Source organism: Lichenostomus cassidix, chromosome 3, assembly GCF_008360975.1.
Source record: "Lichenostomus cassidix isolate B80296 chromosome 3, HeHo_3.0, whole genome shotgun sequence".
NCBI classification, from domain to species: Eukaryota; Metazoa; Chordata; class Aves; order Passeriformes; family Meliphagidae; genus Lichenostomus; species Lichenostomus cassidix.
This window is the reverse complement of record NC_139483.1, coordinates 91,934,095-92,147,256: the sequence shown is the minus strand read 5'-3', so window position 1 is coordinate 92,147,256 and position 213,162 is coordinate 91,934,095. Positions and strand designations below refer to the sequence as shown.

Sequence of the window (213,162 nt, the reverse complement as noted above, 5' to 3'; positions counted from 1 at the left end):
AAGGATCATTTACCAGAGTCTGAGGGCAGCTGGTGGGGCATAGCTAGTCAGAGGCAAAATGGAGTAGCCAGGGTACTAGTGCACTTCCTAGTAGAGAGAAGAGAGGACAAAGGACATTCCTCTCCATTTGTAGATGTTGTCTTACATAATAGCAGTTTATCTTACATGACAGCAGTTTCCTTCTAGAAGTAGACTTCTCTTGCACCATGTTGGATTAATGTTGCTTCACTGCTGTTAGTGTTACTACTGCTTTCTCTGGATAAATGCTAACTGCTCCAGACAGAATGAAAAAAATTGAGCAACCAAAAATTATTTTAAAAAAGACACATGAATTGTGAATTGTCCAATCCCTTCATAACTTCTACCTAAAAGAGTCCAGTTTTGCAAATCATCTAAACACCAACAAATCAGAACATTCTGATGGAATGAAAAAAATTATGAACGAAAAAGCAACTTCAATCAATCTGTTTTTACATTTACATGTAAAACAGCTAAGAAAGTAAGTTCAGCTCTAATTAGACCTTAAAACCCCTTATCTGATATTTCTGACATAGAACTTATAGTCCATATATAGTTGTTCAAAGACACCCCCAAATTTAAACAGTCATGAAAGTTATATTAAACTTCAGCAAATATCTGACAGGTGAGTACAAAAATAATCTCTTTAGTTTATTAAAAAAAAAACAAACCACCCAACCCACCCCACTCCAAGCTCAAAAATCTAAAATGTCATCTGCTTTCAATATGTCAGTATTTTCCAGGGAGGAAGTACTGGGAATTAATAGGCTTCTTAATCTCGCAAGGAAAAGTACAACAGGCGGCACATAAGGGGAAGCTAGACTGCTTCAAACTCCTGAAAAGGCTTGCATTTTAAGATTGAGATTAGTCACTGGAACAAGGTGCTAATAAAAGCAACAAATTCATTTCTTTGGCCATCAAAAGCACAATAACTGGGTTTCTGAAAATAAGCATTAGTCAAACTCAAGTGATGAAGCCTGATAAAGGAATGACTGCGTGAATGTTAATGGCTTGTGATGTGCAGGGGGCTGGATTACATGCTCTAGTGATACCATCTCTCCTTAAACACTCTGAGTAAATACAGCATTGTACTTGCTTCAAGCATAATGATCAGGATTCAGCAAATCCACCTTTTCTTTCTCCTCAATTTTATGTTTCTTTTCAGAAATCAGGGAGACAATTGCCATGTTCCCATCTATGTCTGCTTTGCTATTTTTTAATGCTCCTAAACCTTGAGAAGAATTAGAATTCAGTTTATGACCCCTTCACACTAATATGGCATTAATATAAATGAGAGCTGGGGCCATTATATTTATTGCTGCTAAATCCACAGAAATGACAAGCACTCACTGGGCATGCTGCAGCCTCAGGCATGTGGGATAAATGGCAAGATTTTAGGGACTCCTTGGGAGCTTCAGATGTCATTTCAGTTCTATGAACAAATAAACAGTAAAGATGTTTAAATGACTGTTTGTTTAAAAATCCTATTTAATTAAAACAGTAAGTTCAGTTCTGCAGATTTGTGTCATGCCTGACCCACACCAGCCTTCTGGCTGTTGTAAACTCTTCTCAATGTCTCCGCAGGGGAAGCTCCCACTTTATCTTCCATTCCTGAATGATTTCTATCATTGGGTTAAGTTTAAATGGGAAACAAAATATTTGTTAATAGTAATGCTCTTTAAAAGTGTGTAAGTAATGCAAAGAAACAGTGCCACTGCTACCATTGCTCTGAGGAGTCGTTCTGCAGGTGAGGAGCTGTGTCCCTTTTTGACAAGATCTTTCTAACTATCCCTGTGCTTTATGACTAGATCCTGATTTCACGACAGCAGCATTGATGTCTATTTCCCTGGAGTTGACATCCATGCATCGGGTCCTTGCTGAGCGGGTGGAAGAGAGCAGCACAGCTGTTTGGGGCGCTGGCAGAGCGCAGGACACGGGCAGCAGCAGCCTGTCCCCAGCGGGAGCGTGCTGAGAAGAGATGAGTGACACGGGCGGAGGGACGGGCGCGACTTGGACATCCAGCTGTGAGCCAGCAGGGCCGCAGGGTGATTGTGAGCCATGTTGGGAGCCTGTGTACCAGTAAGGAATAATGACCCTGCTTCCCCATCTGGGGCTGTTGTAATTTTGGAAGAGGTAACAGCCTTCCTGCTGCGGAGGCGAGTGCTCCATTCTCCGTCACTGTGACCGGGATTAGCGCTCCGAGCCGCAGCGGGAGCGTCACCTCCGCACTCCGCCGAGCCGCAACCCTCCGCATCCGCACCGGCACCGCTGCGGAAAACCTGCCCAGGACTCCTGAGCTGCAAACCGAGCGGGTTCTGGTTCTGGTAACACCGCTGTGACCTGCTGCCGTGACCTGCTCTTGGAAAAGGCGCCGAGCCAGGGAGGAGAACGGGCGAGACGGATCCTGCCCGGTTCCAGCGCTGTGTGCCCGTCCCTCCCGGCGCACAGCCTGACCCTCCCTGTCCCTGTCCCTGTCCCTGTCCCTGTCCCTGTCCCGGTCCCGGTCGCGGTCCCTGTCTCTGTCCCCGAGGCAGGTGGCAGCAGAGCCGCAGCGACAGGCGGGCGATGAGCAGGGGCGGCTCGGAGCCAGCGCCGCGCCCCGCCGGAGAGCGGCACGGGAAACTTGCGGGCTTTGAGGCTTTTTCTATTGCACAAAATATGGGGGTTTTTAATATTTGTTTGTGTGGTTTCAAATCAATAATAAATAAAAAGGCAAACAGGGGAGGGTGGGAGCGCAGGTGAGTCCAGAAAGGGACCTGGGCTCCGAGGTGCCAGGGCTGGCAGGTGCACCACGAGCTCTTCTCAGGCTCTCTCGGCTGCGGACCTGCGGCTGTGGAGTCACAGCCATGCGCTGTTTCTGCAAGGAGAATGCAGGGCAAGGAGAATTTGCCAAGGAGTGACAAATGAAGGGTTTTTCAAAATGTGTCGGATCTTTATACCCAGGAGGCTGTGGCCAAGTTCCCATACAGAAGACAGAATCTCATTCATTTATTTATCCTTTAGCTTCTCTTGCTGTGATGTATGATAATGCCACTCTGATGTTTTAAACATTAGCAAGTGGGACACAGCAAGACACATCTTTTTAGTAAAATTATTGTTGGAACCAGCACCCAAACCCTTTCAGCGCAATACATTTTTGAGCACTGAAACTCAGGTGAGTTTCCTCAGTAATTCAGTCCTCAGGAGAGTTTCAATCTGAATTTCTGACTTTGACAGGGTCGACACTAGACTTCCACTATGAAGCCACTGAAATTTTTATCATGAAGCTTTTATTACAGAGATCAGGCCTACCCTGTGCTTGGCCTTATTTGTAATAATTATTAATCAGACATTTTACCTGTCAGCGGATAAAAATAGCAGGGTGTCTATAACTTTTCAGGTTTGTTGTAGTATTTCTTACAGGCTGCTCTTAGACCATACAAAGTTGTAAATTTGAATATTAGGACCTAAAGCAAGAAACTTTAGCATCCTTTTTACAGGCCACCCTTTCCCAGGTAACAGTGCATCAACCTTAAAGTGGGATAAGGCTGCTTGTCCCCAGGGCCATCCAGGGCTTGACAGACGCTGTGCCACTGACTGGATGTTGTGTCTCACAACCAGCCATCAGGCAAAACTGCATCTCTTGCACCTGCTTCAAACCAGACAGGGACAAATTCAGACATTAAAGTTGAGGATGAGAACCCAAATGCATTCCCTGACCTATCCCTGTGCCAACCTCCTGCCCCAGATGGAGGGGCAGTTACAGCTGTACAGTTGGCCCTACAGCCCTGCAAAAGGCATGTGAATACTCTGGCTGCTCAGGAAAAGTCTGTAAAGCCACATACAGCCAGAGGGTGGAGGAAGAACTGTGTAACTAAAATTGCACCCAGGGACCCAGCCTAGTCATACCTTCCCTTGGGAGCACAGCCCATGTAATCCCCCAGGAATACTACTTCCAGGAGCTGGGTGCTAACCCCCACTTTGCTTCATTAGAAAAGCCCTTGGAAAAGTTGCAAGATATATCCATGCATGAGTTCAGACTGTGAATGTATGATGAATCAGACTGTTGCCTTTCTGCAGGCCCTAATTTCTGAAAGAGTTTAATTTGCTTTATTTGGGGCTGCTGCAATAGTTTTTATGAGTAATCCCCTATTTTAAAGAAAGTAAACAGACATGTGGAAAAAGAAATATTAACTGTACCTGGTTCCTTCCCAGCTGAGACTGAATTCCAAAGCTTCAGCAGTGAGTCTGCCTCCATACGTTGCCTCAGTGTGTACACCGAGGGGCTTAGGGATGATAAAAGCCCCTTGACATTACAAAAGGCTGTTCAGAAGCCTGTGGTTTAGGCACACACTGCTGATGTTGGACTCTGTTTCACAGTGGGGCACAAATGCTGAGTCCTCTGAGGGCATCCCCATGTGCTGTGATGGTCTTCCATGAGGATAAGTTGGGTTAAGGTCTCCTGGGGCCCTGACAGCCACAAGGCTGGAGCCTGGCAGGATGGAGCCATGGTGGGTATCCTTTTCCATTGTTCCCTTCTCCATGGAAGTACTCTTTACTGAAGGCAGAAAGGAGAGTGGATAGAGAGAGAGAATGAGCTAATTTTTACCTCCTACATCAGAGGTATAATGCTATGCTGCCTCCCTGTTCTGTCTCTAAAGATCTGATCTGAGTAGATTAAGAACCAGCGGCTGCTTCAAGCTGTCTTTGACAAGAGCATGGAGAATTCTAGGCAGCTGATGAAGTGCCAACTCCATTAGCTCTGCAGCTGATGTGTTTTCATATACTCCCAGCCAGACTGAGCAAGCATGGTGGGCTACCAGGGGTGCTCAGTGGCTATGGGATGTCACTGTGGGTCAACAGCTGTCTGGAGTGCTGGATGCAGGAGAAATTTGTCTTCATTATCTCTCTCAAATGGTCTTAGTAAAGCAGATGATCAGTGAACTGTTTCAGAAAAGGACTGAAATCCCAAAGTCCTAAGAAAGGGTGGTAAGAGGGATCTCTCTTTCTCTCTATTCTTCAGACTTGTTCAGATGTTCTGCTCCTGTGCTGCCTTGAATCTCCCTCTGACGTTTTCATCTTTACACAGAGGTTGTTCTGTATCCTGCAACAACCCTGTGAAGTGTCATTTTTCCCCCTAATATGATGCCAGATTATTTGTGGAGAGCAGAGGAAAAAAAAAAAAAAAAAAGAAATGCAGAATATTCTGCACTTGGGGTCAGAAATGCACCCTCAGACCTGAAGTGGTCACTCAAGAAGATGGGTTGACAGGGTCCAGTGGCAGATGTAGTGAATCATTGTATGTTGTGGCTCTCTGAGATTGTGAAAACACATGAGGGAAAAGCAGAGATCACATCTGCCATGGTAGATGGGAGTCTATATAGAGGTTTCTCCTCTCTGTAAATACTGTTGTGTTCCCCCTGTAATGGCCTGGCTGACAGAGCTCACTGAAGTAGTGGCCAGATGTTTACAATGCAAACTAATGTGCCTGTAATACTGTGACCCATGTGGAACCCTCCTGCCAATAGCACATTTATTCTGTGTTACCATCCCTTCTTCTGAGGTAATGCTGCTTCTGAGAGACATGGGGAGGCGTGGGGCTGATAACCCAGAAAGAAACAACCCCAGCTGGCTGGCTCCCAGGTTTTGGCAGGGACACATGGATTCCTGGCCCTGCCATCAAAGCCTCACTGCTACTGCCTTGCCTCAGATCTTGTGCAGCAAACTGTGCAATTGGCAAGGAGCCAAACTGCTTCCAAAAGCACTCTTGTCCTTTGCAGAGCTGCATGACCTACAGCCGACACCACTCCCTGCCTTGCGTAAAGCTGACCTACACTGACTGTGGCAGTATCTTCTCACTGCTGAGCTCCTGTTCCCAACAGACAAGCCACCAGGACAGGTATGCTCCTAGAAGATAGTGACCAAGGCAGTGATGTCCTTTGGGTCCCAGATCACACAGAGCTCAGCTGTCAAGAAATATTCCCTAGGAAACATATTTATTTTCCATTGACTAGAGGGAAACTAGAGGGGATATAAGATTATAAGGCTGAGTTAGGCACCAGGAACACCCTTTCTGAAGACCTTTAGGATTTCTTTTCTCCTTTTCTCCTCCACTTACCAGTTGCCTAAAGGCAGAGCCAATCCTGTATATTTGTGACTTTTTTCTCCAACAGAACTTTCCTAAATGTGGTAAACATTCAAAGTGCACTTTGTTCTATTTTATAGATAAATTGCCTGGAGGATGTATTCAAATGAGAGAAATCACAAGCACATATCTACATGTTCTTCCACATACTAGGTGTACACCCACGGCTCAGCTTAAGGAAAACTCTATAATGCCAATTAATAAATTCATACATGCATGCAACAAAAATGCTGCAATGTTGGAAAGAACTGAAAGCATTTTTCATTTATCAATCATGCCTTTGTATCAAAACAACCCTCTAATACACAGCTGATGCCTAATTTTAAATATGCTTATTAAAATGAACTAACACATAGGGTAAGGAAAACAGCTAAGAGGTATTAGGGAAACCTATGGTAGAAAAATAAGTGGCTAGCAAATAGTGCTCTCACAGAGACTAAGCAGACCTTCAACCTTCATAAATAAATATTTTTTAATATTATCTTATTTTGCACAGTTACTGAATCACAACAGAGAAACTGAAAATTTGGGCTCCTTTAAGACATATCAATGAACATAATCTCAGTTTTTAACTATAATATGAAAGCAAGTTTAAGTAACAAGGCTTCAAAGTACAACACTGGCAAGGGTGTGAAATTTCTGTTCTAAAATAATTTTGCACTTGTTTTCTTCCAACTGGCAGGTTTAATATGGCCAAACAAGTTTCATATATAGAAACTGTTCCTAAACTCAACAAGGAAACCTCTGCCCTTCCTTTTTGTTCTTTCTGGTGCTTTTTTAGATTTTCTTCTCCATTAGAAACAGAGACATTAAATATCATAAATCTCTGCAATGAAGCCATCCCCAATAAATATTGTTCACATATTCAAAATTTATATTTATTACACCCAGAATACCTATTAGGTTGTTTTTTTTTCCCATAATCACTTTTGTCAATGCTCTCCTTTTGTCCCCATGTTTCTCCTCTGCAATATCTTGTAATGTACTGAACAGAGATGTTTGCCTGATGGTCTGATGACTCTGCCACATTCCCTGGGCTCTGTTCCCTACCTCTGTCCTCTCAGTATACTCTCCTCAAATATTGACCCTGGTTTCCATACACAGAAATACTTGTATTTTAGATACTCTCCAATACAAAATGTCCTTGGATTTCAGAGGGTGTACTTTCTATGTCAGGCAGATGTTAAAAATGTGATTTAGACACTGATTTACATCATCTGTAGCACAGCCTTCACAGTACTCAGATGGTGCTTAATGATGCCATTGCAGAGCAGCTCATAAAACTGGGCACATAAATGTTTTGATGATTATTGACTTGCATGGGCTCAATTCCATATATCTTTCTGAATTTAGGCATTTATACTGAATTAGATTTTGATCATTTTTTTGCCATTCTACTCTGCACCTGGTAAGAGGCCTGGGTTAAAAGCAGCTAAGGCATCAAGCCTTAGCTTGATCAAGGCATCAACTTCAGGGTTGCCAGTCTCTGGAGAAACATCACTTAACTGTTGAAAAACTATAAGAAATAAATAAGTAAGACCTCCCTTGTTGTCTAGCCTAAATTTTGTTCTTTGTGTGAAGAAAGAGATCTTTTAAGCATTAATTTTAGAAGATACAAGATTTAACTGCAAAGGACTCCCTTCAAACCACCTCAAGCTGTTATTCTGTCAGCAGGAAAAAAAACATGCTACTAACTGAGCTGTCACTGGCTCTGAGAAGTCAATCTTTAAGCTACTCTCTCTCTATCTTTTAGAATAGTCTTACAGAAACATGACCTGTCAAGTCAAACAATAGGAAACTAATATCAGCTGGAAGGTTTAAAATACTGAGGCATGAAGGTGCTGGGAGATGGATCCCATGATTTTGGATAAAGGGCCTTGTAAGAGAAAAGTTTGGTAGCTTGGCAGAAGAGAGATTTGGGAATGGGGAAGAGAAAGAGGTACAGACTGGAGGATTGTTTTGGTAGGGAAAAGAGGTTGAGGATGTCTTACTTTCCAATAGTAGAGAAGAGGGGAGATGGGCACCGAAGTGAGGTGAGAGGGATTTGAGAATCGGGCCTGAGGGTATTGCAAAATGGAAGACAGGAGAAGACATGACAGAAGTATTTATTAGACAAGCCTGATGACACTGATCACTGTCAGTGCTCTCCCCATGTGCACACAAGCACACTCCCAACGCCTTCTTCCTGGGCAAACAGCTGCTGACACTGCAAAGGGGCCCATTAAGATGTGTTTGCAGTAGCAGATTAGCTGTCCTTTCTGTTGAGAAATCACATTTCAGCCACAGCTAAAACTGCTTTACTCCAGGATGAGTGTTTTCTGTGGAGTAGCTGCTGCACTGTAGAAGGCTGACATCCATGTGAGTCTGTGGAAGACTGGTGTTGGTCAGCTGAAGACCCTCATAGCCCACCTGATTGTCTTACTGTCAATTTAGTTGTGATTTCTGTCTAAATGTCCCTCCATTCCTGCCTAGAGCCTTCTGAACAAGATTCGTATTGAACTTGGACCCATAGTCTGCCTGACATTTTTTCAGCCCTCCCCAGCTGCTCATATATCATCCCTGCTCAGATGTTTTGATATGGATCTGGCAACATCATATCACACTTATTTTTGTTGTTCCTTCAGCTTCATTAATCTAACATCTGTCTATGAGCTGCTTTTCTGGAAAAAAACCAAAAAACCAAACAACCGCAAACGTTTTCAGTTAATATGTTACAAGAGAAAGTTTTCTAAAACAGCTCTCCTTTTCAATAGAATAGCTGTGTCATGTTTCTTGGCCAAAAGCGTTGACAGTACAAAAGTATTAAAATGTGTAGTTGAAATAACTTTATTTAAAAATATGTGCATATATAAAAACTCTTTTCTTTAAAAATGCCTGCCTTCTACAGCCTATTTGCATGTTGATAAGTAAGACCAAAGGTCCTTCAATAATGTTTTAAGTTCACTGTCTTTTTTTTCAGGAATAGACTGAGCAGAACTACCAAAGCAAATTACAGCTGAAGAACTGTTTAAAAATCTATTTCTTCTCAGATACAGCACCTCAGTTAAAAACTGTGTTTCTGTGAAGAGGCTTAACACCTACCTATGAGTCCAATAGAAATGCCAGCTGGATATAGGAGCAGTCACACAGTGAGTTAGTGGGAGAGAAACAGTTTGATCACAGGGAAGGGTGCACACCTACCCTAGTCATAAGTAAGACTATGATTTCAGGCACAAAGAACATACCTCCACAATAATGTTCAGGAAAAACAAATGTAGAAAGAAATTTGCAGATCATTCTGGTAATCTTTGTGTACAAACATGGGGCTAGAAAAGAGGCGCAATATTTACATAGTATTTTCGTATATGTGGCTGGTAAAACAACTACTAAAATACTGTATTCAAACAAATAAAGATTAAAAAAAATTACAAATTAAAATGATAAAACTTTTTATAGATTGTTTAATCATCCTAAAAGCTTGTTCTATTTAAATGATCAAAGAATAAAGGCCCCTTGATCACAATTTACAAATGCCAAATCTAGCTTTTGAAGGTATAATGAGATTCAGTGGCTGGAAGATTCAGCTAAACTAATTCAGACCATAAATAATACTCTCATTAGTTATCTGGGTGTATATTAACTCTTGAAAGAATCTATCAAGGATTGCCCTTCACAAAAAAAGAATAAAATCAACATTGGTTTTTTTTTTTTTTAATTTGGTGTACATGCTCTAATTCAGCAACATCTATTCGACTTGAAGCAAATTAAATAATGGATGTCCAGTGACCTGTGTTACTCAAAGAACTGGAAGAAATAATTATAAGAACTGGAGTAAATAATTGTAAAGCCTATCTTAATCACTGAGTTTTTTAATTTATCCAATGAAAATAACAATGTAATAACTTGGTTAGATGGGTTAATCCTTATGCCTTGATTTGTTTCTTCTAATCACAGTATTAGAATATCCTTTGCAGGAGATACTTCCTTCCTCCCACAGCCAGCAACAACCCTAAAACAGACCACTGACACACATCCTGGCCTCTGGGTCATGTTGCCACCTTTGACAGCGAGCCTTCACAGAGGCCACACTGGATCAGATAGGGACATTTTCACCAGCACTGCTGTCCAAATGGATTACAGAGGAGGTGACATTATTTGGGGTTGTAACTATATCCTGCTGAGAGATGTCGCATGACAGTTGCATCTTTTAAAATGCACTGCAGTGCAGCTTAGGAACAATGTGCTCATTTTTCAAGGAAATAGGCATCTAAGTGTGCTTCTCGTTAAGCTCCCAGTCAGGCAATTCCAAAGCCTAATCATCACTCTGCCTTTGTATTTGGCTGGCGGTGATTCATTCACCTCCCTGGGACCATGCATCAAATGACAATACTCTGCTTTCTGGGGACTTGCAGGCATTAGGTACTGTTATGCAGTGTGCTGAAACTCGAAGGTGCATCTCAGCATGCCACCCAGACCAGCACAGTGACTGGTCTTTCACCTGTATGGATGATGACAGAACAAGAAGCATAAAAGCCGAAGAAGAGAAGATGGGGTTAGCACCTAATTGCAGCCTTCCAATACCTAAAGCTTGTTTGCAAGAAAGCTGGACAGGGACTTTTTACAAGGGTGTGTAGTGACAGGACAAGGGGGAATGGGTTTGAGCTGATGGAGGGTATGTTTTTATTAGATACTGGGAAAAAAATCTTGATTTCCTTCACCACCATTGAGGGTGCTGAGGCACTGCAACAGGTTGCCCAGAGAAGCTGTGGATTTCCCATTGCTGAAAGTGTGCAAGGCCAGGTTGGATGCGACTCTGGACAGTTTGGTTTAGCAAAGCCTGTCCCTGCCTATGGCAGGAGGTCAGAACTAGAGGATCTTAAGGGTTGCTTCCACCACAAACCATTCTGTGATTTGATTCTATGATTTCACCTAAACCTTTTATTGCCGTTTGTCATTTCTCTTTCATTAGATATTTGCTAACAGCTACTGGCCTTGCATCTGACAAATATAGGCAATAAGAAGTGTATTTTGAGGCAGAAGGCTGTTACAACTTGCTGCTAGTATTAGCCAAATTATATGCTATTTTGCATTTGGTGTAATGTTAATTTTTTATTTCTTTTGCCAGTTATAGCCATATAACACTCTGGCCGAACTTAAGGTCTGTGGTATACAGATTTGGTCACAGATTTCTCTTTTGTAAAGCCCTTACACCATTTTTTCTACCATTATGGGCCAGTGCTTTACAAATCTTTTGCATATGAAAGTGTGCCAAATGGCAGTATTGAAAGTCACCACTAGTTTTGAAGAACTAGACAATGGACACACTTTCTCCAGCTCCAGACTGTGTCAGCTAAAAGGACATTACAGGTGTCCTGCCAGACATTATTGTTCCACCCCAGCTGTTAGCTAAGCTATTTGCAGAACTGTTTCTTACCTACCTGGAGCTTACTGCGACAGGTCAGAAAAGGGTTACTGTTCAGGGTAAACCAGTTCACCTTGACAGGAGTATAAGCAGCTCAGCAGCAGATTAGAAAGGGCAGTAAGCTGCAACATGAATGGTGAGGGAGAGATGGTCAGCTGAAGACAATAGCTTCTGCTAGCACAGCCAGATCTTGCATTGAACATGTGAAGCAGCCTTAGTTTTGCTTGATTTCTCATCTGCCTAAAACATGGAGTACAATAGAAAGTAGGATTTTCCTCTGGCAGCTTCTACTTATCCCAATCTCATATGCATACCACCCCCTTAATGCTGGATTTTAATTTGCCCATTGAACCCTCTAAAAGCTCCCTTCTTTGTTCTTATTCACTTCCCACTCACTTCTAAAGACAGTGGCTGTGATCATATTGTGAATTCTGTTACGCAGCAGTACCAATTAGTATTTGAACTTATTCCTGACTGTTACTTTGGAAGAAGTTGGAGGTATTTTCTCATTTTCATTCTTCAGGTTGCTTCATGAAAAAAACACCTTCTGCAATAGATGATGGGTTTGTAAGTCACAATTATTCAAGTCACAGAAACTTAACAGATTAAATTTAGGCAATTTGTTGCTATTTCCAGTGTATTAATTCCTTTCATGCTGCTTCCAACTACCAGTTCCAGCTCTGTATTGAATAGAAAATGGAGACTGGGAATATATAACTAACCAAACGGGGTAAAATAAGAAGTGTGTATCTGGATCCTTATGTTTAGGCTTCAGGCAAACTTGGTATTTTATTATTTATTGTTGTTGCAATATGGTTTTCATGATCAGATTTTCTCAGAAACCTGTCATTCTGAAGTACAGTATTTTTTTTTGTTTATCCTCTTCAGCAGTGGTAATGATTAATCTGATTCTTTTGGCATGCAGTTTTAAACCCAGTCACTTCAGCAGAACGAAACTTCAACCTTAGCAAATGGAAATCTACTGCCTTGTCAGTGCAGAGTTCTTTTCCCTGTGCTGAAGGGCTAAATATTCAGCAAACTGTCCTACCATGATTTCGTGAGTACACCTGCTACCTCCTTGGTTGTCAATTTGATTTCTGGTAGAGTAGGTAAATTTAGATTTCATTTTATAAGGAAAAGTGAGCTTCTCCTGCTAAAAGACCTTTAGGGAGGTTTCATTCTGCAGAGCAATTTCAAACCCTTTCTATGAAAAACATTTCCCATGGGACATTTTATTTCACAAAATACTCTGAATTGGACAGGACTCACAATGATCATCAAGTCCAACTCTCAAGTGAATGGCTCATACAGGAATTGAAACCATGACCTTGGTGTTATTAGCACCATGTTCTCACCAACTGGGCTAATAACAAAACCTTTAATTACCTTAAGTCCAAATCAGAAATAGAATTACTTGGCAGCTAAAATCTAGTTTCTGTTAATAGCCTATCCCTTGGAGGTGCTGGAAGAGCAAAGATCCCACACCTTTGACACTGTAAAAACTGTCTCCTTTTAGCAGAGGTGTTGACTCATTAACTGGCTTCTTTTGCCTTCAGTTTGTTCTCTTTTTTTCAGACATTAATTTCATTTGGAATGCTTACGTATAAGATATGCCTGATGCATGGGAGTTTTCGTCTTCTTTTCCAAAAAACTGGCAAAGAACTAGGGCCCTTGTTTTCTATAGTTTAAGCAGGTATCACTTTTCTGTCGATTCACAAATGTAGCAACTTCAGTACAAAGTTCAATCCAGATTGTCACCTTTGTAGAAAATAAATATACTCTGGTAACAGTGAAGACCTTTACTATAACTCTCAATGGGGCTTTTCCTTTATTAACATAATTGATTGCAAAATGATGTATTGGAAGACATAAGAAGGCTAAGAATCAGTTAAATGTTTATAGAATGAGGATTCTTTTTTCAAGAACAAGAAAACCAGCTGACTTCACACTTAGGGAAGTTGTCAAGTTCTCTGGAAGTGAGAAGATAGTAAGAAGTTAATCACCACACCAAGGCCTGCTTTATTTCGGAGTCTATCAGTGTGAAACTGCAAACTCATGCAGAATATATTCTAATTTTCCTTGTGCTGTATTTTCAAATGCCTAAACCTTCTGAAATAAAAGGATGGAATGGTAACAAACAACCATTTCCAACACACCATACACATGTAGTGAACAGAGAAAGCGTTGTCCTGTAGCATCATAATTTCCAAAGGAAGGAGGCTGGTTAGATAACTGGAGCCCAGATTAGCCTTCAGACCACTGAAAACTGGCTCCTTCCATAGCCCCCTGGTCACCAGCAAGGCCATGCCACAACATTACCCTTTGAAATTGAGGAAATATTCACACATGCATTTAATAGATTACCATCTCAGTCCACAAAGACTTACTTTTGTTTTTCACTAGGAGGAATACCACTGAAATATCGATAAATTTGGGTGTCAACTTTTCTGAGAAAAAAGCTTGAAAAGCTTATTCATAATCCTAGGTGGCTATTACTAATCACAAAATCAAATTGTTTTGAGAGAAGCATGGCAAAGGAAACTTGTCTCCTATGATTTTTCCCCCAGAAATTTCTCTCATAGCATGTTATTCCCACTGGTCTTCTGCCATCCTTAGCAATTTGCAGAATGAGCTTCCTATCTGCATGAATCTGGTGATGTGCTGTTGAGTTTGGGCTGTCTCTGGTAATTGATAGACCTGTAGCCAAGCATGAGAGAAAGCTCTTGTTTTGTGGTGGCTCTTGTTTTGTGGTGCAGCCTTTCTTTTCATGGGGTACTAACCGGGAGCTCCTTTCTACTGATTTCTGTGAAACTTTTCAGATCATATTTATTTTGGATGATACTGGCCAATTGATTCAAAACCTACTATAAAAATATCTTGTAAGCTGATATGCAAAGGACAAGATTAGATAAAACCTTATTTTTTAAAGATTCTATGATTTGTTAATTGTATGTTTTCCTTTAAATCTCCTTAAAATACTATAAAGGCTACTATAATGGGTTATATCCATAACCTGCTATGGTTTATTTCAGTGGGGCTTTGATTAAGCTTGCAAGAAATAGGAGAGAATAACTTGGCAGAGAATTCTCTGACACATTTTCCTTCTCACCCTTGAAAAATATCCTTTCCTCTCTGTGGATATGACTTGTGGATGAAAGGCCTTAAGTCTTACCTTTCACATTAAACTATGTGATGAATCTACTCTAGTATGCAAGAGTCTAGCAAAATAGTGAAAAGGCCAGTTTACTTTTTGTTGAAAGCGACAATTCAGGAAGAATAGAATACAAAGAAATGGGAAAAGCCCACACAGGGCCTGACCATGAATTGGTATAAATCAATTCACTGGTCATGTGCTGGATGATGCTTTCTGTTTCAGCACAGCACACCAATGCAGCAAATAAGAGACTGATGACTCATTTAACTGATGACACTAGACTCATTTAACACTGACAGACTTGTGGCAGACATCAAATACTTGACACCTGACCACTGCATATAAAGCTAGCTTTGAGGAGAGAGGAGGTATTAGGAAGATTTTTCAGCACCACAGGCTCAGTTAAATGTAAATCTGTATTAAGGATCAAAAGAGACAGTATAACTACTATTTACTAACATTAATGTGTGTAGAATTTACTTTTAGAAATTCATGAAGTAAATGGTAATAGTCTTCTTATTCTAAACAAATTTAAATAGACTAAATTTTAAAAAATTCCATCTTTTGCAAGTCTAAAGTAACCTGCCATAAGAGCAGCTTGTTCGCAGCTGTTGTTTTAAGCATACATTTCTTCCAACCATTCCTACCAAAACATTGTAACAAAAATAATTTTCCTTTTAATTTCTAACATTAATTGCTGCTTTATACTCTTGTAATTGTTGCACAGTACTGCAATTTGTGAAATAACTGAATGTTTCCACTTGGATAAGGCTGAAAACAAGAAAATAATTTGTCACCATCCATCTTCTTTACTTCTGATGGACTGCTTATTCCAAGAAGCCATTTAAGCTGTTGAGAATCTTCTTACTATGATGGATTTGCTGTCCTTTTGCTGAAATCCCCAAAAGTAAACTTGTCACCTTACTGACTGAGGCCACAGAAATTTTCCTCATTTCTGCCCACTGTTGCCACACAGTAATCTTATGGTCATTAACTTCACCTCAGGTAATTTTCACAGTAACTGTTGCTGTCTACAGATACAGCTGAAAGATGGTCTGAGGTGATAGCTGGGATCAAACCCTTGCCAGAGACTCATTGGTAAGCCAGTCACTGGCTGATCTAATTTGACAAACAGCATTTTACCTGCTGATAAAGCCACTAGTTTCTACTCAGGTGAGACTACCTGAAGCTAAATAAAACCCCAAAATGATAAGCATGTATTCCAGGAGACAGATACAGTATTTTTCTTTGATTCCTGAAGAGGCGCTGGGGGTAACTGTGTGAGAAAAGAGAAAGAAGGACTAGACATTCTGGGTAAACCTGAAACACCAGTTAAGACTAACCTTCATGACTACAGCTGTGAAGCAAGAGCCTAACTACTAAGGCAGAATAACTTGTTCCAGTGAACATTGTTAAGACATGTTGTTTGGTGAGGGAGGAATAAAAAGATTCAACTGCAAACCCAAAAGCTTATCATCACCTCATGCTAGTTACCTGAAGCCAGCCAGAAGCAACTGAGGAACTTATGTCCAGGACTGGATACAGTCAGTATTATTCTTACTTATTGTTCCTATAGGGTGAAAGAAGGGGTCAGTGTCACCAGTGATACTGTGCACTAGAAGGTGAAGATCCTCAGAGAGGACCATAAGGAGGCATTGACTAAGACAGAGGTAGTGAAAAGAGGGAGGAAAAAATATTTGATTAAACATATTTAAGAAATGACTCAACAGACCTTTATGGTGCACGGAATATAAAGAGAAGCTTGCAAAATGGAAACTGACTAAGAAGACTGTGGAGTGAGGTGGGAACTTAAGGAGACAAAGAAGAGGTGAAGCTGCAATGACTTATTAATTGCATATTAACTGTAGAGCCAGCAGAAAAGAGAATTTGAGATTTAGATAAATTCATGAGACAAACAGTTGGACCAAGCCGGAGAGACCTTGAGAGTGTCATGTATCAAAATAGAAATAAATTAGGATTAGAAAAAAAAGGATAGGGTATCTCGCCTTAAGTGGAATGAGAAGAGAAGAAATAGTGAAGGAATAATTACCCAAAGGCTGTACTTGGTGGGGTCCAATTAAGCAGTGGACAAGAAATGGCCAGATGTCACAGGATCATCATAGGAATGATTAATATCCTGGACTATGTCTACATATAACAGAGCTTTCTGAGTGAAATTGAGGTATCCAGCACTGTTCAACAGTGGTTTTATACCTCCAGCACTTTCATGGAATGTTCATAAACAGAAATGGGGGATAAGCTTGAGAGGGACTGAGCAAAGAATCTCCAACTTTTCTATATTACTTCCGTTATCTGGAAAGATTCAAGCAGGCAGAAACAGTTTCATTGCTGTGATCTTCCCTACAACTGGTAGCTCAAAGTGTGGATGCTCAGCAAATCTGAATTGTTTAAAATTTTGAGAATATCAAGTGTTTCAAGGCAACTATTTTCACTATCTGTTCTAAGCATAAGAAGTTGGTTAATTCACTGAAAACTGACTGTAAGTGAAACACAAAAAGAGTTTGTAGAAACTAGTGCTGATCTTCCAGTACTGAGGAAAGCATAGCAGTCTGGGAAGATGAATATTTTATGCAGTGCAAAGAGATTCTGAATCCATGGCATGCATAAAAGCCTTGTAATACAGGTTTCTACAAGAAGTCAAGTATACTTCCTACTAGCTGAGAGGAAAAAGGCCTTAAGCAAGCTCAAAGTGCTCATTTTAACAACCATGGTTTGCATCTAGGAATAGTGCATAAGTACTTGTTGGACAAGAATCAGAAGAACTTTGAGAGTATGTGTAAAGCATTGAAAACAATCAAGATTACACATTTGGTATTGCCACAGCATTTCTTGAGGCGAGTATGCAGCAAGCCTCCCACAGACTTGAACCAAAGCTCTCACAATTAGTAGTAGAGATCTCATAGATTTAAACGCAGATTGTAGATTAGTAGGTGGTGAAGGTGCAAATTTCAGTTTAAAAAGAGAATTAAAGAAGCATATCATTGAAAATACAGGATTACATGAGAGGTCAACACAAGTTGTGCATATATCTATGAATCAATGTCTGTAAACATGCATGCTTTTCTAAAAGTTTGGGAGCAGAGGACTAAAAGTTTTTGAGAAGTCAGCATGGCCTTGGCTTTTAAATTAGAAGTAGACTTTTTATCCTCTATTAGGAAAATTACCAGCTCAGGTTTTATTTATTATCATATGACTTAGTTCAACATACACTGACTACAAACATTCGGTACTCTGAAATTAAAAAATGAATGAAAATAACCTTAGGCAGTAACTTGAGTTCCTTCATATGCTACTCAGAGGATGTGAAAGAGCTATAAAATTATCAGAGAATAGCCTCATCAGGCAGGATTTCTTCCAGTCTCCAACCCTTTTCCTCTGCCACAGGCAACTACTGGCCCCATCATGCCATGTCTCCTACAGAGAGAAAAACCCCTCTGCTGCCACCACAAAAGGCAGAATTCAGGGTGGTTTGTTGTGGGCTTTTCTGCCACTACATGTCCGAGGCAAATATTTACAGGGCAAAGAGTTGTCTGCAATCGCTGGATTAATTTGATAATAGGTTTGAAACTCCTTTCTCAACTCAGTCCTAAAATACATTACTCAACTTGCTGTCAATGGCAACGGAAGCACAGGTTGGCCATACTGTGTATTCCCACCACATATACATAAAATACACATCCCACAGTAGTCATCCTGCAGTCTCTGCACAAACAGGAGGCTCCCCTCTCACTGAAGGTGTCACTGTTTGGCCTTGTGTCCCCCATACTCATCTCCTAAGCCTCTGTCATTTAGGTGCTCTCACACCACAGAGAGGGGGCTAGTCTACCTCTGGAAGTACAGGGAGCAGGAAAAGGACTTGGGATCATGGCACCTTGATTTGGGATATGATGAAAACAAAAGTGTTAAAACTAAAGACATTTTTAACTATCAGCAGGTATCTGTATATTTGTAAATAAAACAGAGGAGCTACTGATTAGTTACCACATGCAGTATTTAATAATTACCATGCTACCTGGAAGAAGTTTCACCTGAACTAATTAGTGCTTGCCTAGATGGTTCCTGGGAATTGGGCATAGATCCATTTGAAGCAGGAATATGGTCAAAATTACCTTCTGAAGCCAACATTTATACACATGTTTTGGGAACAGTGTGTACCAAAATAATTTTCAATTTGCAGTAGGGATGTAACCACCTGTTTCAAAGTAAAAGGCAGCCCCCACATGGTGAAGGATGTATAGATGCAGACACTGAGACAACAAAACACAGATATTGTAAAGTGAAAAAAGATCACGCTCAGTTCTTGACTTCAGGCAAGCACTACCAAATCAGTATGGAGAGGCTTTTAGCTACAAGAAGTGAGCAAATCATCCAGACTACAGGCAGGGATTCCAGCCAGGAGGTGTTCATTGCTCTTCCACCCATGAAATTCTGAAGATGCTGAGAAAGACTTCCAAAACTGAGGCAGTGTAGATAGGAAATTTTGCTTTGGATAGGGCATGTTGTAGCATCCAGACAGAATGTCTGTAAAAGAGAGAACTGAATACGACATAATGTGAAAGATGAGCCTCACTGCAGGAAGAACTACTTTGAAATACCTGAAGTGATCATAATACAGTGCCTATAAAAAAGCTGTTACTAAGTTTGGTTGTAGTACCAGTGTAGTAACAGAAAGTATTATTCTGTAGTATTCAGGAAGTAACACTGAACTATTTCAACATGGCTACAGCTGCCAGTAATTAAAAGACACGATATTGTTTTGAGAAGGCAAGGCAGCAAAGACAAAGAAAATCCACAAGAAAGACAACAGCCTGCAATCTTGCTTTTGGCATTATGGTCACAGTTCTTTATATGTAAGTAAAAAACCCTCCTTCCTCAATATGTGACAACTTAAAGGAATTATTTAAAGGCAGAATAAAACTGGGGAAAGCTAAACCACATGCCCTTGGTATATAAGTCCCATGATGTTGAGAGAGCAACTTCTTCCCAGCTTTTGCTTGATCAGCTTTATCATCCTTTTCAAGTTTCCCAGGATGGCTTCAGCATCTGCTAGGTAACAGGGGTTGATAAATGAATATCCACCATCAGCTGGGAAGCACTTTCCAAGTGAGAACTCCTCCAGATTTTTTACTTCAGATCTCTCAGGCTCAGTGTTCCTTTCTCCCCTTCACTGTCATTAAATGGCTCTGACCAAATCCCAAAGCTTTACAACAAATTTACTCTCCCTTTTGTGCAAAAATGAATCCTCCTGATACAAGAGACCAGTTTGCCAGAGCATGTCATTAGGACCTCTGCCACTCGATCACACTTGCTGTATGAAATCAGTATTTTGCCTGAAATTTCGTGTCCTGCATTCACTGCTGAGCCTGGTCCTCCTGAGGTTACTGGTAGTGAAGTGGCAGGTGTGCTCCGCCTGTGACTCACTCAGTGGCACCCCGGTAGTGTCTGTGTGTGGAGGCACCGAGCCCTGCTGGCCTTTGGGCTGTCTGCAGAGGCGCTCGGAGCTCAGATGCCTCACACCCAGCACGGTAAAAGAAGGCACAAGAGGTAGGGTTTGTCCCCAGACTTTCCCAACAAACAGGTGTCGCTGGCTGTCTGTATGTAAACTGCTGAAGTGGCACACGAACAGATCTTGCTTTTCACAGAGCTTGGGGGTCTGCCACAGACACTGGGATTACATTAGCAATTTAAAGCAAATGCACAAAACCCCTGCTGCCCAGTTATCCTGTGATGGTGTCAGGACCCAATTTTCCACAGGGAATGACAGCACTTCCCTCTCCCCATCTGGAAACCAAGAACGTGTCAGACTTCTGATGCAGATTTTCCAGCCCCGGTCTCTCTTCACAAGTAGACTCAGCTTAGGATTTCAGCTGTTCTAGGCCAGTACTCCACGTGAGAGAAGCTGTGTTTTGATTTTGTCTTTTTTTGGTCATTTTTTTGAGGAATCACCTGGTCTATTGTGGGACTGAGCTTTTCCCTGGCAAAATTCAGTCCCTGCCAGTCGCTCCTGTTGAAGCCAAGGAGTGGGACTGTCACACAGCCTCGGAACCCTTCCGGCGTGTTTTCAGTGACCGCGGGAGATTCAGCCTGAGTCACTGCGATGACAGCATCAATTGTCACAAGTATGAAGAGAATCATGTAGCAGAACACCGCGACATCCATTTAATGTCTTTAATGAAACGGGATAATTATAGGTAAATGTACTGGCTATGGCACTAAGGAGATTTGTTTTTGCTATCGTTCTTGCTGAGCAGGCGTCTATCAAGTATTAACCCCTCGGCGGTGGCGATTCTCACCGGGGCTATCAGCTGGGCAAAGGCACCTTGCGGACGAGGCTCCCCCTGCCCGAGTGGTACAGCCGCGCCTCATCCCCCCATCCCGCGGCGCCCGGTGGTTGGTGCCCACTGCGGCGCATGCGCGGCGGGCGCCCGGCGGTGCGGGCGGTGCTGTGGGACCGGCGGGTCGAGCTGGGTCGGGCCGGGCCGGGCCGGGCCGGGCGCTGCCGGGGCACCGGGGAGGGCAGTCCCGGAGCCGGGAAGGGCCGTCCCGTCGTTACGGGCAGCGCTGTGGGTGAGGAGCGGCGGGTGGGAGCGGGGTTTGTGCGTCGGGGCGAGTCCCTAGGTGTGCGTGAGGGTCTCGGCGGCCCCGGGGCGGGCGAGGGTTACGGGGGGTGTCGGTGCCGTGTCTGTGCGGTGTCTGTGCGGTGTCTGTGCGGGGGCGGAGCAGCTGTCGCGGCCCTGCTGGAGCCCGGGCTTGCGGTGGTGGGTTGCGCTGTTCAGGGCCTGGTCGTGCTAGGGATTGGTGTGTTTTGCCCCAGTTTTCCCCAAGGAGATGAGAGCGGGGGAGCTGCTCGGACTTCGAGTCCGTCTTGCCAGGTGTGAGGCCGTGGAGTGGGCGAAGGGCCTTCGGGGCTCCCAGCCTGTCCCCCTCCTTGGAGCGGGGTACCTGCGACCAGAGGCCAGGGCAAGTAGGTGCCCACAGAATCCAGGCTGCGGTGGTGGCATTTGGTGCCTGCTGAAGCAAGACGGGTGCTTCTCAGTGGGCGCTCTGCCCTCGGTGGTCTCAATGGCTTTTTCACCTGCATCCGCCAGACTCCCATAAGCACAGTGGTGTTAAGCGTTACAGGCTGCGGCGGGTGTGGTGGTCATGCTGGTATCGCCTGCACAGTTCATAAAACGAGCTGGCATTCAAATATTTCAATATTATCTGGCGTTTCTCTCCCCACAAGCCTTTGTTTTTGAACTACAGTGTGTTCAGGAAGATTCAGACAACTTAAGACACTTAATGCTGGGTTGTTCAGCTAATGACACTGATGTTGCTAATAATATGTAATAATGTTGCTTGTCTGCGTTCCATACTCTTTTTCCATTTCTGAATATGGGGTTGTTGTTTTTTGGGGTTTTTTTTTGGAAAGTAGCTTAATACTTAGAAACTGACTGCAAAGTCTTGTTTCGAGGCATGATCATTACAGCGCTTTTTTGGTGCTAGTGGTCCCCTTTACTGCATTAGTTTTCTGTAGTTTTGTGTCCTGGATCTGAATGTTTATGTCCTGGAGATTCTGAATTGCACCCAAAGATGTAGCAAATGGTGGAAAATCAGTGAGGGAAAAGCAGGGGAGTAGGACAATAACTGCGCAATGCTGTTGAAATAAAAGTTTCATAAGTAACAAAACAGGATTTGCTTCTTGGATTTTCTCTTCCTCTTTCTTGCCTTTCTTCTTGACACTCTTCAGCTTTTGCTTCACTGCATTACTTTGTACTAGTACGGACTTGACAGGCCAGTTGTTAAACATGATGGGTTTTTTTATCTATCTACCTGTCTTTGAGATGATTGTGCCTTATAGCAACAGGACCAAAGTGATAAATGCAGTGGATAAAAGCTGTCTATGGTTTAGAATCTATATGTATGGATGCACTTAAAAAATCACTAAATGTTTTTCTCCTTGTTCCAGATGGAAGAGTTCATGCTTACTGCCCATGCATAATAGTAGATACTAAAGAGGCATGAAGAAGACTATAGTGGGGATGAGAAGTGTCAAAAGAGAAGAAATGAATCCTACAAGTGATGATACAGTGTTTGGGACCATTTTTGACTGGGACTACCTCTTATGGGAAGTTCGTTTGACATTTTTAGCTGCTGGTTTTTTAATCTACTTGGGAGTATTTCTTCTGTCTCACTGGTTGTCTTCATGGAGAAGTACCACTTACCGTGCCTTGTATGCAAAGGAGAAGGTGTTTTGGAATATGGCAGTCACACGTGGTGTGTTTGGACTTCAGAGTTGTGTTGCTGGATTATGGGCTTTGCTCATAGATCCTGTTTTTCATGCTGACAAAGTTTATTCACAACAAAAGTGGAGTTGGTTTAACTGTTTAATAGCAGCTGGATTTTTCTTGCTTGAAAATGTAGCAGTTCATGTGTCCAACATTATTTTTAGAACATTTGATATTTTCTTGGTAGTTCATCATTTGCTTGCTTTTGGTGGCTTGGCTGGTCTAGTAATTAATGTGAAATCTGGACATTATCTGCCCTTGATGGGAATGTTGCTGGAGATGAGTACCCCCTCAACATGCATTTCCTGGATGCTTCTGAAGGTAAGAATGTGATAATTTTGAGATTGTTTGTAACAGTTTTCATGCATTTCACTTGTCTGTAGAGAATCTGTGTGGTTTTTTTGGAGAGTTTTCAATCAAAACTGCATTTATCCCACTGATATCCATGTTACTGTCATACCTGCTTTTGTCGTGATGGCACTTCTGCAGGCCTCCGTATCAGTTTCTGTGTGGTGCTGTGTGCATGTGCACAGTGAGATGGTATGGATCTATACCAAGTTTGGGATGCCATATACATGTGAAATAACACAGTACTATGAGGAAAAAATGGCCTGCGAGAGTGTGTATGTGAAAGCTGGATATTTGCATTAGTTCTACAGATTCCTCAGTTCCTTATCTTGAAGTAACAATCTCACTTCTGCATACTTTGTGTTCTTGTTTTTCTAGGCTGGCTGTGCTAACACCTTTTTCTGGAAGGCAAACCAGTGGGTGATGATCCATCTGTTTCACTGCCGCATGATTCTTACCTACCATATGTGGTGGGTGTGTATTTTCAATTGGAATTCTGTGATAGAAAATCTGGGACTTCTTCACTTTATTGTTTTATTCTCGGGGTTATTTGCTGTTACACTAATACTTAACCCGTACTGGACATACAAAAAAACTCAGCAACTCCTCAACCCAGTTGATTGGAACTTTGAAAATAAAGCAACGGAAAATGGAAAATTAAATGGTGAAACACATGAAAAGAAGAGCATATAGCACTGAAACAGCAGTTCTTCAGAAGGGTAATGGAAGAATACAATGCGAAGTCATCCTTTGCACATGAACTAGAAGCTTTTGCAAGAAGCTCTTTGACTAAGTGACTCCTTGCTGGTAGCATTCTGTATGCATCACAAGTATTGAAAAGCTTTGTTTGCCTTTCATATGTGCATACATATAAGAACTTCAACCCTCATTATGAAATACGCCAACTATTTGTCAGGTTGGGCAGTATTTCATAATTTAGTAGTGACATCCTCCCTAATGGCATCCTTTGACCTAATGCTTCAAAGTGGCTTTACAGTTAAATTGTCTATTAAGCTCAGCTTGAATCAAGTTTAGCTTGAATCTTATTTCACATGTGGTGGAGATACTGATAATAGAAATTATGTTAAATTGTTTATTAAGATCAGTTATGATCCAAATTAGGTATGCATGGGTACCTAGTTCCTGTGTGCCAGTGAATCACTCCCAAGTGGCTGAACTGGTTGGTGGTAGAATGCAGTCATGGCCTGGGTTTGGGTTTTGTTGTTGGTTGGTTTGTGGGTTTGGGCTTTTTTGGGTATTTGTTTTTGGTTTGGTTTTTTTTCCTTCAAGTGCACTTAAGGAACAGGAAAATAATTGTTTGAGTGTTTGCTGTCAAAGTTGTAGTTTCCAGGTTGCCCTCAGTAAGGGAGGAGTTCATACCCATCAAAACCATACCTGAGAGGATCCATGCATTTGTCACATGAGTGGTCTGGTAGGTAATCATAGTGGCGCCTTCTGGACTTGAAAGCAATGAAATACAAGTGGCAACACCAGAATGTGACTCTCTATTGTCTTGGACAAAAATGTTGCTTGACAAGTGAAATTATTTTGTTTGTAGGTACCCACATGAGGGGTCATGCAACTAGTTCCACTAGTGCTCCTGTTATGGTTCCACTTATATTTGGGAATGCACTAACTTTCAGAATCTGAGTTAACTCCTCTGTTGAGGAAAGCCTGTATCACCTCCTGTAGGAAGGAGTTTGGTTGTTTTAATATTTTTATTTAATTTTAAGAACATACCAAGCAACACTAACAGTCCTTTGCACTTTATCTGCCACATCACAAAAATCCTTCCTTAACCTGAGAAACTGGGTTGCTCTTTAGATAGAGACTAATGGTAATGGATATTCTCCCACATATAATATTGGTTTGATGTTTCCTGGGTGAAATGTTGGGAAGTGGATGAAGGGGTAAAGATCATGATAGAAGAGAGTGACGCCTAGTGGCAGGAGAATGACAGGGGTATTAGTTTTGGTGCATGGAACTGATGAGAGAAAAAAACTGGTTAATTGGAACTCTGTGTGTCATGACTGCTGCATAGATTTATTTCCCAAAGCATTAAAACTGGGCAACCCCAAGCTGTGAAGAATTTTTGGTCAAGCCATGAATAAGATACATTGTGGACTGATCTATGGTGGAGCATATTGTTTTAGATGTGTGAGGGAAGCACTCTTTGATGTAAACAGCCCCATTTTATTAATTTTTGGTGGGAATATCTTTGATTTGTTCTGAGTGAAGGGAGTGGTCATGTTGCTGTATTCCCTAATTCACTTTGTATGAGCACAGAGTTGAATTGCTGTTCTGTGAAGGAGGGGAAACTTCTTAAATGTTATGTCACAAATACATAGCCAGATCTTGTTGATAATGATGAAGTGGTGAATATCTGAAATTGCCCATTCAAAACCAGGCTGAGAGGGTCACAGGATTTTACACAGTAACCCTGTCTGTTATTCTGCTGATATTTAATAGATAAAATCTAAATTTGGAGTTATCTTCTTATTTCTAATCAGGGCAGAATGAAGTTGCAGTGTTTTAGCAGTGTCACCTGTCTGGGCACTATCCTATTGTAAAAAGGGTTCTCAGCAACTTGAAATGGTGTACCTCTCCTGAGGAGTTGTGTTGGGTAGAGGAATGTTAAAAGTACTTTGGAAGAAACCAGAGGGATGAATTCCTTGGAAAATGAACCAAAAAAATTGATCTGAATGTGTATCTTGCAGAATCCAAACCTCACTTGCAAGAGTTCCAGGGAGAAAGGCAGAGAATAAGTCACCAGATACTAGAATGATGGTGTACTCTATGAAGCTTAAAACTTGAAGGTTTGGATTTGATAAAACAAGGTAATAATTATAAAAATCCCAGCTACAGAATTCCGAAGAATCCTAACAGAAAATGGAAACCTTGGAAGTAGTTTGGGATGTGTGTGTAATTCTTATTACACACTCATCTGGCTATTTAAATTCAAATTATATCTGGAAGAATGTGAAGTTTCTATGTGCTAAAATAAAATAATATGGAGGGTGGTGGTTAGTAGTGAATTTGAGACTGAAAAAAGGTGGAAATTCATGTCATAGCATCAGATGTCTAAAGTTTAATATTTTTTATTAATTTGTATAACTTTACAAGTGAATTTTAAATTTTTCATTAAAATTTTGTTTTTATCATCATAATGCAGTCTTTTTAGTTTGCATCCTAGTGAGTTTTTTCACAAAAAGACTGTTAGGTCTTTATATAATGAATAATACTTTAGAGCCCATGTTAACCTAAACAGTGGTAGACCCACTAGAACAAGAAAGCTTTGCAATAAAGCAAATAACAGCACTCCTTTTATTTCTGTTGGTTTGAGGGTCCTTTACAGTCCAGCTGGACATACAACACAACAAAAACACAGACAACCTTTCTTCTTTTTGATGGCTTAGCATTGAAGTTAGCAGTTGTGTTACACAGAGCCTCTTTTTTAATACTTGAGAATAAAAGGACCATTTATAAGGGCATGTAGTGATAGGACAAGGGTAAGGATTTTAAACTAAAAGAGGGGAGATTTAGATTAGGAAGAAATTGCTCCCTGTGTGGATGGTGAGGCACTGGAAGAGGCTGCCCAGAGAAGTTGTGGGTGCCCCATCCCTGGAAGTATATTCAGGGTGGGGTTGGATGGGGCTTTGAACAACTTGGTGTAGTGAAAGGTGCCCCTGCCTACAGCAGGAGGGTCGGAACCAGATGATTTTTAAGGTCTCTTCCAATCCAAACATATGATTCTGTGATTCTTCACTCCCTATTGACTGCTCCCTTCAGGAGAATTTTCTCGTTTATTACTGTGGATGACTGTCACATTGCTCTGAAACAAGTCTGAAGAAGTTCTTGAACTGAGGGTTTTGGTGTCTAATTACTTTTAAAACTAAGTGCTGCTCTTCAGCTGAATGGTAGACTAGCCAAAGCTTGTTTGTAAATTTTTTTGACATGAAGCTTATCCCAGTCCTGTTGGGTCTTCCTATTCAGCCTCATCCACAATCCCATTTAGAAAAATTCAATCAGCTTCAGTACTGGCTGGATTGGGTCACAGGGTGTGTGCTGCTGTGGTTTGGAAAACTCTTCCATAATGTGATTTTGGGTGAATTATTTGTTTGCCAAGGTCACTGCTAGGGACTTGGCTTGGCTTTCTTGAACAAGCTTCTTTGAAGGAGTGGTGTTTGTATCATCTTTCTGGCTGAAGTTTTTTGGTTTTTTTTTTTTTTTTCAAAATAATCAAACAACCAAGCCAGCAAACTGGTGGGGGTGATGATGTCCAGTTGTTTTGGTTTGGTTTGGGTTTTTTTTTAAAGAAAAATGTCCACTCTGAGACACCATGTCCAGGCATCTGGTTCTTACTGTTTTCATACAACATTCCTAAATCACAGTTCGTGTTTTCCTCCATTTGTGTCCTGTCATATGTTTTTTCCAAAACTTGTCATCGTTTCTACCCCACCCCCCAACAATTTTTCTGTTAATGTTTATTCTCACATGCAGTATTGGTCATGGTCTTGCAGGAGTCGCTCCACCACTGTGATATTTTTGTCTAATAGTTTTCAGTACATCGCGTCAGGCCTGTCTTCCACCAAATACCCACGTCCAAATCTTTCAGAATTTTTCTGTGTTTTCCTGATAACATGGATTAAATACTGGTGTGATGTACAGTAATAAGAAACCTCTTTTAACCTCAGGGAGACTCCCCCCTTAAAGTGAATTGAAAAGTGTTAAGCAAACCCAAGTCTGCTCTTGTACAATATAACATTTGTTGAAAATGATCTTTACACTGTACATAAATAAAAATATTTTATTGAATAGCTGTCTAATATGAGTTTCATTTACTGATGAAAACAATGCCTAATATTTTTTATTTGCTACTTGTAGCTTAAACCGTTTTTGCAGTGCATGCACTAGAAAAATGATTTGGTTGTTTTGACATGTTAAACTTGACAAAGGTACTGTCATATTCAAGGAAATAGCTATAAAAATCTTGTAACCAACGTTCCTTTACCAGCATTTAACATATTATTCTCAGGAGCATGTTTATAACACTAGAAGCTGTGCTATATATAAGTATGTATTAAAAACTGTTAAAATCTCTTTGGAATGACCCTTCTGGCTTGTGTATTTGAAATGTGTGGTTTAGCATTAGGCTCCAACTGTGAAGACACTTCATTTGGTACCACATGACACTTTAGTGTAATTTAGTGTAATGTAGTTTAGTGTAAGCTACCTTAAATAAACAACAAAACAAAGAACATGAAACAAATGCCAAAAACTTGTCCCATTGCAAAATAGTAAAATAAAGTTCTAAGCATTTCTTTTGTGTGCTTTGCAGGAATTAATTCCTGATGCTTTTTAGATTTGTGAGTTAAAGGGACACAGCATCATTACTGGCATTTTAATTATTCTTATAAGAATGCAATGTGCAAGCAACTGGCTGGCTGCCTCTGCAGTGAAGTCCCCAAGATGAATTGAAGCAGAAGCAAGACATTCATGTGTACAGCTCCACTAACTCTGGAATGTGTGTGGGTGCAGACTGGGATGAGAAGAACAATGTATAATAGTGTTTGTGTGAATTAAGTCCTTTTTTTTTTCTATTTTTTTGTAAATGATCTGTAAAATGAATTTAAATTTTATAAATGTTTTGCTATTCAGATGTTTTCAATTAATAGGTAAATGTATTTTAGTTGGTAGGTTTCAACATATTCTCAGAAAAATACTGGAGCCCACTTGTGCTGACAATGTTATACAGCAGTTACAATGTTTTGATCTTGTGTCATGGTGCTGGTACTTGGAACAAAAGTATACAAGCAGTGATCATTAATGAAGTAAACTATGCCTGTTGCTGTAGTTGTCTGCCCCCAGATGGGTTTCTAGTATTGGAAGAGATATTTCATGCTCTGGATCTGATCGACTAATCGGCATGTTGTGCTATTGATGGTGTCACAGAGCAGGAATGAGTATTTGTGCCTTCCTGTTTTCATTAAGCTGAACCCTGGCAATTGGGGTGGAATGATGATGACACAGCAAACCTGCAAGGCCACAGTAGTCCATGTTCACCGTTCAAGGTGGCAGAAGGGCCAAGTTTGAAAGGAGTAAGGCCTGCTCACCTGTCCACAAATAAGAAAGCAAGGAAATTGGCTGTGCCATCGCTTGCTGCTGTTGTGTGTATATTCTGAGAGCCAACTAGGGTCACTTCTGAGTCCTTAGGCATATGACCTGAGCAGAGAGTAGAAATGTAATACTAGCTTTGTCAGATGTGTTACTTCTGGTCTGAAATATTTATTTCCTCATACCTGCCTCTGTGCCTTTGACTGCTTTTCTCACAGCGTGCTGTATATGCTGACAGTGTTTTCACCACTATGTCCTCTGACACCATAAAGAACTGTGAAGTTTTAGTACTAGTAATTGATTCTGGCAGCTCCAGGTACTCGCTCAGATTTATATATTGCCATATGAATCTGCAACTTCCTTCTCTTGCCTTGCTGCTTCTGCTGCTGAAAACAGTTTACCAGGTGAGCACTGCATTTTGTTACTGAAGCTGTGCTCACTCAAGTTTAAGCATGGGGCTTGCACCAAGCAGGGGACAAAATATACGTGAGAAAGGATGAATTTTGAGAAGGTAGAGAGTTGACTTTCCTGTGTTTCTGGACCTTGCAGTTCTGCTGTCAGGATCTTTTAAGTGTAAATCAAGGTGATAACTGATACCTTGAAAAACAAAGCCATACAGGCAAACTACAATAGTATATAGAGTACTTCTGCATGAAGGTTTGCATAGAATAGGCATGAAGCATCTAACAGGAGCTTGTTCATCTTGTGTTGTGCGTCATATTTACAGGATGAAAGTGTACCCTGGAAAGCAGCAGTAGCCTTCCTAAGGAGTCCTAAGAATTAAATATAAAAAAAACTAGGAGTCTTTGGGATGAAATAGATGAAATTGGTTGTTACATTGTATACTGCTGATCAGATTGCGGGTGGATATTGACTATGTAGTTTTTCTGATGTAACTTTTTTTTTCTCTTAGCATCATATTGAGTATTACTGTGACACTGGTTGAGGCTAAGATTGATAAACTTTTTTAGGACATCAAAATTGCTAAGCAATATATTGCCCAAGGCTGATAGGGCCTAAGGTCTGTTCTAATTTAAAGTAATTTATTCTTGTATCATCACTGCCTTTTTATCTTACATCATTATTTTTTGCCCCTGCGCTTTTGCATATTCACAAGTACAAATCAATCTGCTCTTTTGTTTTCCTAGCCATCCTAATACTCCTTGTTTGTCACTTTTCCCACTTGAATTCCTTTTTATTAAATGTTGGCAGCTTAGAGCTGTACATAGTATGTAATATAAAGTCTTCTCAGTATCTTGTATTACACTAGTACCTCCTTTCCTCCCCTGGGAATAGTTCTGCTTTGGCCAAAGGCTGCATTTGTCTTTCAGGATTGCATGGCCTCAGCGCTTTGTGATACTCTTGAGCTGAAATTCACTCAAGTTTTCCTTTATCAGCTTCAGGATGAAGAAGAGCCATCAGAGAACAGCGAAATAACTGAGAGCAGGAATTTTGTGTTACAGAAACGATTTGTGCCTATGACTATCCGGGGTGCGGGTGCCCACGGGTGAGCAGTGGGGGCTGCGGGGGCTCCGTGAGGGGAGGCCGGGGCTGACACAGCCGGTTCTAGCCGGATCCAACCATCCAGCACAGGGCGCGGCTGAGCCCACGGCCAGGGCGGGGGCGTCTCGGGGCAAACATAACTACGGAAGGGCAAAAAATCCTGCACAAAAGCGAAGAGAACAAGGCGAAAGAAACAGCCCTGCGAGCACCGAGGTCAGTGAGGGGGAGATGTTTCAGGGCACCAGAGCAGAGATTCGCCTGTAGCCCATGGAGGAGCCCTTGAAGGAACAGGTTTATCCTGAAGAACTGCAGCCTGCGGGAAGCACCCACACTAAAGCAGAGGAGGAAGAAGTACGGGTAGGAGCTGTGATGGACTGACCACAACCCCAATTCCCATCCCACTGTGCTCCTCGGGGAGAGGGAGGCCAAGGAGCTGGCAGTGGAGGAGTGATGTTGAGCCTGGTGAGAAGGGAGAACAGAGAGGGGAGCGTTTTTAACTTTTGTCTTTGTTTCTTATTATCCCATTTTTAATTTTAAGTGGCAATAAATGTAATTTCCCCAAGTTGAGTCTGTTTGGCCTACAACAGTAGTCGCAAGGGATCTTCTTGTCTTCATTTTGACCTACAAGGTTTCCATCTTCTTTTCTTCCCCCATCCTGTTGACAACGGGGAGTGAGAGAGCAACTGGGTGCGGGTCTGGTTGCAGGCTAAGGTCAACTCACCACACGAAGTTATGGCATTGGCCTTTACTATCACTCATGTGCCACCCATGACAACGAGGAGATGATGTAACACAAGGGCTCTGGTCCTGAGCAATATTAAAATTTAGGAAAATTTGTACCTAGTCTGTCTGAATTGGCAGTCTGAGAATTTGATTTGCAAATACTGCTCATAAAAGAAGGAAAGAAGTGAAATGTGTTCATGAAAGAAGTTCTAGTGCTGGTAAAAGATCACAATATAATAAAATTCAGCTGTCATGTTTACCTGTGCTGGTGTGCTCAGAACTGACAGTCTCCAGTAGTGGTGCTGGTGCTTCAGGAAGACCTGGAAGACAAGTTGGCTGTAGGCATCAAAGCAGAATGTGAATAAGCAGTGCTTTTATAAACCCGAATGTTATTTTTGATGTAACAGTCCGAATTTAAGAAAATTGTGTGGTTTGCTTTTTTTTAATACTATATAATATAATACAGTGTATATGTAAATGTTTATATAAATTTAAAAAGTCTTATCACTCAATCTGGTTTGATAAGGGAAGTAGAGGGGACCTGTAACTTTACAAGGCTCCAGCATGTGTTCTGCAGATGCTCAAGTTAAGCAAAGCTGTTGGATGTCCTGGCTCAGAGTGGTTTCTGAGGGATTACAGTAAGAAGATGACAGTGTCTTCATGGGGGATACAGTTGGGAACAACAGAATTTCCAGTGGATGAATACTCCCTAGAAAAAAGTGCCAGTTACATCAGCTGTTAAACAGAAGGGATAATCTGAGAAAACAGGGCTTTGCTGGGGAACTTGATAAGCTAAGTTTTAGTTTTGTTCAGATTTCATGCAGTGTTTTGGAAAGCAAGCCATTGGAATGATGTCTTATATCCTTAGGTGTCCTAAATTAAGGTGTACATTCAACCATGTCAATTTCCATGGAGAGAGCAAATAGGCATCCCATCTTCATGGCATTATGTCTCAGGACACTGCCCAGGGTTGATGGTGTCCTTAAAATGTCCAGTATATGTACTGGAGTAGGGGGATGGTGTAGATGTATGGTGAAGGTGTGTGGAGTAGATTACCTGTGTGTAGTAGCTTGGAGGTGAAGTATCTTTGCTGAAGCCCCAGTAATCAGAAATGAGAGTAAGTAAATTTTGGTGAGGTCTCATGTAAGTATCACCAGTGAAAGCATTTTAACCATCAACTTCTTAGAATCTGGTTATAAAAAGCATAGTGTTAACAGTGGAAACAGCCATTATCTGTACTCTAATTATCAACAACTCATTATAGGAGGATAAATAATGAATTTGTGATTGCAATGATCAGGGTGCTAATTATTACTGCTAATAGGCTGTTACATTACAAATTAGTAGGAAAGTGCAAGTTATTTTGGAAGGTAGTTTTTCTTTTTTATAACTTGATCTGCAATTGTTGAATTTGTCCAACAAGGTTTCCACAGCAACCTTTTATTGGAATTACGTAGGCTATGGTGTATGGTCACCAGAATCATATATGTGTTTGGTCACTAGACTCAAAAGAAGGGGTGGTCAAAGTTCAAAAGGGTTCAGAAAAAAATCTCCAGGAAGGATTTCAATTTTGTCTAAGATAATTGTGAAAGATAAAATAATCTGTGAAAGGTAATTACAAAAGGGAGAATTTAATCCACATAGATTGTGAGTGGGCTGCCAGAAGGTGAAGGATATTGCTAGTAAATGGTATTTTTAATTATGGAATCAAGCTAGTTGTACTTGGTCTAGATATGTGTTTGTTCTCTAAGTGGCCTCTAATGACAAATACTTAAACAGTTTGCCAAAGACTGATTCCCCACCGTTTCAGCTCCTGAAATGATAGCTTGGTGTGAGTGAAATGCAACATATTAAAACAATTACAGAAACAACAGAATAAAATGGTCTCTCATGGAACTGAGTGGTCTCCAATATGAACTGAATGCCATAATGGTATTCCTGGTCTTAATCTTTTACATACAGCCCAATTGTCTTGTTTTCTTTCTTATATAGAACCTTTAGAGCTATATGAAAGCTATTTTGAGGTAATACCATGATGAACTGCATTAAAAAGAAATAACTTTGTGAAAATGAAAACATTTTTTGAAAGTAATACACAAAGACTTGGATAATTGTGAATTGTGAGTCTATGTTGTTAAACTACAGACAAAGGGTAAATGTAAGGAAAAAGGGGATTAATCAAATGTCAAATGCCACCATTTTCTAGTAATGTTTGATAATGAATGTAATGATAATAAATTTACTATACCTGGGTGTATTTTATTACTCACTGTAGATTCAGTTTACTTAAATAGGCAAGAATCACTGCTGGATGACACATGGATCTTTGAACAACATTTAGCTTGAAGATATCATTCTTAAAAGTGGTCCAAAGATTTCAGATAATGTTTAACAACATTAAATAATTACAATGGCTTATAATTTATTTAAGAACTTAAAATGTACTTAAGAGCATTTATTTTCATTGAAGTGTGGCAGATGTGTATATGGATATATTGTAAGGTACACATTTCCAAAATAATTGCATCTTGTAAAGGTTTTCTATTTTATTTTAACTAAGGGGCATAGTCAATCCTGAATGTACAAGTGGTTGGTGTTACTCTCAGGACAAGCATTCCATGCTTGAGTGGCACTGGCTTTGGGTGGCTGCGTGGTTGGCCTGGTCAGTGCTGGTCTGCAGAGATGCTCGCTGTGAAGACCGTCATGCGAGAAGGATGCAAAAAGCAAAAATGTTCGGCATGAGGTGCCAGCGCCTCTAGATAGCATTTAATTTAAAAACTATTACTGGATTTCAAGTTATAAATGAGATTAAAATCCAAAATAGCGCTGTGGCCCAGTATGGGCCCTGGCGTGCTCGGGGGCTGTTCGTGAGCCCAGCTGTCCAGCCCCGCGGCCGGCTGCCCTCCCGGTCCCCGCAGCCCGGCAGCGCCGCTCTCGCCCCGTTACACGGCCGCGTCGCGGGGCTGTCCCGCCGGCAGGGATGTGCTCCCGCCCCGCGGCGGTGTCACGTGCGGCCGCAGGAATGCGGCGGGCTCCGGGGGACCCGCGCTGCCCGCCCCTCCCTACCCCGGCCCGACCTGACCGGCTGGGCCAGCCGGGACCCGGCGAGGCCTCGCGGGGGCGGGCGCCGGGAGCCGCGGCCCCGGGCGGGCGGTGACGGCAGCGGCGGCCGCAGCGAGGCGGGGCCGGGCCGGGCTGGGCAGGGCGGCTCCCGCCGGGGCTCAGGAGCTCCGCCCGGCGGCCACTGCGAGCTCCGCGGCGGGGTGAGTGACGTGTCCGGGCAGCCGGGCAGCCGCCGGGGCCCCGGCGGAGCGGAGCGAGGCGGGGCGGAGAGGAGCGGGCCGGGCCGGGCCGGGCCGTGCCGGGCGGCGGCCGCCTTGGAGCGTTCGGCGGCGGCCGAGGAGGTGGGTGTTCGCTTCGCGCCGGGGTCTTACTCTGGCGTTGTCAGGGAAAGTTTGGTCCTCGGAGGGAGGGCTCGGTGTTCGGTGCGGAGACGCCCCTGGGGGAGCGGGGCTGCTGGCTGCGGCTGCGGGGGCCCGGGGCGGCAGCCGCTGGACAGCCGCGGGGGAGGAGCGGGGACGCTCATGGTGTGAGATGTGGCGTTAAATAGGTTTTGCCTTTTCGAGGCGAGTTACTGAAGCGAGGGTGCGAGGGGTTCGTAAAACGCCTTGGCCAAACTTCTCGCTGTTGAACTGTAGTGAAGTTTCTTCCCCGACGTTTCGCGGGGGGTTTCTCGCGTGTGCGCTACTTCGTGTTCCGCGGAACCGGGAGCCCCCCGGTCCAGCTCTCCTCCCCTCTCCATCAGCTACGGACACAGCTATGGAACATAGAACTCCCATGGGGATTGGAGTTTCTTTCCTTCCCCGTTCTTCAAGGCTGGTGTCGACCAGTTTTTTAGTTGTCATCTCCAATTAAACTGGTTGTCTTGAAACAGGAGAAAAATACTTCTTAACAATTACACTGTCCTTTCATGTATTTTTTTTTTCCCAAGGAGGTTTTAAAATTATCTTTGGTTTCTTTGTAATTAACGGTGCAACTATTGGAGAAGTTACATAGTTGTTTGTGGTGATCCCAGACGAAGTAGTTGTTTTTGCACGATGCCCTGCGCTCCCAGGGTAAGGTAAGAAGAGCTTTAGAAGATTGCCCAGTCATGCACTGGAGGAGTGAGCAAGCAAGCTGTGTCAGTAGGCAGTACCAGGTGCTTGTAAAGGCAGCTATTAATAATTTGCCACAGCAAAGGCTTATTTTAAAGCCTTATTTTAAATTTTTCACCAAAACAATTTTATCCATCCTAAATTCTGCCCTCTTTCATTTACATATATTTCCAATCCTTTTTTTAAATTTATTTTTACTTTCTTTCCCTAAGCTACCAAGATAATGGCTTTTATCTTGAGCTATCAGGTTTTAAGTTGTTTAATTGCAGTGTAAAAAGCATCTTTTCTTTTCAGCCGTGCAGTTTAACTGTTAACATAAAAAGGTGTAGGGTTGTGTTTTTTTTCATGAGCCAGGAAATCAAAAATATTGCTTAAAAACTGTTCCGTGCTAAATAAATACAGTGAGGTTATACCAACATTTGTTAGTTTGTGGCTATTTCTATTGTAAATAAGACATTTTTTTTCTTAAAGCCTTCGCTCTGCTTGGTGAACCCCAGTGAGCAGTATGTTCTGCAGTAGAAATGAAGTGTTAACGATTTTAAATTTTTCTGTTGGCACTCAGGAGACACAGGTTTATTGCCTGAACATGGGACATGTTGGGTGCCTACAAGCCCATTATTGAGGCAGGGGTTCTGGCTGTTCGGCTGCTTACTTCAGTGGGTCCTTAATTCTTTTCACTTGGGTGATCTGTTTGATCTTGATAATCTGTCTGACTTGCTTTGTTTAATCCATCTTGTCTTTTTTTTTTTTCCTTCTCACCCTCAGGCTCAGTACTCCATGAACTAGTTACATGTGTTTATCTGGTTATGAACAGTAGTTCTTTAGATGCCTCTTTGAAATCTGATATTTCTGAAAGCTTTACAGTGAGATTTCAAGAATTTTATAATATTTTCTATGGATTCCTTAGATTACCTGTGTCATTGTATGAGACATGACTTCCTGTGTGGGTGATGACAGGTGTCTTGTGATGGCACTGGGTTTCCAGTGCACGGGGCTTCTGTGGCTGATACTCACAGACGGATGTGGTAGGAGAGAGGACCATGGAGGCAGACAGATGCTTGAGCAATGTGCTGTCCATCATCTCCTGCTGAGTGTCAGGACCTGGCAGCATGCTATAGGTTTGGGCTTCAGGAGCTGGTATGCCGCAGGATGTGGAGAGGAGCCCTGGCACCGCGTGATGAGTGTGCACAGTCTGGCATTGCAGCTCGGAGATATGCAAGCCAAATGTACCAGTCTTGTGCTATTGGCTCTGGCAGGCCAGTGCTGAACACACCAAGTACTGAAAAGGGAAGGTTGCCTCCTTCCTTCCATGCTGAGGAGCTCTCTTTGACCCTGAGCTATGCTAATGCTTAATAGATAGGCTATGGTTTCACTCACAGTAGACAGGAGAGGAATCATTTCCTATAGTAAAATACTGTAAAATGAGCTTTATCTTGCCAGGCCAAGCTGGATGGGGCTCTGAACAACCTGGTCTGGTGGAAAATGTCCCTACCTTATGCATGGCAAGGGGGTTAGAACCTAGATGATTTTTAAGGTCGCTTCCAACCCAAACCATTCCATGATTCTGTGGAGAAATCTCAACAACAGAGGAGATCTTCAGTTGATTCTGAGCTGTTTAGGAATCATTGCATAGTTTATAAACATTTGAAGGCAGACAACAACAAACCTGAAGGGTTATTGTTAAACTTCCTAAGTGTTAACGGAATTTAATGCAATTGGGAATTGTACATTACTTATTTGTAAAACAGGAAGTTTATTAACTGCTTCTATATGAATTAGAAGCTATTTTTAGAATCTGATGTAGAAAATTTATAAACTTCAGTCTATTTCTGAAGAAGCCAGGAAGTGAATGCTGCAGTCCGTGAGAAAGAGGACCAATTTTGATTCTGAGTTTGACTGAACTTTATATGTCGTGCAGAGCTGCAGTCAGTTCATTTGTGCATCTGTAATACACTGTTCTCAGATTTGTATGTGATGGAGAAATGAGCTGTGTGTAGTACTTATTTTCTTCATTTTACATACGTGGGACAGTAATTTTTTTTCCATTTATGTCCAGTGACTTCTACTTCATCTTTTTCTTTCTATAATTATGTATTTCCATGTTATTGTTTTACTTTAGAACATTAGAAGGGATCTTGCAGATACATCATATGGTCTCTCAATTTAAAGTTATTATTTAAACTATCTTTCTGTAAGTTCAGCTTCCTGATGGTTTTTTGAGCTGTAAATGCATTTCTGGACTATCCATGCATGTGTCTTGTGGAATATCTATTGCAGCAGTTGTACCTTAGAGAAACTTCTGTTGGAGTTACAGTGTTAAACACTGTGAATGCAATTGTTCCTACTTTTTTAACATTTTGTATGTTATAATGGAGCAATAAATGAGGTTTAATTGATAGTGATATGAATTAGTCTTTCATTTTCTATGTATTCGACAACATGAGAGGGAGGCATTTTTCATACCTAAGATCATATTTTGTTAAAATCAGCATTCATTTTATCAAAATCAGATACCTTTTTGCCACTCCCATTCCTTTTGACACATTTTCTTTCTTATTATTACATCTGTTAGTGAAAAATTAATATTGATAAATTCATTTCTGAATCTAGAAGTAGTTTAGCAAGTAGAAAAGCTGTAAGCCTGGATGTTTGGAAATTTTCATGGACTGGTTCATAAACTGAAGCCTGAGAATTACTTATGGGAGACTGCAGGCATATTGTGAGGGAAAGAGGCTCTTTATCATAAGGATGTAGGAGGCACATGAGCAAGGTAAACCAGACTTCTCATTATGAACCTGTTCAACTATGTCTTAATATTCTTTATGTTTTCAAATCTTTCTCAGTAATGTCATTTTATGTGTGAATGTGTGGTCTGCAGACAGCAGAATATTGTGACTCAAGTTCTGTCACATATGTGGAAGGAAACTGCTGCATTATTATTAGCATCTTTTGAGATTTTAATCCTTTGTACATTTTCTTATAGTAAAGAAACTTGAGTTTTACTTGCATCAAAATACTTGCACCAAAATGTAGGTTATTTTGAAACCAGGAACATGTAAAAGTAGAACTTGTTTTTAAGGGAGCGATGACAAGTAATGTTATACAAGAGTTGAAAAATATGTTTTCAAACTTGTGATTTTAGATAAAAAACTTGATTCATGTTTATTCTGAAATGCCTGAATCAGCAAGACTGTGGGAAGTGATGCATAACTGCACAACATTGATTATGTCCTACATGTTCACTGCTCAGTCAGGAAGCCTGAAGCTTAATGTCAAATGCGTGGGTGAAGCAGTTAAGCAGAGCAAAATAAATTGTTCTACTTACGTGCTGCTGAATAGGGGCATTATCTTGGGAAAATCTGTTTCAGTGACTTACTGTACTGTACAATACTTGTTACTTGGGATTGAACCATGAATGTGAACTATTACTATTAGAATCCAAGCTCAAGGTCAAACATTCACTCTTGTTTCTCTTCTGTAATCTCTTTTTTCTTGAAATGCATTTAAGAAATTTCAGAAATCATATTAATATCTTCTTCCTTAGAGATACAGAATATACATCTCAAAAACTTCAAGAAAGAGGGTAAACATTATTTCTTCATCTGTAAAATGGGATAGTAACTTACTGGGATGTAGATGGCAATATTTAGATTTCCTGGTAGACTCACAGTGAGTCTTGAGCTTATGTCCCTTGTTTTTATATTTTTCACTTTTCTAAAGCATTCACAGTCTCATCCTCAGTGTTCTTTTAGAATTTCATGCTTAATATTGTTGCAAACTATGGACTGGCTAATTTGTGTTTTAAAAACATCACTTTTAAATTGTAGAAGATTGGGAAGAAAGATATCTACTAGATCATTTCCAAATCAAGGAAAGAGCAAAGTTTGCTGATGTTTGGGTTCAATGCAGAATTTGCACTTCTGTGGGAAGCTACCTTCCTTTATATATTTTTTGGAGACAAGGGCTGTTCTTTGCAGGTGCTACTACTATTTTTCTTTCTTCCTGTAATTACTGATTTAACAGCTGCATTACCTGATTTCTAATTTATTTGAATAAAATTTTGGTGTTAGAAAATCAATGAAAATAGTGTTATTTTTCTAGAGCATGCGTTTTAACTTTGTTATTTGAAATTAGAAATTACTCCAAATATTTTTGAAACTCAGGAAAAAAGACTATAAATAGTCTTAATAACTTTATTAATCAGGTGAAATAAATTTGTTCAACTGGGTGCTTTTCTAATAATCAGATAGAATGAGTTGTCCTTGATGAGAAACAGCATGGCTACTTTTCCAAGGACAGTAGTACCCAAAGAGCTGCAAATGTTTAGGAAAAGTGTCTGTCAGGACTTGGTTTGCAGGCAGCAGTAGTAACTGAATATCCATTTCAGTGTATCATTTCACTTGCATTGTTGGAAACAGCTTCTGCTGGAAATTTTCATCAGTTGTCATCAGTATCTTGAAAGACAACCTGTGCCTTGTAAAACTAGGATGCATAGATTTAATGCAAGTTTCAACAAGACTTTCTGCTTTTGTAATGAATGTGTGACTAAGGTATAGTTGGAGGATATAAACTGTATCCATAAATAACATTTCCCCAGCTTTTTTCCTTTTTTTTTTTAAATTAAGATCTTGATTTGCTGGAGAATGAAACTATGTTTCAGGAGGGGATATACTCCCTGTGACAAAATCACTGTATTTTACATGTGAGGATGAATAAAGTTACTAGAGTGAATGATATTTAGGTGTATTTTTAATAAAAAAGCATTTCTGAAGTTTCTGTGTAATAATTTTAATTACATATGTATTATAATAATATGTATGGAACTAAATCCTGTGTTGGTTAACATCATAATTGAAGTGTGCTGTAGCATGTGAGGATCTTCTGATTGAAAAATAGAAACCTTGCTGAGGATATTTCCAGTGGAGGTAGTTCTTGATATCCAGCATTGAAAGGGACTAATCTGAATTAAGTTTTAAAAAGGAAATTGCGGAAATAAGGTTGCTTTTCCTACTTGATTGCTGTCAATTTATAGCACAAATTAAGAATAATGCTCTTAATATTCATACATTTTTATTTTGCTTGCATGTGTGACATGAGAGATCTTTGTCTTAACCCAGTGCTTGACTCAGTTTTCTAGTTTGTGTGGTACCGAACAAAACAGATCATTCTTGTTTTAAAGCATGTGATGCCAGTGTTCACTTTTAATTCTTTAGGTGCAATTTATGGTACTCTTGACCTCCAGGATGGCCTCCGAATCCTGGGGTGCTGCCTGTCTCCTTACTTTGGCTATTCAAACAGTTGCCAGGACGAAAGACAGGAGCCAGACTCATTCACTAAAAAGGTTAAATGCCCTGTATGCATGCACTCGTCCGTTCCCTGGCTTCCATATCCATATTCCTCTCATTCCTTAAATATTTGTAGTTCATGGCTTTCCTATTTGTAAAATAAATGTGGTGCTACTGAACTTAATAAAACCATATGCATGTTTTGGATTCTGCAAGGTCTCTTGTGATTGTCCTTGTGATCTAGGTGGGTGTGCTGCTAGATTGGTGGAAGCCTGATGGGATGGTTGGTTTTGGAGGTGGCTGGTTGGTTGTAACTTGAGGCTGGTAACCAGTGGCATGCCCCAGCTGTCTATCACAGGATGTGTCCAGTTTAATGTTATGGATGAACTGAAAGTCCACCAGCCCTTGCTTATGGAGTTGCAAGTGACACCAGATGGGGAAAGGGGTAGGCAGTGGATGTGCTTGAGATCCAGGCAGTCATTCAGAAGGACCGGGACAGATTGGAGAAGCTGGCTGGAAAGAGCTCTGTGAAATTCAGCAATGAGAAGGGAAAGGTTGCATACCTGGGATGGAGTGTCTTCTTGGAGGGGAGGGTTCCTCTTCACTCAGCACTTGTCAGACCGCACCTAGAGTATTGTATCCGGTTTTGTGTCCACGCCTCACCCCAGTACAAGAGAGACGTGGATAAAACTGAGTAAGTTGAGCACAAGCTGCCACAGTGTCAGGGAGTGGCAGCAATGCCCTGGAGGAGAAAGATACTTCATGGGGGCCTGGCAGCAGTGTGTGCCCAGCAGCTGGCAGACTGTGAGGAAGAGGGCAGGACCACAGGCTGTGGTCATAACTGAAGCAAGGGCAGCTCTAACTAGATACAAGGACAATGTTTTTTTTCTAGGAGGACAATAAAACAAGGCTGCAGGATGCGTGACACGGTTGTGCAGTCCATCTTTTGAGATATTTCAGTTTCTCAGTAGAAAAAGCAGCCTGGTCTCTCCTGGTAGCTGACCTGGCTTGGAGCAGCAGGTTGGCCTACATGACCTCCTGCCAACCTGAATTAATCTATCAAGCAGTGATTCTGTATTTTGCCTTGCAATAATAATGTGTAGAGGGGAGGAAGATAAATATTAAAAATTTGACAGTGCTGATTTCACTGTGGTCAGGATCCCTTGGACAAGTCTACAAATGCAATCTTCACTTCTCTTTTCCTTTCCTTAAGACGATGGACTGAGTAGGAATCTCCTCTAAGGAAGAAATGTTGTAATACCCTTTAAAAAGAAAGAATAGAAAACCAACTTTCAGCTGTGTTTTAGGGGTGTCTCTGAAGATTGCTTCTTTTTAAGGGCTTGCTGTTGCTGTGTTATTCTCTGGCCTCAAGCAGAATGCTGCTTGGTGTGAGGAAGGGGAGCAGAAAAAGAAGCAATGTACTGAACCTATGTACTTACTTTATTATTCCATTGCTTGTGATTTTGGTAATTTTCTTTGCTAAATTTAAGAATAAAATTAATATAGAATAGGACTCCTAGCTGTTAATAAAACCAAATATACATTAAAAGAAGTAATGATCCAGTCTTGATACAGACTTCTTTAATGGCTTACAGCGTGGGATTGGAAGTTGTCGTAATAAGAATGGCTGCTTCATTCAGACTCACTGTAGACACCTCTTAAAAAATTACAGTCTGTGTTTCTTAGGAATAGCTTGTATGGAGAACAAATTGTACAATCGGGTTTTAGTTTCTCTGTCTGTAAGAGAGCCTTCTTGAGTTACAGGAGGAAAAAAAGTAAGAAATTAACCTTTTACCTTCAGCATTCTTTTATACTGACATTTCTCTGCACCGCTGGAAGAGTCTTTATATCAAATTTCAGCAAGATTTAATTCCCAGTGGGAGTTCTGTAGTTCTAGGTGGAAGAAGACTCAGTTGGGCATTATACAGCAATATTCACTAAGTGATGTGGACACAAGGGGATTTTAGATATTCATGGGCTTTGCCTTCACAATTTTTCTTGTTTTGATGTTGTTTCTTTAGTTTAGTTTTTAGACTTTCAGGTTTTCTCAGAGACATTGCATTGCTGCTTGGACTAAACTTTCTCTAAAAGTCACAGTTTCTTGGAAATCAGTCTCCTTGATTCAGCTTCTGTTTCCTATTATAAAATTCTAACTGGCTCATTCTTTGTGCAATGCTAAGAATGAAGGATCCTGATGTTGCTGCAGTTACAGTGCACACAGCCTAAAGAGAAGGTATGTGAGTCACCTTTACAATTCTTAGGGTGATAGAGCTGAAAAAGCTTGGCAGCATGTGCCCTTTGGGAGCTCAGTGGATAGGTACTCTGCCCCCTGGTCTGAATGCTGCACTGCCTTGTAGTTTTGGCAGTTTGTGTCAGTCCTATTTCTGTTGCATTCTGACTTCTGCACAAGTAGTGACTGTTGGAAAATAGTTTTGTTGAAGCAGAAATGCAGATGTTGATCAGTATTTGTAGTCCTTTTTCTGAGAACTGATGGTCTGTTGTTTGTCCCACAATTAGAGGAAATCACTGAATGAAATCAGATACACAGACATAGCTGAGAACCCTAGTCCTGGAGGTAGAAGGAGTTACCAGAGGTTAGGAGAAAGGAAAACTGAGTCTCACTGAGGAACATTTATATTCTTCTACAGTCTTTGGACAAGTATAAAGGTGCTTTTGCCTTTGTTTCCTTTGTTGAGACTGCGCTTTGCTGTGGAACCAGAATTTCAGTCCCATGGACCGTGCAGGTATTAGCACTCTGGGGTTGTGAGGTTTGCTGTGAAACATCACAGACTCTTACTTCCTTCAGTACCAGCTTCCATGGTCAAAGGTGAGCATAGTTGGTGGAAAATTTGCACTAAGTGTTGGGAGCTGTCCTTAGGGACTGTTTCACACTTGGATGATTTTGGTTACTGGTGTGAGTGCTGTTGGAAATCTGACTGCTTTGACTGTGGGGAACTTGTCAGCATTAGAAACATTGACCATGAACATCTGGTTTTAAGGTGGTATTTTAATTACTTTTTATTTTCCTTACATATCTACTGAAAACTTAGCATTGCAAACTTGGTCAGCAACTGAATATATTGCAGTATAATAAGGGACCTGTTGTGATTTTTTTCTTTCAAAATCCATGCATTTAATATGAATATTCCTGATTTTTAGTGCCAAACTTTGGAAGTTACTAGCTAAACATCTGGAATAAAAGCATGCTACTGTGCTACAGGTAGAGTTTTTTCTTTTTTGACACAGTAGTCCCTTAAGCTTGGAATGGTTGGGGTTTGCATAGATGGATTGGTTCAGATGTCGGTGGGCAGGTAAACTGGGAACTTAAAAATTTGCAAAACTGTCTTTCCTCTTCCATTCTGTAAACATGAGTAAGAATTACCTGTTCCTCCTAACAGTTTGGCAGGAATGAAAACATCAGGAAGTAGACGTGGGAAGGGCTAATGTTTTGGCCAGAGCAGGTCAGTTGCCTTTGATAACAGTGTCCAGGAGCTCCTTGGTCTCTCCCCCTGCATCTGCTGTACGTTGGGCACACCGGTGAAATAGGGGGGAGGAGAGGGAAAGGAGACACTCTGTAGACCACCACTGTGGCCCACACCAGTCACTGCTGTCTCTACCCTCACCTAAAGCAAAGAAGGTGATGAGCACCGAGTCAGATGTAGTTTCACATCTGGATGCCAATGGGAAATGTTAAACTTTCAGCTAGGTAACTCTGAGAGCTTCTTTTGGTCGCTGTTTCTGTGATTGCTGTGAAATCTGGAAGGGTGCAGTTTGAGTCATTAAACAGAGGTTATACTGCGTTTGAGAAAACAATGTTATATGGAGGGAAAAAGCTCCATATTTTTATAACTTCTGTGTCTTGTTGAGTAGGTCAGGGCAGTTGTTCAGATATTCAGATCTGTAATTTTATGATGGAATACACATGAATGTAATAGCACACGTGTTTCATGTTTAATAGAGATTTTTTACTTTTTCAGTTATTTAAATACTTTTGGAACAAAATCTTAATATTCTGTGCCTTAAAAGCTGTTAATTTTTTAATATAATTTTATGTTAAACCAAGTTGCATCTACTCAGTGTCTCAATGTTGCATCTGGAATTCAGTGTTCATTGTGAGGCCCCAGTACAAGTGAGGGCCTGGCAAACTGGAACAAGTCCAGTGAAGGCCACTGCTATGTTTGGGGGTGGGAAGAGGTCAGGAGAGGCTGAAGGAACCAGGTTTGTGTCATTTTGAGAAGAAAGGACTGAGTGGGATTGGATTGCAGTCCTCTGCTGCCCAAGGTGGGGTTGGAAAGAAGGTGAAGCCAGGCTTTTTTCAGGGGTGCACAGCAGGAGAATGAAAGGCAATGGCTGCAAGCTGCTGCAAGGGTAGTTCCAGTTGGGCTTACGGGGAAAATTCTTCCTGGAGTTTCTAGTTAAGCTCAGGAGCAGGATGCTCTGGGGGATGGTGAATCCTCCACCTTCATGAGGTTTCATAGCTTGGAGGGACGAAGACCCTGAACAACCTGATTTAATTTGGAAAACACCTGTCTTGAGTGCATGAGAGAGCCTTGGTAAGTCCTTTTCAGCGTAATTTGAGCTTTGATTTTCATGATTATTGTCTAAATACACCTGTAAGCTGTGGTGTGTAACTCTGTTAGCAGGAGAATCAATGGGGAAAGCACTTGAGTTACAAATGTACCATATGATGCTACTCAGAGGAGATCATCTGCCTTAATCTTGATTTAAACATCTTTAGCTTGAGTTAGTTCCCCTGCCTTTCAAAAGCAGAGTGAAAAACTTCTCTGAAATATGGTGCTATTAGAGATCATTCATAAACGTGCTGTCTGCTACATAAAATGGCAATTATTTTCTTTTGTGGAGAGTATTAATGGAATCTATAATACACAAGCTCTCTTTGCTGCTGCGGGGCTTTTTTCAGCATCTAAAAAGTAGAGAAAAATATGTGGAACTTCAAGATGAGTTAATGCAATGTATAAATCAGCCCCTGAGGCATTCTTAAGTGAGAAAGTGTATCTTTCTTCTTGTGAATAACTGTACTGTTCAGATGGGAGCAAGCAGGTCAGTGGGTAGGACTCTTAACACTGGGTCTGTGTCCTTCCTTGACACAATTCTTGTGTAATTTGAACCACGTCACTGTGAGCTAGATCAAAATGGAAATCAAGCTCCGTGGCTCAGCTCCGTGTATTGTTAGAATTTGCTGGTGAGGAACATAGTGATTTAAAAAAATCATTGTCGGAGTTAACTTTGATAGACGTTTCAAAACTTGCATCATATGTTTAAATTAAAAACAAACAAACAAACAAAAACATTCCAAAAGCCTTTTAGCTACTGTCTTAATGATGCATTTGGAAAAGGTGCTGAGACTCACTTTCAGAGGGTTGCTGGCTATTATGTTTCACACTTGAAAACCTATGCTCCAGTCATGAGCAGCTTTAAAAGAACAAAGAAAAATAGCCATTTCTTCAAACTGTAACTATTGCTTGTTTTGGCTGACAATTTTGGTGTGGCAGGGTGCATTCCAGACATCTGTAAGCAGGAATACGCCTTGGAGCTCTGCAGATATAAATTGTAGAGAGGCTTTAGAAGGAACACAGTGTAGTGAAAGCACATAGTGGATTTTTTTGTGTTCCAGATAGCTGTTGTGTACGTGGATGAATCAGTTCTGAGCCTTGGCTCTGAAGCTACTTGATTTTGTCTATGACTGGATTAAGAATTACCAAAGCTTAAGACAGTTTAAAAGGGAATTTTGTATGCTTAGTAAAGGAAGTTGCTATGAATCGTCTCATCATAATAGGGTCTTGTGCTACCAAAGTTGTTATCCCTCCTGCCACATCTGTCCTGATAATTTGCCCTTGCAAACCTCAAGTTAAGGAGCTAAATTGCCTGGTTCCTCCTAGGGTTGGATCCTTTCTTGAAGCGTTTTTTCCATGCACTGGCACTTTTTCTGTAAGTGGCAATTGATTTGACCTCTATCCTGATCCATTTAGTTTAATATTTTGCCACTGTACCTTGAATTTCACTGTCTCCTTCAACTTAATCTTCATATTTGGGCTATGGAGACTTTCCAAGGGCTCAAGCTGTTTTGTTGCCAGCAGAAGAGGTAGCTTCTTCAGATTTAAGATCTATGGGCTACTCAAGAGTAATACAGAAAATTCAGCATTGGCTTTTCTACTGTCTTTTGCAGCTTTCGGTAACTTACTTTTCCTCCTCAGTCTTGTTCAGAAAAATGTCTTTTTGACGTGCGGTCTCTTGAGTTAGAGTGAAAATGGGCTGGGCGCAGAGTGTGTGCATTGCTTAGCACAGTTGGTTTTCCTTCCAGATGATACTGGAATGTCACTACTAAGTAGCATTATGGGGAAGGAGGGATGACTCATGGTTCTGGGCTTTGCTCTCTCCAATTGTGTATTCAGTACCAAAGTATTGGAATGCTTTGTAGACTTATTCTTTTCCTTAAAACATAAGATCATTGGCATTTGAGAAAAAGAGGATAAAAGCAAAGATGCTCAGGAACTTGCTTGCTAGTACTCCCCACTCCTGAGGAAAGGTGAAAGGGACTCAAGCAGAATTTCTAAGATTGGCAAAAAAAACAATGGAAAGAAGCTGATAACTATACAAAGGATATGGTTAAAACTTGTTATTTCTGATTGCTGAGTAGAGAAAAACATCATGAAAACTGATAAGCTTCCTAGAATTTTCATCCTTCACCACTTCATGACAATTTTGAGAGGAAATATATACCCCAAAAAGACATGGAAATAACATGTTTTAGTAATCTCCTTGTGATTGTCACAGTGGGAACTGCAGAGTACAAAATAGTTTAAAAACTTCGTCTTTCTTCAGCTGACTTACTGAGATCATTAAAAGAATTGGCTCCAATACTGAGGGCTGTGTACATAAAAATTTGGACTGTATTCATATTGAAGCAAGAAGCCAGGAACATTTCCTCTTTTCCATAATGGTATTAGCTAATAGGTATGAACTTGGCCAAATTGAAAAGGAGTGTCTCAATATTTGGAAATTGTGTTCATCTACAAAACATATTCCCTTTGTTTTTGCAGTTTTCCAGTCTGCTAAAGGTGTGGTGGATACACTAGAATGGACACAGAGGATTTCCCTCCCCCGCCACCAGAAGGTAATTGAAATAGTTTGGAGTTTAAAGTCAATTTTTTGGTAAGAACTCGATTATCTTTCCAGAAGTGATTTTACCTCTCCAACATTCCCTTTTCTCGTATCACCCTAAGTCTTGCTCCTAGTGGGATTCTGCTGAAACATGAGCTCCTGTCATCTACCCTGTCTTGTTCTTGGACTTTACTCACTGGTGTAGTTAGAGCACAGTGGGAAGAAACCTGGGAGCAATTGGTCCTTGCAGTCCAAGTCTGAAAATATGTGTTTTCTATGGCAACTCTGTGTAGCTGGAGCACAGACATTTACAGAAGAGTATTATGGATGCTGGACTATGGGGCTCATTGTGTAAAGTTAACACTCAGTGCCCCTTGCGTGCTGTGTGCTGGCAGCTGGATGGCCTCTGGCATAACCCAGATTTCTGAGGGCACAAAGGTAGGATCTACAAAGACACTGTGCCACTGTCTTTTGCTTTTATCCTCTCTCTTAAGAGAACGTTGCATGTGGCGATCTTTTTTTTGTCCTGTCTGATTTCCTGTAAGCACATCATTGTGTAGTGCTTGCTACTACATATTTCAATACTTAACAGGATTTGGCTTTTGGTAGTTGGATGCTGGGAGACTTCATGGAAGTATTCTGTGCTTATTCTGATCATCCCAAAACATAAATTTATGGCAACACACGTTATGGAAACCTGTGGTTGAACTCAGTACAGCTGCTCTTATTTCAGTTAAGTTGCTATTATAGTTTGTATAGATAGTAATTTTTCTGTAAAATTTTTATCCATTCCTTATATAGGACAATATTGCTTTTGGACTTGCACTTTATTACATACATTGATATATATATATATATATTAATATATCTGAATAATATATATTAAGATATGTGAATAATATACATTATTGCCTATAGGACATTTCACTTATTGTTCACACAGAACTTACATGAAGCCATCTGAGTATAAAAGGAGATTTAATCTTAATTTTGTTCAGATGCAACTCTTCAGGAATTTGGAACTTGACATTCTAGATCAGAACTGTTTTCTCTCTAGTTTAGGCACTGCCACAGACAGAGGTCTGTTACTAGATACTACCTAGGGAATTGGGAATGTGAAAGAAGCAGAAACTTGTGAAATCAGCTTTTAAAGGGTTAGATTTCTGGCCAACATTATTGGCAGTTTCATTTATGCTCTGAGATTACCACTGAGGTAGTTATTGGCAACAGTTTCTTGGCTGTCCATGTTCTAATCTATGTGGTCAGGACCCTGAATTTAGCTCAGTTTTGTTTAGTGACAGTTACTGTGAAACTGTCTCTACTGGGTAATCCATTTCCAAAGCAATAGTGCTGTAGGGGAAGAGTCATCCCTAAGGAATCAATATTTCCACTTGAGCAGTGGCTGCCGTTTTTCAAAGACAGCTAATAATTGCAGCAACAGTTCGAACTTTGTGCAGCATTTCAGCTTGTGGGATAATTTGACAAGATTTCAGGGTGACACAATTCAGTACGATTCCAGAATTCAAGTTCTTTCTCTGCAAAGCTCTTCGTGACATGCAGAGCTGTGTGTATTATGTCCTTATTTTCAGATATGTCTGTTCTTAATAGGCTGGAATTAGATTTATTTGACATAAATTGAGATTCTGCTCTACCTATCTTGTGTCAATTGATACTTTTTGGGGGGAAGGGTGGTTTTTGTAATAGGCTCCCCAGAGAGCAGCACCAAGCCCAACAGAGTTCAAAAAATGCTTGGCTGATGCACTCAGGCACAATATGATTCTGGGGTGATCATGTACAGAGCCAGGAGTTGGATTTTGATGAGCCTCGTGGGTCTCTTCCAACTCAGAATATTCTGTGATTTCTCTCTCATCTCAAAAAGCTTTTTCTGACACTAGTGGAGCTTGTATATTTTTTTACTTTATAATTGCTAACTCTTAAAAACATACTAAGGGAATTACCAGTGAAGGCAAATTTTAATAATTACACTAGGATACATTTTAGTTCTCTTTCTAGATAATTCTCATGACGTGTTTTGCAAGTGGAAAAGAAATGAGGATTTTAGGGCCAAGTATGTTCTCAAATACACATAATAACTAGAGGAAGGAAACATACAGTATTTTTTGTAACAATTGGGGGTTTATTTTGCATGCATATACACTGGCCACCCATGGGTCTGTTCAGTAGGGATGAGCAGCACCCGTCGGTGCCTTCAAACAGTGGGCACATGGATAAATTATCCTAGGTCATACTGAGGATGAGATTCCTGTTCGATGCAGAGCCCTTTGCTACACCATAAAAAATAGTTTTTGCATCATGATTCTAAAATCCCACATTGGGGTCACAGATGAAAATCAATTGCTTTTTTTAAAAGAAAAAGTTCTTACAATGGTATGGGGATTTTTTTGTTTATTTATTTTTTGTCCTAACAAAGATAGCTGTAGTGCTGAAGGTGGGCTCCTTTCTATCTACAAGTGTATACCTTGTACTATAAATCTCAGCATTATTCTTGTCAAGTAAGTTTTCTCTGGTTTTGCCAATTTGTATCAATCCTACTGTTTATAAAGGGGAAGAATAGTGGTAAACCTTCATCTTTGTCATGGGGATGTTGTAAGAAAATAGATGAAAGCTACAGGGTTAAATAATGTGTTTTCATTAGCCATAGCCATCTGAATCTATACCTTGTTTAAGTTAAGTTACACTTAAGGTCAATAGTGGAGCTGCTTCTGCCACTGCTTGATAAGGAAAAACTACATATGATAAAATAATGGAATGTAACATTTTATTTGTTTTAAGTATTATGCTTATGCAACTTGTCTGTTCATAGGTGTTGGGACATTCCATTCATGCATTGCTAATCAGGTAGCGGCAAGTCTGTGCTAGTTACGTTTTGTATCTCAGAGCAAATTCAAGTACTGAGTAACCTGGAAAAATTATTGCCTGTGTGTTCTGTCCTCTAGATTGCTTTAAAAAGAGCTTCTTCTTCTAGCCATGATTAAAAATTTCCTACTGTTTTTCTCTGTATATGTCAAGGGAATGTATGTTTTAGCAACCAGAGAGCAGTTGGAGTGGGGTAGATGCAAAGGCTTCCTTGGCTAAGGGCAAAATCCAAAAAAGTACTTCCAAACTGAATACTTGAGATGATAGCTGTAGCTCTTCTTCCCTTCTTAAGTGTGTCTGGACATATGAATTTAGGCATGAAGTGCTAGTATTTAAGATTCGTTACATAAAAGGTTTCCATGGCCATCTCGTGACATAAAATAGAGGATGATTCTTGTTCTGTCAACAAAAAAAATCTGTCTTAAAAGCTCAATGAAAATGGCTAATTATTTTGTTGTGGCTGTGAGTTATTATAATGTTTTTAATTGGTTGATGTAATGGAGTGTCCTTAATCAAACCCATTTAGACAAGAAGAGGATATGCTGTGGACTGCGGACTATGTAGGGAAGAATTGCAAAGCTGGTAGCTCTGAGAATTTGGAATCACATTGTGTCTTCCTATAGAGGATTTACCTTCACAGTGAACAGCAAGGACTGGAGACTGCTTGTTAATATGAGGATGGTCTTTACATGTGATGGTCTGACTTGTGCTATTACAACTTTATTAGAAGATGTCATATCTGGCAGTTTTTCATTCCTCTGCTTGGAAAACCTCTGTTGATCTTGCAAGGTGGAATGTAGCAACTTTAAGTGAGGACTTAAGAGGTGTTTATCAGATCCTGTTTCCAAAGGAAAAGCTGTGTTTGTTTGCCTGGTAGGATGGATACCTGAGAATCAGCTTCTTGCCCAAGGGAAACTGGGGGACAGGGAATGAGGTGTGCTATCTATGTCAAGGAGGCTTAGTTTTGCATTTTCATCATCTCGGAATAGGTCTGGCTCCAACTCTTTGTGGTACATGGCACTATGCCTCATATGATTTCTCTGTGAAAGCTATTAGAAAACACTGAATGTATTTTCTTGTACTGAGTATATTTTTGTTTGTTTCCTGTTTATAGAAAACTAATGTAAATCATATGTTAAAATTTTAAAGTGAAATACTGACATTTCAGTGTTTGTACAAGGACATTGTGAGAATTCATTTGAATGCATAATCTTTATCTGTTTTCTAAATACTCTCTTTACCTGAGAGAGAATCAATTGTAACTCTTCATTGAGAAGCATGAGAGCTGCTCTTAAGGACCAAGTATAGTGGAGAGCTGGATGTTCACTCACCGACACCACTGTCCACAGGACCTTGGGTAAAGCTAGGTGAGAAACCCAGTCATGCTGAGGTTTGGGATTTAAGATGTTCCTCAATGAAATGAAGTTGTTTTTTTCCTAAAACTGGAAATAGACTAAGGATATCTCCTAGACTCCAAGTGTAAAAGCATTTTGTACACCTTTTTATATGAAAAATAAGTTCTCTAGAGCTATGAATGGGATATTTCTTTGTTCCTGGTAGAGAGACATGTAGAGCAAGGAGGCCAAGGACTTAAATCTGGATATCCTGTATGCGATTGAGGCTCTGATTGTGTCTTTCCGCAGCTATTTTTTGTTGTTTCCTTGTCAGGGCCAGAACACTAAAATAGTCCTTGCTCCTCTGTCCCTGAGAAGGAAGTCTGGCCTGAATCCTTGGGTAAGAGTGAAGTAGGAACAACTGTGCTCTCATAAAAGTTTCCACTGGGATGACCTTCCATATTATAACAAAAATACCGCTAACCAAACAAAAAACCCCACCAACAAACAAAAAAACTCATCAATCTCAAAGAACCAAAACCAAGCAAAACCCACCAAAAAAACCCCAACAAAACTCACCAAAGTGGGTCTTACAAAAAAGTTTTTATTAACTCTAGTAAGGAGCTGCTGGACAATTGCTGTGTTGTAGGGACAACTGTATGTCTCTGCTAGGGGAGCAGTACTCTGTACCCTATATGTATTTCTTTCAGATTATTTAGTTACCTTTTCTACTATCTTGTGAAAAATTTCGTAGTTATTTATGTTTTAACAGATTAAAAAAGCTAATTTTGTGACTGAGACAAGAGGTGGTTAAATGGGGCTTTTTTAATATCAAGAGAAACGCTTGTATGTTTTCTCATTTAGTTTCTGAAAGTAAAGAACATTGAGGACCCTAAGATTGTATTTATTTACTGTGATTGGGGGTTTGAAATAAGAACATTGCTTAAATTAAACTGGATATAAAGGGAGTTGGTCTTGGGCGAAACAATATTGTTAGGTATCTATTTTCAGCATACAGACAGTTACAAATGATTGTAAAAAGGGAGCCAAGATTTCAGAAGAATGGGAACAGAATATGAATTGTAGTTATGAATGGTTCCTTGTTTTTGAAACTGGCAATAGCTTGCTGGTGTCTGACATCCCATCTGTAACAGAACAATTTATTTATTTCTAAAGGTCACATTTCTCTCAGTAAGTGAAGGAAAATGCATTGTTTAAGGTAAGGATCAATTATTTTATGTGAAAATTTAGACAAGCTGTGTAATGAACAGTAACAAGAAAATTCCCTTTCCATAAACTATTTATGGTGTCACATGCCACTCTTAATTACGTGTTTTTTCTCCTAGCCAAGTATATTTGAGTGCTGGGAAAAACAAAAAATAGAAAATAAATAGATTAATAAGTAGCTTACTTCTGGTTTTATCATCCACAAAGAAAACACAGTATACTTAGATGTTATTATATCTTATTTTATTTTGAAGAAAAATGGCAAAAACTTTGCTAGATGTTTAGAATGTGTTAAATGATGTTACTATTATAGATTTCTTGGAGGTTGACTTCATTCTTTTGACAGTATTTAGTGTTTTCTTTCTGAATAATAAGATGTAGTTGTTTTGTTGTTTGGTTTTTTTTCTGTTTACTCAGCTGCTCTTTAAGGTGGCCTGACTTTACTCGCTAGCTGTGTGCAGGGACAAGGCCCAGACATGTTAATCAGGAAGAGTAGTTGATGATGAGATAAAGGCCATTCAGGGGATTGAAGCAAAACTTGATCATTGGCTTGTGTTGATTGTTTAAAGAAAACCCCAAAATGGTAAAGGAATTTGTGCTGATTTTTGAGTATTCTTTCAAAGAACAGTTGAAACTAAGCTCTGAAATTTTAATGTCAGTGAGCCAACATGTGAGGTGAGTTGTTTTTTTCCTATGTTCCTTTTGCCTTTTTAGTACTTGCATCTGTCATTAACATGCTGGGATAAATTGCTGGCAAAGGACTGAGGGATTTTTTATTTCTAGAGTTTTTTATTTCTGTTACACTGAACTGAATAAATATTCACTAACCATGCCTAAAGCCTCTATAATGATTCTACTCTAGAGTTTACAGAAAGATTCACTTTTTTAATAAATTGTTATAACTCTGTTATCTTGTGCATGAGCACAGACAAAACCTTGTCTTCATTATAGTAACTTGAGGAGTTTGAATTATTGAAAGAGACATTTATTAGGCCCTGCATGCTTTTCCTGCATGGAGGAACTGAAACTATGCCCAGCAACCTGAAGGAAACATACTTGATAAACATTTTTGGGAGAAGACTTCCAACTCCCCATACAGATTTTCTTTTCTCTTCCTCATTGAAATAATCTTTCCAGCCTTATCATATTTTCATTAAAATGAATACAGAAGATGATTTAGTAGATTAAAGAAGGGTTGTGGCAAGACTATGTCTTACTATTAAAGTCTGTTTCTGAGCTCAATAACGTTTAGATGAAAACATGGTAGTTTCTGCATAACCTTACCTGGTAGAGGTTTCTCTAAGGGCTGGAAGGGAAGATGCCTGTGCTCCTGTGGCGTGGGGATGCCAACACTGATGGGTGACTTCCCAGTCTCTGTATTTCCCCATTCTCTATGTTGGCAGGGAGGGACAGAAGGCAATGGAGGTGCTGCACTGGCAGCAGTGAATTGGTCAAGTGTAATTTGTCTGGAGGATCTTAGCAGTCTCCTGTATTGCAAAGAAAAGTAGAAGTAAAATTTTACCTTTGGCTGGGATTGCTGATTCCCCATGCATATCAGATGATGACCCACTGATGTTTGCATGAGAAGAACACTTGCCAACTGTATTGGGTCTGGTTGAGGTGGAGTTCATTTTCCCCACAGCAGCTCTCTCAGATCTGGCTAGCATTGGCTCTACTGGACATGGGGGAGACTTCTGGCAACTTCTCACAGAAGCCACCACTATAGCCCCCTACTACCAAAACCCGGCCATGGAAACCAAGTACACAGTAAACAAAACAATTTCTTAACAAGACGTTATTTTGGAAGAAATTCCTTCCTGACTTCCACGTGGGCTGGCTGAAGGTCTGAATGGTGATGTTTGCTTATGGTGGATTCCTTTGACCAGTCTTGGGGCCAAGGCAGAGCTTCCTTCCTTCTCTGTGGCTGATGAAAGGAGGCAGTAAGAAGGGCTCTGAGGCTGCTGGACTGAAAGGTCCCAAGGAAACACTATTATTTACCAGTATTCACTAAGGTGATAGAATTTCTAGTAGAAGGTGTGTTAAAAGGGTATTGTAAAGTAGGATTTCTGAGAGTTCAGCAATGTAAGACTGTTTTCATGAGGTTGCTTGAATTCTACAGTGGTTATTTTTTTGAGCTAAAACAGGACCTTACAATGTAAGGGCAAAGAAGAGCAAGGTGTGTTCAAACAATAAGTAAAAGAAATACTAAGAAAGGGGATGCTGTAAAACTCCCTCCTCATTAGTTTCTGGGATAATGGATTTGTCATATTTTGCATATATTGTGCTTAGTTTACAAATCAATCTAGCCTGAATAGTGACTCTCTTTAGGCTGGGTAAAGGGGTAGCCATACAAATGAGGAGGTGAGAAGCCAGCTGAAATCCAAAATATTTCCAGTATTGTCCTGGATTTACAGGACATAACCATTCTGTTCTAGTTTATTCATTTATTATTTTTTTAAAAAAGAGAGAGTAAATTGCTGTAAATATTAATATTTAGTTTGTTTCTTTGCCCAGAATGCATCAAGGGGAAAACACAAATAATTAAGTCTAGTTATTTTTAAACATGTGAACAGTTTTCACTCAGTGCTTGGAGTGTTAGATGGAGTTACAGTTAATGGGAAAAAGGAATCTTTGGCATTGTGTCCAAAAAGACAACTGGATTCCTGAAGCCATCTGCATCTTCTGATCCCTGCCTGGGCTGTTGCTGTGGAAGTGGGCTGAGCATATGAATGGCTCCATGTCAGCATCTGTTGGAAGTCAGATGCTTTTAGGTGTTCTAAGTGGTGCTTTTGGGGGGGTGCCAGCAAGTGCTTCAGTTTTGACATGGCTAGAGAAAGGGTTTCAGCCTGGACCAGTGATCCAGGATTTAGGCATCCCTTTGCCCAAGTCATCTGAAGTTTCAGAAGTATGTACAATTGCTGGCAAGGTGGAGGGAAAAACAGGAACCAAAAATGAAGTCAAATAGTTTGCTAACTTCTTAACCAGAATGCGTCACCCTGGTAGAAAAATTTTTCTTGAATGATCCAAGACCAAAAAACTCAAGCTTTTGCTCTGGTTGGCTTTCAGCTTTTCGTTAGTAAGATAGTCAGTTTATGTAGCCAAACTGTTTAGGTCTCCAGCGTGTCTCTGGCTGCCTTCTGCCTCATAGGGTTCCCAATAACTTTTAAAGAGCTTTTGGTCCAAGGTATTGCTAGATGATACAGCAGTTTTCTATTGCTAATTAGACTTAAACAGAGTATATTAGAGAAATGCATATGCCTCAAACCATTTAACAGCAATTGCATCAAAGTAAAAGGAAGTATTTGGAAAACTAGATATTAATAGTTGATAATGGATAGGAAAAAAAAGTGTAGAAGTAAATAACAAGCCAGACTGCTTTCACTGGTGGAAATTTCCTTAAAAATGGTTATTTTTTCATAAATATGTGGACTGCATGGTCAAAAATACATTTCCTAGAATTTTTTTCTGTTTTTTCTTCATATGACATTTGTGCCCTATGGTTAGCCAACATGCTCTGTCCTTGCAGTGCCAGAGCTGGCTATTTTATTTTCTCAATGACTTTGTAGTCTTCTGCTGTTTGATTTCTGTTTTATTAAGGCTCTCTGGTTTTCCTATTCCCCGTGTGGCCTGTCCATTAGGCAACACATTGTAGGCGAGTTCAGGGGTTCATGTGTGCAGCAGCTGAGGCTGAGCCCAGCTGCACAGCCACCATCAGCACTGACCTCACCAGCACAGACGTTGTACCTCAGCTCAGGTGCCTGGTGGCATTTATACCAAATCAGACAGGTGACCTCGGGGCTAGTAAGGGTCAAGTGTGTTAGTATTCCTTGAATACTGATGGAAGGCTAGTAGCCTCTAATATGGATAAATGCTTTACAGCACCCAGAGGGGTCTGTCATGTATTTATGCAGAATTCCAAATAATGTCTGTACAGGCTTTCCTTAAAGCACTGCCAAAATTTCTTGGTGAAATTTGAATGTCAGAATGTGCTGATATGGTGCTGAGGTGGGAAAGATGTGGTTGGGACCAGCTTTGTTCTGTGTTTCTGGTGGTGGCAGGCAATACCAGTGCCACCAGTGTGCTGTGTAGTTAAAGTAAATGGCCACAAAACACTGATTTTACTCAGCTGCCTTTGTGGTTATGGGGTAGCCAGCACTGGAAAGCACCTTGAGGCATTACAAAGAGTACAAGTCTGCTGGTGTTGCTGCTGCTTCTCTCTGGACAGCCTGGTTCATGTCTTGATGTTTTTGAGACGTTTGATTGTTTGCAATGCAGTTCTTTTAAATTTTATCTAATTGGGATTTAAATTTTTAGCATTTTCAGTACTTTGTAAAGTTCATGGGTTTTTTGCTATTTGTAAATCTTTCCTAACATCCACAGATCTGGGCTTTATTTCAAGGAATGCAATTTTTTTGTGTTAAGCATGCTGTTGTTAGCAGCCTCTTTGAAACTTCAGCAGGCAGATTCATTGCTCCTCTGACTCTGGTTTTGAATTTGTTTTTTTTATCCAGAAGAATAATATCTGTTGTGCATGCTCAACAACATAATTAGTATGTAATGTGCGTATTTGCAAAATACTGAAGAGGCATTTGTACTTATTTCTTTGTTATTTATTTGCAGGGAAAGCCTGTTAATTGATGTGGTTTTGCTTTTGTTTCCATCACTGGAAACACTTTTTGCATGAATGTGTTCCGTTTAGTTTGGTTAGGGCTTTTTCCTCACTGTTTTGCACAGAGACTGTAATGCTGCCATTGCGGTCACGCTTTGGCTGTGTGCGAGCTGTGTGTAATTAGCAGCGTGCCTGTACCGCGGGGACCTGGGCTCCCTGCAGTGCAGCTTAGCTCAGCTCTGAGTGCAAGGGAACCAACGTCCTTGGCTCTGGTCTGCTTCCCGTGGGAAGGAGTGCTCGCTCATGTGTTTTGCATACACAGTTTTGTCCTAGATGTTTATTTTCCCTCAAATAGACTTTTTCCACCTGGGTGACTGTGTGGGGATCTGATTGATGGATGCCACTGATGTGCTGGTGGATGTCACGTGTGACTTGGAAGTGTCAGTGAAGGGCAGTGTTTGCAGAAGCACTAGCTCCTAAAGGTCAGCCTTTCTCCTCCAGGGTCCCTCCTGGCCTGCACCTTGCCACTCTCCCTGCCCAGGTGCTGGTACAGGTGTTCTTTGTGGAAGGGCAGAAGAGCAATGTGTCAGCTGAGTGCCAGAGTGAAAGGATATTTACCTGCATTATTCTCTCCTGGTACTGGAGAAGTAGTGGTCACAAGTGGGAGATGAGAGTGGGTTGAAAATACCGTGTTGCTTTTCTAGCTGTAGGAATGCAACCTGATCAGTGCTTTTAGGCTGCTAGGAACAAGAGGCTGTCCAGTGGTGAGCAGGCTTCTTGAAACCTCTCTGCAAGGTCCTGCTGATTATGAGGCAACTGTTCTTTTACGAAGGTTTACAAGTTGGCCAAATCAGGAAGCTTCTGCTGGCATGAGTGTTTCCTAGCACAAGGTTCACCGTCCTGACAAATGCTAAGCCTCTGCTGAGAAATTTCATCTGAAATAAAACATGAACAGCTCAAGAGCCTATTTATCTTGGAGTACAGTCAGCAGGGTGTGTTTGGCCCCCCATTTAGTTTTACAAAAATAATGGTAACTTTAAAAATTCAGTCATTTCCTGGTATCTGCATGCTTTCAATACTTACTTCTATCTAGTGCCTTGTACACTTAAACTTAAGGAGCTCAACAGATTTTAATTGTCTAGAATTACGTCTGTAAAGGGAAGTGTATCTCACCAGAGAAATCTCTGGAATGTGTCAAGGATAAATAATAAGCATTTAGATTGCCATGCCTGGCACTTTGTTTTGACTTGTAACCTGTGTAAGCTACCAAATTTTGTAATACCTGAAAATATTCTGGGATAGTAAAATTTTAAACTATTTTTTTTTACTAAAAGTTTTGTGTATTTCAAGACACTCGAATATTTGTAGAAAGTTGAAACATTTGGGGAATTCAGTTGAAAGGAAGGTAGGTCTTTGCAGTCCTAAATGCGTTGTTGCAATCCAAAATACATGAGTAAAAAGGATAAATGTTTTAAAACTGCACATTGGATTAAGAGCAGGCAACCCCTGCCACTCTGTTTTAGGTTCAATTGTATTCATATTTTTTCACTAAATAATAATTAGCTATATGCCATTTGAAGTGTTGTACACTTATTTCCTTCATCGGTCATGTGGTAGAAGTAACTAATAATGTTTATTGAGTCTTTAAATATAAGAGATGCATTTCCACTTTTTGTTCCGTAATACCCGATGAACTTCTAAATAAAACGACTACAACTGATTGCAAAGATGACATTCCTAATTGTGCAGAAGCCTTCCATTTCTAAAAACGTTTTTCAAACCTTAAAACATGAAGTATTCATATTTCTTGGTGGCAGAGTGCCTGTTTAGGGCTTCCAGGTTTATTCTTACCATGCCGCAGACTGCTGAACTGTTCGTCCTTGGGGTTCTATTTCATTCTTCCTTCATTGTGGTTTTTCATGGAAGAAACTCAGTTGACTTCTTCTGGATCATCACAGATTTACGAGATTGCAGCGGGGGGACAAACATTTGGGGTGCTTTTATTATTTCCAGTGGGTTCACATTGTATTTGAAGTGCACTTGATAGTAAGTACAGAGCTATTTTGTCTTACTTCTGTGTCTTACTAAAATAAAAACTGTTTAAGAAAACTATTAATGAAGCTTCACTGACTTATCTGGGCTTTAAAATTTGTGTCACTCTTTTAATTCTTTAGCTGTATTACATTGTACTATAAATAATTTGAGGATACTTAATGGGAAAGCAGATGGTGCCAAGAACACTTTGCAATTGGCAGAGCAACCAAAATTTTTTAAAATTCACTTATGCCCAAGCAGGTCTCTGTAAACACAGCCTAAGTGAGCTCATTTTTGAAGTAAACTTAAGAAATGTCATTTCACTGAATAACAAACCGCAGAAAAAAGTCATAATTCTGTGTGCTGTGCACAGTTATGAGGACATGCATTCCTTTTTCTAGTTCTAAATTAGCACTTCCATACTTAATTTACCTTGAAGACAATGTTTCCATTATATGAGATTTTTTTTCGGTCTTGAAAACTCCAAATATAAATTTTTAGAAATGTGAGAATTTCTCTGAAGCATTTACAGAGCTTTCAGAGTGGTATTGCCATAAGATGAAAAGATTTAATCAATTATTGTATTCTGATTGCTCTGGTTGGCACACATAAAGCTAAGGATGTGAGTAGTGGTGAAAGGGCAAATTGGATTTTTAGTGACTGATTTAATTATTTGAAGTAATTCCAGACAGACCCTTGTCATGCTAAGCATTGTGTTATTATTACTTAAGAAAAAAAATAGTGTATTTTTAAATTATGTTAAAAAAAAAAAAAGCTTTCCTTTATGTCTTTTTTGCAAGGGAGGGTGCCTTTGAAAATCCCCCCACACACACCCACCCACCATGCCCTCCCCTTTTTTTTCTGCAAGAAGAGTTGCCTCATGCACTTTTTGGTTTGATCCTTTTGATTTGCAGATAAAGGGTGGGAGGAACCGGGGCTTTTTTCATGAACATGAAATTTTGCAAGGTCTGTGGTGGTGTTTAGTAGCCAGATTCAACCTGGTTCTAACTGCTGTCTGCCCTCCTAATTGTAGCACTTAAAAAGAGCTTTTGTCTGTGTGTTGTTATGACATAACAAAGAACTGTGGGAAAAGTAGGTATTTTCAAAACAGGATTTTTTTTTTTATGACATAATCTATATTTATCTGCAGTTCTGATCAGCTCTTAAATTGAAGCAAAAAGCCCCTATCCTCTTTTTATTTTATTTTTGTTGTTAAAATACTTTTTCCATCAATTGAAGTAGTATGCCCTTGATGTTAAAAGCTAAAAGAATATTTTTGTTAAATATGGGACAGAAGGTATCTGTAGATTTGAAAGGCTATCATTTACGCCTGCAGAATTAAGCAAATATAGAGGTGATGCAAAGCTGAAATACAGTTTTAAAACTTTTTGTACTGAGGATATTTGTTTGTCTCCCATCTGCTCTTTCTAACAGACATGTAATCTTTCTTTTTTTGTCTCTCTTTGTAATCTCAACCCGCTGTCCCATCAGTGATGGAATTAGGGGATCTTTCCAGGCTGTAGTGCCCGTTTATAGGGTTCTGTGCCTTCTTTATCTATGATGCAAAGTAAAGTTTTGAAATGAATGAAGCAGGGCAGTGTTAACAACCATGACAGAAAAAAAATAAGGTGGCATGTCCAATTTTAATTTTTTTTACTCAAGTTGAAAAGACATCTTCCCCCCTTTTGTTTCTTTTCCCCATTACACAGTCAAGCAACAAGTAGTACAATTTAGTCAGATGGATGCTGAATCAGGAAGAATGCTGTGTTTGTCTTTAATCACTTGGAAGAGCTCTGAAGAATTTCTTGCGTCTTTCAGGAAAAAAAGAATTGCTAATGGACAAAGCAAAAAATGAGAAGCCTGACTTCATACAGAAGACTTTTTAAAAGGAATTCATTAAAATGAAATTAAATGTCATGCTGCTTCAGCCATAACCCATGACAATAAATGCAGGATAACCCCTTTTTTTTTTGTTCCTTACTATTTTTGCAATTAGTTCACTTTTTCTCCTGCAGCGAGACTTCATGAAAGATCTTGTTATTTGTGGCTGTGGTTAAAATATGCTGGCTCAGCCTGCCTGAAGAAACAGAAGCCTTGGCAGGAATGCTGATTACCATGACAATCTAAGCAGTCTAGAGCTTTGGGGTATGCAGGTTTTATCATAAAGATAAAAAATGTGCCCTCGATGGTAGGATGGCTGATAATATCATCATGATGCAGCAGATCAAATTATATTTAAAAGACTTTGCTTTTCATTTTGTGTTACCTGAAGAGGGGGAGGGGGGAACCATATCACCTTCAAGCAAATTTTTATAATGTACTTGTGTGTTTACATCTTTATCTATTTTAGGATGTAGTTTTATTGCAGTAGGCATATGAGGGGATTTAAATCTTCATGGGTTTTCCCCAACAGCATGGAGGGAAACTGCGGTGTACTTCTTCCTACTCCGTCTCCCCAGCCCCATGTACAGAGCCAAATCTCTGCTACAGCATCTTCACAAGCAAAGACGAAAAACCCCTCAAAGTCATCTTTCCTATCCATATTAGGGTGTCATTATTTCAGCCATTACTTCTTCAAAGGTACCCCTCCCTACCTCCACCAGAGTGCACTTGTGTGTGGTAGTAGGGCTAATGGCATGTTGCATGAGGTCGCTGGTTTAAAACTATCTCAGACTGGAGAAGGAAAACCAGTCTGCTGGGCTCTGATGGAGTCTGTGAACTAAGTTACTGTCACTGGCATTTGGACACTGTTAGGAAAGAATAGACTTAGGAGTTTGAGTTAGGAAAAATGACTTGAAGTTATAAAGTTGCAAAATCCCTGTGAAAATAAACTCATCTGTGAAGTTTTCTCATTTAAAAATTGACTTTTGAAGAATTTCTCTAAAAATCTTTTGGCTCATTATGACATAAGCAAGGGTATTTGCATTATTACTTGTTAATTTCTTTCCAAGTAATTTCCTTGTTTACACTAAAGGATTTATTGAAAACTGCATGAGGTTATCAACACATCAATGAACTTTTGTTCTGTTCCAGTAACCTAAAAATCTAAGGCTCCATTGTATAAGCTTCATTTGTAATGTGGAGCATTTACTGGTCCCATGAAATCATTACAAAGCGCAAACAACCAAAGGTGTGTCTTTCCTTGCAGTTCTAGAGCATGAACCAAAAGCCGTGGGTCCAAATGACGAAGAAGAGGATGAGGGAGAGCAGTTTGACTTTGATAGTGGAGATGAGATACCAGAAGCAGACAGACAAGCCCTGGTGCCACCTCTTCCTGGTCATGGAAATAACCGAGAGCACGCAGATGCTGGTGCCACAGGTAAGTCAGCCTGTTGGTCTGCACCTCCACTGGGCTAAACAGTCAGGACTGACCACAGGATGCCTTTTCTTGACAGTGCACTAAAACCACTTTAACAAGAGTTTTCCATACCTGCCCCTGAGGGTAACTCAGGTTCTTGTTAATGGATCTCTTGGAGTGGATTAGAGTGAAACGACACTGAATGATTGGTGTTTGTTAATATACATATGTTTGATTTATTTTGGAACAACATAGTTGCAATGGAAAGCAGATATGTAGCTGTTTTGGTTATTGTTATCTATAGGAATATGACAATATGAAAGCATAAAAATATCACTCACTTAAGAAAACATATATAAGGGAAAAGAAAGGAAGGAAGAGAAAGAAAAGGTAAGAGTAGGAAGATAACATAATCACCACTCAGCTCTGTGTTGAGACTTGGTTGAAGTGACAATTGAAGGTCTTGATCTGTCAGGGTTGGGGGAAAAACTCTGCAAAATACAAAGTCTGGAGGGTTAGTACATGCTTAAGCTCAGGTGGGAGGTGCCCAAGCACCTCCCTGCAAGGGGGAAGTTTTATACTGTCTTTTGATCATGTAGAGTTGTCTGGTAGAAGGCCTTAGAAATGAGTCTGGGGGCACTTCAGGGGTCATTGATAGTTTATGACCTCTTGTCAGTAAGGCTGCGTGTGACTGGGACCTTTCCTGGGAAGAGGGTGTGTGTGTAAGGGGGGGTAGTTTGCTGTGATAAAAGGCATGATCGTGTCTGCACACGGTCTGCTTCTGACCAGCCTCAGAGCCCAGTTTGTAGCCTCTGGCAGTGATAAGTTCACTCCCTCTGTCTTATGCATACCAGAGGTTTGTCATTACACACCCAAAAACTCACTGCCATCTCTTTGCAGGGTTGCAAACCTGGTTTCAGGAAAGCACCCAAGCACCTCCAGAAATTTGTTTTGACTCATAGTCTATTCTCTCACACATGGAAATGCCATGCAAGTGTTTTGAATATTCCTTTCAGTTACAGTCATGCTAGATCTGACAGGGCAAGTGACCATCATGTGTAATTCCTGTGAGGTTTCCCATTCAAGTCTGACATCCAAACCAATAGATTGGACACAGTCTGAGTGTTATGCTACAGGAAAATTTAATGCCTTTGCTGATCTTAAGGCACATTGATGGCTTGAGCTAAGCTTGCTGGTTAATGAGCTTAAGATGTTGTGCACAAAACTAAGTGGAGTTTGAATGTATAAATTTTGTTCATAAACAGAAATCTTGCTAAATGTTGAAATATTTTTTATGACATATGCAGATATTCCGAGTGCTGAGGTGTAGTCTGAAAATTGCTTTATTCTGCTCAAATTGCTAACAGCTGATATTGCTTACTTTGATCCAATCACCTTTTGTAAGCAGATTCACTGTGCTTATGACAATTAAAGATAGGTAACTCTTCAGGTGCTATGCAGTTTGACAACCTGGATCTTAAATACCATCTTTCCCTGGGCATCTGTTGCTCACTCACTCTTTTGTGAAGTTGTGCTTACAGCTCAAAATCATTTGATCACTTGGGAGACAGATCTGGAGCTCCCTTCAAAGGGGCCTGTGGTTCTGCTGTACCTCTGCTTGTCTCAAAAAATACTGGGAATTTTGCATAACTGAAAACAATACATTTTCAAAGAGGAAAACTTGTAAAGTTGTTTCCTTCCCACCTTTCTTAACAGAGCATATTCAGGACTGCTCTTTGAGGAATGTCCCTCCAGTGAACTTTTCTTCTCCTCATGACTACACCTAAAATATTTCTTGTGTTTGTGTTTATAAGATTCAAATTCATGTAGAATCCAGATTTTAACCTTCAGGATTTAAGACTGACTCATGTGCTTATGTCAGTCAAGTTACTGTTTTTGCATAGGCGTCTTTGTATCTCATCTTATTTTGCTCCTGTTGCATTACTTATCTGTAAAATGGGGAGGTTGGCACTACTGTGTGGGAATTTTCAGTCGTAAGTTGTAAGCAACTTGTATAGCAAAGATCAGGTCAGTGTTTAGGATACCTGCAAAGAGCTATTAGAGCAGGTATGAAAAATAAAACTTTATGTTTTTGTTTAATTTTTCAACTAAAGGAGCTGATAATTTAGAAAACAGTGAGAAGCTGCAAACATCAGAACCTGCTGCGGAAGGCGCTCCAGCGAAAGTAAATCCCTACTCAGTCATAAATATTTCACCAATCCAAGACAAGGATCCATCCTCTTCACCAGAACCAAGTCCTCAAGATGAATGTGCAAGTCCAAACTTGTCCAGTGGATATTCTGTTCCTGTCCCTTGTGGATATGCTGTGCCATCCAACTTACCTTTGATACTGCCAGCATACTCCAGTCCTGTCATCATACGCAGTGTTTCTGTAGATGAAGAAGGTACTGTATTTACACAGCTTACTTTATTTGAAGGGGTATCCTTGTTTACCCTCAGCTACCTTTCCTGTATGGCACTCACCCTGGATGAGTGTGGAAATGATTAATGCTAATTCCTTTTTAACATAATGAAATAATTTCTAGAGCCAGAGTTCAGTGGTCAAGCCAACTGGTTTCTTCTCACATCTTTTATTGCTTTTTCTAGGTCTTGGCAAATTTCCTCTCTTTTTGCCTTTTCTATATGCATTTCTGTTTATTTATTTTCCAATCCTTGTGGATTTAGCGTTGCTGTGGAATTTTTCCCTTGATTTGATGAATTCTCTTTGTCTTTTAGTACAATTTTAAGACAGAAGAGGAAACTAGAAAGGGAAATAACTATGAAATATTACAGAAACAGGAGATCCATTTTGTACCCAGATTTGACAAAGCTGACAGCTTAATGGCAAGAGAAAAGGAAAAGAAAGCTCCCTACCCTTTTCGGTTTTGTATTTTGAATATACTTTTCTTTAGCTAGGCAGGAGTTCTATAATTCCAGCCTTTTTTCCTGCCTTTGCTTTTTACCACCATCAGGAATACTGTCAAGTAAAAGCAAATGTTTGTGTGGCCCTTTTTACCTATAGAGGAATATATGTTTGAGAGATAGAATTAAATGCGTCAGACATTGATTTTCCTCTTAACAGCTCTTCTAACAAATGACTCTTTCTTTGAATTACCTAATTTTCAAAAATGCATGGTGGGAAGAAACGTCTAAATTTTTTTAGACTTGTAAGAATAAAACTTGCAAAGAATGAGATTATTATTTAGCAATGAACTAGTAAAATCAGTTTCTTATGCTCAAATGTGCCATTTGAACCAAACTGACAGGTTATTCCAAGCATTTTAATTTTTTTTTTCTACTTGGCAGGTACCCAGTCAGCAACTGAAGAATGTCAGTATAATTCTGTAAACTTGGAGGACCCTCAAAATAGGTGATTGTCAGTTCAGCGTATTATAATGATTTGTAAAACCTTAATTCCTAAGAAAGCTTGCGTTTGATAAATATTTTATTCTTCTTGTGTGGTGCTTCCATGTTTGTTGGTTTGGTGTTTTTCACTTTCTTATCCCTGTAATTCTGGTTGTGTACTAGAATCAGCACTGATGGGGGCTCTTGGGCATGTAACTCTGCATGACATTTTTGAAGATACTGGATTGAATTTCTATAGAGTGATGGAATGTTAGCTGCAACAGATTGCTGGAGATCTTGTAGTCTGGCCTGCTGCTTTCAGCAGGACCACTGCCAATACAGCATCAGATCAACCATGGCCTTGCTGCCTGAGCCTTGAAACCCCTCAGGGATGGAGGTGCTGCAGCTTTCCTGAGCATTCTTGCCTGCTGTACTGCCTTTCCCCACCCCACCCCCCTGCCTCATCCCCCTCCTGAAACATCTAAACCAAATCTTCCAGTGGTCAGTCTGTTGAGCATTTCCCCTTTGTCTGGAATTTTTAAAAAAAGGGTCCGAAAACAAAAAAACCCCCACCCTAATTCCATCACCTCTGTAATTCTCTTTCAGATAGCTGTAGCTGCTGTTGGATCACCCCATAGCATCCTTTTCAGCAGACTAAATAATCTCCATGTCTTTTATCTCCTTCCTTATAAACCATGTGCTTTGGTCCCTGACTTCAGTTTCTCTACATCTCTCTAGAGGTAGCTTCAATTTCTCCACAGCTCTCTAGAAGGGGAGTGTTGGGAAGCCAAAACTGGATGTGCTGCTGCAGGTTCAGCCTCACTGGCACCAGGCAGAGGAGGATAACAGCTTTGCCAAGCCTGATGGCTCCTGATGTAACCCAGAATGTCTTTAGTCTTATTTACCTTGAAAAATTAGCTCTCATCTCACTGTTTTCTGAGAGAATTTCCTGTGTTCTGGCTGATGAACTCAAAAGCAAAGTAGTTTTTAAGATTGTAAAGAAAGTGTTTTCAATTTCCTGACTAAAATTGTCAGACTATTAAATAGGTTATTCATCATCCAGCTACATACTGAAGCAACATTTTTGAGTAATCAGCTTCCTTGGAGTGGAATCTAGAAGGCAGAAAGATATTTATTGTCATGTCTTCATGAATGTTTAAAAATATTGTGGTGTAACTTTTAATTCTTTTATTTTATGGCGTTTTTTTCAAGTGAAGATAACCAGGTCAAGAGAAAGGATGATGCCCTGGCCAAATGGGTTGCAGATCCTGCAAATACAGCATGGATGGAAAGTGAGTGTCAGTGAGCACTGAAGTACAACTTTAGCAGGCGGTCAGTGTTAAGTTGTGATCAGCAGTATGTTTGTATCTGTGTGCACAAGCATATTTTATAGGAATGTCCATGTTCACCTGTAGTGCATTTTTTCACATAGGTTCCAGAACCAAGCTGTACCAATTAGAACATTCAACAGTAATAAAAATGTATTTTAGACTAAAGTTAACAATCACTTTTCCACCTTTTGGAGTCTGTGGAATCATTAATTACTGTCTTATGGAAGTCATTTGGCACCGTCAATGCTTGCGCAATGGAAATAAGATCCAGTTCAAATCTGATCTGTGACTGTATTTGAAATTGCTCTTCTTGTGCAGTAGTTGGCAAATAAGTACTTGGAGGAGGTGGAAGGGAAGGAATTGCCACTTTGTCTTGGTGTGTGCTGTTGACTCTTGCCTGGTAGCTGCATTTTAAACCAGAACAGAGACTGGTTTGAGGACAGGTTATCCTGTCTGTTCTCAGCTGCTCTCACTGGGCTGGAGGTTCACCTTACATTACTTGAAGTGACTTAAGAATTTTCATCCTCATTCTGCCTCTTAATGTACTATGATGATCATTAGAATATTTAGTTTTGGTTCTTTTTTAAAAAGTCTGTTGCAGCTTTTCTGTAGCCGTTTGGTGAGGCAAATGAGCAGCCTTTGACAGGCACAGAACATACCATACTTCTGTAAAAAGGAGAAAAAAATATTGGCTGTTGAAGTGGATTTTTGTTTTCAGGCTGCAAAAGGTCATAATAGGCAATGCAGATAAAACTGAAATTTCACAAATACCATGTAGTGCTTTGTGTATTATTGCATTATTTGAATGATTAGATGTGCAGGCAAAATGCTAGGATAGAGTGAGTCATATCTCCCATTATATTCATATGTGCCAATATAACCAAAAATCTTTAAAATAGAAGAGAATATTTCAGTTGGGGATGACCTACAGCATTTCAACTGCTTGATTATTTCAGGGCTGATCAAAAGCTAAAGTATGTTAAGGACTTTATCCAAATGCTTCTTAAACACTTGGTCCCATTCAAATTCTAAGAAATTTCTCATTTGTTTTTTTTTCTGTCTTGGTTTTAGACCCGGAGGAGGTAATTTATGATGATGTGCCAAGAGAAGATTCAGACTCTGAACCAGGTTTGAGGTCTTTGTTACATTGAAAGCGGTGTAAAATGGAATTACGTGCATGTATACTGAACAGATACATTCAATTAGTACCTAAAATATATGTAAATGGAATTGACGTTGTGTCAATAATTGGTAGGTCTTAGAAAGTTCAGAATTAAACTAACACTTAAAGGACTTTATCTCAGCAGGGCTCCTGCCCTGCTCTTCTCAGAAGCTGAATTCTTCTTTGTTCTATAGATACTATTCCAAATGCTTGAGTATTCTGCATATTAGAGAATTACAGTGTTGGATGTTGTAGTTGTAGTGCCCTGAACAAGACAAGTTAGTTTGGAAAAGGGTGTTTTCAATAGTTAAATGGTGGATGATAATTGTCATGGTTATAGAGAGAAGCACTTTCCTTGAAAGTCCCCTTCAATATGTAAATGCTTGATAGATGAAAGAGATGGTCCAGAGTGGCTGTTTAGCATCCTGATTGTGACTCTACACAAATGTTTTATTTCAGCTTTGGAGTGGTCCACTCCTGATGGTTGTGACCATGTTTGGAGTGGGCAGAATAGATTTCAAAGTAGTTCCTGGAGTCAAGATTTTACCTTTACTGGCAATGATGTAGTTAGGGTTCAAGAAGCTTCATTAATTGAGTTCTTGCTCGGCTTTGTTTTGCAGTTTTTGGGTGTAGTGAAATCTGCTTTAAGATCAATTACTACTGATCACTGACTGATTTTGTGTTCAAGTGGATTGGCTTGTTGGGAGCTCAGCATCTTACTCATCATGGCTCTCAGAGGGTGTAGGTGTTTGATACTAAAATTGTTAATGATTCAAGAACACACTTAAGCTTTCTTGTGTGAAAACCACATTAATCTTTAAAGCTGTAATAGTTTAATTTCTTTTTCTTAGTAGTGTTCAGGCAAGGTGTTTTACAAATTATTACTGAAATTTTTTTCATTTATTATTAGAAAGTACCATTTTACATTCATGACTTAAATGCTTATATTACTGGAAATTCTCTCAGTGGACTGTGCTACTCTGAGCAGGGACGTCTTACAGCTGTTGCTGATCAGTAATACCAATCAGTAACACATATACCAGGCCCAGGTGGCTGAGCTGGGTGGAATATGGGATGTGGAGCAAAGCTCTGCTGAGCATATTGGTTAGAATTTTCAGCTTAACCCATAAGACATCAATTAAAACTTTGGCTTTCATTTTGTCCCCAAAAACATTGAAATATTCTGAGGAAATAGGCAGTAAGGGAAGTTTCATCTTCATGCATTCATGATCGTGATGTTTATTGTTTTTATATTTTGTCAGGGAGACAAAGCTATTCCAAAAAAGTTTCAGTCAGACAGTCTACATTAGCACATGGACAAGATAAATCCACCCAATCATGGGGTAAATCCTGCCCCAATACTGACAGCACAGAAGTTAGGCTTGCATAAGTCTTGATTTATTTTGACTTACTGTGATTTTTTTTTTAATTACTTAATGTGCTAGATTACCACTAAGATGTCTTTTTAGTAACAGTATTTTAAGGACTATTCTGATATGCATGGGGATTTACAAAAAAATTTTAAAAATCTCCATCTTCCAAATTAGACTAGAATCCTCTGTGTTAATTATAAAGAATTTAATTAATGTTAATACAAAAACATTGTACTTTTTAAATAATAGAATCCAGGGTTTAGACGGATGTGTGAAACATGTCAGCTTTACTTTTGAGTACATATTTTTTCTCTATTTAAATAAAACTTCAATCTTAAAATGAAAGCACAGCTTCTGTTTCCTGAGCTTAATATGACACAGTTTTAAATGCTGCATCATAACCTTTGACAATAGTGATTTCTGGCAGAAGTGTCCACACTTTTCTACTTGAAATGACAAATGATGCTGCACACAGAGTGCATTCCTGTTTCATGACAGGCAGTTGGCTCTAAATTTTCCATTTTGTTTTGAGTCACTTTTATGTGCTTGAAATCTGTGCCAATGGAGAGATCTGTATCTTTAACAGGGGGTACTTTGGTCAGCCTTTGCAATATAGATTTAAAAAGGTTATATCTTGAAAAGGTGAATACTTCCAGTTTTTAGATTAAATTATGAGCAAGGTAACCCCCAGATGTGGGAGACTTCCAGTGACTGGTGGTGATAAGTCATAAAATGCCATTGTGTAATACATTTCTTGCTACTATGACCTGTTCTGCTTGAAGTAATGACATTTTCGTTTGATTCTTGCAATGTTTTAGCATTTATCATTTGAGCTGATGTCCCTAGGCAAGTTTACAAATGGAAGGATGATACTTCTCAGTGCAGATGTGTGTCCACAGCTACAGTTCAACCTTCCCTAGAAGTTCTAAAACCTGTTGTGGGATTTGGACCTATGTGTCATTTGAGTAGTGCATATTTTTAAAAGGATCATGGTGTGTACCCATAATGCTGTCCTCTTTTAGTACTCTGTTTCAACAAAGACTACCCACTTTGGCTATTTGAAAATTGGATTTAATTCAGAATTTTAATTGTGCATACAAAAGTCTGTACAATTCTTTATGGCACATCCTGAACAAGTTTTTTTGGTGTTCAAACAAACATAAATTTCAGTGTAGCCTTTTTATTTTGGTTTAATTCTTGCAGAGGAAATGATTTATGATGATGTTGAAAATGGTGATGATGGTGGAAACAGCTCACTGGAATATGGGTGGAGTTCAAGTGAGTTTGAAAGCTATGAAGAACAGAGTGATTCTGAGTGTAAAAATGGAATTCCCAGCTCGTTTTTGCGAGGCAACCACAAGAGACATGTATGTATCCTGCAGTGCTGCTCAGTCATTGAGGTTGTCCTGGTTTCCAACACTTGCCTTTCTCACCTGTATTTCTTTTTTTTTCTCAATTCAGTTTCAAATACCAACAACATCTTTTTAAAGGAGATGTGAATCAGTGTGGAAGTGACAGTATACAAATAATGTAACAGGGAAAAGAAGAGATGAAAATATTGAACAGAAGATTCTTACAAAAAAAAGAAAAAACTCAAATTTGATAAAAATGAAATTTAAAATGAGATTATTTTTGCTTGTGGGCAGTTCCTTACCTTCTCTTCTTTTGCAGTTGCTGGATTAGTGTAAATGTAAGATAAATAAGTGTGGAAAATAATGTGAAGAATAAAGGGGGACAAGGTGACAAGAACTGTAGGTTTGGGATATTTAGGTGCTCAAAAGTCACAAAACTCTTCACCAGTGTTCCCTAGCTTTCTGTCTTAGATCTGCATCACTTTGGTTGTTTAAAAGTGACTGAGCTTAAAAAACTTCTGAAAGTAAAAGAGTTTTGTAATCAAAGAGAATTCTACCTGTAAGGAGAGAAGAGAGGTGGCATGATGAAAATGATCCATCTGTGACACTTTTCAGGTCTATCATCTTTGGCTCCATCTGTTCTGCAGGAGGCAGGAAGGCACAGGTGAACACAGGTGCCTGTCCTCACTGCATCTCTCCCATGGCACAGGGAGAGAAGCCCCAGGCTCCTGCATTCTTGTTGCCTTGGCTCCTCTCCTTCTGCCCTTGTGTACCTTCTTGAGAGGCCCCCCAAATGTGTGCTGATTGGGGACAGAGCCCCAAGAGCCACTTGGCAGCTGTGTGCTGTGAGCTGCCCCAGCACCCCATGGCTGCCATGGGCAGGGGTTGCAGACAGGTGTTATTTCATGGGACCCTTATTTTCATTTTGCAGGTTTCTTATCTTGATGAGAATAAAAGCCTTGTTGTCTGTGTTTCCCTCCAGTGTATGTTATCTCTCTTCCCCCACGTCCATCCTTGCTTCCTATCCTTTGGAAATCAGGGAGTGATCAATTAACTGCAAGACTTGAGCCCACCCAAATGTGGACTTTGTAAGCTTAGTACTCATCCTCCGTTTTTGTCTTGGTTTTGTTCTGACTAGAAAGATTCTAAGCTGTTGCAGCTGTTTGTTTGGGAGTTTTTTTAACAAGACTGAAGGAACTGAATGTGATTATTTCATTTGTTTTAAATACCTTGGAAGAGACTAGGAAATTACTTTGCATGTGACTGTGTAAGTCTTAACATGGCTGCTGGCTTTTTTTTTTAAAATATTTTCCTGTTATCCCTAGCTTCAACTTTGTCCATAGTCATAAGGATCTGTTTACATACATGCACAAAGCAAGGTTTAAAGCCATTTTTTTAGAGCACTTAAAAGTATATTTTGATCTGTCATAGAAAATGGTTGGCAGTGATTGAGTGTGATTGTACCAGGACAGAGCATCCGAGCAAGAGACTGAAGAGTGATGCGAGAAGAGGGGTGTGCCCTTGGGTACTGCCCTGCTGATGGCTTTTTCAGGCCTGTGACAAAAGGTTTTGGGGATTGCCTTATGAGGATGGGCATGAGGCAGTGAGGAACAGTTAAGCTTGTGAAAAACACACTTCACTCTCCTGTTGAAATTTAAAAAGTTTAATAGAAGACAATAGGGGACACCAAACAATAAAGCAAAGAAACAGCGCTGGGTGCTTGGCCCTGGGCCAAGAAGCACACCTGCCATTGAGGGAGTCGTCTTAAATACTCTTTGTATTGCATCAGCCTCATGCCTATTCATAAGCATTCATGCATATTCAAACTTTTCTCAAAACTATTTTGCATGTTCCAAGAACTATTTTGCATGGCTCCTACTTGGTCCCGCCTTTTTAGAGCATGCGCTTTTTCGGCTGTGGTTTCTTCCAGTCTTGGTTATCGTCTCCCAGTTTGGGCCTGGGTCCGTAGTCCTTGCATCTGGTTATAGGCTGATAGTCAGGTATCAGTGGCAGGTCTTCTTTTTGGGTGTTATCCAGTCAAGCAGGTAGTGTGGTTAGTAAAGAAAAGTCTTTTAAACTACTTTTATTAGTTTTTTACTACAATATCGAAATCTAGTTCATAACAGAAATTAAAACATTGGTTATATACCTCTATCTTTATGACAAGACTACTTCTGTAAAAGGAATAAAACCATACACAAAATGAATATCTACGAAAAGCCAACACTATATTAATATATATTTATCACAAGCTGGTGGATGGAGAAGTCAGAGAGGCTCCTGCATCTGGATGGGTTGCTGGGACGTGGAGAAATCAGGAAACTAGAGACGGGCTTTGGCAGAGAATGAGGAAAGACAAACTTTAGGATTGCTGAAAACCCCCCCGCAACAAACAACCAAGAAAACAATAAAAAAACAACCCCAAAAAATTAGCCGAGCCCTTCCTGCACTGACACTTCAACACAGGCAGACACTGCTCTTCTTTATATACTTTTTCTCTGTATCCATTCCTTGCACTAACTCTCACTTCTCAGGTCTTGTGATGGATATTACAGGTTGTTCCCAGCACATTGCCTTCTGTAGCCTTTCAGGGCCTGTGAGGAACTTGCCTTACTTAAAATTTTAGTGTTAGTTGAGAAGTATGACAAGGTTGGAGATGGGATTTTTAATTTTTAATTTTAAGTGCTGGTATGACTTCCCTCAAAGTCACTTTTTCACTATGATTCTTATTATTTTATTTATTTACTAATTAATTTTAAGAAGGGAAGGTTTTTGTGCTGTTAAATGTTTCTAGTCTGTGAACCAGATGCTATTCTTCATTATACTGCTGTAATGCCAGAATCATCATGTTAGAGGTAATTGCATCCTGACCCAGCTAGTGGAGCTACGTGCTGGGCCTGTCGCTTTGTTTTCAACTCAGTAGGCCTTCTTTTTCCTGAGGCTTTGATCTCTTGCCAAATAACTCTGTGGATATCAAGCTGAGGGGTTTTCCACTGGACATCTATTATAGGGCACACCAAATATTTTCCTTCTTTTTTTTTCCTTTCCTGATTGCATTTTGACCTCTTTTATCTAGCTTTGTCAAAATGTTTAACAAATGGTAATTAGTATTCCAGACCATTCCTTTCTCTGTGATAGTTTCCTTACCTTGCAAATGAATATATTCATGTTCGAGATGGTTACACCCAAGGTCATACAATGAGGCTATGATGTATGTGGAAATTACAAGACCATGCATCCTGTTAGTGTCTGCTTACCTGACTCACTGCCCTGTCAATCTCCATATTCTCAGCTGCAAGCAATCTCCACAGGTTCTTCAGTCTTTGAGTTTTGTTCTGATTCACTGTTTTGAAGGATAGTCTGAAATACACTGACTAGGGTTTGTGCTCCAGTGAAATGTTTATGGTTAGAGCTGGTTTGTTGTTTCCATGTGGTTTTTAAAAGGTAGGCATAATATAATTAATATATATATAACAATTTAGTTACCTTGGCCTAAGTGGCTTTTTCCCCATTTTTACAGAAAAGCACCTGGTGGAGTTCAGCAGTGCCCAGGAGCAATGGTCCCTTCTTCGAACTGGAGCTGCCCTCAATGATAGTTTGCCCTCAGCGATAGTTTGCCCTTAGCAATAGTTTTCCCATAGTGATAGTTTTCCCTCAGTTGTCTTAGTGTCAGTAGGTAGATGGGGCAACGTGCATGATTTATGTGAGTGCTTTAGCATGAAGTTTTCACTACAGCTTTTTGAAAAGATTGTGTCTTTTTATACACTGTAGCTTTCTCATGACCTAACGCGTTTAAAGGAGCATTATGAAAAAAAGATGAAAGATTTGATGGCAAACACTGTGGGAGCAGTAGAGATTCAGCAACTAAAGCAAAAACATGAGCTGAAGGTAGTGTAGTTGATTTTTGTAACTAGCTACATTTCAATGATTGCTTTTCCAACACAGACAATGTTGTCTTTTAATAATAGCTTGAAAAATTAGACAATAATTTGTATGAAAATAATTCTGAATGTGGTGATTTTTTATTATGCAGTCTTAAATTAAAGACTATAATATTGCTGTAGTCCTAAAAATACTTGGTCAAGGACCTTTTCTCATGCTTAGTTTTAATGTTAATAGTCTCAGAAAATGAGATAGAGCATTGTCTTTCCCTGCTGACTGGTGAGTGTGAGCCAGGTGCACAATCCCAGTGCCCCTCTGAGACCTTGGCTCTGTGAGGCTAGCCTGGCCCTGGCTCTCCAGCCACACAGGATCAAATTGGGAGTCTCCCTGCTCTCCATTCTGAATGGAGCCAGTATGAAAAGGCTGGGTTTTTGCTAAAAGCTTCATCTCAAACCCAGAAATTGCCTGATTACAGCAAGACAGCTTTGTTTGTGTTCTCACAGTAGTGGGGATCTTTTGTTGTGGTGACATTTTGGGAAAGAAGTAGTACAAAGCAGGGATTTTTAATAAACATATTCCAGCAAAACAGCACTCCTTTGTTTGGTTTTTTTTTCCCCATGAAATTTCATTTGGCTATGATAGTATACTGTAAGATTGTGGAATTCTTAATTAAATCAGTATATTTATTCAATGAATGAAATTATTAGTTGTGTTAACAGTGTTTGTTTAAGAATACAGTTAATATAGAACTGAGTTTAGGGGATTGTCTTTAGGTCAGAAATACTTTGAATGACTTACTGAGACAACAAAAGATTTACAAGACCCCTGGCCTTTAATGACCTGTGAGTAGTGGGTATTTGCTGCATAATAAAACATTTGAGACTATTTTGAGATTATATGTTTAATGCAGAAGGGTTCTTAAGCATTTCTGCTCTTTTAGACTTGCATGCAGTATTTCCATGAAGTCAGTCCCTGTCTCCAGGTTTTATTTTATTTCAAAATACAGGTGCTCAGATCTGAGCTTTCATGGTTCTCTCTACTTATATATTTGTTTGGACTATATTGATAGCCTAAAAGTGTGCAGGCTCAAATGTTTTCCTGTTATTCACTGAACCAGTAGACTGCATTTTTTATCTTACAGATGCAAAAGCTTATGAGAGCTGCAAGAGAAGGTACCAAAGACGGACTTGAAAAGACGAAAGCAGCTGTGAAGAAGGGTCGTTCCTTCATTCGGACAAAATCTTTTATTTCTCAAGGTATATACCATTTACAGTGTTACTCTGTTACATTCTCTAATAATTTCTGAGAAGGAAAATAAATGGCCTAGCAGATTTTTGTACTGGGAGCTGAGAGCTAGATGCAAGAAATCAGATTTGAATCAAAAATGTATGGTATAATACCTAGTTCAGATGACAGGATGGTCAATGCATCTTGAGTAGTTTATGTTTGGGGCAAGAACCAAGTGACCTGAGGACTACAGAGAAGTGTCAACTTAGAAACACAATAGCAAAAAATCCCACCAAACAGTGCAATCTAGGTATTGGTAGATGGAAATATGGAAATGATGTTAAGTTACTGTCATGGTGTAACCCCAGCCAGCAGCCAAGCCCCACACAGCCACTCACTCACTCCCCCACCACTAGGGCTGGGGAGAGAATTAGAAGGATAAGAGAGAGAACTTGTGGGTTGAGATAAAGACAGTTTAATAGAGAGCACAAAAGCCCCACACAGGCAAAGAAAGACAAGGGACTAGTTCACTGCTTCCCCGGTGCAGACAGGTGCTTATCCATTTCCAGGAGAGCAGGGCCCCATCACATGCAGCAGTTACTTGGGACACAAACACCATCACTGTGAACGTTCCCTCCTTCCCTGCTTTATATACTGAGCATGATGTCATACGGTCTGGAATATCCTTCTGGTCAGTCTGGATCACCTGTCCTGGCTGTGTCTCCTCCTGACCTCCCATTCACCCCCAGCCCCCTCACCAGTGTGGCAGTACGAAAAGCAGAAAAGGCTTCGGCTCTGTGTAAGCCCTGCTCAGCAATAACAAAAACATCTCTATATTATCAACCCTGTGTTGAGCACAAATCCAAAACACAGCTCTACACTAGCCACTGAGAAGAAATTAATTCTGCCCCAGCCAAAACCAGCAGTTACTAAGTCTAGGTCTCTCCATCAAATAATTCTTAAATGTCAGGAAAATGTGCTGTTAAGACATGGTTTTCAGTGGAGGAATAGTTGACTATTTAAAAAAGTCCATCATTGCCAAGGAGTAATGCTTTCTGTGCTTAAGAGTGGAAGTAGGGGAAAAGACTGTTCTGCTTATCAGTTTGATGATTTTTGATGAAAGCTGAATTTGGATTGGGAAAACAGAAAGTGATCTAAAATCAAAAAGCCACAGAAGTCTTTGTGTTCTGTCTATAGTTAAGAGCAAGTGACAGTCATTTGTCACGAGCCTTGACAGCAGCTGTCCACAGGTAATTTTTTCAAGAGACAGATGGTAGTAAATGAAACTAGTTTCTTTTTCAGAGTAAGTCTGAGAGATAATATATCTTTCTGCTCAAGTTTCTGCCCAACTAATTAAATGGTAGTAAATTCAGAGCTTATAAAACTACAATTTTAGGAAGCTAAAACCACAAGGTTGTAACAAGATATTTTTATTGAGAGAGGTAACATAAAGTTGCATCCTATCTGTAAGGGCCATCTTACATCCCTGTCATGACCTTTAACTGCTTCTTAATTTACCTAATTCACAGATAGAATATATAAAGATACTTATACAAAATGCTGTGATCAAAAAATGTATCCTCAACTTCTTGCACATGAACAGATGTAAAATGATCTGCAGGGCAGGGTTAGAGTGGACCAGACATTCCTTCATGCATTTGTAGAGGTTAGGTTGCAGACACAGTGTATCTTTGGATGGCTGAATCCCATAACCACTTTCCAAATCAGGGAGCTAGCGACAGATTTTTTAAGTAAACTCGAGTTGCTCGCAGCAATCAGATCTGCTTCCCTTACTTCTCTTTTTGTTCTAAGGCAGTTTCTCATCCTGTTCTTTCTTCATGTCTACTTTCCTCGTGTCTGCTTGTTTGGCTGCTGTGTACTGCCACCTATCAGTGCACTTCGGTGGTTCTTTTTCAGTAAAACTTGGACTCAGTGCAATATAGAATCCCTCACTCCTTTCTGATGAAAGCAAACGTTTTGGTGAATTTGGCTACTTTAGTTCAGTTGTGGAAGGGTGTATGGAATTTTTTTAGGTGTATCATATTATGGGTGTGTTCAGTTTCTTCCCAAGAATCATTTATTTTAAAACTACTGCCCCTGGAGCTGCAGTGCTTTAACCCAAGTTGTCATGTCCTGCCCTCTGGACAGCCCCATTCTCCTGGCTGAGAGGAGGGAGTAGAGGTCAAGCAAAAGATACATAGGCTGTCTCCAGCTATGGGCTATTAGGATGCCTTTGAAAGATGTTCTCTATCAGAGCACTGATTGGTAGTGGTATTTATGTGATTTCACAGATGATACAGAAGTACCAGGAAATTTCTTTTGTTTGGCAAGTGACAATTTATAATTGCTGTGCTTGGATGATCGGGTCTATGCTTTTTTGGTTTTGTTTTGCTTTTTTCTTCTTTCAATCCACATGTAGAAGCTGACATTTTGGTATTTATTTGTAGATCATAGATCATCAGGTCTGGAAGAAGAAGAGCTAAATTTATTTATTGATGTGGACTGTATGCATACAGAAGCAATTATGACTCCCATGCCTGAAGGATTATCACAGCAGCAGGTAGTAAGCTTTGGGAAATATGGTCTTCTGGCTCTTTTTTCTCCCCTTCTGCTCTACACTAATGGCTCTTAGGTGCCCCTCCCCTCCCCTCTTCTCTTTTGTTTTACCTTTTACTTGGGTGAGGTTTACTTTTCTCTTGTGTTTAATAAAGAGAAAAGTAAAGAAGTGACAAAGTAAAAGAAGTGCTAATCTTGTAACAATGTAATTACCAAACTATGTTCCATTACTGTAAGATATTATTGTAATGTTCGATTTCAGCATCAGTCTGAATGCTGTCTTTCCTTCTTTCCAGATGAGAATTGGTGTTTCACTGGGGTAGTTTTGTACAAATAAGTTTACCCTCTTTTGCAAAAAAACCCCAGAGTGCTTGTCATTTGGAACAAACTAATAATAGTTGTGTAAGTCATGACATATGTTGGTCATCTGCCTAGGAGGAGCTGTCCAAGTGGGAAGGAATGGAGTTAGAAAAAACCAAAGCTCAGCTGGAGCTAGTGAGCTGTGAGGGGCAACAGTGAAGAGTTTCTTATATGTACCTTGGCAACAAAAGGAAGCTGGGAAAAACACGATACCCTGCTTGGTGAAGCATAGACCAAGTGAGAAAGGGTCAAAAACTGAGGTACTCTGTGCTGCCTTTGCCTCAGGTTTTACTGAGGTTTGTCCTCAGGACTCAGCCTGTGAGCCCAGAGGCAGGTCTGCTGGGGTGAAGCCTAATCTGCAGTTGGGGAACTCAATATAGTCCATGGTACAAAGTGCAGTGGGTGGTCAGTGTTAGTGCTGTCCCTCGGGAGCAGACATGGGCCTGTGGCATTTAAAGCTTGTATGAGTGATCTGGGTGCCAGCTGCAGTGCACATCTGGAGGTGGCACCGAACAGGAAGGGTGCAGCAGGCATGTGTGGGGTAGATTGGCTGCGGGCCAGCAGGACTCTGCTGGGCTAGGTGGCACAGGAACCCTGGAGCAGCTCAGCGGGGGCCAGCACAGCCCTGGCCGTGTCAGGGGGTCACAGCCCCGGCCAGGGCTCTCTTCCAGCCCAGCTGTCCTGTCCGAGCAGAGCTGCTGTGGGGACATGCTGCCTTCAAACAGCAGGTGGCATGATGGCTTCTCTTTTAAATCTTCGTGCCTCCAAGTACTGGGGCTGGGGCTCGTATCTATTGCAATAACCTGAAGCCACTATTAAGTATTCGTTTTGTGTGTTACAGAGCTTGAAATTTTTATTTATACAGATGTTTATTCTTTTCAGAAGAATGAACTGTGACTAAAAGTAGGATTAGTATTCTTCACCAGAGCAGCTGATCCAGTATACCAAATAAGACACTGCTAAATCCATGCTGAACACAGATTAGACACGACTAATTTTACTCTATATATCTTTAGGCAGTGCCTCAGATAATGTTGAGCTCCTCTTTTGAAATGCCAATACTTGAAAGAAAATTCTCACATAACCTTCATTTAATAATGCAAAATACAAGTGTGGAGAATTTAAAGACAGTCATCGTGGAGGAGGCAAGAGGCTGTGGGGTTCTGGAGCAGAAAGAAGCAAGCCTGAGATTTGAGTTTCATGGTCATTTAGGCTATCTTAAAATAGCAAAATGAGCAGTTTTGCCTTCTCTTGTAGTTATGGAAAATGGTTTGAACCCTGTTTCCCTGTGCTGTCTTCTGTCATAGTCCCTCTTTTGAAAGCTCTGGCATGATCTGGATTAGGAAATGGATTTGGGTGAAAACAAATCCTTATAACCATAAAGAAATCTAATTGATAGCAAGAAGCTTAAACTCTACACCAGATTGGTTCTCCAGTCCTTCCTGTCTGCGTGTGCATACAAAGTGCATTTCGGCTGAATTACAGAAGCAGAAGGTGGAGAAGGAGGTGTGATAAATAGCCTGTAGTTTGTTAACATGAAATGTGGTAACATTTCCTGAAGCTCTTACAACTCTGTCAATGTATATAAATATAGATGAGATGGGGGTTTTCACTTATGCATGGTAATGCCCAAAAGAGAATGCTGACAGGGATACTTTTTCAGGGGTACGGTTTATATGGCCTTAACTTTAAAAGGCAGTTAGTATTTGCTTGTTTGCCCTTCATGTTGCTCCTAATAAATGTATAAAACCTATTAAAAACCCAAAATTTAAGACTGATTTTTGAAACCTTATTACCTTGTTACAAATTTTGTTGTAGAAAATTACTGAAGTTGTGAACATCATCTTATACCTCTGATTGTTTCTGTTATTGCTTACATGTGTACATCTAAGATGCATAGGATTACAGAATATCCTGATTTGGAATATCCCTAGGATCATCGAAGTCCACCTCCTGACCCTGCACAGGACAGCCCTAAAAATTGCATCATGTGCCTGAGAGCATTGCTAAATGCCAAAGCAAAACACAAGTTTCAAAAGTGAATCTTGGAATTACAGCAGTCAGAAAAAAGTTATAAATATCTATACAATAATTGTTGTGTTCTTTAAAATAAATAGATTTAGAGTAATAGTAAATTAAATTACTTTTGAAGAGGTACAGTATTATTTTATTGCTGTTCCAGTATTGAAATTGTTTTTAATTTCTTTTCTTTTATTGATGTGAGAATTTTATCATCACCATTTCCAATTATGATGAATGTGTTACCTGATGAGAGCTTTGTTGTTTCAACAGGTTGTGAGAAGGTATATTTTGGGCTCTGTAGTTGATAGTGAGAAGAATTATGTGGATGCTCTCAAAAGAATCCTGGAGGTACTCTTATATCTTTTGCATTTTTTAACTTTGAATATTTGAAAAAGAATAATTAAAGATCATTAAAGAATCTGTCCTATGACTCACACAGATCTTGCTACAGATGCCTCATGCCAAATGTTCAGTGGTTTTGTGTGTGTGTATTGGTGCATATGTTGGTTTTTCTGCTTATAGAAGTCTGGTTATTGTTTATTTAAATCAATATGCTTTTTTTTTTTCCCACAGCAATATGAGAAGCCCCTTTCAGATATGGAACCAAAATTACTGAGTGAAAGAAAACTTAAAATGGTCTTTTATCGAATTAAAGAAATTCTTCAGTGCCATTCAATGTTTCAGATTGCGCTGGCGAGTCGTGTATCTGAGTGGGACTCTGTTGAAATGATCGGTGATGTCTTTGTTGCTTCAGTAAGCAAATGTTTCAGAACAGATAATCTGTTTTTATTTTAGTCTTGTTTTTCCATCTCCATATCTTTCTAACTTAGCTGCTTTATTCCCATATTCTCAAGTGCCTGTGGCAACTGTCAGAGTATGCATGTACTGTCCTGATAAGGAAACTGACACCAACACATGTCTTTGGCTTGGTTGGCAGATGTGAGAAGATTGTGAGCAGAGTTTTCAGGCTTTGATTAATCTTTCAGACATTTAAGTAAACAGTTTATTTTTATGAGAAATCAGAGAGTCACAAACAGACCAAAATTATGGTGAGATGGAGGCTCAGCACCTCTTAAAAAGTGGGTAATTTGTGAAGAGAAAGAAACCACAGTAGGTAATGTCCTGAATTCCTGAGTTTGAATGGAGATGGGGCACTGATAAAGACTATTTGTAAAACACTATCCCATCATTAATGGAAGTCCACTCAGTAAAGGACCAAAATAGCTAGTGCTTTAAATTAGAGAAAACAAAAAGTGGCCTTGGTTGATAGAAAGACATTGTTCATCATGAAAGTGTGGCTGGAAAAGGCTGCCTACCTTCTGGCTTGAGTGCTTTGTTTTGTTGCTGCCCACGTGCTCTAAATCACCACCTTTTCATGCCTGCTGTAAGAGAGCTGGGAACTGATCACAGTTCACCCAAAATGAAATAGTTACTAAGGATTTGTTGTTTAAAGCAAACCTGTCTTGTTTTGATTGAAGCAATTTAGGTAGTGTTAATGAGAGCAGCTCTTTAAAAGAGAAGGATAAAATTACCAAGAAGGCAATGGGCGGTGATCTTACCATTCCCATGACTGTTTGCAGGCCGCACAATCTGTCTGCTTTTTTGGTAAGTCCTAAATTGCCGAAGTCAGGGTGTGAAGGCCCTGGAACTTTGCTGATTCACCTAATCTGGACGACAGACAGTGAGATGATCAGGGGATCTCCGTGGATGCCTTTTGATTGCCCATAGTCCTCAGGCTCTGCCCTAGTGTAGCCAAGATGAAGCAATTTCTGTAAATATATTTCTTGTAATTCACAGATATTATATCCTTCTGTTTCCAACCTGTCTTCTGCAGAAAGCTTATTTTGGGTATCACCAGTATTTCTGTATATCCAGCACTAGGCCAAGCAAAGCCCTTAGTTCTGAGCGAGGCAAGTCCCTAACAGCCAGATGTCTAGATAACTGTGCTGGCAGAGGTCTTTTATATTTGTAGTTAAGATTTGCCATTTTTTTCTTTTCAGTTTTCTAAATCTATGGTATTGGATGCATACAGTGAATATGTAAACAACTTCAGTACAGCAGTTGGGATTCTCAAGAAATCTTGTGCCACCAAACCTGCCTTTTTAGACTTCTTAAAGGTGAGTTCATTCAATCTTAAAACAGCTGTGCATATGGTATAAATAAGAAAGTTTGAGTTATAAGATGGGAGGAAATTTGACTGCTGATACTTGTATATAGTATATTGTCTCACTGTTTTTATGGACTTAAGGTCTGTTTTATGGGTTTGGCACAAAAAGACTCCAGAGGATTCCCTTCCAGTACCATATTTTTGGCATAATAATGTATTGTTAGATCTGGGATGCATTTTGAAGTGCACAGTAGTTCTGTTGTTGTTCAAATCAGTTTATTGGTGTGTGCATTACTTTATTTGGCTAAACATTAGCATTTGTCCATATCAGGTGAGCTTCAAATAGTAGTTCACCATGTGAAGCCACTTTTAAATTTGGAATTTATTTTAATTCTAGTTCATTTATGTATTGTGAGAAGTAATGTAGCTGGATTTCCATTTCACAACAATTTCCCTGAATTTTGAAGATCAGGTTTCTGTCTTGGGGTTGAAATTGGTGATTTTTTTGCAGAATGCTTACTGCCCTGTTGCATATGATGCTTGTGATGATGTGCATGGAGAGCCTGGCACATACTGTAAAAGTGCTGTGAATCTCTAGGGCTGACAGCTTACAGAGGGTACACAGAACCCATTGCAAGGCTTTTGGACTGTCTGTGACACTGCTGAGAGTCTGAAAGCTCAGCTTGTCTCATTCCCCAAGCATCCTGGACTGAGTTGTGCCTCTCAGAGCTGTCACCCTGTTCAGGTCTGTTACAGTGGTCTGCAAAACACTTAAATTGGGTCCCTAGTGCAACTCTTAGGCTGCCTAGAGAAGGGTGGCAGGGGTTTGTCTTCAGAACTTAAAATCAATTAACAACTTTTTGGAGTGTGGCCAACTCTGTGCAGGATGACACTCTGGAAGTCTTAAGCACGATGAAGATCAGACTCTCCAGTGAGCGTGTAGTCACATCATACTACTGTTAAAAGCACGTTTTTCCAATAGAAACATAATCCACACTTCTCATCACTGCTTGTCAGTGCCATACTGGTTCTGCTTGCATGATGACAGGTGACACTTCTTTACCTTTGCATTTTATTCTTTTTTTTTTTTTTGCCCACCAGCAATGAAGATTAGAATTTTCACTACTGCTGTTTGGAAAAAAATAAATGTTTGTGGAGATAACTATGGAAATAAATTGTTGTGAAGCTGGTAGTTTTAGCAATAAAGAGCAATTTAAGTACAACACCAGTCTAATATTGTTTAGATTTGCATTGTTTTTAATATCGAGTATTTCCTCTAACCGTCCTGTTTCTGGCCATTTCTGGCTTTTCTGCACATGTAAAAGAAATTTGTCTGGTTTTAGCTGTCGTTCCTGGTGACTGAAATTATGGGTTCTTACATTTTTCTTTCCAAATATAAATCAACATTTTTCTAGTTTCTTCTAATAGAGAATATCAAAATCTCTGTTTGCATAGCACTGAGATTATGTTTTTCTTAGATTTCCTCTTAAGAACCCATAGGTAGGTAGAGATTTATAGGTGCTGCATTGCTGGTGTGGTTTTAGCCTGGCTGCATTTATTTAAGGAAGAGATTTCAGTTCAGTGACAGACCATCATTTTAATAAAGGTGTTTTTTTTTTTAAAGGTATGTTTTTTAATTAAATCTTTATAGTAAATGAAATCTTTACAGTCTTACTATTATATTTAATGTAAACAATATAGAAGAACTTTTAGGAAATGTTTTTCTTTCGTTCTGTAACTGGTGAAAATGTGCTTATGGCAGTAAATGTGGCTTTCTCGCATTGCAGCAGTGCCAGGAGTCAAGCCCTGATCGCATGACACTGTATGGTTTAATGATGAAACCTATCCAACGTTTTCCACAGTTCATTCTACTATTGCAGGTAAATAATGTTTACCAAAGGGAGACTCCTGTTGCATTCTTGCGTGGTTAGCCTTTGGGATTACATGGTACCTGTCTTCTGCTGGAGCAGTGGAAGTGACCACTAGATCATGAGGAAATTAAAAAATCTTCGGTGCATTCAACATGCTGATGTCATGGTCTGATTGCAGGGACAATAAGGACAGTAAGGACACTGCAGGAAAATATGAGTAAACTAGAATTATTGTAGATTACTTGCTAGCTAAGAGCTTGTAAATCATTCTGTAATAAAAGTGCAGTTCAAAAATGGTGCTTGTTGATATCAGTTTGTTAGCTAATAACACTTCCAAATATGACTAGGAACTTAGTGGCATTACTTTCCATTTAAAAAATAAACAAGATTATTAAATTCATGCCTTGGATAGTTTAAAATATATGTGGGATGCAGCAAAACAGTACACTCTCTGACTACTTGGCTCACAGGACCTGCTAGAGTATGTTGCAGCATCCTTCTGACCTGCAGCGTCTTGTTTCTCTTCCCATGGGAACTGTGGATTTAACAGGGAGTCCTTGGGTCTCATCTCGGGCAGTCAAGCGGCAGGAAGAGCACAGTTCCCCAGTATAGACCTGCTCCAGACAAATTTACTTCCAGACCACAGCAGATCCACCCCAGCAAGCACTACATGTTAGCTGTGTTTGCAGGTGGACAGGCTTTGGAGTGCAGGTCTGGGAATTACTGTGGATAAAGGAGCAGAGGTAGTTATGGGGGAAGCATGTGGGTTGGAAGCCATGGTGAGAATTTTTGAGGCAGTGGAAGCGATGAAGTTTATTATGGCAGGAAGACAGAGTGAATATATAGGGATTTTTATGTGCTCTGGACACTTGAGACAAAAGTATAATCCAAACTGTTCCGGCTGTGTGCCTATGAATGAGAAAGACTTCGAGGAGCTGTTGTGACCTTAATGAAGTAATGTCTCCTACTTTAGGATGAGTATGCTGTCCATGTTTTAATGAGGAATAATAACAGTAATGAAGATAATATAATATTATTATAACAGTAAATATCAGAAAAGTTTCATTTTAAATGATTGTTTACAGACACATACATGTTATAGTATAGTATCATACTGATTGCCAGATTGTTTAATATTATGTTCTTTCTCTGTAATTTTGTTCTTTAAATAAACTGTATGGGATCTCATTCAGTATCTTTTAAGAATTACTGAGATATTCAGGAAGGTAAGCAATGTGTTGTCTGAATATTCATTAGGTGTTTATTGGTCTTATTCATTAGTAGTACTGAAGTAAAGACTGTAGTCATAACTGTACATCCTGTAATCTTTGGAACCTGAGTTTGAAAATAAGTTGGATTTTTGTTTTGTTTTATAATTACCCCTCAGGATATGTTGAAGAACACTAATAAAGGACATCCTGACAGATTACCTCTACAGATGGCTCTTACAGAACTCGAGACACTAGCAGAGAAGTTAAATGAAAGGAAAAGGGATGCAGATCAGCGCTGTGAAATAAAACAAATAGCAAAAGCAATGAATGAACGTTACCTGAACAAGGTAAGGAAAGTGTAATGGAAATGGAAGAGTCAGTTTCTGGGCCCTGAGCAATCTCCCACCAGAGACCAAAGAGACACCTGCAGATTTGGGTTTATTTTCTGTAGAGCTCAACCATATAGGGTCATTCTAGTGGTAGATGTGAGATGTGACCTACCTCTGGCACTGAACTAGGCTCACCAGTTAAACCACTGTGTGCTGGAGTGGGCAACAAACTGAACTAGCCTCAGCAGTATTGGTGTTCTGTGGCACTGTAGGAAATAATAATATATAATAAAGTCTAATGCACATTTTCTTCATGGAAAAATTGAACTTTTAATTTATCTTAGAAGTGAGGAATTACTCCTGTGTAAAGGAAGGGACTACAGCCTTATACAGCAGGGCTTCCAACTGTGAAGCAGTTCGAGATGGGCTATTGAATGAATCCAGCATTGTCCTTGTTTTAAGGAAAATCCCAGTCTATTTCATTCATGCATTTGCATCGTACGATAGAAATGTCTGAAAAGAACTGTAGAGGACATTCAGTAAGAAGGAAGCAACATGCTTTTTTGAGTTAGTTAGTAGCTATCTGTACTGTGGATATATCTGTACTGTGGCTTCTTTTATTTGTATCATGAATAATTCCTCCTATCCCGTGAAGTTGGGCATAAATGCTTGAATTACGGCTTTTGTGAAGTTACAGGTTATTGTACTGTCAACTCTTTCTGGGGTGAAGGAATGGGGCCTTTTTTGGTGATGCGGAAAAGTGTAGCTTTTAGGAAAGCAATAGTCAACCAGAACACACTTGTTTCAAGCTATTTACGAGGAATGGAGTACTGAATTTTTTGTCATATTGAAACAGTATTTCCATTCTAAGTGCATAAGACGATGGATTCAGACATTTAGCTTTGTTTTCTAGTTGTCATACTCCTGCTTTTTGAAGCAGTTACTAATCGTCTATAAATAGTTAACGAGACACCAAATGCACTTTTGAAGAGTTGGCCCAGGTTTCCTTTTTTCAGATGATACTGACTGTAAGATTTTGTGTGTTATGCAGTGGGGGTTGCATTGATATATATGTGGGTAGTTGCTCCAAATCTCACTGAGTCCTGCAGGCCTTGTGTGTTAATATCACAGAATTAGTTAGAGTTGGAAGAGACCCACGCAGATCATAGAGTCCAACTCTGTCTCTGCACAAGACCACCCCTGAGAGTCACACCAAGTGCCTGAGAATATTGTCCCAATGCTTCTTGAACTCTGTCAGGTGTGGGGCTGTGATCACTACTTTGGGGAGCTGTTCCAGTGCCCAACCACCCTCTGGGTGAAGAGCCCTCCCCTCATGAGGAGCTTGTAACTGCAGTGAGGTCTCCCCTCAGTCTCCTCCAGGCTGAACAGCCCAAGTGACCTCAGTCACTCCTCATACGACTTCCTCTCAAGGCCCTTCACCTTGTGCCCTCCTTTGGACACTGTCTAATAGCTTAATACGTTTCTTACATTTTGGCACCCAAAACTGCACACAATATTCAGGTGAGGCCAGTGCAGAGCAGAGTGGGACAATCCCCTTGTTTGCCTGGCTGGCAATGGTGTGCTTGACACACCCCAGGGCATGGTTGGCCATCCATGGTTGGGCCTGTATATTTGCATATGCTCTTTTGGAGCAATGCCAGCCAGGTTGAAATAGGTGCTGAAAGAGGTGGTTGATTAGAAAATTAGTGAGTTATGGACCAATTTATTCTGTTGGACACTATGGAGGTGTGTTTGACATGTAAGAAATTAGTTCACACTTGCACACAGTGCTGATCCTCAGCACTTGAAGGCAAATGTCAGGAGCAGTTTACATGTCATGAATCTCTTGGACATGTCATCTTCTCCACAGTCTGTGGCACCCTGCTAGCTGTGCTCCTCAGCTGTGTGAGCCCGAGGGGGCAGAGCAGGCTGAGCACACTTCCTCCTTTGGGCAGCTGGAATCATGTGTAGGTCTTCAGTGGGCTATGACAGACAAGACAAGGGAAGGAAATCACAGAAATTGTGGAAGGTATAATTTTTTTGCCGAGGAACCTTTATCAGTGTGGAAGATTCCCGGAGCAACCATGGTCTGCATTGAGATGTAAAGCCCCTTCAGTGCACATTGGTAACAGCAGAAGTTACTGTTTCTCTAAATGAAAAGCAGGTTAATCAAGATATTTAATTCCCTTGGCAAATCCACCTGCAACCATTGGTGCTAGGATGGCAAGTGCATATCCATTGTTTTTGGTTTTTATGCCGGATGTTGGATGTAGGGTGTATAATCTGCAATGATTGTTTTCAAAATCCAGCTACTCAGCAGCGGAAACAGATACCTCATAAGGACTGATGATATGGTTGAGACAGTTTATAATGACAAAGGAGAAATTGTTAAAACCAAAGAACGGCGACTTTTCATGTTAAATGATGTGCTGATGTGTGCAACAGTAAATATTCGGTAAGATTAATTTATATTTTTTAGATAATTATTTAAACTGCAGTGACACATTGAATTGCTTTTGTGTTGTTGTATTTACTGTGGCTAATGATTTCTAAGATTAGTCATAATAAATGGATAACTAGCTTTGTTATAGTCCTCTTAATTGCTGGCTGATATTTGGAAGTTATAGAGTGAACTTGTAAGAAAATTGTATCAGTTGAAGATTACAGATAGAAATGCTCTGTAGTGTCTAGTTATTGGTGTGTATTAGTGCTTAGTGGAATATAGGTGTGCCAGGGTAAGACTTTTTTCTATTCTTCCTTAAATTCAGACTGTAACACATACAGATTTGTAACTTGACACAATTTGTAAATTAAATCCTATCCCCTGCCAAACAAACAACCCCCAACAAACATACAAAACAAACCCCACAAAGTTAATGCAGGTTGCCAGAACAAACCTGAAACTTGCTAACAAAGTTCCAGATGCAGAAGGGTTGTTATCTCTGAGACCAAACATTGAAGGATTAAAGGTGAAATGCTTTGAAAAAAGCATTTTTTCGTAGTTCCTTCTGTGGTTTTGTTGGGTGTAATTATTACTGTTAGTAAATGTTTGTAAGGTTGTGTTCACATTCATATGTTGCTTGTATTATAAATTGCTTTATGTGGTGGTACATTCTGACAAAGAAAATGTGGATCATTAAAATCTTCCAAGAACAGCTTTTCTTAAGCAAAATATGAGTTGATATCTTAATTAATTCCTGGAGTATGAATACTGCACATATATTTCTAAGTGTGTGATTGCTTGATCTCTTGTTAGTGAGAGAGGATTGCCATGTAATAATTACACTTCAGAAAATGAACAGTCTCACGTCAATTACCCAGTGATCCTTACCTTTACAAATTCCTTTGTTTCTTAGTAACACTTGGATATTGTTTTTAACTATTCATATTTTATCTTCTTTCGTACCAGTAAAGTCTTGGATTTTCTGTATTTGTACTTGAAGCAACAAAGTGCAGTCCTTTTTTGTTTTCCATGTGAAAAGTTCATGATCATGCCAAGTCTCTGACCCTCTGAGGGTCACATCCTCTGCAAAAGTATGTATCATTTGCAAGCCCTACAAAATCCATCTGTAATTAGTGGTCCCTAGGCACCTGGGACATTTGAGTGTTCTGGTTTGCAAAAGATACATATTTTTACAGGTGACATAACCCTCAGGTCTTTCTTCACATACAGTCTAGATGACCAGCATGGTCTGGAGGCCTAACTCTGAAGTAGCAGCAGTTGGATCGGGTGGATGCTATCCCTAGTGACTGAACAACTGTGTCCTGCCTAGTTTTATTTCTTTTCTTCTGAGCTAGATCAAGAATTCATAAATATTTACTTAAGTTGTGGCAGTTGTGTTCCTTGTTCATACTTGCTTCCTCATTGAAACAAAAGTCTGTGTTGTAAATTGGTAGCTGACTAGCTGAACTTCAGCATTTAATTACTTTTGTCAATTAATGCATTTTGCTGATTTCTCTGAAGCATTTTATTTCTGGATTTCAGTCATACTTTCTGTGAAGTAAACCTTTTTTGTTCACTTTAACATCTCTTTTGTCCTTTATAATAAACGCTTGTTAGATATGCTTGAATGGGAATAAGGGAATGAAGGAAACAAAGTAAAATTAGTGTTAATATAATTTCTATTCCTAATGAGCTTGCTCAGTGTGCTCTTTCCTCTGAAATGCCTGTTGTGGTACACACTTCTTTAGCAGCAGCTCAGGTGGGATTACTTTTGGAAGCCGCAGCAGAGGCAGAGGTCTGCTGTACAGGAGAGTCTGGGCTGTGGGGCTTGGCAGAAATGTTGGCTTGTCAGCCCTTTGGAAGTTACATTGCCCTTCCTGTTGGCAGCACTCATTCAAAGGTCCCCTCATCCATACTTCTCTAAACATGGCAGCTAGGGCCCAAAAAGTAGTGTTTCAAAAGAATGAGGAAAATATGGAGCCAAAGTATAATCCCAAACACTTCTATTAGGATTTCAGAACACACATTGTTCTTAAAAGATGGTAATTTATGTTTTGCTATAGAAATGTACAGAGTGTTGTTGGCAGCCCTGTGGTGTTTTTAGACAAGATTATCTGCACCTGCATAGATGCTCTTTGCATGCCAGGAAAGGTCAGTCACAAGTCAGCCTGATGCATGTATTTCTTTCAAGTTGTACTCAAGCTGATAAACAGCAGATTTTAGAAGCTAAAATAATAAATACTGTGCTGTGAAACATAGTTGCTTGTCACAGCAATAATTTGTGCTTCTTCCAGCTCTTCCTATGAAAGCAGTGGCACCGTGACAACTGGCCAGAGGTATTTGTTGAAGTGGAGTGTACCGCTGGGACAAGTGGACGTCATAGAGTATGGCAGCAGTGAGGGCCAAGGAGACAACTGCAGGTTCCCACCCCAGCACTCTGCTGAAAATGTCATCATTAACGCTAAGCCAAGTAAGTGACAGGAGTTACTGACTTTCTGGGACTACTTAGTTAAAATCCATATTTGAAATTCAATGGGCTATTGAAAACAAAGGAAAGTACTTTGTGCATGAAGATTTCTGTAACATGAAGAGTAATAAAGCCTCTTTCTTTGGAAACTGAGAATCCATAAAGTGACAGCCAGGCTCCTGCCTTGCAACATGAATTACTTGTATTTGTTGTAGTTCAGAATTTTATGCATGAATGAGTAGAGTTCTAAAGCATGAGAGTGTGCAGTCATGCAAAAAGGTGGGTTTGGTGTGGGGCAGCAGCAGTCCCATGGTAGCTGGTTCTGCATATGTTCTTTATCCCATAGTTAAAGCTAAGAAGTTTCTCTCAATAAAGATGACCAAGCCACCCTGTTGCTGTGATTAAGAGTCTGGACACAGGTGGTTATTGCAGGGTAGATTTTACTCACTTCTCTCAAGCCTGTAGTATCTTGCCCTTCAAACTAGTGCTTCAGAAAAAACTTTCATGAATGTTTTTGAAACTGTATGTTAATAGGTAATTTCCATCTTGGCTCTCTCCAAAAATGATCTCAAACTCTGAAGTTTGCAAATTCTTCTGTGCTTGTTAATCCCCCTACAAATCTGCCAATAGCCCTCAAGAGATACATGAATTGTAAGACTTATTAGCTAGGCTTTCATGCATAAGGAGTTATTTTTATATCCTGCTTTTTGCCTAAGTATTGTAATATTAAATGCATTTAATATATCTAGATTGATTGCTGTTCATGGATTATAATTGATACAAATTTCAGTGCTAGCTCTAGGCATTATTTCACACTACATTTATTTAATATTGCACCCTTGGCTTCGTGAATTTTCCCTACAGTTGTGCTATAAGGAGGCATAAATGCTACACCATCAGATTGTTATGGTGTATTACCCCCTGTATTCTCCAGGATGGTTCTTGTCAGGTCTTCTTGCTCCTCCCTTTGTAAACAGCTACAGAAAATTTTATTGACACTTAGATCACTATTTAAAGGATGACTTAATTCTTGTAACTCCTTTTAAGCATTATTGGACTACTTAGACAATGAGATTAAAGCCTTTGTATTATAATTTACAGCTGCTATATGCATAACCCTGAAAGGACTGTATATAAAGAAGTGGATTACTTAGAACTGGGGGTCTCTTTTGTAGGTGAGTGTGGGAGGAATAGGTTCTTGAATAGTCCTGCTATGATTTTGTGCAGCAGTTTCACAGCTACTAAGACCAAATCCTGGCATGTCATCAAGGTCAGATGGGGAAGAAAAGCATGAGGGGAGAAACAAAAACTCTTGACCAAACAGTCTTGTAGAACTTACTTGAACCTCTTGGCTTTTGAAGTTTTTCAGGTTCATCATGTTTAATGATAATATCACACACAAAAAAAGAAACTACTCTGTACATTATTTGTAACTCAGCCTTCAGATTAAATGGTACTCAGTAGGTAAAATGTGAGCTGAACTAATTTTCCCCTTGGTAATCTCTCATATAATAATTGAGTCTTCTAATAAAAAGGATCAAAAGATAAGAATAAAAGAGATGTGAAGGATACTGGCTATACTGAAAAAATCCTCCCTCGGGTTTAATCAAACATTTCTGCCAGATGATCCAACTAAATTGAATATAAACAATCATGAAAGAGGAACAGCATATCCTTGCTTTTTGCACATACTGCTGTGTCTGCACTGTTACTCTGAGTGCAGACTTGTTCAAACTGGCCTTTATAGACAAGTTTGAATGCACACCTAATTGTGTTAGTTATTCTGTAGAGTTATCATCTCCTTAGTTCTAGTTTAAATAGACTAAAGATTACAGAAACTCAGAAGGTACAGCCTTCCTGCAGAGGGAAAGACTTGTAATACTGTGCAATGGTTCAGTGTTGCTTTTTATTTGCATCCACCAAGTTGCTGTATTTTATAGCTGATGATCACATGATCTTTAATATGGTAGTGTCACATCATTGGCGAGACTATTGAGTGTTTATTACAAGTTGCAAAGTGCTAACAGAGAAATATTATCTACTCTGTTTGAAACTTTCTATTTTTGCAGTCATCATAAAATTATGTCTCCCTCTGTTTTCAAATGAAAATCCATGAAATCCCAGTGGCCTCATAGTATATGGTTTTAATAAAATCTAGTGATCAAGAGCAGTTAGGGATGCTGCAGGCAAAATCCTGAGACATAAAACCATTTCTCAGACCTGATTTTTCACTCATACATATCCAGTTTGTGGGTGTTGAAGAGATACAGAATAATGGTGATTCTGTGTAAAATCATTAAGTAGTAGACGGATTACCTCTTGCGTTTCTGGAAGACTGAGAAAAGTTGGTTTGTATCTGCCACATGCTAGCTTGAGTACTTGACTCTTGTAAGGTTTGTATTCTGACATTACAGCTGAGATTAGCAAGGATTCTTGATGGATTCAGGTTGTGCTCTTGCAAGGATTACTGGTCAATAGTTACATTTCCCTTATCATGGGACTTTTTTTTCTCTGCCAAAACCTTTTCTGCGAGGAGGCAGCAGTCACAATTGAATTTTGCTGTTTATTATTGACTAAATGCAATTGTTGCTTCTAGTTTTCTATGACGTTGCAGTAAAAAAGGAAGTTTAGTTTAAATATGCAAATTTATTTTGGGTGCTGAATTAATAGCTGAATATCTGAATTAATCTTGTACAGTCTGTAATATGCAACTGAAAGGTTGAAAGGTTTTAGGAGTATGTATAAATTTAAGGCATATTTTAGTACTGTTCTAAGATGAAAAGCAAGGGCTGTGTGAACTTGGTTTTCACTTGGCAAGATCATCAACGGGCAGTTTTCTACCCCAATGAGCTTTGTGTAGCAGTCTTTTGTCTCTGAATTCTAGAGGAGAATGTCTTTAGGGGCTGTTAAGTTTGTGTCTTTTTTTTTCCCCCGTTTTTTTTTTTTTTTTTTTTGTTTGTTTGTTGGTTTTGTTTTGTTTTGTTTTAAGCCCTGTGTGTTTTGGTTAGAGAGACTGTGTGGCCTGAGGGTGTGTGGGGGAAAGCAGGAAAATTTTCCTAGAGCATATTTTGCAATGCTGCCCCATCCTTGATGGGGCTCTTGCCTTGTTACTGTTGTTCTCCCCTTGCACCAACAGTAGACCAAATTCTTTTAGTTATGAATATGGAGAAGGATTGAAGTCTCAGCTGTTTGGCAGAGTCCTTTATTTGTACGATTCTAATATTGTTTCCTAGTGGAGTGCAATTGCAACTTATGCTTGCTTCCTGCAATAATAACCAGTAAATATTTCACATTCTCAGTTTTCAGGGTAAAAACAGCATGGTTATCAGATTGCATTTCTTTCAGCAAATTAGTCAAAGTCCTGTTTCATGTATTGGAGTTAGTCTTGCTTGAAAGTCTGTATGACTCGCTGGCATCTCAAACGGACAGTTCTTGTGGAAGCAGTTATTTAATGATGTGTGCCAAGAGTGTGATGTGTTAATTTTCTTCTGTAGAACTGTTGGCAGAAAGGTGTGAGATAGAGTTTTTTCCCTAGTAAATCCATGTGTTGCTTCTGGTAGGCTGTTGCTGTTCTCTTTATCCCAGTTAGTCCATGTGCAGAAGCACAGATATGTTCATAGTATGGAAAAGTTGAATTAATATAGTAACAGGAGAATGTTTTCAGTGTGAACAGAAAGTTGTATATTCTTGGTTTTGATTTACTTGTGTTGGTAAAAAATTCACCTCTCTCACCTTGCCAGTGATGCTGTGCCTGTTTCCTCCAAGACATGGTTGGCACTCCTGGCTGCCAGAGTACTGCTGACTCATATTCAACTGGCCACTGACCAGGAGCCCCAGATCTCTTTCTGTGTGGCTGCTCTCCCACGGTCTGTGCTCAGTCTGTCTGTACATCCAGGGTTGTCCCGTCCCAGATGTGGAATCCAGCACCTGCCTTTATTAAACTTCCTGTGGTTGGTTATTGCCCAGCCCTGTAATTTGTCAAGGTTTCTCTGCAGGGTCTCTCTGCCTTCAAGAGAGTTGACAGCTTCTCCCAATTTAGTGTAATTGGCAAACTTCCTTAGTATTCCTTGGAGTTGTTTATGAAGACATTGAAGAGAACTGAGCCTAAAATGGGGCCCTGGGAAGCCCCACTAGTGACAGGTCCCCAGTCTGATGTTGCCACCCCATTCACTATAGCCCTTTGCACCTGACCGATGAGCCAGTTTCTCATCCATCACATGATGTGTTTATCTAGCTGTGTGCTGGACATTTTGTCCAGAAGGATCCTGTGAGAGACCTCAGATCAATAGCTTTACTGAAATACAGAAAATTTAGCATCAACTGGCTTCCCCTGATGTCGTAAAAGGAAATTAAGTTTGTTAAGCAGGACTTTTCCTACATGAACTTGTTCTGGCTGGGACCGATGACAATGGTGTCTTTCAGTTGTTTTTCACCAGCTCCAGAGCAACCCTTGTAACTTTACAAGACACTGAAGTGAGACTGACAGGCATGTAGTTACCACAGTCATCCTTCTTGCCTTGGGACAATGTTTTCCAGCTTCCAGTTTTCTGGGACCTCTTCAGAATCCCAGTTGGATTGAATATGTGGAGAGAGGTCATCGAGAAAGTTAAATGCTACCTGTACACTTATGATAAAAAAGAAAATGGGTGAAAGCACAGTGAATACAACTTTTTTTAATGTATCATATTCATATGAAATATTATAAATACACTTTACAAAAATATACAAGGTGTAGTCAAAGGCAAATTTGTAACTTCTTACCAAAATGTTCAGTATTTCCCTTCTGTAAGAATCAGAAGTCAACATTCCCTTGCAAGTCATCCATGTGTACATAAAATCACTGCAAAAACTTTTATTTCGCTGCCCCTTAAATGGGAATATAGGAACAAAAATCAAATATACTGGCCAGAGTTTCAGTTTCTCAGACTCCTGTCACGTGTTATGAGTTTGTAGCATTTTATGCAAACTGTTGGTGGGTTGTGAATTGTGGTTTGTGCCGAGGTAAAAGGTTTGGTGCTGTGGTGTCAGTGACTACCCCAGTTGCCTGTTCTTGGGTCCCCAAGAGTGAAGAGTGAGAACTTTTTCACAGTGTTTTTATTTATGAAGACCAGACTAGAGAGACTCTGTAGAACCAAAGGGAGAGGGCTAAGCATCCCACCATGTCTGGGTGGGAAACCAGTGCCTGTCAGCAGTGTTCTGCTCCAGTCAGTTGATTAGGAAATACAGACAGCGTAGACTGTTACTTAAGCAGAGAAACATCAGTTTGAGCCATATGTCTGAAGGCTGAAAGGGGAAATGAGCCAGACCCATCTGTACCAAGTATCCATGCAGTGATGAGCATAGAGAAAAACAGTGAAGTCAAAAATCAGGTTAGTATGCTTATGGCTGCATTTTAGTGGGTTTTTTCCTTTCACAGGTTTGCAGTTTGTAAATCAGAGCAAAACTCAGCACTGCTAAACCATGGCTGCTCCCCTTTCTCATTCAGACTTGTAGGGGTACATTTATACTCTGTTTCCACTCAGTTGTGTTTTTGATCTCTGTGGGGTTTGTTTACTGTCAGATATAGTAGTGACACAATGCTGAAGTGCAGAAATTATCTCTTCCAAGTTTCCTTCTGCTCGATGTGGTCACTTTGTGTAGGCCTCTGAGTGTTGCCAGGGAAACAGGGAGGGATGTTTGATGGGCTACAGTAAGCACTTGTTTCTGTCAACCTCTTGCTCAGTGAAATGGCAGCTTGTCTTAAAAACAGAGATAGTGCTGCTGTGATAGCCATTGCCATTAAAGCTGGGTTTGTCTAATGAGAAATACAGAATTGGAGAAAAAAAGTCAACTTTGTGATCCCTCTAAGGCTTGACAATAGTAATATAATGTCCAGAGTAAGCAAGATTAATATTAACTGTCATATCAACTCCAGCATTGGTGATAAGCTTTTAGACAGAATTATGTGGCATAACTTGCTAATTGAACTAGCTTTCATTTCTGTGGAATATATAAAGATTAATAATGTAAGTCTTTATTCTAAAGTTATCAAAGACAATACTGTGCACTAAAGGAGATGTAATATGTTCTTAAATGTAAACTGTCACTGATATATGCCAACAAAACACCAAAGATTTAAAATAAATCTAGTGCCAAAAAGCCTGTTCATCTGAGCAAATGGGGTGACGTTAAGCAGTTCCCTTTGTTAAGCGGATATAAATGTCTATCTGGTGGATTAGGCAAGGATAAATTTAGGTGTTACCTGTTTGTGTCACCCACACAGGGTGAGATTCTTCTCTTTACGTTTTGTATTTTTTATAGTGGTTATAGGATTTGTCATCCACTTCTATAAACCTTGTTCTATGTTGCCAGGGGTCTCATCCACATCATGACGCAGAGCAGTAAAATTAATGGAAACCCAGCTGGTGTGTATGAAGGAGGGAGGTGAGCTCCTCACAGTGCCATTTCCACATGAGTTGTTACAGTCTGGTGGGATCTCCAGTGTATGCCTCTGGCAGTTTGGCCAGTTTACAACTGCCTGCAGACCTGTCTTGGGATCCCCGCAGTATGTTCGTTGATTAAATGCCTTCATACATGTATATTCATTGCCTGTTTATATCAGTGTTTATCTTTTTGCTCCCAGTTCCTCTCTCACCCTTTATGCACATGCAGGTACATCCCAGAGGTCCTGTGTGATCCCTCTCCCTCCTTAGCGGGGCAGGGGCTTCCAGGTCCATGCTGTCCCCAGCCTTCCACTTTGGGCCTTGTGAGAAAAAGGGCCATGGCACTTTTCTTTCACTCTGAAGCCTTTGTTTACATAATTTTTCTTCCTTGTGGGAACAGAGCTAGGAGCTGAAGTCAGTACATATTCCAGGAAGACATCTGACTATTGTCCCAGCTAGTGTGACACTGGGGAGATGGGCTCCAATGAGCTTAGCTGGGCTCTGGTGTTTCTCCATCATGTTCCCTACTGCTTTAATCTCTGACACAGATCAGTTGCTTCTGTCACCAGGAGAAATATTTGTGGCCTTTTATCTCTGAAATTCCCTCTGCGGTCAGGATTAGCTGGAGCTTAATATAATCTTGAAGCCATGCTCTCAATTTATGAACTACTTCTCACTATCTCAGAGGCTTTACATTTCCTTGGTGGTATTGCATAATTTTATTCACAAATGGTATAGCACTATGAATTCAATAGCTTACTCGCTAGCTGCAGTTGCAAGCTATTGCTTTTATCTTCCTATTCCTCAAGATGTGTGAATAAGTAGTTTTGTGGTTAGATGGTAGTTTTGTGCAGCCTGTTTCTTGGTGTTCAGATCTGGTACAATGAGCAAGACAGGTCTCAGCATTCATGTAATTATCAGTTGAGGGAAAGGTATTAGCGACTGACAGGGAGGTAAAGCATGTTAAAAATACTTTGTCAGAGTTGAGACTTGTGAGATTTGTTTCCCAGCTCTACTCTGTCTACTGGGTGTCATGTGGTATTTGGTTCTTTTGTGATTAGGACCTGAAGAACTCCTGTCTTGCATGGCAGTGTGAAAAGTTAATTTAATACATTAGTTTCAGACTCAGTATATCAGTTTCAATAAGTAAGAACATAAATTGTGTTTAGGTGCTTACATGATTAAAGTATGATTTGACTGAATAATGTCATTTCATGTTGAGGATAATACTCTTCATGGTGATTGATGATGATGGGTCCTGACTGTATTGGTAATCAGGCTTGCTTACCCCATGTCTGAATTGAATAGTTTGCATTCTAGTAATGTCAAGGGGTTTATTGCTCACCAGTTGTAGAGTGTGCTTGTGCTATTTCTTTCTGTGCTGGAAACTTAGGTTTCTAGGCGCAAGTTAGGGTTGTATTGCAAAGGTACATGTGAGTAGCTGCTCAGCTTTTCATTGATGGCTGCCAGCTAAACTCTTGTTCTCTGACATCATTCCTGACTTCCCATTTGCTTGAATTTCCAAGCCTGGAGACTGGTGCTACTTCAAAACTTGTGTGGTTTGGACCTGAGAGTGTGCTGTAATCTCAGGAGACCTACAGTTGAGTTAAGGTGGCTCAGATCTTTCAGGTGCATGCAGCTGTGGAGATGATGAGTTGGATTTATTGTGAAAGAGCAAACCAGGGGAGCGCAGAACGTCTGCTTTTCTGTGATGAACTTTAAATTGAACCGTGGACTTATTTAGGTCATAAACCAGAATTTTGGATTCCCAGAATGACTTTTTTTTTAATTACTATTTTAGTCAAATTCCAATTTGTTAAAATGATCTCATAAAAGGGAAACAAGAAAACTGAACCCACCCACATGCTTCTCTCATGAGTCTGTGGAAACAGGAGCAGCATGAGTGAGCAAGTGAAAAGACACAAATATAAGAAGGGTGGTGCTGTGGGGGCTGTCAGGGACTTTGCTTACATAACACAACGTGCAGGAAGTTGATAGTTCAATGTCTAAAAACAAAACCTCATCTGCTTTGTCACTGGCTTTAACACTCATACAGAATTTCCAGGGAGGATGTATTGGAGGTATTGATGTGCCTCTCATGTGTATAACTGGTGCTTGGATTTGTCAAGTTTTGTGCAAGGGAAAGTTTTAGTACAGGAGGGGACCCTCATCACCAGCCTTCCAGGGAAAGCTAGGTGTTCTGGGCAAGGGAGTTTGCAAAGGGAAAGGGAATAATACTTACATACTTACAAGTACCTAACATCAGTATCGACTGCTAAATGAATTACGGTGTTTCTGGTATTTCTAGTATTCATAAACTTTTTTCCAACCCTGCTTTTTAGTTGCTGAAATAGATAGCTTGCATATTATAATGGGACATAAAGATCTCCTGTTCTGTTTGCACTGAGAAAAGTAGTTCCACTAGACCTGTCAGAGGAGAATGTTTTTTGGTAAGTTCTCTTCACCTGAACAACTGTAAAGTATTGGTTTTGCATACCAGTGTAACTGTAGGGGCAGCATTCAGTACCAAGTGTAGGGGAAGAATTCCTCAACTGCAGTACTTGAATCTTGGGCCTTGTTAATCATTTCTGGATTTCCTTCTTTACATTAATGATCAAGGCCTTCAGTGAACAGGAAACTATTTTACTTCAGATATTGTCTTGCACAGTCTCTACTCTTGTCCTTTCTGAAGGCGGGCATCATAAATGAAACAGTGGGATGCTGTCTGCCTGTTATTACTTGCGGGGAAAAAAATAATTTTCCCTCCAAAAGTCAAGAACAAAATTTTTCTAGGACAATCAAAGCCAAATTAAAAAAATTGAACTGTTCTGTCTACACTTCAGTGGTTTTAAATATATTATTACTACATCTTCATAATTTAACATAAATAGGTTAACAATCTCATGATATCTGTCCAGTTTATTATGAATTGATCAAGAATTCATCAATTATCATGATGCTTTGCTTTCCAGAACACTGTACAAGCTTCTCAGGTTTAACGTAGTTGAAATGTTGCAGAAGGCCTTGTTTTTTTATTATTTGTTCTGAGTGTATAATTCTATACAAGTACCAGTTTGTTATTCCTTCCTCGGGCACAGCAGCTTTTAAAGTTACCTCCCACATATGTAACTTCTTCCCCCATCCCAGGTGATTTTTATGCTCTAGATGAGGATTGAAACTTTTCCAAATCTCTTCCTTTCATAACACTTGACGTTTGAGTGTGCTGCCTGGATGCACACAGATGGCTCAGTGGGAGGAAGCAATACAAATGTGCTCAGCCTCGAAGATTGCAAATGGCAAGTCAAATTTGGGATGTACCAACCTTTCAGAGTGGTCTTCAAATCTGGCATGTTCTTTGAGTGTATCATTAATTTTGTGTTACCCCTCAGTAACATTGGAACTGTAGTCAGGAAAATAACCTTTCTCAGATTCTCAGTTGTTTTTGCATGTGAGCATTTATGAGCTTCCATTTTGTGAGGCACTAGTCTGACTTCAGGGCTCCGTGTCTCCCAGAGGCAAAGTAAGCTTTATAAGGACCTTGAATTTTCATGATGCATCACTTTTCACTTCATTTCAATACAGCTTTTCAGAAAGCAATTTATATTGATGTATTGTGGTTTTGAACCATGTGGAGAAAAGGTCATTACTGTGATTATACTTAAGGGAGATGTTGTCAATATTAGTTACTTTGCAGTAAAAGAGATATCGAGCAGTCCGTCTATTAGCAGTATTTGGTATCAACATGGTGGACAATACAGAAATATTTGCAAAAATAGTTGCAATATGGAGAGTATATTGGCTGAGCCTTTTATTTGCATGACATTTGGATTTATATAATGGTATTATTTGAATAAAATCCCCCTAACTGAGAGTAAGGGTCCAGCTGCGCCATTGTTTGCTTACCCAGCAATAGATGTTTAAATTATGAATAATTGCACCTATTCTGGGCATTTCAGTCCTTTCTTTTTCTTATTTAGTAGCCTAAATCTGTGGTAAGACAGTAATTCACAAATGGGAATCAGAACACACAGCAAGAGCTAGTAGAAAATGTCTACAGGTGGCAAATCACCATGTAAAATTAATGTCCCTGTGCAATTCTTAGAAAAGAAGAATAGGATGTGATCAGGATTATGATATCAAATATGCTTGAAGTACCCATGAAAATTGAAAATTTAGAGGAACCAGATGGACAACAGTGCAGCCTTCTGCATTCCAGAGGTGGGAATCCTCCCCTCCCTCTGCCCAGGCACTAGCACACAAACACTTCTCTTGCATGTGTATATTTATTCAAAGAATTCCAAATTCTGCTTTTGCCTGAACCAAGTTAAAGTGACTATAACCACACTGAGGGAGTTTCCTGCACGCTTTGAAAATGCCTGTGTGTAAATCAGCTAAAATTACTTCTGTTTCAATTCAAAAATTGCTTCAAACCTGGCAGAATTGATGAATTTGAAGCTGTGGTGCTGAATAACACTGGGAAACAAGCAGGTAAAATAAATGTTTACTACTATGCTCAAATGTATCTTGGCCTAAGAAGAAATTGTTATAAAAAGCAGAATCTTTTCCCCAATTTTATGTGGCAGCAAAATCAATTTAAACTTTAACCTCCTTTCTTCTCTCTAAACCAAGTGGTGGTTTTGTTTCCTTCTTTAACCTTGAGTGTATTTCATTTTAATGCTGAGCAAGGAATTGGGTATTTTGCATGAATTACTGGATGTTGGCAATAAACTTTCCCCTTGCAGGGAGGCACAAAATTCCTCTGGTAAAATCTTAGCAACAAAGGAGTTGACGAAAAAATCTTGCTAGTTTACATGTGGCCAAAATTTCACCCTTCATCTGTAGGTGGAATGCAAGAAACTTGCCTTTGAAGCCAGATATGTAGTTATTGGTTACAGCATACTGCCTTTTCTCCTGCCCAGGCACACTCTGTAATATGTAGGATGTGTAGAGTTGGGGAGAGCCTTCTCTAAACACATGAAGGGTTTTTTCCCATAGGAAAACTGAGGGTTTTTTGGAGCTTGATAATTAGCAAGAGTGGCTTAGAAATGAGAAGGAAATGGCTTTATCATTTGTGAAACATTTCACAGTACAAAAGAAACCAACCATATATCTGCTTTGAAATGAAGCCAAGAGTTTTTCAGTGCACTTTCAATAGATAAAAGAAAGAGTGAACACCCACCCCAAAATAGCCAGCAATTGAATGGTCAGAGAACATGTGTGGGCTGAAGCAGCCAGTCTGTGGCTGTGAACTGAGAAACATCTGATGAACAGAGTAGTGTTCTCCCCCACCTCCTCCACTCAAGAAAAACCCTCCATCAGATGATTCTCAGGATCAGCTGGTGTAGTCAATGTTCGGTTAACCACTGAGAAGCTAATTCTATTTTAAAAGACATTGCAAGTAACCCTTACAGGACCCAGTTCAGAGATGAAGTTGCTATAACTTGTAAGTCATTATCCAGACTCAATCCAAGTTATCAGTTTTTGGAGAACTCGCTTCTGGTGAGCCCACATCGGTGTTGATCTCCAAAGCCTTATTTTTCTGTGTCACTTTGTGCCCCCTAAAGACCCCCCTGAAAGACTGATATTAGTTGTGCCTCTTGATCTAGTCCTTGATTATTAAAATTTCCTCTTAAATTGGCTGTTTCTCTTTTCTAGAACATCATAGGATGGAAGCAAGCTCTGATTAATTATTTACAGTTTTGACTTTGTGCTTCCTTCCCTATACTGAGTATGTGGTCTTTTAATGAATGAGCCCAAAATTACTTTTGTTTGGTTTTTCCGTCTGACAGCCTTTCAGATGCCAGGTTAGTTTATTTGCTTTGACATTCATATTGCATCGTTTTTATCTTGACTTATTAATAGCTTATAAAATATGCATGATGCAAACAAAAGAGACTTGGGTGACAATTACTGTATGAAATTCAAGATTTATGCCTTATTCTCAAGGCTGGAACAAAGATATTTTTAAGATTATTTAAAGCTCCAAGAAGAGGATTATCAGGCATGGTGGATATATATGTACTGCCCAGGGCAAGTCCTTCTGTGTAAGCAGTTAAAGCTTGCTTTATGGCCTCAGTTGAAGACTATGGCATGAAGTCCTGCAGCCTCGAGGAGTTGCCTAGATGCTGCTTGTTATGTATTGCATTAATGTCTGTTCTCCAAACAATAATAACGAAAATGTCTGGTAACTGTCTTTATACAGCTGCAAAGAGTGACCCTGCTTTTTATAACGTAAGAACAATGTAATTTTCTTGGGTGAAAATATCCCTCCTGTACAAGTGAAGCCTCACAGACTTTCAGTTTTTCACAGCCTGATTATTGTAAATTTTCTCTTGGTTCAAACCCACAAATCTGAATTTCAGAAACGTTTGTAGTAATTTTTTCAGTGTACCTTTTTGGTTTGTTTAGTAGTGGAGTTTACAAATGACCGGTAAGTGACTGAGCTTCTGCCAAAAACTCAACTAATCTGACAGTTATTTCTGTTCAGTCTAAATTTTGTTTTGCAGAAGCTATTGTTTTGTTAGAGAAATTTGGAGCAAGAATTATATCATTTGTGTTCTTTACAGTGCCAGACACATTATCATAGCTTTTAGCTAGATTTGACCAAATTTCCTGTTAACACCAACCTGCTCCTTTGTTGCAAGTAGCCCGATCAAAATCAACAATTTGATGTGTCTAGGAACTAGTGATTCTGGTGCTTAACAAATTACAGTTATTGTGGATATTATCAAGAAAAACGGTGCAAGCTAGCAGAAGACGGATACAAGGACAGAAGTGTTTACATCTTTTCAGGTGTAGATTTTTCAAGTATTTGGGTTGAAGAAAGGGAAAATGCAGCTTAATTAAAGTATGGAGTCTGCAGTTCAAGACAAGTATTCAGTTTTGGTTTTGTGTTTTGTTGGGTTTTTTTTAAACAAAACTGCAAACATACTCAACTGACCATAATTTCAAAATTCTTTCTCTTAGATCTACTTTGCAGTTGTGTCTTTTCATGGTGTACAATAAATGTAATTATCTTTTCTTACAGACTAATTTGGTTTTAAGGGTAAGAAAGGCTGCGTTGTTCTTTTAATTAACATTCAGAGCAGTCGAAGAGGATGATAGTTGCATCTCTTATCTGGATGGATAAACACTAGTAAAGTGCAGTCAGAAATAATTCCATTGATCCAATTTACAAGAAAATGTAAAGGCTAGATAATAATTTGAAATTTTGTGGGAATGTGTAGTATTTCAGGTTTATGTTGCATTTTCCTGCAGTGAAGTGGAGAATTCAGAAATAAAGTAGGCATTAATATTTTCTTTGAGCCTTGAAATTTTATACTTTTCAGGGTTTAAGGCAGACTTCCAGCTTAATATAGTGAATTGCATTAAAGAAAAACATTGTGGTGGCCTCTATCTGTATGATGCTTCCAAATAGGAAAATATCCTTACAAAATAGTTACTTGGATACCTAACTGGTAATATACCCATGATTTAAGTGGGATTGTTTCATATGTGTTTAGTTTTTCTGTTTCCTCTGCCTTAGGCTGTTAGGGCAGGTTGATGCGTTTTGGTTAGTACCCTGGCCCTGCAGCAGGCTGGAGGGAGCAGAGGTGCCTGCGGTGTGTGGCAGCTGAGCTGTGCCCAGCACCCTCTGCCCTGCAGCCAGACCAGGGGACACAGCTCCTGTCCCTGCTCCTGATCTGTCTGCAGAGCCAGGAGCCAGCACTGTATTTAGATCCTCTTCTTGCCAACACACCATTGAAATCTGTCTGATCCAGGGGCGTTTGCTGCCCACAGACTGGCTTCCAAAGCTGTGGTAAGGATGAAGGATCCATAGTTTGGATACTACACTGCGTGAGTTAAAGAATCTGTAGGAGTTTCCTGGAAAGATAATCAGTCCTGTTCCTGTCATTCAGCCAAAGGGAAACATGCTGACTCTGTATGAGTCAGGTTGAGTTGTTTTAAAGGGAGAGTGAGTGTTGTTTCCAAAGGAATTACACAGCCATTCCACTCCTAACATCATGACTGGTAGTCAGAGTGTTTGCAGGGGTTTGCAAGCTCTGTGCATTTAAATGATACCTTATCCTAGTAATCAGTGTGTTTTTCTGAGTTACTGTTCCCTTATAAACCTATGTACTTATTGATGATTAGCATAAAATATTTCTGCTTCTGTTAAAATTTGCTGCTGATTTTAGAACAGAGTCTCTTTGATTTAAACATCATTGCAGTAAAATTTCAAGTGGTTCAGTGAAATTGTGGGCTTGTGTTAGAGTTAGCATATGGATATGTGATCCAGAACTGTCTCATAATCAATAAAGCAAAGTTTGAATTTTAAACCATCATAGCGAAAGCTACAAATAAATTTTTTTGCTTGTCACATAACCAAAAACAACCTCCAGGAAACATGTTTAAATTAATGTTACAGCAAGTCTGCTGTTTGGTGCTAAACAAAACTTCCATGGCAGCAAGAGATTTTGGGGCCAGTGAAGCTTTGATATTTGTTGCAATTCTAGTGTGTGGTATTAAAACTGCGCATAGTGCACTTCATCATACCAGATTAACAAGTTTGAATCTTGTTTGTAGCTAAAAAGGCAGCGGTAAGATGATCTAAAAGGAAAGCCAAGGGTAATGCCTGTACGTGCAGAGGTAGTATGTGAGATATGCTACTGTCTTATAATTTCCTGGGCACATTTCACAATTATCTGTCTGCAGAGGCATTCGAAGCAGATGGAGCAGCAAAGTGAAATATTGAGGATATATGTAGAAATAAACCACTCTGATTTTCAGATGCAATATGTTTATATTATCTTTGTCATACTTTCCTTGTTCAACTGACAATTGCATCTTTTTATTATTTATAACCCTATGTTTTTATTTATTTTAGACAAGTTCTATATGGGACCAGGGCAACTGTACCATGATCTTCAGAACCTTTTACATGACTTGAATGTACTTGGTCAAATTAGTCAATTAATTAGCAGCCTTAAGGGAAACTATCAGGTAACGAACAAAGCTTTATTTTTCAAGTCTGTTCTTGTTGTAAAGTAGCATAGTTGCCTAGGGTCTGTGCAAGACATTCTTTACTTCTCTCTGCAAAAAGTGGAATAATTTTTACCTCTAGTAATGCATTTACTGTTAACTGTTAAATGTTTTAAACAGATTACAGCTGTCCTTCTAATCTTGTTTTCCTTTATTGTTTTTGAGTGTAGGTGGATAGTACAAGTGTCTGCATTTGTTCAGTAGCTGATAAGCTTATATGGAAACAGCATTACATTTTGATGTTAAGAAATTGGATTCTTGCAGTTAGACATGGTAGTAGGAGGATGGTTGCTTGGAGGAAGCTCTTGATCCCCATCCAAGCTCATAATCCTGGCTTTGGGGGAAAAACTGTATTTAAAACTGACTATAAATCACAAAAATATGAAAGGATTTTCAGAAGAATTTTGAAAGTATGTTGCTTCAGCTTTGTTCATGTCCCTTTGGACGTACTATATTCTGGAAAACAAATATAGTACTTAACACCAAATTTCAGCATGAGTTTTCCACAGTCTTGAGACTTCAATCAGTTACTTTTTTGTTTAGTTTTATACATTTTATATGTGGTTACATATAATTTTTAACTCCTACCTGCCATCACAGGTTGTAAATATATGTTTAAATGTATGAATATATGAAAGCTGAGTTTCTCTTGTCATATCTTGGCTTCAAGAGTCAAGGTATTAAATAAAACATAGCATTTTGTGAAAATATTTACTCTGAAAGAAGTTTATGGAAACGGTGATTTTGGACAAAGCTTCAATATTTGAAGGTGAATTTCATCTGCATAATTGGGAATATGTATAGCATAGATATACCATAAGACATTAACCACTACCATATGCAAAACCTTTCTGCCTGCATTGACAGTCAGAGCCATGTATGCTTTGAAAACCTAAAATTCAGTCACTGTTTCCAGGTAGATGTGTGTAAGATAATTACAAGAATTCAGTTGAGGAATGAGGTCAGCTTCTCTATTTTTGAAAAACATTAAGTTGTCATAGAATTCTGATGTTGGAAAGTGTGTGTATTTCTGTGTGCTTGTTAGTCTTGATGTTTTGTATCATTCAGATGTGCTTTTACTCTTTACGACAGAACACTAACCTGCAGTGAGTTATTGTTTCAGCATCTTAAACAGATTTAGACCACACATTTTTCATGATGGCTCTGTAAACATTTTGATTGAAAGATTTGAACAAAAGTATATTTTCAGTATGATTTGTAGATGTTTGCACAAGATTTTCTTTAGAAACAGAATCTGTGGATGCTGGAATAAAGTAAAAAGTTTGTGCATATACCTGATACAAATTTACATTTTTTGCTCTGTCAAATGCTTGGGAATGTCATTTGTGTATCATCAAACTAAGCAATGTGAGATTAAATCTTCAGATAAATACATTAGCAAATATTTTACAGATATTTCTGAAATGTGTTTACAAATATGGCTAAATTAACCATGATTAAAATGCAGACTAATTGAAGCCCATGTGTCATTGTTTGTTATATGCAGGGATCACCTCATCACTGTCCTCTTTGCAAGAGGCTGGTAGGCTGGTGTTGTCTTACTTTTTTTAATTTTTCAGAACTTAAACCCATCTGTAGCCCATGACTGGACCTCAGGTTTACAAAAACTGATTTTGAAAAAAGAAGATGAAATCAGAGCGGCAGATCGCTGTAGAATTCAGCTGCAGCTCCCAGGAAAACAGGACAAGTCAGTAGAAATCTTGATTGCCAAATTTCTGAATTGGTTTACGTATAAAGTATAGATGTATGAGGGAGGATTTGGGAATCTGTAGCTCTTTCCTCCCTTCTGTCTCCATGGTAAGCCCCTGACTTTTGCTCTTATGCCATACTGCTGGGAGCTTTAATATTCCAGAGCAACACAGTAGCTTTTCTCCTGTTCCTCAGCCCAGTGTTCTGGATTCAAGAAGCAAGAGAGGAACTATGGCAGTGATAGCTGATAGGGAACAGTCATTGCTGTATTTTTCCACCTGTGAGGGTGTTCCTCTCATAACATTTCATGTAACATGTAGGAAAATGGACATACGACATATCATAGCCTGCACACTTACATCAGAGCTGAGTCTTTGTCTAAGTGTTAGAAAATAATGAAATTTCATCTTGCTTAACATTTTTAGCCATGGCTGTATTCATACCCAATGCATTTACAGTGGCTTTTTTCCCCCCCTGTGTTGCAGGTCTGGGCGACCAACTTTCTTTACAGCTGTGTTCAATACGTTTACCCCTGCCATCAAACAGTCTTGGATCAACAATTTACAAATGGCTAAACTGGCCCTTGGTAATTCTCAGTTACTCAAATTTCCTAACAAGTTAAAACAGCTCTCAATGTACAGTGTAATTTTTTTATTTTTATTTTTTTGAGAATGATTTTTCTTTTTTGATGAAAATTTGTCTTTAGATGTTTAAAACTGCAATACAGTAAATAGTAATGACTGTATCACTAGTAGTAGTGACGTATCACTAGAAAGTCATAACATTATAGATAAAATGGGGCATTAATTATGAAGGAATATATTTTCTACAGTATTTTAATGAAGTCTGGTATTCATTTCTTACTGTTGCATCTAAATCAACACAAATGGACCTGATCTAAGGTAGAGCAATAAAAAATATGCTGTCCTGTGATGTTATTAATCTTGTCTGTTTGCACAGGGGTGTAGGTGTCCAAAGATACCTGCACTTTTCAGTGCCTAAGCTGAGAAGTATTAACTTGCTTGAAAGCAACTTTCACCAGCACATAGTTAAAACATTTCTTTTGTGGTGTCGCACTGAAACCAGGCAAAGTAAAAAGGAAGAGAGAATGGATGTTTCCATCATTCCAGGAGGAGGATCCTTATAGTTATGATAACTAGCAGTTGGTAGTGATGTTACCACCACAGGCAGAGAAATGCTGCCCAGCAAACAGATTTCCTAGAGTCTGGGGAGAGGTTGGATGTGTTTTCTCCCCTTTCAATAACCAATTTGCAATACCATTAAGAGACTACCCTTAACATCTTGCTAATGTAAGCTGTTCTTTTTTTGCATTATCAGTATGTATGTAATTTACTCAAACTGTGAATTTTTGCTCACACTTTTATGTTGTCATTTATGCATCTGTGGCGTAAGAACAGCCCGATCTGTGTTGATTAGTCCTAGCAGAATTCTTTTCTGTTCCTGTGGACAGGTGTAAGTGATTATGCAGTGAAAGTATTGTGGAGTGTTAATTGTTTATGCTTTCCATTACAGCAGAGGATAACCTGTTAGGTTGGTTCTGCATAGAAGATGATGGGAATCAAATAAAAAAGGAGAAACATCCTCTCCTTGTTAGACACATGCCAGTGATGATGGCCAAGCAACAGGAGTTTAAGGTGAACAGAATTTTTATATGAGATTACTCTCAGGGTTTTTTTGAGTGATATAACTTCTAAAGAATACCATATTGTAAATACATCTATTAATTCACATCTTTAATTCTCTTGACTTGCTACCTAGGTTTAAGACCATTAGCAATTAAAGGTCCAAAAGGGTCACAGGAGTGCAAAATGCTGCAATCTTTAAGGCACTAAGGAGCATAATGTTTGCTTTTACATAAGATGACATTTACTTCTATATGTAAGTGAATCACTCAGTGTAAACAGAATTGATGGGAATTTTGAGTTCATCTTGAGGTTTTCAAGTGTGTGGAAGTAACACTGTTGGGGCTTAGAAGTAACCTAAAGCTTACAAAGGGCGGGAATCTGATCTCCATGAAAGCTGCCTTTTCCTGGTATAACTATGTTAAATCTTCCTCAAATTTCTGATTTTTATTAGTGCACAGAGAACAATATTTTAAAAATAGTTTAAAGAAACTAAAAGAATATGGGATCTTATGTAAAATGTCATTGTATTCTGAACAATGATACAGAAATTGTCTTAATGTTTCATTTCCAAAAGTATTGTGTCAGTTTGAAGCCCTACTGACCACTGACTTGAATAATGACAATAAGTACAACCAATAGATGGAAGGGAAGAGTGCTGGATACTATTTTTTCCTGTGTATCAGCAGGATTTCTTATTGACTATCAGTCAGTAAGTCTTGTGGAAAAACAGTAATGGAAATAAAATTGTGTATGTGTGGACAGAATCCCAATGTTAAGTTAGTGTCATTGCATGGGTGCTGCTTGAAGAGGTGAGTCTGCAGGCCCTCACTGCTAGAACAGCCTACACAGGAGGGGAGCTCAGCCAGTGTGACTATACAAGTCTGGATGTTGCTGGGGGCAAACAACTGGTGGTTGAAAACACAGTTGGAATATGTAATGGTGCTGAGACAATATATTCCTATGATACTGATTTCAGAGCAGCCAAAGTCTGCTGAAACTCTCTAATTTCCCATACAACCATAGTCATGCTTGTCTTATTAAACCAGCTTTTTCTGTATTGAATACTTTCTTAAGTCACCACTGGTGAAATAATCAGCTAATTTAAATTATTTGCAGAAACTTAAATTATGTATGTGCTTCCTTAGAGCCTAGGCATTTGTAATTCCTGAAAATCCATGGCAGGATCTGTGAAGGCCCAGGTTCAACTCCTGTAATCAAGTTAGAACAGATTCTTCTTATTTTGAAAGGAAAGGGGGAAGTCTGTCGCCTGCACAGTTGGGTGATGATCTTTGCCTTGGTCACCTCAGGACAGTACAGCGTGTGACAGTATTTGCCTGAGCTCTGGGCTAACTTTGCCAGTTTTGCTGCTCCTAAAGCAATGTGGGTGTGAGCCCAGCTGTCATGCTTGGTTCCCCCAAGTCCTTGATATTACTAGAAAATATGACTGAAGTATCACTGGGGGTTTTCTGCAGGCCACAGCTCAGGGTGGGAAGAGAACCTTTGCTTGGCTAATCCTGTTTGTTAGCTCTCTGTGTGCTGCTCAGGCTGCCCAGTTGTGTAGGGAGCCATCTGAGCAAGTTAGTTTACATCCCAGGCTTCGTCAAGATTGAGAGCTAAACTATCAGGGTTTAACTATGGAAAAAATAATCACTTTTGACTAAGATGCAAAGTGACACAGAGGTCTAACAAGGAGCCTGGGAAATATCCAGGATGCAGGCTGTCTTATTTTTCACTAGTGATAAATTTCATTGTTACAGCTATTGTAAATCACTACAAGTAGATAGCTTCAGCATGTGTTAAATGAGACATGCTAAGACTGGCATTGATAGTTCTTTTTTTCTTCTCTTTCTCATCTATTGATTTCAGTTTTTTATCTGTATATGATGAATTGCTTTGCTGAATAAGTAATGTTTTTTATACAAAGGTAAATCAATTTGTGGTGCCTGCTTACTTAAAGGAGATTTGTAAAATTCAGTAAACTTGGAATTTAGGACTCTTAACTTTTGCCTACTTGTTTATTTTTTTTTTTCATTGTTCACTGTTGGGACATGATGTTGCCAGGCTATGGGGAAGTTGTCTCAGTTAATACTAACTGAGTTGTCTCTAGTACTACAACAAATTCTCAAGGACATTGATGTCCAAGATGAGAACATTAGTTTGAATTATAGAGAATCTTGTGTAAAAATGTAGTATCGCACCTCATTAGAAACCTTTCTATTCTCTACACAGTTATGAATTGCTTTTAAATATTTTGAAGTGTTTACATAAACTTTAGGAAACTGCCATGGATATTAAGGAAATCAGAAATCCATGACTGGTTATAAAAATGGTTTTTTCAGATCTTGATGCTTGAATGATCTTCAGAGTTGGGATGGACTTAAATATAGATCTTGAGTCTGGTGTTGGTTTCACATTTTTCTTAAATGGCCTGCATGATAAAAATGAGTATGGTTATTAATTTACTGACAGTAACATGATGAAATGAGATTGGGAAGGAGTTGAGGTGTGATGGATGATAGTATTAGCATTCAAAATGAGTAAGGCACCTGGAGAAATAATTTGAGGCAAGGAAAAAATAAAAATAAAAAGGAGGACAGTCAGCAGGACAGACATATGGTATGCTAGGGAGAAATTAGGAGCTTCACAAATGCAGGTTGAAGAGGTGGTTTATTAGGTCTATTAAAGTAATTTTTAATAGACCAGCAAGGTAAAGATTGGTTAGGAATGTGATACTGTTACAAAGAGCAGTCATGAATGAGATGAATAGAAACAGGCTTCTGAAGAGGTAACCATGGCGTAGTGCTACGAGCTCTGCTGGAATAGTGTATTCAGGTGAGAAAACTCCACACTCTCAAATACATATGTATGAGGCTGATACATCTTCTGGAGAGATGTCAGTTGAAAAAGTGACAATAATAAGTTTAAAAACAAAAATTTGAAAAAGCAATTTTTTTTTTAAGTGTAAATGTAATCAAGTGATAATGTTAATTTAGCTTGATGAAGAGGAGTCATGTTGGAGACTTGGAAAAACTTAATAAAAGTCATGAAGCATTTGAGCAGATCAGCACAAGAGAATTTGTAGCCTTTGGCCTTGAATGTCTGTAGGAGTAGATAAGGAATGTGTCAGGAACAACACCCGTGCAGCTGACTCTGCCTATGGAAAGCTGGATGAATTAAACTGACTTCTTGCCTTACGAGATTCTTTGATATCCTTAAATGCTTTAGTTAATTACAAAATAAAACAGACAGAAACAGGCTTTTTGGTTTTTTCAATGTGGTAACAGCTCTCTTTTCCTCTCTTTGAAGGTTGAATGTGCTGCTTATAACCCTGAGCCATACCTTGCTGGAGAAACAGGGTCAGATTCCTGTGCTATGGAACATGGTTTTCTTTGGGTAAGTGTAATCTTTAAAATCTGAAAGTGCTTGTCTGCTGTTTCTTTCCATTGCTTTTTGTGGCTCTCGGCAATGTGTAGATGTGAAATAAATGTTGGGTTGCTTTTTTCCTCTTTGTTTGTTTGTCTAAAGATAAAAGGTTAGCTAGCAATTTGTCCATGTGATTTTGCTGTTCTCTGTAGGGTGTCAGTTAAGTGTGTGTGATGTGTGCAGCACAGAACAAATTCCAAAGTGCTGAGCACATTCAGAGGGGAGTTACGTGCTAATTTGTAATGATGACTGCTAAAACCCATATGAGTTTATACTGTCCTACTGTCTGTTTTTTTATTTTAAGAATGTTTTAGCCATAAATAATCAGTTTAAATCTGTATAGGAAAAAACCTACTCTGCATATTGCTATGGCCCCAGATATGGAGACATTCCAGCAGAACAAAGGAGGTAGATAGCAGTTGTTCTTGAAAAAAAAGGCATGCTAATGAGTTCAGGAGCTTTTCTAGTTACTACTGTACTGAAATTTTAAGGGAACCCTTGTGAATTAAAAGTTAGAAGTAGCTGTTCTAGAGATCTTTTTCAAGGTGACCCATATAATTTCTTTTTGTCTTTGCTATTTGTAAACAGTCATGGCAAAAATGTGCAAATTAAATCTTTTTACTGCTGCTTGGGTTTTTTTGTTGATTTTTTTTTTTTTTTTTTTTACTTCTCCCTCATCCCTAAAATGTACAAGTTTGTGGACATGTTGATGATACTTAATTCTGGATCAGGGAGAAGTTTAGGATACTTTATTAGCAAGTTTACAAGACTTTCTTTCGGGACAGAGGATTTCTTTGTAGACCTGTTTCTGTGCAGAGGACAGGCCTCAGCTACATTACCTGTTTTAAAAGAACCTGATACAGTTTAGAACACTAGTTATTAAAATAACTAATTGCACAGATACTTGCAGTAATTGCATTATGTCATGTATACACGTTTGAGTCGCTGTAGCTAGCACAGGTTTTCCCATGAGAACTTTCTCCTGTGTTTTATAAACAAAGATAAAGTTTGGATGTTGTTAAAACAGTGTCTCGAGATTTGGACAGTTCAGGCCTGGCCAATCAGGCCTAGGGGGAGGTTTCTGACTGACCAATCTGGGTGACCTCTGAAAAGTCTATATAAGCTGAAATCAAAATAATAAAGCTCTTCTTTTCTTGCCACACTGAGAACCCAGGTCCTTTCTCTGCTAGCAGCTCAACAGCGACAAGTCATATATCAGAATAGGCCATAATATTATTCCTGCTTTCAAAAACAGCTTGATTGTGATTGTACAAGGCAAGTTTGTATATATAATGTTTTGACATCTCTTGTATTTGTGCTGAATTATTCTATTGTGTCTTAATGCTTGAAAATTCATATCCACACATACAACTTGAGATTTATTCTTCTATTAACATTCCAGTCGTTCCTTCTTGTACATGCTGATCTTCCTGAAGACAGGTATCAGTAGTGGTCTCTCTTTTTTAATTTTCCTTTTTCCCATTCAGATTGGCAGTTGTACAAATCAGATGGGCCAGATTGCAATAGTCTCATTTCAAAGTTCCAGCCCCAAGGTTATTGAGTGCTTTAATGTGGAATCACGGATTCTCTGCATGGTCTACATACCAGAGGAAGAGAAGCTGAAAGAGCAAAACAAAGCTCTAGACTCTGAAAATGTTCTTGCAAAAACTTCTAATGTGCCTACTATTTGCCTTGGCATGGAGGAAGGAAGGTGATTCTTGTTTTTGTTGTAATGATTTATTGATTAAGTTTGTGATTCTATAGCAAAATTGTGTAAGATGTTTCCAAAAAGATGTTTACTTCTTTAAAAAGTATCCAAGTGTTATCCCAGTGACCTCCATGTATCCTTTCCCCTTAAATCAAGGAAAAAATGCACTCTGCATTATTTTAAATTACACCACGTGGTATTTGAAATTAGAGCAGTGCATCTTTTTGATGAAAGAGAATTTGTTCATCATATCTGAAAAATATAAATACTACTTTTATAACACTACAACATAATCTTCAGTTACTGGAAAATTTTCAGAATGGCAGAGAGGAACCATTGATCTTCTGACCTGTCATATTATGCAGGATTTGTCATATGAATAAATAATATGGCTTTTTACTATTTACATTAATTACTTTGCTCACTTTGAACTGATGGTCTACTGAGCCATCATTTGATTTATATTGAAGTATAAGGCTACATGTTCTAAATTTAGATGTCAGTAACCAAACAGATCTTGTTATAGTTAGTGAAGGCATAGGTGTCTAACTAAATGTGATTTTCAAAGGTGTTTCTAACCAGAATAAATGAAGGAGCACAAAATTCTCCAAGGAAAATGCCATTTCTAGAAATTAATGATTTAATTCCAGATTTAACAATATTCTTAACATACCCATGGTAACAATCAATAGGAATTGTGCAAATTTTAAGCATAAGTGACATCTGGTAGTGAGTTTTTCTTTTCTTTTCTTTTACCTAGTTCTCCAGGTGATACAATTTTTTCTAAAAAACTAATAAAAGTTTTAGATAGGCTCATAATAAGGACTTCGACCAGAATTTTTATTATGGGTCTTTTTTGGATGATTGTTTCTGCAGACAAGATAATATGAATGTGTTGTCATATGTCAGTGTTAAGTAATTGCAAATTGTCTACACAGACATTCTGGAGTGTCAAGAATTGAAGGAGAAAATCCTTTTCCCCCCAATATTTTATTCTAAATCTCTCTTTTGCATGTTCTAATCAGAATTATGTAAAGCCTAATTTCACAAGTCTGTTTCTTTTTGCTTCTTTTTATAGTATTTCTGTTTACAAAAGTTGCCAAGGCTCAAAGAAAATTCGACTTCAACACTTCTTCACTCCTGAAAAATCAACTGTTATGAGCTTAACATATAGGTCACAATACTTGTTTGCTGGCTTGGTAAATGGAAATATCTCAATCTACACAAAAGCAGAAGGTAATACAGTGATATGATTTGATGACATCCTGAGGAACTGAATGTCAGTGTATTTTGGCAGAAGTAATTTTCCACTATTATATTTTCTGGAAATTCTTTGTAAAACTGCTGAATTCGGGTTACTACTCTTTCCGGTATGTCTGAAGAGACTTGTTGTCCCTTTTGGCAGGATGGTAGGAACTTTGGTATTGTTCCCACTTTCACCATATATGCATATGAACACTGATTTTTTCCCCCTTAGCTTAAACCCTGAAGTCTTCAGTGTTGCAAGAGTCTACAAATTCATGTGCTGACAGCAGTACACCATATTTTACACAGCACGCTGCTAATTCTTCTCAACTACCCAGTATTGGTGTTTATGAAATACAGAAATCCCCTATTGGTAGAAATGTCTGTATATCTCATTTAAAATGACAACCCCATTTTTACTGTACAGATGGGATAAGTCTTTCCTATATGTGCAGTCATGTATTTCATGGTAGGCCTCCTTTTTCTATTAGCATCACGGTTGTTTTGTATCACACTAAATAATTGGCTAAAATAATTTGAATAAAGGAGAATCCCAGGAAATTCTACTGAACCACGACTGTCTTTTCCAGAGATGGTTCAGGTGCTTGTCTGTATACTCCAGTACATCTCACTGACCTCCCTGCAATATTGCATATGTATCTAGTTCAAATTCAATTCAAAGTCAGTGGGGCTTTGCTCAAGGTTTGAAACTTTGATCTTTTAAGTGAAATATTAGCACAGAGACTCCTAACCTTGCAAAGTACAGAGCCAGCAGAGATCTGTCTTATTTGTGTGAGCTGGAATTATGATGGTTGTCATGCTTCTCTAATGGGCCCTGTGAACAGTTCAGCTGCATTTGTGTGGCACTGTACCTTGGCTAAATCCTTCAGTCTGTAACTGAGGAACCAAATTCAGTATCTGTAATCTTGGAACAAATTATGTGTCCACTCTTAGATCATATAAAGACTTTGTTTGAGAAAGGTACAGGATGCTTTTTTTTTTTTTCCCCAAGCAACAAAGGATCTGGGAAAAAGTGTTGGAAAAGAGACTTCCTTTGTCCAGTTGTCTTCAACCCATTAGGTTTCCTGTTGAGCTGTTGTCTCTGATCTGAAGCCAGACATTAAATTTCAGTTCCCTTTAAAATACTTTTTTTTAAACACTGAATAGCATTTTTCTTTGTTTTTGAGGCACAGGAGTGAGGTCTTGATCCTAGATTTGTAACATTTTTGGTGTTTCAGTTTCTGTATGTACCTAAGAGGGGTATTAAAGTGAATCTGTCATCTTCTCTGAAAGGGGTATTTAAGCTCTTTTAAAAAAAGACTGCAGTTGCTGTCACTCAACTTCTTCCAGAAAAGACCACTTCAAAAACACAACTGACATCCTTGGCAGTACAGCTAGGAAAGGATGCATGGGTTGCATATCTACAGAGGATGTTAAAGATGGGTTAGAGCTGTTAACCAGACTGCATTACAATGTGGTTATGAGATGGAGGTTGTTGCATTGACTAGGATCATAGCATACCCTGTTTATCTTCTTCTGAAGAGACTGTTTTCCAGCAGCAAGATATTCATAGAGCCTGTCAAAGTCTAAGTCATGATCACTGGAGCTTTGAGATGGCAAATAATCATATTTTTCTGAGTCTTGTCAGTTAATCTTGTAGTCCCTTTCCTTACAGCTTGGTCAGCGGGGTTTATTTCAGTTCTCCACGCCCCACGGAAATTGTGTGATTCAGCTGCTCTCATGTTCGTGTCCATCTTTCTTATAGTTGGCTGCTATGGTTATGTGAGGCTGTCAGCCCTGGAGGGGTGTTTTTATGAGCACTGACCTATTTACCAAACAAAGGAATCCAAGCACTGAACTGGCAGGGAGGGGGAACACAACCTCTGAGGAGCTTTGTGCAATTCATCAGGGTTGCCTTCTGTTCTGCAGAGGGGGTTACTTTTCAGCCATGCACTTCAGCTTGGGTTTTGGTCTGTCATCTTAAAGGAGATTAAGATTTAGGAGTGTGAAATATATCACTGCATTACATCTGGATTTGAAGCTTGAGAAGGACAAATCCTATGAGATGCACAGGAAAAATGGTTGTGCAGCCTGTTACAGGATTCCATAAATGAAGAATTATAATCTTTCTTCTAGGATGAAAATCTATCTCACAGTCTCTGATAGAGTTGGGGTCCTTTTGTGTTCCTCCCTGGGCAGAAAATGTGTGGATCACTTCAGTCACTGAAGCTCCATGCCTTACTCTATGTAGTCAAAGACCCGTGACTTGGGTCATGTGGTTTGCAGTACCCAAATAGCTCCAGTTTCTCCAGTTGTTTTCAGATGGGTCAGTGCATATAAATATCCATGATGTTTGTTTACAAACAGCAAATGCTCTCTTCTGACTTTTTCACTTGAGAACTTTGTCAGATCAACAGCATCCAGAGTGTGCTCTGACTGCAGAAAGTCTTGTCTTGAAGTAGTATAAAATAGAAACTGAGAAGTCTGTACAGTAAACCAAGGAGCAAGTGCCATGTTAGTGGGAGAGCTGGAGGTGCACAGCATTCTTTCTGGAGGGTAGTCATGTTTTGGAGACACCTCTGTATCCACGTATTTTCACTTACTAGGCAAAAAGTATTTAAGTTTTACTGTATTTGAACATAAACTAAAAGCAAGCTCATGAGGTGCTGATACTGTAAAAACTACTTGGCTCTTAAATGTGAGCTAACATGGTGATTTGTGAAAATATCACAGAAAACTAGGGTGTAGATCAGCTAATATGTTAATTGTAAAAATAGTACCCTGATAATTATCCTCAATAATCATTAATTTTATGTGTGTAAGAAGACCAGTTTGGGGAACTGTGAAACAGCTAGTGAATTAAATGTTGTTGTATATAGGAATGATGCAGGGAGTGATGCAAACTGCAAAATTTCTGACACTTTATTTGTTGGGAACTTACTTTACAATTCTATGAACTTTTGCAGTTACTGGTATGAAAAATTGTGCATTTAGTGTTTCCCTCAGGCTGAATTCATATTTCCATGCAAAACACGTTTAGAAGAGGTTAAGGGAAAAGTGCATTGTATTGTTTTTGTTTAAAAAAACATGACAAAACCCTTTTGTGATGATTGCAGACAGCCCAGCAGATGTGTTTTCTGAGTGATGTAATAGCAAAAAAGGTCAGCGCGTGTTTGACTTCCATTCACAAAAGTATCTTAGGAAAGGGAAATCACAACCTTTATATAATATAGGTGTATTGTTCCTGAGATACTGTAGTCAGTTCCAGCTACTTCCTTTCTTCTAGACATTTATATACATTTCCTTTCCAATAAGGTCCTGTAAAGAGTACAGAGAGAAACAGGAAAAAGAAAATAAAAACTCAGAATTATTGTGGCAGAAAGAAGAAGAATTAACGTTTTGGTAGTTCCAGTAAGAGTTTGGTCAGATGTAATAAGTAACAGCTGAGGCAATTTTGGCCATGCACAGAACAGAAGAGAGTTCCCTGGTAAAAACTTAGGGAGTTCTGAAATTGGTCAGAAGTTTTGATTACTTACCTGTCCAAAGAGGCCTTGTGATGCTAATCAAGGAGCATTTTCAGAGGATTAATATCAAGGAAAATGACCAAAACCAAAAGGAAATACAAAAGGAAGGAGAAGCAGCTACAACAGTGAGGGAGTAACAAGTCAGTTCATTGACGAGGTACCTTGATGGATTTGATAAGACACTTGTGTCCTCTGACAAACTGAGAAAAGGAAGAATATGTGGAATGTAAAACACTGAGGTCAGAGTTAGAGAGCTTGAGTGGATCCATGTACTGCTCCAGCTTGTCTGAAGAGTGCATTTCTGGCATGTGATTGCCACTTCAAGTAGACATTGTGAGAGGTGTTGCTATGAAAAATAAACAGTGGTTTTAAGCAGTTAGGGAGAGGACTAGAGCAGTGATACTGAAACAGAGATAAATACTGTTGTCTTTGCAGTGTCACATAATACTCATTACTAGAAATATTGACATTGCTTTCAGTCTTATTTGTGTATCTCATGCTAGGACCTCCAGCACCACTCCCTGTATAACTTCAGGAAGAGTTCTGTCAGCTATTTAGCTTGAAGGATTTGATGCGTATGTGAGAAAAAATGAGAATGCATATATAGTATAGGACATTCCTAGTTACACATTGTTTAGAAGAGCAGACCCGAGTGTCTCATCTTTTTTTCAAGTGATAAGGAATGTGCTAAACTTTTTACTTCTCTAGGTACCATTTTACTCCTCCACAGTGCTGGTTTACGTACCATGTGATAGAAAAAATGTTTGTGCTCCACTGCACTAATTAACCAAGAAGTGCTGTTCCCAGGGCTGTGTTGGCAGCTCTGTTGAAACCATCAATAGTGCTGCTAAGCAAGAGAGGAAGCTGTCAACAAAAAAGCTTGCTTGGTTCAGCTCGACTGAAAGCATAAAGGAAGGGAAAACTACTACAAACTTTTAAAAGACTTTCCAAGGAATTAAACTGTATGTTAATAGGCTATCTCATATGAAGACCTGAGTGCACCAACTAATTATAATTATTAAAATTACTAAATACTATAAAATATTTATAAAATAAATAATGGGAAGATTTTTCTTAAAAATTATTGTAAAATAATTTTACTTTCCTTCATTGGGTTTTGTGGAAACAAACCACAAAAAGATAGAATTGCCAACATTGTGTCCTTTAAAATGAACATTGTTTTAAAACCTTTCTTGTTTGATTACATTTGAGTGAATAGAAGGATAACTAGTTTTCCAAAAGTCATAAAAATCACAGGATTAATAACAAAATGCACTAATGGAAATAATGTCCTTATACATTAAAGTCCTAGAAATATTTTATCAGCATGACAGACCTTACTTTGATGCTGCTAAACAGCCTGATATATGCATTGCAAGATACCATTCAACATTGATGTATAAACTATGGCACGTAACTTCTGGAGAAATCTAACTTACAGAGAGTATTAAAATAGTGGTATAACACAGTGGTATAACACAGATCTATTAGTATAAAATCTGTCTTCTTTTTTTTGTTAAATAGTCATCTAATGTGCAAATATCAAACATCTTATATACAACATAAATATACAACATCTAATTTCCAGAAGCTCCTAGATTCATTTCTATGTTTGACCCTATTACCAGATTTTGTAGACACATCTCATTCCTGCAAACACTGTACCTGCAATTCATATAGTTTGCCTTGAGATTCTGTTGGCAGAAGTTTTACCTTGGCTACTATTTCTTGCTTCTTTTCTTTTTTGATAGGAAAAAATAAACGTATTCAGTCAGTAACTACCAAAGGATTTTTTAGCATCAAACAAGGCTGTTCCTTATCTTTCTGCAAGTGCTGTGACTAATTTTAAGTACCTGGATAGTGCCAGTTGTTGGAACTACTTAAATAAGTATGCCTTGAATCTGCAGGTATTTACACAAGTAGGATAGAGAAAACGCTTCTTTTCCCTTGATTTTAGAAGCAATGGACATTGGATCAGACAGATAATGTGAAATAGCCAGTGCCAAACATGATGTCTGTGCAGGCAGGTATTGAACAGGGTCTGCTGAGATCTGGAGAGAGAGGCAGGGAGAGTATTATGTTTTCTTCAAAGTGTGATTTTTATAGTCTTAAACCACTTGTGAACTAGACACAGACTTGCTAAGTAATTTTGGAGATGGATGATAAAATTCTTGGTCAGCAAAATGAAGTTGTGATCTTCCTTTTTAGCCAGCAGGCTGTGGGAGCATTTACAGATTTACGGATTACCAGGCTTAATCCCTTGCCTTGCTTGAGCGGATTTTTACCCATGCTTTCCACTCTCAAGAGATTTCCCTGGCTGCCACAAAATGAGAGAGATGCACAGGGCTTAATTCGTCCTCCTGGTGCCCTTCCACTTTGTGTAATAATTAATCATTCACTGAGGCAGGGTCCAGAACACAGCTGACACATCCTTTAAATACTGCTGTAATTACTAGACCACAGAGTGTCCCCCTACCCCTTTTTCCGATCATCTATCTCAGATGCTGTCTGATCTGGAAGACAGCAATGTTTGCAGGAAGAAATAAAATAGTACCAGAGAATAGCCTTATCACATTACTAGGGTTTAGGGCAAAGTGATATCTTTGGATTTTATCTGGGCTGATACATCAAGTGGGATTTCAGTTGGGGTTTTTTCATGGAATCGTGGTAACATGAAAAACATCAGGTCTGTATCTCACCTTCTTCATATGTCCAATTCCACTGAACTCTTAAACTGGTTTGTCAAGTGTTAACCCCACACACAAACAGAAAATAGTTTTGTGAGAATTGAGTTTTGTTAGGCATATATGTTGAATCAAATATTCATGATAATAGTGCTATTCATAACATTGATGGTATTGAACTGGACTTCTTCTTAATTTTAAATAAGACTTGATCAAAATTATTAATAAGGCTTAATGCTTAGTCATCTGAGGAGTTGCATGGAACTTCAGGGCATAAAGATCCAGAATTTTTTTAAAAAGAAACACCTTAGATGTTTGTAATTAAATTTAAGCAAAATGTAAATTTGAGTCCACAGTTGAGATCCTGAAAATCCCTATTCACCTATTGCTTCAGTATCAGCTATAATTTTATATGTAATGTATAATTTGGATGTATTTTGGAGAAAGAGTAGTCAAGTTACATGAAGTTTTGTTTTACATTAATGTGGTTTTCAGTGTGAAAATATAACTAGAAAAGATAGCTTTTTGTTCACTATATCTGCCTAAACTCACCGTCCTTATCCTTCAGAAAAGACAGCAAGAATGGTTCTTGTTAAACTTCTGCAGTTGGCATCCCTTACACAATGAAAGTTGTGACACACGTGTGCAGCTTCACTCTCCGAAGGCTTTGCACTGCCTACAGGGGTTACAGCAATCATAGGGTATGGGCAGCCTCCAGTTTCAAATTTAATTTGAGGATAATATGGTTGCTAGAGAATGGAAATTTTTCCAAAAGTTTGTTTATTACTAATGGTACATATGAGTCATAGAGAACACAGAGTCACTTTGACATTGCTGGGAGAGTTTGCAGACTAGTAACTGGAAGCATTTTTCTCAATGCAAACTAAAATAATGAAAATTATTTTGACAGCCTGAAATTAAATGTCACTTTTACAAAGATGCTTTCAGAAGAGAGCCTCATCCTGAGAATGACTCAGCGAAGTTTGTATCACACAGATGACAGAAATGTTGAGAAGTACTGCAGAACTGAGGCTTCTCATTATTGTTGTTGCTCCTGTTATTGGTGAGGCAGAAAATTTTGTGCAAATAAAATCGTGCACTTGTTTTCAGGAGAGAAAAGAAAAAATTGTTCTTATGTGCTTGCCTAAAAATGTGTTTACTTTGGTCTCATCAATCAAAATTTAAGTGGTTACTGAGTTGAAACCAGTGCCAGAAAAGCAGACAACTTTTCTGCAGGTTGTGCAGGAAGAAGGCTTGGGAAAATGGTGCTCTTTTGAAATACTGTATCTCAATGTAAAACCCAGTTGTTTTTAACATATTTTTATATTATTAATAAATCATAAGGTATAGAAATGTGATCTTTGAGACTACATTCAATGAGCACTTACAATATATGGACTAAGATGAAAGCATTAAAATTATTATTGATGTACTTAGTATGTCAATTGTATGTATAAAAGATAGAGCTACAACTACTTCAAGAAGCTCATGGTGCTGGCTCTTAAATTTGGGGATAAATAATTTGGTAGTTCTTGTTTCAAAGAGATGGCAACTGAGAGTGACCAACATAGTAGGTGGAAGCATGCAGTTTTTACCAGAAGCTTTCTGAATAACTGATTGTGCCACATACACATGCATAATTTAATTTAGATCTGCTAAATGCTATCCAAAGAAAACACTGTGGGTTTTATAATTAGTAGTCAAAGTACAAAAAGGGAAGATATGGCACAAGACCAAGTTTTAATTTCTCCCTTTTTTTTTTTTTTTTTAATTCTTAAAAGAAGCATCTAGTAGGAGGACGGTACAATCCATCAATATGCTCTTAGAGAGTCATCTGCACTCATTAGAGCCTACAGTAAAAATCTTCCTGACTACTTGGAACATGAAAAATGATTTTGTCCTAGTTAGAAATGGATTCATCTCTAAAATAAGTTAAATAAGCTCCTTCTGAGTCAGAGACGATTGTGTCAACCATGGGTTTCTCACTGTATTTCCTCTGGAAAGGAAAGCAGTTGTATCAGAACAGCAATGTGGTATTCCTAGACTATCATTTAATCTAGATAAAATTTGCTCTGTTGATTGATATGTGAGTACTTGGGTTTGGGTTTTCCTCTTAAGGTAAGTTTATCCTTATAAACTTACCCTGGAAGCTAAAAGTAGCTATACACAAATCACAGTGTAGCATGAAGTGGCAACTTGCAGAAATTCAAGCCATGGGCTTTTCAGAACTGTTTTAAAAGCAAAGATCACCATTTGGTTGTGTATAACCTTTCTTCTTTTTTATTGAAGATGGGACATGGAACACGGAACCTCAGAAGATAGTTAAATTGGGGGTTCTGCCTGTTAGAAGTCTGCTTGTGATGGAGGAGACCATTTGGGCTGCATGTGGTGGACAAATTTTCATAATCAGCACTGTGACACATTCCATAGAGGTAAACACTTTTAAAAACATTGCTCACATATTATGCTATGAGGTATAAGTGGTGAAATGTTAAAGATGAAAATCTGTTTAAGAAGCATCATGATTCAGGAAGCTTTTTATTGAATATGGTCTTGGTTCTGTTAAATCCCACTGCCTTAGTTTGTCATTCCGCTGTTGTGTTCTCTCTGTCATTAGACCTTGCTTCCATTTGCCCACCCATTTCCATAAGGTACTTGGAACTGATACAGTATTTGGGGCAAGAGATTTTCTTAAAAATGAAAGCTGAGGAAAGGCAGCAGAGAAGTGGGTGCCATTAGCAATTTCATGTTAATTACAGAAGGTTTAATTAAGAGACTGCCTCTACATAGTTAGATGTTACTTGTACTTTGTGATAATTTCATAATGTATTTTTTCAGAGTTTTGCTTCTCAGTGGCCTACAAAAATTTTATTTGCATAAGAGCAGTTTCTGATGAATAGTCACACAAAAGCCAGCTTTTCTGGAATGAGGGAAGAGTGTTAAGGATTCAAACTCACATTTGTGACATTTTCCAGGAAGTGCTAAGCCCTTACTTCTGTTGAAATTACAGCTTTCACCAAAAGAACATCTTAGTGCTCCAAAGTTTAGAGTTGATGAAAAATTAGGAATTCAACCTCTCCTTCAACCTACAGTACAGTGTCACTGAATTGCATGATGTTTACAGCCATGAAGTTCTTTCAAACAGGAGTCATGATGAGCTCACAGCCTCCTTCTTTGTGTGCTTTGTTGCTGCTTTTTTTTCATTGATGATCGTGTTTTCTCCCAACAATTGTCTGTTTGGTACAATTGATTCTGTGAGTCACTGTCATGGGTTTGTAGGGAAATAGCTAACATCCTAATTTCCTCTGTCTTTCTCTATGTTTTCTGAGTGATTAGTTTGATCCAATAAGATGTTTGGATTGTGTATTTTCCTACTTTGCTTTTCTTTAAGGCTTGTTTTGTTGGTAGTTTGAATGGTATGATTAGGGAAATATTTTGGAAGGGGGATTTGGATAGGGGCTTGAAATGAATTTCCATTAGTTTCACAGCCTCTGGGACACATGGTTACTGTTCTACAGACTATGGTGGCAAATCTCTCTGGTTCTCTCCAGGAAAATGGTAAAAAATCACAGCCAGATTGTTCCTGTGTGAGGCTGGATACGTACAGCCAGATCTCTGTAAATAAGTTTGCCAATTCTGGCCTAATTCTGTCAAAAAGCTCTCCCTAGATCAGGTGGTATGGCTGCAGTTTGGGCTATGCGAGGCTGTTTTGGTAGAGGAGAACAAACCCAGAGTTAAAGATGCTTTGAGGATTAAAGAATGTTTGAAACTTACTCTGTCATAATACAGTACAATATCATGGACTGCAGTGTTGAAAACAAAAGTTTGGAGAGATTAAATAACAAGTACTCTATCAATATCTCTCAGACATGGCAGTTTCATTTCTCAGTTGTTACTACAGATTTTCCTACAAAAGCATCACAGGAAATTTCTTCTCATTTCTCAACTAAGCCATCTGTTGTATTCAGAGCTCAGGTTGTTATAGATCCACTATACACACAATGAGAGCTGCAGCAAGTAACATATAAGATATGGTACATATGAGGTATGTTTTTGCAATACAAATAATTTTGTTCAAAAACATGATGATTTTCTCTATGGCTGGCTGAGGGTCATTTTTTTATTTCATGCAAATACCCATGGCATAGCATGTCATCTTCCTCATAGAATTGTGAACAAAGGATGACTTTCTGTTGCCTCTTAATGGGTCTTAAGACATACTGATCTTTTTCTCATCATCTCACCAGACTGAACAGCTCATTAATGTTTTCAGTGTTGTTGTCTACTTAGGTACCTGATGTGTTTTGATAACTTCCTAGATTTATGTTTCCAAAAGTGATCTGCTATGCTGTCCTTACCATATTTATTGGCAATATTGTTTCAACATATGATGCATGATGCAATTTAAACTGTGTCTATATCAAATATTTTAACATCAGCAGCTGAAAACATCAGAGCTAGCTGCCTCTTCTCTACTGTGAAGAGCAGAAGCTTTGCTGTATGAAGGGAAGCAACAGCAAGGAAATGTTTGTTTCCCTCTGTGCTCTCTCTTGTTGAGAGCTGTAGTAATGATTTGACTCAAGATCTTTAGCCTAAACTTAATCTTTGCTCTGTCAGCAGGGATCCAGGTGTTGCACAGGGCTCAACTCTTACTCTTCCCTCTTCATTGAACTCCTTTATATCTCTATATATTTAATGTGGAGATACTCCATAAATACTGCAATGCAGCTGCTTGCTAGTTTCTTGCTTCCTACTGTCATGGATATGTATGGTGTGCTCTGCATCGTGTATGTTATTGGTAAAGGCACCTGACAAGACTTTAAGGCCATATTTGTGCAAGCCCATGAGCATATTCAAGACTATTTTGTGAATTTGTCCTTGTGAAGCACTCTTTGCTTCATAGGTATCTCATATTTAATTGTCTGTGCATTTGCTAAGTGCAAAGTACATTATCCTTGAAGACAAGCTCATTCCATGCCTCCTTGCTTTGCTAAGTTTTTTATTTAAGCTTTTTTCTTTATTTAAAATTTTTAGTAAATGAGCAAGTTTGGCATTGTGTGTATTGGTTTTGGATATTACTTACTTCTCCTGCTTTTTTTCTCCTCACTCTGATTTGGGTAAGACTTTCAATTCATTTGTTCTAATGATATGTTACTGTAATAGAATGTTTTAGGTAATGTCTTTTATTGGCACAGTGCCCCAAACTGGCACAATGCCTCAAGATCCTTGGCAAGATACATGTGAGAAACACCTCAATTGCTGTTATATATTAATTATATAGTCTGATACTCCTTCTGTGAAGAAGAAATTTGTCACTTAGTTTTGACTCTAGATCTGACAGTTGTATTGCTGTTGGGTATAGACCTACATCTGATAATGGTCACTGTGCCTGTAGCTCCTTTCATGCTGGAAAGATAGTTTGTGTTTGTTTAAAAACTTCAAGAAGTGCCAGACTATTTAATAGAATAAAGTCAACAATTGAATGCCATTCAATCGTAGTCTGGTTTTGTCTTGTTTTTAAAACTTGGCTAACTGTTCAGGAGTTACACTGAAATGTTCAGCTGAGTAAACAAAACAAATGGAAATCCCTATACATGAGTGTGTATTGCCTGAGTACTGTAACTTCTTTAAAGTAGTGAAAGACATTTGTTTGACGTTGGGGATAATGACACTCATTATCCTCTTCGCATGAAGCTGGAGAAGCTGTGGTTCAGCTCCTGGTGCAGCTGTTTGGTGTTAGTAAGCACCCCCTCCAAAGAAAGGCTGTGCTGTGTCCCACACTGCTGGGACACTGTGAGCCACATAGGGCTGAGGCATCCACAGTGCCTTCTGCAGCTCCTGTGCTGCTGCAGCTAGAATGTGAGAGCCTGAGGGGGAAAAGCCAGGCTTTGAATAGAGAGGAATGGAGGTATGAAAACTAAGAGAGAAAAAGAAAATGAAGTGCAATTATTTTGATAACAAAGGGAATAAGACATTTTTGTTCCTTTGTATCTGTATTTCTTATTATGAAAAGGAAAATGGAAGAAAAAGGCCAGCTCATTGGTTTTCAGATAGACATGTAATTGAAACAGATGTCAAAGCTATCCTTTCTGCAAAAGTTTATGCATAAGAAGGTACAATTTTGGGGTAGAAGACCTTTTCAATGAGAAGAATAGTTCTTTTTACAGGTTTCTTGTCGTGTTTGCAGTATATGGTTTTATTCCAAATGGGTCTGTGTGTTCCAGCAGACAGCTGTACGAATGGCATGACAGACTTAAGTGGGAGTGTAATGAGTTGGCTGGTAAGAATGGAATGTGACAAAAATGCATGTGCAAGTTGTTTTCAGTGGCACCAACAGAGTTGTCAGCTGTGGTCAGATCACTCCAGAGAAAATTCTTTTCCTACGATCTTCTTCATTTTTCTTCTGATTTCAAACAGTGCAATTTGCTGTTCACATTCATTTCAGCAGCCTTGTGTTTATCACTTAGAAGTTCTCAAAAGCCACTTTGTCATCAGTGTAGGGCTATTTGAGTCTATAAACAAAGTAAATATTTTTTAATCTTTTTTACAATGGACCATGCATGATAAGAATATCAGGAAATCTAGTTATAAAGGCTGTTTCTGACTTTGAAAGATGTTTTTTATGGATAAATTCTCCTGTTAAATAAATTTTCTTATATTCAAATTGTATATATCATTTGGTAACCAATGGATGGTGGTTACTTGACAAAAAACAGTGAATATAAATGTGCCTGCAAGAGTTGCTTACCTTGCAATCTACAGTGTTGTTATTCAAAGAATCAAAAGGTAATGAATTAACACTCAAAAACTAAACCATTTCCTGACAGTTGAAGAGAAACTTTTCTGTCCATTTACTAAAAATCGAACATTTGAAGAATGGTGTTAACAAATGAAAAATGCAAAAGGTAATTCCTATTCTCTTTAAACAGCAAATTTCTCAGTGAAAATAATAATTTATGCAGTAATGAAGTATGAAAAGAAAATTAAGTGCTTACTAAACATAATACCAAAAGTTATGCTTTGTGGAAATCCTAAATTTTTCCTTTGTCTCTGATCTTAGCCTGTTGGTTGAATTTTGATGGAAACTTTGGACAATATATCTATAGCCCTATTATATTTAGATTTTAATGATAAAAATACCAAAATGTAACTCTTAATTGTAATGTCTGGAAAATTTAAGTGTATTTCACAAGGAAGAAGCAGCTACTTCTGAATTTTATCTGCAAATATAATAAAAAGTATATAATACGTTAAGTGAATATTAGCGCAGTTACTTACTTCCATACCCCTCAGTGAGAGATTTTTATCCAAGGAACAGTTTGTCATTTATTTAGCCTGTCTGATAAACATAAAACTCACTTAAACATAAGTGAGTTTTATGTTTATCAGACTGGCTTTCTGATAATAGTGGGCACAACGATAAAAGGCTGTATTCAACTTCAGAGACAGTCCTATTACAAGACAAAACTGGGAGGAAAAAAATACCTCCTTCTTGTTAATGATTAACAACCTTTACTACAGTTTTATCTCACATGTTACTAGAGACATGTAGAGAGGTTTCTGCCTTCTTGAAGCCAGGTTGTAACTGTGAAGGTACTAGATCAAGGAAAAAGGTCTATCTTCAAAGTATTGCGTTACTTACATTTAGAAAGAGGATTTTGGCTTTTATAATGAGAAGCATCAAGTCTTTGAAGGATAGGAAAACAAAATACTTGTAAAATTCAGAAGTATCAAAAACCAAGCTGCAGTATTAAGTCTCACACTGTTATGTGTTTAATTGAGAAAATAATTGTGTGTTTATATTGTTAAACACTCTACTTTCTAAATATGACTTTTTATTACATTCTGTTTTTCTTGTTATTAAAAGACCCCCTGGCAGAACAAAGAAAAGTATTTTTTATTTTTGAAAAGAGAAGTTCTGCTGTAGACAAAAGTACAGCTGTGGTAGTTTTCCCAAAGGAGTACCAATAAAAAAGTACAAAATCCTTTTAAGTCTAAGTTGTTTCAGGCTTACCAGCCCCTGTCATCTAATATTTTTAAAAGACAGAAAATCTGAGTTACTCTGTCATTAGGTGGATCTTTGGCTCAAGATCTGAGATCCTTCCATACTAGTGGTGATATATTTCCAAAAAAAGTCCCAGGGAAATTAACACATCATATGCAGCTATTAGAACATATCCTGAGTAACGCAGAGGAAGCTTTGTCCTTGTCAAAGAGGATGAAGATACAGTGCCTACACTGAAAAGCTGTTAAGAAAGGTTGAGTGATATCCTTGACTTGCATCTCCCCACAGAGCCCTTGTTTTTCTTGCAGAGCCATTTTGAAGCCCATCAGGAGGAAGGGATGGTGATCTCTCACATGGCTGTGGCTGGAGTGGGAGTCTGGATTGCCTTCACATCTGGATCTACTCTTCGACTTTTCCACACGGAGACACTGAAGCACCTCCAGGATGTTAACATTGCCACACCTGTTCACAATATGTTGCCAGGTAGCTGAATTGCATGATATGGTAACATTTTTGTTTTATTACTGCTGTTCTCCTGTGCTGTAGATTAGACCAGAATCAGAAGGTTCATCTCGGAGTTTGAGTCTGATAAGTGTCTCCTGACTATTTGTTTTAGTAAATCATAGTCCATCTCCTGCCCAGGCAAACAATGTGTGAAGTGAGCTGGTTGAGTAACAGCTCTTCTCCTTAGAGGTTATCAATGTCATTAGATAGATAAGCAGGTGGATTCTTCTGTTTGGTCATATTTTTTGTGTGGCTGTGAAGCAGTTGGACAATGTAATCTGCCATGAAAATGTGTTTACTTTGTAGAGATTAGCATTTGCTTCTGGAACCATACAACCAAGTACATGATGGAGTAAACTTGGCCTAGGATCTGGACCGAAAAAACACTTGCTTAATTTTAGTTACATCAGTAGTCCCGGGGAGCTCAGCTGAACCATTCACATGGTGCCATTTTGGAGTGTGTTCAGGGCTTGGCTGACTGGAGCTCTAATTTGTTGAATTAAATGGTTAGTCTTAAATGAAACCTGTGGTTGTTGGGATAAAGTTTTACAGCTCTTTAGGTGTTTTAAGGCAGAAGCTGTTCAACAGGCTGCTGCAATGGCTTGTATCAGTTTAGCAAGTGAGTGACAAGGACTTCAGCATCAGCAATCGTGACAGGTGGGAGTTGAGGCAGTGCTGGGAGGAGAGAGATAGACAAGTGGTACTGGTATGGCTGAGCATGAGGTGCCCATGAGTGGACAGCCATTCTTGCTGCCTGTCCCTGCTTGTAGACTGAAATAGACCAAGCTTCGGCAGTTTTTATGGGCAATGTGTGTGCCAGCTTTATTGCTTGTTTTTTTCTAGCAGAAACCAGTTCTTCCCACACTGAGATTATATTTATATTCTCACAGGAATTAGACATAAATCTTACATCAAAAATGTTTCCCTTCTTCAGTACTGTCTTCTTACCATATTTTCTTTCAGATGACATTAGCTTTGCAATAAAACTCTATTATAAATTGTGTCTGTCATGTTCTAGACTGGGTATTTTTTTCATGTGGTGTTTGGGCATAGCTCCAAGACTGAACAGCAGCAAATCACTTGCCTTTAAGTAGATAATTTGATTGAATTCATCACAGTTATGCAAAGAAATAAGATCAGTTGTAAAAAGATTAATTTTTAGTATGTTCTGCTGTTCATAGTGGGGGGGAAGGGAAGTAGGACCTCCCTTATACATATTTTCTGCATATAAAAATCTTCAAAAATTTAGCTTTGTGTTCATTGCCATGGAAATAAAACTGCTGATACAACATTATTTTTGTAAGAGTTTTAGCTAATTATATCTCCTTGGTGTCATTTCTTGCCCATCTTAGTTCCTTTTTTTTTTTCCCTCAATGTCGTCACAGAAAGCACAGCAGTGAATGGAAATGGAAGTTTATTTCAGGAGTAGACTATTATCACAGTGAATGTTCAAAGGGAGACTCCTTTCTAAAAATGAAATGAATTTCAATTATTTAGGAGAAGCCTGTTTATATGATCTCAAAAATGCTGCAACAAAAGCTAAAAGACAGAGTAGTAGGAGGGTTACATAATAAAGCAGCAGTAAGGACCTTTTGGAACTAAAAGGAGCTAAAGAATAAATCAATTTCTGTGTAGTATATACTGAGATTAAAAAGGATAAATTAAACAACAAAGTGAAAGTGAATTATAACACAGTGAAATAACTGTGTATTTACAATTTATGTATCTGTCTTCACAGGACATTTTTACAACTTTCAGTTTTCAAGGAAATAGCTCTGTTAGTTTTTTAAAATCCTAGAGGAGTTCCTTAATACGCAAAAATAACAGATAAGTAGAAATTCAAGTGGTATTGAAATGAGAGAAGAAATAGGTGTCAAAATATTGCTAAGGGTCTTAAAAAGAGAGCTTAAAAGGGCAAGATCTCTGTACAGCTTTGAAGAAGCTGAACTTCTTACCCCAGGATTTTAGTAGGAGCAGTATATAATATTGGCCTGATAGGCTATTTGGAGATGTCATCTCTATGTTTACTTAAAGTAATGGAAATGAGAGAAACATTGCTTCATTAAGTTAATGAATTTCTTTTCTTGTTGTACAGTAGAAGCAAAACTTACTGTCAGGAATGGTTACTGTGAGTTACAGTACTGTACTTATAGATAACTATAGTAACTAAGAGGAGTAGGAGGCTCTCATAACCTTAATAATGAGTTCTCATAGCATTAGATTTACCCAATTTTGTTCTTAGGAGAAAGTTTTAAATATCATTGTTTGCTTTCCTGTGCTTTGGGGAAGACACCCCTGAAGGACAGTGAGTAGGACAGAATCACAGGGGAGTGAAATGGCACAGGAGATTGTCCTTATGATTTGGTGAAGTTTAGTAATACAAAAAAGCAGACTGTATCTGTCAGATGCTTTTATCTGCAGGAGGTAATTTTAAATCTGGTGCAGTCCACGTATCAGTATAAGTGAGAGCTCTCACTTTCTTGGAGTTACGGAAAGTTTGTGTGTAGAAATACAGGACTGGCAATTAAAGCAGGGTCACAGAGGCAACTGTGGGATAAACATTTAGTCTAGACTGGTCTGCACTACCTTTACTTCATATGTCATTATTAAGAAATATTTCTTAATAATGTATAACAAGATTGTGCTCTGTAATGAAAGACCAAATTCCATATAAGAAAGGAAGAGAATGGTTGAGAGGAAGGACATTGTCATTGTTAGAGATACAGGTAGCTATTTATTTCACAGTCTAGTAATCCATGGGACAGCTGGATTGCTTTTAAGGAGCTCCAGCACAGCTCTGTTATCTTAACAGAGGGCATACTGAGCAGCAGAAAAATCTATTAACATTTGAAGACAAATACACTACTCTAGTGCAATGTACTTCATTTTTAGAGTAAGTTCATGCTTAAATGTTTGTGATCTGTAGTTGAAGGATCAGCAAAGGTAGTTTTTCACCAGCCTTTATCACAGCTCACAAAAAAAATCATATTGTACATGAACAGACCTTGTTTTTTCATAGTCACAGTCGGTATTTTATTAAAGAACATCCTTAAACATATTTTTGCTTTCAGCTCTAAAAGAATTTGTCCTTTTAAAGAGATTACTGTGACTAATGTGACCTTGATACTTCATTGCTCATATGGATGATGACAGGTTACCTGGTTAACAAAGGGATGATTTCTGCTTAAGTTGCTGTATTTTGTTTATATCCATATATCCTCTAATGGCATGTGTGTTTCCTGGAAACAGATGACAAAAGCAAGGGGAAAAAAAGTATCATTTCCTCTCTACAGAAAACAAACTCTACTATGAGGCTTTACAGCTTGCTATTTTCCCACTTCACCAGGTGCCAGACCATGAAATGCAGTTGCTTTATGATCGTACTGCTTGGAAATGATAAAAAAAATGAGAAAACTTTAGGTCAGCCCAGCAGATCTGTACAGTGAACTGGTTTTTTACATAGTAAGAGCAGCATGGCCATGTAGGAGGATATGCAGCAATGTCCTTGCACCTCCTTCGGGCTGAATTCAGAAGATCTATGAGGATTTATCCAGCTCTGGTGGTTGTTGTAATGGAGACCTGAGAAGGGTGAACACACAGCAGAACATATGCAGTAAAACCATTTGTCCTATATAAGCTTAATTATTGGCTTCATTTCTTGTAAAGTCAAGATCTTGGTCAGATTATTTTACAGGCTTTAACCATTTTTTCCTCTTTTTGACAGTGTGATCTAAAAGTTCTCATTTAAAGAAGAGTATTTTACTGGGTTTGGCATTTATGTTTATCATTTTCTCTTCTTAACTTGTTACTTTTTCTACTTACTGCATAATAAATTCTGGGGAATTGGATTGACTTTTTTCCTCTGAATTTGAAATACATCAAAACAAAGAGCCAGCAAATAACAAAGATAAGTATGATTTCAAACCCTGGCTAGTATATAAATAAATATTTCAAATTGGTATTTTTTTAATCCATATATTTTTTCTTTAGTTGTTTAGTGTTAATTCAAAGGACTTTCTCAGGTGCAGATGTTTCCTGCTTTTCTGAGATTTCACAGCAAGCAATTTTCATTTTGACCTCACTTTAGCTGGTTCATGCTTCAGGTTGTGCTCAGTGTTTAAGATTCTAAGTTGCTGGCTGATAATTTGCTGGTTTTGCCTATGGAATGAGTAATGCATATTTGCCAGTTTTCCCAGGTAAAAATTACTGTCTAAAAGTTGCTTCAGGTGTGGAGTATGAAATCATGAATATAATGTTACATTTTAAATGCTTTAAAAAGCATTAAAGATCTATTGTTCAAAAATGTGAGCATCTTGCTTCTGCAGGGGATTGAGAGGCAACAGGGCACTTGGAGCTTTTGATAATTTTAAAAGTTAAAAAATTGTGCCCAGGTATTTTTGTAGTTTGTAAAACAAGCTCTAAGTTAAGCTAACCTGTAATTAGCTTGCATTTGCTGTGGCACAGGTGGTAGGAGAGGACTCACATGTCATATGTAACTTAAGCAAGCCTGAGCTCTAAATCACAGAATTCAAATACTGGTTTTTGAAAACTCCAGAACACAGAGGTGTTTGGGCATTACTGTTGGAACTTCTTTTGTGCTGAAGGAGTGCCTTTGAATGTTTTGTTTTGGAAACAAAATTAATCCAAATAATACCTCAAAAAAAAAAGCCAAAACAAAAAAGCCCTAATACCAAAACCCAACTAAAAGAAAGAACCATTAAAAAGGCAAACACCACACTTCAAAAGATTTGTAATTTGTGTACAACAAAGACCATCTTTGCTTATTTAGCTGAGGAGGGATGATGCATCCTACCAGCATAAACACCCATAGTTTACAGAAATCAGCGTAGGAGTCTCTGAAGGTCTGCACGAGTAGATGTAGTCTTTTAAACTTGTCCTTGTTACACCTGCTGAGGATGACCTAATCACCATGCCTTTAGGGTGTTTTAGGATGTGCTTCTAGGTAGACAGAGCTTGGATTCCAGATCTGACCCCATGTGAGCCTCTTAAAACATACCATTGCTGTGTTAGTATTTTGGTTTTGTAAAGTTCTGTGAGGAAAGACTTGGACTATGGTCTGCCTCCTGCTTTGCTGTCAAGAGCTCTGGGCTACAGTCAAGCTGCTCCTTCCCTGCTTTCCCAGTGAGTCTGTAATTCATGTATTCTTGGATGTAAATTAGCTCAGCTTCAAGGGACAAGAAGGAAAATGCATTTGTGAAACACCATCATTAAGATCCTTCTCCAAAGTGTAGAACATGTTTCATTCAACCTAAATCAAACATAGAATCCAAATTCCTGACCTACTGATGAAGTGATTCACAACTTGAGACCTATGATGAAGATGGAATGCCTGCTCTCTTACAAGAAGAGTTAATAATAAATCCAACAATATGTATGTTTTGAACCTGAAGGCTTTGAGCAGGGTTTAAATGCTCCTCCCCCTAAACCTGGGCAAGAGTTTGGGCAGCCCGTCGTTTCCCTTTCTGAAACTTGTCAAGGCCATTTTAAAAATCCATCTAAACTGAATCAAACATATTTTTAATAACCATTGCAAGCAAAAATAGCTTTATTTGCATTAGAAAAATAACAGTCCTGTAAAGAGCATTGTAGAAAATCATAGAATCATAGAGTAATTTTGATTGGAGGTTACTCTGAAGGCTGTCTTGTTCATTCTTCTTGAAGCAGGCCTGATCAGACCTGGTTGTTCAAGGTCTTGTCCAGCCAAACTTTTAATACTTTTTGATAGAATGGAGATTCCACAGCCATTTTGAGCAACCTGTTGCTGTTTTTTACCATCGTCATGGTGAAGCAGCTTTTCCCTACTTAGAATACAATTTCCCCATGCTTTAAACTTGATCTGTTGTGCCTTATCATATCACTGTGCACATGTGAATAGAGTCTGACTGTCTTCTGTGCATCCTTCCATAAGATAGGTGTAAACAGCACTTCCTTTAATGTGTCCAGTCTCCTGATCATCTTAGTTGCTTTCCACTGGACTTCTTCCAATATGCCAATGCCATTCTTGTATGCAGGGACCCAAACCCATACAGTTGGAAACAGCACTTCTGATAGAATTTCACAGATTAAAAATTAGGAGAAGAAAGTAATCATGAACAGGTTTGAGTCTTGAGTATACTGTGTTACTGAGTATTGTGACGTGAAATGCCTTTCAGTTTTATTATTGGGAATTTACAAACATAGCCTTTTCATAAAGGCATGATTGTAGAGACAGTCTGTTTCTACCTTTAGATGCTGGGGTTTAGAGATTTAGGGCAGAATGTTTCAGAAGTTCAATAGTATTTACGTTGTCATGTATGTAAAGTGTAATGCCATAATATAGCAAAATATTTGCCTTTGCAATGAGTGCTTTGCTGAATTGAGATGGTACAGCTGATTGTGTTTGTCTGAAGTTACTTTGATCTAGGCAAAGGTCATTGCTCTTCAGTAACAGAGCACTTCCTAACCTTCCCAGGGCAGCAGCGTGTTTCTGTGACCAGCCTGCTGGTGTGCCATGGTTTGCTGCTGGTTGGAACAAACCTGGGTATAATAGTAGCATTACCGGTGCCACGCTTGCAGGGGATTCCCAAAGTAACTGGTGAGTCAAATTTCTCAAACAGATCAAGTACTGAAGATGTCATTTTCTCTTTTTGTCAGTAACTTAAGTGAACCTGCCAAATTATATGTATTGTTTAGATAAAAGTTAGAGCTTTGTGATGAAATTATACTTGTTTTTCTTTCCAGGCTTTAGAGTATTATCTAGATACTTGTCTAGATTTGTCTCAGTTGTTTGAGAGGAGGCAACTGTTTTTCTTTGAGAGATAGGCATTTATCCTGTTGGAGTACAGCCAAATAAATGGGGATGAGAAGAGAATGCAGTCAGTCTTTTTTCCAGATTTCAGGATAATAGATGTGTTAGGTTTAGAGACACAGATACTGAAAAATTAGCATGTTGTCTAACTGGTTATTGAATAAATTGGTTTTGTTCCCTTTTCCCCCAAACTGAAGACTTACAATATATGAGAGTATATATTTCATTTTTTAAACAGTGATCAAGGTTTTTGCATTCTGGAGAGATGTATTTATTGAGTTACTTTCATATTACCCCATTTGAAATACAAACACACAAATGCTGCTGTATCACTTCACAAATGTTTAAGCTACCAGAAGAAGCAAGGTCTTAAAAGTGTGTTTAATAGGGGTTTTTCCCCAATATTTTGGATTCAGAATTCTTCTCAAGCATCTGTGTTGCAGAGGGAAACTGGCTGATTTTATGAGGCAAGCTGTTTGCAGCTTCTTCCAGGGGGAAAAAAAAGGCTTATGTAACTTTGCAAAATGAAAATGAAATCCTCTGTGTTCAGCAAAATACGCAGCAATAATCTGGTATGACACAGGATAAATGCTTTGTAAAAATCTGGAACCTATCTTAGGTGAAAATAAATGCAATACAAGAATATGCATAGTTGCAGAATCAAAAACTCTCTAATTGTTCCATTTTCTGTTCTTATTATTGTGGTTTATGTCATATATTCTTGCATTTATCTGGGATCAAGATTTGTCAGATTTCACAGATCTAGCAACATTACAATTAGACATCTATTTTTATAGTCTTTGATAACTGTATTTTGAACTCAAAAACTGTGGCTTTTCCCTTTTTTTTTATGTTTCCAATAGTGATAATTCATCTTTATATGATTGTACTTTCTGTAAAAGCAGAATGTGTTCTCTTATAAAGTGGAATGCATTAGGGAGTTATGGATGGATGTAGTGATTTATAAGGTTTGTGGGCTTTTCCCCTTGTTAGCCTAGCTCTTTTTCATATTGTAGCTTACTTTGCAGAATTCTGGTTTATTTTTTTGTTTGGGTTTTTTTTCCCTGTAAAAGCGACATATACTGATACTGTTACAGATTCTGAATTTGGCCAAGTGCAGTTTGTTTTTCATACATTCTAATGATTTGCACAGTGTAAATCTTCCTTGTACCCCCAGTATCCCACTGATTAAATACTTTAAAAAATAAATAGAAAAAATTATTGTGCAGTCATTTTCTTATGATTCTGTCATGGTAACTAGACAACCAGAAGGATGAGTTTTAATTCTTGTTGTTTAGTGTGGATGGGTCTGTTGCAATGAAAAAGATGTTTTTATGCTACTCTGGAGAGGTACAGAGGTAGAACAGGATTGATTTGTGGTACACAAAATATGTGGAGATTACTGGAGAAAATTCAGTCTTACATTTGTGTCGGTGCCAGCTAAAAAGTCAGCAGTATTTCTGTGCTTACGCTGTAGTGAGAACAGAGCACAAAAGCACATCAACTAAAATTCATATGCCATGTTTTAGCTGATTTATTAGTACAGTCCTAAAACACTTGTGGTAGAACACATTATTTTTGTGCTTATATTTTTATGTAAATAGTGTGCACACAAAGCGAAAGACTGGGTGCATGTAATAGGGCTTTAAGAGTTATGCTATTCTGAGCAAATTTCATGAACTAATTATGGTAGAACACTGTGGTCTGAGAAATAATGTTCCTTAATTGTGTCTCTTCTTTTGGCTCCAGGAAGAGGAATGGTGTCATACCATGCACACAATAGCCCAGTCAAGTTTCTTGTAACAGCTACATCTATAAACAAGAAGAACAGAAACAAATTGAGGAACAGCCTCCCTCCTGGCTCAGAACCTAAGGATGACGACCAAAAGAGCATTCTGCACAGTGAAAGACCAGGCTCTTCCCTTAGTAATACCCAGGACACTGCAATTTGGCTGGGGGATTCAGCAGGGTCCATTGCACAAAGAAGTGACTTGTCATCATCTTCTGGATCCCTTACTTTGTCTCATGGATCAAGTTCCCTAGAACACAGACCAGAGGACAGTAACATTTATGAGCTTTTGAAGGATCAAAATATCTCATTTAAAAATAAAAGACAGAAATCTAAGAAAATGAAAGCAAGTTCAGTATTAGTAATTTCTGGTGGCCAAGGACACAGAAGAGTGAACAAGAAGACAAAGCAGCAGCGACAAGATGAACTAGTGTCTTCAGTGATGGTCTGGCAAATCCCACTATTAAATATCTAACTGAACTAATTCCAAGATTGTTTTTGCTATTAAAAAAGTATGATATCCTTTTGTGGCTAATGACAGCTTAGGACCCAAGCGGATAGACTTTATACACCTGGGAGCAATTTCAGTAGGCTTGGATCACAGGATTAAGGGAGCAAGACAGTCTTCACATACTTAGAACATTCTGCAGTGCTAGAGTATTGGAAAATGTTTAGCTATTGGTGCTGTCCTTGATACTTAGAAAAAAAGGAACCGTTAGGGACTTTTAAATGGTTTTAAAAACTCTTACCTTATTTATACTCACATTTATAAATATCATAATTATGTTCTATAGCACTTAGGGAAGTCAAGGAAGACATGCCATGTCTCACGCTGGTTTCTGCTTACATAAATCAGCTGTTCCTACTTTTTCCAAAGTGACATATTGCATGGACTGTAGCTTTTAAAAAATTAGCAAATAATTTTAAATAATAAGTAGTCTAATGTGCGCTAATATTATTTAGGCAAGAACTATGATAGTTTAAAACTTCATTCCACAAACCAGAGTTTGGTTGGAGCAAAACTGGCTATATTAATTAATTGGTATTTGTTTATTTCAACATAGAACATAGACTTTTTTAAACTATTGATTTCTAATGCTCAGTATTATTAGAAATGTGTCAGTACAAAAAGCACATTAATTTTCTTGGTAGGTGCAATGTGTCGGTGGCTTGTGTTTGTTATACAGAAAGTTGCAAGGATGCAATGGCTTTGGGCAAATAGAAAATACAGATACAGGACAGCAGTGCATTGTAGTGCTGCTAACACATCCTCCCTCTACAACTCAATATCAAAGCTAAACATGGACTGTAACATTTTTAAGGATGCATGCACATCCAGTAAATTAATAATGCAGTTATTAATTAAATCATTACTTGGGAAGATATGTACTAATACTGGAATATCTATAGGAAGTGCAGGTAATCACTACGGGCCCACATCAGCTGAGTTGTGCTGTGTCCCCAGGCAAGCATCTGTCAAATAATGTCACAGCGCAACAGCAGAGATCTGGTCATTCCTGAGAGGTGGGCACCTCTTTTCAGCCAGTTTCAGCCAGCCACAGTCCTGTAAATGGGTATTGGGAAAGTGGGGTGCACAGCTTCATTCCCTCAGATGGATAGGTTGTTGCGTGGATACTGTTAGGGATGAATTCTAAGCAGGGACCTAATCAATGTTTTATTTATGAATTGATGTATTTCCAAAGGGAACTCTGAATTTGGGATTCCTACTGAAATTGCCTGTTGTGCTAATCTCTGCATATGTGAAATATAAAAAAAGCCTTCAGCTCATAAAGACATTGCCAGAAATGGTGATGAGACACATCCTTCAGTCAAAATCGGTTTAATACAAGTAACTTGTTGAATAGAGTTGCTGGGAACATTATTTTCCCTCATCATTTTTCTGAAATACAGAGAAATTATAATGATTAGGTTTCAGTTGGGTTAAGAACTCTAATACTGTCCCTCAGTTCAGTAAAATGCAAATTAAGTATATCTGAAATAGAACATTTGTCAGATGTATGCAATGACTAGAATCAAATAAAATTTCTGGCTACTTTGGTACCATTATTATCCCAGTAAGAGGGTGATTTGCCCTGAAATTGTTTCTGCTCCTTCTAATTCAAAGCCTTGATTCCACCATGTTTTGTTTCAATCTGCATAGTTTAAATTTTTATCAACCATAATGGCAGTGTTTCCCAATACATGCCATTTCAAGGCAAACTGTGCAAGAGACTAAGGTATTTCATTGGATATAACAGTAGGATTGGGGTATTCAAAAGGTTGCTGAAATTTGTTTTCTTAATTTTGCAGCAGATTTATGTATGTCTTAAATTTTCCATCTTGTCTGCTTTAAAAAGCAAACCTCTATCACGGTGACCCCAAAATCAGTGTGTAGGCTGACTGAGCAGGTTTGACAGAGCACTGGACTAACATCAAGTCATCCCTGATGCCTGACACCAGTGAGTGGGACAGAGGGAATGCTGGTGCAGGCAGTCTGCCTGCTAAGTGGCACCAAAATAGGCATTTCAAAATCAGGTATGCATCCTGATTTCAGAGGCTTTGCCCACATCCTGCATTCCTGATTAGAACAAGATTCTTGAGCCATAATAACATGGATTTCAATGAGTCACAAAGGATACTTGTTACAGATGAGATTGTAGGCTTAGGATCTTCATTACTGTTTTGTGCTTTTATTCCATATCTTTTGATGTGTATCTTGCAGCTTCAGTTGGGTATTGTCAGTGTTGGCATAGGCTTAGTGTTGGCTTGAGTCCTGGTAGGGAAAAAAAAAAAAGAAAAAACAGAGTGCCTCTAAGCCAGACAGCTGGCAACATTTTCCCAAACTTTTCCTCTTCTCCCTGGGCTACTGCCTAGGCTCCCCTGGCTTGAGAGATCAAGGCCAGTTTAATTTTCTATACTCTTCCATAGCTATGGCCCTGGGAGCTGCTCTTTGCCCACTGTGTGGAAGTACTACATTGTACAGTTTAATGTATGTATATTGAAAACAAGATTCTTCTGTGTATAAAGCATATATAATCTAGTATCCCTTTGCTACACTGCAGCAAAAGGACCACAGGTTTTATTTTGCATTCTCCTTGGGCATGGTATTCCATGTCTGTGCCTTCAGGATTGGAGAGTCACGTCTACTCCCTCATGGATCTTGATCACTAGGAGCAGTAAGCAGAGTCCACCACACACTCAACTGGAAATCCATGCATGGTGTTATTACAGGATCCACTTGCAGTAATTCATATGAGTTGTAAAAGGACATTTATCCTGTATTTCAGCTGAAATGTAATTTTCTTCAGTTCTATCAATAAAACAGTAGAAGCAAAGTGGAATTCTGCTCTTCTGAAAGTACATTGGAGTTTTGCCAGTGACTTCCATAAGAACAGAATGGGTCCCTCATTAAATTCTCCTATTTTGAAAATACCTACCTATTTATCTTACTATGCTGTAAAGCAAAAGAGAAGCTGTATGTCTGTCTTTAAAAATACGTATTGTCAGGAACTAGATTTTAGTAACTAACTGCGCATAAGGTGCAATGTTTCTTTCTGACATGCAACTTACTGGTATTACCTTAGTATGAGAACAGGAACCAAAGTTTCTCTTACAGCTGGCAAATAGTCCTTATAGCTGTTGTAGACTGTGCTGCTAAGAGGTTGGATTTTGCTTTCTGATACTGCTTTTCTAGATTAATAGAAGTTATGAAAATAATAGGAAAAAAGGGGAGCAAATGTAACCACTATGATATATTCTATATATGTTTTCTAACACATAGTAGTGTCTTTTGTAACATGAGCCATAAAACTTGTGTATTTATGATTAAAGTGTAAATTGAGAAAAATGTTTAATAAAAAATATAAAAATTAACTTCAGAAGAACATCTCGGGTTGTCATTTTAACTAGAACGCTAGAATTTGGGTCAGGCATTAATGAATAATATATATATTAATGGACTCATGAACGGGAAAAGAGGATATGTGGTTAGGATGACAAAGATGAATATTTTCTTAGTTTTATAATTCTACAATTTAAACACCAGCAAATGCAGTTTCTGAAAATTAGCCAGTCATTTATTATAAGGTTTGATTACTGCATCAATGGACCTAAATGGTGTCTAAGCAGTAGAATTGCTACTATGCTATGTGGAGTATGCATCAGCACTTGGGCAGCATGCATGCTGCATAAAAATGAGAAGCATTAATTTTGAAAATGAGTATTGCACAGCAAAAGCTTTAAGAGAGGAAATTAATTTGCAGTTGCTAACAGGCAGTTCTTTCTACTTCATCTGCCCTAAAGGATATATGCATAATCCCAAGATTGTGTTTAAATACTGAGACTTGTATTTGTCAGACTCGGCAACAGCCTTTTTGAGTGTACCTGTGCTAGTGTAAACAAACACAGAGTTATTGAGAATTCTTTGGTTGATAGGCAAGCCTCACATTTTGCTCCTGGCTTTATACCACCACATCTCTTTAATATGTGGTTCTGAGAAACATCAAATCACATGAGCGCAGGATACCTGTGCACAGCTGAAGATGGATTCTGTCACAATGGGAATTTACAGTTCATCATGTATGGTGGCAACCTGAGGGCTAAAATTGCTTACTGCCTCTTTGAAAGAGGCCTGCATGTTGACAGGGGTTTCCTGAACTGTCATTCAGTACTCAAACTTCACTGTTCCTCTCTCTTCTGTCCTATTTAATTTTCTAGCTGCCTACAGACAAATTGGTTTTTGTAAAATACATTTGGAGGTGAGAAATACCAGTCATTTGAAAGGTGCAGCTGTAATGGAGGGTTCTGTATGAGTTAGTCTGTATTGCAATGAATGATACTATGGAGCCGATAACAGTATTTTTAGATTGCTTTACATAGCTTCATAGCAATAATACTTCACATAATAATAGTCCTGTTAAGAAGGCAGATTAATATCTGTAGCTAGGAAGAAAATGAGTTGAAAAGCATTTGCCTGGCTTGAAGCCTGACTTGATATGATGAGTCTATAAAAGCACACAGATTAAAGCCATTGCTGCTCTCTAAGCCCATGATTAGTCCTTTAAACGTTCCCCTCCTTGCAGGCGTCCTGTACATGTGGTAGTGGAAAATGTCTTTGTGAGTAAACTGGCCAGGACTAGGGCAACAACTGGAACACTGAGCTGTGATCACAGTTAATAGTTGGCTGGCTGGGGTTGAGCCTGGCCTGGGCTGCTCCTGACAGACAGCATTGGCAAAGCCACTTACCTGCTGTATTTTAGGGACTGATTAAGTACATGGATGTAAACTGTGTGGTGCCATGTGCAGAATAGGCTTTCTGCCTCCAGTTTCTTGATACTGATGCAGCAGTGCATGTATCCATACAACCTTCTTTCTGTAGGATGGTTGCCTAGCAGTCTGGAATTTGAGACCATTCAGGAGATAGAAATATCTATTAGCATAGACTTGACATTTAGCATACAGGTACCAGGTTGGTACAAGGAGTGTCACTTAGTCTGGGATGGTTATCAGCTGCTTGCACCATGCCACAGCTCAAAACTCTGGTCTACTTCCTTCACCTTTTAAGGTTTAGGGAATTTGTAGCTGCATGTAGAATCTACATCCTGCTTCCTCACAAATGCAGTGTGCACTCTGCCAGATTTATCTGCTATTCAATTTGAGAAATCTCATTCAAGATTTTTCAGAATTAGTTGCTGCTGCCTCATAATTGTGCTTACTTGATTAATAGCATTTACTTTAAAGGTATGCCCAGTTGCCAGAAATCTGCCAGAAACACTCTTTTCCTCCTAAAACAAAGAATCAACAAAGCAACACTGAAAAGAGCTTCCAATGAAGGATTTGAAAATTTCCTTGCAAATGAACAATTACTGTGTGACTCCATTTGAAATGCAACAATGCCGATATATGACCAAAAACGCTTCAAGTGCTTTGGCCAAGCTCCATAAACCACACTATAAAGTAGTTAGTCTTTCACAGCATGACCTTCAAAGGTGTTCAAAGGGATTTTTTTTCCTCCAGTAAAACAGGCCTTGACAGCAGAACTGCAAGTTCTGCTGTTGTGCATATTGTTATACTCCAGTGATAATCACAGTTATCATTAGTGTGTGTCCCAACCTGCAAGATGAGCCAGAACACCTAGGATTAAAGTGACACAGCTTGGGGGAGATGAAATCATTGTAAGAATTCACTGGAAATACAACTTCAGGAGTATTTTGACATCAGAAGATTCAGCTGAGCCTCCAGCAGAGTTTTCTCAAAATACCGAAGTACCTGACTTCCACTGAAACCTATGTATTTTACATGCCCAAATGCAGATAATGAGTACGGTTTTAAGTTCAAAAAACTTAGCTATAGAATTACAGAAGTTTCATTTTTCCTTTCTCTTACTCCACATTGGAGAGAAATTCTGTGGATTTCAACTTGAGCACCAGGATCACCTTTAATGTTGGCACAAAAAATGCTCACGCCTTCCAAATCAAATTGTTTAAGTTGTTTCCTGCAGGCTTTTCTGATTTGCTCTGTGTGCATTTCAAGTTGCAGAACATTCCTGCCAGACTACACTAAGTAAATGCTTTTTAATGTTCCCTTGCTAAGGAGATTTTTTTTTCCTGTAGAGTTGGGTAGCACAGACTGCATGCATTAATGAGGACTACCCCCAAGCACTCTTCTGCAATGTTGCTCAGAGCAGCCTGTGATGCTTTTAATCCTGATCACTAGCAACTGACACCATCAGTTAACTTAAGCTGCATCTGCAGTGCTGAACTCAAGAGTACTTAGAGGTTACAGACATGCACTGTGAGGCCATATCAGGTAGGATCCATGTGCTAGTCCTTTCCTTGTCTTTCAGGTGAGCAAAGCTGGTTATAGCCTACACCGATACATGATAACATTTCATGTGGCACTGGGGGAGGAATACACAGATAATGGGGTATTTTGCTCACAGGCCATAGTCACAGATAGACACGTGTAGATGAGACAGGCAATGGGACAATCTGTGGCTGATTATGGCTGGGAAGAAATGACTGGATAATCTCAGCAATGTGAAGAGCAAGGGTAGGCTTTCTTTTTTTTTTCCCCAAATTCTTCTGGATTTTATTAGCAAATTAGGGGATGATGTGCACATTTTCTTAATTGTTCATCTAAGTAAATGCTGTGTAATCCCCACCTTTTTACCTTATCAGATGCTTTCAACCTCATTAAAAGCTGTTCCACCTATTCAGAACACTCTTTTGGGTGGTAAAATCTGTAGTAATAAGGTCTTTTTTTTTATGCTGGTTGCTTTTTCTTAAACTGAAACCAATATTGATTTGTCTCTGGTGCACAGAAGTATGCAACCCAACACTGAAAAAATCTTTACAGTTTGTTTTCTTTACGATTAAAAGGCTCTATCTGCTACATGCTGATAGCTCTCATAGTGCAATGAGCACTTTCCTTCCAATTCTACTGCCTGGGTGGTTTACAGGGATGTGTGAAAAACAATACACACAGGCAGATCAGCTTGGCCCAGTATCAGATGTATACAACATATGTGTAAAGTGTATATAGCATGTACAGGTTTTGCATTCCAAATATTTTAAAAAATGTATTTTAGGCATCTTTGTTCAGCAGAAATGGAACAAGTATTTTGTCTGTTCCAGCAATAGCATCAAACCAATCCTTGAGGCTGTTATATTACAACACCAAGAAGCATTTTACACAGAAGTGTTCAGCTGTCAAATACAGGATGAGCATAAGAAGTCAGGTTTCCTTTTCTCTTGTTTTGTTTTGGTTTTATATGTTGGATTCTAGCCATGAACCAGATCTCTGGGCACTGTAGGTACCACTGACATTAGGTATTACCACTATGTATCTGATACTCCAGTACCTATTCACAGAAGGAATACCAGCAAGTTTCAACTATTATCTGCTCCAGAATTTTGATGCTGCAACATTTATTTTTCCAATACATTCTTGTGCCAATCTAAATCACAAAAAAGAGCCCAACAAAACAAACAACCCAGAAAACTAAAAACAACCTGCCAGCAGCTTTGTATGTGCAAAGACACTGGTGGCAAGTGTGTGCAGACATACCAGGCTGCAAAATCCACCTAATTAGGTGGGTAAATAATTGAGCATGTACCCCTACTAGCTCCATGCTGCCATGGGTACACTACCTGCAGGATTCTACTTTGCTTTCTTATAAAAGCTGAACTGCATATGCTGTGAGCTACACTCCGAGCCTGTTATCTGGGAAGGCTTAAAGCTTCTTTCTTCATAGGATGTGGAGTGAATATTACATCTGGATAAAATAATTATTTGGTTAAATTATTCCTAAACTTCTTAAATGAGAAGTTCTGCCAAGAATCAACCACCTGAGACTGGGATGATTAATTTTTGGTGTGACCTGGCTAATTTTGGCTGAGGAACTGCGCATTTGCTCCAGCTACCAGGATAGCCCAATCCTGCACAACAGCTTCTGAGCTGGGAATGGCAGCAATGCAGATGCTGGTGCAGCCAGTGGGAGAAAGAAAAGGAATACATTACCTCACCCTGGGAGAGCATGGCCCTGATAAGCTCTGAGCAGATGTGCTCTGGATCAGGATACTGTTTGGTGACCCTGCCACAAGAAAGGCATTCAGCACTAATGCCTATTTCTGCATTGGAGACATAGCAGTATTATACCTTCTAGAAAGAATACTTTTTTTTGCCTGATGTGGTTTAAACAGAAAAGTGTGTGAGATGAAAAACTCACACACTTCCCACTACTATTTCTTCACCTGGATGTTTGGTTTTTTTTTTCTTTTTAACCAGTGAAACACTTGACAAAATTTTCTTTTGTTCCAAACTGTATTCCCTTTTTATTACTTAGCAGCATTGCTGGTATGTGAGAGACAGAGAGGATGGGCTGCATGTCCAGAAGGAAGTCTGCTGTATGTGACTGGGCAGGGGCCACCTAAGGCTTCTGGGACAGAGCACAGCAAATGCTCCCCTTCCTGCCTCTACTCAGCACTCCACTGTTGTTGCCCAAAACTAATTGCCCCTTGCAGAACACAGGATCTCAGCAAGTTCTGATGGCCAGTAGCAGCATTACAGTAATCTATCAGTCCCTCTGAATATTTGTCACATCGGCTGGGCCACAGAAATGCATGTCAGGCACCAAATTACATATCATGTAAACTGTGTGATTTCTTGATTTCTTCAGGACAAGGTCTTTTCTACACTGGGACAATAATTCATCTCATGTAATTTAGGCATTTAAAAATTGTCTATAGCTGTACCAGTCTGACTTTACAGCCAATGGAAAGAAATAAGAAATACCAAAGGATGATTCACCTCATCCTAAGATAAGATGTCAAAGGTAGGTGAGAAAAATTGTCCTTCAGACATGGTTATTCCTGTACATTAGTTATAAATGGAGCCTCGGGAACTCAGGTTAAGTAGGGAAATCAAGCAACTAAAAATGAGATGATTTCTACAACAGGTGTTCCATTTTTTTCATCAGCTCCAGTTCTACTAGAAACTGTGAGGCTAATCAATGAGCAGCCTTATTCTCCATGGCAATTGTCCTAGCCTCTGATCCACAGAGCAGCAGTATTTTCCAAAAGTTATGCAAAGAGATCAGCAACTCCTTTATATTTGTTTTCACTAATGGGTTTAACGACAGAAGCGCATGGGGAACTGCAAAAAAAAAAAAAATTGGCGGGAAAAAAGTAGACTAATACTTACAAAGTTAGGGAATTGCTGCCCAAAGCTGAACTTTCATAAAGCAGAATTGAGGTCATTTTATCTGATCTGCTTCTGGCAATGTTCAGTGAGGGCAGAGGATAAAGTCTGCAACAGCCAAGGGCTACCTGCCTTCCCAGGCTAGGATCTCCATGGAGATTGGATTTTGTATAGGTCTTCTGCTGGCTCCAGCCAGGGGGCAAGCATGGCCTGTAAAAGCACAATATGCTACTTCCTACCCACCACTGCTTTTCAGATTGTCTCCAGAAACCATAACCCAGACACCTCTGTGTACACCCAGACTGGAATGTGACATGGCAGTTAAACCTGAAGGGGAGCTAAGAAAATCCAGTAGTGGTTAAAATTGTCATATATTCAGAAAGCATGAGTCAGAGGGATATCAAATGATCTCAGATATTGTAATGCTGCCACGGTCACGTAACTCTCATCAGTAGGAATAGAAGGCAGGCATCTTAAGGACAGGCAATACGCCACAGAGGAATAGAACAACAGAGATTTTAAAAGTGAAAATAATTTCCCATAGCTATATCAGTTGTCTAATTTTAGTGTCATCTTGAATTATATAGTATTTAAAGTAACATGAAATGGCAAGAATATTAATTCCTGATGTCAGAGTGAGGAGTTATTTCTGGCAGGATTTAATGGATCTGCTGTATCACATGGAAATTTCTTCCAGCTAGCCAGGAATAAAACCACGTACAAAACTTACATTCTAACCTTGTAATGAACCCAAATCAGGGGACAGTGACAAATTTGCAATAATGCTAAAGTCACATGTTTTAGTTACCAGCTCTTCCAAGACCCCTGTGACACTGTATGATTGTTGCTTATCTATTTTATAGCACCCAGAGGAACATCACTTGAGATGAGATGCGACCTCTGCTTGAAAACCAGCCTTCTGACTAAGGGCTGCTCCGGAGTCAGTGCACAACATGAGTGGAGCCAAGAGTTTCAACTGGTTGCAGTTACCCAGCACTGCGTGCAAGCACTTTAGTTTATTAAGTGCTAAGTCAACACATAAGAGTATTTAGCACAACTGATGTCAAAATGTAGGAGCAATGGGACAAAATGAAGACATCGAAGCATGCTCAGCCATCACAACCATAATGCTGGAAGAATATACAGCTGCAGTAGCTACACTGCTAGCACAGAAGCAATTAATTGTCAGGTTAATTTGAGACAGGAGATGGAAGTAGCTTTTCAAGTCTGCTCCGGAGCGTCTCCCAAGGTCGGGAGGCACTCACTGGGCAGTGCACGGGAACCAGTCTGACAGGACCCTGGATTCACTGGAGAGGGGAAAACACAGAACCTGCACATGAACAGTGTTTGGAGGCAGCAGTGTTATAGGAAAACTGTGTGTTACAATGACAATATGATATATCCCAGCACCAGGAACGGTTCAGAAAGACTGGGATAGCGTGGCGTGTCTGCTGTCTGGGCAGAAATCAGACTGCAGCCCGTGGTGGGACTTGCGGCGGGTTAGGTACCACCGCCTGTGCCGGGAACAGACCCAGAGCACAAATAACCTAACGCGAAGGGCTTCTCAAGAAACTGAGAAGCGGGTCTGATTCTGGGAATCCTGGTAAGAGTCACAGCTTTGAAGCCCAGAAGAAAATGGGACCCTGGCCCACATGCTCCCCAAAAGAAGCCACCTGGCGTCCCCCGCGTAGTTGCTCCGCCCGCAGACACCCGAACAGCCCGGCGGCTCCGTGTGCAGCAGGCCGGTGCGGCGGGCGGGCGGTCAGGCGGTGAGGGGGCCGCGGGCACTGGGGGCTCCAGCCAGGGCGCTGCGCTGCGCTGCGGCCCCTGCGGCAAAGCCCCGGCCCTGCCTCACGGCGGGAACGGCGCCGCTCACCCCCGGCACGGCTCCCCGGCCCCGCCCGGAGGTGAGGGAGGACCCGGCGCTCCCCGCCCGGCGCCGCACGGAGGGAGTTTCTCCTCAGCGCGGGCAGGTGGGGTCGCTCCGCCGCCCGCGCCGCCTCAGCCCCGCGGGGCAGCGCGGATACCCCGCGGCTTTCCCGGATCAGCCGCCGCCGGCAGCAACAGGTCCGTGCCCGCTCCTCCCTCCGCCTGCCAGGCGAACAAAGGGGCTGAGCGCGGCCCCGCGCCCGCCCGGCCCCTCCGCCAGCCCGGCCCCTGCGCTTCAGCCATTTGCCTCGCCTGGCATCGCACCGCCGCTCCTCCCCGGCCTCCCCCGCCGGCTCCCTCTCCCCGGGCGAGGCGCCGGGGCCGCGGCGCTGCAGGAGCTGCCCGGAGAGGCGCGGGGCTCGTCGGCCGCCGCCGCAAGGTGAGCGGGGAGGCGGCGGGACGGGAGCGGGGCCGGGATCGCGGGCTCGGGGAGGGCTGGCGCGGCGTCTGCCGATACCCGCGGTGAGCACCGCGACGTGCAGCCACCGTAGCTGTGTGTGGGAGAGGGGGATGCTGGAGCACTGGCAGGCTTAATCGTGTTTTTGTCTTCTCTCTGTCCCCCTTAATCCACCTCCGCTGGGCAGCGGGGAGGCCGGGCATATCCCCATATCCCTTCTCCATATGTCGCAGATGAGGCAACCCTGATGCCTGCGTATTTTCTTTTTTTTTATCCTGCTGACCTATTAAAAATCTAAACGACTCTTTACAGTAGCGTTTAGGGATGTGTAACAGCAGGAGATTGCTTCCCGCTATAAATTCTTCATGGCGTGCTATCCATCCTGGTAAAGCACACGCAAGCCCTGGGTGAACGCACGCGTGCGGGATTTTGCAGGGTGGAAGATGCCTGAAAAAAACTCATAATGAATTTCAGTTGTCTGAAGCCGGTAGGTTTTTATGTCTGGTTCTGTAAAGCAACAAAAAGCAGGCTCCTGAACCCAAACTTACGTGTAGCTCAGAAAATAGTATTAAATCCTACAACCAACTTTTTTCACCCATGAAGAAAAAAATAAAACCCTCTAGACATAATATTCTGTAAAGCTTTTCCACAGCAATTAAACTGAACAATAGAAAACTAGAGCAAAAAGCTAGGAAAAAAAGTAGGGCAGTAAAAAATAGAATAGCAATAAAATAGAACAATCCTTCTGTATGATCTGAGAAGCAAAAGGGCTCCTCTGTTTTTCAGGGACTTAACCATCTGTCTTTCTGAAAAGGCATTAAGTGGAATGTTTGTGGAAAATAATAATTAAATTGTCACTAGTATTGACAAAGCAATGCTTGCTCCCCTGTTTAACTGTCTGGCCCATCCTACTTGTGCTGCATTCTCCTCTTCCCAGGGCCCATCACACAGCATTTATTCACTCTTTAATTAGGACATCCAGTGCATGCCAATGGGATCCTCTGGTCACCCATTGCTAATGGCACTGTCTGATGAGAACCTGCCAAGAGCCAAGGACTGGTCCCTTGCCTGCCCCAGCTCCTCTGTGCTCTGCAGGACTCACTCCTGGCAGTGGTGCGACTGAAGTCAGTTGGGCCACTTAGAAGCTGGAGTTTGCAGAACTGCACCTTGATAGCATCAAAAGACTGAAATCTGTAATAGCTTCCTTTCTTCTACGAATGCTGTGCTAGCATCACTTTTCAGTATAACAAATAGTCCGAAGAGATGGACAGACTTGAAATGTTAATAAATATTAGAGCACCATTGTTTGGCAGGAACATTCAATGAAAGCCATAAACTGGCTTTACCGTACTAAAGCAGGATTATAGTATTTAGGGCTGGCCTAGGTTACTGTAGAGACGGTGATGTGGTTAGATGGTTGCATCCAGATCCTGCTTACCAGGGGTTTCGGCATCCTGTAGTATCCTGTTGCAAGAGGATATTGGGGGCAACTGACTGCTAAAGAAGGGTATGATAAAACGCGAAAGGAAACCCTGCAATTTCTTTTAAAGTAGAATAAGACCCTTTTTTTTATATTTCATTCTTTTCTTGGTGAGAGCCTTTGTGGATTTTGCAGGGATTTTTCTGTTTATCCCTACTGACATTGTGCAGCATTGCCGTTGGGAGCCTGTTTCTTTCCTCTGAACAGAAGCAGAGAAGTCATTTTATACCACTTCACATCTTTGAAAATATCCATTTTAAAAATGAGCCCACTTTCATTGCATTTTATCTCATTAGCCTTCTCAGGACATGACATTTTTATGTCTGGTGTTTTACTTTTCAGTGAAATTGTCATCATCTATTGTTTCTGCTTCATGTTTGGTCTCAGTGTTGTTTTGTCAGTGAGCAGGCATGATTAGTTCCTTTCACTGAAGAAGAATTACTTTATAGCAGTTCAGGATTTGACAAACAGTTTAACCTGATCTGTGACTGAGCTGTCATTGAGCAGGAAGGGACCCTGTTCTTTCCCTAGCCTGGGCCATATATTCCTGCCCAATTCCCTGTGCCAGAACTCTTAACCATGTGACAAAACAGTGAATGGATAGAGATTTTGCATTCCTCCTGTAGTTAATTAAGCAAGCGCTCAGTTTACACTGCAGATGTTGGCATTACGAGTGGGGCTAGTCCTGTGAACAGAGTGTTTAAATCTGTGTGTAACTCTCTGCAGGATCAGGACCATTCATGCTGTGCTTTCCTTAGACGGTGTTGGCAATACTGTGCCCTTTTCTTCATCCTAAAATGCGCCTTGGATGCTAACTGGCAGTTTTGGCTTCAGAAGGATTACAGGACTGGGTCAGTACTGTATATAGGGGATTGAGTGGTAAAGCAGAAAAGAGTTGGCTAGGTCCTTTGTTCTGCACTACACATTTGGTACTTCCCAGTTTTTTGTTATACCTCATCAGCAAGGATGGCAGGAATTCATGATCGGTTATGTCAGTTTATTTAGTGTAAAACAAACTGGAGAAAAAATCCAGTGGTTCTACAGATTTTGCCCGATGTGTCAGAGAGAGAAGAAAGATGTGTCACATAAATGCTTTTCAGGTGTGATGTTTCACAAGTTGCCATTGCTGTGCCTCTGGCTGAAACAGACAGGTTGACAGCCTTTTTTAACTCACTCGGAAACACGCCCGAAACCGCAGTCTTTCTATATAAATCAACACAAGTTGGTCAGGCAGCTTCCATGCTGTTATGTTGTCTGTCACAACATGAATTGCATTAATTGAAGTTATTGTACATTTACACATTCATACATTAGCACAAGCTGTTTGTTGTTTTTCTGGACACTGATTCTTCCAGGAGTATTTAAGGAGCTGAGTAAGTTTTGCATCTCAGCTTTGGATGTCTAACAGAAAGGCTTCTGGGCTTCTGAATCATTTCAAACTGTCAACCTGTCAGAGTTATACAATAGTTTTTTTCTTCTTGAAGCAGTTCTGCTTTTTTCTCTTTCCCCCTCTCTTGTAAGTAGATTGAAAAAACAGGCCTTAAGGTCTGGAGGTGAACTATTATTTCTGCAACCTATATTTTAGGTGTTAGACAGTAAGAACTAAAAGCCAGCCCTTTGCTATGGGAATGGCATGTGAACAAATGTTCTGATTCCATCAGTCAAAGAAAAATCTGTTTGTGGGAGATTTTTTCTCTTATCCTGTAGCTTTCTTTCATCTCTTCTTCTGCTGCAACTCTCTGCATTGCTTTAGTTCAAAAAAAAGCTACCGTATACATTTGTATGTACAGTTGTGGTGGCTTAACCCTGGCTGGGTGCTACATGCCCACCAAAGCTGCTCTATTACTCCTCTCCTCAGCTGGAAAGGGGAGAGTAAATAAAATGAAAGCCTCGTGGGTCAAAATAAGGACAGTGAGAAATTACTCACTAGTAATTGTTATGAGCAAAACAGACTCGACTTTGGGAAATAAGAGTAGGAAAATGAGAAATAAAATCAAATCTTAAAAAACCTGTTCCCACCATACTTCTCTTCTTCCCAGGCTTAACTTTATGCCTGAATTCTTCACCTTCCCCCCTCCCCCAGTGGTATATGGGGACAGGGAGTGGGCATTGTGGTCAGTTTATCACATGTTGTCTCTCTTACTCCTTCTTCCTCACAGTCTTCCCCTGCTCCAGCATGGGTCTCTCCCACAGGAGAAGGCTCTCTAAAAAATTCTCCAGCATAAGTCCTTCCCATGGGCTGCTGTTCTTCACAAATTGCTTCAGCATGAGTCCCTCCCATTGGGTGCAGTCCTTCAGGAACAGACTGCTCCAGTGTGGGTCCTCTGTGGGGTCACAAGTCCTGCCAGCAAACCTGCTCCAGCATGGGTTTCCCACACAGTCATGGCATCCACAGCATCTACTTGTTCCAGTGTGGGATCCTCCACAGGCTGCAGGTGGATCTCTGCTCCACCATTAACCACCATGGGCTGCAGGTGCACAGCTGCCTCACCAATGGCTGCACCACAGGCTGCAGGGGAATTGCTCCAGTGCATGGTGCACCTCCTCCCTCTCCATCTGCACTGACCTTGGTGCCCATAGAGTTGTTTCGTTCACATATTCTCACTCCTGTCTTCTCTGGCTGCAGTTTGCTCCTGCACAGTAACTTTTTCCTCTTCTTAACTCTATCATCCCAGAGGCACTACCACCATCACTGATGGGCTCAGCCTCAGACAGTGGAAGGTCTGTCCTGGCATTGGCTCTATCAGACATGGGGAAGCTTCTGGCAGCTTCTCACAGAAGCCACCCCTGCAGTCCTCCCACTGCCAAAACCTTGCCTTGCAAACCCAGTACAACAGTGTAAGAAGTCCAGATGCACATGAAGTTAATGGGGATTTTCCCTTGACTACAATGGGATTGAGATTTAAAGTGATGTAAGACTCTGGTTTTATCAAAATTCTGTGTTAAACCTAGGCAGTTTCTAGTTGCAGGCTATTAACATAAGCCTCATTTTCTTCAAAGCCATGGAAGTGAGCAGTAGACAAATATGTACTTCAGTAACAATTCTTCTTCAATAACAATTGATAATAGAGTACTGAAGTTTGGTTTCCACAGTAGATGCAGAAACAGTAAGTGCCATTTGAGTGTATTGCTGTATGAGCTTTGGAGTTAGTGTCGTGTGTCCCAGGAAGTTTTACATTGTGATGTAGGAAAATCAGGGCAAAGGTTGTTGATGTGCATTCATGTGATAAAATTCACTGCTGCTGCTTCTTATTGTTCAGGATGAGGTCTATACCACTCGTTCTCTCTGATAGAAGACCTTTAAAACTTGCAAAAGAGTTGCAAGAACCTGTCAGTCCAATACCTGGACAGTATTTCTGCCAAGGCATTTTGCAGCCTTACGGGAAATAAATACTTGGATTGCACCCCCAAAATCAGGCAGATTTTCACATGACAGTGGCTCAAATGCCTCAGTATCTGCCTTGAGGAGATGTTGATACGTATCTAAAATCTTTCTAGTCAGAAGCAACCAAAGCTTAGACTTATGAGTGAAACACCAAAATCTCAAAATTATCATAACCACAAACCAGGACCCCTGAATCTGAGATTCTTCTCACACCTCCCAAATCAAAACCATAAAAGCAAGCATCTCTCTGCCTCGCATTCTGATTTGAAAGTCTTACTTAAGTGCTACTCCAGGTCCTGACTATACAGCTCTGTCCAGATTGCTAACTGATAAACGCAAGGATAGCACTGAGGCTATTGAACATGATGCATATTTAACTGCATGCATTAACAACCCTTTATTCTGTAGCACTTGAAAATGACAAGTTTGAATCATAGGGTAGTCAGGTATACTACAGTCTGTATCAGAAAGTCCAAAAGCAGATGGGACATTCCCATGATCATCATCACCCTTCATGGTTGTGTTGTCAGTCTGTATGTCTCTTCAGAAAGAGCATGGATCATTTTGGGGAAAGAGAATTCCAAAGTGAAAAGCAGTATGCATGTTTCTTCAAAGTATTCAGGATGATCCATCTGACACCTGCTTTTCCATCAAGGCCATTGGCCAAAACAGAGAAATGGAACAGATGTGAGATGAATGATCTGAGCAGAATAATGCTTTGACCTAATTCATCCAGAAGTTATTGGCTTGGTACAGGAGTAAAATTCTTTGGCCTGTTCTTGCAGGAATAAGATTAGATAACCAGGCAATCTTTTCTGTCCCTTAAATTTCAACATCTTAACTGTTACCTGTCTGCTTGTTCAATGGAAAAAACATTATAGGGGGAGATATTGAATTTCCTGCCCCAAATGCTTGATGTAAAAGTTGAGCTTAGTCAGAGAAATCAGTGCAGCAAGAAAACTTTTGCCTTAACACGCCGGCTCAGCATATGAAATTCACATTATAGCAAAAAATGCTATGCATCCAAGACAGAAAGTGTCAGGCCATGAAAATAAGCGTATTTTAATAGAAACTTGTTTTATTTGTGTCTCGGAATAGTCAGCAATTATTAGCTTCTACTAATGTAAACAGCATGCATTAGACTCAATTTTCTCTTCTTTCCCTGTTCAGTTCCAGTGATTACATGGGCTAATTTCATGTTTTGTTAAGCCCTCAGTTGCATCACTGCTGCTAAAAGCATTCCCATTGTTTAGCGAAATCTGGGCTGACAGCCTACAGGTATTCCTGATAGTGAAGGCTTGCCACAAAAGTACCTATGACTGCAGCATGCATTTGTGCATTCAGATCAGCCAAAGTGTTTTTCAATTCTAGCACAAGCCAGAGTGCCTTAGATCTCCAGGCAATATAACTGAGCCCTAACCCACTAAAGGCAATGGGAAGAAGTGCAGAAACTTCCCTTTTGTCTGGGAACAGAACCCAGGATTCTTCTTCCTCATCCTCAGAAACTTTTTTTTATTGTTTGTGTGAAAAATAATACTGCTTTAGTCTGAAGGAGAGTAACCCTTCTTCCACAGACTTGATGGTTTGGGCACTTGGTTGGTATTTGGGGGTTTTAGTCTGGTCAGGCAAAGGAAGGGGCAGTGGCAAGTTTCCCATGGGGCTTAGTCAGAGCTCTAATTACTGTACAGAAAGGCAAAGTAGCAGCAAGAGTCAGTACTGCTATCTTTTAAAGTATTTTAGGTTTATTTTGCAGAGGATTCTGGCCTAAGGCACCCAAAGCAAGAACTGAAGTCCCCTGATTGCACAAGCTAAGCACTTCATCACCATGGTCTTTAGTATTTTTCTACTGGATAATCCTTGGTGGCTCTCATGCACTGATTTTTGAGGATCCAAAGCTGTTGGCATCTAACTGTACCCACCCATGCCTATGGGTAAGAACCTGTGTGTGTGTTCCAGATTCCATTGCAGGAGCTGGTTACAGGTAGATCAGCAGTGCTGTACAGCTCAGACACACAGCATTGGTCTGTGCCCTTGCAGGAGAACTGGGAGGTGCATCCCACCCACAAGTCAAATCTGTGTGGGAATATGGCCCTATGTCTATCCACCTTGGCTTGATTTTCATTAAATAATTAAATAAGTCAGACTCCTATGAGTCACCTAGTAGGTCACAGTTACAGGCCCAACAGCAAAGTCTACCAGCAGCATTTCTGCCATGGCAGAGAGAAGTCTGTGCAAGCTGGTTCCTTTCCTCCTTTCAGATTAGGGCTGTCATGCTGGAGGTTTTGCTCTGCTATCTGATCTGGCTTAGGTCTTACATCTTTGCTGCATTGCCAACTGCCAGATAACCCTGCCCTCAAAGGCAGCCTCTGCCAGGTTTAGCACTGTGGCAGGTCTCTCTATCTTTGAATCCAGTCCAAAGTCCGTGTAGAAACAATGTCCGCAGCAACCTGGAATTATTATTTAAATCAAACTACCTGTAGTTCAATTTTTAGTTGCAGCTAGAATGACTGAAAACCTTAAGTTTGAAGAAGTATCTGGGCAAAGAAACCATATATGATCTCCAAAAATGAGAAGAGTGCCATTCACCATGTATCTGAAGGACCTCTGCCTTTCTAAGCATCACTTACTTCAGTTGTCAATAAATCAGTGAGACTGTTCAATTTCTAAAAGTGGGGCTTGTTTTTCTCTTAAGTACCAGATTCAGAGTTTGTCTGGAAAAAAAAAGTGTTTTCATTATTACTTCCTCTGGAAGTTTTTCTTTTACTTTCTTTTCTTAGGCATAAGTCTCAGAAAAATGGGACTCTGCTTCCCTCTGAAGTCTGTTTCCTCTCACATTCAGTCTCTCTCAAGCACAGTGGTGACATATTTTGGCAGATTTCTGGTGCTCTTTAATCTGTATGTCCTTTCTATAATGATATTAAAAACAAAATGCAGTTTTATCTTAAAGCAGGAATTTAATGTCCTCCAAATACATGGTCCCATCTTCTGTATTAAATGCAATACATAGCAGGCATGTTGGAAGAGTGCAGTACATTTATGGAGCTCAAGTGTATTTCTGGAATGCAAAACCAAGTCTGAGTCTACTTCGATTTTCAAAAATCTGTCTAAAATAATTTGTTGCTTTGCTTGACTTGGCTTCTCAGTGGCTGTCCTCCTCCTTCTTTATTAGTACCAACATTGCCAAAGTGTTCACAGAGACTTTGAACATGTTTGCAATTTGTTGACAATACAGTTCAATTCTGAAAAGCATGTCTGCAGTCAACATTACCACATTACAGTACATTACACACTAATGCTTAAATGAGGCTTTTAATCATCACAAGCTGATGCTTTGCTTCAAGTCAGTGCTCCTGGTGTATGGCAATTTCCAGAGTTTAAGGTCAGAAGGGATTTCTAGATCAACTAGTCTGCTCCTGTCAAATTTCATTTACTCTTGCTTCCCAAGTGCCTTCCAGCAAGGGACACACTCACGATCCCCTTCATCACATCAGAATAAGGATCTTCCCATGTCAGATCAAATGTCCCCCTTGATCCTGCCTCATACATGAACCATAATCCAGTATTGACAGAAGTGTGTAGCAGGATAAAAATGTGTATTTCTTCATGGGATGCTGCTTTGTCTTTGAATATTAATACCCTGACCATTTTCCTACTTGGGATCCTCCTAAGCTGAATGCACTTTTTGGGTTTTATGTGGATTGGGTCACCTTCTATAGATTTCCTTGAGCCCATCCTTCTCTTTCCCTGTCAGTTAATGTAAAGTTTAATTACCCGCAATGTGCTCCAGTAGTTTCTCCCCCCCCCCCAGTACCGTAAATATTTTGCATTGTTTGCACTTACACTTGCTTTGCTTAGGGTTCCTTCAGCAGCCTAAGAAAGCCATCAGCATGCAGAATTTCCATGTGCCCACACTTGTGCACAGTCATCAAGTCGCAGAACAAACATACCAAGGCCTGAGGAAGTGTCAGCACTGCATTTCTTAGGCTGACTAAGGCTTGCTCTACTAGTTCTCCAGGCTACTAGCACAAGCCACCTTTTCTCCAGAGCCATGGAACTGTGGCTGTTAGAGGGTGCCTATGCTAGGGATCACCTTTTGCTTGGGAGCTGGCTCAAGACTGTTGTATAGTGTGGAGACAGTGTAAGCCCATGTCTGCTTGCAAAGTGCTGTTTTGAGGCTCTCACTAAAGTGAGAGCTCTTTTTATGTCTCTGAAATAATTTGGTACTTTCTCTGTTCTCACAGATTTTTAAATACTACTTCCAAAATGTCAAGCCTGAAACATCCATGCTTCCATCCATTCAACTACCATGTTCCATTGCAAACCTACTAAAGCTATAGAGGAAAGGTAACATTTTCCCTATGGTTACTCCTTATTTTCCAGTACACACATTCAAGGACTGCATTCATCCTCTCAGCTGTAGCACCATGCTGGTATGTTTGGTACTGCTGTTAATTCAATGTAGTGTTAGCAGTGCCCAGATACAATGAAAGCAACCAAACTTCAGTTTATCACAGACATGACCAGCTGCTCTCACCTTATATCTAGAACTGTAGTTGTGAGCCCATGTCTAGAATTAGCAGCAATTCTGCATTAAAAGTTTTGTTACATTCACCATGGTATTGCCATGCCATACTTATCTCCTGATTTGTAGTGCATTAGTGATGAATACATCACATCAGCCCTGGAGTTTTCCCAAAGGTATTGTAATCAGTCAAAACTTGCTTCTGACCTTTTTTTTTTGTTAGACTTTCTTTGCTCTAAGAGATATTGGAGAGAACTTACACTTAATCTTTGCTAGATTTTGCTTTTGTAGGAGTGTCATTTCCTTTTTGCTGTGAGAACTCCTGAGGGACACTACTCCTCCCTAACTATTTCTGAAGAGTGTAAACTGGAAGGAACTTAAAAAGATAGTTTCCTTTTTAGAGAATGTTTGTCTCTATGGATATGACTGTTAGGAAACCTTTTCTCTGGTCATGATGACTGTTTAGAACTTATATATTTTTAGTTTGAATTTGTTAGCTATAGTATCAATTTAATCAGGCTTTGGATAATATTTTTATTATGACTTACTTCCTCTCTCTCTTCCTCCCTGCCCAGACACACAGAGCCTTTTCTTTCTCTGAGTTTCTGATGAGGAACTGCTGCCCACATGTTTCTTGTGTGGTCTGTAGTCATAAGCTGCAATTCTTAAATGTTTATTTTTCTTTGTGGTTGCATGAAAATGTTGTAGTTATGAGATAAAAGCATTCATACCTCTATTACATGTTGTGAGAAAATTACAGCACCTTGAGAGGTCAAAATTTGCATCCACATTTGACTGCGAATGCAATACTATAAAAGCCATATATCCAGCAGTCAGGGCAAGACGCTAGGATTTTATTGTACCTAATTTTAAAAAAGGGAGAGAAAAAGAATGATTTTCCCTGCTTTTCTTCTTGAGGTGGCACATTGAAAGACAATTGTACGTTTTTCTTACAAACAGGAGGTTAATCAAGTGGTTAAGAGTTTAAACCTGTAATATTTAAATATTAGAGATCCAAGCAGTGCGAGCCTGTTCAGACAAATGACATCTTTGTGCTGCAGATGTTTTCCCCATCTACAAAGAAAACCTTTTTTTCTCCAAATTTCCCGGATCTACTCAATGAGCAGGAGTGTAACAGACCATTTTTATAAGTATGCAAACCACTTTACACTTGACTCTGCCTCCCAGAAGATTTTGCCTTCTGTTGTGAGCTAGATGTCTTTACCCTGGCCAGTTCTACTTTTAAGTCATTGTTTAGTTTTTAAAATAAATATAAGGGATGTTTTTTCTCTTTTGATGATCCTGCCTCTTTGGATGCCTTAATCATCTCAGTCAGATGACGCCCCTATCCCAAGGGAATTCTCTACTGAAGTAAAATTTGGCAGCCCAAGTTTTTACAAAAGCTTTTTTTCTGGACTAAGGTGCAGCAGAATGGCATTCTGTCATTTCTGAACTGGTAAGTCTCCTGGGGAGGATAGCCTGCTTATGTAAATTAGAGTTGCTTATGATAGGGAAAGCACTGCATTTATTTACTGTGAGACTGAGTCAGAGCTGTTTCCATTTGTGAACTGGAGAGCAGTAACCCAATTCCTCCCACATGCACATATTCCCCGGAGAAAGAGAGTCTTGCTAGAGGATGTGATTTGGATCAAAGGCTATTGGCACTGTACAAAAAAAATAAAGAGAGAACAATTCAATACAAGCATTTAATTGGATTTTATCAGTAGGGCTGCCAAATGAATACAGTGCCAGAAAACTTTACCTGCAGCTCTTCATTACAGTTTCTTTGTCAGAAAAACTGTGCCTTCTTATCTGTGCTGTTACTTGAGCAATGTCTCACAGCATTTGAGGTTGGGGCCACACATTCAGGATATTGTGTGTCATTGCCAAGTCTGTAAATACAGTTCATGTTTGTTGGCAGCTCCTCTGTCCATTAACATTACATCATCCCTAGACCAAGCCCATGATAATGAAAACAGTTTCAGACCAAGTAATTCAGCTTCTTAAAACTTCCCAGTATAAAAGGTGACCTCAGTCCACAGGTACAAAATACTTTCAGCAGCTTGCTTCCTTTTACATTACCTATCCTGTTAGTGAGATTTGAAAAAAGTGCTAAAACCAAGTCTGTTTTAAGCCAAACAAGATCGTCAGGCATCAGATTCTTCAGATTCATCACAGCTATCAAGTATCTTCTGCAATTCTGTACTTTTTGAATGTTCTTTGTTGCCAGAACAGCAGTACAACTCTTTGATCACTGTTGAAAAGGAAAGAACAGAGAAGGAGTTCAGTATTGTATTTCCATCAGGCCCTTTCAGCATCTTCCTGTTTCATACTAAATCCATGACCTTTTAACTCATATTGCTCAATAATGGAAAGGTTCCACAACTTCTCTGAGTTGTTTTTTCAGCTTCATCTTTGTGTAATTCTTGTATTTTGTTTTCAACTAGACAAAGGTGCTGAGATTGCTGGAGTGGTTATTGCTGTCATTGACAAAGGCCTTCCAACCCTCTTTCAGCTCTTCTAAGTCTTCAGCTTCCCCATATAGTTCCTTGTTGCTTTAATTGCATAAAAATGCAATGATACTTTGATTCAAAATCAAATGATACTTTGATTCAAGTCCTTCTCATGCTCAGCATGAAATTCAACATATTCTTGGTAGTTGGATCTACCAGAGGATAATTTTCTTCAGAATTCAGTTGCTTGCCATTAGTCAGCCATTAGTCCTTCCTTCTCCTTGGGATTCCTCAGGGGATTGTTAGCACAGGTGTTTGTTACAAGCTTCTTTCTCAATAACATTTCAGTGTCAAATCAAACTTCTAAGCCAAGCAGATATTTGAATATGGGACAAGGTATGATTACTGTGCTTGAGGAGGAGCTCACCCTTTTTTTTTTTTTTCATTAGCTGAAAAAGTTGAAAATATCAGTTTTTCTGGTTGTTGTTTTAACTACTTAGAATATTCTAGATGGTGATTTTCTTCTGGGACATAATGCAAGAAATACATTTCACCATACAGAGATATTACTGGTATTGGAGTTACTGGTTTTGACTTCTCAAATTTATTCTACTTTTAATTTTTGGTAGCATTCTCTTTCATTCTTCCTTTATAGTTTCACTTGCAAAATCAAGCTATAGACCAAGAGCTTGAAACTATCTGAAGCTACTCATTCTTTCTTCTAGGGAGGGGTACGTAAGTAGAAGTTAGGAGAAGTGGTGTCACAAGTGAGGTGTGTCAGGAAAGGCTGTAATATGAGAGCAGTGGGGGAATGTGGGATCATAAACTGTTCATGATTGAGGAGGCCAGGCTATCCAGAACTGTATTGGGATGAGGATTGAATTTTGGGGAACTCAGCGTAAGACAGAACAGACACAAAATGTTTCAATTATTCACTTATTATATAAATTATATATTTGTAGAAATTATATACTTGTAGAAATTTTCTTAATATAACTTGACATTGAAGCTTGGCATTCTAGATGTTTTCATAGCTACAACCATTGCACATTTGTAATTTTGCCAGTGTCAGTTACAGTAGTTGCTCTGTGTACTGTTAAGACTCAATGAAAACCATAACCACTGTAACAGGGATGCTGCCCAGTTTAAGTTATTAATGAATCAGTACATCTTCCATAGACACACCGAGTGTGCACATAGATCACTGCATTTCTCCTTGTCTAGTTAAAGCTGCAGAAAACTCAGTAAAGCTTGACCTACAGAGTGTGGGTCTGGACAGCAGGAAATCTGTCACTAAAGATATCCAAAATTCATGCAGTCATAGAAAGTTCCTAAGTGCCAGATTTTTAAACACTCAAATGAGGAATAAAAAGTTTGTGAAATTTACTTATTCTAATAAAAAGTTTTCAAATGCTGTTGTTACAGTCTGAAAGTGTCAAATACCCAGAAATCAAACCTCAGCATTGATTCAGTTTAACTGAATGTGATCAAATGTAGTAGAAAGCCCTTTACCAGGCAAGTGCACAAAATAAAAAGCCGTGAGAGAAGACATACATTATCATTTAAGTAAAGTTTGCATTGCAGGTATGGGCTTCTAAATTTCTTGTCTGTGTCAGGGGTTTCCAGACAATGTCACTTACCAATTATGCTTTCAGTAAAAAAAAAAATTAAAAAGTTAGATTTCCTTAATACTAATTTAATAGGGTAAATGAATAATATCTGCTGAAAGGAAGCCACAATGCGTATTTTACATAGAAATGAGTGTTCCTTGAGGACTGGGAAAAAACTGACAAAGGGGATTTGAATGGAAATTAATAACCTCCTTAAAAAGAGAATCAGAGCTGCAGATACTTATTAAATTATATTAAGTACATTTGGACAATTTTTGTGGCTAACTCATCAAAACTTAAACCGAGTCAGAGAAATTCATAAACAAACATGAGGCAAACAAATGCACTTCATTAAATTCTAAAAACTGCATTTGTGAAATGAAGGTACAACTAGGTGATGATTGTGCTGATAGGGACTAGCCTACTGACAGCCATGCCCTTGCTGTATCCTGCCTTTTCCCACAAGAGACTTCATGTTCTAATTATCTATTGTGATTTTTCTATTCTCACTTCGACTTTTTATTAACAGAAGCTATAAATCTTTGAATGAAGACACGAAGTAATCTTTATGAACCCTGATTTACACCTTGCTAATGCATTACAGCTACATGTGCTGCTACACAAATGTGAGATTGCTTTTGTCCTTAGAACAAATACTTTCATATGTTTTGTAAACAGTTAGAATTATCAGCATACTTATGGTGCCTTTAAGATACTCTAGATATACTATTAAAGGAAACATAACTTTAATACTCCCAAGCTCCTGAGTAAACAGAGAATATATCAATTTGAAATATAACCACCTTTTTACACTTTCTTTCAAACAGGATTTGAGGAGCAGTGATATGAAGAAAACTTCACGAAGGTCATGCAAAGGAAGACTTGGTTAGTGAGGAATCGCCTTCCAGAATAGATTGCAGCCTCGGCCTTCCACTGAAATAGCTGCACAAGGTGAATACATTATGATAGCACTCCTAAATATTTGCCCTTAAAGGAGATTTTTGCTAATCACCCAGCGCAGTGTAGGGACCAGTTGTCATGAAAAGGATGCAGCGCCTGCAAACTGCTTAAAATTTTTGCAGAGCAACGGGAGAACCAGAACTGCTTTTCAGGCTGTTGAGGTGCTCATCGGGGCGATCCCCAACCCACCAGAAGAGCTCAGGTTTTCGGGGTCAGAGCCAGCGCAGTTAGCCGCGGGCAGCGGGAGGCGGCCGAGCCGCAGGGTGGAACCCCCAGGGAAAGGAGAAGCGGCGGTTTGGCCCCGGAAAGCAGAGACGGCCCCGCCTGCCGGAGCGCGGCCCCGAACAGTAATCCTGAGAAGCGGGGGGGAAGCAGCCGCGGGGGAGCGGAGGAAGGCGCGGATGCTGAGCGCTGTTGGCTCTGTCCCGCAGGTGATGGCCGCGCCGCGGCGGCCGGCAGCGCTCCGCACGGACCAGGCGCGGCGGCGGTGCAGGTAGCGCGGCTCCATGGAGGGCAACGGCGCAAATCCGGAGGAGGAGGAGAGCGGGGCCGCGAACGGCGCTCCCCCGCCTCCGCCGCCGCCCACGCCCGCCGCCCCCTGCGGCTTCAGCTCCTCCCTCTGCTTCAGCGCCGCCGCTGCCGAGCCGCAGACTCCCGCGGCCGGCGGCCGGGTGGTGCAGAGCCAGTGGGAGATCAACAACGCCGCCTGCCAGCCGGAGGAGGACGATGAGGAGGTGGTGGGGCCGCGGGACCGGCCGCCGGAGGAGCCCGACCTGGTGATCGAAGTGTCGGGCCGCCGCATTCGGGCGCACAAGTCGGTGCTGGCGGCCAAGAGTGACTATTTTCGTGCCCGCGCCTCACGGGACGTCCTGCGGGTGAAGGGAGTCAGCTACGGGGCGCTGCGGCTGCTCATCGACTACGTGTACACGGCCCGCATGGGCGAGGTGCGGCACGACAACCTGGCTGAGGTGGTGAGCGGCGCCCGCGTCCTCCAGATGCCCTGTGCCCTGCACTGTGCCGCCGAGGCCATGCGCGCCCAGCTCTGCCTCGGCAACTGCTACCAGCTCCTCTGCCTGGCCAAGAAGCAGCGGCTGGCCGAGCTGCGGGAGGCTGCCTATCGCTTCATGAGCGACCATTACCTGGAGGTGCTGCGGGAGCCCAGCGTGTACGGCCGCCTGAGCGGCACTGAGCGGGACCTCATCCTGCAGCGGCGCATGGACGCCGGCCGGCCCTGCTTGCTGGTGGCTGAGGTCAGTGACGCCTTCGAGCGGCCCGGGGGCGGCAGCCGGCCACAGAGCCGCGAGAGCAGTCGGCCACAGAGTCCCTCCTCCGTGGTGTCGCTGGAGGAGAGTGGCTCCCTCATTCACTGCTACCAGGAGGCCAGCGGCGAGTGGAGGGTGCTGACACGCCTGCCCGAGGAGGCCAATGCCAAGGGCTGCGCCATGTGTGTCCTCCACAACTACCTCTTCCTAGCAGGGGGCATTGTGACAGGGCCGGTGGGCAGCGAGCCCAGGGCCCGCCTTTCCGACAAGGTCTTCTGCTACAACCCCCTGACCGACACCTGGAGCCAGGTGCGGCCGCTGGGTCAGCCCCGCTCGCAGCTCAAGCTGCTGGCCCTGGATGGTTACCTCTACGCTGTGGGGGGCGAGTGCCTCTTCACTGTGGAAAGGTACGACCCGCGCGCCGACCGCTGGAGCCCTGTGGCACCTCTGCCCAAAGGTGCCTTCGCTGTGGCTCATGAGGCCACCACTTGCAACGGGGAGATCTATGTGTCAGGAGGCTCCCTTTTCTACCGCCTGCTCAAGTATGACCCCAAGCGTGACGAGTGGCAGGAGTGCCCTTACAACAGCAGCCGCCGGCGCTCCGCTGACATGGTTGCCTTCAAGAGCTTCATCTACCGCTTCGATGTGAGCAGTGGCCGTGGTGGGGAGCAGGGCCCAGGTGGTGGCACTGGCGGCAGTGTTGAAGTTTTCCGGTACAACACAGTGGCCAAGTGCTGGAGCCAGTGCGCCAGCCTGCGGCCCAGCAGTGGCCCCATCCAGCCCTTCCGCTGCGCCCCCCTGGGCAACACCATCTACTGCGTCAACCGGACCGGCACCCTTCGCTTCACCCTAGCCCAGGACGGTGAGGTGGAAGCAGATGGAGGGCTCAAGGGCACCTTTGATGGGGAGCTTCTTAAAGCTCCCTTGGATGTCAAGGGTGTCCTACTACCCTTTGTGCTTACCCTGCCCGAGAGGCTGGACAAAACAGGGGACCAGGAGGGCTCCCTCCCGCTACTGTGAGGTGGCCAGCCTGGCTCTGGCTTTCTGAGAGGGGAGTTGGATTGCAGATCCGCAAACTCCCACCCACAGAGGGGACCCTCTCAGTTGTGTCTGCAGAGCACCCTCTCTGCTCTCAAGATGTTCGGCTGGTTGTAACGCATTTGTAACTCTTCTCATGTTTGCTGTGCTTTGTATGAAAAGCCAAGCACACAAAAGTAAAAGCTGCTATAAAGGATAATCTCTGGATTATGTTTGTGCCAATCCCCAATCTGAGAAAAATGTTTTTACTCCTGGATGTCTAAAATATTCTTAACAACAGTGTCAAATGGGATGTTAGTGTTGGTTGTGTGTTTACACATAGTTGCGATCTGGGCTGGGGCCTTTTCTGTCATTTGTGGTTTTTTTTCCCTCTGGGATGATACTGAGGGATAAACACTGCTGGCAACATAGTTTAGCTGCATTTTTTTTATGTTAAACCAACTATTTCCTGTGTTTGAAAAGTATAGGAAGAACATCTCCATCACAGCCTTTGTTTTCTGGTGCAATAGATGGTTTAAGGAAGCTGTGGCACTGTATAGTCCCAGGAATTTCAACCACAGATGATTTAACAGATACCAAACTTAATGTTTTAAGTAACACAAATGTGTGCCACATGTTTTACTTGGAATGCAAAGAAAAAGAAAAGGTCAAGTTACCTTTTTAAAATGTGGCATTTTCTAGTAGATTTGAAATGTTGATACGTTCTTTTTTTGAAAAAGGCAATGGTTTCAGTATGAAAAGACATTGTTTTATTACTTTTTTTTAGTCAGAGATTTTAAATTATAACAAAAACGGAACTGAAGCTGTTCAGATTGCAACCGATTGACAGAACCATGTATGCCACTACAGTTGGGTAAAACTTTGTTCTTCATATGCTCTTTAGCTGCAGGTCAAGGAAGGTTAACCTAAACCAACCTGTGGCAAAAGGCTTTTCCCACTTAGTTCAAGACCATCAAAGGGGGACATGAAAAATAGGAATGTGCTAGACGTTGATTATGTTGTGCACTAGCATGATGTTACTTCCCTGTCATTTGATTGAGAGACTGTTTTATTTATTTTGAACTAATGATTGCTGTAATCAATATGTCCTTGTTAATTGCAGTACGTGCTGATGACGTACACTGTCATTGTGATTCTAAACTGCCCAAGAGAGCTGTTTGTGGGGCAGCATCTAAATGAGGCAAAACCACAAAAAACTTCTTCCTGCCTGTGGAAAGTTGGAGCATATTTTTATCATGTTACTGAGAACTGGAAAAACGTAAAATGTCGACATAGACAGACTATCTTGAAAAGGGCACATGCATTTATTTTATACATTTTATATTAAAAAAAATCAATAGGCAAGGCAAATGTTTTAGCTTTATGGTAAATCACTGCAAAACCTTTCCTGAAAAAAGAACCTTGTTTTGCTGGTACATTGCTGTATATTCAGCATGGAACTGGTGTGGACTGTGGAAGAGAATTGTTTATACTGAAAGCTCTAGTATAGATTCATATTTTAGAAAGACATAGGGACCTTGCATCAAAGAAAGCAGATCTTTTTATGTTTTATTAAGATGTTTTTGTTTAACAGGACTTTAGCATTCTTATACATTATTGCTAGTTCCAAAGGAAGGCAGCAGGCTCTGTCCTAAGAGACACCATCTTTACAAAAGAGAATAGTCAACTTCATAGATACTTCCTTCCGTCACTTTAATGTTTGTTTTTTTGTTTCTTTTCTCATCTGTGTTGCAGAGGGTTTTAATACAGCTGATATGGTTAGCCATTCTATAGAAAACTGTGGTCCAGTCCTAGAAGTTCTTAGCCGAGTGAGCCTGTTCCCTAGTGAGCTAATTAAAGCATCAGCCAGGCAGGAGCCGTAGGCCTGCAGAGTGTGACATTTATCCTAGCTTCAGTACAGGTTGGTAACATCCTTCACAGAATATTTGATTTAATTCTCAGATGAGAATCTTTGGAAACATTGACTCTAAATTAAATTACAGCATTGTAGCTTGAGCAGGAAGGAAAAATTACATGTTTGCTTTCCGCATAATTTTTATGTTAACTGTAGAAAGTATTTCAAGCTGTGTAGTGCAACATTTAGGTGCACACTTAAACTGGAGACGTAAGTGCTAGGCCAGATTTTGAAATAGTAGAGTCACCAGGAACACACACAAGGAAATGTCTGTTTTATTTTGCAATACAACACGATTTCATAGTTCAAAGACTTAGGTAGTGTAGTTCTTATACTACAGCATAGTGAGGTATCAAGCGAGCTTTTGCATTCCTATTAATTAAGCATTAATTAAGCACTTTCATTCCTGCTAATGCATGAAAATGGTTCTGAATAGTTTTGGGAAGTTTCCATGGTTTAAGATGTGAAAATAAGCCACAAACTTTTGGGAAAGAATGAACCATATCTTTTTCCCAATATTTATTTCTGTACACTGTGAAAAAATGCATTTGGAAATAAGTTCTACAGAAATAAGCATTCAATGAACCTGCAGTGGTTTGTATTTTTGCTAGCTCCTATTTTTAAAAAAGTTTGAATCAAGTGCTTACCTGCTTTCACTATTTACAGTGTCAGTGGGGCAGAGTTTGGGCTTCATTAGTAGCTGTCTATCAAACCTGTTTCCTTTGTACACTCTGCATAGTCACAGCCTGATGATTAACAACAGAGACATGTTTCTAGCCAGATTTCCTACTCTGTGGCCTCTGTTTCCTCCCTGGTGTAGGCCTGAGGTAGGTTTACTGAGAATTGTTTTCTCCCCCAGTTATATCTTCACAAAAAAAAACAACAAACACCAAACTTGGGTACTAAAATCTGAATTTAGATAGTCTTCAGGCATGTAAAGACAGAAATTGTCACTCCAGAATCCTGCAGTTTTACTTAAACCTAGCAACAGCTGTCTCTTAGACACGTGGAGCAGAGTAGCTCCCCTCCACCCATTTGGAGCTGCTCAGAGCAGTTCCACACCTAACTACCGAGTAGGTAGGTAGGATATCCAGAAGCCAATGATGTAATAGGGTTTAATGGTACAAACTAAAGGGCCAGGCCACCCTCAAGTTGTGTTTGCATATGCTTTGCTTTTAAAACAGCCTTTTTATCTAAAGTAGCCTGAAGTCTACCGTATTTGCATGGGAACATGGAGATCTGTGTGTGCTTTCTTAGCCTGCAAGCTAAGTCCATATCTCCCACCCTCTGATTGTTAGCAGACTAAAGGACCTCTTGGGGCTTGTCCCTGATGTCTAAATAGTTATGCATTTTGCATTGTATGTTAATTGGCTAAAAATCTCACAAATCATCAAGGTAGTCATCCTCACTGAGTGATCTAGACTAGCCAGAGAGACATATTGTGCCCTTCTGTCTTTCTTTCCCCTGAACCTTGCAGTCCTCCCATATTAATAGGACATGTAGGAGATAATTTTTCCTCCCTAGACTACTCCTATTTTCAGGGTCATCTGCTAGAGGATTTGGGCTTGAATTCCCTTAAGCTGAATAAGGACTGAACTGAGGCCATGCACTTCATGTGTGTGTGCACTTGTTCTCAAATCTAGATGGCTGTCCAGGAGAAGTACATTGGGACTTCCTCCTGCAGCTGTTTTTCAGGGGTGAACTTCATGCAAATCCTTCAAAAGCACATATAGGCACCTGTACATTGAGTTCCGAGTAGATTCCAGGCCCCACCTCCTGGATGGGTAATTCAGCCTAGATTTAGTGTGAGTTGCTACAATTGGGCAAATTTTATTTTGAATGCTTTTGCAGACAGGCTCTGTATTTTGGGTTACCAGTTTGAGGTGAGGTATTCCATGCACTGTACTGGGAGGCCAGACAGGTAATTTGGATTTTTCTCAGGGGTGCCACCTTAGTAAAGAGGCACTACAGTACCTAACAGTAAAATGCCTGAATCCTTCTTTTCTAAAACTAAATCCCAGCTTCAATAAAGAAATGGTAATAACAGAGGAAACTTTAGTGTTTCTGTCTATTAACTGGTTCCGTAAAATAGAAATCTTCATTGCAGCAAAGGCATGTGCACAATTTCTGTTTACACGTGAAACTAAGTAAAAAAAAAAAAACTAGCAAAAGAATAACCCTGTTTGATCAAATCTGGCACTGTTAAGAAACATGGGGAGGATGTTAGTCATACCCTAGTAACGACTAAAATTGTGCAGTTGCTGATGTAAATTCTGTCCACACAAAGTTTCTTTGTAAATCAATACCTGGTAAAATTTAAAGTGATAAAAGAATAAATTATTCACATGAAAGCTATACCTCTCCTGTGCTGTTTGATTGGCTCTCAGAGTGCTATATCTCAATTACCACTATTCATGAGTGGCTATTGCTTTTCCTGATTTATGGCATGTATTTCATTGACTGCTCCATAGATGTGTTAACCTGCATGATCACAAAGCTTAACAGTGGTGCTGGTGCTTTGTGTCTGGACTGATACATAGTGCATTCTGCTTAAATGAACCCAGATCTAGACAGAGTCCTATCTTTGGGCTTTTTTTCCCAGTGGCGTTGCTCCTGGGAAACTTCAGAAAACACAAGGGGAAATGGTGGTACTTTTGAGCAGTTGTAGTAAAAAGCATTTTATTAATTTCTCTTTTTTTGGCTGTTATTTCCACACCAAATTTGCACTGGTTTAACAGAACAGCTCTGTTGGTATTATCAGTGTGAGTCTGAGTACTACTGTAGCAAAATATGTTTTTACTTTTTGCTGCGTCAGCTCCTACTCTGATATAATGTAGTGCAAGTTTGTAATAGTTCCATGCATTTAGTAGATTACTGGAACTATTCTGACTTTGTATTACTGCTACTAAAAGAAGTGATTGACACACAAGCTCAGTAAAATTGTGCACTCAGAATATGTAGTCACACACTTTTCATTTGTTTTGGCCTACTGAATGCAGAGAGCTGCTGGAATGAACCCACAGGTATTAGGCATCAGCAGGAATGCTGGTTTTGGCTGGGGTAGAATTAATTTTCTTCACAGTAGCTGGTATGGGGCTTTGTTTTGGATTTGTGCTGAAAACAGCTGATAACATAGAGATGGTTTCATTGTTGCTGAGCAGTGCCCACACACAGCCAAAGCCTTTTCTACTCCTCACCCCACCCCACCAATGAGGAGGCTGATGGTGCACAAGGGCTTTGGAGGGTTCACATGTGGGGCAGCTGACCCCAGCTGACCATAGGGATATTGCAGACCATATGCTGTTCTGAGCAAATAAATTTGGGGGAAGAAGAAGGAAGGGGAGACATTTGGAGTGGTGGTGTCTGTCTTCCTAAGTCATCACCATGTGTGTTGGAGCCTTGCTTTCCTCAGGAGGGCTGAACACCTGCCTGCCCATGGGAAGCAGTGAATTCATTTCTTGTTCTGCTTTGCTTGCAGATGCAGCTTTGCTTTGCCTATTGAAGTGTCTTTATTTCAACCCATGAGTTTTCTCACTTTCCCCCTTCTGAATTGCTCCCCCAAATCAATGGGAGGAGTGAATGAGTGGCTGTGTGGGGCTGAGCTGCCAGCTGGGGTTAAACTATAACAGCAAGCTATTTTGGAGACTAACTTTCATAAATTATTCAAAGGAAAGAAATGGGAGTGAGGGATAGGAGGAAGAAAGGAATTCGGACTCAAAAGTACTTACTGTTGAAACAAATAGCAGAGAAGGGAAACCAGAGTTGGTATTTGAGACAGTGATGATTACAGGACCATTTTTTTTTCCAAATATTTGTTAAACAGGCTAAGTTTTACCAGTTATATTGTTAGTCTTACCATTTTGCACCTGCAATGCTTCTCAAACCATTAGAGTGTTTTATAAGCTACCTTTTGCAGGAATCTCTTGCTTTGCTTTTAAGTCTTAGTGGATAAACCCTGGACAAATTTGTGAAATCATGAAATAACAATGTTGATGCCGCCACTTTGAACAGAATAACTAATGCAAATTCTTTAGACACTGTTCACAGTTCAGGTGAATTAAATGTGTAACTGATGTATTAATAGTGTCATTTTTGAAGCATATATAGGTAAAGCTTTTTATGTATGCCAACTTACGTTGTAATGAAATAAATCCTTTAAAAAAAGCTTATGCTCCCCCTTAGGGATTAGTGGGTAATTGTTTTTTTTTCTTTGCTATCCATCCAATCAGTAAATGGTATTATATTTTTTCTTATAAAGCAAAGATAAAATGATACAAAATATCACATGGGTAAATATTTAGGGAATGTTTCTAATGATAAGCAAAAGAGCAATATTTCCATTTCACAGTTCCCTGGGTGTTTGGAACTTGAAATATTCTGCAGTGAAAGCATTTTCCTAAGTGCAGATTAGGATATACTCCAGTTAACTTTTATTTCTTTTTTTTTCTTGTCACTATGTTAAAGTGCATTATTTATTTATAAAAGTTACATGTAGGTTTTTCCAGGATACTCTCCTGCATTATGTCACACATGTCAGATTTTTGGCTGGAGTAGATTTACAGCAGCATAAGTAAAAGCAGAATCAAACACAATTTAAATTATTTACTTTGTCTCCTACATATTTTCTCATCAGATATTTTGCTTATCATGAGGTCATATGACCTGTTTGAGGACTCTCAAGATTCATAGACTAGGTGGGGTTGGGCTTGTTGTTTCTGTTATTTCCTTGTCTATTGCCAAATGCAAGCTTTCTAACATTTTCTTAAGAAGGGCCAAATTCTGCTGCTGATTAAACCAGAGTAAATCTGGAATAGCTCAACCAAACCTTTTAGATTACCAGATTTTTTTTTCCATTCAGCCCCAGAGTTTTGAGTCTGTTATAAAATCACTGGGGACCTCCATTGGAAAACAAAAAGAAAAGCTCTGATTGAATAAGACTCAAGCAGTCAGTCACTTGCATATGTTTTGGGTTTTTTTTTCTTCACTAGAATATAAATGCTTTAACTCTGTCATTTTTGTCTGTGTTGTGAACTAGACATTGGGAAGTTTAATGGCAATGAAGTTTTATCTCAAGGATATACTCCTGCTTGATTCGCTGAACATTTTGCATCTGTATCTCTCAAGATGCTTAGGCCCAAGGCTGAAACTTCAGGTGTAGTCTGGTAAATTATGTGGCTGGGTCCAATAACCTGTGCCATGGTTAATTTTCCAGTTCTGAAATGCTAAAACCAACAGTTGTAGCACAAAGGATTTGGATTTCAAAGTCCTCTAAATTTGGGCACACAGAATCCCTTGTTGTTACCTGTTTCCAGGTGTAATGCGTCTCTTGTATCCGAGTATTCAAAACTCACAATAAGTTTTCATATAAAAACACCTGCAGGCAGATGGTGGTAACTTTCCCTGAAGGCAGAGAAGTCTCACTGGAAAGAAAAATCTTCAGTTGCTAGACTGTGCAGGCAGGGAAGTCACGTATGGCTGTGAACTCCCATGTCATACTGAGTAATTGTCAGATGAACAAAACAACAGTGTCATCAAACATGAGTTTACAGCCCGTGGACAGATGTACCCATTATGGGTGGGGACAAAGGAAACTCAAGTCAGTAGCTATTAGTGCTGGGACCATGCCTAGAAACAAACCCCGTTCCTGTTCCAGGATTGCATTGTCAACAGAAGAGAAAGTACTCTTGGGATAAATAACAGCATGGGACTAAAAGTGGGTCAGGGAGCAATAAATGTGTCAGTACCTGCAGGCTTGTTCTTAAGGTGAGTGTGAAGAGGATCTGCGTCTCATAAATCCCAACCGGAGCAGCTGCTGGTGAGCAAGCTCGGGTGGAGGGAGGGGAGCACGACTGTGCCTGACAGCAGTGGCACCTGCCTGGCAGGTCTCTGTGGCAGTGAGCAGTGACAAGGAGCTGAATGAGCATCCTCTGAATGACAGATGTCCTGGTGCGGAGTCCTTGGGAAGGAGAGAGGAAGTGATACACACTGTGCCCTTCGTTGCTGTGCTCTTTCTGCGCTGGCAGCTCCAGTTCTCGAATTCCCTGCTGGGCAGCTTATACATGGAGAGTCTTGAAGGTGATGACTTTTTCTCCTCTTTGGTTTGTTTTGTTTTTTCTTTTTTTTCTTTCCATTTTTCTTTTTCCGCTGTTTTTTCCCTTTGTCTTTTTTTCTCATGCAGTCTTCTCTTTTTTTTACTTTTCTTTTTCTTTTTTTTTGCCGTTGGAGGTTGTATGTATTTGTCTCTCTACTCAAACATTCCAATAGGTAACACAGGGACTCTGTGAATTTGAAGAAATTACCTGTTGGAAATCATTGAAACTCCTTTGTTCAGGAGGCAGACTTTCCTTCTGTAACCTGATAATTTTTTTTCCCTTAATAAAGCCCTAAATTTTTAGATGAAGTGTGGAAGACTTAATCTGTCTGCTTTTCAGCAGAATGGCGCAATGAACCATGAGCTGTTCACTTCCTAAGGCAATAAAGAGAGTTGTGAGCAATTAAATTCATCATAATGCAGACTTAAGGCAAGAGTTCTACACCTTTTGTTAAAACTGCAGCTGCAGGAAAAAGTAACTGCAGGATTAAAGCATCCCAGGTAGGAGGTCTTTGAGGAATAAAGGAAGAGCACAAACTACTGTAGAATAAAGTTAATTCCCACACCATTTAAAAACCATTGTCTCAGTGATCAGGGACTAATTTACTGACAACTTGTTAGTGCATTACAGATGAAGGTGGTTCTTTTTTCCTGTGTCATCATGATTCCCATCTCCATGTCTCAGCCTATTCTGTTCCCTGATCCACTGCTTTGCAGGTCTTGGCACATATGAAAAATCATTGCAGAGTTTGACAGTAGAAAATTTGTAGGAAATTTTACCCATTCTGCATAGGTAAATGGATCTGTCATCTGCAGTGATGAATCATTTATCTCTCCCATATTTTTCTAATTAAAGAAAAGCAGAATCTTAATTAGAACTAGAGAAATAAAAGCTGAGATTAATATTAACTTTAGGGAACACAAATAAGGAAAATAAACTTTTCCCATCATTGCTAGTGTCTTTTTAGATCATAGTGAAGTCCTAGACAGGCAGAAAGTCTTAAAGATGCATTTTAGACAATTTGGAAAACAAAATCATGCAGGTCCATGAGAGAGCTCCTGGGTTGGGAGCAGCATGGTTCAGAAACTTCCACGGGGTAATTAAGAGAAGATGAACCTCTTTCCTTTGGGTTCCTACTGTAGTTCTGTGCTCCTGTGTATCTGTTGAAAGCAAATCCTGATTCTGTGTGATTTGGTAACATACCTTGGAGGTGCAGTGCTCTATCACCCTATCCTAAAGCAAAATGAAGTGCCAAAATACTTATTGAAAGAAACCCCTTAAATCATCAGCATCTTCCTTCATGTCTCCTTCTTAAATGCTTCTTCAATTAATCCAGTATCATTTAAATGTAGGTTGTGTCTGTGTCCAAGTCTGGTTTGCCTTTGACAGAGTTGGAGTATAAAGGTATGTTGAAAATGCGTATGTTGTGTTTGTTTGACAAGCCTGGTCCATGAAAAGCCCATGCTGTCTCTTACTCAGCTGGCTGATGCACTAATGGGAAGGAGCCCAGCCTGCCATTTTACTCCTCATACCTGCTGTTGCTGCTACATTACACTTTTGAGCAGGTTGTTGGTGTGCAGGTGTATGTCAGAATACCTATCACTGCGTGTGCCTCTAACACAGATTTGTCCCAGTCTAGCAAGGAGCATTGTGCCTCTGGGCAAGAAGAGGAAGGAGCAGTCTCTGCTCACCTCACAGTCCCTTGTAAGCAACAACTGGAAGGCCATGGGGAACAGAATTTGTTCTGGCTCCCACTGCTTTCCTGACCAGACTGCCTGGCTCAGTGCCTGCAGCAAGGAGCAAAGCTGTATATTCCCTCTCCCAGAAACAAGAGAGGCTCTGCAGCTCAGTTGTTACTCCTTTGTGGGTCTCCAGGGAGAGCACACTTCCAGGCATCCTCTTACTCAAATTACAAGGTTGCCCTTCATTCCCAAGAGCCAAGGAAAAAGCTCAGCTTACATGTGGTAAAAAAGAACTTGTAAAAGTTATTTTGGAAGGAGCAGTGAAAAAATCAGTGTTTGCACTGGCTACCCTTGATGTTGCTACTGTATTTGAAACAGCTGGAGTGTAGGTCCCCTCATCAGACCCAGGGCTTCCTCATGCATTATTTAAATGTGAAGGGATCCAGGCAATAGGTTCACTTTCGTTGAGCTTTCCCTGCTCTCTGGGGGCACTGAAAAAAAGGCAAAGGAGCCGCTTGAGTGATTGCAGCAGTTTATCTTCCACAGTGATGCACAGGGACTCTGTGCACTGTTGTACTGTGGAGGATGGCAGCAGGTAGGGAGAGAACATGGGAGAGAAAAGGGGCTTGAGTGAAGCATTCCTAGCAAGAAGAAATCATAGGTGCAAATTACCTGGGAAACAGTTCCCGCTTAACATTTTTTTTTTGACTCTTACATATGCTTGCACATTGTCTAAAAAAGAAAAAGACAGATAATTTTACGGGCAATAATTGAATAGTGGAATTATTATTAGTTCCTGCTGCCCTTGCATTAGGAAGTAGAGACATTAAGAAGACCTAGTTTTATTTCTGGTTCTGCCATAAAATTCCACTTATTACGGTGAAAAAGCTGTTAAAGCTTCAGTTTTCTCTAAAGAGAAAAGTGGGGATGGGGAGGGAGAGAAAGATGGTTCAACCCACTAGGTACTGGAAATAAGTTCTTTTTTTTCTTTCACCAGTAAAAGACTTTGGGAATATTGGCTAATACTGGGGAGTGCATTTTACTGTTTCAAATTTTACTCTATTTTCTCCATGTGAACAGAACATTTTCTTCCTGTGAAGCTGACCAAAATAAAGAGTGAAACTGTTTCCACATTGTCCCTGTTTTTGGCCTTTTGCAGCATTATTCCTGGTCTCTGAAAAGGCAGTAGGATGTCTGCCTTTCTGTAGAGGCAGAGATGTCTGCAGTGGAGGAACCAGGTGAGTAAATACATGAACAGTTTGGAAATGGTAATACCTCTGCTGTGCCTATTCCTCCACCTTCAACTCTTGCCCCTGAATTTTATATCAGGAAGGACACGTAGTCTGGAGAGAATTGGGATGAAAAAGTGGTGTTCTTCCTCAGTTTCTTCTTTGCTCCCTGTATCTGAAGTTACGTTCAGTGCCTTGCTACCTGCACATAATTAAGGTTACAAATCTTCAATATTTAACTTTTTCACTTCAGGTTTTTAAGATTTTGGGTGTGGTTGTTTTTTTTATCTTAACTCTCAACATCAAAACTACTGAACATATCATTAAAGTCCTTTGCATAAATTAAAAGAGATAGGACCTCCTTTTTTTTCTCTTCCAAATGAAGTCCTAAAAGGGTAAAATCTCTTTACAGTGTTGAAGTGTTTCTTTCTGCAAAATTCAGAGAATTTAGAATTCTGTCAGAAAAGAAAAGGAAGAAAAGTAATAAAGTTAAATCCCTAATACAAGGTAGAGAAGAGCCAACCAAACACATTCCCTGGGTTGCATTTTCCTAGGTCTTATCGAGGGCTGCAAATCTGGTTACATGAAGTCCAGAGAGCAATGCTGATCTGTGCTTCCTGAAAACCTGCTTCTGGGACACTTTTGCCAGTGTCTTTCCATACGCAGTTGTCAGGATCTGAGGTTGTAAGGATAGCTAAAATGCACTAGCCATCCCTGTGCAAAGACATTTTAAACATTTTTGGTTGTTTGAACAGTCAGTTCTTGCCTCTGCCAACCCCTGGTGATTGTCACAGCACCTCTGGTTTAAAATTTCAAGACAAAGTATGGAGAAACACTAGTTCCTTTTGGCAGTGTGGTAACTCTGTCTTCATCCAAACTAGCTAGCAGGAGAGCTTTGCTCCATTTCATGGGCACAACATGCTTAAAGAGCTGGTTCCAGAAGTCCTTCTGCATATAGCTTCAGTTTTCCTTTCAAAACTGGAAACATAGAGGTCTCTATGCTGGAAGTCCTTTACAGATGCTGGGGTTCAGCAAACAGGGCAAATCGTTCCTTCTGGGTGCTCAAGCATCCTGTGTAGCCTCTTGTATTCACCACTGCAAGCTGTTTGAGAGGAGCGAAAACTCAAAAATAAGTGGTGGAGAAGGAATACTTGTTAACAGTTTCCCCTCGTGTCCACTTGCCAATTTTCTCCTGAGCACCTGGTCTGCACCTGAACGAAAGCCAAATATATCTAAGTTTAGCTGGGTTCTTGTGATAGTAAAGCCTCCCCCCAGGATGGGGCTGCTGGGGACATGGAGCACAGCCTGTTGATCCAAGCTGGCATTTCTGGATATTACTTACTTTAGACTGCTTAGAGTTTCAACAGAAACCCCACTTGGGGAACCACACAGTGTGCAGGTAATTGGAAACAGAACCTGGTACAAGCGTCTTTGAAAGTTTAGCATTGGCCTTTAAGTTTGTAAATAGAAAAGGCCTGTGACTGCAGTAAAACGGGGGTTGCTCCAGTAAATTTCAAGAAGGAAACAAAGATGTTATTGTTTTCTTTCTCCCCATATAGTTTGCTTTTTATTTCTCTCTTTGATCTAAGAAAACTCTAGGTTAGCTACTTTAATTAAGGGGCAGTAGACAAAATTTTGTCTGCAGGGCAATGTTTGTGTTGATGCACACAGCTAAACTTACAGGCTCTGTTTTTTCCTCCACCTTTTTATTCGATTTAGAAAAACAAGACTCTTTTCATATGACCTTTTTTAAGATATAATATCCCCTGTTTTAAAGAGTGCCTCCCCCCACTTCCAAGAGTGGCAGATTACTTTCTTTCTGGTTTTTGCACTTTTCTTTCTGTTTTACTCCCTGGTGGTTTTATGAGCACAGCACTCATGGAAGTAGCTTACATAGTTATATATAGGAAACATAAATTTTACTTCTTTGTGTGTTGCTATGAAACTGGGATTTCAGTAATTTCCTAAGCCTTTGTGTTACTTCTCCATCTTTCACTGTTCTTCTCTTTTCTGCTCGTACATAACTCCTTTTACTACTCCCTAAACTGCCAAATGGGATCACAGTTGTGATAAGCTATATTTTCAGAAGAGATCATATCAAATGTTTTATTTTTCACTAGTCACATGGACACCTTTCAGCTAAAGAAAGGATAATCTGATTCACCCTGGAAAATACGACTTTTCGTGGCTAAACTCCTACTCATTCAGTATCTCCTAGGTGACAGTGACTGCACATACTCCATGATAATTTAAAATAAAATATCCCATGGTTACAATCACTAGTTGAATTATGATGATGATGGCAGGGTGTGGTATCTAGCCCAAAAAGCTGCAAGAGACCACTGGGATTGTGAGCACTGTGCTTCTTAATGCAGTTCAAAGATCCATGTAAGACAAAACTTGAAGTACTAGTGGCAGTAGTTTAAGTTAGGTTGCCTATCTGACCATTGCAAGCATCAGTGGAACAGGAATGGGAAAAAGAGGGGAAAAATCAAAAACATCTCAGTATAAAGAAGCAGTATTTCAAGTCTTTTGATGAATATTTCTCTAACTGATAAAAACTCAAATATTTCCAGAAGTAAGTTACTTACTATGGGATATTAAGATACTGTTATTAAAATTGTTACAGAGATACCTCTGCCCAAATTAAGGTGCAAGGTGCAAACGAGACTATATGCTGAAAGTCAATAGTATGGATTTTATTTAACAGTAAATGTGGGGTGGCAGAAAGAGAGAGAGAGAAACAGGAAAAGGGTGAGAGGAGAGAAAAAATGACAGACAGGTTAAGTAGAAAATGTCACCACTCTGTGGATCCTGACAATGTCCCATTAATCCTTTCCATCTGGTCTTCTCAGTGGTGAGGGTCCCACAAAACACAGAGTTCAATGGATGTATATCTGTTCAGGCTGTTTGGGAACAGCCAGGTACCTCCTCTGGGGGGAAGTTTTACAGCCGCTTGCCACAGGCTCTGGATCTGTTGCATCCCTTTGCATCAGGTGCAGTCCTCTGGTGCAAGGCCTCAGGAATGAGTCTGGGGGAGCTTTGGGGGTTTTTGGATGGTTTATGATCCTTCTCAGCTGCCTCTCACGTCAGTGTCCTGTGGAAGTGACCTTCCTGGGGTGGGGAGGTTTAACAGCTGAGACAGTTTTTGTAGGGATGGGTGAGTGTTCCCTCTGACCAAGGGTTACACCACACCCCCAAAAAGTCTCCTCCTGCCCCCCTGGTCTGTGGGATGTGTGTGCAAACCTGGCCTCATCAAATGAGTCTGTAGGCTATGGCTTCCCAAACTCAGCCAGAGTCGATTTTCAGGACAGCTGCTGGGTTTGCCTTTCCTTGTGGATATATTCTTCTCCTTACACACGAGATAATTGAACAATGATAGTACCACCCTCATCTCAAGGTCCTGTTAGGTGGCTTAACTCACAGTCCAGTTCCAGCCAGGAGGCATATTCAGGCACAGCTTTGGAGGTCACAGCTTCTTTATGAAATTTTGTCATGATGGGCAAAGTCCTTTTAAAAAAATATCTAAGCCATTAACCATAATATTTCAGTTTCTCACACGTGAGGAAACAGAACTATTGCCTTACTGCTAGTAGGTGGCATATAAATCTAAATGAAGCAGGTGATAGTAAAGCAAAAGATAGATGAAATTTGCATAAACATGCAAACTGATGGGTTGGATGACAAATAATGAAGTGATAGTGGCAGTGCAGAGGTGTCAGGACAGGCAGGAGGATAATGATCTCACAGCAGATGAGACATGACTGGAGCATAAGCATCGAGGGAAGATAAGAAATGTGCTCTGACAGAAGGCCTGTTCCACACCCAGCCTGCAGTTTCCTTCACCAGTTACTAACTGCTACTCTACTAAATTCTACTCAGCATAAACAGACTAGATGCTTGAGAGTGAGGGATGAAAGGTTTATGAGAGCTGTGTTCAGCTGCTGTTTAAACACCTCCCCTGGGTCAAATATTTTGCTTGCTGATATCTATTGCACCTCCTTGAAACAAGGAAGCACACTGTGTTTTGTAATTTCAGATCAGAATATGGAGGAAAGACTGGAACACTTAAAGAAATGAAAATGCTTTGGATTTCACTTTTTGAAGACTTGAAAGAGCTTTTAATTTTGGATGTCTGGGCAAAAGAACTTTGAGCATTATCCATTGCAGGGTTAATACAAATTTAAAAACACTGATGGAGTAACATTCAGTCAGTTAGAAATTGTGTGGGAGGAGGGTGTCAAACCTGTCCTGCCTCTACCTCCAGTGTATCCAAAGTGCTTAAATCCCAGGCTGAAGCAGGTTGTCAGATAGCCCTACTCAATCTCTCCAGCAGCCTGTGATGAGCAGGGAGAGGGACTGGGAGCTGTGGTCTGCTCTTTCCCCCTCTTCTTCCTCATGGATTCATTTAACTGCCTAAAGGGCTGCTCCCAGCCGTCCCCACCACAGCAGCAGCACTGGGCAGGGGAGGCTGAGGGGAGCAGGCAGGGAAAGAGAGGAAGTTACAGAAGCAGAGGCATTGTCTGTGTGGGCTTGTTCAGCTGCATGGGAAAAGAGGGACTCACTGTCCTTGTTACAGCTCTACATCCTAATTACAGGATGGAGGATATTTCAGGTGCCAGGCCTAGTGGCTCCACACTGTTTTCACTCTCTGGGCTATATTTGAAGTAGATCACCTTTTATAGTCATGCCTGGAACACCCAGTTTGGCAGAAGGCTGCAGGTCCCTGCTGCATGGGGAGCCCTGACAGCCTCAATCCCTCCCCATCACCTCCATCTTTCCCACATTTCTTCATGACAAATTCATGATCCTTATTTAAGCTAATACTAGATGGTGGTCTTCCTAGGGGAGCTCTGATGCTTCCTATCCATATGGCTGGGTAACTTGTCCAGACTCATGATTTATGCAGAGGTAACACGGACACCTGTGAAGCATTAGGGCCTTCACACATAATGCTGCTGATTGTGGAAATGGTCTGGTATAGATGGAGATATATTTCTCAGCAATCCGGAAGGAGTTGCTAATATGTAACTCCAATGTCCACTCTCCAAAATAAGCTATAGAGTTATTCCCTCTTACAGGCCACCAGATGTTTCATTATTTCATGCCATATGCAGCAGTTTGCTGAGAAAAGACTGAGAAAGGCATTTAGAAACACTTCTAGACTGCTGGTTGCATCAACAGGATGGGATGATAAGAGCTTACATTTCCCTGGGCAGAGAAAAGCAATGGAACAGTTCTTCCCTCATATACCTTAAAGCTCTGAAAGTTGCCTCTGATACACAGGATTAATCTCTCTCCCTGCATTTTGTGCAGTTCCTGATGCCAAAAGGAGGTTCTGAGAGGTCTGTCTGAATGAGAGCTTGTTAGTATGATAGGCCTCGTTGGTGGACTTGGAGATAATGTAAATGTGGAGCTGTACGACAGTGTTGTATGTTTTCAGTTGTGCCCAAGGAGGCATTTAGATTCCCAGGGAATGTGGACTCATTCTGTAATGCAGTGGAGATGAGTAGGTTTTGCATGCCTGGAAAAAGGTCTGATGTTGATGAATTAGTTTCATAGAATAATTTAAATTGGAAAAGACCCTTAAGATCAATCATCACAATGATTGATATGCCTACAGGTGTGGCAGTGAGCACAAAACTGGATTTGTCATAAATCTTGTCTCTGTCTGGAATGGAAGTACTCCAATTCACTGGGATTTACCATGCACATTCATACCTTGTACTTGCTGCCTGAAAAGACTGATTTCAATGTGATACTACCTCTTTCTTTAAAATCTCTGGCAATTGTTCTGCCATACAGTTTCTTATTAGTGTTGTCACTAACACCTCTCCTAGTGCCTTTCATACTTTAAGAAGTTTAAAACCACACTGTTCTAGACCCTCCAAACTGAAGAGAGTCACATCCTCTCTTTTTATGACAGTGATGCTGAGAGATTTAGGGCACACTGGACATAAAAATGTGCTGGACACAAAAATGTGCTGGACACAGCAGTTTGCTGCAGACAGATTCAGACTCTGGTCCTCTCTCAGCTGTTTATGCAGCACAGTTTTAATGAAAAAGGTTCAAGGGCCCCAGGATCAGGAATAAATACCAACATGACTGATTCTTAGTTGTGGGCCACAATCACTGCAGGCAGTAGTGTCTCTTGTCATGTCTCTGATCTACAGTTTGCATTCCTCTCAGCAGAGAAGCCCAGTTGCTGCAGTGCATGTCTTGCTTAACAAGTGAAGTCAAAATGCAGCAGCAACACAGTGTGGTGTGCAGGATTAAGCTTATACTGAGTTTTGCTATGCTAGTTTTCCTTCAGCTGTAATTCCTACCAGCTTCTCCACTGACTGCTGTGAGTTCCTCTGCCATCCCACATTGGGTCAGCAGCGTGGCAAATTGAGGTCAGCACTGGAAGCTTAGTGCAATGATTAGAGTGGCAGCTGTATCTGTTATTTTCTTACACAGCTGTCAGAGCTCTCCTCTGCTGCATCCTTTCACAGCAGCTTCTCTTGCTGTGTCAGGTTTGCGGTGAGCGATATTGCTAATCTGCCAGGCTGGGCCCTGCATGCAGAATGCTTCCTCCTTGCTGACAGCTTGGCTAGGAGGGATTTTGTGCTGCAGACCTTGGAAAAAAAATAGAAAAAAACCAGAAGAGATAAATGTTGCCCTTCCTCCTTTGTCCGTGTGTGAAAATGAGCATTTGGGATTCTGCCTCTGCTGCCACACAAAAGAGCCTTTCTCTCTGCCTATCCCTAGGCTGAGTTTCCTCACTGGTCCCACTGTTCTTCTCTCTGGATACCATTCAAGGGACAAGTTGGAGTAACTAAGTGTCCTCTGCTGTTCAGAGGGCTCATTGCATCTTACATAAAATAGCTGTCTCTTTTAAACCTTAACCAATCCATCAAAGTCATATTTCTGTGTAACACTGTGGGGGTTTTTCTGCATTTGGATAGCTTTAATGATGTTTAGAGGGTATTGTATACTACCATACACATGCATTATCTTTCTTCCTAAATGCGTATAAAATATCCTTGAACCTTAAGTAGAATAGCTGCTGTATCAGCAGATACTTGTGCTTAGCTTAGCAGTTTGTGCCAGCATAGTCTTACTGCTGAAGTGCTGTACCCAGGAGACACAATGGAGAACAGGCCTTTTTTTACTGTAATTAGATCGAATTTCACCTGTGGGGTTCAGCAAGATTATTCTGTGTGGAAACTAAGCATATGTCAGTGCCACATTGGTCCTGTATTTGCAGACAAGCACAGAAATGCATCAGGGAGAAAATCTCATTTAATGACTGGTAGATATATTAAAAATGTGTATTTTCTTGAGGACTTTGCTTTAACAGGTGAGAACTGAATGAAATGAAATGTCTTACCTTCACCTTTTTTTCTCTTTGAGAACAAAAAGCTTTGAAAATGTGTAGGAATTTGCAGAATAGCGTTGGAGAAGCTGACTGCAATGCTGTCAAAGGGAGGTAGCACAAAGATGGCAAATGTAGGACTGGAAGGTGCAGCAACTAAAGGAAGTGAAGTCTCTTAACTAGGGAGTGTAGTGTATCCAAAACTAACAAATGGTGTGAATATTTTGGTGGATGAGGATCTTGCTTTTCCTACCTCAGGCTATGACTGAGTTATTTAGTTTTCAGGGAGACACCCTGAGACTGCTTTACGTTATACGTGACGTTCCAGGTGGGCAGCCTGGAAGTAACTTATATGCCCCATTTGGCTTTTCAGATGCCCAAAGTGAGCTCAGGCTGCTGTTCTGAACATGTTATTCCTCTGAAAGACTTTGTCCTGGTGGTCTCAGGAAAGAAAACTCAGTATTCAAAGTTATTCCTCTCCTGGACATAATGAAAGGCTATTTTTTTTCCATCCCATTCCCAGACTGTTTAGGCAGTGTGGTGCTTGAAATAAGCTTTATGGGTTTATTTTTTGTTTTGTTTTGTTCTGGTTTTGGTTTGTCTTAGTTTTGGTTTTTTTGTTTTTTAGGGTTTTTTGGTTTTTTTTTTGTTTTTCTTTGTTTCTGTTTTCTTTTTTGGGTTTTGTTTTTTTTTATTGTTTTTGTTTTTTTTTGAAGGGGGGGTTGTTTTTTGTGTGTGTCTCTGTGTGTGTCTGCGTGTGTGTGTGCCTGTGTCTGTGTGTGTGTGTTTTATTTCATCTGTGTCATGTTGCTCCTTGCTTAGTAGTAACAAATGTATCAGTTTCCTCCTGCTTCCTCCATAGATCTTACCTTCTTTTGTCACCCACACGGAGGCTGTGTGTTTTCTCCCATATGCCATGGCTGGCAATAAAAATGAGCTTCATGAGAACAAGGAAGAATTTGCTCTTCAGAAGTGCTTTATCACACAAAGTGTCTCATTATGCATATTTTTCTAGGGATGGACTCACGCAGATATTGCAAAAAGCAAGAGGCCTGCAGTACAGCAAGAAAACTGTGAGCTACTCCTAAGTGGAGCAAAAAAGCAAAGCATTCCCCTTACACACTGGGCAAAAGTAATGACTGACACTAAATGCTTCTCTTGTGGAATTAAATGTGAAATGGAGGTAGAATGGAGGGGACAGAATCCCATCAAGTCCCTCAGGATAGTATTGGAAAGCAGAGAATATTGGGTTACTGTGTGAGTCAGTTATGTGCCAAAGAGAAAGCCACTATTGAGGTTAAAGCCTGAACAGCAGCATTATTTGTAAAATGAGGATTTACCATGGGTGAGATGAGCTGAAATATTGCACTTACTTTCAGTCATTATCCTTGACTGGAAATGTGGACTCAGTGGAGAGTCAGGGGCAGCAAAGGGAATGTAAGTTTTAGGAAATGAAGAAAGTTTTAGAGCACTGGCTGTATTTGACTTAGGAAATGAGACTCTTGAGTGGGGAACATGAAAAGCCTTCCATTTTGTAAAAGGGAACTCTTAATGACTGGTTGATTTCTTTGTTTAGGAAGTGCAGAAAGAAATCATATTAATTTTTGCTTACTCTCCAGCTAGAAATATTCAGGCTGGATACTATGAAAAATTTGTTAAGGTAGTAATATTACTATTAATCTACCTAAACTTTCACAAAATCCTTTTTTTTTTATTAGTTTATTACTAAAAATATCAGTGCCTGAAATGCATTACTCTGTAAGTTCTTGAATTGTCTTTAGGCCATACAGTACTATTGAGTAATTTCAGGACAAATTGAACAAAGATGCCATGTTTCTATCAAGATATGCTTCTAATTATCTTGAGAGCACTGTCTGAGAGCTTATGGGCTCAGCCACTCACATGTAATCTCATGCTGAGCTTTGGAGAGAGCTCAGCAAGCTATAGTCTAATAAAGCACAGGAGAAAAGTAACTTGGAGAATGAAAAACCCTCAAACAGGATAACAGAAGCAGGAAACTGACTGATTGATTGGTTGATTGATTGAGTAAAGGATTCATGAAAAGAATGGGAGGAGAAAGAACAATTGATGATGGTATGTGAGTAAGTGACCTTGGAAAAACCAGGTGTGCGGGTGACAAAGACACAGAGCTGTAGAAGAACCATGTGAAAGGGGGAGAGTGGGCAGATTTAAAGCAGTGGCAGATGAAGCGTAGGAGGCAGAAAAGAAAAGCTGCCACATTCATGAGGATGAAGTAATAGATCTCCTTCCCTCTTGCTTATATTCCTGGATAGGAGGAGAGTCTGGTGTGAAAGCACTGTGAAGGAGAGAGATGGCATTCTTTAGTGTGGAACTACTCTGCACCACTCCTGAAGAAGAGTCATCAGAAACCAGTGGCTCCCCCATGCCTGCCTGTTCAGAAGCACTTCCCTATTTTGGTCACCACAAATATTCAGTGTTATCTGGACTTCGTGTTCCTTCTCCTGAGCCAGCCTGTGTGAACATCGACAAGTCTTGTCTGTTTTAGTTTCTTTGCTCCAGTTAAACCCTGAATTTACACTTCAGTTATTCCATTCCTTCATTTTAATTGAGTCAGTTCTCTTATGGTATGCTGTTCTCCCCTGCTACAATTACAGGCTCCTAAGATGGTTGGTGACCCTGCCAGAATATGCACAAGCTGCTTCACCTCCATACTGCTCCTGTGGTACTTCTCTCCCCCCTGCCCTCACTCCAATGTTGCTTAGCACTTTTCATTCTCAGCAACTGCTCCATTTTTAACTATACCAGATTCTGGGATAGATGATAGATAGATAGATAGATAGATAGATAGATAGATAGATAGATGATAGATAGATGGATATGCACACACACATACACACCACACACAGACACACATATATACTATTAAAATGAACAGGGTTGTGGCTGTCATGGTTGATCCCTAGAACTACTGGCATCCCTAGAACAACTTCATACTGCACTATGAAGTTATCTTAGCTAGCAGAACAGGACTGTTTCCAAACCTCCATGGGCAATGATGTCTTGCTCAGGCTGAATCCTGTCTGTACTCAGGAACTGTTTGGGAAAGTGCCACGTCTTATAGTCCAAATGAGGGGGAGTTTAAACACTGCTACAGTATTGATGACTGAATTACCAGGCCTGGGAATCTCCTGTTATGTTGATGGGTAGCCAGTGTGTTCTGCCTTCAGAAGCTGCCCTCAGAGAAGACTGCCACTCCAGGGTCTGATGCAGGCAGACATAAACAGGATAACACTTAGCCAGCCTTGGCTTGGCTGTTATCCATTTTGGCATGAACAAGTCTAGGTTGTCTTCACCCACCCAAGGGCTGGTGCCCATCATGACACTTGCTGCTGTTCTGAGATTATATAAAAAGTAAAGTTACTTTACAAATCTGATGAATCTGAGAGAAAAACTCTTGTTCTTACTCAGAAGACTACTTCATGTGCTGTTAAACATGAAGCTGAGAACAATGTCTCCTCTGAGAAGTAGATGCAGCGGCTGTTTTTGCATACCTCTGACCTCTGCTACTTTGCCACCTATGTCTGAACTACTTACCCTAGGCAGACAAATTTTACTTTGAGATATATGATGCATTTCATTTGTGGAGAGGCTTTCTCCACTGACAGTAAAGACAGTCCATGGTAATGAGTTCAAGTGCAACTATAGGTGGGGATAAGCTGTACAATAGCAGTCTGCATTCACATTATAGGACAATTGCATACAAGGTGATAAATCATCAGCTAAGAATCAACTTTCCTTGGATTAAATGAGAAACAGTCATGCATCAAAGTGAATAAAAATCTCAACAATGTCTTGGATCAGGGGTAATGTCTCTGGCTGTGAAGTGCAGCGACTTTTGTTTCTTGACCTCTTTCTTTTACTAAATATGTGAAGATAAATATTTATTGTAGATGTATATCTATGAAGCAGAATCTGGGCAGGGAAGCTGATGTATTTCTGTGAGAGGCTGAGTTCCCAGCAGACCAGGATAGAGCTGAAAGGTCTTTGAGGACTGTAGCTTTTTGGAAACGTATTTTCCTAAGGGATGATGGCATTACAGTTGTCTGGATCAACAGGGAGGAAACACATGGTGCTTCTTGTTACACATGCTTTGTGCTTGTCCTCCCCTGTGAGTAGCTGTAGCCCTAGTTCTATGTAGTCAGACCCAGTTATGTGAGAAATCTTGTGAATTTTATTGGTGAAATACAGGCACTTTTTTCTTTTAAGAATGTCAGGTTTAAGGATTAGGTAGCTAAGAATTTGTGTGGTAGATGGTCTGTGCTTTCCTTCTGGTGTAGGCACTAGTAGAATTTAAGTACCCCTATGAACTAAATTACAAATTCAGCTAGAGCTCTTAAGCATGCTTGGGGTTCTGATATTTCTGACCACTTTTTTTCGTTTATTATAATCATTCTTCTCTGGAAGCACAGCTTCTCAGAGTGAACCTGGTGTTGTGAGCTGAGCACTTCTTGCCTTGGGGCCCCATCTAGTGGGTAGCAGCTTCTATTGAGGGCAACTTTCTTTTGCTGAGAAATGAAAAGCAGAAAAAGGAGCTGGTACAAAAATTCCCTACAGAGCTTATTAATCACAAATGAAATAACTTTTTGTTCATTCTTGTCCTGCTGTCATTTTTTTGCTTCCTCTCTACAAAGACAATGTTACTTTGCATTTTGTTCTGAAGCATTTTCACAACATAGTGGAAGCGTACGCTAATCACAAGGGAAAAAAAGAGCAAATGAAAAAAGAAAAAAATAAAAAAGTTTAGAGGAGAAGAGAGAAGAGAAATCATCAATTTTTTTTCTGTATCTCTACAGTTCTTTTCTTAATTGAATGGCTGCATTATTTCACTGAGTGTGCTGCAGTCATTGGTAAGTGACACGAGGATATGAGTATTCCTCTGTGAAGTTACTCATAAGTTAAGAGGCTTCTCAGGTAAACTTGAAGATAGGAAACATTCCAGCCACACTAAAAGGCCTGTCAGAGCTAAACTTTTAAAATCTGTATTTTGTCTTGACAGAACTGCTTATATGCCAGATGCTACAAATTTAACCATGTTCAGACAGAAACTGTTTGTTATATGTATGTGTTAGGAAAAGAAAATGTCTTGGTAAATGAAAAAAGGTTTTATGTCTATATCCAAGTTGCTTTTAAAAACGACATTTTTCTAGTTCATCTGTCAAATGAATTTAGCAAGCCAAATTCAAATTTCAGTTGCACTTAAGTCATTCAGTGTAACCCAAGGGAGTAAGATGAATACCTAGACAAAACATATGGCCATAGCTGTTTAATTTTGCCTTTTCAAAATAAAAATAAAAAGGAAGAATGAAATAGCTAAACTATCTGGTAAGGATAAAGCTGTTTTCTCTGGCAAATGTATTTTACAGAAATGGCTGTTTTGAAGACAGTGTCTGTAATAGAGCTGGTAGTATTTCAATTTGAGATGAACCCCAATGAAAGCACTTTCTGAAATGTTTCTGTGCTATCTATATCTTCAGAGAGCATCATAAGGGATGGATATTGGGTACTCTTGAATTTGTGTAACGGAGTTATCTTGCAAAAAATTCATTTTATAAGGGATAGGCTGATTATGTTTTTTAAGCTGCTTAGTGGGGTGATTTAAAAACCATGCATAAAACTCCCAAGGTAGAGATATTGGAAGATAAATGAGAGTCTGGCTAAAATTAAAAGAACATGGTTGAGAAAGAAGCCTTTCTAAACTTTGAATATTGACCTTGAACATCTCTTTGTCTTAGTTACTTTTTCTTGTTGTATTTTTTTCTTTTTTAATTTTTTTTTTGTGTGTGTGGGGAAAAGACAAGTGAAGTACCTTTCCATGCCTTGAAAAACTGACTCTTCGGTTTGCTATTTATGAAGGAGGAAGAGTTTTAGAAGGTAAATATCTAAGTGTGTGTTTTAGTATGAAAGAGTGATTGACAAATAATTTCTGCTTTTATTCTTACTGACATAATACTTTTTGTACTATTTTCTATCTGTTTTCAGCCTCTTTCTTTTGTTCTTTAGCTTCTATAACTGACATTCTTTTTACAACACACTTACATTTCCCTATTTTTATAGCCTAAGTTACTTTTATGCTGTCTCAGGTGTCATGTGGAAAGTGGCAAGATCTTTAGCTGTACAAATCCCGGAGAAGCTCTAATTTTTTTTTCCTTCACTGTGTTTCTCAGCCTGTAGGGACTAAAATAGTTTCCAAAATAAATGATCCTGGAAAAAATTACTTTCAGAATAAATGATCTGAAGCACAGTGCTGAAGTTAGAGCAGCTGAAATGGTCCTGTACATCCCATTACACTGACCAACAATTGACCTAGCTCAGCTCCCCAGGAAAGGCATGAAGGTCTGACAGAGGTGAATGCTGATAAGACTTTTAGGAAATAGATCTTATTTGTGAGAGAAACTTTGTATCCACTCTAGTTTAGATAGTGAATGTCTTTTTCACTATGATTTCTGAGTTTCAGAAGAAGTCCTTGAACTGAAATAATACTGATACCAGTGATAAATGGAAGTCCTTCTCTCACCTGTATTGAGTGCTACATCCCAGGTTTGTCCTGTATGGTCTCCCAGGTAAGCTAATTCCATTTGATATTTAATATTCAAATTTTTAGAGAGATTGGGCACAGTGTCAAAAACAGCCATTCAAAGAGGGAAGACTCAATCCCTTTTTATTCCATGCAGAAGTTAATACTAAAGAGGAGGAGTCACAGCAGAGGAGCAGAGTCCCAGGCTCTCCTAAACAACACAGGGAGGAGGGGATGGGCAGTTTCAGTGCAGAGAGCTAAACCTCAAGCTGCATGGCCAAGAACTGTGGCTGTCTCCAGCTCAGAGGGCAGGCTGTCTCTGGGGATACCTTGGGAAAATGGTCTAAAGCCTCCTTCATTCTGACCTCAGGCTTGGTGAGCCATGAGCAATAACAGCCGGAGGCTGGTGGGAGCAGCTTCACATCCAGCCACTCTCCTGGCCCGAGGCTGTCCTCTCATCTGTTCCTCAAACTACGTGGTACAGGTTGGGCCCTACAACCATGGCTAATCTGCTATCCTGCGCTTTCCCACTGTGAAAGGCAAGACAGAAGCCTATCCCAAGAATTCATAAACAATGTAAATACACCTTCATTGTGGCCTGAAAGTCCTCCTTGGACCCAAGAGGCCTTTTCTAGTGACTCCATATCCACGGATGTACTTATCTGGAGGTAATTTCTATTGAATGCAAGCCAATATTTCTTACACTATAAATATGATATTTAATATGAACTTTGATATTTATCATTATTTTGCAGCATGAAGTGTAAACAATTTGCAATATTGAAATAATACTCACTGAAAGTGAATATAACAGAAGTTAAATGAAGTTTTAAAATAAAATCCAGCATCTGAATGGGCCAGTTGTCTAAGTGCAAATACACTATCGTGGAAACCTTGCTCTGTTATTTTGGATTCCTTATCCACCAAATGCTACATTCTATGGTATAAAGAAGGCAGTAGACATTTCCTGATTGAAGCAGTTTCACTGATGGCCAACACTGTGCAATATGTTTGAAGAGAAGTCAGAGGTGTGGAGGAGGCTTTCACCAACTTTCCTTCCCAAATGTAATTTTGGAGTTAATAAGAGCCTCCTCCTGCCCTGCCCACAGCCACAGCTCAGTCCCCCAGGGCCAATCTATAGCTTATCACATTCCTGGGCAGCACTAAAAAGAGCCTGGCTCTGTCTTTACACTCTCCCTTTAGGTATTTATACATGTTCATACAATCCCCTGAGATTTCTTTTCTCCAGAAAGAGCAGCCAAGCTTTCTCATCCTCTCCTGGTATATCAGTTGCTCTTATCCCTTGATCATCATCATGGCAGGTCAGTGTAAATGCTTATGCATGCAAATTTTATTAATGCACATAAAAATTATTCCAAGTATGGTAAATGAAATGCTAGATGTTAGTCTTATAAAAGGTGGCCAGAATTATCAAGTCATGAAACTTCCCTGAATATTTTAAAGAAATCTGAGGTCACTCTGGATATTATTCATTTTAAACATCTTTTATGGGCAGTCCTGTCTTTGGTAGCTACTATTTAAATAATTTCCTGGAGGAAGTTGTTGATCTTTGGTGTTGATCTTCAGCTGTAATGTATCTACCTAGGAAGATATCATCATACTTGGTTCCTCTTTAGATCTTTTTCATACACATACTCTCTTTCCTCCTTGCTTGTTTGCTGTTCTCTGTGATTTTCTTTCAACAGATTACATTCACCAAGCATATGTTCATTAGCTTCTGGAATGCAGATCAATTCTTTGACCTTTTTCTCCCTAAGATCCCTGGTGCATATTTCATAAGCCTTGTCTTAACATAAGAATGACTTTATTACACCAGGCCTAAAGGTATACTTGATGTCTTTGCCCCTGTCTTTGGCAAATAACAGATCCCTAGGAAAGATTTAAAGAACAAAGCAAATATGTATGTTGTGCTGCTCCCCAGAGTAGTTTCCTCTTACCCAATTTCAGGTCTAGTCCTCTGTGGTAGGAATATAGTACTTCTGCAGCTGTGAATTCAGAAGGGCTGGATGTGGAGGGCTGCTTTCAGGACCAGAATTAATCCACCATGGTCCAAGTGCCTTCAAAAAACTTCTGGAAAGATCATAATCCTAAGGTATCCTTTTGGTAAAGTTCCTTTTTCTACAGACTTCCTCTTTCTGGAAAATTGTATTTTTTTTTGGTAACAGAATCACAGAATGGGTCAGGTTGGAAGGGACCACAGGGGGTCGTCTGGTCCAACCTCCCTGCTCAAGCAGGGCCATACCAGAGCACATGGCACAGGATTGTGCCCAGACAATTCTTGAACATCTCCAGTGAGGGAGACTCCACAACGTCTCTGGGCAATCTGTCCCAGTGCTCAGACACCCACAGAAAAGAAGTTCTTCCTCATGTTCAGGTGGAACTTCCTGTGCATCAGCTCCTGCCTGCTGTCTCTTGTCCTATTGCTTGGCATCACCAAGAAGAGCCTGGAAACATCCTCTGACACCTCCCTTCAGATACCTGTAGTCATCTCAGTTATCTCTTCTCAATGCTGAACAAGCCAGTTCCCTCAGCCTTTCCTTGTACAAAATGTTCCAGACACTTAATCATATTCATAGCCCTCTGCTGGACCTGCTCCAGGGGCTGCATGGTTCTCTTGTCCTGAGGAGCACAGAACTGGACACTCCAGACGTGGCCTCACAAGGGCTGGGCACAGGGGCAGGGTCACCTCTCTTGACCTGCTGGCAATGCTCTTCCTAATGCATCCCAGGATATTATTGGCCTTCTTGGCCAGAAAGGCACACTGCTGGCAAGTTCATACTGCTGCTCTGATATGAGCTACTGCATGGAAGGTCATGATAGGCAAATTTCAACTCTAGAAAAAGCAGCACAATTCTTTTACACTAAATGTAGTAAAGAGTTGGAAAAAATACAAGGGCACACTGCTGGTAAGGTATCACTGCAAACTAATTCTTCCATTGCCTAATGTTTATCCTGATCTATGTCTGTCTCTCATCTCTGACTATCCACTATTATGTCAACACATAGTGCCAATTTCCTTGTTATTTCATTTCTTGCTTGCAATATCTTCAAATAATCATTCTCTTTTTTTCCCCATCTGGAAAATTACAATTATAGAAACATCTAAAACCCGAACTTGTTTTAATTATTTGGGGTTTTTTTTCCTGCCTTGTTCATAGAAGTCCTAAGTGCTTTGTGCTAGTAGGCTGCATTGCCAACGTACAGTCAGAAACTACTATTCTTTCTAGCAATTGCAGTGCAATAGCAGTGGGAAGGTGAAGTTTGAGGGTTAATACGTGAGCACCTTCAGAGGAAGAAGATACAGTGTTTTATAAATCTGAGAAGCCAGTAAGAACTACTGCATGGAAGGTATTGCTATGTGAATTTCAACTCTAGAAAAAAAAAGACACATTTTTTAACAGTAAATATGACTAAGAGTTGGAGAAAAGTGTGAGCAATAAGTAAGGATTAATCCCTGGATATATCCAAATTAAGACATATTTCCTTTTATAGTACAAGTACCTAAGCCAGCTGGTGTTTTGGCCATATGTTTTATCAATTGCATGGTGTCACTGCACAAAAGTAGCCAACAAAACTGAATAGACTCTGAGGTATAAATAAGACAATGATGATCATGATACTCTGGCCTCAAACTGTATGTTCCCAGCCAAGAGTTCCCATGCATTGGAAATTCCAAGCAGCTGATTTGGGTCCCTTTGCCAGGGAAGGAACAACAATCTGTCATTCAGTGGGCTGTCCTAGGCTACCCCAATAGTTTCTGTAATATTGTGATGTTGCTGTTGTTGTCCTGTCATAAATACCCAGACATCTTGACGACTGCACTCAGCTCAAGATTTTTCATCTCCTGCACTGCTGCAATATTTGTGTCACTTGGGAAACACTGCCAGTGGATGGGATTGGGTACAAGTGTAATCAGAAAGGCCATCGAAGCAGGGAAGGAGGACAGCTGTCCCAAGCATTCAAAGCTTTACATTCTGTGCCGTTCTTATGTGACGTGAGCCTCAAGATATTTATTAAGCTGGATGAAAGCCTGCTTTGGTCTTGCAGCTCTCTGAATCTGCCTACCTTTTATTTAGAATATGTTACAGTAGATACTAGAGTGGTACCTAATGCTGCCTAATTGAAGTTGAAAGTCAGAATAAAAGAAACAGGTGGTGCAAAAATTTTACTGCCATCTCAAGCTATTTGTGTATCTGGAACACACAACTATCTCAGATTAAAGTTAAGAATATCTGTACTTACATCTGTGTTTCAATCAGTAGTGTAAATGTTACTTTGTGATTAAAATACAGTTGCAGAGGAAGACTCAGCAGGCCAGCATGTGAAACAATATATATGCTAGATGAATTATGAAAAAACCCCAAAAACTAAATTAAGAATAATTTTTCTAAGTTGTGTTTTAATGTGGACAGTGTGTGTGGAATCCTTCAGTTTTTATCTGGGTAAAAGCACCCTTTGAAATGAAATCAGTGTTTGATGCTATGTCAAATGAATAAAGGACACTAGTGGATGACTGACTGAATGACAACTGAATGTCAATGAATGAGAAGATTAAATAATCATCAAAATATAATGGACAAAGGATTCAGCAAAACCTCCCCATCAGGGACACTCACAGCTGTACAGGAGGAGCAGAAGCAGGAATGGAGGGAGCTGCTGACCTCCAAATATGTCTTGATCAGAATCACCAGACTAGGGACCATGAACTGAAATAGTAGTTGGAGATTGGGATGAAATAATCAAGTAGGTCTTTTCAGTCTATCTTCTGTAATGAAATACTGGTTTGTTTTATGCGCTGTGGCACTGCTCTTGAAGACTTGGAGAAGAAACTACTGAGCAGTTGGAGAAGAATCACTGTGGTGCATTAACACTTCTGCTGAAGAGTGATTTCTTCCTTTGTTCTTACTAAAAATATGAAAATCTGTCAAAACAGTGGAAATTTGGACCTGTGTGAGACCACCAGTCTTAGTACATTTCTTGCTATATCTACCTATGGTAAACTCATTCCTTTTGCTTATAGCAACTATGGAATCAAAAATATCCAGGTATAGTGAAATACAGGAATTAATGGGTACAGCTGGTATAACTCCTTAAGAAAATTGTGCCTGGTCTGCATTTGAAATAGCTCTTGCCCATTTACAGTGAAATCCTGTCAGATCTCCATTCCTTGGAGCTGTGGTGGATGTAAGTAATTTAGTTCTGAAATAAAAAAAAAAATCTAATGAGAGTGACCAACTTCCAGGAATATAGTAAAAGCTCATTATTCTAGAGTACAGTACTGATCATATATGTCAGGCAGTATATCATGTGTGGCATAGGATAGACATGATAGCTGTGTGCTTTCAGTGGCAGGAACTGTTGGATATGCCATACAAAGTTCAATGACCTTGAACAGAGTGATATGCCTGAATTTGATACCGTTTGAAGTTTTCACATCAGCTCTCACATTGGACTCATCATGCAGGTGATCTGCCATGTGATCTCTTAGGTATTCCTTTTCTGTGAAACTGGAGCAGATAATTTCCACATAAGTGTGAGGATGTGTGGAGTGTGATATTTTACTTGAAGGTGTTGGGATGGGGTGAGTGAAGATCCTGAGTGCTGGACCAGAGGTGTGACAATTGGTAGTTCTGCATAAAGTGATGAAGAAAAGTTTAGGGGAAGAAATTGGAGGTACAAAGAGAGGAACACACAGAAAGGGCTATGAAAGGGTCTGACTGCATATGAAGTACACTTCTCTGACTGAGCCCTGTGCCTGATCACCACAGCCTGTCCCGTCTTCATTTGAAACTTTCTTATCTATATCTGTGTGTAATCTCACTCTTCATCCCATTTGTGTGAGTACTGCCTAGACTGACTGTTACTGGGTGCCAGCTATTGGGGTCAGACTGGGGATTTTAGGTGTCCTTAAGCTCTACTTGCAGCTGTCTGGGGGGATCCACAGTTGTGGAGTGTCTGTGAGATCACCCACCACGAGAGTGTGCATCCGTTTGCATCAAGCTCTGATGCAAGACAGAGAGAGAGAGAGAGAGTAGGCAACCAGACAGCAAATGTGTGTGTGCTTGTGTGTGCCTTCACTGGTGACCTTCAGTTTCTGCCAGCCCAAGAGGAGAAGGGGACAGAACCAGAGTCAGCTCCTGTCAGAGACACAAAATCAAACAGAGGTTCTGAACATCAGAAAACTTTCCCACCCCCCAGCTCTGAGGATGCTCAAGAACTGGCCCAGGTTGCCCAGAGAGGTTGTGTATTCTGGCCATGGTTTAACCCCAGCCAGCAGCCAGGCCCCACACAGCTGCTTGCTCACTCCCACTAGCGGGATCAGGGAGAGAATGGGAAGTGTAAAACATAGAGAACTCCTGGGTTGAGATGAAGATAGTTTAACAAGAAAAGCAAAAGCTGTGCACACAAGCAAAGCAAACCAAGGAATTAATTCACTGCTTCCCAAGGGCAGCAGGTGTTCAGCCATCTCCAAAGGAGCAGGACCCTGTCACACTCAACAGTGACTTGGAAAGATTAACACCATCACTCCAAATGTCGCCCCTCTTCCTCTTTCTTCCCCACATTTTATACACTGAGCATGGTGCCATATGGACTGGAATATCCTTCTGGTCAGTCTGGATCACCTGTCCTGCCTCGTCCCAACCTCCCATGCACTCTCAGCCTCCTCACCAGCATGGCAGTACAAAAAGCAGAAAAGGCCTTGGCCCTTTGTAAGCCCTGCTCAGCGGTAACAAAAACATCTCTATATTATCAACCCTATGTTCAGAAAAAATCCAAATCACAGCCCCGTAGCAGCCACTGTGAAGAAAATTAACTCTACCCCAGCCAAAACCAGCACAAGTAATTTTTGGAAATTTTCAAAATCTGGACATGATTCTGGACAACCAACTCTAAATAGCCTTGTTTGAGAAATGGGCTGGATAAGATGACCTTCAGAGGTCCCTTCCAACCTCAAACATTCTGTGGTTCTGTGCCTCAGTTGTCTGTGCTTGTATGATGTGCACCCTGTATGTAAATGCTGCTACAAGAAGTAACCCCCACAGCTGACATCTCCTAAAGCCTGAAGACAATAAAATAGGCTTTGAATGGTGCTACTCAGTGGTAGACTGAGGACTGTAGCTGCCTTGCCTTCATTTCCAAGGGTGGTGAAACCTCTGGACTGCAGTAGTACTAAACAAAGAGCGCCGTGATGGCTGGGACTTCTGCCCTGCCCTCGGCCAGGACACCGGCTAGCTTCTGCGGGGGGAAGGTCCGGGAGGATGTCGCCCTAGCAAGAGACAGCTCAGCTCCCGATGGAGCAACAGCTCGAGAAAGCAAAGAGGCAGAGAGATGGCCGTTCCACCGGGCAAGGCCAGGGCGCCGTCAAGAGGGGGAGAGATCTCTCCGGCCCAGGGAGTGCGGGGCAGGACAGAATGGTGTCCACGCTACCTGCGGTTCTCCAGTGGTTTATTGAAGTTCATCGGGGAAGGTCCAGGGTCGGAGAGGTGGGACGGAGAGGCGGGGACAGACATAAGGCCTGGAGGTCCAGAGGCAGCAAGGCCCAGAACAACCAGTGGCATGAGGTTATAAGGAGAAGGGAAAGGGGAGTGGTTTGGTGCGCAGACCAACCGGGAGAGTCAGAGGGAAGAGGGACAGGGATACAGACCAATCATTACATAAGGAGGGAGGGTACAAATTCAAACAGACAACTCAAGGGGAGAACAAAGGAGAAGTTCTAGAACATAACCATATATGGGAGAAACAGGCGGGGAGAGCTTCGGGCCAATGATCTTCTTCACCGGCACATGCATTACTGCAGGGGCTCATGGTCTGATCTTCTTGTCGCCATAACTTGAGCAGCATATGCTGTCCCTGCCCCCGTGGTTGGCCCTCTATCTAGCACAACTTGAAGGCACGAACCACAACACTGGACCACACCACTGCAGTGATAGTTCCTGTCTCTGCCTTCTTACAGCCTATGGGTCTCTCTAGATTTAATTTGCTGTTGATAATACTGGGGTTAGTTGATAAGGATAATTGTTGCTGCAGCAGGTCTCTGCCAAGTGTATTGTGTGAGACTGAAATAAATATACCAGGGTAAGAAAAAGCATCTTTATGGTCCTTGTCTTCACATTTGGTTGAAAAATGGATCTCATTGTAAAGGTAACTGTAGAGATGCCACTGAGCTGATATTAAATCAAGAAGGATATGAATCTGAGCTTTCCTGAGTTAGTAAAACCTTAGCATTGACTCTGCTGTGCTCTAGAGTGGCTTCTTGGACAGCAGTGGGACACATTACTGTTTAGATGTCTTAAAAAGTAATTGACTCGCTGTAACTCAGTGGTGTATTTGTCTTCCTAGGGATTGAGGATACTTACTAAGAGATTCACTTTATCTCATGTTGCAGGAAAAATATCCCAATGTTTTGTATACTCAGGTATTTTAGTATTTGTTCAAGGACTTGTGCTACAATTGTTTGATGTTCTGGATGCAGTTCAATCTAGCTCTGATGAATTACTGATTGAAAATCCTTTTCCGGCTGTTTTATACATCTTCCAGCAAGTGTCAGGGGTTTTGTTGTTGCTGCTGTTTCGTTTTCTTTCCTTCATCTGCCATTGTCCTCTCTCCTGAGAGTTGTACAGCCTTCTCTTAGTGGGAAGTGCATTTTCCTCCTCCTGCCCCAAATGACTCAACTCTTCTATGGTCTCATCTCCGCACAGCCTAGTCTTATTTCTGGGAATAGTAGTTTTCAGTTTTGTCAGTTTTCAGCTGCAGTTAGCCAGCCTTAAAGTACTTGCAAGTTGGGCACTGGAAAAGAAAATCAGGAAGTTCTAACAGAAGAAGAGAAAATGCATCAAGAAAAAGTGAAAATAAGCAGAAAAGAGGAGGTAGAGAGAGCAGTGCTTAAGCTTCTTAGAAGTCAGTATGGGTTTGTTCTCTCCTCACCTGAAAGAGGCAGTAAGGTGTATTTCCCCTGGGGTTTTGTGCTCAACTGCACATTTACAGTGCTGTCAGCAGTCAAGTGCATCTGTTACTGCTGTCTTGCTACCTACTCTTCATGAGCAGGTGCACTGCTTCCAACACTGTTATGAGTTCAGTCCTTCAGGTGATGGTATTCTCCTCTGAATGAGACACATCCTATTGGGTTTGTATGTGGAGCCCATACCTGATAATCCTGAACTTCTGACCAAAGGCACTAACTGAGGAAAGAACATGATTTATTTTTTCCTGTTGTTGAACTTGCATGCATTGTTTCGTCTTTCATTTGGAATGCCAAGGGAGATGCTGGGACCTTGGTAACTGAAGAGAGACTGCTCTAAGATCACCGGTATACATTATTCTAGGCAGAGATGAGGAACCTCATTGCTAGTTACCAGTCTTAATTTATATGGAGCTCTAAATGTGCAACAAGCATTTGAAGAAATCAAGAGTTAACATATTAACAAAGCTGGACTTCAGAAGCTGCCATACAAAGATGCATTAGGCCTTCTTGAAACTGGAGAAAGATAAAAGCACAAGGCCACTGTTAAGGCACCCTTATAGGCTAAAAACATATCTTTTCTAACACCATTACAGTTAATTTCATTTCATCACTATTTTGATGTTTAATCCAATAGCTAAAAAGCTAACACATCTTTTTCCTGAGCTCCATTTCAGTTCTTTGTCTTCCCCTTTGCTGGAGTAGTTGAGCCCTTACTTAAGCCTGTATCAATTAAGCAACCCACATCAAGGGACTGGTATCAGATAAAGAAGTAATTCTAAAATACCATATTCACAAAAGGATTTTAGCACAAGCTCAGTTTTAAGTGCTTGAATAATCCTTTTGATACCCTGCTAAATCTCTGCTTTAGAAAAGTTCTTAGGGAAGAACTTCTGTTTGGGGTGTGGAGGGATCACAAGGCACCTTCCGTGTTAGGGAGGAAATAGGAACATAATGTAAATTATTTAATAGTTAAAATGCTGGATATTTTTTGGTGCTCTGCTGCCTAAATTTCACCACCAGTGAATAACACAATATTGCAGTTTTCTCTTCCATCCTATTTTGTAATATCTATGAGGAGAAGGGGAATTTATTTATTGTCCTTCTGGGACACAACCTGGGATTGATCCCCCTACATGGCTTGTTCTTGCCTTTGGCGTTTTCCCCACAGCCCTTAGGATGCACTTCTGTATTTTTGTCATCCAACCACACCCTGAAGAAAACTTAAAATAGAAGAGTGCTCAAGTGTAAAGACAGACAGGTCAGGCTGTAAATGCCTCCATTTCTGTAGAGATAATAAATATAGAACAAGAAATGAAATGCAAAGTGTAGTGAGAACTTTAAAGTTTTCCTGAAAAATGACCTTTTACCTCCCACAGGAAAATTCATTAGGAGAGAAGAGATGGAGCTGGGTCAGTAAAGCAGATTTGCTCTGGATTATTACATACTAATTACTTTGACAGCTGCTTCTGAAGCAACATCTACATTTAGGGCATATGCACTCTTTCCACTATGTCTGTCTCTGTAGATCTAATTCTGTCAGACTGAGTTATAATTCAAGATCAATGGGAGGAAGGGGGAAGTCTGTTTCAAGCAAATGGTAGCTCTAGATGATACAGAAGTAGGAAAGATCCTTACCAGAGCTATTTAAGAAATTTGAGTGAATACTGTAGATGGGATAAGAATCAGTTATTTAAAGGCTTTTCCACCTCTTACTCTGCTACCCATACAGGTATCCATAAGAAGAATGCATGAGTTAAAAAGAACATTGTTCATATATCGAAGTGTCACATACCAAACAATGGAAGAGATTGTCATTTAGTGACTTTGGCCTCAACCAGATTTCTATATAAATAAATTGAAAATGCACCTTGTTATTTTCAAATAATTTTAAGAGCAATGAATTCCCTGCCTTTTTTATGTTGCTGACTCACTGATTGTTTGAGACATTATGGGCGAAGTCAAGAGGTGTGGTTAGGTCTGCCATACAGGCAGGTTTTCCCAGGCATGTTGTCCTATTTCCAGACAGAATAAGAGGAATGTGATTAATTATTCATGCTTGTCACAAAGCCTTGTCAGAAGTCCTACCCTTCCTTCCCTTCCCCCTTAGTTGTGCAATCCCTGTGGTGCTGTCTCCCACCAGAGCAGGGCAGAGTGACTGATCCCAAGCCTACCAGCTCTGCAGAGCCAGTGCTGCTACCCCATGCCATCTGGACACATCAGAGCCACCACAGTGGTGCCTTGCAGCTTCTGGGTAGAAATCTGGGAGCCCTACAGGCAGAAAACATCCATTTTAGTTGGTAATAATCAGAAACCGTCAGGGACCATGGAGGTCTCACATAATTGACTGCTTTGGCTGTATTTCTTCCTCCGCATCTTTATGCCTCTATGCATATTAAATTTTTCCTACTTTACCTACAAGACATAGAAAAATGTCTCTCAGTTTGACTGATGATGCTATAGAGATGAAAATAATAGGGGTTTTATACAACTGGTATGCCTTCATATGTTGCAGACGTTTTCAGATCCAGAGAGCTCTTAAGGAAGCAATGGGGAGGCTCATTTTACAGCCCGAAGCACCAACGGGATATCGTGTCTCTACTAATAATATTCTGGAGTTTATGTCTCCTCACTGGTCTTCTAAGTTACTGATTACTTTAAAAATACAGACTTTTCTAAATAAAAAATTTAAACTGTTTTTTGACATTAGATTGCTTCCCATGTGCTTGGTGTTGCTGGGAAAAGAAACCTCACTTTTAACATAAACAACTACTTTTCTAAGGAAGTAGGTTTGTCTTTTATTAAAATACAGTATTAAACTGCATATAGGCTAATGGTTTTCTTCTGCCTTTATATCACACCCTTATTGCCTATTAGGCTGACCCCAGTTTTGGGAGAATCACTTGGTCAGTTCTAAATATAGCACTGCATCTGCCCTTAAATAGGAGTGAAGGGGCAGTTGCCTTTAGAGAGGAGAATTATTTGTTTTCCTCAGGCTGTGTTTGCTAAGCTGGGAAAGGCTGGTCTTCCTCTCTGCTTTGCAGTTTTTCTATATCCCTTGGTAAGTCCATTTTCCATCCATGTTTTTCTTGTACAGAACAAATGAGAATGCTTGTAGGAGAGGGTTGGGTGCTTTCCTGTAAAAATAAAAAGCGCTTCCCTCAGGGAAAACAAGCAATAAGCAGGAGACAAATTGATTAATGGAAAGAAAAACAAAAAAAATAAAGTCAGATTGTTTTGTCCTGTGCATAGTCACCTTGATTTTATTGTGTATGACATTCCCTCTGTTTCTTTCTCCATATAAAGAACTATGTTACAGTAATCCATAGCTCTGTTCATATACATGCTTTTCCAACTGTGCAAATATTATCAAGGCCACTTTCTTGTGTGCTTATGCCGTATGATTTCTCTGAATTCTGTGTGTAAATAATTAAGCATAAAATCCTATAGTAGCTGGCAAAACTATTTGGCCTGCTGAAGCATGGGATGTATCTAGGAAAAAAACATCTACTTTTATTTTGTGTCTGCCATGCTTTCAAGTACATGGCTCTGGAAGATGTGTTTCTGGTGTGTGTATTGCTCTCAGCTACATGATGTGTTCTATGCCACATGAAAATTCCAGCTAAATACCACTGATAAAGTCTTGGGAAATAATGTTCATGCTCTTGAAATCATGCCTGTGTGTTGATAATGCCTATGAGCCAATGAAAGTATCATAATGGAGGATAATGAAAGATAGGATGATGGGAAATTACTTTTATAATCTCACTTTCCAACATTCTTACCTGTCCAGTTGAAGGGATGCAAATCACTTCCCAAGTGAAGGGAAATCTTTAAACGTTATCAGAACATGTTGGAACTCTGTGCATTTCGAATGTTAGGGTGGCAAGGTTTCAAGTCAATGGGGACAAATTTAGCCTCATTTAATTCCCAGTCTTGTATAATCATGAATTCATAAGGTAACACCCACATTAGTGCTGTTTCTGGGATATGTACTGTTCAGCTTCTAGCAGAGATATGGGAAGAAAGTCAGTTTGGAAGCTTTCACTCATTTCCTTCATGAGAGTCATAGAAAATCCAAATTTACATTCTTTTTTTGACTTGTTAAAATATAGGAATTGGTGTTCCCCTCCACAACAAGTACCTTGCTGGTACCCACGACTCTGCCTGCTCCTTACCTCCACAGATCAAAGCTCCACATCAAGGGTTGTGGATATGACCATGACCACCCATGACATATATCAAATTACCTCCACACTAACTGTTCTGGCTGGAGGGAAAAGCAAGCAATTCAGGTCTATTACAAAGTCAAGGTGTTCATTCTAACTAATCATAGATGTGCTGTAGCCAAATGATTGCATTAAATTGTTGAATCTACCTGCATGTCATTGAAAACAGTATCATTTGATTCTGTGAAATGTTGAAAGTCTACTCACTCAAAACATATGAAATTATTAAAAATGATAGACGCATCTGTGATGGCCAGTACAGGCAGCTGCTTGAAAATGTTGCTTTGCTGGATATTCAGATAAGTAGAAATAGAGGATAAATAAATAAATATCTTAATGTTTAATTACAAAAGTAGTGCATGCACTTCTGAGTATTACTTGAACCTGTTTAAAAACAATTGGTGAAATAAGGAAAATACTATTTCCGTAAGAAGGAGATGTGATTGGTAAAACATGAGACCAACTGTGATGAAGCTTAAGACATCAGAAAGGAAAATACAAGAAGTCTGCAAGCTTGCTGAATAATGTCTGGAATTCACAGAGTAAGAAAATGAGAATTCCATATGCTTAAAAATAAAAGAAAAATGAGGATTTTTGTTCCAGTGTCAAAAAAGTTTAAATTGAATTCTTATGCAGACTGAACAAGCTCTTCAATGGGAAGGGCTGAAACATATTTAAATGACAGTATGTTTTAGTAAGTTTTAAAGTTCATCCTTTTTCATGCACAAAACATAAATTTCTGTGGAAGACCTAAATTTACACAAGTGTACAGAGATAAAAGACTAGAAAGATGTACTAGAAGTTTTATCAAATATAATTCATTATAAAAGTGGGGAAGATTTTACCAGATCCTCTATATCTCATTCTATTTAGACAGCAATGTCTGTGAGCTGCATAATGCTTCATGATGGTTTTACAAGATTTCCACCAAAGTCAGTTTCTGGGGGAAAATGCTAATTTGTTATTAAGTCTACAATCTCTACAGCATGGATATAACCTTTTGGAAAGGATCACGTATTTTTTTAGACAATGTGGTAATTTTTTTATACTAGTCATTAGGAGCAATCAATGACTAGAAGGTGGTTTTTTTTCCCTTTATTTTTTCTGTCTTTCTTTCTGTTAGGCAGGTGATATGGATTTAAATATATTTTATCAGTTAAATATCAGGGGCTTTTATGCGCCATAAAAGTTGGCAGCTTCCTGAAAACACTTAACTTTATACAATTTGGAGAACAGCTAGCAGAACTACAGACAGGTAGAGGAAAAAAAAGTCTAAGTCGTGAGAAACAGGACAACCCCCCTAGTCAGTGCAAATGGTCAAAGACATTTCTGGCTACTTAAGGACAGGCAAGAACCTGTGAATAATTTTTGGCACTTCTGCAGATGGCCAGGAACAGAGATGAGCACAGAAAGTGCATGTTGCATGGTATAGCACTGGCAGGTCAGAAATACATGCTGTACAGTGCACTGCTCATGACACGAGCCCTGTGAATCTGGGAATGAAAGTTGTCTATCTATGGTGAGTGCAGCCATGTTCTTCCTCCCATGGCATTTGTCAAGCCATCCATCAATTTAGTTGGTTGTGTGCCTACTCTCTGAGGCTGTGTAAATGATCATGCTAGAATTTACTGCTTGTCCTTTAAATCTTAAATTAACTCACTTATCAAACTAACAATGTTCATATCAGACCCTTGGCTTCTCTGCTCAAGAATGTGTCCCCTTGTCACATGGTCCTAGATTATGGGTTTCTATTCAGATCAGTATTACTATGTCACAAAACTATGCATATCCTGGCCTGGGAACTTGGCCTTTTACTCACGGGCAAGTAAAAACTGTTGTATACATGCTACAAAGCATGAGGAAATGTATGTTTATGTAAAGTGATTTGAATGGTCTAATTCACCTGTGCCTCATGTCATTAAACCTTAAGGACATTTTGGCTGATGTAATATTTTTATTTGGGTTTAATAGTCTTCTGAGTCATTTATACAGCACATAAATTAGTGCACTTTAGGTCCTTTAGATGTCCCCAGCATTTACAGTCATAGAAATAAATAGGAATATTAATAATAAATAAAGGAGTACAATGATGCTACATTGCACTAGCAGTGTAAAGGTCAGATGAGACACCAAATGTTTTAGGATTATCTTTTTCCTGTAACTCTACGTCTTTTTCTTGAAATCCAGGGCTGTTAATTGGATCTGCATGGATGAAATTCAAGGATGGTTTGTGACACACAGGCCATGTATTTCAGCAAGGTCTCCATAATTCTTGCAGTAGAACTTGCTGAATGAAACTTGAGAGTTGTTTTTTAATTTGTTATAATCATTCAGATAATTAATTTGTCTTTCCCTGGACTCATTCTTTTTTTGTTGTTGTTGTTACTGAATTCTCAATTTTCCACTGGGACTTTTTTCCCCCAATTTCTCTGCTAGCCCACTGCCTGCATCTCACTTTTGAGTCAGTTCTACCAATTCACTTGCCAGTATAACTAAGTCTCCAGACACTATCAGTAATAAAATTTTGGTTCACCTAAATCAATGAATTCAGTGGGGTTAAGCTGTCATCTGCATATCATGGTCTCTATTAGTGGTAGGTTGTCTCAATATTAGAATATATTTTAAAAATCTCATGAAAATATGTATCAGTGAGAAACTGGGAAAGCAGTCAACATATTGTTCCTAGAAAAACAATAGAAACTTATTTTATCAGGAGCTCAATACCCTATGTGCAGCTTTTACTGTGGGACTTTGATTTTGCTCTTCTGATACTCATCTTTGCAGCACTATTAAGTATTAAATACATACTCTGCAAACATCATTGTAATTAACTGATGATTATTATTACATTTGGAATTGTTGCCAGGCAGCTCCCCTCTGTGTTAACAGAAGGCAAAGTGAGTCTGGCTACTAACAAGCTCAGTTAATTGCTCGTATAGAGGCTGTGAGTGGATGGTTCCCCTTGTTTCTATACTAAAGGTGTTAGGGTAAATGTGAAAAATATCTGAACCCAAATTTTGAGAAGTCCTGGGGGCTGACAAATGGAAGAAAATATGCTAAATGTAATTTTTACATTTAGTGGAAAAGGCTGAACTGTAAATGACAATGGTGTTTTTCCTCTCTCAAAAATGACAATAACTCAGACTTTGATCTATCCAGGCAACTGGGCATTACCCTGCAATCCTTATAAAGTGGATCTCAATGTGAATTACATACATAGCAACATGTTCACTGCATGTTGATAGGTTCACAGAATTATTTAACTTGGCCACATGTAAACATGAGTAGCACTTAACAGTGGAGTGAGCTTAATCTATGTGTTTGCCCTTTGCACTTTCATTTAGGCAAGAAGGCTAATTAAAAAAAAAAAAAGGGGAACATTATACCACTAATTGTCAAGTTAATGTGTGAACTAAGGTGGAAACCCAAAGTCACACAGTTCGACAGCAGGAAGAGAACAAGTATTTGATGTCTGCAGGTATATCATCACATGATGTACAGATATCATAAGCAGGAGAAGCCAAGGCTGCTCGTGGGTCTGTGCAACTCTGCTCATGTAACCAAGACATTGTGTCATACGATGAGTTAATAGGTCTGTGAGAGGTCCATGTCAGCTCAGCATTGTATGAAGGCATCTTACCAAGCCAGCAACTCTGTGAGGTGCTGAACTAACGTGGGTCATGCTAACTTTCTTATTTCTCTAGAAATGTGGCAATATATTTCTTTAATGCCCCATGGTAATGTTGTAAACCTGTTTGATTTTTGTCTTGCAGTGTCTGGTGTTTTGCCTAAGGCTCTCATTTCTGAACGTGTGACTTATTCTTGTATCTCTGGAAACAGGCTTGAAAAGGTAACTCTAAGTTATGCAGAAGATGCAGCTATGAGGTGATAAATTGTAAAAATCTCTTTAAATCTTAGAACTTTTTAAAATAAGATGAGACGTCTTTTAAATATACCTACTGTTTTCTCCATGCTTTTTCTTGGAAAAGTAAAAGTAGCTGATATGAGAACATCATGATTTGGATGCACCTGGCTCTGCTCTTGACTACCTGCAAGTAACAATCAGACGCAGTTACAGTTTTTTACTCTACTTAGTCAATGAATACTATTTCCTTTCTTTGATAAATACCATATTCTGGAAATATGGTATATATGGTTATTTTACCTTGTTAAATATTTTATCTAAACGAGTTCATAAGATTGCTTTGAGCTTTCATTTTATATAGGCCATGAAGCTGCCTATTTATGTGTCTTTTTGTTACAAATGTGGACATTTGGTGTGGTCTGAGACAGGTTCTTCTTGGCAGGGTCCAGGTCCAGGCAGGGCCAGGGTGTGGGGAGCTGGTGAGCGGTTCTGATGTGTTATTTCTGGGGCAAGGACTGATGGCCCTGAGGGCTGACACTGGGTCCTGGGATGTGGGCAGGGTAGGAGGATCTGTGGAGGAGGCTGGGCAGGGACAGTCAGGTCCACTGCTGTCCTCAGGACCCTGACACACTCTTAACGTGATCCCTTAATGGGGGTGAGCTGGTGTTGCTTCACTTGTCATGGCTGCCCTGAGGTGGATCCCAGGCTGTGCCTCAGCCTGTGCCCTGGATGCTGGAGCAGAGCTGGCAGCCTGCACCCTGCAGGGGAGCACAAACCACAGGGACACTCTCCTTAGCTTTTAGTAGGGTACTGGGTGCTGCTGAAGGAATTTGCCTGACTATAATCTGCTTTACAGACTTATATTGGGAGCTTGCTTCTGTTGTCACTGAAGTGTAGGTGCCTTGTGTGGGAGGTTTGGCAGTTCAGCTGGGATCCTTCACCACTGTTTGGGCCAAATAGCTCAGGAGTAGAGACCCCCATGTCCAACCCACACTGCAGTTTCACAAGCTGGCACCGACTCATGACATTGCTAGTGATATTCTCCACTTTTGCAAGAAGTTGTTAAATTTCTAATGAGCACAAAGGGATGTAGGCACTTCTGTGTTCTTTTCATGATGTGGTTGTGAATCTGCTTAACTCCAGCTCAGCGGGAAACATGCTTTTGTTCCCCATACTGCTTCTGGGAGCACCCTGAATGTTTCTTAGAACCTTCCATCCAAATATTGATCAAAAACTATGCCATGATTTGGAGAAAGTCCATAAGAAGGCAACCAGAATGATTGATAGTCCAGAAAAAATAACTCACAAGAATAGACTGCATGAGCCAGCTTTATTGAATTTAAACAAGAAAGCAGGAAAGAAAAGTAAATCTTCAACAGGCTGCTACAAAAGTGGTTGAATAC

General features: G+C 40.0%; 3 protein-coding genes across 8 annotated transcripts; all 3 read left to right on the top strand.

Annotated features, from left to right (window-relative positions):
* Positions 1-21,055: 21,055 nt before the first annotated feature.
* Positions 21,056-28,148, top strand: CLN8 (CLN8 transmembrane ER and ERGIC protein). Of its 2 annotated transcripts, none has more exons than XM_085056696.1 (3): positions 21,056-21,186; positions 22,667-23,306; positions 23,712-28,148. In XM_085056696.1, the coding sequence occupies exons 2-3, from the start codon at positions 22,719-22,721 to the stop codon at positions 24,024-24,026; spliced, it is 903 nt and encodes a 300-aa protein (XP_084912822.1). In that variant the 5' UTR covers positions 21,056-21,186; positions 22,667-22,718; the 3' UTR covers positions 24,027-28,148. The 2 variants fall into 2 exon arrangements, with proteins under 2 accessions (XP_084912822.1, XP_084912821.1); XM_085056695.1 differs by having other exon boundaries at positions 21,185-21,285.
* Positions 28,149-34,869: 6,721 nt separating this feature from the next.
* Positions 34,870-145,024, top strand: ARHGEF10 (Rho guanine nucleotide exchange factor 10). 4 transcript variants are annotated; one of them, XM_085056693.1, is made up of 29 exons: positions 34,870-35,077; positions 48,174-48,247; positions 63,464-63,634; positions 65,728-66,018; positions 66,920-66,983; positions 68,171-68,250; positions 69,361-69,417; positions 72,028-72,191; positions 75,948-76,064; positions 77,200-77,314; positions 79,733-79,845; positions 82,494-82,571; positions 82,797-82,976; positions 84,224-84,340; positions 86,118-86,210; positions 87,589-87,759; positions 90,051-90,196; positions 92,479-92,654; positions 107,940-108,055; positions 109,675-109,802; positions 110,290-110,390; positions 111,341-111,459; positions 114,757-114,843; positions 116,361-116,584; positions 117,660-117,817; positions 126,324-126,466; positions 132,348-132,522; positions 139,016-139,138; positions 141,101-145,024. In XM_085056693.1, exons 2-29 carry the CDS (start codon positions 48,211-48,213, stop codon positions 141,613-141,615), a joined length of 4,059 nt encoding a protein of 1,352 aa, XP_084912819.1. In that variant the 5' UTR covers positions 34,870-35,077; positions 48,174-48,210; the 3' UTR covers positions 141,616-145,024. The 4 variants fall into 4 exon arrangements, with proteins under 4 accessions (XP_084912819.1, XP_084912818.1, XP_084912816.1 ...); XM_085056692.1 differs by having other exon boundaries at positions 34,871-35,077; positions 86,121-86,210; positions 111,338-111,459; XM_085056690.1 differs by having other exon boundaries at positions 34,872-35,077; positions 111,338-111,459.
* Positions 145,025-152,753: 7,729 nt separating this feature from the next.
* KBTBD11 (kelch repeat and BTB domain containing 11) lies at positions 152,754-174,122 on the top strand. Of its 2 annotated transcripts, XM_085056689.1 has the most exons (4): positions 152,754-153,147; positions 162,272-162,374; positions 167,443-167,566; positions 168,007-174,122. In XM_085056689.1, the coding sequence occupies exon 4, from the start codon at positions 168,082-168,084 to the stop codon at positions 169,855-169,857; it is 1,776 nt and encodes a 591-aa protein (XP_084912815.1). In that variant the 5' UTR covers positions 152,754-153,147; positions 162,272-162,374; positions 167,443-167,566; positions 168,007-168,081; the 3' UTR covers positions 169,858-174,122. The 2 variants fall into 2 exon arrangements, with proteins under 2 accessions (XP_084912815.1, XP_084912814.1); XM_085056688.1 differs by lacking the exon at positions 162,272-162,374.
* Positions 174,123-213,162: the final 39,040 nt, after the last annotated feature.

Bases quoted from the DNA above. Each gene is read 5' to 3' on its own strand.
- CLN8 (XM_085056696.1), top strand. From the start codon at position 22,719: ATGAAGAAGACTATAGTGGGGATGAGAAGTGTCAAAAGAGAAGAAATG. The intron at 23,307-23,711 runs GTAAGAATGTGA...TTGTTTTTCTAG, and splicing joins TTTCCTGGATGCTTCTGAAG to GCTGGCTGTGCTAACACCTT.
- ARHGEF10 (XM_085056690.1), top strand. From the start codon at position 48,211: ATGGACACAGAGGATTTCCCTCCCCCGCCACCAGAAG. The intron at 48,248-63,463 runs GTAATTGAAATA...CTTTCCTTGCAG, and splicing joins CCCTCCCCCGCCACCAGAAG to TTCTAGAGCATGAACCAAAA. The intron at 108,056-109,674 runs GTAACGAACAAA...TTAATTTTTCAG, and splicing joins GCCTTAAGGGAAACTATCAG to AACTTAAACCCATCTGTAGC.
- KBTBD11 (XM_085056688.1), top strand. From the start codon at position 168,082: ATGGAGGGCAACGGCGCAAATCCGGAGGAGGAGGAGAGCGGGGCCGCG.